The sequence below is a fragment of the Lepus europaeus genome, chromosome 1 (genome assembly GCF_033115175.1).
Source record: "Lepus europaeus isolate LE1 chromosome 1, mLepTim1.pri, whole genome shotgun sequence".
Classification (NCBI taxonomy): Eukaryota; Metazoa; Chordata; class Mammalia; order Lagomorpha; family Leporidae; genus Lepus; species Lepus europaeus.
In genome coordinates this window covers 67,736,501-67,989,972 of record NC_084827.1, presented here as the reverse complement: position 1 = coordinate 67,989,972, position 253,472 = coordinate 67,736,501, and the positions used below count along the sequence as shown (strand labels likewise).

The 253,472-nt window shown below is 41.9% G+C and overlaps 2 protein-coding genes across 4 annotated transcripts; one reads left to right on the top strand and one right to left on the bottom strand.

Moving 5' to 3' along the window:
* The first annotated feature begins 18,222 nt into the window (after positions 1-18,222).
* LOC133765683 (5-hydroxytryptamine receptor 5B) lies at positions 18,223-98,126 on the top strand. Its single transcript, XM_062199225.1, has 2 exons — positions 18,223-19,011; positions 97,800-98,126. Exons 1-2 carry the CDS (start codon positions 18,223-18,225, stop codon positions 98,124-98,126), a joined length of 1,116 nt encoding a protein of 371 aa, XP_062055209.1.
* A 9,304-nt stretch (positions 98,127-107,430) lies between these two features.
* On the bottom strand, positions 107,431-233,477 carry CCDC93 (coiled-coil domain containing 93). 3 transcript variants are annotated; one of them, XM_062185269.1, is made up of 24 exons: positions 233,286-233,477; positions 224,444-224,557; positions 222,669-222,763; positions 216,899-217,010; positions 212,548-212,646; positions 211,732-211,788; positions 181,110-181,210; positions 172,736-172,772; positions 169,392-169,484; positions 169,067-169,117; positions 168,164-168,250; positions 146,578-146,694; positions 138,656-138,718; positions 133,944-134,017; positions 132,223-132,304; positions 131,181-131,252; positions 128,311-128,364; positions 127,016-127,078; positions 124,568-124,676; positions 122,783-122,865; positions 120,977-121,014; positions 119,545-119,629; positions 111,950-112,063; positions 107,431-107,827 (listed from the first exon to the last, which is right to left on the bottom strand). In XM_062185269.1, the coding sequence occupies exons 1-24, from the start codon at positions 233,325-233,327 to the stop codon at positions 107,774-107,776; spliced, it is 1,896 nt and encodes a 631-aa protein (XP_062041253.1). In that variant the 5' UTR covers positions 233,328-233,477; the 3' UTR covers positions 107,431-107,773. The 3 variants fall into 3 exon arrangements, with proteins under 3 accessions (XP_062041253.1, XP_062041344.1, XP_062041298.1); XM_062185360.1 differs by having other exon boundaries at positions 146,578-146,691; XM_062185314.1 differs by having other exon boundaries at positions 169,067-169,114.
* Positions 233,478-253,472: the final 19,995 nt, after the last annotated feature.

Here is a 253,472-nt window from a genome sequence, read left to right as displayed (position 1 = left end):
TCAGATTTCTTGCATTGGTGGCAAAGACCCAGGTCATCACCACAGCTTTCCCAGGGTGCACATCAGCGCAAGCTGGAATGGAGTAGAGCCAGAACCAGGCACTCTGATATGGGATGGGAGGATCCCAAGCTGTGTTTTAAGACCCACTCCTCCATGAACTGTTTGAAGACCCTTCGTATGCATGGATTTCAGTTGCCTCATGTGGTTAGCTGGGACCCAGCTACCTAAGCTGTCGCTGCTGCCTCTCAGGGTCTGAAGTGGCAGGAAGCTAGAGTCAGAAGCCAGAGCCTTGACTCAAACCCACATATTCCTATGTGTGACATGGGGTGAGCATCTTAACGTTCCTTTCTTTCTTTCTTTTTTTTCCTCCTAAAGATTTATTTATTTATTTACATATTTATTTAGTTGAAAATCAGAGGTACAGGGAGAGAGATACAAAGAGGGATACCTTCCATCTGCTGGTTCACTACCCAAATGGCCACACGACTGGGGATGGGCCATACCAAAGCCAGGAGCCAGGAGCTTCATCTGGGTCTCCCAGGTGAGTATCGGGGCCCAAGGACTCGGGTCATCTTCCATTGCCTTCCTAGGTTTATTAGCATGGAGCTGGTTCAGAAGTAGAGCAGCTGGTACTCCAAATGACACTCATATGGGATGCTGGCATTGCAGGCAGTAGCTTAACCCGCTGCACCACAACACCAGCCCCACTAACCAGTAAAAGCCTACTCCTCCACAAAGGTTTTGAATACATACATACATGTATGTGGAGATACTGAAGGAAAAGTGGGAGCAAAACAAAGAAAAGGAACCTTGAAAATCTCCTCTGCTGTCTCTATAACCTTTAGAGACTAAAAGACAAATTTCAGAGTAGGAAATAAACCAGTGCACCAATCATATTTTTTAAGGTAAAAGTTAAGTTTGCCTAAAGAAAGATTATCCAGAGACCAGAAAGACTTTCAGGATGTACCAGATAAAAGGGTTGTGCCTGGGCTGTGTTGGAATCAGAAATGATAAACATAGAAATCCTGAGGAGGCAGGTTTGGTAAGGGTTCTCTTCTACTACCCTCAGGAAATAGAAATCCAGGGAAGAGGAGAGGGAGAGCTGGGAGGAGAACGACGGAGGCGGGGCAGAGATGCAAGTGAGCCGGCTGGGGCACTGGGCCACTTGAAAGCGTTATTCCCTCTTTCCCACTTCTGAAGTTCCATTAGAGCTGCCATTCAGCACACAGGGAAGGGGGACACCACCCCGCCCCCCACTAAGGTGTTTCTCCACTGCTCCAGAGCTTGAATTCATTTCAGGCCACACTGGACAGGAATGAAAGTCCAGGGCTTCCAGATATCAGAACACTTGCTCTCCCCCAGGATGTTGGGCATAATTGGAGTTTTCATCTCAGTGTGTGAAGCAGGAGAGTGAATGGGGAATTTTTGTTAGAATCTGTACATAACTCCATGCCTTTTTCAAAATATTTCATACTTTTCTCTAAAAGTGATGATTCACCAAAGCAACACACTGATACTTCTTTTTAGTTGTCTATAGGCATCCTATACATCTGCTCATGCAGGTTATCAAGCATCATCTTGATGTATTTTTCTAATCTCTACTTCCCACAGTGCTGGGGAAGCTTTGCGGTTCTTTGATCCACTTTGGTTTTTAAATGTGTTTTTTCTTTGGCTTCTCTGGAGGTACAATTTGTAGCTATTGGTGGTTCTAGGCCTGATGGCTCAGTTATAGGATCTGGGACAATATTCCCTCATTACTGTGAGCTCCACACAACTTGGAGCAGGGAGTAGGATGTAATTTAGTCTGATCAGAGAATGTGGGTGATTCTCAGAACTCATTCCAATCTTCCTTCCCAAGGGAGCAGACTTTTAGCCTACTGGATAAGATGTTAGGTAAGACACATGCATCTAATATTAGATTGCCTGGGTTCAATTTCCAGCCCCAGCTTCTGACCCCAGCTTCCTGATAATGTAGACCCTGGGAGGCACGAGCGATGCTTAAGTGTTTGGGTTCCTGCCACCCACATGAACTGCATTTCCGGCTCCTAGCTTTGACTCAACACAGCCCTGGCCACTGTGAGCATTTGGAGAGTGAACAGCAGATGGGAGCTCCCACTCTGTCTCTCTGCCTTTAAAATTAAAATTTAAAAAATATATATAATGTAGAAAAAGCCAGTTGAGACACACTCTCTTTTATACACTCCCTCTCTCTCCCTCCCTTATTCCGCTTCTATTCTTTCCAGCTCCAAACAGATGGGGATGCACAACAGGTGCAAGGATGAGCCAGAGTGAATAACCTTGAACCTCAAACCTCAGCTTAAACAAGCCAGAGCCCTTAGCCAACAGCTATTTTAGGAGGTGGAGGTTTGAACTTCACCTTTGACAGAAGGAAGTCCTTTGCCTGGGTTGTGACCTGTTTGTGTAGGGTCCTGGAAGCCACTGGCAGACTTTATTATCACCATTGATTCAGTACAGCTTTTGGTTCTTGGCCAAGAATCTTTGTTAGAGGTCTTTTCATGAGAAAGGGGCATGTTTGAGAGCTGAGGTTTGAGTGCATGGAAATTAAAGCAAAATTACCTTTGGAAAGAAAGCCAGTGGGGTGAGGGACAGGGAAGGAACCCATCTGGTAATTAAAACTCCAAGAGCTGTAGGAGGAACAGTTACTCTAAGGCACCATCCCTTCCCACATTCCTGCTAACAAATTAGCTTCTCCACCCACACAGTAGGAAAAACAAATGCCAATTATATTGCCTCTTCCAATCTCCAGCTGATCATTAACAAGAATTTGATAGTGGGCTGGAGGTAAGCCCATTGCTTTCATGAAGAAATTATTTCCACCCACTTTTATTCAAAGCAAATCCACAACTGTGAGGAGGCTGGACCAACACCCAGCCCAGATCAGTCACCTCAGAGGAAGCAAAAATCTCTGGATAGTCGAGAACCAAGAGTAGTAGCATAGGAGAGAATGTTCTGAATGATCGAATTTCAGTGAAAAACACAATTGAAGGAATATGGTTGAAGTATTTTTATAGCAGCTGACATTGAGAGCAGCAGGTGAAACAGCCATTTGCAACAGGCATCCCCATCAGGATGTAGAGTCTAGTCTTGACTGCTCTGCTTCCAATCCAGCTCCCTGAGGATACTCTTGGGAAGGCAGTAGATGATGGCCCTGATATCTGGGCACCTGCCACCCATGAGTAAGACCTAGATGGAGTTCCAGGCTTCTAGCTTCAGCCTGGCTCACCCCCAGCCATTGCAGCCATTTGGGGATTGAACCAGAAGATGGGAGATGTATTCTCATTCTCTCTCTCTCTCTCTCTCTCTCTCTCTCTCTCTTTCTCTCTCAACTCTGCCCTTCAAATAAGTAAAACAAATCTTTTAAAAAACTTAGTTTTGTAATGGGTAGCTAGGTGAGATTATAGCGTAAGTATTTTCTTGGTTGCTCCCAAGTTTGGGCAATTGTGTGTAAAGCTGTTACAAACAATTGTGTGCGGTTGTTTGTGTGATTGTAAGTTTTCTTTATTCTTCTGATGACTTTTTCAAGCTTCAGTGGAGACAAGCAGTAGGGAAAGAAGACAGGCAGCTATTTTAGGAGGTGGAGGTTTGAACTTCACCTTTGATAGCAGGCAGTCCTTTGCCTGAGCTGTCTAGCTATGCCAGGGTAAAGCAGCAATTCTTTCTGGACCAGAGAAGCTCAGGGAGAACAAGAAGAGAAACTGGCTTTTGGGCCCCAGGAAAGAACATTTCACCTTGTGGGGTGTAGCGTCCTTCTCTGCTGAACATGTTAGGGGACAAATGCCTCTAAATTTACACTATACTACCCTTAAAATGTTTTGTTTTTTTTTATTCCTTAACATATGTGTCCATGTCGATGCTTGCACAAGAATTCTTGTTCAATTTAGCCATCTCAGTAGGATCAGAATGCAGCAAGGGTGGGGGGAGCAAAGATGCAGTGAGACTTCCTCACCTCAGTCTCTTTATATAATTTCAAAGGCAGAGAGACAGAGTGGCAACTCTCACCAGCTGGTTCATGCCCCAAATGCCCACATGGCTAGAGCTGGGCTGAGACAAAACTGGAAGCTAGGAGTGCACTCTAAGTTTCCCACATGAATAGCAGGAACTTAAGTACTGGTGCTGTCACCACTGCCCCCCAGGGTCTGCATTAGCAGGAAGCCAGTCAGGAGCTGGAGATGGCTACCCTTTGCAAGATGGTGATTTGAAACAGCCATATGCAGCACCCAGTAACTTTTCTCTGTGTGATTCCTCGTAAAGTCCAGTTCTCACCTGAAAGCAAAGCCAAGGGACCATGCCTATGCTGTGGATTTCTCTCTGGCAGGCCACAAGAAGGGAAGCTAATAGGACTCAAACTTGCTGTGGTCAAGACAATTGAGAGCAGGCATCCCAGCTGGAGACATCTGAGTTACCTAGATCAGTTGTCCTCAACATCGAAGATTCTGTTCCCCCAGGAACATTTGGCCTGCCTGGAGTTATTTCTTTTTGTTAGAACTTGAGGTTTGCCACTGATACCCAGTACATAGAAGCCAAAAATGCTGCTAACTTTTCTACAGTTCACAGGACAGCCCCCCACAACAAAAACATGTGTAACCAAAAAAATCAATAGCACTCAGGTTGAAAGACCATGATGAGGCCAACATTGTGGCACAGTGGGTTAAGCCACTGCCTGGGACATCAGGATCCCATCAGTGTGCTGGTTCGAGTCCTGGATGCTTTGCTTTCTATCTAGCTCCCTGCTAGTGGACCTGGGAAGGCAGCAGCAGATGGCCCAAATACTTGGGTCCCTGCCACACATATGGGAGACCAAGAGGGAGTTCTGGGCTCCTGACTTTGGCCTCAGTTGTCGCAGCCATTTGGGAAATAACCAGTAGATTGAAGATATCTCTCTATATTTAGTTGTTCAAATGTTAATATAAGCTGAATCTCAGACATATCAATAACACTGATCTAGAAAGGAAAGGGTGACCTGGAAAAAGACAACAAGACAGAAGTTTTGAGTTTTATTTGTTTTGAGCAAAGAAAGATTTATTTAAGTCAGAAACCTCCTGCTACAGCAGCCAGGAGGGGGGGCTCCAAGAGAGGAAGTGGAGTCTTTTAAGCCCAATTTGGGAAACAATCAATCAGAAGGCTGGAATTGTAATCCTGTCTAGCCTGCTCATAATAAAACAAAAAGCCATCAGAAACAAGCATGGGATAGGTAACTTCATTCCATTGTCAAGATAAAACTAGAAACTCAGAGGGGGTGGGATTCACATTTTTGTCTTGCTAAAGGCAACTTCTGGGGAGAAGCATGCATTTTGTACACTCTTAAAGAGACTTCCCTTTTCTCATTTCAACAGGGACCTGAGCTAACTACCTGTTAGCCCATCTAACTCATCACATCCTTCCCACCCCCAGAAGAATGGACCCTAACTGCTGTCAGGGATGTGGGGCTACTTCATGCTGCTCCGGCTGCTTGAGGCCGAAAGGGGGCATTGTTAAGGGACAGAAGCAGGGATTTGTTGGAGGGTTGATCTAAAGGTTTCTGGTAGAATGCAGATTTCCTCAGGGGTGTCTTGACTAAAGCCTGGAATTTGATGACTTCTAGTTGTGTAGTCCTGAATAACACAAAGCATAAGGCAGTTATTTTCTCTCCCGATTGAGAGCCTCATCTTTTGAGAGTTCCAGGGATCCAGTTGGAAGTCTCAAGGTACAAGACACCATTTTAGAGCTTTGGATATAAAATAATTGTCAGGTTTAAGCCATTTGTTCAAAGTTAAACCTGAGTATCTTAACCAAAGCTGTGAATCAGATCTAATTAGATAAAGCTAATTCCTTTCAGATTCAAATTTTTAAAGCAATTAAACTCAATAAAAGGCAACAGAAACACTTGAAATTTACCTATGATATAGAAAACTTTGTTACTTATGTCAATTACAAAACACAGAAGAACTTTTTTTTTAAAACATTTATTTTGTTTATTTGAAAGAGTTACAGAGTAAGGGGGGGAGCAGAGAGAGAGAGGTCTTCCATCCACTGGTTCACTCCACATATGGCTGCAATAGCCGGAGCTGCGCCGATCCGAAGCCAGGAGCCAGGAGCTTCTTCCGGTCTCCCATGTGGGTGTAGGGGCCCAAGGACTTGGGCCATCTTCTACTGCTTCCCCAGGTCATAGCAGAGAGCTGGATCAGAAGAGGAGCAGCTGGGACTAGAACTGGTGCCCATATGGGATGCCGACACTTCAGGCCAGGGCTTTAACCCACTGCACCACAGCACCGGCCCCAACACAGAAGAACTTTGATTGAAAAGAATTAGCATGTGATATCAGCATATGAGCCCATCACCCAGGACAGCTGAGTACATCATGTTACAAAGAGATAGAGAATCTTTTAGAAGAGCTAACTTTAAAGATAATTTCCTTCTAATCTCATCCAGACTAATTTTACCAGCCTTCAGCTTCCACAAACATTCTGCAGCATGCTTACCCCTTCAGTACCTCTTTCGTTTTAAAAAAACAGAGTCGGCAAACTTGGCAACTCATGACGAGAGCCTAGGGTGGTTACTGGAGCCATAAACTAGAGTGTCAATTTGTTGGGTCAACAACAGGAGTCACTGTGCACTTGCTCCTCATGTGGGATCTCTGTCCTGAATGTGCTGTACATTGTGATTTAATGCTATAACTAGTACTCAAACAGTATGTTTCACTTTGTGTTTCTATGTGGGTGCAAACTGTTGAAATCTTTACTTAATATATACTAAATTGATCTGTATATAAAGAGAATTGAAAATGAATCTTGATGTGAATGGAAGGGGAAAGGGAGCGGGAGAGGGGAGGGTTGTGGGTGGGAGGGAAGTTATGGGAGGGGGAAGCCATTGTAATCCATAAGCTGTACATTGGAAATTTATATTCATTAAAGTTAAAAAAAATTTTTTTAATTATTTTATTTTATTTATTTGAAAGAGTTAGAAGCTGGCGCCACGGCTCAATAGGCTAATCCTCCGCCTTGCGGCGCCGGCACACCAGGTTCTAGTCCCGTTCGAGGCGCCGGATTCTGTCCCGGTTGCCCCTCTTCTAGGCCAGCTCTCTGCTGTGGCCAGGGAGTGCAGTGGAGGATGGCCCAAGTGCTTGGGCCCTGCACCCCATGGGAGACCAGGATAAGCACCTGGCTCCTGCCATCAGATCAGCGCGGTGCGCCGGCTGCAGCGCGCTGGCTGCAGCGGCTATTGGAGGGTGAACCAATGGCAAAGGAAGACCTTTCTCTCTGTCTCTCTCTCACTGTCCACTCTGCCTGTCCAAAAAAAAAAGAGAGAGAGAGAGAGAGAGAGAGAGAGAGAGAGAGTGCTTCCATCCACTGGTTCACTCCCCAAGTGACCACAATGACCCAAGTGAGCCAATCTGAAGCCAGGAGCTTCTTCCAGGTCTCCTACATGGGTGCAGGGGCCCAAGGACTTGGATCATTTTCTGATGCTTTTCCAGGAGAATTAGCAGGGAGCTGTATTGGAAGTGGAGAGCCAGGACTCAAGCAGGTGCCTCTTTGGGATTTTGGCACTGCAAGCTGGGACTTTAACCCACTGTGCCATAGCACAGGACCCCAGTACTTCTTTCTATCAAAAATCAGTAATCTTCCTTTGAGGTGTGGACTACATAGGAGGGACCTGATAAAGGGACCCCAAATAAGGAATGCCTGAGAGGGAAGGTGAAGGATACCAGAGAGCATGCTGGAGGACCTGTCTCTACAGGTTCAGATCACACTGGGATCTACACTTAATGTGGAATATAGATGGAAAAGCCACCTGTCTGTAAAAAGGATGCTTAACTCTGACCCAGAACTAACCAGATGTTTAAGGAAATACTGGCTAATGGGACCAGGAATCCATGTTTGTGAGAACTGAGGAGAGCATTTACAGGACAGTGACAAGCAGAGAAAGAGGTGGAGATCTTGTCAGGGTCTGGGGTAAAGAAAAGGATTCATTGGGGCATGGAGCACACAGTCCATGGCCTCACTCCAAACTGTGCCAAGTCTTACTGATAAATTGATCTCCAAGAAAAGAAGAACAAAATCCAGGGCTTTTTTCTTTTTTGTTTTTTAATTTAAGGTAAACAAATTTCATGTATTTCATATATATACAGATTTAGGAACGTAGTGATATTTTCCACCCTACCTTGCCTCCTAACATTCCTCCTCCTTCCTCTGTTATTCCCATTCTTACTTTTTACAAATATCTACTTTCAGTTTACTTTATACTCATAAAATTAACCCTACACTAAGTAGAGAGTTTAACAAATAGTAAGAAAAAGAAAAAAACACTATTCCTCAGCAGTTGAGACAAGGACTATAAACAATCATCGAATCTTAAAATGTCAATTTCACTCCCATATATTTTTTTTGGACACTCTATTAGTTACCACAGATCAAGGAAAACATATGGTATTTGTCTTTTGGGCACTGGTTTGTTTCACTAAGTATAATGATTTCTAGGTGCACCCATTTTTTTTTAAATAGGATTTCATTCCTCTTTACAACCAAATAGAATTCCATTATATATATATGTACATATATATGTATGTATGTGTACATATATATGTATGTGTATATATATACACATACAGCACAATTTCTTTATCCAGTCATCAGTTGATGGACATCTGGGTTGATTCCATATCTTAGCTATTGTGAATTGAGCTTCAATAAACATAGGGGGACAGATGACTCTCATACACTGACTTCATTTCCTTTGGGTAAATTCCCAGGAGTGGGATTGCTGGGTCATATGGTAGATCTATTTTCAGATCAGAATACAATTTTCAGCTCAACACCCTAATGAGTTGTCAGTCTGGTGTCTAGTCAAGGAGACTTTGAAAAACACCAGAGTGTGACACTGGCCTAAATTTTAAAATTACTCCAACACCTCTGCCAGTCTCACATGATGGGCCAATCCCCACAAAAGGAAACTGAGTCAGACAGGACCTACATTCCAGGAGCTGAGATGAGAAGCATAGAGTCTCAGCTCCTGGGGAATGCTCCAGCCTAGTCAGCAACCTTGACCCCCTGAGTCTTAAGACCAGCAGCCATGCTACCCTCTTTTAACTGGCTGACAGGGATCTAGTATGCTTGAGGGAGTTACTACGGAGGAGAGTGAGGCTCTCTGAAAAACAGAGGCAAGAGCAGTCCACTTGCTTACCTATTCAGCAAGGCAATCCAACACTGGCTGGAGTCAAATTTGAACTGGATCTGAGTCATGCTGGAGTTGGATCCAAGTCTTGGTGCCAAGCTGTTACAGGGAAATTGGTGACGAGGCAAGGAGACCTTGGTTCTTGTCTCACGTAGAAGAATTTCCACACAGACAATGCAGTGAGCAAAGTAAGATTTATTTAAGTCAGAAACCCCTTCCTGCAGCAACCAGGAGGGGGGCTCCAAGACAGGAAGACCCTAAGATGCAGTTTTTGAGTGTCTAGTGTGTGACAGGTTTTGTTCCAGTTCCTGGGACAATCAATAGGACAAGCTTCTTGTCTTTCATAGGATTTAGGTTCCTGCCAGAAGAGTAGAACATTATGGAGTTCAGATCATCGTTAAAATAAGAGCCACTGTGAATGAGTTTATTTCAGCCTCCCAACAACTCTGAGACACCTCCTATTATAATCTCCACCTATCTGACATTGAGGCAGATCAATAAGCAGCTTGCCCAGGGTCCCACAGATGACAGACCCAGTCTAGCTTCTCTATAGCATTTAAAGTTTTTCTTATAGTCAGACTTTAGAGTTTAACTAGCTTCATGATTTGAGGAAGGTGATTTAATTTCTCATTTTTCTTGCTATATCATGTGTAGAATGGAGGTAATAAAAGTATCTCATGGCCGGCGCCGCAGCTCACTAGGCTAATCCTCCACCTTGAGGTGCTGGCACACCGGGTTCTAGTCCCGGTCGGGGCGCCGGATTCTGTCCCGGTCACCCCTCTTCCAGGCCAGCTCTCTGCTGTGGCCAGGGAGTGCAGTGGAGGATGGCCCAGGTGCTTGGGCCCTGCACCAGCATGGGAGACAAGGAGAAGCACCTGGCTCCTGCCTTCCAATTAGCGTGGTGTGCTGGCCGCAGTGCGCCAGTCGCGGCAGCCATTGGAGGGTGAGCCAATGGCAAAGGATGACCTTTCTCTCTGTCTCTCTCTCTCACTAGCCACTCTGCCTGTCAAAAAAAAAAAAGTATCTCATGAGGTCATTGGGAAAATGAAATGTATTAATTTATACTGAGTGCTTACATCGGTATTTGACATACAGGGAAGGTAGACAGCAGGTAGAGAATGACAGAATCTTGCTTTAGACCAGTGTGCCTCAAAGCCTGGTCCCTGGGCCAGCAGTAGCAGCAGCAGCAGCAGCAGCAGCAGTTCCTGGGAATTTGAAATGTGAACTCTTGGCACCAGCCTAGGTCTAATTCTAGGCAGGGGGCTCAGCAATGTGTTCCCACAAGCTCTCCATGTGACTCCAATGTATGCCAAAATCTGAGAACCAAGAAAAACCAATCCCTCTAAGGAGCTGATGTTTGAGCCGTGATACAGGAGTTCTTGATCTTGTCCTAACATCTTCCCTGATCATAAACAATAACAACAAAAACCCTCTTGGGAATGGGCATTTGACCTGGTGGGTACGAGACCCACATCCCACATCAGAGTGCTGGGTTTGGATTCCAGCTCTGGCTCCCAGTTTCAGCTTCCTAGTAGTCCAGACCCTGGGAGACAATGGTGATGGCTCAAGTACTCATGTTTCTGCTACCCACTTGAGTTGAGTTCCAGGCTCTGGCCTCAGTCCAGCTCCAGCCATTACAGGCATATGGGAACTCTCTCCTCCTCTCTCTCTGCCTCTCCAAAAAGAAACAAACAGTGCTGTGGAGTAGCAGGTAAAGCCACCACCTGCAGTGTTGGCATTTCATATGGGCACTGGTTCGAGTGCAGGCTGCTCCACTTCCAATCTAATTCTCTGTTATGGCCTGGTAAAGCACTAGAAGACGACCCAACTCTTTGGGCCCCTGCACCCACGTGGGAGACCTAGAAGAAGCTCCTAGCTTCTGGCTTCAGATCAGTGCAGCTCCGGCCATTGTGGCCATCTGGTGAGTGAACCAGGGGATGGAAGACCTCTCTCTCTCTACCCTCTCCTTCTCTCTTTGTGTAACTCTTACTTTCAAGTAAATAAATCAATCTAAAAAAAAAAACAACCCACCTCTTTATATTTCCTCTCTTCTCTTTTGTTGTTTCCTTTATCTGTCTTTATGCTCAACAGATCCCTCCTGCCCACCTCTGTGAGCAGGGGTTGTCTTTCATATCCTTGAACCCCTTCATCTGTTCTCCATCTTCAGTGAACTGGTTCTTGGTTCTTTTCACATCATCCTTCCCTCCTTCTCTCCCTCTCTCCCTCATTCATTTATTCAGCATTCATTCATTCATGTTTACTGAGCATATACCAGGCCCTGGGTGGATGGCCTCATCAGATCCCCAGGGAGCCTGCCCTCTAGTGGAGAGGCAGAAACACATCGAAATCCCAGCCCTGGCTTCAGGGACCAGAGCAGCTTAAGGAGGTGGGGCAGATGTGGGCCTCAGGACCAGTGTTAATAGAGGAGGCAACGTTCAGCCTGAGACTTGATGGACAAATGGGAAAAGAACCTGATAAAATGATACTAAAGCCACATGGAAGAACACAAAAGAAAGAATAGGAAATTATGAAGGCTTTTTAATAACATCACAAAGATAACCATGGGAGATACATACAAGTTTCAGAGAGAAACAAAAGGACCAGACAATTTATGTTGTCTTTAAAATAAAAAATTGGCAAGCCATAGAGAATGGATTACTGTCTAGTCAAGGTTGAGTACTTCCTGGTCATTCTCTGCTGGCATTTTTGTTCTGTTTTGTTCATCTTTTACCTCCAAGGCTTTGCTCACCCCTCACTCTCTTCCTTCTCTCTCTCTACTTATTGATGAAAATCTTTCCCATGTTTAAGTTCCAGCTCAAAAGCTGCCTCCCTCGAGAAGGAAGATTTCTCTCCCTTAGAAAGGTCAACAACCCTTGTTGGTACTCCCAGTTAGCTGCCAGGACAGTGCACTGCATCGTGGTTGTTAGAGACCCACGTGTGTACTGTGGTAGACGAGTGATCCTCCAGGATCAGGACAGCAGTCTACCCATCTGTGTAACACCACTGGTCTTGCACCCAGGAACCAGGGTGAAGCTGCAATGGGCAAGATTACACACAGCACATGGGTGAGAAGACTGGCCACCATCACCTATGACATGCCACAGTGACTCTGGGGGAACCTAAGAGTTACATATTAAATCCATTCATAAACTTAGGGAAACAGGAGACAGAAAAACAATTTATGATCACTGAGTAAATTTAGGACATTTATGGAGGCCAAATCAATGTGCTCTATTATATAAAAGAAACTTAACAAAATATAACAGAAAAAATGAAAAAAGAGTAACAGAAAAATTATATAATAAACTGATGAAAATATGCCCTCTAGATACATTATAGTTGATAAATACCCACAAAGTCAGTATGCAGATTCCTTAAAAAGCAGATGAAAAGCATCTACAAAAGGATATATAGGTAAATGTAATTAATCATGTGAGGAAAGTGCAGCCTTTGTAGCCACTGAAGAAATGCAAATTAAAATGCATCATTAAATACCAGTTAAACACTTTTTGTAATGCTAAAAAAAATTGATTTGGGCAAGGCTGTCAATCTCTCATTTTTCCAAAGCCAGTGCTAGGAGAACTGTGAAACCATTAAATCTCTCTAAGGCACAATTTGGAAATATGTAAAAAGAACAGTCATATTGTTCCCATGTTTTAACTTGGCTATGAAATTTAAGAGAAAACATATCAAAGGAATAATCACAAGAGGGAAAAAACTTGGACTAACTGTAATTTGAAAAATCAATAAACTGAGCATTTGCCAAGCCCTGTGCAGGCTCTGAAACGCCACCCTACATGCAAGCTACCCTGCTACTGATTCATAGATACTTGTGCTAGACATAAAACTCCTGGATCAGAGACTAAGAATTTTATTACACTGGGCCAAAGCTGTAGCCAGAGCTTCATGTTTATTAGTGCTGGTTCCCCATATTTCCTAAGTCCCACAGGGGTCACAGAAAGCACTCATGCTGGGCATCTGCACAGGCAGTAGGCTCTGATACAGGAGGGAGACACTAAACTTGAGATTCACCACTTTGATAGTAAGTGGAAGCAACCTTGCCCTTTTCCCATCCTTTAAGGTTGCTTGCTACAAGCACAATTCTGAGAAATGGCCTGGGTAACGAGCAGTCTGGGCTTTGCATTCTTGGCACACCCAAGAGAAGGTGCAAGGGATGCTCAGTGCTTGGAGATTACCTCTTCCAACAATGTTTCCTTCTTCCCTCAACAAACCCATACAAATTTATCAGGTGACGCACTATGTGCCTGGCACAGAACTGAATACCGCAGTGGCCAAATTCCTTGCCCAAGAAGAGCTTACATTTTTGTAGGGTAGGCAGATCATGTAAAGGGAATAAAAGAAGCAATATGATGTTATTTCTGCAAAGTGCTGTGAAAGGAAAAAAGAGTAGTGGGATAGAATCCTTTGGATAGAGTGATTGATCCTAGATCCTATGTTCACAGAAGGCCTACCTGGGGTGGTGACAACAGAGCAGAGACCTGAAGGAAGCCAGCAAGTGAGCCACACCTGTCTGAGGGAAGAGCATCCTAAGCAAAGGGAACAGCAGCACACTCAACAGTCCTGAGAAAAGAAGGTGCACGTCAAGTTCCAGGCACCAGGCAGCCTGTGGGGCTGGAGGGCAGCCAGCCAGGATAAGTGGACAGAGATGAGATTGAAGACTATCAAGATTTGTTTCATTCATTTATTTTCTTTTTTAAAAAGATTTATTTATTTATTTGAAAGACAGAGTTACACAGAGAGAGAAGGAGAGGCAGAAAGAGAGAGGTATTCCATCCATTGGTTCACTCCCGAACTGGCTGCAATGGCTGGAGCTGTGCAGATCCGAAGCCAGGAGCTTCTTCTGGGTCTCTATGTGAGTGCAGGGACCCAAGAACTTGGGCCATCTTGTACTGCTTTCCCAGGCCATAGTAGTGAGCTGGATCAGAAGTGGAGCAGCCAGGACTCAAACCAGTGCCCATATGGGATGCTGGCACTGCAGGTGGCAGATTTACCCAGGCTTTACCTGCTATGCCACAATGCTGGCCTCTCATTCATTTATTTTCACTTTTTTTTATTTGAAAAGTCGGTGGGAGAGGGAGGGGGGAAAAGAGAGATCTTTCACCCACTGGTTCACATCCCAAATGCCTGCAACAGCCAGACCTGGGCCCACTCTAAGTCAGGAGATTGGAACTCAATCCAGGTCTTCCACAAGGCTGGCAGAAACACAAGTACTTGAACCATCACCTGCGGCTTCCAATGCACGTTAGCAGGATGCTGGATCTGAAGCAGAGGAGTCAGGATTCTAACCAAGCACTCTGACATTGGATGCAGGCAACCCAAGCAGTGACTTAAAGCACTGTTTCAAACACCTGACTCATGCTATCTCTTCTTAGAGGACACTAACCCTATGGCTCAGGGCCCCATCTGGATGGAGCTTACCTAATCTTAGTATCTCTTTAGTAGGGAGCCGGATCAGAAGTAGAGCACCCAAGACTTGAACCAGTGCCCATATGGGATGCCAGCACTGCAGGTGCCGGCCCCCTTACCACCTCTTTGTAAGATCCAATCTCTGAATGCAGTTATGTTGGAGATTGACACTTCACCTTTTGAATTTTGGAGATGATAGCATTCAGTCCACAGCAGCAGGTTGACAATTTCCTTCCATTTCCTCATTTGCAGATGGGGAAGATACCTTTAAAGTTGGTAAGATCAACTGAACCAAGTAATTTTATTGTTATATTTGAGAGATTAAAACTGCAAAAATAAGTTCCATGTCAAAAATCAGAAGAGAACTGGATCTAAGGCTTATACTCAAAGTTAATAAGAGCAGAACAATCAGTCTTATGACAAGTAGAATTATCCCCTTTTTTGAAATGAAGAAACTGAGGTTTAAACTTAGAAGCCTAAGTTGCTCAAAGTCTCCCAACTGATAAATGGAACAATATAGAAAGTGTGATGATGATGAGAATATATAGTAAGAAAAAAGTGTGCAAAATAAAAAGTTGATTTTAGACATGAAAATATATTAGGAGAGGAACAGACAGAAAATAAAATGTGTCATATATCTAACTGGTGTAATATGAATATTTTTACATTTTTTATATTCTTTGTTCCAGGCCAGCACTGTGGTCTAGTGGGTTAAGTCTCTGCCTGTGGCACTAGCATCCCATATGGATGCTCTACTTCTGATATAGCTCCTTGCTAATGTGCCTGGGAAAGCGACAGAAGATGGCTCAAGTTCTGGGGCTCCTGTACCCACGTGGGAGAACCGGAAGAAGCTTCTGGCTCCTACCTTTGGATCTGCTCAGCTCCAGCCATTGTGACCATTTGGAGAATGAACCAGAGGATGGAATCGCTTTGTCTCTTTCTCTCTCTGCCTCTTCCTCTCAAATAATCTTTTTTAAAAAATCTCCTTTGCTCTTGTTTAAGTTTTTGTTTAATAAAATGGAGAGAATGCTATTATGAAAATATTTCACAGACTAATCTCCATTTTCCTGAAGCATTCACATTAGGTTAATTTTCTTAAAATCTTCTAAAATCCAGCTTTCTCTGTGATCAAAACTAAACCCCAACTCCTTGGGCATTTATACCCTGTATGTTCATCTTCTGTGGCTTTTGACTCCAGCCATCACACTCCAGCCAGACCGGTCTACCTTAAGGTCCAACCATTTATTCATCTTGTCCAAAATCTCAGTTCCATCCTTACACGTCATTAAAACAGCAACAGCATCCTCCTCCACGAGATCTTCCCTGACCATGCTGTATGGCATTACTGTCAACCACTTAGTCTGTAACTATGTGTTGTTACCATGACACCTTTGCACAATTTTCTTTATGGACCCTTACATGATAGAGAACAGGACCAGCCTACATGTGAGCAGATGAGAAAGGGAAGGTAAAAGAAAATGGGGTTTCTGGGAGTGGCCCTTGGAGAGGACAAGATAACCCTGGTGCCCAGGGAGGGACTGCTCCAAGAGTGAGGGAACAGAACCCCTCCATGCTGCAGCCCCAGTGGCCTTTCCAGAAAGAGTTCAATCTCTGAGCTGCCTCTCAAGGCCCAGTGCCGACTAGGCTCGGCTGAGCTCCCTGCATAGCCTGCGCAGTTCTCAGAGTGTTAGTAGCAAGCCCATTATGCTGCCACAACAATAGAAGGGTAGGCTGCAGCTCCATCTATTTCTGTTCTAGCCTCAGGAATGAAAGAAGTGCAGCATTATATTGATTTAATTATGGTTGAAGTACTTATTTTTGTTTTGAAGCCTGAGTGGGGCTGGCATTTAACATTACAGCCTGGCTTGAGCCCTGGCCCCTCCACTTCTGATGCAGCTTCCTGCTAATGTGCACCACGGGAGGCAGTAGATGATGGCTCAAGTACATGGGTCTGTATTTCCCATAAAGGAGACCTATATTGAGTTCCAGTCTCCTGGCTTTGGCCTGGCCCAGCCCTGATTGTTGCACACACTTATAGAATGAACCAGCAGAGGAAAGATCTCTGCTTCACCTTTCAAGTAAAATGAAGAAATAAATTTTTTTAAAAAGTGCTGTGCAGGCACTGTGGCTTAACAGGCTAATCCTCTGCCTTGCAGCGCCGGCACACCGGGTTCTAGTCCTGGTTGGGGTGCCGGGTTCTATCCCGGTTGCCCCTCTTCCAGGCCAGCTCTCTGCTATGGCCCGGGAAGGCAGTGGAGGATGGCCCAAGTCCTTGGGCCCTGCACCCGCATGGGAGACCAGGAGAAGCACCTGGCTCCTGGCTTCGCATCAGCGCGATGCACCGGCCGCAGCGGCCATTGGAGGGTGAACCAACGGCAAAAAGGAAGACCTTTCTCTCTGTCTCTCTCTCTCACTGTTCACTCTGCCTGTCAAAAAAAAAAAGTGCTGAGACTCTAGCATCTCATACGGAGTGCCTGGGTTTGGTTCCAATCATCTGCATCTGGTTGCAGCTTCCTGCTAATGCAGACCCTGGGAGGCAGCAGGTGACGACTCAAGCAGTTGGGTCCATGCTACCCACCTAGGACACCTGGATTGAATTACCGGCTCTGAGGTTCAGCCTGGCTTCAGCTGACCTTTGCAGGCATTTAGGGCCGTGAACTAGCTCATGAGGACTCTATATACCCTCCTCCCACCACTTCTCAAATCGATTAAAAAAAAAATCACGAGACCGCAGTGGGGTTTGGGCTGGAGCCTTAACTGAATGTCACCTTTCTAATCGTTTTCTACCTTGGCTCAAGAATAAATGACCCCGATTCAATCTCGATATGAAGAATCGTTAAGGTAGGTGGGGAGGGTGGGTGTGACGGGGCAGATCCAAGCCTGCGCGGAGGTTAGAGAGGTCCCTCTTCCAGGGCGGCTAAGCTGTTCAGAAGCCGCGTTCACCCGCATGCAGGCAGGCAGCGAAGTTCGCCCGGCACCACCGAGCCCTGGCGGGGCAGGAGCGTTGCGAAGGCGACGCAGTACGGGGCCGGCGTTACGAGCTTTTTATCTCACAGACCCCAGTACCCGCTGCCCCGCTTTCAACAACACCATCAAGAGGCAGGAAAAGCGAAACCCCTCTGGTCCGTGATGGAACCCTGCGTTTGCCAAGGTCGCGCCGAGCCACCAGGCTGAGGGATTCCGACGCAGCTGTAGATCTTCCCACCAGACTACCCGCAGCTGGGGTGCTGTCGGCTGGGCAGAGGCTGGGAGACCGGCGCGGACCACGTTGCAGGTCCGCTCCCTATTGGTGGCTTCTCCAAACGGCCCCCGCCCACCTCGGCGCACTCCAGGTGCGGCTCGGCGCCCGCAGCCGCCGCGATGGGGGCGGGGGCAACCCTCGGAGCCCGCCCCTGCGCGCAGAAGCTCGCTGGCTCGCAGCCCTCGGACCGCGTGGTGCCCGCGGAGCAGATCGGAGGAGTCCCAGAAAAGCTCCCAGCAAAAGTGCCAAAGAGGGGCTGCGGCTCGAAGAAAGCGCCAGGGTAAGACCGGCTGGACTCCCTCCCCGGACACGCAGCTCTCCCACTTGCCTGGTCTACACCGAGCTCCAGGACTGCGCTGGCGTCCTCGGCCCCCATCCCACGCGCCATGGAAGCCGCTAACCTCTCGGCGGCCGCCCCCAGCGTGGCCCTTCCCTCGGGAGCCGGGACCTGCAGCGGTAGTCCAAGCCCGAGCGGGGTCGTCGAGTTGACCCCCGGTGGCGCCGTGCCTCCTGGCCGAGAGGCATCCCTCTCAGTCTTCACTGTCCTGGTGGTGACTCTGCTGGTGCTGCTGATCGCGGCCACTTTCCTGTGGAACCTGCTGGTGCTGGTCACCATCCTGCGTGTCCGCGCCTTCCATCGCGTGCCACACAATCTGGTGGCCTCGACGGCCGTATCGGACGCACTGGTGGCGGCGCTGGTGATGCCGCTGAGCCTGGTGAGCGAGCTGTCAGCCGGGCGACGGTGGCGGCTGGGCCGGAGTCTGTGCCACGTGTGGATCTCCTTCGACGTGCTGTGCTGCACTGCCAGCATCTGGAACGTGGCGGCCATCGCCCTGGACCGCTACTGGACCATCACGCGCCACCTGCAGTACACGCTGCGCACCCGCCGCCGCGCCTCGGCGCTCATGATCGCGCTCACCTGGGCGCTTTCGGCACTCATCGCCCTGGCGCCGCTTCTGTTTGGCTGGGGCGAGGTGTACGACGCTCAGCTCCAACGCTGCCAGGTGAGCCAAGAACTCTCTTACGCCGTCTTCTCCACTTGCGGCGCCTTCTACCTGCCGCTCGGCGTGGTGTTATTTGTCTACTGGAAGATCTACAAGGCAGCCAAGTTTCGCTTCGGACGCCGCCGCCGGCCGACGGTGCTGCCGTTGCCGACCACCAGACAGACCAGACAGGTGAGGGGCCGGCTGCAGAATGGGGATTTCGGGTACTGGGCCGCTGTGAGGAGGAAGCTTTCACACTTGGGGTTTGAGCAGAAAGGTTGAGAGCCAGCACACCTGGAATGCAAGAGGACTCTGTGTTCCTGAAGGCGCGCTCAGAGGCTCCTCATCCGCACCTGTGGTGCACCAGCGCAGGGTTCTCCACCTGCAAACCCAGTCGCTGCTGGGAAAAGTTTCACCCCCTGCGCGTTAGGGCTGGGGTCTGAGCTGACCCAGCTGGGCTATGCAGCAGGTGCAGCGGGTTTACCGGGTGGTGGTGAGGGCGCCTCTGATCAGCTGCGCTCTTTGCTTTTTTTCTTATGATTGTATCCGCGTGAGTCCTGAGCAGCTCAGTGAGACCACTGACTTTTGTGGGCTGAGCAGAAATTCCAGTGGCTCTTTGCCCCTATTTTCTGTATGCACTGGAGCCCACCACAGAGAAATTGCATTCCCTGCTACAACTGGCTGGCTCTCTGCGAAGGGGAAGTGAGGATAAATGATAACAACCCCAGGGTCACTTCCTTTCCTGTTGATTATTCCCACTCCAGCACTATCCTCTAGTCATTTTGGAGACAAAACCACAGGTTCAAATCCCAGCTGAGGACATAAGAGCAGATGCTTAATCTCTGTGAGCTCCCTTTTCTCGTCTTTGATTCCTACTTGATGGGGCTCTGGGTGAGGGCTTCGTGAGATGAATGTGAAACACCTGGCATCTAGCCTGGCATGTGGTGGGTGGCAGAACAAACCAGAGAAAGGGTGTTTCCTGGCAGTCTAGACCAGGGGAAGTTGCCACTGAAATGTACTGAGAAACAGCATTTGACAGACTGTTTTGTTATTCTTGGTGAAGCTTTCTTCTCACCCCAGCAGTACAAATTTTCCCTTTTGGGAGTCTCAGGTGCTTCAAGTCAGAAGCTTCTCGTCTTAGAATTAAGAGATTTATTACCCCTTCCCAGATATAAAACATGGACCAGGAAAGGAGGGTGCATAAAGGGGGAAGAAGAGACAGGGGGCATTGCTTTGTTGCTAGTTTTAATTTTGCAAAATTATCTCAGACACCTAGGCTCCGATAAATACACGTGCTTTAAAAAATTGTCTCTTCCATTACATGGCAGTGACATTTGGTACCTAGAGTAGGAATGTCAAGACTATAATTGGAAAGTGTTGGTATGGGAGAGCTTGATTCACAATTAATGATGTTCTTTGAAAGATCCCTTGGAAATGCCTGCGGTGATTATAGCTTTTCTGATTGCCAAGATTGGACTGACTTTTATTATCTACATCAATCCTATGTGCACCCAGAGCAGTTGTAGTGAAATGGACACCAGAAAGATTTGCCGAGCCTGCTTGTAGTCTTCATTTTTGACAGAGCCCATTCAGGTAGGGAAGGTGTGACTTGACAGGAGCCTGGCCCATTTGGGGTGGCCACTGGTGAGGAGAAAGTTCTGGAAGGCAGGACAGTGCTGTGATTTATCCACTTGCTGGTGGTGGGATGCAGGACATGCCCTTCTCCACTTTGGATCTCAAGTTCTGTCTCTAATGCGGTGTTGGTCTAAATCATGTCTAAGAGCCTTGGATCGCAGAATGTTGAGACTGCAGCTGGGGAATTTGTTTCACAGCATCCTCCTGCTTTGGCCTTTGCAAACCCTCAAAACCTGACTGCTATTCCTGGCAAGCCCGCTGGCCACAGCACACCAAATTTAAAATCATGGGCTACTTTCCTCCCACCTGCTTTTTGTCAGTGCTCCAGGGGACACAAGATGGGATGAATTTAGGTCCTGCAAAGTGTGCTGCTTTCCATGGGAGATGAGCATCTTTCCAAAGCCAGAGGGCTGCTCTTGGCAAGGCAGCATACAGCCATCTTTTTCAGATTTCTGTCAAGGTCCTGACGCTAAAATATGTCCTAAAAGGGGCTTGCAATAACTCTTGGACAGTGATTAGTCCTTTTGAAACTAGAGAAGGAAAAATAATGCTTAATAAATTGTCTTCTGCCTATCCCCTCCCCCATTCTCGATGGTTTTCACTCATCTATTGAATCCTCATTATCCAGAAAAGTTGGCATTTATAGTCTCTATTAGGATAAACAAAGGGATGCTACAGCAATGTACAGCCACAAACCAATAAAAGTGTTTCTCTCAAGTTCAGTGTGGGTCTGGAATCCCCCCTGGATAGCTCCCCTCCAAGGCAATAACTCATAGATTGAGGCTGCTTGTTGTCTTTTGACTATGCCATCTTGAACATGTGGCTTAAAGAGTTGCAATGGGAACACAAGACATGTGAGGAGATAAACTAGCTTTTAGCAGTCTTACCCTGATGGGGCATATGCCATTCTTCTCATAGTCCATTTGTCAGCTGTTGGCTGGGGACTGGAGGGGCCCAGGTGACTACCTGATGAGCACGTTCTTTGCCATGCAGTCCTCATATTACAGATGAGAAAACCAAGGCACCATAAAGTTAGTTCATCCACAAACCACACTCACTGGGTGGAGCAGCTGAAATTTATCCTGGATCTAAAGTTACTGGTTTTTTCATTACTTGTCATTACTCCAAACTACCTTCAAGAATCCGATTTTAGGGCTGTCCTGCTCACAAGTGTCTCACCTACAGAAGAATGATGTGTTCAGATCCCAGTCAAAGTGGGTTCAAAGGATCCTAATCTCAAAGTCTTCACATGTGGTATAGTGGGTAAGCCTCCACCTGTGACGCTGGATATCAGTGTTGTTTTGAGTCCCAGCTGTTCTGCTTCCAATCCAGCTCCATGCTAATATGCTTGGGAAGGCAGTGGAAGATGGCCCAAGTTCTTTAGTCCCTGCCACCCATGTGGGAGAGCAGGATGGAGTTCTTGGCTCCTGGCTGTTGCAGCAGTTTGGGGAGTAAACCATGGAAGCAAGATCACTCTGTCTCTACTCTGTCACTCTGCCTTTGAAATAAAATGAGCCCTCCTTTCCAGGAGATCTAAACACAGTTGAACACAAAGGCACTGCTAGCTTCTTCACCAGACAAGTTAATCCAATCATATATACTCATATATCAAGACACTGAATACCACATACACAGTGTAATGTGCTTCCCACACCCAAGCTACCCCATGGGCTATGATTATTTCCTACTGCTCTGTACACCTTACTAGTTAGCAAAGGAGAAAGCAGAATCAGTAGAGATTATTTACTTGCCTTTTAAAATACACCACCAATTCCCACCCCCTTCTCATTGCTTGTTTGATTTCTGTGTACAATTGATTCCGTCAGGCACAGTAGGCGTACTACATAGAGCCATGATTCTTCTAGAGGCTGATGGAAATGTTTCAATTTGTTAAAATTACAGCAAAATTAATAGAACAAATTTAACCTTGATTATGTTAGCTTTTATATTAATATAACTTTATCTTCTAAAGATTTATTTTAGGGGCCGATGCTGTGCCATAGTGATGCCAGCATCCCATATGGGTGGCAGTTCTAGTCCCAGCTGCTCCACTTCTGATCTAACTCTCTGCTATATCCTGGGAAAGCAGTAGAGGATGGCCCAAGTTCTTGGGTCCCTGTACCCTCATGGGAGACCTGGAAGAAATCTTGGCTTTGGATTTGTGCAGCTCTTACCATTGCAGCCATCTGGGGAGTGAACCAGTGGATGGAAGAGTCACCCTCTCCCCTTATTCCCCTCTCCCCTTTTCCCCCTCTCCCCCACCTGTCTGTAATTCCACCTTTCAAACAGATATATAAATCTTATTTTATCTATTTGAAAGAGATCCAGAAAGAGAGGGAAAGACACAGAGAAAGAGGTCTTCCATCCACTGGTTCACTCCCCAAATGACTGCAACGGCCAGGCCAAAGCCAGAAGCTTCTTCCAGGTCTCCCACCTGGGGCCAGGTGCCCAAGCATTGGGGCTGTCCTCTGCTGCTTTTCCAAGAATATTAGCAGGGAGCTGGATTAGAAGTGGAGCAGCTGGGACATGAACCGCTAGGCTATGTGGGATGCCAGCCTCGTAGGCAGTGGCTTTACCTGCTATTCCACAATGCCCACTCCCTAATTTTAAATATTTTTAATGGAGAAAGGGGGCCCATGAAATTGAGGATGTAGGCTTAGTTGATACTCTTGGCTTATTTACTCATTCAATAACTGGGTCCTTGGAGGTAGTGAGCATAGCAGTTAAGAGCATGAGATCTGGAAATAAGGAGACTTGAGTCTTAATTTTTTTGTCATTTACAAGCACTTTAATCAAAGGCCTTTATTTAAGCCTGCATTTTTCTGTATGCAAAATGGAAATATTGCCATCTGTCACATACTGTTCTCGTGAAAAGTAAATGAGGCAATAGGGTGCTTGAAGTACTGAAAATAATAAACTGTAAATGATAGCTGCTATATTATTTTGATTTATTTTCTGTTCTTCTTATAAATTATAAATAAGAAAATTGTTTTATTCCTCTCATTGCTCTTATTTGCCATCATAGGTGAATTGGTTATGTAGTGTTTGTGTAACAAATTACTCCAAAGTTTTGTGGCTTAAAGCAGCAAAAATTTATCAACTCACAGATTGTGTATCACACATTGGTAACAGGCTAACTGCATAGATTGGGCTTCAGGTCTCCAGTGGTATAGTCAAGATGTTGGGTGGGACTGCAGGTATTCAAAGGCTTGCCTGGGGCTGAGGAACCTGCTTCCAAGATGGCTCACTGGAGCCATGCAGTTAGCTATTGCAGGAGACCTCAGATCTATGCTGTAAGAATATTTCATGGCAAAAGGCATCATGGAGGGAGCATGTGGGGGAAGAATGGTCACATCACAAGACAAGAAGCCAGAGTGGTTCAAGGAAGGGCGGGCTCTTTTATAACAGCCGCCTCTGGAGAACTAATTGGGGTCCCTTGGGAACTAATCAAACCCTTCTTGGGCATGTCTCCAATGACTTAACAACCTCCCACTAAGGGTGTCCCTCCATCTCTCAATATCACAACACCAAGGACCAAGCTTACAACACATGAACCTCTGTGGCAAAGCACATCCAAACCATGGTAGATACAATTTGATGTTTTGATATATAGACAAGAGGGCTTCAAAAAGTTCATGTTAAAATAGTTACAAGTTTACGCAAGGGCTGGCATTGTGGTGTAAATAGGTTAAGCCTTCACCTGCAGTGGAAGCATCCCATATGGGCACTGGTTTGAGTCCTGGCTGTTGTACTTCTGATCCAGCTCCCTGCTGATGTGCCTGGGAAAGCAATGGAAGGTGGCTCATGTGCTTGGGCCCCTACACACATGTAGGAGACCCAGAGGAAACCCTTGGCTTTGGGTAAGCCAGCAACAGCTTGTTGTGGCAATTTGGAGTGTGAACCAGCAGGTGGAAGACCTCTCTCTATCTGTAATTCTGCCTATCAAATAAATAAATCTTTAATTGTGCAAATTTATTTTTGAAACCCTCTCATTGTGTGTATACTTTGTGGAATGGTTTTTATCAGACTTGCTAACATAGCCATCATTTTATAATTATCTTTTTTATAGTGAGAACATTTAAAATCTATCTGTTCAGCAATTAAAAAATACACGACATTGTGACTGTGGTCCCCTTGATGTGTAGCAGGTCTTTAGAAGTTATTTCTGCTGTCTAGCTGGAATTTTGCCCCCTGTGATCAACCCCTCCATATCAGCAACCTCTAGTAATCACCATTCTACTCCTTACTTCAAAAACTTTAACTTCTTAAAATTCCACATATGAGATCACACTGTATTTGTCTTTCTATGCCTGGCTTATATGACTTAACATGATGTCTTCCAGGTTCATTCATGTTGTTACAAATGACAGGATTTCTTACATACGGAAATCTACCAACAGATGCTGGCGAGGATGTGGGGAAAAAGGCACAGTAACCCACTATTGGTGGGAATGCAAACTGGTAAAGCCACTGTGGAAGTCAGTTTGGAAATTTCTCAGAAACCTGAATATAACCCTACAACATGACCCAGCCATCCCACTCCTTGGAATTTGCCAAAGGAAATTAAACTGGAAAATAAAAGAGTTGTCTGCACCTCAATGTTTATTGCAGCTCAGTTCACAATAGCTAAGACATGGAATCAACCTAAATGCCCATCAACAGTAGACTGAATAAAGAAATTATGGGATATGTTGTTGATTTCTGTATCTAAGTTATTCTAACTGGGGTAAAGTGAAACCTCATTATGGTTTTGATTTGCATTTCCCTGATTGCTAGTGATTGTGAACATTTTTTCATGTGTCTGGCCATTTGGATTTCCTCTTTTTAAAAATGTCTACTGCGGTCCCTGGCCCATTTCTTAAGTGGGTTGTTTGTTTAGATGTTGTGGAGTTTCTTGATCTCTTTCTAGATTCTGGTTATTAATCCTTTATCAGTTTCATAATTTGCAAATCTTTTCTTCCATTCTGTCAGTTTCCTCTTCACTTTCCTGACTGTTCTGTGCAGAAGCTTCTCAATTTGATGTAATCCCAATTGTTAATTCTGGCTTTGCTGCCAGCGCCTCGGGGTCTTTTCCAAGAAGTCCTTGCTTGTGCCTATTATCTTTCAGGGTTTCTCCAATGTTCTCTAATAATTTGATGGTGTCAGGTCATGGATTTAGATCTATGTTGAGTGTATTTTTGTGTAAGGTGTAAGGTAAGGGTCTTGCTTCATGTTTCTGCATGTGGAAATCCAGTTTTCCCAGCACCATGTGTTGAATAGACTGTCCTTACTCCAGGAATTGGTTTTAGATCCTTGATCAAATATAAGTTGGCTATAGATGTTTGGATTGATTTCTGGTGTTTCTATTCTATTCCATTGGTCTATCTGTTTCTGTACTAGTACCATGCTGTTTTGATAACAACTGCCCTGTAGTAAGTCTTGAAATCTGGTATTGTGGGCCGGCGCCGTGGCTTAACAGGCTAATCCTCAGCCTTGCGGCGCTGGCACACCAGGTTCTAGTCCCGGTTGGGGCGCTGGATTCTATCCTGGTTGCCCCTCTTCCAGGCCAGCTCTCTGCTATGGCCCGGGAAGGCAGTGGAGGATGGCCCAAGTCCTTGGGCCCTGCACCCGCATGGGAGACCAGGAAAAAGCACCTGGCTCCTGGCTTCGGATCAGCGAGATGTGCCGGCCGCAGCGGCCATTGGAGGGTGAACCAACGGCAAAAAGGAAGACCTTTCTCTCTGTCTCTCTCTCTCACTATCCACTCTGCCTGTAAAAAAAAAAAAAAAATCTGGTATTGTGATGCCTCTAGCTTTGTTTTTGTTGTACAAGATTACTTTAGCTATTCGAGGTCTCCTGTGTCTCCATATGAATTTCAGCATCATTTTTTTCAGTTCTGAGAAGAATGTCTTTGGTATTTTGCTTGGTATTGCACTGAATCTATAAATTGCTTTTGGGAGAATGGACATTTTGATTTTGCTTCTTCCAATCCATGAACATGGAAGATTTTTCCATTTTTTTTTAGGTATCCTCTTCTATTTCTTTAAGATTTTGTAATTCTATGGCAGATGTCCTAAACAACACTCTGGCCTCAGAATCAGCCCTTAAGGCATTCGGATCTGGCTGAAGAGCCCATGAGAGTATTGTAGGCATGGAAAGCCAAGATACCATGGAGAAGAAAAAAAAGACCTCAATGAAAGATCTCTGTGAGTGAGATCCCAGTGGAAAGAATGGGGCCATCAAAGAAGGAGGTACCCTCCTCTGAAGGGAGGAGAGAAATTCCACTTTGACTATGATCCTATCGGAATAAGATCAAAGTCAGCGAAATCTAAAGGCTTCCATAGCCCTGGCAACTCATGACTAGAGCCTAGGGAGATTACTGATGCCATGAACAGGAGTGTCAAATTGTTAAGTCAGCAACAGGAGTCACTGTGTACTTACATCCCATGTGGGAACTGTCCTTAATGTGTTGTCTAATGTGCAGTGATGCTATAACTAGTACTGAAACTTTATTTTACACTTTGTGTTTCTGTGTGGGTACAAACTGATGAAATCTTTACTAATTATATACTGAATCAATCTCCTGTATATAAAGATAATTGGAAATAAAAAAAAAACCTGGTGTTAAATTGGAAATGGCATAGAAAATCAATTAATTTTTTAAAAAAATATTATGTAGCATCTCTGTCTTTAATGTGCTGTACACTGTTATTTAATGCTATAACTAGTACTCCAGTATTTTTTTCACTTGGTGTTGCTATATGGGGGCAAACTGTTGAAACCTTTCCTAATATATACTAAACTGATCTTCTGTATATAAAGAGAATTGAAAATGAATCTTGATGTGAATGGAAGGGGAGAGGGAGCGGGAAAGGGGAGAGTTGCGGGTGGGAGGGAAGTTATGGGAGGAGGGAAGCCATTGTAACCCATAAGCTGTACTTTGGAAATTTATATTCATTAAATAAAAGTTTAATAAATGAAAAAAAAACTAAAACAAAAAAAATTAAAAAATTTTTTGTAATTCTCATCGTAGAGATCTTTGACATCCTTGGTTAAGTTTATTCCAAGGTATTTGATTGTTTTTGTGGCTATTGTGAATGGGATTGATCATAGCAGTTCTTTCTCAGCTGTGGCATTGCCTGTGTATACAAAGGCTGTTGATTTTTGTGCATTGATTTTATATCCTGCTACTTTGCCAAACTCTTCTATGAGTTCCAATGGTCTCTTAGTAGAATTCTGTGGATCCCCTAAATAAAGAATCATATCATCTGCAAAGAGGGATAGTTTGAGTTCTTCCTTCCCAATTTGTATCCCTTTAATTTCTTTTTCTTGCATAATGGCTCTGGCTAAAACTTCCAGAACTGTATTGAATAGCAGTGGTGAGAGAGGGCATTCCTGTCTGGTACCAGATCTCAGTAGAGATGCTTCCAGTCCTTCCCCATTCAATAGGATGCTGCCCATGGGTTTTTCATAAATTGCCTTGACTGTGTTGAGGAATGTTCCTTCTATACCCAGTTTACTAAGAGTTTTCATCATGAAAGGGTGTTGTATTTTATTAAATGCTTTCTCTGCATCTATTGAGAGAATCATATGGTTTTTCTTCTGCAGTCTGTTAATGTGGTAAATCACATTGATTGATTTGCGAATGTTGAACCATCCCTGCATACCAGGGATAAATCCCACTTGGTCTGGGTGGATGATCTTTCTGATGTGTTGTTGCATTCTATTGGCCAGAATTTTATTGAATTTTTGCATCTATGTTCATCAGGGAAATTGGTCTGTAATTCTTTCTCTGCTACATCTTTTTCAGGTTTAGCAAATAAGGTCATGCTGGCCTCATAGAAAGAATTTGGGAGGACTTCCTCTCTTGCAATTGTTCTGAATAGTTTGAGAAGAATTGGAGTTAGTTCTTTTTTAAATGTCTGGTAGAATTCAGCAGTGAATCCATCTGGTCTTGGGCTTTTCTTTTTTGGGAGGCCTTTATTACTGATTCAATTTCTGACTCGGTTATGGGTCTGTTTAGATTTTCTATGTCTTCGTGGTTCAATTTAGGTAGGTTATATGTGTTCAGGAATCTATCCATTTCTAATAGATTTCCCAATTTGCTGGCATACAGCTCTTTGTAGCAATTTAGAATGACTTATTTCTGTGGCATCTGTTTTTACATTCCCTTTTTCATCTTTTTTTTGATTTGGGTCTTTTCTTTTTTTGTTCAGTTGGGCCAGTGGTATGTCAATTTTGTTTATTTTTTCAAAAAACCAGCTCTTCATTTGGCGGATTTTTTGTGATTTTTTTCTTTCTTTTTTTTTTTTTTTTTTTTTAGATTAGGTACATAGGTCTTTATTCCCTATAAAAGGACTTTGTAAGCTGGCATCTCAGGTGGGATAGGGTCCACAAAGTCAGCAGGGGCCTAAACTCCTTCCACTTTATCGCTCCACAATTTCTTTTTTTTTTTTAAACTTTTATTTAATGAATATAAATTTCCAAAGTATAGCTTATGGGTTACAATGGCTTCCCCCCTCCCATAGCTTCCCTCCCGCCCGCAACCCTCCCCTTTCCCGCTCCCTTTCCCCTTCCATTCATGTAAAGATTCATTTTCAATTCTCTTTGTATACAGAAGATCAGTTTAGTATATATTAGGTAAAGATTTCAACATTTTGCCCATATAGCAACATCAAGTGAAAAAACTACTATTGGATTACTAATTATAGCATTAAATAGCAATGTACAGCACATTAAAGACAGAGATCCTACATAATTTTTTTTTCAAATTAATTAATTTTCTATGATTTCTTCTCTAATTTTACTAATTCCCACTAGCTTTCGGTTTGGTTTTCTGTAGTTTTTCTATTTCCTTACAATTCGTTGATCACTCACTTATTTGATGCCTTTCCAATTTCTTGATGTAGGCACCTATTGCTATAAACTTTCCTCTTAACACAGCTTTTGCTGTATCCCATAAGTTTGATATGTTGTGTTGTTATCATTTGCTTCCAGAAAGTTTTTGATTTCTCTTTTGATTTCTTCTATGACCCACTGTTCATTCAGGAGCATGTTGTTCAGTCTCCAAGTGTTTGCGTATGCTCTAGGGATTCCTGAGTTGCTAGTTTCCAGCTTCTTTCCATTGTGGTCTGAGAAGATTCATGGTATTATTCCAATTCTTTTGAATTTGCTGAGACTTGCTTTATAGCCTAGTATGTGGTCAACCCTAAAGAAAGTTCCATGCATTGCTGAGAAGAATGTGTATTCTGCAACTGTATGATGAAAAGTTCTGTAGGTTTCTATTAGGTCCATTTGGTCTATTGACAGGCAGAGTTAGACAGAGAGAAAGGTCTTCCTTCCATTGGTTCACCCCCCACCCCAAATGGCCACTAAGGCTGGTGCGCTGCACCGATCTGAAGTCAGGAGCCAGGCACTTCTTCCTGGTCTCCCAAGCAGGTGCAGGGCCCAAGCACTTGCCATCCTCCACTGCACTCCCAGGCCACAGCAGAGAGCTGGACTAGAAGAGGAGCAACCAGACAGAATCTGGCACCCCAACCGGGACTAGAACCTGGTGTGCCAGTGCCACAGGTGGAGGATTAGCCAAGTGAGCTGCGGCACTGGCCACTCTGTCTTCTAAGTCTGATATTCTCTCTTCTGCCTCACTGATTCTGTTTTTAAGACTCTCAACTGCATTTTTTATTTGTTCTAATGAATTATTCATTTCATTTTTATTTCTCTTCAATATCTCAATTTCATGTTCTATTGAATTCTTCATTTCATTTTGATTCCTCCTTAAGATTTCAATTTCATGAGAGATTCTTTTTTCTTTTACTTTTTTTAAACTTTTATTTAATGCATATAAATTTCCAAAGTACAGCTTATGGATTACAATGGCTTCCCCCCCCCATAACTTCCCTCCCACCCACAACCCTCCCCTTTCCCACTCCCTCTCCCCTTCCATTCACATCAAGATTCATTTTCAATTATCTTTATATACAGAAGATCAGTTTAGTATTTATTAAGTAGAGATTTCAACAGTTTGCACCCACATAGAAACACAAAGTGAAAAATACAGTTTGAGTACTAGTTATAGCATTAAATCACAATGTAAAGCACATTAAGGACAGAGATCCCACATGAGGAGTAAGTGCACAGTGACTCCTGTTGTTGACTTAACAAATTGACACTCTTGTTTATGGCATCAGTAATCACCCGAGGCTCTTGTCATGAGTTGCCAAGGCTATGGAAGCCTTTTGAGTTCATGGACTCTGATCATATTTAGACAAAGTCATAGTCAAAGTGGAAGTTCTCTCTTCCCTTCAGAGAAAGGTACCTCCTTCTGATGACTTGTTCTTTCCACTGGGATCTCACTCGCGAAGATCTTTCATTTAGGTCATTTTTTTTTTTTTTTGCCAGAGTGTCTTGGCTTTCCATGCCTGAAATAGATTTTCTTTCATGTCCTGCACTGATTTCAGTAGTTCGTGCATTTTCTTTTGATTACTTCTCTGTAATCTTAACAGTTTTTTGAGTTCCATTTCTTGCATTTCTTCTCATTGTTTTCATATTCTTGTATTGAATGTTGTGTTCTTTTGTGAGTGTCATGTTGTCTTCCTTATTGTTTCTTTGGATTGTTGCGTTTGTTCAGCATTTGTGGAGAAACTTTTTGATTTTTTTTTTTTCCCCACTGTGGTAGCTTTTATCATCGTACTATGACTCTGGATAAGTGGACTGATTTCAGTGAATCTCTAGAGGCTTGTAGTGGGTGTGGCCAGAGAGCTCTCTTCAGTTCTCTAGTGTTAAGGGTATGCCTATGGTGACACACCCAGGTTTGGCATGGTAAATCTTCTCTTTTTTTAATCCAAAGGGAAATAATTCTGCTCATCGGAGTTCTTTTCCTCAGTGGAGACCAGTACCTGAGCACTAGCCCCTGTGGGTGTAATATTTGTCTGCTCTGTCCCGAGAACCACACAAAGGATCTGTGCAGTCCTCAGTGTAAGTTCGCATTCCCTGAAATGTCTCTCACCAAGTAACCAGGACTGCTGGAGCTTGTGGCGTCTCCTACTGAGACTACTCAAAGTCTCAGCCACACCGTGCGTTCTCCCACACACCCTCAGTTCTTTTTTTCTTTTTTCACAGTCTTGGTTCAGAAGCTTCACACATTCACAAGCTCCTAGCCCCCTGTTAGTTCTCCCACTGGAGTCAGGATTCTCTACTTGGCTGATTGTAGGGTGCAGACACGAGCTGGTGCAGCTGTTACACATGTCCAAAATGGCGCCTGCTCTATCAGCCTCTAAGGTGATCAGATAGAGAGATACGTGTCCGTACTGTCTTTTTCTCTTCTCCAGTTAGGCTGGTGCATTTTCCCCCACGGGGCTTCAAGCCTTGTTCCCTCTAGACTCTTCCTGCTGCTTTTTTCCCAGTGTCTCGGGCTGCTGCAGTCTTGTCTCACCTCACTTTCCAGTGCTGGTGCATAGGCTCTTGGCTATTTGAGTCCAGAGCCTTAGGCACCCATGCCCTCCATGTAGGTCCACCATGTCCTCTAATTTTGGAAGAATTTCCTCTGCTGTTTTTTCCCTAACTTCCCTGAGACTACACAATCTCCACTTTTTTTTTTTTTTTACTATTTTCTCCTGGACTAGGTCAGTAAACTCCCCCCCTATTCCACCATCTTGGAACTGCCCGTGTACCTTTATTTTTGTTTTATTTATTTATTTTCTAACTTTAATCATTTCATTTCTACTGCTAATGTTGAGTTTGGTTTACTGTTGCTTTTTCAGGTTATTGATACATTGATTGCTCATTTATTTGGTGCCTTTACAATTTCTTGATGTAGGCACCAATTGCTGTAATCTTTCCTCTTAACACTGTGTTTGCTATATCCTATAAGTTTTTGACATTTTTTATTGTCATATCATCTGTTTCTGAATTATTTTGATTTATCTTTTGATTTCTTCTATGACCCACTTTACAATCAGGAGTATTTGGTTCAGTCTCCATGTGTTTGCATATGTTCTAAAGATTCTATAGTTGTTGATTTCCAGCTTCATTCCATTGTGTTCAGAGAAGATGCATGATATGATTTTGTTTTTTTTGAATTTTATGGGACTTGCTTTATGGACTAGCATGTGGACAACCCTAGAGAAATTTCCATACACTGGTGAGAGGAATGTCTATTCTGCAATTGTAGGATGAAAAGCTCTGGGGATAACTGTTAAGTCCTTTTGGTCTATAGAGTTTATTAACTGTTGTTACCTTGCTGATTTTCTATCTGGTTGATCAGTCCTTTGCTGAAAGTGGAGTAGTGAAGTCCCCCATGACTATTGTATTTGATTCTATGTCTCCCTTTAGATCCCTTAACATTTTTTTAATTTAATTTAAAGATTTATTTATTTGAAAGAGTTACACAGAGAGGAGAGGCAGAGAGAGAGAGGTCTTCCATCCGCTGGTTCACCCCCCAGATGGCCACAATGGCTGGAGCTGCACCAATCCGAAGCAAGAAGTCAGGAGCTTCTTCTGGTTCTCCCATGTGGGTGCTGGGGCCCAACAACTTGGGCCATCTTCTACTGCTTTCCCAGGCCATAGCAGAGAGATGGATTGGAAGTGGAGCAGCTGGAACTTGAACTGGCACCCATATGGATGCCGGCGCTTCAGGCCAGTGTGTTAACCCGCTGTGCCACAGCGCCGACCCCTTAATATTTCTTTTAAGTTATTACAGTCACATCTTCCTCTTGAATTTGTCCTTTAATCATTCCATAATGCCCTTCTTTGTCTCATTTAACAGTTTTTGTGTTAAAGTCTATTTTTTTCTGATATTAGGATGGCTACATCAGCTCTTTTTTCATTTCTGTGGCATGGAATATCTTTTACCATCCTTTCAATTTCGGTCTGTGTGTATCTTTATTTGTGAGATATGTTTCTTATAGGCAGAAAATAGATTTTTTTTTCCATTCAGCCAATCTGTATCTGTTAACTGGAGAGTTGAGGCCATTTACCTTCAAGGTGACTATTGATAAGTTGTGGCTTAGCCCTGCCATTTTCCCATAAATATTCCTATTTTTATTTTGGATTTCCTTTGTTCTCTGAGATTTTCTGCCTTTGCCTTCTTTCATAGTGATGATCATGTTCTGTATTTCTGTGTTTAGAATATCCTTAACCATCTTTTCTAAGGCTGGACAAAATCTTACATTTTCTGTTTGTAATGGAGAATCATTATTTCACCTTACTTCATAAATGAGAACTCTGCAGGGTACAGTATTCTGGGTTGACAAACATGTCATGTACAGATTTCTTTTGTTCATGAATTTGCTTCTGATTACTTCTAAGTAATCTTATGCTCAATTTTTTGCATTCTGTTTCTAGCATTTCTTTAATCTTTTCATTTTCACATTCTAGTATTGAAGTATTGTGTTCATTTGGGGGCATCATGTTGTCTTCCTTACTCTTGTTTCTTGAATTGCTGCATGTATTTTTAGGGTTTTTTTTTTTTTTGAGATACTAGTTGGTTTTTATTTTCCCTATGGTAGCTTTTTTCTTTGGACAATGCCCTCTGATTTTTGTGGTCTTTCCTCTGCCACAATCTCCCTAACTTTGCCCTGAGAGTGTACTCTCCACATGTTTTTTTTTTTTTTTTCTCAAGATTTATCTATTTACTTGAAAGAGTTACAGAGAAAGGTAGAGACAGAGATCATCCAATTGCTGGTTCACTCCCCGAAATGGCTGCAATGGCTGGAGCTAAGCTGATCTGAAGTCAGGAGCCAGGAGCTTCCTCAGGGTCTCCCACGTGGGCCCAGGGGTCCAAAGACTTGGGCCATCTTCCATTGCTTTCCCAGGCCATAGCAGAGAGCTGGATTGGAAGTGGAGAAACCAGGACATGAACCGGCAGCCATATGGGATGCCAGCACTGCAGGCAGTGGCTTTATCTGCTATGCCACAGCGCCGGCCCCTCAGTTGTGATTTATGTTACGGTAGTATATAAGAACTTAGAAAAATCATACTGTTTAACTGTATTTTGTTACACTGAAGGGAAAAGTATATTTTCTTCATGTCTAGCAGTGCTCTGCATTGATTTTTCACAGGAAAATTTCCTGATGTTATTTGCTGGGTTTCTTTTGCGCAAGAGAAGCAGCTGCGAAAATTTCCTGCTCTAGGTTGTCAGACGAGCTAGACTTGTGTGTTTGGGTGCTGTTTTTGTTAGTTTTCTCTTCACAATGCCTTCAAAAAATGATACAGATCTTAGTTATCTCAATAAACTGGGCAGAGAGAATGAGAGCCCTGGGTTCCAAGTCCTAACCTGGACATTCCAATCATAATCCAGATTACTTCAGCTGTTCTTGGGAAGCTGTCAGTGTTCTCCATGCTTGCAAAGAACTTGCAGGTTTTGAACAACCACTGGCATTGTAGGGGCTTGATATCAGCCTTGTAAGGAATCTCTACATGCTGGAGGTCTGGTGTTGGGAGATCACCATGCCAGCTGGTAGGCTCCACAATTGATTAGAGCCATCTTCCTTCTTCATGATTTCTTTTCAATTTCTTCTTATTAAGCCAGTTATCTGACAGAATTGCATGATTATGAACATTCGTAGGTTCTATAGAATATGGAGTGTTTTTAAATTTTATTTGTTTTTTTTAAAAGACTTATTTATTTGAAAGTCAGAATTAGAGATGAGACGCAGAGAGAGTCTTCCATCCGATGGTTCACTACTCAATTGGCCGCAGCTGCACTGATCCAGAGCCAGGAGCTTCCTACAAGTCTCCCATGTGGGTGCAGGGGCCCCAGGACTTGGGCCAATTTCTTCTGCTATCCCACACCATAGCAGAGAGCTGGATTTGAAGAGGAGCAGCGGGACTAGAACCAGCACCCATATGGGATGCTGGCACTTCAGGCCAGGGCATTAATCCACTGCGCCATAACACCAGCCCTTTAATTTTATTTTTAGAGGACAGAAGAGTTGGAGACCATGAAGCTGTGATTTATACAGGTCCTACTCTGTAACACTGTCTCACTATAATACCCACAGTATTACAATATGGTTAATGGTTAATATTTTTCCTAGAGAGGTAGAAATTGATGCTGAGCCCCTCACCCCATTATCTTTGATGTTTACTTTGTCAAGTACCAATGTCTATTCCTTCGCTTGCAGTTCTTCTGTAAAGATCAAATTATTAATTCGGGGAGTGACACAGGTTAAGAAACCCTGAATCTTTTTTTATTTTTTTTAACAGGCAGAGTTAGAGAGAGACAGAGGAAGTCTTCCTTCCGTTGTTTCACCCCTCAAATGGCCACTATGGCCGGCGTGCTGTGCCAATCCAAAGCCAGGAGCCAGGTGCTTCCTCTCCCATGTGGGTGCAGGGCCCAAGCACTTGGGCCATCCTCCACTGCGTTCCCGGGCCACAGCAGAGAGCTGGACTGGATAAGGAGCAACTGGGACAGAATCCAGCGCCCCGACCAAGACTAGAACCCGGGGTGCTGGCGCCGCAGGCATAGGATTAGCCAAGTGAACCATGGCGCTGGCCCTAGAAACCCTGAATCTTAAACACTCAGATTGCCCCTTATCTAACATATGAATGCTGGCCCCTATTCAGTGAGCTGTGAAGGAACTCATGCAGTGATGGAAGAAAGTAATAGTCTGCACTTAGACACAAAGACTGCATCACATCCTTGCCATTCTAAAGGAAGCATACTGGCCCCTATCTGGAAGCAATCAAAAGAAACCCATGTGCACAGTGGACCAACCAGAGGCCCACATGAGCTGATCATGCACTTCTCACTGCTCATCTCCAACCTTGAATTACAAGACTCACTGCATCTAATATCTTGGAAGTCTGGGAATTTAGCATTAGCTGCTCTATGCTTTGCATAAATATATTAATTTTTTCCACCACCCCAGTATCAGTGATGGGCTTGCTGCACGTCAGGTAAGCAGACCCAGTTTTGGGTTCTGTAGCAACTCCACTCAGTTTGGCAGTGTTCAGCAACAAAATGGGAACTCATACTGGAATAGCAGTTAATCCCTAATTTGCTTTGAAATTTGGTTTTGTCATTCCCCCCATTTTTTTGTCGTATAAATGAATATGATAATGCATAGATCTGTTAGTGGAGATGGCTGGAAGAGAAGTTCTTGTTCCCACAGACTTTTAAACATGAAACAGTAGTGATATGCAAGGTAGCAAGCTTTAATGGGGTAGGGCTTCTGTCAAAATGGATGGGCACCTCTCTAGACAGATATGAGAGAATGCCCAATTACTCAGTCAGGGATAAGCAAGGTAACAAAGTTTAATTGAGCGAATACTTCTGACATGACAGGAAGGCATCTCAACAAAACTGAGTGTAGTTTGCATTTGGGATGTGGTTTATAAGGATTTGGTGTCTAGGTCGTCTTGTCATTTCTACTTCCTTCCTACCCCAACTCTCTCCACCTGGACAAAAGGTTTGCTAGCTGTGAAACAGGTGAGATTCTCCCCAAGATTTTTATTTTTTTAAAAGATTATTTATTTTGAAAGGTGGAGTTACAGATAGGCAGAGACAGAGAGAGAGAACCTTCCATCCTCTGGTTCACTCCCCAAATAGCTGCAATGGCCAGAGCTATGCTGATCTGAAGCCAGGAACTTCTTTGGGGTCTCACGCAGGTGCAGGGGCCCAAAGACTTGGACCACCTTCTATTACTTTCTCAGGCCATAGCAGAGAGCTGGATCAGAAGTGGAGCAGCTGGGTCTAGAACTTGTGCCCATATGGCACTTGCAGGTGGCGGCTTTACCTGCTATGCCAAAGTGCTGGCCACCAAGATTTTTATTACCCAGTGTTATCAGACTGGGCAGAGAGGATTCTCCTGGTGGTGCTTTCCTTGAAGGAAATGCTGGGACCACCTATAAAGTTATCGGAGTATGGATAGGCCTTTTTAATGTAAAATACTGGGCTGCTTCCAATGCATGCTTCATTTCTTTTTACAGGTGTTTTGTTTTCCTTAGGCCCCTTTAACACAGATAGGATAATTTCTCTCTGCCTGCCTAACAATTCCATGTAGCCAAGAACTAGGCAAGGGTCTAGGTCGATATATAGAAAGGGCCTGAGACTTTATACTGTTTGCAACCTAACAAGGCACCCTGCCACAGTTTTCTTGATGTTGGCAGAAGACCCAAGACTCTTGGATTGGAGTCCAAGGATGTTATTACAGAGTCAGCTTCATATTTGCATCAGTTCCCCTTTCCCTTGGTTTCCTTTCCCCCAGTAGGTGTAGTATGGAATGATTGATGGATTGGCATCACAGCAAAGAAACCTCAAGATTAAAGAGTAATGGAGTTGACATTGTGGCACAGCAAGTTATGTTGCTTTGTACAATTAAAGCATCCCATGTGGATGTCAGTTTGAGTCTGATGCCCCACTTCCAATCAAGCTCCCTGGTCATTAGGGGAGTGAACCAGTCAATGAAAGATATTCTCTCTCTCCTCTTCCTCCCTCTCCACATCCCTCTCTCCCCCTCCCTCCATTCCCACTCTCACTTCCACTGCCTACCCTCTCTCCTTCCCTCCCTCCCTATCCTTTCGTCTTTGTCTCTGCTTTTCAAATAAAAATGAATCTTTTAAAGAGAAAGCAGAAAATAAACCAAACTCATTTTTAAAATAAAGAATGCAAATTTTTTCTAATGTTATACAGTAAATAAAACAGACCTCTAGACTTATTTTGCTGTTTTATTACATGTTACATATTATGAAAGAAACCTGCATCTTGTACATTGGGGTGAAAGCAAAGGGGTTCTCTTTTGCACTGGGAGACACTGTCTCTATCATCCCAGGCTATACAAGCATCCTTGTAAAGCTAATTTAGAACAAAGGCTGTCATTATCAGCAAAATGTGCTGGAATATAAGAATAATCTCCAAACATTTGTTTATCCAGCAAATATTTGTATACCATATATTACATTAGGTGCTAAGGATTCTTCAGTGGATAGGACACTTAAGGTCCTTGTCTTCCTAGAGTGTTGGTAATTACAAGATTCTATTTTTAAAATTTTTTTGACAGGAAACCTTTTAGTTAATGAGTATAAATTTCATAAATAAACTTTAAGAATATAGTGATTCTTCCCAGAATACTTGCTCTCCCACGTGCCCTCCCACCCCACCTCCTCCTCCTCCCTCTACAATTCCTAGTCCTATTCTCCATTAAGATTCATTTTGAATTAACAGAGACCAACTCTATACTAAGTAAGGATTTCGACAATTTGCATGTATACACACACAGAGAGAACAAGTTTTAAAGTTATTTCTCATAATACTACTCATTGAGGATAGAAGTCCTGCATGGGAAGTAAGTGCACAGTTATTCTTGTTAATTTAACAATTAACACTCTTATGTATGACCTCAGAATCGCCTGAGGCTCAACATAAACTGCCAAGGCTATGGAAGTCTTTTGAATCCACAATTGCTGTCAGTATATAGAAAAGGCCATAAGAAAAGTGGAAGTTCTCTTCTCCCTTCAGAGAAAAGTACATCCTTCTTTGATGGCCACTACTATCCACTATGATCTCTCTCATAGAGATCCTTAATGTAGGACAACTTTTTTTGCCACAGTGACTTGACTTTTAATACTTAAAAGCTCTCATGGGCTCTTCAGCCAGACCAGAATGCCATAAGGGCTGATTCTGAGATCAGAGTGCTATTTTAAGTGATTGTCATTCTATGAGTCTGCTGTGTGGACTGCTTCCCATGTTGGAACATTTGCTCCTTTTTCAATCTATTATTATTATCAGACGTTTGATATTATTTATATGATCCCTTTAACACTTAATCCTATCCATGTGATCACTTTAACAATATGGTCACATAATACTATTTTTAATTAATTTATTTATTTTCTTTTTTTTAACTTTTATTTAATGAATATAAATTTCCAGTGTATGGCTCATGGATTACAATGGCTTCCCTCTCCCACAACTTCCCTCCCACCAGCAACCTTCCCCTCTCCCGATCCCTCTCCCCTTCCATTCACATCAAGATTCATTTTCAATTCTATTTATATACAGAAGATCAATTTAGTATAAATACTTCAACAGTTTGCACCCACATAGAAACACAAAGTGAAACATACTGTTTGAGTACTAGTTATAGTATTAAATCAAAATGTACAGCACATTAAGGACAGAGATCCCACATGAGGAGCAAGTGCACAGTGGCTCCTATTGTTGACACAACAAATTGACACTCTAGTTTATGGCGCCAAAAACCACCCTAGGCTCTCGTCATGAGTTGCCAAGGCTATGGAAGCCTTCCAAGTTTGCCGACTCTGATCATATTTAGACAAGGTTATAAAAGACAGGGTGAGGATAGTAACCAATGTTCCTAAGAGTGGCCTTTACCAGGTTTGAACTATTATACAGCATTAAGTGGGGAAGAGGACCATCAGTACACACAGGTTGGGAGTAGAGCCATTGGTGGTAGAGTAGAGGTTATGATTACAAAGGAATGAGGCCCAAGTACGCTAGACAGGGTCTAGAACAAAGGACAGAGTCATTATTAGAGGAGCTAAGAAAGGTGCTGTCTAAGCTACAATTAAGTTTTCTGATTGAGAGGCAAATAGAACCTGACAGAAGGGGCTTGATAATAATCTGGTGGGCTTTAGGCCTTATAAGTTAAGAGGCCCAGACCTATCCATCTCCTCACATGGGGTACATCCTAAGGGAGGTGTGAACCTCCAAGGGGAAGGCACTCTGTTGACTTTCATTACTTGGCTGTCCTGGGAGGAGAGCTGGCCAGGTAAAGGCAGGTGGCATCTCTAACAAGAAATTTACAGTTCTGCCTGCAATGTTGCTGACCCTACTTGGCCATCCCCTCAGCTGCAGTGGTCACTATGGAAGTTGGGCTGAGTGAAGGGCTTTTCAGCTTAGAGCCAATAAGATCTGTGGCTCTGACCTGGGCATCCTTCGACTCCAGGGCAGGTCCATTTCCAGTGATCCAACTCTTGGCAGAGCTGCCAGGGCTCTTCACAAGCTGACTTCTGCTGAAGCCCAGGCTTACCACATTGAAAGCCACTGCAGTGGACTGGCCTGTTGGGTCTCCTTGAGGGCAGATCACTGTACAGATCAGCCATTAATAGGCCTGCCACCCATTGCTTCTGATGCCTAGCTTTCTTTTCCTCCTGGTTTGTGTTAAAGCAGACCAGAGGATGCAAGTTAAGGGAGTGCCTGTGTCCCATCTCTAATCTTCGATGGCCTGAACTACAAGTCTATAGTCACAGGCATGTTCTGTAGTAGTTTTTCTAAGGTAGACAATGCCCATGAGGAAAATTATATTCTCACTTTAAAACTTTCTTTCCCTTTGGTCTGAAAGGGAGGTTTTTTCTACTTACTGTATACTTCGCTGATGGCGAAGTGAATCTAGCTGTGAGATTATTATTTACGTTCTTATTTTGGCTATGCTATTATAGAAAAATGTTAGCCATCTCTTTTATAAGGTCTAAAGATTAAATTGTGTGTCCTACAGTTTCCTTCATAATAGAATTAGTTTCCTACCTTGAAGAGAATAGAGAAATGAAAGAACAAGTTGGGCTTAGAATAGAGAAATGAGGGAGCAAGTCCTAGATCACTTGCTGACAATAGCAATATTACATGAATACTTAGCAAACCGTTTCAACCATTAGATAACAACTTAAGAAAACATTTACCATAAGGTCCAATGCCTTCTATAAATTTTAAGAATCATGTATTTGAAAACACCTCTTAAATATCTAACATGGTGTAGTTTGTTTAGCCAGTAAACTTAAGCACAACCATCTAAAATGTTTTTAGTTTCTTTCTACCAACAAGTTTAAAACATATGATACACAGATTCAGGTCACACACTGGAAATTTTAGAGTCCAGATTGTTTGAAACTTTGATTTTTTTTGAATGCCTGTCAAGAATGCCAAGAAGGCTCAAAATCCAAAATATCTGGTTGAAATAAGATTCCTTAATATCATGACATAACATAGACCAAATTTGATCATTGTTACAAGGTGATTCTTCAAATCTTTGAAAATAAGCACATATTTAAGTAACCCATAGCTCTTAATAAAAATTCAGCTGTTTTTGAACAATTAGAATTTAACAGACATCAAGAGAACATAATAGATTACTTTAACACATTGCTCTAACAGAGCATCAGAGTTTAATTCTATGTCAAAGAGAAATTGAGCTTCCTGTGATCTTTTGCTGTGAGGTTTCCTTCCTTTACCTTCTTTCATATTGGTTATCATGTTTCTGTGTTTTTGTGTGTAACACATCTTTAAGCATCTTTTGCAGGGCAGGATGAGTGGCAACAAATTCTTTCAGTTTCTGTTTGCTATGAAAAGTCTTAATTTCACCTTCATTCACAAATGAGAGCTTTGCAGGATATAATATTCTGGGCTGGCAGTTTTTCTCTCTTAGTACCTGGGCTATGTCTCGCCATTCCCTTCTAGCTTGTAGGGTTTCTGATGAGAAGTCTGCTGTGAGTCTAATTGGAGATCCTCCAAGAGTAATCTGACGTTTCTCTCTTGCACATTTTAGGATCTTTTCTTTATGTTTCACTGTGGTGAGTTTGATTACAGTGTGTCGTGGTGAGGATCTCTTTTGGTCATGTTTATTAGGGGTTCTATAAGCTTCCTGTACTAAGATGCCTCTGTCCTTCTCCAAACCTGGGAAATTTTCTGCTAGTATCTCACTGAAAATGCCTTCTAATCCTTTTTCCCTCTCCATGCCTTCAGGAACTCCTAGAACCCGAATGTTGGGGTTTTTAATAGTATCCTGTAGATTCCCGACAATATTTTTTAGATTTCTAATTTCTTCTTCTTTTCTTTGGTTTGCCTGTTTCCTTTCCTGTTCTCTGTCTTCTAAGCCCAATATTCTCTCTTCTGCTTTGCCCATTCTGTTTTTAAGGCTCTCTAATGTGTTTGTCATTTGATCTATTGAATTCTTCATTTCATTATGATTTCTGGTCACTACCACGGTTTCTTGTTCTACTAGTTGTTTCATTTCATTTTGATTCCTCCTTAATATTTCATTTTCATGACAGAGATTTTCTATCTTGTCCATTAAGGATTTCTGTAGTTCAAGAATTTGTTTTTGAGAACTTCTTAATGTTCTTATCAATTTTTTGAGATCTGCTTCTTGCATTTCTTCTATCTCATCATCTTCATAATCTTGAATTGGGGTGTCTTTTTCATTTGGGGGCATCATAGTGTCTTCCTTGTTCTTGTTACCTCGGTTTTTGCGTTTGTTGTTTGGCATGTTGGAGATATTTGGTTTCTTCACTGGGGTGTTTTTTCTTGTTACACTATGGCTCTATATTATGTGGACTGTCTGCTTTCAGTGGAGCCTTATTGGCTTGAGATGAGTGTGGCCTGAGAGCTCTGTTTGGTTCCTCAGGGTTGAGGGTGTGTCAAAGATGACACTCCCAGGTTAGGCGTGGTAAATCTTTTTTTTTTTTTTTTTGATTCAAAAGGGAAGTAATTCCGCACAGCTGAACGTAATTGGAGGTAGTTAGCAGGCGAATGATATACCCACAGGAGCCAGAGATCGGAAGCTCTTTCCCAAGGACCACACAGGGAATCTCTGCTGCCCTCAGTGTGGGCTCCAATTCTCCTGCAGTCTCCCACTGGGTTGCCAAGTTAGATGCTAATCTCCTGTTATTTCACCCCTCCCCCCAGAGTCAGGTTTTTCTGCTAGGCTCAGGGCCAGTGCGGACCTGAGGTCGCCCTGCTTATGACATATGTCCAAAATGGCGCCTGCTCTGTCTTGCTCGCCTTTGAGAGGTGAGCGGAGAGAGAGAAACTCGTGTCCGTATTGGTCACTTGTTTTTTTCATTTTTCCTCTCTCTCTTCTAGTTAGCCTGGTGAACTTTTCCCCACGGAGTTTCAAGCCTCGTTCCCTCTAGTCTCCTCTTTCCGCTTGCCCACTGGTGTCTCGGGCTATGGAGGTTCAGCTCACCTCGCGTTCCAGCGCTGGTGCGTTGATTCTGCCGCTGGTGTCCCGAACTTGGGCTCCCACGCTCTCCACGCAGGTCCACTGTGAATCACTAGTTCCGGAAGAGTTTCCTCTGCTGTTTCTTCCCCTACTCTTCCTTGACCCTGCAGTATCTCCACTTTTACTAACATCTGTCTTGCCAAACTCTCAATGTGCTCCCTTCCTATTCCGCCATCTTGCCACTCCCTAATTAATTTATTTTTTTGACAGGCAGAGTGGACAGAGAGACAGAGAGAAAGGTCTTCCTTTTTGCCATTGGTTCACCCTCCAGTGGCCGCTCTGGCGGTGTGCTGCGGCTTGCACACTGCACCGATCTGAAGCCAGGAGCCAGGTGCCTCTCCTGGTCTCCCATGCGGGACTTGGGCCATCCTCCACTGCCCTCCAGGGCCACAGCAGAGAGCTGGACTGGAAGAGGAGCAACTGGGACAGAATCCGGTGCCCCACCCAGGACTAGAACCTGGGGTGCCAGCACACAGGTGGAGGATTAGCCTAGTGAGCCGCAGTGCCGGCCAGACATTAACACTTAAGATTGCAATTTTACCACCCAGCAAGGAATTTGGGGTCCCGTGGCAAGTTTCTAAACTGTACCCTTAGAAGCAAGTCCATAGGAATGTATGCAGAACAATACAGCTTTACAGTTAATCTTCCTCCTCCCTCTTATTCCCATTCTTATTTTTTACTGAGATTTATTTTCAATTGACTTCATACACATATGATTAACTCCATGTTAATAGCTCAACAAATAGTATGAAGAAGAGAGAAAATTGTTGGCTGGCGTCATGGCTCAACAGGCTAATCCTCTGCCTAGTGGTGCCGGCACACCGGGTTCTAGTCCCTGTCGGGGCACCGGATTCTTCCCGGTTGCCCCTCTTCCAGGCCAGCTCTCTGCTGTGGCCCAGGAGTGCAGTGGAGGATGACCCAAGTGCTTGGGCCCTGCACCCCATGGGAGACCAGGAGAAGCACCTGGCTCCTGCCTTCCGATCAGTGCAGTGCGCCGGCTGGGGCGGCCATTGGAGGGTGAACCAATGGCAAAAAGGAAGACCTTTCTCTCTGTCTCTCTCTCACTGTCCACTCTGCCTGTCAAAAAAAAAATGATAGAAAATTGTTGCAGTGAAGACAAGGACTGTTCAAGTCATTGCTTCTCAAAGTGTCAATTTCATATCTACAGATTTTCTTTTAGGTGCTCTATTCTCACAGATCAGGGATAACATATGGTATTTGTCCCTTTGGGACTGGTTATTTCACTAAGCATGATGTTTTCCAGATTCATTCATTTTGTTGCAAATGATCAGATTTCACTTTTTACTACTGTGTAGTATTCCATAGAATACATATCCCATAATTTCTTTAACCAGTCTTTGGTTAATGGGAATTTAGGTTGATTCCGTGTCTTAGCTATTGCAAATTGAGCTGCAATAAACATGGGGGTGCATATAACTCTTTTATTTATTAATTTCATTTCTCTTGGGTAAATTCCCAGGATTGAGATGGCTGGGTTATATGGTAGGGTTATATTCAGATTTCTGAGGTATTTCCATAGTGTCTTCCATAGCGGCTGTACCAATTTACGTTCCCACCAACAGTGGATTAAGGTACCTTTCCCCTTACATCCTCACCAATATTTGTTGTTGATTTCTGTGTGAAAGCCATTCTAACAAGAGTGAGGTGCAACCTCATTGTGGTTTTGATTTGCATTTCCCTGAAGGCTAGTGATCCTGAACATTTTTTTCACATGTCTGTTGGCCATTTGGATTTCTGCTTTTACAAAATATCTTGTTAAGTGCTTTTCCTGTTTCTTATCTGGGTTGTTTGTTCTTGAGTTTTGTGATCTATTTATATATTCTAGTTATTAACCCTTTATCAGTGTCATAGTTTAAAAATAATTTCTTACCATTATGTTGGTTGCCTCTTTCCTGAGTGTTTATTTTGCAGTATAGAAGCTCCTCAATTTGATGTAATCCCATTTGTGATTTTGGTTTTGATTGCCTGTGCCACTGGGATCCTTTCCAAAAACTCTTTGCCTATGCCAATATCTTGCAGCGTTCCCCCAATGTTCTCTAATAATTTGTTGGTATCAGGTCATAGATTTAGGTCTTTAATCCATTTTGAATGGATTTTTGTGTAAGGTGTAAGGTAGGGATCCTGCTTTTTACACTTTGCATGTGAAGATCCAGTTTTCCGCACACCATTTGTTGGAAAGACTCTCCTTGCTCCAGGGATTGGTTTTAGCTCCTTGATAAAATGTAAGTTGGTTTTAGATGCTTAGGTTGATTTCTGGCATTTATATTCTGTTTCATTTGTCTATCCATCTGTTTTTGTACCACTACCAGGCTGTTTTGAGTATGACTGCCTTGTAGTATGTTTTGAAATCCAGTATCGTGATGCCTTCGGGTTTGTTTTTGTGGTACAAGATTGCTTTAGCTATTTGAGGTCTCCTGTGCCTCCATATGAATTTCAGTATCATTTTTTCTATATCTGAGAAGAATTGATATTTTGGGATTCCACTGAACCTGTAAATTGCTTTTGGAAGAATGGGCACTTTGATGATACTGATTCTTCCAATCCATGAACCTGGAAGAATTTTCCATTTTTTATATCTTCTATTTCTTTCTTTAATGTTCTGTAATTCTCATCATAGAGATTTGAAATCCTTGGTTAAATTTATTCCAAGTTGTATTTTTTTTGGTAGCTATTGTAAATGGTACTGATCTTACAATTTCTTTCTCAGCTATGGAATTGTTTGTGTATACAAAGGTTGTTGATTTTTGTGCAGTTATTTTATATCCTGTTACTTTGCCAAAGTCTTTTTTGGGTTCCAATAGTCTCTTGGTGGAGTCTTTTGGATTCCCTATATATAGAATCATGTCATCTCCAAAAAGGAATAGGTTGACTGCCTCTTTCCCAATTTGTATCCCTTTGATTTCTTTTAGCCAGAACCATTAGGCAAGAAAAACCTTCAGGACTGTATTGAACATCATTTGTGAAAGTGCAAATCCTTGTCTGGTTCAGGATCTCAGTGGGAATGCTTTCAGCTTTTCCCCATTCAATATGATGCTGGCCATGGGTTTGTCATAAATTGCCTTGATTGTGTTGAGGAATTTTCCTTCTATACTCCATTTGCTTAGAGTTGCTTAAAGTCTATTTTGTCTAATATTAGGATGGCTACACCACCTCCTTTTTGGTTTCTTTTGGCATAGATATCTTTTTTTCATCCTTTCACTTTCAGTTTGCATGTATTTTATTGATGAGATTTGTTTTTTGTAGGCAGCAAATAGATGAGTTTTGTTTTTTAATCCATTCAGCCAGTCTGTGGTTTTTAACTGGAGAGTTAAGACCATTTACGTTCAATGTGACTATTGATAAAGATCGAGTTTTCTCTGCCATTTTTCCATAAATATTCCTATTTTACTTTGGATTTCCTTTGTACTTTTACTGGGAGATTTCATTCTCGTACCTTCTTTCATAGTGATGACCATATTTCTGTGTTTCTCTCTGCAGCACATCCTTAAGCATGTTCTGCAGGGCTGGACAGGTAGTGACAAATTTTTTCAATTTCTGTTTGTCAAGGAAAGTCTTTATTTCTTTTTTTTTAAATGTGAGCTTTGCAGTATTATGGGTTGAAAGTTTATCTTGCCATTCTCTCCTAGCTTGTAGGGTTTCTGATGAGAAATCTGCTGTGAGTCTAATTGGAAATCCTCTGAAAGTAATTTGGCATTTCTCTCATGCACATTTTATAATCTTTGTTTTACTCTGGAGAGTTTTATTACAATGTGTTATGAAGATCTTTTCTGGTCATGCCTATTAGGAGTTCTATGCACTTCTTGCACTTGGATTTCTCTTTCTCCAAATTAGGGAAATTTTGTTGTTATTTCACTAAAAAGGCCTATTATTTCTCTTTCCACACCTTTGGGAACTCCTAGAACCCATATATTGGGTCATTTGATATTGTCCTTTGGATTACCAACATTGTTTTTTAGTTTCCTAATTTCTTCTTGTGTTTGGTCTGACTGTATAATTTCCTGTGCTTTGTCTTCTGAGTCAGATATTCTTTCTCTGCTGGGGTGCTGAGCTGTGCATGTCCATGCCCTCCACATAGGTCCATTGTGTCCCTACAATTTGTGAAGAGTTTCCTCTGCTGTTTTCTCTAACTCTTCCCTGAGAATGCACTCTTTCCACTTCTTAAAAACTATCTTCTAGACTAGAGAAGCAAGCTCCCTCCCTACTCTGCCATCTTAATCCCCTCATTCCTCATTACAATATTCTGAATGCCAACTCTGACTGCACGCTCTGATATCAGAATATTTCTAGGAATAGTAGGACTGAACATTTAAAATTGGGCTTTGATAGGAAATTCCAGTACAGAATAGGCGATCAATGCATTTCCGAATATTCACTGTCTAGCAGATTTCATCCTTAACTAATTTTGGATAAAAAGGTCAAGCATCTATGGAGATATTTAGTTAGACTCATCTTTGAAGTCATGTCTCAGCACAGCAGAGAGAAAACCTCCTGGACTACATCCAGAGAAAGTGGGCAGGTACTTTGGTTCTGCTTTTTCCTGTGTGTGTGTGATCTTGGCCATGGCACTGTATCTCACCAGACTCCATATTCAAAACACCTTTCCTTAGAATCTGGAAGTTCTGTGATTGTTCAAGAGATTGTGTGCATTCAGCATGCCATACTCTTGTCTTCCAGATTAGCAAATTCCAAACCAGGGACAGAGCCTCTCAAGCTCAAGTGGTTCCTCAGACAGGTATACAGAAGTCAAAGGCAGAGAAACTGAGGAAAGAGAAGACAACAGAAGAAAAGAGAATACTCAGGAATGACCCCACAGCTGGTTGCTAGAGCAAAAATTGCCTGTTAAGACAGATAATGTCCATTCTGAAAGTACTCCATGAATAAATATGATTGCTAAAAGAGGTTCTGGGAATGGGCATTTGGCCTAGAGGCTAACATGCCAGTTAAGTTTCCCATATCCCACACTGTATACCTGTGTTTGATACCTGGCTCTGGCTCCTAACTCATTTAGCAACAGTGCAGACTCTGGGAGGCAACAGTGATGGCTCAAGTTGGGTTCTTACCATCCATATGGGAGACCTGGGTTGAGTTCTGGGTTTCTAGTACAGATGTTGAAGGCATTCAAGGGAGCTGTTTCTCTCTGTCTTCCTTTATGCCTTTCAAATAAATAAATAAATAAAAATGGTAAAGCCCCAGAGGTTCTGTAGGAGCCTATTCAGAACAGTCACAGTTACTTTAAAAATGCAGAATAATATTTGAGGCTTAAAATTGTGGACTCTGGTTCAAATTATACAAGTTTCACATCCAGCTCCAATAATAAGCATCTATGCCACTTGAGACAAGAGTATTTACATCTTGGTGTTTTTTTTTCAACTGTGAAATAATAATAAAATATCTCAAGGGTTTAGCAAGTGGGCGAATTAACGCCATCAATCAGAAGTGTTTAGCACAGTGTGTATTACAGCTCCTTGGGAGTTGTGCTGTTTCATGTTGTCTTTTGGTTTCCTAGTAGATACTGCATTTGGACTGAAAAAATCAATCCTAGACCAGGATTATCCATAGATGACTCGTTTTGTTTGATACTATTCCTGGGAAAGTTGCCTTCCAGGATCACTCTGTACAGGTTGTACAATACTCAAGCTGAAAAGTTGTGAGCGGGGGACTTATAGCAAACATCAGTGGTGCTAGGGTAGCCTCTGCTCAATGCTTCAGTGGGGGAGACAAGTGTGTTCCTAAGTGAAACTTTAAAAGAATTTGACAGTCTTATGTTTCAGTACATGTATATGTTTATCATCATATCAAGGTACTTGGCTTACATGTCACCTCATACCTTTAATTTTGTGGGCTGAAAACTTTCAAATCCTCTCTCCTAGCTGTTTTCAAATATTAAATACAATATTGTTAACCATAGTCACCCTAGTGGCAATAGAACTCTATATTGTATTCCTACGTTCTAATTGTTGAACCTGTTTAATCAGTAGACTTCTCTTTTCTGTCTCTCTACTTTTTGAATTGAATCTTCCCCCATCCATTTTTTAAAATATTTATTTGCAAGGCAGAGTTACGGAGAGAGGGAGATACAGATCTCTTCCATGTGCCAGTTCACTCCCCAAATGGCTGATACAACCAGGGTAGGCTAAGTGGAAGCCAGGAGCTTCATATGGGTATCCTGCATGGGTGGCAGGGGCCCAAGCACTTGGGCCATTCTCCTCGCCTTTCTCAGGTGCATTATCTTGGAGCTGGATCAGAAGTGGAGCAGCTGGGACCTGAATTGGCTCCCATATGAGATGCCAGTATCACAGGCAGTGACTCAACACTCCCTGCCACAACACCTGGACCCACCTTCATCCATTCCTTTACTTCAATGGATTAACAAGTTTGGAATTTGCATTATATATTGGAGGAACGCCAGTGTTTAGGGGTCCTTTACGTCAGCAGAAAAATGGCTGGAGAAGTGTTCATTAATGAGGTTAGCAGGAGGGAAAGGGTGCGGAAAATTCAACACTTAATTCTCTCGCTGACAGTATTTTGCCCTCTCCATAATAGATTGCTAAATAGTCATGAAGAAATTTCAGGATATGTTGTATTACTCTGACATTTTTTGTTGTGAAATGGGTAATTTTCTCTCCTAAAAAGAAAAGGTAACCTGCACTTCCCACTACCTGCAGACTGAGAAACCTTGGAGTGGTCCTTTCTTCCTTCCTTCCTCCCTCCCTCCCTCCCTCTCTTTTTCTTTCTCTCTTTTTCTTTTTTTCTTTCTCTCTTTTTTATTTTCTATTTCTTTTTCTTTTTTCTTCCTCTCTTTTTAGAAACCTTTTATTTAATGAGTATAAATTTCATGAGTAACATCTTTAGGAATACAGTGATTCTACCCACCATACCCGCCCTCCAACCCTCACTCTTTACCCCTACTCTCTCCCCAACTTCCTCTTTCCTATTTCCAGTCCCATTCTCCATTAAGATTCATTTTTAATTAACTTTATACACAGGAGACCAACTCTATACTTAGTAAAGATTTCAACTATTTGCACGCATGCACACACAAACACATACACACTAAATATAAAAACTGAGATGGTATTTTTTACCACTCAGCTTAATGGAATTTGGGGTCCCATGGGAAGTTTATAAACTGTTCATTTAGAAGTAGGTTTGCGCCGGCGCCACTGCTCAATAGGCTAATCCTCCACCTTTCGGCGCCAGCACACTGGGTTCTAGTCCCAGTCAGAGCGCCGGATTCTGTCCCGATTGCTCCTCTTCCAGGCCAGCTCTCTGCTGTGGCCCGGGAGTGCAGTGGAGGATGGCCCAAGTGCTTGGGCCCTGCACCCCATGGGAGACCAGGATAAGTACCTGGCTCCTGGCTTTGTATCAGCACGGTGCACCAGCCGCAGTGCGCTGGCCGCGGCGGCCATTGGAGGGTGAACCAACGGCAAAAAGGAAGACCTTTCTCTCTGTCTCTCTCACTGTCCACTCTACCTGTCAAAAAATAAATAAAATAAAATAAGTAGGTCTGTATGCATGTATGCAGAACTGTAGAGCTTTACACTTAAAACTTCCTCCTCCCTCTCTTATTCCCACTTTTACTTTTTCCTGAGATCTATTTTTCTATTGACTTTATACATACATGATTAATTCTATGTTAGGTAAAGAGCTGAACCAATGGTATTCAGAAAGAAAAATAAATAAAATAGAACTGTTCAACAGTCAAAAGGGCCATTAAGGTCATTGCTTTTCAAAGTGTTCCTAGTGTCAGGTTCATTTTTTCAGGTTTCCTTTTAGGTGCTCTGTTCTCAGTGATCAGTGAGAACATATGGTATTTATCCCCTGGAGACTGGCTTATTTCACTAAGTATGATTTTTTTCTAGAATCATCCATTTTGTTGCAAATGACCATATTGCATATTTTATAGTGTGTAGTATTCCACAGAGTACATTTCTCATAATTTATTTATCCAAGCTTCATTCAATGGGCATTTAGGTTGACTCCATGTTTTAGATATTGTGAGTTGAGCTTCATTAAACATGGAGGTGCAAATGTTGAACCATCTCTGCATACCAGGGTTAAATCTCACTTGGTCTCAGTGGATAATCTTTCTGATGTGTTGGATTCTATTGGCCAGAATTTTGTTGGATTTTTGCATCTATGTTAATCAGGGAAATTTGTCTGTAGTTCTTTCTTTGCTGCATCTTTTCCATGTTTAGGAATTAAGGTGATGATGGCTTCATAGAAAGAATTGGGAGGATTCCATCTCTTGGAATTGTTTTCAATAACTTACGAAGTGGAGTTAGTTTTTCTTTAAATTTCTGGGAGAATTCAGTGGTGAAGCCATCTGGTCCTGGGCCTATTTTGTTGGGAGGGCCTTTGTTACTGATTCGATTTCTGTCTTTGTTAAGGGTCTGTTTTCTATGTCTTCATGGCTCAATTTAGGTAAGTTGTATGTGTCCAGCAATCTATCCATTTCTTCTAGGATTCCTAGTTTGTTGGAATACGGCTCTCAGTAGTAATTTCTGATGATTCTTTTATTTTTGTGGTGTCTGTTGTTATATTTCCTTTTTCATCTCTAATTTTAGCGATGTGGGTCTTATTTTTTGGCTTAGTTGGGGTAATTGTCAATTTTGTTTATTTTTCAAAAAAACAGCTCTTTGTTTTGCTGATTTTTTTCTATTTGTTTCAATTTTGTTGATTCTTCTCTAATTATTTCTTTTCTACTGGTTTTGGTTTATTCTTCTATACCTTTGAGGTGCATAGATAGCTCATTTATTTGATGCCTTTCCAATTTCTTGATGTAGGCACCAATTGCTATAAACTTCCCTCTTAACACTGCTTTTGCTGTATCCCATAAGTTTTGATAGGTTGTATTGTTAACTTCATTTGTTTCCAGAAAGTTTTTGATCTCTTTTGATTTCTTCTATGACCCACTGTTCATTCAGGAGCATTCTGTTCAGTCTCCATGTGTTTGTCTATGTTCTTAAGATTCATGAGTTGCTGATTTCCAGTTTCATTGCATTGTGATCTGTGAAGATCATTGTATGATTTCTATTTTTTTGAATTTGTTGAGACTTGCTTTATGGCCTAGCCTGTGTTCTATCCTAGAAAAAGTTCCATGCACTGGGGAGAAAAATGTGTATTCCATGGTTGTTGGATAAGAAGGTTCTGTAGATATTTGCTAGGATTATTTAGCCTATAGTGCCGATTAACTCTGTAGATTCCTTGTTGATTTTCTGTCTGGTTGATCTGTCTAATGATGGTACTGGGGTATTGAAGTCTCCCATTACTATTTTATTTGAATCTATCTCTCCCTTTAAATCCATTAACATATCTCTTAAATAGCCAGGTGCCCTGTAATTAGGTGCATATTCATTTATAATAGTCAAATCTTCCTGTTGAATTGATCCTTTAATTATTATACAGTGCCCTTCTTTGTCTTTGTCTTTTTTTTTTTTTTTGACAGGCAGAGTGGACAGTGAGAGAGAGAGACAGAGAGAAAGGTCTTCCTTTTGCTGTTGGTTCAGCACCGCGCTGATCTGAAGGCAGGAGCCAGGTGCTTCTCCTGGTCTCCCATGGGGAGCACTCGGGCCATCCTCCACTGCATTCCCTGGCCACAGCAGAGAGCTGGCCTGGAAGAGGGGCAACCGGGACAGAATCCGGCGCCCCGACCGGGACTAGAACCTGGTGAGCCGGTGCCGCTAGGCGGAGGATTAGCCTGTTGAGGCACGGCGCCAGCCCCTTCTTTGTCTTTTTAATAGTTTTTATGTTAAAATCTATTTTTCCTGATATTAGGATGGCTATACCAGCTCTTTTTGGTTTCCATTGGCATGGGTTATCTTTTCCATCCTTCACTTTCAGTTTGCATGCATCTTTGTTGGTAAGATGTGTTTCTTGTAGGCAGCAGATAGATGGGTTTTCTTTTTTAATCTATTCATCCAGTCTGTGTCTTTTATCTGGAGATTTTAGAACATTTATATTTATGGTGACTTTTTTTTATAGTTTTACTTATTTACTTGAAAGTAGAGTTACACAGAGAGAAAGGCAGAGAGAGAGAGGTCTTCCATTCACTGTTTTAATCCCCAGTTGGCTGCAACGACTGTAGCTGTGCCAATCCAAAGCCAGGAGCTGGGATCTTCCTCTGGGTCTCCCACGTGGGTGTAGAGGCCCAAGGACTTGGGCCATCTTCTACTGCTTTCCCAGGCCATCGCAGAGAACTGGATCAGAAGTGGAGCAGCTGGGACTTGAACTGGCATCCATGTGGGATGTCAGCACTGCAGGCAGTGGCTTTACCTACTATGTCACAGCACTGGCCCAAGGGTGACTATTTTTAAGTACCAAATTTGCCCTGCCATGTTTTGGTGGATAGTCATAATTTTGCTTTTTGTGTTTCCTTTGTGACTTTTGGGGTAATTTTCTTCATTCATCTTCTTTCAAAGTGATGCTCCTATTTATGTGTTTCTGCGTGTAGCGCATCCTTGTGCATCTTTTGTAGGACTGGGCAAGTAGTTATGAATTCTTTCAGTTTCTATTTGTTGTGAAAGATCTTTACTTCTCTTTAATTCATCAATGAGAGCTTTGTAGGTTACAGCTCTGGGTTGACAGTTTTTTTTTTTTCTCTTAAGACTTGTAATATATCTCACCATTCTCTCCTTGCCTGTAGGGTTTCTGATAAGAAATTTGGAGTGAGTCTAATTGCATTTCTCCTGAATGTGGTTTGTCATTTCTCTCGTGCACATTGTAAGATCTTCTCTTTGGGCCGGCGCAGCTGCTCAATAGGCTAATCCTCCACCTGTGGCACCAGCACACCGGGTTCTAGTCCCAGTCGGGGTGCCGGATTCTGTCCCGGTTGCCCCTCTTCCAGGCCAGCTCTCTGCTGTGGCCAGGGTGTGCAGTGGAGGATGGCCCAGGTGCTTGGGCCCTGCACCCCATGAGAGACCAGGATAAGTACCTGGCTCCTGCCTTCGGATCAGCGCGGTGCGCCAGCTGTGGCGGCCATTGGAGGGTGGACCAACGGCAGAAGGAAGACCTTTCTCTCTGTCTCTGTCTCTCACTGTCCACTCCGCCTGTCAAAAAAAAAAATCTTCTCTTTATGTCTCATTGTGGAGAGTTTTACCACAATGTGTTCTGGTGAAGATCTTTTATGGTCATGTCTATTTGAAGTTCTATGTACCTCCTGTACTTGGATGTCTCTTTCTTCAGTTTGGGGAAATTTTCTGTTATTTCATTAAGAAGTCCTTCTAATGTTTTCTCTCTTTCCATGCCTTCCGCAACTCCTAGGATCCATATGTTGGGTCGCTTGATAATATCTCGTCAATCTCCAACCGTGTTTTTAAGTTTCCTGATTTCTTCTTTTTTATGGTCTGACTGTAACTTTTCCAGAAATTTGTGTTGTAGTTCTGACATCCTTTTTCTGTCTGACTTGCTCTGCTTAAGGCTTTCCACTGCATTTTTTTATTTGGTCTATTGAATTCTTGATTTCTAGTATTTCATTCTGACTTCCCTTTAATATCTCAATTTCTTGGGAGCACATTTCATTTAGATTGTGAGTTTGCTTCTGATTTCTTCTAAGTAAACTAATGATTAATTTTCTGAATTCTGTTTCTGGCACATCCTCAATCTCTTCATCTCCACCTTCTATTGAAGAGTTGAATGTCCTTTTGGGGGGCTCAAAGTGTCTTCCTTATTCTTGTTTTGAGTTTTTGCTTTGTTTTTTGGTGTGTGTGTGTGTGTGTGTGTATAAATTTGCCTGGAGAACTTCTCTTGTGAGATTTCTCTATTATGACATGCTGTGCTTGTAGAGTGCCATCTACTGGAACCCTGCTCATTTGTCAATTGTGGTGAGGGTGTTTATGAGCTTTGGTGTACTTAGCCCCGCCTACTCAGATCCAGCTTGCTTCTGAATGATTGATGGAATGAGCTCAAATTTCCTTTTTCCACAACTTGTGTGGTGGAGAAGAAATTCCTCTGAGATGTTGTGGACCTCTCTCCTGGGTGGGGGTTGTGGTGGGGTGGTTGCCACAGTTGATGGGTGTGTGCTTGGGAGGTCAAGGCCTGTGTTCAAGAAAATAAACATTCAAGATGGCTTCTCAGCCAGCTGCAGGTCCTGATGGGGAGCGGGGAAGGGAAGTGGGCCGGGGAGTGCATGACATTTCTGTTTGCTTTTCTGTACTTCTCTTTTTTTCCCTGCATGGATCTTCAAAAGCAGTTCACCTATTTCCCCCTCCTGCTGCTACTTGCAGGTCTGTGGACCCCCAATTCCCTGTCTAACCTGGTCCACTGGGGGCTGGCACCGCACCACCCCAAGAATCCATGCCTCTTGCATCCCCTCTGTTTCTCCTCCTTATTTACACTTTTAGCATAGACTTGCCCAGTCTGTATTGGCCTCCTGGGTTTCCTGTCATTGCTAAGCCACCATCTTGGGGACCCTCAGAATGGCTCATTAATGAGGGGTTTCTGTCTGGTAGGTCAGTTCTCAGCTGTCATTCTCAGAGGTGCGAGACACTGTATGTTCTGCTGAAATTACTTGCCTTACTGTCTCTCCAACAAATAAGCTAGTTTTTTGTCTTGCTCTTCACTAACTAGTTCAAATACAATATGTAATGTTTAAAAATTTTATAGGTACCTTATTAAAATGATTTAACCTTCTAAAATATCATTAGTGGATAAAATATTAACAAAAAGACACTAAGAGTATTTTAATTAGAATAGCTATGTGATTCATAATGATCCACTAATATTTCTTTTAAATAGCTAGGTGCCCTGTGATCAGATGCATATACATTTATAATAGTTGTATCTTCCTGTTGAATTGATCCCTTAATCATTACATAGTGTCCTTCTTTTTCTCTTTTAACAGTTTTTGTGTTAAAGTCTGTTTTGTCTGATATTAGGATGGCTACACCAGCTCTTTTTTGGTTTCTGTTAGCATGGAATTATTTTCCCATCCTTTTACTTTCAGTCTGCATGCATCTTTGTTGGTGAGATAGTTTCTTGTAGGCAGAAAATAGGTGGATTTTGTTTTCTAATCCATTTAGCCAATCTGTGTCTTTTAACTGGAGAATTGGGGCCATTTACATTCAAGGTGACTATTGATAAGTAACAACTTTGCCCTGCCATTTTCCATATATATTCATATTTTTTACTTTTGATTTCCTTTGTACTTTTACTGGAAGATTTTCTTTTATCTTCTTTCATAGTGATGACCCTGTCTCTGTTTCTATGTGTAGCACATCTTTTCAGATCTTTTGCAGGGCTGGATGTGTGGTGACAAATTATTACAATTTCTATTTGTTATGGAAGATCTTTATTTCACCTTCATTAGTAAATGAGAGCTTTGCAGAATATGGTATTCTGGGTTGACAGTTTCTTTCTCATAGGACTTGTACTATATATTGCCATTCTTTTCTAGCCTGTAGGGTTTCTGATGAGAAATCCACTGTGAGTCTAATTGGAGATCCTCTGAAAGTAATCTGGTGTTTCTTTTGTGCACATTTTAGAATATTTGTTTTTTTGTGGTAAGTTTGAATACAATGTGTCGTGGTGAATATCTTTTCTGATCATGTCTATTAGGAGTTTTATGTGCTTCCTTTACTTGGGCATCTCTTTCTTTCTCCAAATTAGGGAAGTTTTCTGTTATTATCTCACTCAAAAGGCCTTCTAATCCTTTTTCTCTTTCCAAACCTTAAGAAACTCCTAGAAGAAGTATGCTGGGTCATTTGATAGTATGCTGTAGATTCCCAAAAGTGCTTTTTAGTTTTCTGATTTCTTCTTATTTTTTGTCTATCTGTAGAATTTCCTGCAAGTTGTCTTCTAAGTCTAATATTCTTTCTTCTGCTTTACTGATTCTATTGTTAAGGCTTTCACAACATTTTTAATTTTTTTCTATTGAATTCTTCATTCTGGGATTTCACTTTGCTTTCTAAGATCTCAATTTTGTGGGAGAAATTCTTTTATGTATATATGGATTTCATTAGTTTATATCATTTTGTGTTCCTTATTTCTTAAATTGCTATATTCAGCATTTGTGGAGACACTCTTTGGTGTTTTTTTTTTTCTGTCATGATTCTTAACTTTGAAATTGACAGACGAATATCTGCATTTATTGACTTGTCAGATATCACTGTTAAAGGCTGGAAAAGCAGAAATTATTTAAATGACTTCTGGATCAAAATGGATCTGTGTCTTTTTCACATCTCCTAAGTCACCTCTTTGTGCTTCTCTTCCTCTTGCAGGTCACCAATGGGATTTTTGGCATTCACTTCACTCTTGTTCCCCATTTCTGTTTTTCACATCTCAGCAGCCATGGCATTCTCCTCTTAATCAGAGGCTGAAGTTTTGCTAAAAAAGGCTGCAAATGTGAGGAACTCCAGTGCTTAGGAGGTGCTTTTGGTCAGCAGAAAATGCCTGGAATAGTGCCCATTAATGAGCTTAGCAAGAAGAAAAATCTGGGGGAAAAATTAACACTTAATTCCTCTTATGCTGACAATATTTTTCTTCTCCACAATTGACTACTAAATAGTCTGTAGAGATTTCAGGATACCATGTTTTATCATTCAGACTTTTTACTGTGGAATGGGTAATTTTCTGTCCTAAAAAGAAAAGATAACCTGCACTTCCCACTGCCTGCGGAGTGAGAAACCTTGGAGTGGCTCATTAACAAGGGATTTCTGTCTAGTAGGTCAGTTCTCAGCTGTCAATTTCGGGGGTAGGAGATGCTGTATGTTCTACTGCAGGAATTAATTGCCTTTCACTCTCACTTTCCAATAGGTAGACAGGGAGGATGCTGGGTATAAAATGGCAGAGGAAAGGACTCTTGTTTTCCCGTCTCCATGATCTGTTTATTGACTGATTTAAGCAATTTTCCAAGAAAACAGACCTAGGAGGTAGTTAGTAGAGGAAGCAGAAGACTCAGAATTTTAAGGGAGTGCTGAATGAAGAGTCCAGAGATTGCATGAATCAGATCACCCGAAAACTGGCACTCACTCAGCTTTGGCTGGCCTGATCCAGATAAGAGAAGCAAGGGAATGTTTCATGAACAAGGTCAAGCGCCCTATATTCCTGTGGTTTTCCTGAAAGCTGCTTCTGGTTGTGTCTTCTAGAGGAGATAGACAAGGCTGTTGCCTGGGAGTCTTTTGCATTTGTGTGCTCAGTGGCATCTGTGGCCATGTCTGACAGCATTATGAGAAAGAAGAGACGCAGATGCAGACCACTGTGTTAAGAGATGAGACACTAATTAAGCAGATGTTTCCTGGGTACCCACAAGGCAACCAGTATTGTTGTCAGGTGGTTGGTGCCAGAAGATACATTCATTGCCTTTCTTCAGCTTGGCTTGTGGGGAGCCAGACATCACACACATAATTGCAGAAATCAATGCACAAAAGAAAACATGGGGCCACACCAGGGAGCTGTGATTGAGTTTAGAGGATCTGGGCGGACCACTCTGACAGGGTTGGTGAAATTAGCTGAGACTCAAGAAGTAAACAGGAGTTAACCAAAGAATGGGAATAAGAGGTATGGAGAGTGTGCTGAGGGCTCCTAAACACTATCACAGAATATTTACAGTTTATTTACCTTTTCTGCTGCTAGGTGATGCAGAATGATCACCAAATTTCAACTGAATACATTACCCACAGCAATTGCATGAATTCTTGCAATATTAGTGCTTACAAATGGTCTCTGCAGCTGTAAACATTATGAGGAGTGTGATTAGGTTCCCTTTATTTGTGGACCTATTCCTATTGCCAAGCCCATTGCATATGTAAGACATGGGAAATGCATGTGTCAGGGATTGTGCTAGATACTGAACATGCAATCTCCGTGACCAAGGTGAGGGAGGCAGGAAATGTCATCATTCAGCATCATAGCTGGAGAATCAGATTTGGAGAAGCAGAGGAGCTTGCTCTGTGGGGCTTGTACTTAAGCCTTGATCTGACACCAGGCTCCTGCTCTTATTAAATTCAACATTTGAGGACCATTATCCTCTCTCCCTGAAGAATCACAAGACCTTATTTTGACATAGTTTCTTTTTTAAAAAAAGATTTTATTTATTTACTTGAGAGGTAGAGTTAGAGACAGAAGGAGGGAAAGATGGAGAGAAAGGTCTTCCATCCAATCTTTCCCTTCCCAAATAGCCACAATGGCCAGAGCTGAGCCAATCTGAAGCCAGGATTCAAGAGCTTCTTTCAGGCATCCCATGAAGCTGCAGCATCCCAAGCACTTGGGCCAGGCCATAGCAGAGAGCTGGATTCAAAGAGGAACAGCGGGGACTAGAACTGGTACCCATATGGGATCCCAGTACTGCAGGCAGCAACTTAGTCCACCATGCCACAGTACCTGCCCCATTGAATTATAGTCTCTGGAACTTTTCATCTAATAATTTTTTGTAGATTATGGTATAAATTCTTAAATGAAACTGGAAGAAAGCTGTTGAGCAGTACTGGAGTGGCCTCATGTTATTTTAATACATTATATTTATTTAAATGAACAAACTTTATTTTTGAGTCTTAGATTCACAAAATTGAGTGGGAAGTACAGACATTTGCCACATTCACTCCTTGCCTTTACAAATGTATAGCCTCCACATCACAATAACACGTTGGTTACAATTGTTGATCCTACATTGACGATGATTATCAGTTTATCCTAGTTTACATTAGGGCTCACACTGTGTGTTGTACATTCTGTGGCTTTTGATAAATGTATAATGACATGTATCTAAATTTGTAGTATCACAACAATAGTTATTCTCTAAAAATCCCTTATGCTCTGTCAGCATAAGCTCTGGTAATCAATGATCATTGTTACTAACTATCTTGAGTTTTACCTTTTCATATTGATGGAATGCCACATTGTTAAGTTTATACAGTATGTAATATTTTCAGATTGTCGTCTTTTCACTTAGCAATATAAATTTGTTTCCTCCACATATTTTCTTTTTTTTTTAATTACAAGTTTCATATATTTCATATATACAGATTTAGGAACATAGTGGGACTTCCCCTCCCTTCCACTCAATTCCAACCCAACCTGCCCCCACTCAGATTCCCATTCTTAATTTTTACAATGACCTATCACCAGTATAACTAGTTATCATATAGTTAACCCTACTCTAAGTAAAGGAGTTCAGCAAATAGTATGAAGAGACAGAAAACAAAGCTACACATTAAGTCTTCAATGGAAGAGATAAGGGCTATAAACAGTCATCTATTCTTTTTTTTTCATTTATTAAACTTTTATTTAATGAATATAAATTTCCAAAGTACAGCTTATGGGTTACAATGGCTTCCCCCCTCCCATAACTTCCCTCCCACTCGCAACCCTCCCCTTTCCCGCTCCCTCTCCCCTTCCAATCACATAAAGATTCATTTTCAATTCTCTTTATATACAGATCAGTTTAGTATATATTAGGTAAAGATTTCAACAGTTTGCCCCCATATAGCAACACCAAGTGAAAAAAAATACTGTTGGAGTACTAGTTATAGCATTAAATAACAGTGTACAGCACATTAAAGACAGAGATCCTACATAATATTTTTTTCAAATTAATTAATTTTCTATGCCATTTCCAATTTAACACCAGGTGTTTTTTTTTCATTTCCAATTATCTTTATATACAGAAGATCGATTCAGTATATAATTAGTAAAGATCTCATCAGTTTGTACCCACGCAGAAACACAAAGTGTAAAAATACTGTTTCAGTACTAGTTACAGCATCACTGCCATTAGACAACACATTAAGGACAGATCCCACATGGGATGTAAGTACACAGTGACTCCTGTTGCTGACTTAACAATTTGACACTCCTGTTCATGGCGTCAGTAATCTCCCTAGGCTCTAGTCATGAGTTGCCAGGGCTATGGAAGCCTTTAGAGTTCGCTGACAGTCATCTATTCTTAAAATGTCTATTTTGCTCCAATACATTACATTTCTGGTAGTCTATTAGTTGCATCAGATCAAGGAAAGCATATGATATTTGTCTTTTTTAGATTGGTTTATTTCACTAAGTATAACGGTTTCCAGTTCCATCTTGTTACAAAAGACTGAATTTTTTTACAGCTGAATAGTACTCTATTGTGTATATATACCATAATTTCTTTATCCAGTCAATAGTTGATGGACATCTGGTTTGATTCCATATCTTGGCTATTGTGAATTTTGTGCAGTGAACTTGGAGTACAGAAAATTCTTTTTTTTTTTTTTTTGACAGGTAGAGTGGATAGTGAGAGAGAGAGACAGAAAGGTCTTCCTTTTTGCCGTTGGTTCACCCTCCAATGGCCGCTGTGGCTGGTGCACTGTGGCCGGCGCTTCATGCTGATCCGAAGCCAGGAGCCAGGTGCTTCTTCTGGTCTCCCATGTGGGTGCAGGGCCCAAGGACTTGGGCCATCCTCCACTGCCTTCCCAGGCCATAGCAGAGAGCTGGCCTGGAAGAGGGGCAACTGGGATAGAATCCGGCGCCCCAACTGGGACTAGAACCCGGTGTGCCGGCGCCGCAAGGCAGAGGATTAGCCTATTAAGCCACAGCGCCGGCCAGAAAATTCTTTCATATACTGATTTCTTTTGGTTTGGGTCACTTCTCAGAGTGGGATGGCTGGATCCTATGGTAGGACTATATTCAGGTTTCTGAGGTATCTCCATACTGTCTTCTATAGTGATTGCACCAAGTCTGTATTCCCACCAGCAGTGGATCAGGGTACCTTTTTCCCCACATCCTCACCAGCATTTGTGGTTTGTTGATTTTTGTATGCGAGCCATTCTAACTGGAGTGAAGTAAAACATTGTGGTTTTGATTTGCATTTCCCTGATGGCTAGTCATCCTGAGCATTTTCTCAAATGTCTGTTGGCCATTTTAGTTTCCTCTCTTAAAAAATGTTTGAGACTTTAGTCCATTTCTTTCTTTTTTTTTTTTTTTTTTTTTTTTTTTTTTTTTTTTGACAGAGTGGATAGTGAGAGAGAGACAGAGAGAAAGGTCTTCCTTTTTGCCGTTGGTTCACGCTCCAATGGCCGCTGCAGCCGGTGCATCTCGCTGATCCGAAGCCAGGAGCCAGGTGCTTCTCCTGGTCTCCCATGCGGGTGCAGGGCCCAAGGACTTGGGCCATCCTCCACTGCCTTCCCGGGCCATAGCAGAGAGCTGGCCTGGAAGAGGGGCAACTGGGATAGAATCCGGCGCCCCAACTGGGACTAGAACCCGGTGTGCCGGCGCCGCAAGCCAGAGGATTAGCCTGTTAAGCCACGGCGCCGGCCGACTTTAGTCCATTTCTTAACTGGGTTGTTTTGTTGTGGAATATCTTGATCTTTATACATTATGGTTATTAATCCTTTGTCAGTTGTATAGTTTGCAAATAATTTCTCACATTCTATTAGTTGTCTCCACTTTTCAAATTGTTTGTTTTGCAGTACAGAAGCTTCTCAATTTGATGTAATCCCATTTGTCAATTTGGCTTTTATTGCCTGTGCCTCAAGGGTCTTTTCCAAGAACTCTTTGCCTATACCAATGTCTTTCAGGTTTTCCCCAATGTTCTCTAATAACTCGATGGTGCCGGGTCATAGATTTAGGTCTTTAATCCAGTTTGAGTGGATTTTTGTGTAAGGTATAGGGTGAGGATCTTGCTTCACACTTCTGCATGTGGAGATCCAGTTTTTCCAGCACCATTTGTGGAAGAGACTGTCCCTGCTCCCTGGAATAACTTTAGCTACTTTATCAAAGATAAGTTGGCTGTAGGTGCATGGATTGATTTCTGGAGTTGACATTCTGGTCCATTGGTCTCTAGGTCTGTTTTTGTGTCAGTACCAGGCTGTTTCAATTATCACTGTTCTGTAGTATTTCTTGAAATCAGCTATTATGATGCCTTCTGCTTTGTTTTTGTTGTTTAAGATCACTTTAGCTATTCAGGATCTGTTGTGTTTCCATATGAAATTCAGCATGATTTTCTCTAGATCAGCAAAGAATGTCATTGGTATTTTGATTGGTATTGCATTGAATCTGTAAATTACCTTTGGTAGTATGGACATTTTGATGATGTTGATCTTTCAACCCATGAACATGGAAGGTTTTTCCATTTCTTGTCTTCTATTTCTTAAGTATTTTTTAATTTTCATCATAGAGATCTTTGACATCTCTGGTTAAATTTATTCCAAAGTATTTGGTTCTTTTAGGGGCATCGTGAATGGTACTGATCTTAAAAGTTCTTTCTCAGCTGAAACATCATGCATACAGAGGCTATTGACTTCAGTGTTGATTTTACATCCTGCCGCTTTACCAAATTCCTTTATGAGTTCCAATAGTCTCTCAGTGGAGTCTTTTGGATCCCTTATATATAGAATCATATCATCTGCCAATAAGGATAGTTTGACCTCCTCTTTTTTAATTTGTACCCATTTATTTCTTTTTCTTGCCTAATGGTTCTAGCTAAAATTTCCAGGACTGCATTAAATAGCAGTGGTGGGAGTGGGCATCCTTGTCTGTTTCCAGATCTTAGGGAGAATACTGCCAGCTTTTCTCCCATTCCAAAAAATGCTTACTGTAGGTTTATCATAAAAGTACATCCTTCTGTGATGGCCCCTTCTTTCCACTGGGGTATCATAGAGATCCTTTTTGTCAGATATTTTTTGCCACAAAGTCTTGGCTTTCCGTACCTGAAATGCTCTCACAGGCCTTTTAGCCAGACCAGGAAGCCTTAAGGGTTGATTCTAAGGTCAGATATTTGCTATTTAAAGCAAATATCATTCTGGGAGTCTGCTATGTGGAATGCTTCCCATATTGGACATTCTCTCCTTTTTAATTCTATTATTGCCAGGCACTTGAGGTTATTTATCTATCTTTTATGCTTAAGCCTATCTATATGTTGACTTTAACACTTAATATGATCACTTTAACAATTAAAGTGGAATTTTTACCACCAATTTTAATGGGATTAGAATCCCATGACAAGTTTTTAAACTGTACTCTTAGAAGTAAGTCCATAGGACTGTATGCAGAACTATAAAGCTTTACAGTTATAAACTACCTCCTCCCTCTCTTTTTCCTTCTCTTATTTTTTACTGGGATCTATTTTCAGTTGACTTTATATACATATGATTAACTATATTATGTAAAGAGTTCAACATTTAGTGTGAAGAAAAGAAAAAAAACAGAAAACAAAGAAAAAAAAGGAAATAAAAATAAAATAAAAAAGTGTCCCTACTTTAAGAAACTCTTCTATGAGTTCCAATAGCCTCTTGGCGGAGTCTTTTGGATCCCCTGTGTGTAGAATCATGCCATCTGCAAATAGGGATATTTTGACTTCCTCCTTCTCAATTTGTATCCCTTTGATTTCTTTTTCTTGCCTAATGGCTCTAGCTGAAACTTCCAAGAGTGTATTGAATAGCAATGGTGAGAGTGGGCATCTCTAACTGATACTAGATCTCAGTGGAAATGCTTCCAACTTTACCCATTCAATATGATGCTGGTCGTGAGTTTCTCATAAATTGCCTTGATTGTGTTGAGGAATGTTCCTTCTATACCCAATTTGCTTAGAGTTTTCATCATGAAAGGGTGTTGTATTTTATGCTTTCTCTGCATCTGCTGAGATAATCATATGGTTTTTGTCCTTCAGTTTGTTAATGTGGTGTAGCATATTGATTTGCGAACGCTGAACTATCTGTGCATACCAGGGATAAATCCCTCTAGGTCTGCATGGTTGATCATTCTGATGTGTTGCTCAATTCCATTGGATAGAATTTCGTTTAAGATTTTTGTGTCCATATTCATCAGGAAAATTGGTCTGTAATTCTTTTTCTCTGTTGCATCTTTTTCAGGATGAGGAAATAAAATGATGCTGGCTTCATAGAAAGAAATTGGGAGGATTCCCTCTTTTTCAGTTGTTTTGAATAACTTGAGAAGAACTGGAGTTAGTTCTTTAGATGCCTGGTAGAATTCAGTAATGAAGCCATACAGTTCTGGGCTTTTATTTATTGGGAGGGTCTTAATTACTATTTAATTTCCATCTTGGTTATTCATCTGTTTTTTTTCTGGTTTTTTTTTTTTTCTGTATCTTCCTGGCTCAATTTAGGTAGGTTGTATGTGTCCAGGAATCTATCCATTTGCTCTAGATTTTTGAGTTTGTTGGCATACTGTTTTTTGTAGTAATTTCTGATAATTCTTTTTATTTCTGTGGTGTCTGTTGTTACATTTCCTTTTTCATCTCTAACTTTATTGATTTGGGTCTTTCCTTTTTTTGATAAGTTGGGGTAATTGTGTGTCAATTTTGTTTATTTTTTCAAAAAAACAGCTCTTCATTTTGCTGATCTTTTGTAATTTGTTTTTGATTCAATTCTGTTGATTTCTTTAATTTTAATTATTTCTCTTCTAGTTTTGGGTCTCGTTTGCTGCAGTTTTTCTAGATCCTTGAGATGCATTGATAGCTCATTTATTTGGTGTTTTTGAACTTTCTTTTTGTAGACAACTATTGCTATAAACTTTCCTCTCAGCACTGCTTTCTGCTGTATGCTATAAGTCTTGATATGTTGTGTTGTCATCTTCATTTGTTTCCATTTTATTTCTCTTTTGATTTTTTATGACTCACTGTTCATTCAGAAGCATGTTGTTCAGTTTCCATGTGTTTGTATATGTTCTAGAGATTCCTAAGTTGCTGATTTCCAGCTTCATTCCATCTGAGAATGGAAAATGCATGTTATGTATTTGATTCATTTTAATTTGCTGAGACTTGCTTTTATATCCTTGTATGTCGTCAATCCCAGAGAATGTTCTATGCACTGCTGAAAAGAATGTATATTCTTTAATTGTAGGGTGAAAAGTTCTGTAGATATCTCTTGGGTCAATTTTTTTTTTTGCTTTTTTAAAACTTTTATTTAGTAAATATAAATTTCCAAAGTACAGCTTATGGATTATAATGGTTCCCCCCCCCCCATAACTTCCCTCCCACCCGCAACCCTCCCATCTCCCGCTCCCTCTCCCATTCCATTCACATCAAGATTCATTTTCAATTATCTTTATATATAGAAGATCAATTTAGTATATATTAAGTAAAGACTTCAATGGTTTGCACCCACACAGAACATGAAATGTAAAATACTGTTTCAGTACTAGTTATAGCATTAATTCACATTGAACAACACATTAAGGACAGAGATCTTACATGAGGAGTAAGTGCACAGTGACTCCTGTTGTTGACTTAACAAATTTTTTTTTAACTTTTATTTAATGAATATAAATTTCCAAAGTATAGCTTATGGGTTACAATGGCTTCCCCCCTCCCACAACCTCCCTCCCGCCCGCAACCCTCCCCTTTCCCGCTCCCTCTCCCCCTCCATTCATGTAAAGATTCATTTTCAATTCTCTTTGTATACAGAAGATCAGTTTAGTATATATTAGGTAAAGATTTCAACATTTTGCCCATATAGCAACATAAAGTGAAAAAACTACCATTGGATTACTAATTATAGCATTAAATAGCAATGTACAGCACATTAAAGACAGAGATCCTACATAATTTTTTTTCAAATTAATTAATTTTCTATGCCATTTCCATTTTAACACCAGGTTGTTTTTTTTTTTTTTTCATTTCCAATTCTCTTTATATACAGAAGATCAATTCAGTATATAATTAGTAAAGACCTCATCAGTTTGTGCCCACACAGAAACGCAAAGTATAAAAATACTGTTTCAGTACTAGTTATAGCATCACTTCACTTTAGACGACACATTAGGGACAGATCCCACCTGGGGTGTAAGTACACAGTGACTCCTGTTGCTGATTTAACAATTTGACACTCCTGTTCATGGCGTCAGTAATCTCCCTAGGCTCTAGTCTTGAGTTGCCAGGGCTATGGAAGCCTTTAGAGTTCGCCGACTTTGATCTTATTCCGATAGGGTCATAGTCAAAGTGGAAGTTCTCTCCTCCCTTCGGAGAAGGGTAGCTCCTTCTTTGATGGCCCCGTTCTTTCCACTGGGATCTCACTCACAGAGATCATTCATTTAGGTCTTTTTTTTTTTTTCCATGATATCTTGGCTTTCCATGCCTGCTATACTCTCATGGGCTCTTCAGCCAGATCCGAATGCCTTGAGGGCTGATTCTGAGGCCAGAGTGTTGTTTAGGACATCTGCCATCCTATGAGTCTGCTGTGTATCCCACTTCCCATGTTGGATCTTTCTCTCCCTTTTTGATTCTATCAGTTAGTATTAGCAGATACTTGTCTTGTTTGTGTGATCTCTTTGACTCTTAGACCTATCAGAGCTATCAATTGTGAGCTGAAATTGATCACTTGGACTAGTGCGATGGCATTGGTACATGCCACCTTGATGGGATTGTGTTGGAATCCCCTGGCACATTTCTAACTCCACCATTTGGGGCAAGTCCGATTGAGCATGTTCCAAATTGTTCATCTCCTCCCTCTCTTTTTCCACTCTTAGATTTAACAGAGATCACTTTTCAGTTAAAATTTAAACACCTAAGAATAATTGTGTGTTAATTACTGAGTTCAACCAATAGTACTAGAACAACAACAACAAATACTAAAAAGGATAAAGTAATACATTGTACATCTAAAGTCAGGACAGGAGCTGATCAGTTCATTGTTGCTTATAGTGTCCATTTCACTTAACAGGTTTCCCCTTTGGCACTCAGTTGTCACCTATCAGGGAAAACAAATGATATTTTTCTCTTTGGGACTGGCTTAATTCACTCAGCATGATGTTTTCCAGATTGCTCCATCTTGTTGCAAATGACTGGGTTTCGTTGTTTCTTACTGCTGTATAGTATTCTATGGAGTACATGTCCCATAATTTCTTTATCCAGTCTACTGTTGATGGGCATTTGGGTTGGTTCCAGGTCTTAGCTATTGTGAATTGAGCTGCAATAAACATTAATGTGCAGATGGCTTTTTTATTTGCCAAATTAATTTCCTTTGGGTAAATTCCAAGGAGTGGGATGGCTGGGTTGTATGGTAGGGTTATGTTCAGGTTTCTGAGGAATCTCCAGACAGACTTCCATAGTGGCTTAACCAGTTTGCATTCCCACCAACAGTGGGTTAGTGTCCCTTTTTCCCCACATCCTCTCCAGCATCTGTTGTTGGTAGATTTCTGAATGTGAGCCATTCTCACCGGGGTGAGATGGAACCTCATTGTGGTTTTGATTTGCATTTCTCTGATTGCTAGTGATCTTGAACATTTTTTCATGTGTCTGTTGGCCATTTGGATTTCCTCTTTCGAAAAATGTCTATTGAGGTCCTTGGCCCATCTCTTGAGTGGGTTGTTTGTTTTGTTGTTGTGGGTTTTCTTGATTTCTTTGTAGATTCTGGTTATCAATCCTTTATCTGTAGTATAGTTTGCGAATATTTTTTCCCATTCTGTTGGTTGCCTCTTCACTTTCCTGACTGTTTCTTTTGGAGTACAGAATCTTCTCAATTTGATGCAATCCCAAATGTTAATTTTGGTTTTGACTGCCTGTGCTGTTGGAGTATTTTCCAGGAAGTCTTTGCCTGTGCCTATATCTTGCAGGGTTTCTCCAATGCTCTCTAATAATTGGATGGTTTCGGGTCGTAGATTTAAGTCTTTAATCCAAGTTGAGTGAATTTTTGTGTAAGGTGATAGGTATGGGTCTTGCTTCAAGCTTCTGCACGTGGAAATCCAATTTTCCCAGCACCATTTATTGAATAGACTGTCTTTATTCCAGGGATTAGATTTGGATCTTTGGTCAAATATAAGTTGGCTGTAGATGTTTGGATTGATTTCTGGTGTTTCTATTCTGTTCCATTGGTCTATCCATCTGTTTCTGTACCAGTACCATGCTGTTTTGATAACAACTGCCCTGTAGTATGTCCTAAAATCAGGTATTGTGATTCCTCCGGCTTTGTTTTTGTTGTACAGGATTGCTTTGGCTATTCGAGGTCTTCTGTGTCTCCATATGAATTTCAGCATCATTTTTTCAAGATCTGAGAAGAAGGTCTTGGGGATCTTGATGGGTATTGCATTGAATGTATAAATTGCTTTTGGGAGAATAGACATTTTGATGATATTGATTCTTCCAATCCATGAGCATGGAAGCTTTCTCCATTTTTTGGTATCCTCTTCTATTTCTTTCTGTAAGGTTTTGTAGTTTTCATCGTAGAGATCTTTAACGTCTTTGGTTAAGTTTATTCCAAGGTATTTGATTGTTTTTGTAGCTATTGTGAATGGGATTGATTTTAGAAGTTCTTCCTCAGCTGTGGCATTGCCTGTGTATACAAAGGCTGTTGATTTTTGTGCATTGATTTTATATCCTGCTACTTTGCCAAACTCTTCGATGAGTTCCAGCAGTCTCTTAGTAGAGTTCTTTGGGTCCCCTAAATAAAGAATCATATCATCTGCAAAGAGGGATAGTTTGAGTTCGTCCTTCCCGATTTGTATCCCTTTAATTTCTTTTTCTTGCCTAATAGCTCTGGCCAAAACTTCCAGAACTATATCGAATAGCAGTGGTGAGAGAGGGCATCCCTGTCTGGTACCAGATTTCAGTGGAAATGCTTCTCTTGGGTCAATTTGTCATTTAACTTGTTTCCTTGCAGATTTTCTGTCTGATCTGTCTATTGCTGATAGTGGAGTATTGAATTCCCCTGTTACTACTGTATTGGAGTCTAAGTTTCCCTTTAAATCCCTTAACATTTCTTTTAAATAGCCAGATGCACTGTAATTAGGTGCATATACATTTATAATAGTTACATCATCCTGTTGAATTGACCACTTAATTTTTACATAGTGTCCTTCTTTGACTCTTAACAGTTTTGTGTTAAAGTCTATTTTGCTGACTAGGATGGCTACACCATCTCCTTTTTGGTTTCTGTTAGTAAAGAATATCTTTTTCCTTCCTTTCACTTTCAGTCTGTGTGCATCTTTGTTGGTGAGATGTGTTTCTTGTAGGCAGCAAATAGATTTTTTTTTCCATTCAGCCAGTCTGTATCTGTTAACTGGAGAGTTGGTGTCATTTACATTCAAAGTGACTATTGGTATGTATTGACTTTGCCCTGCCATTTTTCCAAATTCATTCCTATTTTTTTATTTCTATTTCCTTTGAACTTTTACTTCCTTTACCTTCTTTCATAGCGATGATCCTCTTTCTGTGTTTCTGTGTGCAACACATCCTTCAGTGACTTTGGAGGGCTGGACAGGTGGTGACAAATTCTTTCAATTTCTGTTTATTATGGAAAGTCTTTGTTTCACCTTCATTCATTTTTTTAAAGATTGGTTTATTTGAAAGAGTTCTGCAGTTACGCAGAGGAGAGGTGGGGGGAGGGTCTTCCATCCGGTGGTTCACTCCCCAATTGGCCACAATGGCTGGAGCTGCGCCGATCCTGAGCCAAGAGCCAGGAGATTCTTCCGGGTCTCCCACGTGGGTGCCTGGGCCCAAGGACTTGGGCCATCCTCTATTGTTGTCCCAGGCCATAGCAGAGAGCTGGATGGGAAGTGCAGCAGCCGGGTCTTGAACCATGCCTTCAAGAACTCCTAGAACCTGTATTTTGAGTCTTTTTATAGTATCCTATAGATTCCAAACAATGTTTTTTAGTTTTCTAATTTCTTCTTCTTGACTTTGGTTTGACTATAATTTTCTCTGCTTTGTCTTCTAAGTCCAATAATCTTTATTCTGCTTCACTGATTCTGTTGTTAAGACTCTGCACTACATTTTTTATTGAATTCTTCATATCCTTTTATTTTCTCTTTAAGATCTCAATTTCATGGGAGATATTTTCTTTCATGTCCTGTATGGATTTCAGTAGTTTGTGCATTTGCTTCTATGTAATCTTGTGATTAGTTTTTTGAATCCCATTTCTTTCATTTCTTCCATCTTATCTTCACAATCTAGATTTGAAATTTGTGTTCTTTTGGGGGCATGATGTTGTCTTCATTATTCTTGTTTCTTGAATTGGTACGTTTGTATTTCAGCATTTGTGGAGATACTTATTGTTTTCTTTTTTTTGTTGTTGTTGTTGTGGTGGCTTTTACCTTTGTTCTGTGGATATTTAGATAAGCAGAATGTCTTCTTTCAGTGAATATCTAGAGGCTTGTAATAGGCGTGGCCAGGCAGCTCTATTCAGTTCTCCAGGGTTAAGGGCATGCCTGAGGTGACACACCCAGATTTGGTGTGGTAAATATTCTCTTTTTTTAATCAGAAGGGAAATTTATTCTGCTCAGCTGAGCTGCTCTCCTCAAATGAGACCAGTGCCTGAGCACTAGCCCCACTGGGTATAATATGCATCCACTGTGTCCCAAGGACCACATAAAGTATCTGTGCAGTATTCAGTGTACGTTCAGATTCCCAAGCATTGTCTCACCAGGTAAGCAGGAAGCCCTGACTGAAGTTTCCCACTGTGACTGCCCAAAATCCCAGCCACACTGTTAGTGCTCCCACTCACCCTCAGTTTTTTTCACAGTACCGGTACAGTACCTCACATAGTCACAAGCTCCTAGCCCCTTGTTAGGTCTGCCCACCAGAGTTGGGCATCTCCATTCAGCTGGGCATGGACACAAGCTGGCACAGCTGTTATGTATGTCCAAAATGACACCCACTCTATAGGCTTGTGACACAATGCTGTTGTAAAGTGATCAGGGAGATAGAAACATGTTCCTCCTCCTTTTCTTTAGTTTGGCAGGTACACCATCCCCCATTGGACTCCAAGCCGGGTTCCCTCTAGGCTCTTCCTGCAGCTTTATCACCAGTGGCTTGGTCTGCTATGGTCTGTTCTCACCTCACTTTCCAATGCTTGTGCATAGGCTCTCAGCTGCTGTAGTCCCAAGTTGTGGACACCCGTGCCCTCCATGTAGGTCCACCATGTCCCTCTAATTTCGGTAGAGTTTCCTCTGCCATTTTTTTTTGTCATAAAGCTTCCATGAGACTACACTCTCTCACTTTTTTAAAAGTATCTTCTTCTAGAACCAGAGCAGTAGATTCCCTCCCTACTCCACTATCTTGGAACCCTCCTAAACTCTGAGTAATTTTTAATTTTAATGAATTCAAGTCTATCAACTCTTTCTTAAATGAATTATGCCTTTGGTGTTGCATCTAATGTCATCCTCAAATCCCAGACCATCTAGATTTTTTCCTTTATTATCTTCTAGGCGTTTTATAATCTTGTGTTTCACAGCTTGATTTGTTTTCAATTTTAGTGAAGGGTGCAGTATCTAGCTCTATTTATTTTAGATGTCTTCTTCCAGTATCATTTGTGGAAAAGACTGTCCTTTATCCATTTTATTTCTTTTGCTACTTTGTCAATGAACAGTTCATTATATTTATGTTGGTCTATTTCTGTGGTCTCTATTCTGTTCCATTGTTCTGCTGTATTCACTCATTTGTTCACCAATATCACTCTGTTGATTATTATAGTTTTATTGCATATCTTAAGGTTGGGTAATGTCCTCCAATGTTGTTCACTATTATGTTGGCTATTCTAAGTTTTCACTTTTCCATATAAATTGATATTCACAAAGCAACATCCTGGGATTTTGGTAAAGATTGCATTGAGTCTATATATCATCAATCTGAACAGAACTGACATTTTGAAAATTGTTCCTATCCATGAACACAGAATGTCTACTTATTTATTTCCTTGAAGTTTTTCATTACAGTCTTACAGTTTTCTTCATAAAAATCTTATATCTTATTGTATTTATACCTAAGTATTCAGATATAATGTAATGAGTGATTTTTAATTTCAAATTTGAGGTGTTCATTGTTGGTATATATAAATACAATCGTCTGTAGTAGCCTTATATGCTGCAATTCAGTTCTAAGAGTTTGTTATTGAATCTTTCAGGTTTTCTAAATATGTGATCATATCATCTATTAACAAAAATGGTTATATTATTACCTTTTCTTATGAATTACTTAGAATCCTGTGTAGAATGTTGAAAAGCAGTGGTGAATCAGGCCATCTTTGTATTATTCTGTTCCCAATGGTAAAGGTTCAAATTTGTAATCATTAAATATGAAGCTACCTTGTAGGTTTCTTGTTGACACTTTTTATCAAGTTGAAGAAGTTCCCCTGTGTTCCCAGTTTACTGAAAGAAGTTTTTCATTTTTTTAAACTTTTATTTAATGAATGCATTTTTACATAGATAAAACTTTAGGAATATAGTGGTTCTTTCCCCTATACCCCACATCCAACTCCCATCCCTCCTCCCTCTCCCTCTCCCTCTCCCATTGCCTCCTTCACTATGGTTCATTTTTAGTATGACTTTATATACAGAGGACCAACTCCATGCTAATTATAGACTTCAACAATTTGTACCCATGCACATACACAACATATAGAGTACAGTTTGGGGAAAAAATTTGCAGTTGATTCTCATATTACAATTCATTAGGGACAGAGGTCCTACATGGGAAGCAAGTGCACAGTGACTACTGTTGTTCCTTTAACAATTAATACTCTTTTTTTATGATGTCAGTGATCATCTGAAGCTTTTGCAAGAAGCTTTTCTTGAATGATGTTTTATTTTGTCAATCACTTTATGTTATTAATATGATTTTTCTTGATTAGTTTATTTGGGTGGCTTACAATGTATAATCAACCTTGCATACATGGATAAATCCCACTGGGTTGTCATATATAATTTTTTATATTGTTGCATTAAGTTTACTATTGAGAGTTTTTTGCTTTATCCTCATAAGAGATATTTGCAGTTTCTGATAATATCTTTGGCTTTGATATCAGGGTAATGCTGATCTCACATAATATAGTAGGAAGTATTCCCTCCGCTTCTACCTTCTGAAAGAGGCTGTAGATAATTGAGATAATTTCTTCTTGATATGTTTGGTAGAACTAGCCTGGGCCTGATCTTTCTGTTTTGGAAAGTTATTATTTGAATTCTTTAATAGATATAGCTGTATTCAGATTATTTCTTCCCATGTGAATTTTGGCAGCTTGTATCTTTCAAGGGATTGGCCCATTTCATCTAGGTTAACAAATTTGTGGGAAGAACTTCAATAAGATTGTGTTTATATCCTTTTAATGTCCAAAGGATCTGTGCTGATACTCCATGTTTAATCACTGCTATTAGGAATCTGTGTCCTCTTTTTTCTACGTTATCCTGGCTAGAAGCTTATTATCTCTTTTCAGAGAATCAGCTTTTTTTCTGTTGGTTTCCTTTTTCAGTCACTGATTTATGTTCTAATTTTTATAATTTTCTGAATTTCTAAATTTAGGAATTATAATTTTCTAAATTTCTAAATTTTATAATTTGAGTTTAATTTATATCCATTTTATTTTCCTAAAGTAGAATTAATTATTTTATATATTTTTTGTTTTCTAATATTGGCATTAAGTGCTATAAATTTCTAAACACCACTTTTATGGAATCACACAAATTCTAATGTTTTGATTTCATTTTCATTTAGTTCAAAATATTTTAAACTTTTTTTAAAAGATTTTTTGACTTGTGTTACTTAGAAGTGTTTGGCAGAAATTTCAAGCTACCTTTCTTTTGAGTTCTAGTTTAATACCATTGCTGCTGGAAATCAGATTATATGATTTCTCATGTTTAAATTTGTATTTTTACATTTAAATGTTAATATAAAATTGTTTTAAAATGTTTAGAGATGAAATAGCTAGCATGATTTGATCATTATATACATAAAGTGGATTATCTCACCATACCCAATATTTTGTATAACTAAAACAATAATAAAGGTGTCTTATGGCCCACATGGTCCATGGGAACTTGAAAAGAATGTGTAATTTGCTTTTGTGGGAAGCAGTAGTTCATAGATGTCAATTATATCAACTTGATTGATGGTTCTATTGAGTTCAACTCTATCCTCACTGATTTCTGCCTGCTGGATCTGTCCATTTCTGATGAATATCAAAGTCTTAACTATAATGGATCAACTTATTTCTCACTACAGCTCTATCAGTTTTTGACTCATATTTTGATGCTCTATTGTCAATCACATATACATTAAGGATTGTTGTGTTTTCTTAAATTGACCCATTTATTCAATGTCTTTCATTATCTAATAGCTTTCCTTGCTTTGAAGTCTGTATTTCTGAAATTAATATAGCTGCTCCCATTTTTTATTAATGTTAGTCTGGTATATTAACTTTCATCCCTTGATTTTAATCCATATATGTCTTTGTATTTGAAGTGGTTTTCTTGTAAATAACACCTTGGTCTTGTTTTTGGTCCACTCTGATAACTCCTTTTAATCAGTGCACTGAGATCGTTGACATTCAGTGTGATTACTTAAATAACTGGATTAACATCTACCATATTTACTATTTTCTGTTTATTGTCATTTTCATTACCTTACACTTTTTCTGATATATTTTTTTTAATTTTTGACAGGCAGAGTGGACAGTGAGAGAGAGAGAGAGACAGAGAGAAAGGTCTTCCTTTGCCGTTGGTTCACCCTCCAATGGCCGCCGCGGTAGCGCGCTGCGGCCGGCGCACCGCGCTGTTCCGATGGCAGGAGCCAGGTGCTTCTCCTGGTCTCCCATGGGGTGCAGAGCCCAAACACTTGGGCCATCCTCCACTGCACTCCCTGGCCACAGCAGAGAGCTGGCCTGGAAGAGGGGCAACCGGGACAGGATCGGTGCCCCGACCGGGACTAGAACCCGGTGTGCCGGCGCCGCAAGGCGGAGGATTAGCCTGTTGAGCCACGGCGCCGGCCTGTTTTTTCTGATATTTTTATATGATTAGATTTTCTGTTTCCTTAGTCTGCCAGATATACTTCCTTAATTAAAATAATATTTATGGGGTGGCAGAGAGAAGGAGAAAGAGGGAAGGAGGTGGGGAGAATATGAATGAGAATGAGTTCCCATTCACTCCCCAAAAGGCTACAACATGTGGAAAGCTGAAATTGGAAGCTGAGCACTAAATCTATGCTTCCCACATGGGTGACGATTTTCCAGCTACTTGAGGAATCATGCTGCCTCCCAGTACCTGTATTAGTAGGAAGCTGGAATCAGGAGTTGGAACCAAGGATTGAACCCTGGTACTGCAAGACAGGATGCAGGTATCCTAGTTTGCTTAACTGCTAGGCCAAATATCTGCTTCTATAAACTTTTCTAATGCTTGCTTTTTTAAAAAAAGATTTATTTTATTTGAATGGCAGAGTTACAAGGTGGGAGAGAGAAAGGTCTTCCATCTGCTGGTTCACCTCCCAAATGAGTGCAACAGCCAGAACTGTAATGATCTGAAGCCAGGAGCCTAGAGCTTTTTCCAGGTCTCGTCATTTGTTGAAGAGACTGTCCTTGTTCCAGGTATTGATTTTAGCTCTTTTATCAAAGAACAGTTGGTTGTAGATGCATGGATTTATTTCTGGTGTTTCTATTATGTTCCATTGGTCTATCCATCTGCTTTTGTACCAGTACCAGACTGTTTTGATTATAAATGTCCTGTAGTATGTATTGAAATCTGGCATTGTGATGTCTCCAGTTTTTTGTTGTACAAGATTGCTTTAGCTATGTGATTTCTCCTGTTCTTCCATATGAACTTCAGCATCATTTTTTCCACATCTTAGAAGAATGTCTTTGGTATTTTGATTGGTATAACATTGAATCTGTAAATTGTTTTTGATACTATGGACATTTTGGTGATAGTGATTGTTCCAATCTATGAGCATGGAAGATATTCTCACTTTTTTGTGTGTCTTTTATTTTTTTTCTTTAGTGTTTTATAGTTCTTGTCATAGAGCTCTTTGATATAAGTTAAATTTTACATTATTTTTTGGGTAGCTATTGTGAATGGGACTGATCTTAAAAGTTCTTTCTCAGCCTTGGCATTGTCTGTGTATACAAAGGCTATTAATTTTTGTGCATTGGTTTTATAACCTGCCACTTTACCAAACTATTCTATGAGTTCCATTAGTCTCTTAGTGGATTCCTTTGGATCCCTTATATGTAAATTGCTTTTTGAAGGATGGACATTTTGATGATATTGATTCATCCAATCCATGAACATGAAAGATTTTTCCAATTTTTGTATCTTCTATTTCTTTAATGTTGTATGTGCCCAGAAATCTATCCATTTCTTCTAGGTTTCCCAGATTGCTGGCATACAGCTCTTTATAGTGATTTCTGATGATTCTTTTTATTTCTGTGGTGTCTGTTGTTTCATTTCTTTTTCATCTCTAATTTTATTTGGGTCTTCTTTATCTTTTTTCTTTCTTTCTTTCTTTTTTTTTTTAAGTTGGGCCAATGGTGTGTGTGTTATCTTTTTTTTCAAAAAACCAACTCTGTTTTGCTGATCATTTGTATTTTTTGGACTCGATTTTGTTGATTTCTTCCCTAATTTTAATTATTTCTATTCTTGTGCTAATTTTGGATTTTGTTTGCTGTTTTTTCTAGATCCCTGAGATTCATTGTAAGCTCATTTATTTGGTACCCTTCCAATGTCTTGATGTAGGTATCAATTGCTATGAACATTCCTCAACACTGATTATGCTGTATCTCATTTTATTTTTTAAAGATTTATTTATTTGAAAGTCAGAGTTACACAGAGAAGGAGAGGCAGAGACAGAGAGGTCTTCCATTTGCTGGCTCACTCCCTAATTGGCCACAACAGCTGGAGCTGTGCTGAACTGAAGCCAGGAGCTTCTTTCAGGTCTCCCACATGGTGCAAGGGCCCAAGGACTTGGGCCATCTTCTCCTGCTTTCCCAGGTCATAGCAGAGTGGATTGGAAGTGGAATTGCCGGGACTCGAATCAGCACCCATGTGGGTTGCTGGCACTGCAGGCAGTGGCTTTACCTGCTATGCCACAGCACCAGCCCTCCCATAAGTTTTGATATATTATTTTGTCATCTTCATTTGTTTCCAGAATTTTTTTCTTCCGTGACCATTGTTTATTCAGGAGCATGTTGTTCAGTCTCCATGTGTTTGCATATGCTGTAGATATTCCCGAGTTGCTGATTTCCAGTCTCTTTCCATTGTGGTCCAAGAAGATTCATAGTATGATTTCATTTTTTTTTAATTTGCTGAAACTTGCTTTATGGGCTAGTATGTGGACAATCCTAGAGAAAGTTCCATGTACTTCTGAGAAGAATGTGTATTTTTTTATCTAATTAATGCATTTTTACATAGATACAACTTTAGGAATCGGTGGTTCTTTCCCCCAGGCTCCCACCCTGCTACCATCCCACCTCCCATTCCCTCTCCCGTCTCCTTCATTATGGATCATTTTTAGTATGACTTTATATATAAAGGACCAACTATGCCAATCATAGATTTCAACAATTTGCCCCCACGCCCACACACAACATAGAGTACAGTTTGGGGAGAGAATTTGCAGTTGATTCTCATATTACAATTCAATAGGGGCAGAGGTCCTACCTGGGGAGCAAGTGCACACTGACTACTGTTGTTCATTTAACAACAATTAACACTCTTTTTTTTTTTATGATGTCAATGATCATCCAAGGCTCTTATCATGGGATGCCAGGGCTATGGAGGCCTTTTGTGACCATAGACTCTGTCAGTGTTTGGACACAGCCATAAGCAAAGAGGATGTTCTCCTCTCCCTTCAGAGAAAAGTGTCTCCTCCTTTGATGACCCTTCCTTTCCTCTGAGCTCTCAAAGAGATCCTCCATGTAGGATTTTTTTTCCACAGAGTCTTGTCTTTCCATGCCTGAGATGCTCTTCCAGGCCTTTCAGCTCAACCAGGAAGCCTCATGGGTTGATTCTGAGGTCAGAGTGTTATTTACTGTGAAAGTCATTCTAGGAGTCTGCTGTGTGGACTGCTTCCATGTTGGTCCTTCCTTCCCTTTTTAATTCTATTTTTACCGGGTACTTGATGCTATTTATGTTGACCCTTTTAAACATAGATCTATTGCCTTTAACATTTAGTATGATCATTGTAACAGTGAACATGGTGTTTATATCACCGATTCCTAAGGGTTTAGAGCCCCATGATTAGTTCTTAGGCTTACATTGAGAGGTAAGTCTATATGCCTGTATGCTGAACTATACTGTTCTACAATTTTAGACTACCTCCTCCATCTCTTATTCCCTCCCTTGTTTTTAACTGGGATCTTTTTCCAGTTGCTTTAAAATACATATAATTAATTCTGTGTTACATAGAGAATTCAGAAAATAGTGTGAAGTAGAGAGATGAGATAGAGAAAACAGAGGAAAAAAACAACCAACAAAACAAAAAGGACAGACACAGTAGAAAGTAACAATGGTTAACTGTCTCTTGTCAATCAGGTCAAGAATTCTTGAGGACATTAGTTCTAAAAGTGACTTTCACTTCTATAGCTTTCATTTTAGCTGCGCTATTAATTCTCCCACATCAGGGAGAACATATGGTGTTTGTCTCTTTGGGACTGGGTTATTTCACTGAGTATGAGGTTTTCCAGCTTGCTCCATTTTGTTGCAAAGGACCAGATTTCATCCTTTTTTACTGCTGTGTAGTATTCCATGGTGTACATATCCCACAGTTTCTTTAGTCTTCGGTTGATGTACATTTAGGTTGCTTCCATGTCTTAGCTATTGTGAATTGAGCTATGATAAACATGGAGTTGCAGATAGTTTTGTTTACTGATTTTATTCCCCTTGGGTAAATTCCCAGTAGTGAAATGGCTGGGTCATATGGTAGGTCTACATTCGGGTTTTTAGGGTATCTCCATACTGTCTTCCACAGTGGCTTTACCAGTTAACATCCCCGCCAACAGTGAGTTAGGGTGCTCTTTTCCCCCACATCCTCTCCAGCATTTGTTTGTTGATTTCTGTAGGAGGGCCACTCTAACTGGGATGAGGTGAAACCTCATTGCGTTTTTGATTTGCATTTCCCTGATGGCTAGAGATCTTCAGTGTTTTTTCATGTGTCTGTTTGCCATTTGGATTTCCTCTTTCAAAAAATGTCTGTTAAGGTCCTTGGCCCATCTTTTTATTGGGTTATTTGTTTTGTTGCTGTGGAGTTTCTTGATCATTTTATAGATTCTGGTTGTTAATCCTTTATCAATTCTGTAGTTTGCAAATAATTTCTCCCATTCTGTCAGTTGGATCTTCACTTTTCTGTTTCTTTTGCTGTAAAGAAACTTCTCAATTTGAGGTAATCCCAATTGTTCATTTTGGCTTTGACTACCTGTGCCTCTGGGGTCTTTTCCAGGAATTCTTTGCCTGTTCCAATGTCTTGAAGGGTTTCCCCTATGCTCTCAATTAATTTGATGGTGTTATGGTATAGATTTAGAACTTTAATACATGTTGAGTGGATTTTTGTATATGGTGTAAGATGGGGTCTTGTTTCATGCTTTGAAATGTGGACATCCAGTTTTCCCAGCACCATTTGTTGAAGAGGCTGTCCCTGTTCCAGGGGTTGGTTTTAGCTCCTTTATTGAATATGAGTTGGGTATAGATGTTTGGATTGATTTCTGGTGTTTCTATTCTGTTCCATTGGTCTATCCATCTGTTTCTGTACCAGTACCAGGTTGTTTTGATTATAACTGCCATGTAGTATTTCTTGAAGTCTGGAATTGTGATGCCTCAAGCTTTTTTATTGTATAGGATTGTTTTAGCTATTCATGTTCTCCTGTTCCTCCATATGAATTTCAGCATCATTTTTTCTAGGTCTGTGAATAATGTCTTTGGTATTTCGATTGGTTTGGCGTTGAACCTGTAAATTGCTTTCGGAAGAATGGACATTTTGATGATATTCTTCCAATCCATGAACATAGCAGATTTTTCCATTTTATGTGTCTTCTATTTCTTTAACATTTTGTAATTTTCTTCATAGAGATCTTTGAAACCCTTGGTTAAGTTTATTCCAAGGTACTTGATTGTTTTTGTGGCTATGGTGAATGGAATTGATCTTAGAAGTTTTTTCTCGGCCATGGCATTGTCTGTGTATACAAAGGCTATTGATTTCTGTGCATTGACATTGTATCCTGCTACCTTACCAAACTCTTCTGAGTTCCAATAGTTTCTTAGAAGAATATTTTGGATCCCCTATATATAGAATTACGTTATCTGCAAATAGGGATAGTTTGGCTTCCTCCTTTCCCATTTGTATCCCTTTAATTTCTTTTTCTTGCCTAATGGCTCTGGCTAAAAACTTCTAGAAATATATTTAATAGCAATGGTGAGAGTGGGCATCCCTGTCTGGTGCCAATTTTCAATGGAAATGCCTCCAGCTTTTCCCCATTAAATATAATGCTGGCCATAGGTTTGTCATAAATTGCCTTAATTGTGTTGAGGATTATTCCTTCTAAACCCAATCTGCTTGGAATTTTTATTGCAAGGGTGGTGTATTTTGTCCAATGCTTTCTCTGCATCTATTGAGATGATCATATGATTTTTGTTCCTCAATTTGTTAATGTGATGTGTCACATTGATTTTTCAAACATTGAACTATCCCTGTATACCAGGGATAAATCCCACTTGGTCCAGGTGAATGATCTTATGTGTAGTTGGATTCGGTTGGCCAGGATTTCGTTGAGTATTTTTGCATCTATGTTCATCAGGGAGATAGGTCTCTAGTTTTCTTTCTCTGTCTTTTTCTGGTTTAGGAATTAAGGAGATATTGGCTTCATAGAAAGAATTGGGAGGATTCCCTCCCTTTCAATTGTTTTTGAATAATTTGAGAACTGGGATTAGTTGTTCTTTAAATGTCTGGTAGAATTTTTTTTTAACTTTTATTTAATGAATATAAATTTCCAGTATACAGCTTATGGATTACAATGGCTTCCCCTTCCCATAATTTCCCTCCCACCCGCAACCCTCCCCTCTCCCGCTCCTTCTCCCTTTCCATTCACATCAAGATTCATTTTCAATTCTCTTTATATACAGAAGATCAATTTAGTATAAAGATTGCAACAGTTTGCACCCACATAGAAACACAAAGTGAAACATACTGTTTGAGTACTAGTTATAGCATTAAATCAAAATGTACAGTACATTAAGGACCGAGATCCCACATCAGGAGCAAGCGCACAGTGGCTCCTGTTGTTGACCCAACAAATTGACACTCTAGTTTATGGCGCCAGTAACCACCCTAGGCTCTTGTCATGAGTTGCCAAGGCTATGGAAGCCTTCCAAGTTCCCCGACTCTGATCATATTTAGACAAGGTCATAAAAGACAGGTTGGGGATAGTAACCAATGATCCTAAGAGTGGCCTTAACCAGGTCTGAACAATTATACAGCATTAAGTGGGGAAGAGGACCATCAGTACACACAGGTTGGGAGTAGAGCCATTGGTGGTAGAGTAGAGGTTATGATTACAAAGGAATGAGGCCCAAGTGGACTAGACAGGGTCTAGAACAAAGGACAGAGTCATTATTAGAGGAGCTAAGAAAGGTGCTGTCTAAGCTACAAGTAATTTTTCTGATTGAGAGGCAAATAGAACCTGATAGAAGGGGCTTGATAATAATCTGTTGGGCTTTAGACCTTGTAAGTTAAGAGGCCCAGACCTATCTATCTCTTCACATGGGGTATATCCTAAGGGAGGTGTGAACCTCCTAGGGGAAGGCACTCTGTTGACTTTCATTACTTGGCTGGCCTGGGAGGAGAGCTGGCCAGGTAAAGGCAGGGGGCATCTCTAACAAGAAATTTACAGTTCTGCCTGCAATGTTGCTGACCCTACTTGACCATACCCTCAACTGCAGTGGTCACTTTGGAAGTTGGGCTGAGTGAAGGGCTTTTCAGCTTGGAGCCAATAAGATCTGTGGCTCTGACCTGGGCATCCTTCGATTCCAGGGCAGGTCCATTTCCAGTGATCCAACTCTTAGCAGAGCTGCCAGGGCTCTTCACAAGCTGACTTCTGCTGAAGCCCAGGCTTACCACATTGAAAGCCACTGCAGTGGACTGGCCTGTTGGGTCTCCTTGAGGGCAGATCACTGTACAGATCAGCCATTAATAGGCCTGCCACCCATTGCTTCTGATGCTGAGCTTTCTTTTCCTCCTGGTTTGTGTTAAAGCAGACCAGAGGATGCAAGTCAAGGGAGTGCCCGTGTCCCATCTCTAATCTTTGGTGGCCTGAACTACAAGTCTATAGTCACAGGCATGTTCTGTAGTAGTTTTTCTAAGGTAGACAATGCCCATGAGGAAAATTATATTCTCACTTTAAAACTTTCTTTCCCTTTGGTCTGAAAGGGAGGTTTTTTTTTTTTTTTTTTACTTACTGTATACTTCGCTGATGGCGATGTGAATCTAGCTATGAGATTATTAGTTCTTATTTTGGCTATGCTATTACAGAAAAATGTTAGCCATCTCTTATAAGGTCTAAAGATTAAATTGTGCATCCTACAGATTCCTTCATAATAGAATTAGTTCCCTACCTTGAAGAGAATAGAGAAGTGAAAGAACAAGTTGGGCTTAGAATAGAGAAGTGAGGGAGCAAGTCCTAGATCACTTGCTGACAATAGCAATATTACATGAATACTTAGCAAACCGTTTCAACCCTTAGATAAGAACTTAATAAAACATTTACCGGAAGGTCCAATGCCTTCTATAAATTTTAAGAATCATGTATTTGAAAACACGTCTTAAATATCTAACATGGTGTAGATTGTTTAACCAGTAAACTTAAGCACAACCATATAAAATGTTTTTAGTTTCTTTCTACCAACAAGTTTAAAACATATGATACACAGATTCAGGTCATACAAATTAAAATGTATCTTTGATTGATTTTAGCAGCTTAAATTTATGGACAATCTTATCTAAAAGCCATTTAAAATAAAACTCTTAATAAAATTTCCCCATGTGGACATACAATATGTACACACATATAACATAGCATAATAGACCAATATCAAAATCCAAAATATCTGGTTGAAATAAGATTCCTTAAAATCATGACATAACATAGACCAAATCTGATCATTGTTACAAGGTGATTATTCAAGTCTTTGAAAATAAGCACATAGTTAAATAACCCATAGCTCTTCATCTCCTCCCTCTCTTTTTCCACTCTTAGATTTAACAGGGATCACTTTTCAGTTAAAATTTAAACACCTAAGAATAATTGTGTGTTAATTACTGAGTTCAACCAATAGTACTAGAACCACAACAACAACAACAAATACTAAAAAGGATAAAGTATTACATTGTACATCCAGAGTCAGGACAGGAGCTGATCAGGTCATTGTTGCTTATAGTGTCCATTTCACTTAACAGGTTTCCCCTTTGGCACTCAGTTGTCACCGATCAGGGAAAACAAATGATATTTTTCTCTTTGGGACTGGCTTAATTCACTCAGCATGATGTTTTCCAGATTGCTCCATCTTGTTGCAAATGACTGGGTTTCGTTGTTTCTTACTGCTGTATAGTATTCTATGGAGTACATGTCCCATAATTTCTTTATCCAGTCTACTGTTGATGGGCATTTGGGTTGGTTCCAGGTCTTAGCTATTGTGAATTGAGCTGCAATAAACATTAATGTGCAGATGGCTTTTTTATTTGCCAAATTAATTTCCTTTGGGTAAATTCCAAGGAGTGGGATGGCTGGGTTGTATGGTAGGGTTATGTTCAGGTTTCTGAGGAATCTCCAGGCAGACTTCCATAGTGGCTTAACCAGTTTGCATTCCCACCAACAGTGGATTAGTGTCCCTTTTTCCCCACATCCTCTCCAGCATCTGTTGTTGGTAGATTTCTGAATGTGAGCCATTCTCACCGGGGTGAGATGGAACCTCATTGTGGTTTTGATTTGCATTTCTCTGATTGCTAGTGATCTTGAACATTTTTTCATGTGTCTGTTGGCCATTTGGATTTCCTCTTTAGAAAAATGTCTATTGAGGTGCTTGGCCCATCTCTTAAGTGGGTTGTTTGTTTTGTTGTTGTGGATTTTCTTGATTTCTTTGTGGATTCTGGTTATCAATCCTTTATATTTGGTCTGAAAGGGAGGTTTTTTCTACTTACTGTATACTTCGCTGATGGCGAAGTGAATCTAGCTATGAGATTATTATTTGAGTTCTTATTTTGGCTATGCTATTGCAGAAAAATGTTAGCCATCTCTTTTATAAGGTCTAAAGATTAAATTGTGTGTCCTACAGTTTCCTTCATAATAGAATTAGTTTCCTACCTTGAAGAGAATAGAGAAATGAAAGAAGAAGTTGGGCTTAGAATAGAGAAATGAGGGAGCAAGTCCTAGATCGCTTGCTGACAATAGCAATATTACATGAATACTTAGCAAACCGTTTCAACCATTAGATAACAACTTAAGAAAACATTTACCATAAGGTCCAATGCCTTCTATAAATTTTAAAAATCATGTATTTGAAAACACGTCTTAAATATCTAACATGGTGTAGTTTGTTTAACCAGTAAACTTAAGCACAACCATATAAAATGTTTTTAGTTTCTTTCTACCAACAAGTTTAAAACATATGATACACAGATTCAGGTCACACAAATTAAAATGTATCTTTGATTGATTTTAGCAGCTTAAATTTATGGACAATCTTATCTATAAGCCATTTAAAATAAAACTCTTAATAAAATTTCCTATGTGGACATACAATATGTACACACATATAACATAGCATAATAGACCAATATAGCAATTTTAATAATAGCTTTTAAAATCTTTAACTCTTTTTGTAGATTGCCAATTGATTTGAATTGCTTTTTGTTTTTAGATTACTTTAACACATTGCTTTAACAGAGCATCAGAGTTTAATTCTATGTCAAAGAGAAATTGAGCTTCCTGTGATCTTTTGCTGTGAGGTTTCCTTCCTTTACCTTCTTTCATATTGGTGATCATGTTTCTGTGTTTCTGTGTGTAACACATCTTTAAGCATCTTTTGCAGGGCAGGATAAGTGGCAACAAATTCTTTCAGTTTCTGTTTGCTATGAAAAGTCTTAATTTCACCTTCATTCACAAATGAGAGCTTTGCAGGATATAATATTCTGGGCTGGCAGTTTTTCTCTCTTAGTACCTGGGCTATATCTCGCCATTCCGTTCTAGCTTGTAGGGTTTCTGATGAGAAGTCTGCTGTGAGTCTAATTGGAGATCCTCTGAGAGTAATCTGACGTTTCTCTCTTGCACATTTTAGGATCTTTTCTTTATGTTTCACTGTGGTGAGTTTGATTACAATGTGTCGTGGTGAGGATCTCTTTTGGTCATGTTTATTAGGGGTTCTATAAGCTTCCTGTACTAAGATGCCTCTGTCCTTCTCCAAACCTGGGAAATTTTCTGCTAGTATCTCACTGAAAATGCCTTCTAATCCTTTCTCCCTCTCCATGCCTTCAGGAACTCCTAGAACCCAAAAATTAGGTTTTTTAATAGTATCCTGTAGATTCCCGACAATATTTTTTAGATTCCTAATTTCTTCTTCTTTTCTTTGGTTTGCCTGTTTCCTTTCCTGTTCTTTGTCTTCTAAGTCTGATATTCTCTCTTCTGCTTTGCCCATTCTGTTTTTAAGGCTCTCTAATGTGTTTGTCATTTGATCTATTGAGTTCTTCATTTCATTGTGGTTTTTTGTCACTATCACAGTTTCATGTTCTACTAGTTGTTTCATTTCATTTTGATTCCTCCTTAATATTTCATTTTCACGAGAGAGATTTTCTATCTTGTCCATTAAAGATTTCTGTAGTTCAAGAATTTGTTTTTGAGAACTTCTTAATGTTCTTATCAATTTTTTGAGATCTGCTTCTTGCATTTCTTTGATCTCATCATCTTCATAATCTTGAATTGGGGTGTCTTTTTCATTTGGGGGCGTCATAGTGTCTTCCTTGTTCTTGTTACCTCGGTTTTTGCGTTTGTTGTATGGCATGTTGGAGATACTTGGTTTCTTCACTGTGGTGTTTTTTCTTGTTATGCTATGGCTCTATATTAAGTGGACTGTCTGCTTTCGGTGGAGCCTTAGAGGCTTGAGATAAGTGTGGACTGAGAGCTGTGTTTGGTTCCTCAGGGTTGAGGGTGTGTCAAAGATGACACTCCCAGGTTAGGTGTGGTAAATCTCTCTCTCTTTTTTTGATTCAAAAGGGAAGTAATTCCGCACACTGAATGTAATTGGAGGTAGTTAGCAGGCAAATGATATACCCACAGGAGCCAGAGATCGGAAGCTCTTTCCCAAGGACCACACAGGGAATCTCTGCTGCCCTCGGTGTGGGCTCCAATTCTCCTGCAGTCTCCCACTGGGTTGCCAAGTTAGATGCTAATCTCCTGTTATTTCACCCCTCCCCCCAGAGTCAGGTTTTTCTGCTAGGCTCAGGGCCGGTGCAGACCTGAGGTCGCCCTGCTTATGACGTATGTCCAAAATGGCGCCTGCTCTTTGTCTTGCTCGCCTTGGAGGGGTGAGTGGAGGGAGAGAAACTTGTGTCTGTATCGGTCACTTTTTTTCTTTTTTTTTCCTCTCTCTCTCTCTTCTAGTTAGCCTGGTGAATTTTTCCCCACGGAGTTTCAAGCCTCGTTCCCTCTAGTCTCCTCTTTCTGCTTGCCTGCTGGTGTCTCGGGCTATTGAGGTTCGGCTCACCTCGCGTTCCAGCGCTGGTGCGTTGAGTGTGCCGCTGGTGTCCCGAACTTGGGCTCCCACGCTCTCCACGCAGGTCCACTGTGAATCACTAGTTCCGGAAGAGTTTCTGCTGCTGTTTCTTCCCCTACTCTTCCTTGACCCTGCAGTATCTCCACTTTTATTAACCTGTGTGTCTTGCTGAACTATCAATGTGCTCCCTTCCTATTCCGCCATCTTGCCGCTCCTCCTGTATCCCTTTAATTTCTTTTTCTTGCATAATGGCTCTGGCTAAAACTTCCAGAACTATATTGAATAGCAGTGGTGAGTGTGGGCATCCTGTCTGGTACCAGATCTCAGTGGAAATGCTTCCAACTTTTCTCCATTCAATAGGATGTCATAAATTTTTTTAAAATCGGTATCTTGCATTTCTTCCATCTCATCATCTTCATAATCTTGGCTTGGGGTGTCTTGTTCATTTGGGGGTGTCATAATGTCTTCCTTGTTCTTGTTTCCTCAGTCTCTGCATTTGTTGCTTGGCATTGTGGAGATATTCTTAGGATTGTTCTTCCGTTGCTGTGGTGTTTTTTTTTTCTTGTTATACTATGACTGTATTAAGTGGACTGTCTGCTTTTGATGGAGCCTTAGAGGCTTGAGATGGGTGTGGCCTGAGACCTCTGTTTGGTTCCTCAGTGTTGAGGGTGTGTCAAAGGTGACACTCCCAGGTTAGGTGTGGTAAATCTCTCTCTCTCTCTCTTTTTTTTTTTTTTTTGATTCAAAAGGGAAGTAATTCCACACAGCTGAACAGAATTGGAGGTAATTAGCAGGTGAATGATACACCCACAGGAGCCAGAGATCAGAAGCTCTTTCCCAAGGACCACACAGGGAATCTGTGCTGCCCTCAGTGTGGGCTCAAATTCTCCTGCAGTCTCCCACTGGGTTGCCAAGGTTACCGAATTGTAGCATTCTCTGGAGAGTACTCACGTGAATTCCGTGCGTTCTCTCACCCACTGTCTCTTTTTTTTCACAGTCTCAGTTCATTAGCACCACACATTCATTAGGTTCTAATCTCCTGTTATTCACCCCCCCCCCAGAGTCAGGTTTTTCTGCTTGGCTGAAGCAGGGTGCAGCCCTGAGGTCGCCCCGCTTATGGCATATGTCCAAAATGGTGCATGTCCAAAATGGCACCTGCTGTTTGTCTTGCTTGCCTTTGAGAGGTGAGCAGAGAGAGAGAAACTTGTGTTTGTACTGGTCACTTTTTTACTTTTTTTTCTTTTTCTCCTCTCTCTCCTAGTTAGCCTGGTGAACTTTTCCCCACGGGGTTTCAAGCCTCATTCCCTCTAGTCTCCTCTTTCCACTTTCTCGCCAGTGTCTTGGGCTGTTCAGGTTCAGCTCACCTTGTGTTCCAACACTTGGTGCATTGATTCTGCCACTGGTGTCCTGAGCTGTGGGCTCCACGCCCTCCACGCAGGTCCACTGTGAATCACTAGTTCCGGAAGAGTTTCCTCTGCTGTTTCTTCCCCTACTCTTCCTTTAACCTGCAGTATTTCCACTTTTATTAAACTGTCTTTTCCCGGACTATCAGTGTGCTCCCTTCCTATTCCGCCATCTTGCCAGAAATTTCTATACTAAATTTCTGTAGATTAGTGGAATGCCTGCTTTCAGTGAGTATCTAGAGGTTTGTAGTAGGTGTGTCCAGGGAGCTCTGTTCCGTTCTCCAGGGTGAAGGATGTGTCTAAGGTGATACATACAGGTTTAGCATGGTAAATCTCCTTTTTGTTTTTGTCAGAGGGGAGGTTTATTCTACTTAGCTGAGCTTCTTTCCTCAAAAGAGACAAGTGCCTGAGCACTAGCCCCAGAAGGTATAATATTCATCCACTCTGCCACAAGGACCACATAGAGGATCTGTGCAGTTCTCAGTATTAGCTCATATCCCCCAGCAATGTCCCTCACCTGGTAACCATGGAGCCCTGAGCATGTGGAGTCTCCCACAGTGACTGCCCAAAGTCCTAGCCACACCATGCGCCCTCCCACAGAGCCTCAGTTTTTCACAGTTCTGGCACACAATCCTCCCACAGTCATGAGCACCCAGCCCTATGTTAGTTCTCCCCACCAGAGTCAGGAGTCTCTTCTCAGCTAGTTTCTGGGCACAGATAGGAGCTGTTGCAGCTGTTATATGTGTCCAAAATGATGCCTGCACTATCAGCTTGTTACAGTATGGCACTATAGGGTGATTGGGGAGAGAGAAATGTGGCCCTCCTTTTTACTTCTCCTCTAGTTTGGCAGGTACACTATCCCCCACGGGGCCCCAGTCCAGGTTCCCTCTAGACTCTTCCTGAAGCTTTATTGCCAGTGGCTTGGGCTGCTTTAGTCCAACTTTACCTCACTCACAATGCTGATGTGGAAGCTCTCAGCCACTGGGGTCCTGAGTTGTGGTTGTACACAGCTTCTTCGTAAATCCACAGGGTCCCTCTAATTTATGTGGAGTTTCCTCTGCCGTTTTCTCCCTAACTCTTCCCTGAGACTACACTCTCTCTGCTTTTTTTTTTAGACTATCTGTGCCTAGACTAGAGCAGTAAGCTCTCTCCATACTCTGCCAATTTGGAAAAAAAAGGCAACATTTCTTTTAAATAGCCAGGCATTCTGGCATTGGGTGCATGTACATGTACTATTGTCACATCTTCCTGATGAACTGATCAGTTAATCATACATATTACCCTTCTTTGTCTATTTTAACAGTTTTTGTGTCAGTCTATTTTTGTTTGAATTATATTGGCTACATTTGCCCATTTCTGCTTTCTGTTCATATAGAATAATTTTTCCCATCCTTTCACTTTCAATATGTGTACCTTTGTGTGTGAGGTTGTTTCCTGTAGGCAGCAAATAGATAATCTTGTTTTTTAATCCATTCAGCCAGCCTGTATCTTTTAGCTGGAGAATTAGGCCATTTACATTAGAGGTTATTATTGATAAGTAATGATGTGGTCCTGAAAGTATTCCATAAATATTTCTCTTGTTTTCTATGCTTTTCCTTTATATTTTCACTAATAGATTTTCTACCTTTGCATTCTTTCATAATGATGACTTTCTGTGTTTCTATGTATAGAGCATCGTTAGGTATCATTTGTAAGGCTAGACAAATGGTGATTAATTCTTTCAATTTTTTTTTGTTTGTTTTGGAAGGTCTTCATTTCATCTTATTTTATAAATGAGAGCTTTGCAGGGAACAGTAGTCTGGGTGGGCAGATTTTTTTTAAGACTTGGACAATGTCTATCTCTCTTAGCCTGTGGGATTCCTGATGTGAAATCAGCAGTTAGTCTATTTGGTGATCCTCTGAAGGTAATCTGGAAAGTCTCTCATGTACATTTTAGAAGATTTTCTTTATATTTTACTGTTTAAAGTTTGACTATAATGTATCATGTTGAAGATACTTTCTGATCATGTCTATTAGGAGTTCTGTATGTTTCCTTTACTTGGATGTTCCTATCTTTCTCCAGTTATGGAAGGTTTCTACAACTATTTCACTGAATAGGTCTTCTAATCCATTCTCTTTCGCACACCTTCAGGAACTCCTAACACACATATGTTTTGTCATTTGATACTATTCCATAAATCTCTTACACTATTTTCAGTTTTTCTAATTTCTTCCTACTTATCCTCTTCATTGTTCCTTCCTTCTCTTCTTCCTCCTCCTTTTTTCTCTTTTCCTCCTCCCCCTCCCTTTCTTCCTTGCTCTCTTCTCCTTTGCCTTCTGACTTAGATATTTCTGAGGATTTGCTTTTTTACTTATTTATTTGAGAGATAGTTATGTACAGTGAGAGGGAGAGACAGAAAGAAAGGTCTTCTGTCCATTGGTTCACTTCCCAAATGGCTACAATGGCCGAAGCTGCACTGATCCGAAGCCAGGAGCCAGGTGCTTCTTCTCAGTCTCTCATATGGGTGCAGGGGCCCAAGATCTTGGGTCATCTTGTACTGTTTTCCCAGGCCATAGTAGAGAGCTGGATTGGAAGTGGAGTAGCTGGGATGCGAACTGGCGCCCATATGAGATGCCAATGCTTCAGGCCAGGGCGTTAACCCACTATGCCACAGTGCTGGCCCATATTTGCTTATTTATTTATTTAGGTTGGTTGGGCCAATGGTGTATCAAGTTTTTTTTTTTTTTTCAGAAAATAAGCTCTTTGTTTCACTGATCATTTGTAATTTTTTTTTCAATTTTGATCTAGAGATTCTTGAGTTGTTGGTTTCTAGCTTCATTCTATTGTGGTCAGAGAAGATACACTGTATGATTTTGATTTTTTGAATTTGCTAAGACATGCTTTACAGCCTAGCATATGGTATATCCTGGAACGTTCCATACACTGATGAAAAGAATGTATATTCTGCAATGTCAGATGAAAAAGTTCTGTAGACATAAGTTAGTTTCATTTGGTCCTCGTGTTGATTAGCTCTGTTATTTTTTGTTGATTTTCTGTCTAGTTTATTTGTGCACTGATAAGAGTGAGGGGTTAAAGTCCTCTATTATTACATTTATTCTTTGTCTCCTTTTAGATCCATTAATATTTCTCTTTAAAAAGTCAGGCACCCTAGAATTGGGTATATATACATTTATTATAATGACATCTTCCTCTTGGATTGATCTCTTAATCATTACATAGTGCCCTTCTTTGTCTCTTTTAAAAGTTTTTTGTTTAAAGCCTATTTTGCCTGATATTAGGATATCTACACCTGCTCATTTATGCTTTGTTAGCATGGAATATCTTTTTCCATTCTTTCACTTTCAGTCTATGTGTTTCTTTGTTAGTGAGGTGTGTTTCTCACAGGCAATAAATAGATGGATCTTGTTTTTTAGTCCATTTGGCCAGAGTGTACCTTTAACCCGGAGAGTTGAGGCCATGTTATTCAAAGTGGCTATTGATAAGTAAGGACTTGGCCTTGCCATTTTTTTCCTTTTCCTTTTTTTTTTTTTTTTTAAGATTGACTTATCTGAAAGTCAGAGTTACACAGAGAGAGGGGGAGAGAAAGAAGTCTTCCATCCACTGGTTCAATCCCCAATTGCCTGCAACAGCTAGAACTATGCCAATCCAAAGCCAGGAGCTAGGAGCTTCTTCTAGGTTTCCCATGGGGGTTCAGGGGCCCAAGAACTTGGGCCATCTTCCACTACTTTCCCAGGCCATAGCAGAGAGCTGGATCAGAAGTGGAGCAGCCGGGACTCGAACCACTGCCCATATGGGATGTTGGCCCTGCAGGCAGCAGCTTTACCCACTATGTGACAGAGCCAGCCCCACCATTTTTCCTTAATATTCCTGTTGTTTACTTTGGATTTTCTTTGTACTTTTTCTGGAAGATTTCTTGCCTTTACATTATTTCATAATGGTGACTATCTGTGCTTCTGTGTGTAGCACATTGTTAAGCATGTTTTGTAAGGCTGGATGAGTGATGACAAATTCTTTGAATTTCTGTTTGTTACGGAAGGTCTTCATTTCATTCATAAATGATAGCTTTGCAAGTTAGGGTATTCTTGCTTGACAGCTTTTTTTCTCTTAAAACTTGGACTATGTTTCGTTATTCTGTCCTAGCCTGTAGTGTTTCTGAGAAGTCAGCTGAGAGTCTAATTGAAGATCCTCTAAAAGTAATCTGGTATTTCTTTTGTGTGCATTTTAGAATCTTTGTTTTGCTGTGGAAAGTCTGACTATAGTGTATCAGGATGAAGGTCTTTTTCTGGCCATGTCTATTAGGAGTTCTATTTGTTTCCCTTACTTGGATGTTGCTTTCTCCAAATTGGGGAGGTTTTCTGTAATTATTTCACTGAATAGACCTTGTAATCCATTCTCTTTCTAAACCTTCAGAAACTCCTAAGACCCATACTTTGGATTGTTTGTTAGTAACTCAAAAAATGTCCAATACTGGTTTAATTTTTCTAATTTCTTCTTTTGTGTGTGTGTGGTCTGATGAAAAATTTCTATAGATTTGTCTTCTAGCTCAGATATTCTTCTGCCTCACCAAGTATGTTGTTAAGGCTTTCTACCACATTTTTTATTTGATCTTTTGAATTCTTCATTTCTAATACTTCATTTGGATTTCTCTTTAAAATCTCAATTTCATGGGAAATATTTTCATGTCATGTATGAATTTCTTTAATTTGTGGATTTTGTTCTGTTTGCTTCTGAGAAATCCTATGATTAATCTTTTGGACTCTGTTTCAGGCATTTCATCAATCTCTTCATCTTCACATTATAATATTTAAGTGAAGTGTTGTGTTCATTTGAGGGGATCGTGTTGTCTTCCTTAATCCACTTTCTTAGTGGCATGTCTACTCTTTCAGTGAATACCCAGAGATGTGTGTTGGGTGTGTCCTGGGGTGTCTGGTCAGTGATCCTGGGTGGAGTGAGTGTCCAGGCTGACACCCAAGTTGAGTGGTAGATCTTCTCTTATTATCAAAAGGCGGGTAGGGTCATCTCTGTTGCAATGACACCCTCACCTCCTCCCTTCCAAGGTGCTCAATGCTCAGGTGTTAGCCCTCAGTGGGTGTAACACTGATCCATGCTTCCACATGAAATGCACAAAGGATCTGTTCAGTCCTCTGTGTGAGCACAGATCCCGCTGCAGTGACCCACCCCAGGCAATCAGGGAGGCTCTGAGTGTGAGGAGCTGTACACAGTGATTTCCCAGAGTTCTAGCTACACCCTGCTCCCTCTCATGCAGTCACAGAATTCCAATATTCTCAATACTCAAGGTTCCCACAGTCAATGGGGTATAGAGGATCCACTCTGCTTTGCTATCCCATCCCATACACAAAGAGGCTGAGATGTTCCCAGAGCCAGCTGCCTGTGTATGCTCCACCTAGGTGATTTGAGCCCCAGAGCCTTTGTTATGTGAGAGGCTAGGGGAATCTCACGATCATATATGGGTGCCCAACCCCCTGGAAATCCTTCCAGGCAGACTCAAAGTCAGTGGGGAGCATGAATTTTTCCCTCTGGTAAAACCCCTGGATCAACTGTGTGCATAGTACCTGCCAGCTGCAGCCCTACTCATTTCAGTCATGCTGGACATGTATAAGAATCATTCCAGCTGGTACTAAATGGCTCCTTTTCCCTGCCCATTTCTGGGTTCATGCACCTGAGCTGCTGTGGTTGCCTCTGCTGACAAGATGGTGACTGTCTCCACAAGTTGCTGAGTACACTCAAAAGACCTACAGAAGATGCTATGTACTTACATCCAAAATGGTGCCTGCTGTCTCTCAGCTGGCTGCCAGGTGCCATTGTGGGGATGGGATGGAGAGAAAGAGATGTGCCTCTATTTTCTCCGGTTGAGTGGGCATTCTGTTCTCGGGACTCTGAGCCTGGACTCAAAGACACCATAGTCTGTTAGGCTCTCCTCCTGGTTGTATCACCATTGGCATGAGCTGCTGCAGGCTGATCTCACCTTGCTCTCATCAAAGCTGGCACTTTCTCTGGCTCAGGGCTGCTGGGGTTGTATGTTGTGTCCACGCTCATTATTGTGTATGTACATAGCCACAGCATCTCTCCTCCTTTCACAGAACCTCTACTGAAGTTTTTCCTCCAGCTTAATTTTTTTTCTACGATTTTTACCTAGCCTAAAGCAGACTGCCCTGTCACTATTCCACCATCTTGGAATACCCTGTAGAATTTCCACTGCATACTCCCTCCAACTGTCTCCTGGGAATGCAGTCCTTCCACTTTTCTTCTGTTATTTTCCTGTGGTCAAAATCAGCATGTCTTTTCCCTACTCGGCCATCTTGGCTGTCCAAGGTATAACTTTTTGTTCGTTTTCAGCTTTTGTTGTGCTTGGTGTTCTTTGAGTTACTGGCTCTGTGGCTTGGTATCTGACATTAATTGGGAGAAGATCTCAGCAATTATGGTTTCAAGTATTGCTTCTGGGTTTTTTTTTCCCTTCTGGGATTCTCATTACATGTAGATATAAATATTGTATTTTTTTTAACCCCAGTCTTTTTTTCTCTACTTTTTAGTTTTATAGGTTTCTATTGTTGTATCTTCTGGCTCACAGATTCTTTCCTCAACTCTGTTCAGTCTGTTAGTGAACCCATCAAAGTGGTTTTGATTCCTAGCTTTTTTTTTTGGTTCTTAGAATATCCATTTCTATGTTAGTCTTAACTGTTTTACATGTTGTCTGCTTTTTCTACTAATGCCCTTAGCATATTTTTTAAATATTTATTTATTTTATTTGAAAGCCAGAGTGAAAGAGTGAGACAGAAGAGAGGAGTCCAAATGGCCACAACAGTTAGAGCTCAGCCAATCAGAAGCCAGTAGCCAGGAGCTTCCTCTTGGTCTCCTACATGAGTGCAGGGGCCCAAGCACTTGGGCCATCCTCTGCTGCTTTCCCAGGTGCATGATCAAGGAGCTGAATCAGAAGTGGAACATCCAGGACTCGAATCGGTGCCCATATGGAATGATGGCTTTGCAGGCACCAGATTTACCTGCTATGCCACAGCAGCCCTAGCCCTTAGTATAATAATTAGTTTTTAAAAATTCCTAATCTGGGGTCTATGCTGTGACATAGAGAATAAGCGGCCACAGCATCCCATATAGGTGCTAGTTTGTATCCTAGTTGCTCCTCTTCTGATCCAGGCTCTGATTATGGCCTGGGAAAGCAGTGCAAGATGGCCCAAGTCCGTGGGCCCCTGTACCCATGTGGGAGACCCAGAGGAGGCTTCTGGCTTTGGACTGGCCCAGCTCCGTCCATTGCAGCCATCTGGGGAGTGAACTAGCAGATAGACAACCTCTCACTTTGTCTATAATTCTGCCTCAAATAAATAAAATCTTTAAAAATTCCCAATCCAATATTTCCAACATTATGGTCATGTATGACTCTTGCTCTAAAGCTTGTGTAGTCTCTTTAAACTGTGATTTTGCTTTTAGTGTGCCTTGCCATTTTTTTTACTTAAAGATGAACATGAGGTACTGGGTAACAGGAACTGTGATAAAAAATATGTAGTAGTTTAGGTGTGGAGGAAAAGTATTCTATAGTCCTAGGATTAGGTGTTAGTCTCTTATGGTCCTTTAATCCTGGGCTGTGAACTTCAATGCTTCTCAGTCCCATGGTCCTTTCACTAGGAAAGCTAGAGTAATGGATTGGGTATGTCCCTTCTCCTGGGTACAACAGCTTCTGATAAACCATAGCATGTTAGACTCTGGTAAATTAACTTCTCACGAAGTCTTGTTAAAAAGAATAAAATGTGATGTATTTCAAAGTGGATCCTCCTCAGCTTCTCTCTTTATGCACTGTGCCACAAGGTTGTTTCTCTGCTGTGTTCACTCTGAGGAGCTGGTAGGGCTCCTGGAGGTAATGAAACACACAAAGGTGTGTACCCTCACAACTGTAGTTTGAACATTATTTGGCTCCTGAACTCATGCATATTAGCTTAAATTCCAAGGTCATAAGCTAATGGTACTAAGGTCGAAACCTAATGCAATTATGAGGCCTGGGAGTTGAGCCTTGTGGGAAGTCCTTTAGGTCATTGGCAGTGTGCCTCTCAGAAGATAGCTCTCATGAGCTTGGTCATAAAAGCCTGATTTGGGTCCAGCCATTTTCTCTGCATCCTATATGTGCTCTGCCAGGTGCCAGATCAATGGGGTTGCTTGATCCTGGACCTGAACTGCCAAAACTGTGATCCAAATAAACATTTTCTCTTTATAAAATTAGTTGGCTAAAATGTTTCATTGCAGTAATGAAAAACTGACACACTCACAATTAACCACCACAGTGACTGGGTGGTCCTGGAGTTTAATCCTTACTGGTCCACACTGAGCCTCCAACAATTTGTCAAATACAATTTCAGTGTTCTTACCCCAGCACTGGTTTCTACTTGTGGGTTTTTGCTCCAGTATGCTGTGATTCCCTGTATTCATATATTTTCTCCCTTTTTTTTTTTTTTTTTTTTGAGCAGCATTTAGCCCTGTGAGCTCACTTCTTTGAGAGAGATAAAAGGAAATGTTGATTTTTCAGCTTGTTTAGCCTTTTCCCTATTGTCTATTTTTAAATTCCATTCTTGTTGTCATTGTTCCAAGGTGAAGGAGGCACCTCAGGAGGCTGAGATGGTGTTTACAGCGCGTTGCCGCCCAACCGTGGCCTTTCAGGCGAGTGGAGACTCGTGGCAGGAGCAGAAGGAGAAGCGAGCAGCCATGATGGTGGGGATTCTGATTGGTGTGTTTGTGCTGTGCTGGATCCCCTTCTTCTTGGCAGAGCTCATCAGTCCCCTCTGTGCCTGCAGCCTGCCTCCCATCTGGAAAAGCATATTTCTGTGGCTTGGCTACTCCAATTCTTTCTTCAACCCCCTGATTTACACGGCTTTTAACAAGAACTACAATGATGCCTTCAGGAGCTTCTTTACCAAGCAGAAGTAAACACAAGGGTTGGAGAGACAAGGGTACAGTTAGGAAGAGGGAGGGAACTTGTTTCTCTTCTTCACTAGTCATCAGGACCTTCCCTCCGTTGCTATTAATGGTGTCTTGAGAATCATGCCATTGGACTGGGACTCTAGAAGCAGCAGTGTCAGAGGCTCTCAAGGACAGCACATGTGTGGGTAGCTTGTAAATACGTCTTCTTCCCATATTCATGTGGACACTTCTAATTGCTCATGGCACAGGAACTGTGCCTTGGACTCCTTTTCAAGTCAGTAGGTCAGCTAATAGGTTAGAATTGACACAAAAGTCAAAGTTGATTTGCCTTTCCTTTGTCTACCATGATGTTCAGAGTAGGCCTTTCAGAACAGGGTCCCAGTGGTCTGTTTGGTGACCCATTCAAGAAACTGTCTCCTCTGTGAAAGAGCCTTCCCCCATCCTTTATTCACCCAACTCAGCTTTTCTTCCCCAGCCACTTCTGTCTTCCCAACAAGGCAGTGTGTCCTAATTAGTGAGAAGAAGAGGATTACCTGAAGATTTTTTTTTTAATTCAGTGTAACCCATACCCGTTGAATCATTCTAAGAAGTGGTTTGGTAATTCCATATTATAATATCTAGGTGATTTGTCAGTGAGAGATAACTACTGAATGCTTGTATTTCTCCTTAGGACAATTACACTGCCATTCCTGGAGGAGGAGACTGAGGCAGCAGACCTCTCCAGAGCTTTCCAGGTGATTGCAATGTGTGGCCAGGGCACCCCCAACAGGGTCTTTTCTCTACTTTCTTACCACAAGGAATAAGTAGGTGTTAAGAAATTTTCCAAATTACTTCTCCATACTGACTTGTATGTTTAATAAAAATACTTTTGAGGCATTCATGTCTAGGCTCAGAATCATTCTTGTTTATGGTGCTCACACATATATGTATGACACTGAGATGGGGAAGATGATGCCTGTTGTAGGACTCCGAACTACCAACAATCCCACCCCACCCCACCAAATTGCTACAGTGATTCTTGGTCTTCCAAAAATATAAAATGAGGCCTAGGTATATACAAATCCAGAACATGGACTAGAAGAAATTATAGTAAATCACTTTGGCTATAGTCTACCTGATTTTAGAGCTAACTTCCCATTGATTAGACTTTTTAATTCACACAAAAGGGTCCATCCACTCCACTGTTGGTGCAACAGAGTACCTGTGCTTTTGGGATTATCCAAAAGCATAAGTCCACAGTGCTTTAACAAAACTTTTGAGACCAGTTGGGTTTCAGAATCCAGAATTTGTTTTTGATTTTAGAAAGACAGTATGATGTGTGTTCTATAAATTATGTATTAACAACCTGGTTAGGTCTTTGGCAGCAGCCTGTAATGAATGAACACCTGCAGTAGAATGTACCAATATTTACCCTGGGAAAAAGACTAAAAGTAGCTTCATATCACTCACAGTCATTTGGATCAAATCCATTTTGTTGTCAAATGAGTTACAACCAGTGTGTGTTTCCTGAATGTTTTTTGTATTTTTACAGTTGTGGGTAAGGGATTGAGGGATCAGTATGACCTCCAACAACCCACAGTCCCCATGTTGATAGATTCCAGCCCTGTTAAGAAGAGGGGTTCTGAAGAGAGTCTGTGAAGAATATGCAGTCCAACCTTTCCTTTGTTGCTAGAGTTTGGGACATCATGCTGTTATTGGTATGGTCCACTGGACAGTTTTCTTTCTTGGGGTTGTGTTTTTTAGAATTTTGCTTTTTTCATTGAAAGTACTACAATAAACCAACTTAGGAAACCTATCAACGTATTTCACATGCTAATGAAGTCATTTCATTATACTCTGTGAAGGCATGTTTTCTTATGATCCTGAGGATTTAATTGACTATTTTCATTTTGATTAAAAAGAATAAAAACCCCATTTTTGGCTTCACATTGGAATCTATGTAGGACCTGGTAATCTCCTTTATTTGGTATAGTGTTTCCAGCTAGCCAGTAGTTCTCATTTCTACTTGGGTTTTCCCTATTCTAGTGTTTTCTGTTCTATTTCTATTTCATTACCTCATTCTGCTTATGTCCTGCAAGCTACCTCAAATCCTCTGTAAACTACGGTAAGGAAGAGAGTACTAAGTAGATGATTGAAAATCTGGAAAAACTGGAGCAGATGGTATGTAGTTATGAATGAAATGATGTTCCCAGTCGTTCATCATCGTTGTCTACAAAAGGACTACAGCTCCAGTGTGGGTCTATTGGGAGTTTCCCCTTCTTGGCTGCATAATAATAGGTTGTGTTGATAATTCTTTATGAAATAAAGATAATTCTTTATGATAATCTTTTATGAAACTCACATTTATGAATAAATTTTGAGTCCTATTTATTTATTAAAGATTTATTTATTTGAGAGGCAGAGATAGAGAGAGAGAGACACAGAGAGGTCCTCCATCTACTGGTTCATTTCCCAAAGGGCCACAATGGCTGGAGCTAGGCCAATCTGAAGCCAGGAGCCAGGATGGCCCAAGAACCTGGGCCATCTTCCATTGCTTTCCCAGGCACATTAGTAGAGAATGGAGTATCTAGGACTTGAACCAGCACTCATATGGGATGCTGGTGCTGCAGGCAGAGGCTTAACTTACTATGCCACAGTAAGTTAGTAGTCTTGGCTCCCCAAGACTACTATTCAGTGAGCAACCACCCATCATTAGCAGCTGTTGTCCAAGGTTTTACATACAAATGCTCAATCTGTAGCTACCTTACAAGGTAGGTATTGTCTTCATTTTTTTTTTTTTAAGATTTATTTATTTGAAAGTCAGTTACACAGAGAGAGAAGGTGAGGCAGAGAGAGATCTTCCATGCACTGGTTCACTGCCCAATTGGCTGCAATGGCCGGAGCTGTGCTGATCTGAAGCCAGGAGCCAGAAGCTTCTTCCGGATTTCCTACATGGGTGCAGGGGCCCAAGTACTTGCGCCATCTTCTACTGCTTTCCTAGGCCATAGCAGAGAGCTGGATTGGAAGTAAAGCAGCTGGGACTTGAACTGGTGTCCATATGGGATGCCAGCCATGCAGGTGGCGGCTTTATCTGCTATGCCACAGAGCTGGCTCCCATTTTACTTTCTTCTAAAGAGGTTAAGTAGTTCACCCGTGGTCACACAGTGAATTTATAGCAGAACAGTTACTTGGACTCAAGTCTGCCTATATTCAAACTTGGAAAAAGAGGATAGAGCCCAACAATTCTGGCTAGACTCCATGTTTCAACTTTGGTTTGCATTCTACAGCATTAAGACCTATATGTATCTTTGCAGATGCACTGATGTAGTGGATCCTCTTGCATTATTCTGGCTGGATTCTAGGAGGAAAGCTGGGAAGAGTCCAGGTATGACTGTATGGACATCTATGGAATTCTGTGGTCTATTTATTTTTGTAATTGGATACTTTTGTCATTGTGTTTATTTGGCCTGGGCTTTGAGTTAATGTGGTATCAGTATGGAAGCGCCCCAGGCAACGAAATCACTTAAGAGTCCTCTTGAAGCTAATTTTGTGGCAACTTGTGTTGGACTTTCCAAACCTGAACCTTTCCTTTAGTTAGTAAGTCCTTCCCAGAGCTCTCACTATCATTATGAGATGCTGAGTTTCTAAAACAAATCTGTTAATGATTTGACTTTATGCAAGAAAGCACTGAGATTCCTTTTAGTTCACAGAGTAAGAAGTAAAAGTTGGGGCTAGCATTGTGGTGTAGCAGGTAAAGCTGCCTCCTTAAATGCTGGCATCCTATATGCACACCGCTTCAAGTCCTGGCTGCCCCACTTTCAATACAGCTCCCTGCTAATGTCCTGGAAAAAGCAGTGGGGGGATGACCCAACTACTTGAGCCCCTTCTACCCACTTGGGAGATCAGGAAGGAGCTCCTGGCTTTGGGCTGGCCCAGTCCTGGCCATTGAGGCCATCTGGGAATTGAACCAGTGGATGGAAGGTCTCTGTCTCTCTCTCTCTCTCTTTCAAATAAGTAAGTTAAAGGAAGTAAAAGTTTTGACAAAAATATTTCATTGAAAATTAATATTCCAGGAACACCATTGGTAAGTGTAGTATCTGTGTTCTGCCTCAGATTCTTTCACCTACAACAAACGACTAAGATGGAATTGAGAGGTCATAAAGATTCCTTTGACCTCTAACTGAATTTATTTATTAAGGTGTCACAAAAGGGTCTTTGTATCAAAATCCAATTCCACAAAGTTCAGGCCCTTAGGATGGAGATGGCTAAACTAATAGTTTCATTTTATAAGTCTTGCCATGTATAATTACCTTTCTCCCCTTTATTTGTTAAATATTTTATTTATTTTAAATGCCGAGATACAGAGAGAAATAGGGTGGGGAGAGACAGGTTTCACCTGCTGGTTTGCTCTCCAAATGGCCACAGTGGCCGGGGCTGGGCCAAGCTTCAATCAGGAGCCTGGACACCATCTGGGTCTCCCATATGGGTGACAGGGGCCCAAGTATTTGGGGTATCTTCCATTGCTTTCTTAAACACATTAGCTGGAGCTGGATCGGAAGTGGAGCAGCCATGACTCAAATTAGTGTCGACATGGGATGCTGGTATTGTCGGAAACGGCTTAATGTGCCATAATGCCAGCCCCATCTCTTCCCTTTAACATGGACTCTGGGTTTGCTCAGGAATGTCTGAAGGCAATTTTGATTCTTATCATGACTCCTGTCCTCTGTGAGCATCTTTCCCATATGTGAGTACCATCCCCAGAAGCTTGTTCTGGCTCTTCACCTGGTACTTCTACATGAATGCTGGGTGGTATACAGAGATTTCTTTTAAACTCCAGGTTAGAACCTATCATAAAATCAATTTGATGATCGTCTTAGTCAGCCTCCTCATTCTTATTTATTTTTTATTTATTTATTTAGACAGGCAGAGTTAGTGAGAGAGACAAAGGTCTTCCTTCCGTTGGTTCACCCCCCAAATAGCCGCTATGGCCAGTGCTGCGCCGATCCAAAGCCAGGAGCCAGGTGCTTCTTCCTGGTCTCCCATGTGGGTGCAGGGTCCCAAGCACTTGGGCCATCCTCCACTGCCCTCCCGGGCCACAGCAGAGAGCTGGACTGGAACAGGAGCAACTGGGACTAGAAACGGCGCCCATTTGGGATGCTGGCACCGCAGGCAGAGGACTAACCAAGTGAGCCACGGCGCTGGCCCCTATTTATTTATTTATATTTATTTATTTTAGCCTCATTCTTAACCCTATGCAACTACTATAAATTCCCCAAGGTATATAGCAACAATCCATTATTTCTTGCTCATATGCCAATGAGGTGGCTAGGATTTCACTGATCTAGGCTGACTCCCACAGGCTTGGCTTCAAGATGCAGGTGAGGTCTGGGATGTCTCCATGTGTCCCTCATCTGTTCTTTGGGTCGGCAGGGTATGTTCTTAAATAGGTAGGCCCAACCACACAAATAGTTTCAAACTCACGCCAACCCATAGGCCAAGCAAAAGCCCACAGTCAATGGGTGGGAAATTACATTCACCAGGCACAACAAACTTGTTTGCTCTGAGGAATGGCAAATGAAAATCACTAATTCAGTGCTTAGCATTTTAAGAAAGAAGAGGGTGTGAGGGGGGTGATTATTAGTGTGGTATTGACAGGGCAGGCCCTGTAAAAACTTGTTATATTTCCATCAAGATTATTACAGTAGTCCCAACCAGGTTCCCTGCCTTGCCTCCTTGCAGTCTGTCAGCACAGCAGTGTCTCTACTGGAATCAAGTTGAATCATTTCATTTTTCTTCTCAAAACCCTCCAATGGCTTCCTACACTGCCTCCTGGATGTTCCTGAAACTCATTTGCTGGGTATGCCCTTGCCTTGGGGCCTTTATCCTGTTTTCTTTCTGCCTAGAATTTCCCTCATGCAGGTATCTATTTGATTCTCTTCCTCACCAGTGAGGCCTTCTCACTATGAAACTGCAGCTACCACCAGCACCAAACTACAAACACCTGAAACTTCTTCCTTGCCTTAATAAGTATGTTGAAGCACTGTACAATTTACATATTTATCTTGCTTGCTTTGTTCACTGCTGTATTCTCAGGGTCTGACACATGCTAGAAACTCATTATTTGTGTTTAAATGCAAACAGGGATCCATTTTTCTCATGGAGTAAGAATATGTAGGCAAGTGATCCCCAAGGTTGGCTCCGAAGTGCTTTGTGCCCTTCAGAGAACCAGGCTCTTTCCATCTTTACACTGCTAAGCTCAATGTGTCAGGATCTGTCTTCTCATGGTCTCAAGATGGCTGAAATTGTTCAATCTTGTCCTTCCTTGACAACTTGTCAAACAGGGCATAGCCATTTCATGGCACCTTCTCTTATTCCTAACAGCCAACTAGGCTCACAGAGTGGAACCAGAATCAGCTCCTTAGTGCTTCATCTGCCCAAAGCTGTCCCACCAGAAGACAGCTCCTTTCACACTGGCCCACTGTCTCCCAGGCCCAAGAAAAGGACAGCTTAACTGCTTTTGACTCGAGGGTTTTATCTTTATCTTCCCTAAGAAAGTTTACTTACTGAACCAAAATCTTCTTCCATTTTTTTTTTTAAGAAAAATGAATCAGATTAAAATTTAAAAACTATTTATTTTTTTGAATAGATAATACATGTACATGGTACAAAATTCAGAAGGTACAAAAGGTATACAGTGAAAAATCATTCCCACCCCTCTCCCAGGGGCAACCAAGGCTGCTGTGTATCCTCCCAGAGATGTTTGAGGCATATGTAAGCAGATGTGTTAGACATACAGATGTGTATGTGTGTATATGTACATACATGTATACACACACATCTACAAACACAGTTCATTTCATTGCAAACACTAGTGCTGCAAGCCTCTTCCCCACTCCCCAACTTAACCGTGCATCTTAGAGATCATTCCATGGATGGCTATACATGTACAGCACAGTCCTGTTCTTTTAAATTTCTGAAAAATATTCCATTGTGTGGAATGGCCATAACTGATTTAACCACTGCACTATATTGGTGTTAGTTTCCAACTTTTTGCTACTTCAAACAAGGCTTCAATAAAAATCGTACATAGGAAAAAATGCTTACATACAGCATTGCTGCTTTAAGAGGTCTGTGATTTGTACTTTTGATAGGGTCCAGCTGCCCTGCGTGCAGGCTGTGCAGTTCGTACTTCTGCCAACACTATGTCTGCATGCTGCTTCCCACAGCCTCGGGGCATCCTCTCACTTCTGGAGTGTAGGAGGCAGCGCCATCTCTACCAGTCATGTTACTGTTACATTCATGACACATTTTGGGCCAAAACATATTCATGATCTTGTCTCTGACATTCATGTGCTCCCTTTCTCTTTTTCTCCTGACATGGAAAAAAAAAATCTCTAAAAGGAAGTCCTTTGAAAGGTTTGAAACCTCTGACACTTTTTCTCATGCTAACCTTTCAGATTAGAGAATAAAAAATTCTGAGAGATCCTCCGAAGCTGCTGAAAAGAACTGTCTACCCGTTCTCAAACTAAGCATAAATTATAGGAAAGGTTAAATGGAAATTTTGCTAAGATAGGGTTGAGAAGTGGCAATTCGGAGAAGCCCTTTGAACCACCCAGAATTTTGGTTGTCCCCCTGGAGACAGGTGCTGAGGACACTGCTAAGACTGAAAAGGCTCCTGCTGTTGTTGCCCTTACATTCCAGAGGGAGGGCAGCAGCAGCCCTCGCAAAGGACTGAGATTCAGAAAGCAACATGGGCCATCGAGACAGACAGCAGGGCAAGGGCTGGAGGCTGACGCTAACAGTGGTTGCATGTGTGTTAGGTTCAGGGAAAGCCACTCCCAAGATGGAAGGGACAACGCTCTAGGCAGAAGGAATACCAGGGCAATGGCCAGGAGGACTGTTGGTGTTGCGAGGCTCGGGAATTGACATAAAGCTGATAAAGAGAACCAAAGTATTTGCTGTACTGCAAATGTTGTAGATCAGGCACTAAATCCCCCCTAGTGTGTTCCTACATACAATGTTTGTCCTCAGAAGAGGGGAGGCTGTTAGAACATTACTCTTTTTGTCCCATTTTCAGCCTATCACCATGTGCTGCATGACTTCTCAAAAGGACCACGAAAGGGCACAGAGGATTCTGAAGATGTATCCAACAAGGTAGTTCCCAGCTACAGGGACAGGATGCAGCACCCATCCCACTGAGCTTCTCACTGTATTGTTCTATGCACAGAGAGCACTCTTTCAGACCCTGCTGCTCTGCCCAGCACGTCGGGCTGTCCTTGTAGGCCTGGCACAGAAGCGAGTGGTGGGTGTTAACCTAGTGCGGGAGTTTTAGAAAGTTCGTACACATTAGTCCTACTTAATCACATATATGAGGGAAACAAAAGTGAGCACAATGTGTCTCTGACTGTGCAGCATGCCACCTGCCTGACACACTGAAGCTTTTGTATCTGATGGTCCAAACCTACTGACTGTTATGCAGGACACAGCACAAACCTTGTGCCAGCATTCATTGAGTATGACTGACTTTCCAGACTCCTGAGGGCCAGGAGAGGAGGAGTTCCATGTTTGCTTCAGACTCATTTCTAGGGGATAGTCAACCTCTCACCTGTCCTCTGAGGCCTCCTGCAGAGACTGGTTCATCTCCCAACAAGTGTGCCTGAACTGTCATATATATACTCTCGAGTTTAACCACAGTACATCTTTAGATAAAACAGCCTTCCTGCCTGTTCATTTTCCAATCTCCTTCAGATCTTTCCCAAATGTTACCTCCTCCATGAAGTCTTCCTGTATCTTCTACAAACCCCACAGCTCTCTTTCCTGAAGCTCCATATACCTGTTCATTTTCTTTCACTGGCCACCCTTACTGCAGTGAAGAGTGCATGTCTCCCTCTCACTGTGACCAGTTCTGCAGCAAGGGTGTACATTCAATGAGGGAGATGCAAAAGCCCATCCATGTGTTGACTGATTCAATGACTACCAGGGCATGGGAAGTTACAGTTTTCATTGAAGCATTCTCAATACAAGGCCCAGTTTCAATTTTTCTGGTGAAATCAACTTGTGTAGTGTATAAATATTAAACCAAAGCTTTCATGCTAGTCACCTGGATGGCACCTTCAGGAGTCAGGAACAAAAGGCACCATGGGCAGGTGGAGGCTCCCAGTGATGGGCACTCACATGGGCTGATCATTTGGCAAACAATCTTCTATTTACTGGAAAAACAAAAACTCAAGTTCTGGGTTCAACTGAGCTACATCTACTCCCTGGCTACATGAAGGATGTCCGAAGGAAAAGGACTGTGTCTCACACTTCTCTGGGTCTCTCTCAGTGGCTGTTCAGTTAATAGAATTCTTCTTTATTCAAAGAGTCCATACATATACAGGTACCTTCATTAAGTGTAATGTTACTGGAGAACAAAAGTTGAATCAATACAGAGAATAAGTACTGCTCACATTTCTTCGCAGGATGAAATTCAAGGTGGTTATCCAAGCCATACAGTGTAAGCACTGTTTGATTTCATCAAACAACTGACCAAATGGGAGCAAATAGAGGAAAAAAACATCCAGGGATTGAAATCGTTACACCTGCATCTCTCTGCTGTTGCATTCAGAACCATGAAGTTGTTGTTGGCATTTGGCATTAAAGAAAAAATTCGATGACATGACAGCTGGAAATGTTCAGGAGGTCTTGGCTTTCACCTTGGACAGCAACACCTCATTCTTTCGGCCCTCCTAGAGGGGAAGCAGAAAGAGTAGAGAGAAGGGGGAATTACATAAGAACCTACTTGAGCCATAGTCTCATCACCCTACCCCAAGGCCTCAGGGAAACACATTCTCATCAACAAATGCCATCTCCTAGCATAGTGCCACTAGCAACGGCAAACTTCCTGCTGACCTATTGACCTTCAATACCCCAACAACAACCATAATACTGCTGCTTCTGGGCTGTCAGACTTAGACCAGGATGAGAAAATCAGTCCTTGTCATTCCTACAGACTCCCTGAAGTTTCCAAAGTCTTCTAGAGGACAGATGCACAGAGCAAACACTCATCTGCCAGTGCAAGCCTAGTGCAGTGACAGGGCGGGAGGGGCTGGGAGACATGAATAAAAAAGGAGTGAGAAAAGGTAGACCTAGTTTACACAGCAGGCAGAACATGTGAAGAAGTTCTAACAAGAGAGAAGGCTGAATATTCTTAGTTTTAAGAAGCAAAGTAAAAAAAAAAAAAGGATGAGATAGTCATTGAGATGCTCCCTATCTCCTTAAAAATGGAATCTAGGAAGGTTCTCATTAAGGGCGATCACTGGCCCCCGGAATACAGCATTCCAGGCACAAGTCACCCTTCCTTTCTGTGGACAGCTTCAAAAGCTGCTCACTGTACACCTTCCTGTCTTCTCATTCCCATGGGCTTTGACAGCACACGACACTTGTCTGCTTGCAAAATCCCAACAAATCCCTCCATCCCGTTCCCTGAGCTGAGTCACAGAGCACAGGATGGGCAGCGTCAGGACTCTGGTGGCCATGCCTTCCTAGAGACCTATTCATTGTGAGATTAAAATTTCCTTTCACCCTTGAGCCTTCTGCATCCAAAACCTCCCAAGTCAATTTTTCCACCTGCCTGGGCTGGGCTATGGCATTCCCAGCTCTCAGGGGCCTGCTGCCTGCTCGTTTTGGCAGTGTTGTGGTGGCAGGACGCAATGGCCTTGGCTAATTTACTAGGACGAGTGTTGTTCACCTATAGGCTTCAGTACTATCTTGCACTTGGAGAGCTGGGGAAGAGCTAGGCTACTAGGCTGGGGTAAGGACAGGTTCTTTCAGATGTGAGATGTGAGGTGCTCTGACACTTTTGAGCATATTTCTGTAGAGGGGAAGGCAGTCACGTTTTTTTCTGGGCACAGAAAGAGAAGGTGAAGTTGCGTTACATTTGCTTTATTGAAAAATTTAAAGTTTTCTTTTAAAATAAAGTTTTAAGATTTACTTGGTATTTTTAAGATTACCACAGTAAAAATGCGAAAAACATTTCAATTGTCACCTTACCTCTCACCTTTTAAAGGAGGCAAAAATAGCTCAGAAGCATCAAAACATTCCTGCAGTGCAGTGCCCCCATAGTGGGTAACTGGATACCACAGCACACAGGAATGATGTTTGAATGTTTCAGCACAGAAATCCCTGTCACCTGGCATGTGTGAGCACTGATTACATTTCATGCAATCTTCCTGAAACCTTTTGGGAACCTACAGGATAGCATTGTCTGTCTCTTCAAAGTAAATTCAAGTAGGGCCTTTTAGGTATGTTTTTCTAGAAGAAAAGGAAAAATGTCTCATCGTCTCTGCTCCTCCTGCTTTGGACTATATCCAGTCTACTACATGCCTGATACAGTACTTAGAGCAAGCTGTTCACTCAAGTTTACATATGCAAAGCCAGCTTCACAAAAATGAAGGGCTTGCATTCAGCAGTGCGAGGCTAGAATTTAAGTCATTTTTTTTTTTTTTTTGAGCTTGTGAGAAACTGTGGTTTAGAGACAGTTAGGGTAGTACTGTTATTAAGGTGACTGCACAGGAAGAATTGTAAGCCAATGGGATTTTACAGAAAACCCAATTGCACTAAGCAAAAAAGCTCTGACAGCAAGAGGCTGGAGTCTGAGGATAAGGGCACAGCTGGGTACTTAAATGATGCTTGTGAAGCCATCATTAGCATTCAATTAATGTGGGGTAGACCAAACCCGATAAAAGCAACTGCTAAGGAGCAAAAAGGCCACGTTCTGGACAATAATGTTGTGCTTTGCATGATGATTTCAGCACAAGTATGGAGGCAATTTAAGTGGGGAGGAGACAGGTAGGGAAGGCAAACAGGATTCTGGGAGAACACTCCACCTTTCTTCTACCATAAATGATGTCTTACCTGGAACTGCAATATGTAAAACAGACGAAAGTTACTCTGGCTGGTGGTATGGGATAGATTGGGGAGTGGTAGGCAAACTACCGTGGCCATCCCCTCAACCCGTAAAAGAAGCTGGAGCTTGTGGGAAAAAGGTTTAAGATTCTGTGTGTGTATTTACTTAAAGACTACCACCACTGTTAGAAAGGCCATTTTAACACAAGAAGAAATGCTATTTTTGAAAAATAATATATTTGAATGAAATACTTAAGATATGATTAACCCCTTTTCCTAACCTTGCTTTACTAAAGAGAACTTGGGCACAAGCAAGTATCTGGTCTAGTAGCATGGTCTCTCAACATGAGGACATGAGATTAACTGTGCTAGCAGAAAGCAGGACAGAGGAAGCGTGACACTGACTACATGGGAAGGAACTGTTTCCTCCAGGGGTCCTCCTGAGCACTCGGCCTTGAGTGCCTGCAGCACAGGAAGTTTTGCCACTTCACTTTTATTTGCTTTGATTTTGACTGCTTAGACTTTCTCTCCTCAACTTAATCGGTTTGTTTCCTTATTGTCAAAAGGTCAGTCATGGAAAGTCCAAGCAGCATTTGAAAAGTTGATTCTTCTCCTTGGGGACTGCTCTCTTTGTTATTTAGATTCAAGGGGATAAAGAGCCGAGGACGGGAGCAGTGGGATCTTTTTGTTGCCTGCTCACTCACTTGCTGGCTCTTCTGAAACTTCAGTGACAATCACAAAAGGGTTTCCAGACAGAGCACCTCCCTCGCCCCCTCCCAGGGCTGCAGCCTCAATGCCTTCAACTGTGAGCCTCCATGACTAAATCCTGCTCACCCCATGGACAACTTCCCTGACCACACCATCTAAACATGTTCCATCACACAGAAAAGTTTAAAATCGCCATTTCTTATTTTTCATGACTTGTTCACTGAGGTTTATTTCTCAGCTTATTGTGTGCCTCCTCCCACCACAGTGCAAGCTCCTTGAAGAGAAGGGCCAGGTCTGTCTTACAACCTGGTGCCCAGGGCACAGGAGCAGCTGGTAGAACATTTTGTAAGGATGAAGGATTCGGGGATGTGCCTCCCAAAAACTAAATCACAAGGCGGAGAAGCAGAGGAGAAGGGAAAAGAGGGAATGAAGAAAAGCCTAAAAATAACAATTACTGGCATAGAAGGACTAAATTTTCTATTCTGTAAAACAAATACCTGAAAACCATCACATTTAACTCCTCTGAATGTTAAGTAGTTTCTAAATCAATGAAAACCACATGAACTTAGATTAAGATGGGGAAAGAATTTATAAAGCCAGGGACAAAATAAAATAATCTTTTCTGGAAAATCTCTTCAGAAAAGGGCAGATACTAACCCAGCCCAAATCCAGAGAACATAAACAGGGACAAAACATTTAGTGGAGTGCTGGATTTTAGCAGGTGCCAGACACGGTGCTAAATGGATGATTTCTCTCATCTGACTCAAAAGAAGCCATCAATAGAAAAATCTAAGACGTGGAGGGTTTAAGGGACTCTATGAAGTACACAACTGCCAAGTGGTAAAGTTAGGATTTAAAGCCAAGCCTGCAACACAATCCAAAGTTCTCTGTTTCCACCAGTTTTACAAGGTCCCTCCTCATCCTAAGACTAACAGAAGGAAGATTCTATACCTGAATTTGTAACAAGTGCTGTTTCCAGGTGGCTCTTCATATGGATTAATGGAACTACTTTGAGGGTTTAATGTGCTTACTACTATTAGGAAAACGAACACAAAGCTGTGACATAGAATACTGAACCACAGCATCATGATAGGCTATGGAACAAGGCAATCTTCACCCACCTGGATACCATACTAACAACCTGGAATTTCCCGTCACAGACCAGAGGGAAAAATAAAATTACCCATATTTTAAAGGCTCATTTTGGGATGCATCTGCCTTTAGCCTTAAGATGCTCTGACCAAACTTCCTCTTACCTCTTTAAACTCTTTCACAGTCTTAAAGTAAAGCCTCTGTTTTTCTAACAGTTCTAAGTACTGGTCGTTCAACTGGTCTCTTCGCATTTTGTTTTCTTGCTTCTTCTTTTCCATCTGTTGAAAAATTTTGGGAAATGGTGATGAAAAAGCATGTTCTGACCAAGGGCTGCTAGCAATATTCTACAGATAACATTACTAAAATTTTCATGGATTCCTTTCAGTATTTTCCTTCTATACAAAATTTAAAAATTAAACTCATTTGAGAGGCAGAGAGAAATGACAGAGAAATACACACACATACATACAGGGTGGTGGGCTCCCTAAATATGTACAATGGCTAGGGCAGGGATGGAACTGGGTACTCAACCCAGGTCTCCTTTATGGGAGGAAATAACTCAATTAGCTGAGCCAATACCTCCTCCTCCCCAGTGTCTGCATTGGTTAGAAGGTACAACCAGGAGCTGGAGTTGGGAATTGAAACTACAGACTTTGATGTGAGATATGGTGTCTTAACTGCTAGGTTAAATATCTACTCCCTATACGGTTTTGGCGACTGGTTCATTTATTTGCATATTACATGGAGGGTCTATAATTTATTCAGCAATTCTATCACTGGGCATAAACAGGTTCCATTTTCTTTGTCACTACAGTTTTACAATAAACAGGATGGTGAATCTCAGCTGAGGTTATTCTGAGAAAACATGTGACATCTAGAAAGTTCCATCACAGCTGTGAAGACAAGGTGCTACTGCTATCACGGGGGATAGGGCTAAGCATCCTACAATGCACACACAGGATGGTCACCACAAAATAACTATCTGGTTCAGAATGTTAACTTTGTTGAGGTTAAGAAACCTTGATTTAAATAACTGATCATACAGCAGGATTGTGTTGTGTATTCTCTTTTCACTTCTTGAAAGTATTTGTTATGAAATTTTTTGAGGTATAAGAATGACTTATTTTTATGCAGATTTATTTCCTAACTAAACTGATTTGGGTAATTATGAATAAGAAAAATGATGAATTAGTAGACTCTTACTGAAAAGAAAGTTTCTAATTACCCATATGATCTGGTCTTTCTTTGATATAATAGTGCGCTTATCTGAGTTTTACTACTATTGTAATTTGCATTGTAGACCTAAATAATGATGAATGCGCACTCTGGCTCTTTTTTCCCCAAAAAAACCCTTTTATTTAAGGAATACAAACTTCATACATTTCATAATTACATCTTTAGAAACATGGTGATTCTTCCCACTATACCTGCCCTCCTACCTACTCTCCACCCCTCTTCCTCCTCTCACCTATTCCCATTCTTTTACTAAGATCTATTTTCAATTAATTTTATACACATATGATTAACTCTGTTGAGTAAAGAATTCAACAAATAGTATAGAAAAAAGAAAAACTTTTCCTCAACAGTTGAGATGATGGCTATTCAAGGTAATTGCTTCTCAAAGTGTCACTTTATAGATTGCCTTTTAGGTACTTTATTAGTTATCACTGTCTTCAGTTGATAGGCATTTGGGTTAATTCCATAATTGTTAATTGAGCTGCAATAAACACAGAGATACAGATAACTCTTTCATATGCTGATTTCACTTCCCTTGGGTAAACTCCCAGCAGTGGGTTGGCAGGGTGATATAGTATGTCTATATTCAGATTTCTGAGGTATCTTCATACTGTCATCCACAGCGGTTGTTACAAGTTTACATTCCAACCAACAATAGATTAGGGTATCTTTTTCTCCACATCATTGTCAGCATTTATTGTTTATTGATTTCTGAATGAAAGCAATTATAACAGGTGAGCGAAACTTCAGTGTGGTTTTGATTTGCATTTTTCTAATGGCTAATGATCCTAAGAATTTTTTCATCTGTCGGCCATTTGGACTTCCTCTTAAACAGGCATTTTTCAAGTCTTTTGCCCATTTCTTAACTGGGTTGTTTGTTTTGTTGTTGAGTTTCTTGATCTCTTTTATCAGTTGCAAGTTTGCAAATAATTTTTCCCATTCTGTCAGTTGCCTCTTCACTTAGCTGAGTGTTTCTTTTGTAGTACAGATGCTTCATAATTTGATGTAATTCCATTTATCAATTTTGGCTTTGACTGCATGAGCCTCTGGGGTCTTTTCCAAGAATTCTTTGCTCATGCCAATGTCTTGCTGGGCTTTCCCAATGTTCTCCAATAATTTGACGGTATTGGGTCATAGATTTAGGCCTTTAATCCACTTTGAGTGGATTTTTGTTTAAGATAAGGGTCTTGCTTCATACTTCTATATGTGGAGATCCAGTTTTCCCAGCACCACTGGTTGAAGAGACTTTCCTTGCTACAGTGGTTGACTTTAGCACCTTTGACAAAGACAAGTTGGTTGTAGATACTTGGATTCATTTCTGGAATTTCTATTCTGTTCTATTGGTCTATACATCTGTTTTTGTACCAGTACCAGGTTATTTTAATTATAACTGACCCATGTTATGTCTTGAAATCTAGTATTGTGATGCCTCCACCTTTGTTTTTGTTGTATAAGATTGCTTTAGCTATTCAGGGTCTCCTGTGTTTCGATATGAATTTCAGCATCATTTTTTTTCTATGTCTGAGAAGAATATCCTTGGTATTTTCGTTAGTATCGCATTCATCTATAAAGTGCTTTCAGCAGTATGGATGTTTGATAATATGATTGTTTGAATACATGGACATGGAATATTTTCCCTTTTTTTGTATCTTTTTCTATTTAATGTTTGCTAACTCTCATCATAGAGATCTTTGACATCCTTTGTTAAATTTATTCCAAGGTATTTGATATTTTTTTTTTTTTGGTAGCTATTGTGAATGGGATTTACCTTAGAAGTTCTTTCTTAGCCATGGCATTGTCTGTGTATATTGCTGTTGGTTTTTGTGTGTTGATTTTATATCCTGCCACTTTACCATACTCTTCTATTAGGGCCAATAGTTTCTTAGTGGAGTCTTGTGGATCTGTTATATAAAGAATCATGTCATTTGTAAATAGGGATAGTTTGACTTCCTCCTTCCCAATTTGTATTTCTTTATTTATTTATTTGTTTTCCTAATGCTCTGGCTAAAACTTCCAGTACTATATTGAATAGCAATGGAGAGAATGGGCATCCCTGTCTCGTACCAGATCTCAGTGGGAATGCTTCCAACTTTTCTCCATTCAATAGGATGCTCATGCACATTTTAGAATCTTTTCTTTGTTTTACTTGGAGAGTTTGACTACAATGTGTTGCGGTGAAGATCTTTACTGGTCACGTCTATTAGGAGTTCTAAGGGCTTCCTGTACTTTGACATCCCTTTCTTTGTCCAAATTAGTGAAGTTTTAATTATTTCACTAAAAAGGCTTTCTAATCCATTTTCTCTTTCCATGCATTCAGGAACTCCTAAGATAGTATCCCATAGATCTCCAATACTGTTTTTTTAGTTTTCTTTTTTTATCTGACTAAAATTTCTAGCAATTAGTCTTCTAACTTGGATATTCTTTCTCTGCCTCACTGAGTTTTTCTTAAGACTTTCCACTGCAGTTTTTATTTGTTCTATTGAATTCTTCATTTCCAAGATATTATTTTCATAGGAGTAATTTTCTTTCATGTCATGTATGGATTTTTAAAAATTTGTTTCTAAGTAATCCTATGATCAATTTCTTGAATTCCATTTCTGGCATTTCTTAAAAGTCTCTTCATCTTCACATTCAGTATTCAAGTGTTGTATTATTTTAGGGGCATCATGTTGTCTTCCTTTTTTCTTTTGTTTATTATTCAGCATTTATGAAGATACTTGTTGGTTTCTTTATTTTTGCCCTATCTTTGGATTAGCTTCTGTGGCTTAGTGGAGTGGCTGCCTTTTCATTGAATACTCAGAGGCATGTGGTGGGTATGGCCAGGGAACTCTGTTCACTGCTCCAGGTTAAAGGGAGTGTCCAAGGTGACATCTAGGTTTGGTGTGGTACATTTCCTGTTTTGTTTTATCAGCAAGGAGGTTTGTTCTGTTCTGTTGGTGTAGTCTCACACTCACTTCCCCTACTCAAAGGAGACTAGTGCCTGGGCAGTAGCTCCAGCATGTACAATATTCATCTGCACTACCACAAGAACCATACAAAGGATCTGTGCAGTTCTCAATGTAAGTATGGATCGCAGCAATAACCCTCACCAGGGAAATCAGGGAGCCCCAAACACATAGGGCAGCCCACAGTGACTGCTTAACGACCCAGGCATACCCTAAGCCCTCACCACAGTGTTGCACAGTCACGAGTTATCTCAGCCAGACTTGGGCATCTCAGCTCAGCTGGTTGCTGGATGCACAGACAGGTGCTGTTGCAGCTGTTACGTATGTCCAAAATGGAACCTGCCCTCTCTCTGCTTGTTACAGGAGATCAGTGCTGGGCAGCTGGGGAGAAACATGCCCCCTTTGTTTCCACCTCTAGTTTGGCACTGTTCCCCACAGGGCTCCAAGCTGGACTCTTGCCAGGCTTTTTCCGCAGCTTTATCGCCAGTGGCTTGTGGTGCTCCAGACTGGTCTCACCTCACTCTGCAGAGCTGATGCTGCGGTTCCTGGCTGCTGGGGTCCTGAGTTGTGTGCATCCACATCCTCCACATATGTACACGGTGTCCCTCTAATTTGTGTGGAGTTTTCTCTGCTGTTTTCTCCCTAACTCTTCCCTGAGACTGCACTCTCCACTTTTTTAAAACTATCTTCCCCTAGACTAGAGCAGTAAGCTCCTTCCCTGTTCCAACATCTTGGATTTCTTTATGGACTTTCTACAATTATTTTAAAACTATACAATATCACTTATTACTTACTCATCTTTCTATTGGTAGACAATTTAGGGTGCTTCCAGTTTTATGAGCTCATAAATAGAGGCTAGACTTTGCTATAAAGAGATTTTATTAAGGTACCTAAAAGCTGCTTCATTCAATAGATACTAGGTGAATACCTAATGAGTACTCAAATGTGGTAGGGAAATCAGGCAAAGTCCTGGCTCTGAGTGTGCATTCTACAGAGACTGCCCCTAAACAAGCTCCCCAAGAAACAGATACAACACTAACATTCCCACTGATCAGTGCTTTGAAAAAGTGAAACAAGATTAAGTGATTGAGAGGACTGCATAGCCTCTTCAGAATAAAGGTCAAGGAGGGTTCCCTGAGGAGGTGACACCTGAGCAGAGCTACCAGAGGTATGCAAGATAAATCTATAGCACAGGCCAATCAGGAAGTGAGGACAAGAAAGAGTTACAGTACAAACCCAGTGCTAGTTGACTGACACCTTGAGTGATGCTTTGTGCTGGCTTCACAAAAGTCTGAACATGAATTTCCAGTCACACTTGGAGGGGATTTTAAATTTAGTAAGTTACAGATGAACTGGCTGCACTTTATTATCTGCACACCATGGACCTTTGTGTACCTTGTAGGTGAAATGTAAGCTGGAATCCCCAAGTCTTACCCTGCTGCTCTTCAGGGGAAGGCCCATTGTGCATGGGGGTTTATTTGCCTAGTTCAATCCTGACCTTGTATTATTTCTGAGTCCCTAGGCTGTGCCTCCTCTTTCCACAGTCTGCACACAGACTGTGCTGGGTCATGAGTGTGGTTAACTTGCCTGTACCTAGGTCTTCCACAAGTGAGTATCCCCTCTGAGAATAGGAGGGCACTGGCCCATGTCCCAGAGTGCTGAGTTGGCAGTCAGTCCTGCCTGCTGTAGTTAGAACCCCTGATGCTGCCTGTCTGGATCTAGCACCAACCCACCACAACTCCCACTGCTTCTCCTCTTCAGGTCCCACTTCCCAAAGCCACCACTTTTTCTGCTGTGCTACGTAGTACCTCACAGCTAGGGCCCTCCCCCCCTCTTACCACAGCAGGCAACTCTATCATGGGCCATGACTGATTATGTCCTAGTGATGAGACAATGGGTTGCAATTTAATTATGGATTTATCCAGGTCTCACCATGGGAGGTAGAGTGGTGATCTAGAAATGGTATGAGCTTGAGTTCTAATCCTTGCTCTGCCATCACTGCAGATCATGGACAGGTTACTCAAGGTTGTTGAACAATAGGGCCCTTGGCTGTATAAAAGGGATTGCATCACCTATATCCTAGGTTTCAACCTGAGGAATATGTGATGTTAAACATTTAAGTGGAAGAAGTGTCATTTGGCTTACATGAGCTCCTCAGTAACAACTTTCTTATTCACGTTCAACATCCTAAATAAATGAAGCAGTGGCACCCACTCTCACAAGCCAGAGCTTACTCTCAGGTCTGTTTCACTTTCACTCCCTTCCTGCTCCTCCTTATCACCGCTTCACACACTGGGACAATAATTACTGAAAGCTTTTGCCAAGCACTCACAGAATTTCAGAGGCCTTAGCTCCTCTGAGTAAGGTCACAGTGTCTGCCAATATGTGACTCACAGTTTACTCATATACCTACATGAGACATAAACACATATCCTACCACCGTGCCCAATGCTATTCTGTTCCGTGACATTCTGAATCTGCTATGAGAGCAGGAAACGAATTCCATTCAGAGTGCCAATTAACCCTATCTGGAGTCTTCTTTGAGAACCGCTGAGAGTCCACTGAATAAATTCACTCATTCAACAAATAGTTACTGAGTGTGCATCGTGGGTCAGGTGTTACGGTAACCAGTGGGGCAATCCCGAGAAAGCCTGCACTGCCGTGAGTCCCATGGGCAGAAGGAAACAGCAGCAGCTTCCTTCCCCTGCTAGCACTGCAGTCCTGACAGCATGAAGTCTGGGACAGGCTGGAAAGAACAAAGGAGTTAGGTCCATTTCTTCTGTTAGGAATGGAGCTTCTGGAAAACAGGAAAAGGAAGCCAAAGGGGAAAACTTCCCAACAATTCCTATAGTTCTGTTCTGCAAGAACAACTCCCCGAGGAGGAGCACTGGTAGGGAAACACTGCCTCCACACCAAGACCTGAGCTGTTCAGCCACAGTCTCTCTCTGACATCATAAAGGGACTCCATCTGTTCTCTCCTGCATTAGGTGAGTGAACATGCAGTTAAGTGTTGGCTTATATTTGTTCTCATTTTTGAGGCTGAAAAGTCTGAGAAATCACTTGTCACTAGTGATACTTGTAAATATTTTTGAACCTCTAACATCATTCCATGGAACTCAATGGAGAGACTGCTATTTTTCTATAGGGGAGAGAATGTGAAGTGTCTTTACCCATAGTTCATCCTGTGAGATGAGGTTATGGGTAGCTTGAAGGTTGGTTTTTTATCATGGGACCTGTAAGCAATTCATCCTTTCCTGTGTTTATATTCTGGCCTCAGGCACAGGAATACTTGGTTCTGAAAACTACAATACTCTCAAGACCCTAAGGGGATGACCCTCTCCTGGCAGAATGTCTGGAGTCAAGGTAATACTGGGCAAGGGAGGTGCCCTCTGGGCAGAGGCAGTTCCTTCATCTGTAAAATGGGGGTAGCAGCACTCAAGAGGCCCTCTACAAGGATTAGCACAGTGCTTGGCCTCTCAACTACTGATGCAGGGTACGCTCCCACAATTACAGGAAGACACCTTCCCCATTTCCACCAGAAAAGCCCATGCCACACCACAGAAGAGAAGCCATCTGACCTTCATTCTGCTTTGCTTAATTCCTTCTACAATCTGTTCCATTTGACGTAAAAACTGGTCCCGGGCAGCAGGTGAGGCCATGGCTCTGAAAGAAAAATCAGCAGAGGTACAACCAGCACACCCACTCTGAGGAAGGGGGAGATAACAAGGAGGTGACTTTGTACCCAGATTATGCTCAAGAAGCAAATGGACCTCTGCAAGGCCCAGGGTCTCATGTGGCCCTGGAGGATCCCAGACAACTCCCATGGAAGACATCAAATTAGCCTCATAATCTCCCTGCAATTTTCTTGACTAATGTGTATTTCCTTAAAGTAATATAAAGTGACTAAAAGTAACAAAAACATTAATTACTTTGAATTACAATGTGTATTAAGAAATGGATTCAACTTGGTTTTTAAGAATCTACAAGACAGGGAGATGCTGCTCAATATGTCTAGACATACTCTGATATTTCCTGCAATGTCCTCACAGTCCTCTCCTCCATCCCTATGGGGCAGAGGGTACCAGGAGGACCAGATAAGACTCATACACAAGCGCTGGAACCTCTCCCAAGGGAACGGCTGATAGCATAGATCCTCACTGAAATGCTCCAACTATGGGATCTCTCATCATTTTTAGAAATGTCACAAAGCTGTAAGTCAATTGAATCTGAATCTTAACAGGGAGCTGTGGTTCCTCCCCATCCCTGGCTTGTATTACAAAAGCAGCTTAAAGGAAGACCTTTCTCTCTCTCTCTCTCTCTGTCCACTCTGCCTGTCAAAAAAAAAAAAAAAAAAAAATCTAGAGTCTGTAATTAAGATCTCAGTCTTCCTGTCTAGCACAGATCCCTAATGAACCCTGGCAGGTAGTAGAGGATACATGAAGTCTGCCACGGAGGGAATGAGCCTTGATGGTGAGGGGTCACTGGGCTGGTATGTCTGGGTAGAGGTGCGTCTTGCCATCCAATATTTGGGAAAAAAAATTCCTATCTGAACAAGGTAGTTTAGAAGATGCACATTAAAAATCTGCCATAAGATTTTTTTTAAAAACTTTAAATTTTAGATAATGATCTACATAATCTTTTAAAGCATATCTACATACTTAAAGCTAACCAGTATTACTATGACTTTACTGAGAAAAAAATATATAAAGAGATTACAATAGGTAGGCATGGCTGAATAATTTGAAAGTTAACTTTTTTCCTAAGCTCTGTCCTGGTGTTTTTATACCAAAAATTCACTGTGATAATCTATTTTTGCAGGAACTCAGGAAACAGTGCAAACCAAGACCCATGTCCACTGAACAGAAAAAGTGAAACAGCAAGCATCAACACCCAGCCATTAGTCTTGCATGCACCTTTCTCAACAGTGCTGTGGATGTAAGAGGTGGGCTGAACATGAAGTGCAGGGCGACAGGGTATTTACAGGATGCAGGTCAGATAGATAGTACTTACTGTGAGAAGTTCTCGTGAATTGAGTTTAGCAGGCTAATCTGGGGAAGGGGAAAAAACATGAAAACTGTAAGGAAAAGGCTGAAAGATACCACACTGCCCCAAGTACTAAAAGCTGGCCTGGTCCCTGGACACTGCTTCTGAAAGAACACATACCTTGCTCATGGAAGTTAGGGTAACAGATGAAAAAACGCAAAGAGTAACAGAACCCACTGCTCAGAGAATCATCCTCCTACGGCATGTTACCCCAGGAACATGTAGGAAGAGGGCACTCAGAGGGGCCGCAGTCTGAGAAGATGCTATGCTAACTCAGGGCTATGAGGAAGCTGCCCCTGCATCACCTTTCTATCTTGCTTCAGGACCATCAGCTCAGGGGAAGTCAGAGTGGGAGTGAGACTGCAGTGCTCATGCTACTCCTTTCCCATGCAGCCAGCTCTGGGTGGCTCTGACAGTCTCCCAGGATATGCATCACTCAAGGCCCCATTACCATGGAAACTGCCTTAGACCCACAGCAGGACACACTATCTGTCCAAACAAGGCAGTCCTGCAAAGGGCTCTGAGTGACAGTCTAGAAACCTGAGTCTTCTTTCTGGCTGTGAACTAGTCGTTCAACCTGGGGTTCAGCACTAAGCAATTATCATGTCTGCAGCATGGAAATGACATTTTAGTCATTCACACTTCAAAGCTGGACTTTAAAGCTAAAATGTCACAAGCATGAATCATTAGGAATATATAATTTATTCAAATGTGAAGTTGTAATTGTGCTACCATGACTTGGAATTAAAAAGCCCAGTCTTCCCTCAACCTACTCTAATCAGTATTGAGGAAGGAAAGCCAATGGGTTCAAGGCTATCTGAGAAGAGACTGGTCCATTTCCAAGCCAGGGCTGGCAAGTCTTCCCCTTGTCAGGTAGGGGGGCCTCAAGGCTAGCGTGTGGGGCAGAACTATCCCAGGTATGATGCAAACCCCAGCAAATGCAGTTGTCTGGTCAACCATTTATCAAGTTCCTGTTATGTGCTTAAGTCCCTGGATACCCAGGAACACAAAACTCAATCCTTCCTCTAGGAGTACAGAGATTTTTCTGGTTTAATAGAAGCAGCAATAGAAGTTTTGATTTGGGTTCAGGTAGATGATACATCTGTACCGTTCTCACTAAAGTGGTAACTAGTGCAGGCCACAGGTGATGAGAAAATGAAAAATTCTGTCAACCTCAGGTGAGGGAATAAGTAGAACGCCTACATATTGCAAATCCCCCATGTGCGAGGAACTCTACATTTTCTCATTCTGTCTTCATGATCAACATGATCAGGTATCCCTACTTTGCAGGTGACGAAAATGAAGCAAACTAAATCCCAAACCTGTTGGCTCCAAAACCTGAGCTCTTTCTCCTTCACTGCACACTGTGCCCTGTATCATGAATGAGCGGTTCCAGTACCCATATTGTCTTTTTCACCCCATCCTGAATTTAATAATCCTTTCATTTCATGTCTATGTCTGCCATTGACAATTAAATTGTTATTTTCTCCATGTAAACACCACCATTTCCCTTCCTTTAAACCCCAGCTCCCACTGTTTCTTTTTATCACGGCATTTTTCTCAGGGTACAAATGTGAGTTTACTCCAGAGAGCAAGTGCTCCAAGGCATCTTGTGCTGTCTGACTTTGTATCCTAGCACCTGGCATACAATAAAAAGCATGCTTTCCATTTAAGCCAAAGGCATCCATCGCAGACATTAAGTATCTGAGCTTCCTGGAGTCGGTGCACTGCTAACTGCTCATTTGATTAAGTTACTTTCTTATATGTTCTTACCTCTTTTTCCAAATAAACCTTTTTGTCATCAAGGGTATTATATAAAGTGAAGAACTGCTTGGTTTCTTTGTGCACTGCTGAAACTGTAAATGCAAAGAAATAAGCACATGGATAAGAGGAGGTAACAAAGGACCTAGGCCCCCTTCCCCCTGGGGCATACTGCTCCCTTGCTGTGGAAGCCCCACAGTGCACAGTCATTTGGGATGCTTCTGAATGTCTCAGGACCAATTAAAAGAGCATGTCTGTAGTTGGGACCCAGGTGATGACAATGTGTGGTCAAAGTTGAATATCACCATCATAAAGGAATCAGTCACCTGTTCCTGTCTGGCTTGAGAAATGGGTGAGGATTGCAGATATTTGATAACAGTAAGTTGATGTATGCATTTTGGTGAGACTGTTCAAAGTGTCTGGTGTAAAACCCAAACGACTTCAGCATGTGGGAAATTCTTCCTGTGAAATATATTGATGCAAGATACTATTATTGCTAAAAGCTTTTGAGCAGGCAGGAGTAGAAAATTAAAGGGAAAGATTTAGCTTAAGGCAGAAACTACTTTTGGCTGAAAACTGTCTCTGCTGAGACTTGCGGTCACCTGAGTCCAACACGAGGACTGACTGAAAGGTTAGTGAGGCAGGACATGAGAAGAGGAGGACCTGGACTCCTCACTAAATGAGGCACAGTGGTGAGCCTAAACCAGGAAAGATGCCTGAGAGGCCAAGGCCTCAAGGTCACAACCGAGGAGGATGCTGATGCACCAAAGAAGTGGACCACTGAGTGATGGGAGGAGGGAAGCTGGAAGAAGAAATGGCCCTGCCAGTCCCCTAAACTCTGTACAATTGTGATTCCGAAGATTCCTAACAAGAAGCTATTGAATTAAAGCTTTTAGAGCAAAGATGTAAAATGATCAAACTTATGTTTGAGAAAGATCTCTCAGGAAAGAGTGAAGAGAAGGCAAAGGCAGTGATGAGAGGAGGCTACAACAGCAATACAGAGAAATGGACCTGCAAGTTACCAAGAGGATTGGTGAACAGCATGGCTCAGGATTCACTACAGGAAACAAGATGAACATAGTTTTGGATCTGTTGAATTTGAAGAATTATGGGAAAACACGAGAGGGAGTCTTGAGGATTAGTTCCTGCCTAGGGTAGGGGCCCAGTGTGGGTTTACAGAATCTAAGTTGGGCCTTAAGATTAAAGGATTTTGCCTAACAAGAGAGAAGGGGATCCAGGCACATGTAACAGGAGTCAAGGCTAAGATGCCAAAGCTCATGGTAGGTGCAGGTTGAACAAGGGCTCCCAGGCAGGCCACTCAGTTGGGGAGGGTCTTAGGCATAGTAAGGAGGATGAGGCTTTATTCAGTAGACCTGAAGAGTTATTCATCTGATTATATCACTTGTCTCTCAGCTTATAAGTGAGGGACTTGACCACAGCAGACCTGCAGCACTGCTCCCATTTGGTGGAACTATGATGCAGTAATGGCCTCAATTTAGGCTTGGGAAACTTCCTGGGCCCTGGATTACTGGGTGAATATGATATAGTAGGGACCAGAGTTTGTAGAAAAGATGAATTCATGATGATCCACATAAGAAGCAGAGAAGGAACTCAGGGGGAAGGCTGCTTCAAGGCACTACTCTTAATAAGAGCACCACAGTGGTGCAGGCAGAACTGCTGGGAGTGGCATTTATGAAACATGCTCTGGTGCAAGCTCTACCATGCTGAAGTGGGACAGAACCCCTCGCCCCCCTGCCCCTCCCCAGCCTCGAGAGCTTGTGTTGGTGATGCACCTACTCTGGCGGTAGAGTTCAATAAATCTCTTCTGATACTGTATTAGCTCAGCTCGGCTGGGCACTTCATCAATCTTCCGATGCAATATTGCTATTTCTCGATTTCTTCGAGCCTAAATGCAAAAGGACAACACTATTTGGTAAAAGGCCTTATGTATCTCTGAAGAGCCCCCACGCCCAACCACATATCCTGGAATGCAGGCAGAGAATTCTGTCATTGGCTTGAGGTCCTCATCTCAGTTTCTGATTGACTTTCACAGTTTCCAATAAATAGGAAGAGGTGTGGCTGTGAACTGAACCACAGAAGGCATCAGGTGAATGGATCAGGACAGAAAATTCTGGATGGGGAGGGCTTCTATGGTTAAGGCCAGAGCTAGGCCACTATGCCCCAAAGAACTCTAGAGTAGCCAGCTTCCCCACTGCCAGGTAGGGACTGCCAATAAGTGGAATGCTTCTTAGATGACAAGAACTTAGGCCTTTCTGCTGGCTTCACACAGTAATTTCATAGTCATTTTCTCCATGGGCTGGAGAAACTGCGTGGGTGGCAGCGTGATATGCTGTGGCACAGGGGCAGCCAACACAGAAGCGAGCAGCTCAGCTCTCATACTGTTCCCACCACACCGTCATGGTCTCAGGGCTGAGGGCCTCTCTGCTGCCTTTCCTGTGTGCCCTCGAGCTCTCCCAGCTGCTTAATCCACAGCAACAGATGTGGATGCCTACCTCACCGGGGAAATACAAGCTTCCCAAGCCCAAAATAGGGCCTCTCCAACTCTGGTTAGAGGAAAGGATGTATTTCTACTTTAAGTCAAGACTATGTCCCCACAGGTACACTTTAATTCCTTTTCTTTCCAGGAATCTTAAGATATACTCATTCACTGTATTTTTAACCTTCCATATCTACTGGCTCCTCCTTATCAGCAACCTCTCTAGTCTGAGAGTCAGACTCGACAGCCAATCACTCATTGGACAGTTCTGCTTGGCTGAGTACTCCAAGTTTTAAAAGCTCCAAAATACTGCAGCTGGCACTGTGGCGTAGCAGGTAAGGCTGCCGCTTGCAGTGCTGGCATCCCATGTGGGTGCCGATTCGAGTCATTGCCTGCTCCACTTCTAATCCAGCTCTCTGCAATGGCTGGGGAAAGCAGTGGAAGATGGTCCAAGTTCTTGGGCCCCTGCACCCATGTGGGAAACTGAAGGAGGCTCCTGGCTTTGGATTGGCTCAGCTCCAGCCATTGCAGCCAAGTGGGAAGTGAACCAGTGGGTGGAAGACCTCTCTTTCTCTCTCTGCCCCCCCCCCCGCCCCCATTTAACTCTTTCAAATAACTTAATAGATCTTTTAAAAAAAATATCAATACTCCTACTCATACTTCCGTTTTTGCCTTTAACCTTGTCTCTTCTTTCTTAATAAAAACCACAAATACTCACCTTTGTGTCAAATTTGACCATTATCTGTGATTCTTTTTCCACATACCTGACACTAAATATCATTTGGTACAGCCAATTCATTTCTTTCCGTGTCTGCCCTGTCAGGCAGTACCTAAAGCAAACCCTCAGCAAGCTACTGGTTTTACTACAGACTTCCCCTATCAAGTCTGAAGCTGCCTGTATTAGGTGATTTGTATATGCCTTCTGAGTAGTTTGACATATATGTACATATCCTGGTTCTCAAATAGCCAGCCAACTCCCAGGGTTTGGGTTCTCCCATTACTATTTCTAGCACCTAATGCTAGCTGAACAGTCAAAACATTAGCAAATATACAGCTGACTGTCCTAATTTGTCTCGTATTTCCGTGCCTCCTTAAAAATCAGTAGTGTCCTTGTATCAAGGATAAGCATGACTCATTATGAATTTAACCACATATTTCATCAAAGTAAGTAAGAGCCGCAAAGAGGATAACAGGTTTTCACGGGCCCCTGCAGCCCTGGTCTTCCCTTCTCCAGGAACACAGAGGGCTAAGCCAGGGTGCAGTACACAGTAACTCTTGGCTTTTGCACTTCCACAAGCCAGATCCTTGCAATTCAAGAGATTTCAAAATCTGATTTTGACTCTACATGAATTTAGTTTTAGAGCTGACTTTAAAGCCTATCTCCCCCATTTTTGATGCTGTTCTCACTCTGGTTACCAAATGAAAGAGCTATATACATGGACAGTTGATTTCAGAGGTCAAATACTAAACAAGAACACTAGACCTTGAATTCTAGCATTTACCATATGCTTGACATTAAGCAATTTGTGCCAATTTCCCCTTATAGAAAATGTAGCCAATAATGCATACTCTCCACCTTGGGTGAGGATCAACTTACATGGGTGATGGGGGTTGAATGTGGCCCATTATTACTAACATCTTAAATCACTGAGTTATAGCCAGGGAGAAGACTAGCAAATAGTAGGTTTGCCTAGTCTTTAGTTCTTATACACTGAGATGTTCTGGTTCCGTTGCAGGATATTGCTCACCTGTAGTAATCGGATCTTGTACAGCTTCTCTTTCTCCATGTTGTACCGTCTGTCTAGGTCCTCCTAAAAATAGGAAAAGGCCACAATTATCTAGGAATAGTAAGCTTTCCTCCTTTGATGCAGTCTTTGGAAGTTGAATGTATTTTTATCATAACTCCCCAAGTCTGAGCACTCAAATTTCTTTTTCCAAAATTCAGGGTCTGGGTCCTATTTCACATGAAACCCTTGACACCCATTCACATCATTCAACAACTCTCCATTCTTCTGTATCCACATGCCCAGATCTATGTGCCATTCGCCACTTACACACACACACACACACACACACACACACACCACCACCACCACCACCAATGACAAAAACAGATGTTCTCAGCCTATCTGGAGAGGATGTTGTTCTTTTCAATGGTCCTATTTAAAGCTAAACCATCCAGTCTAACAGACACTAGCCACATGTGCCTACTTAAATTTTCTTTAAAATCCAAACAAAACTCAATTTCTCAGTTGCAATAGCCAAATTTCAAATACTTGGTAGCAGCTAGTGGCTATCATGAAGTAACAGACATGACAAGAGGCCAGAGGTACACACGTGTATACACACACTTTCTCTATTTCTCTCTTCCCCTCCCTAGAGCTAAGCTTTAGGCAAACTCCAATGGATTCCACTGGAGCAGTCTCAGAGCTCATTTTCATAGGTTATAGGGAAGCAGAACTCTTAAAGAAGGCAATGTACAAAGTTTCCTTGCCCTTCTTCTCTATATCCTCTTCCTTTCCTACTTCTCCTAGAGGTTTGCTGGAGTGCCAGGAACACTGATTTAACTCAGAGCAGTGGCCAGTGAACGGAACACAGCAAGCCCCAGTCATTTCCAAACTGACTATGGTGACAGCTGCAGAGTTGGAGCACAAAGCTGAACATATTTGCTGCCTGGCCGCTTTACTGAAATAGCTTGCTGACCCTACTGTACAGCAGACACCACCTAACCCCTCAGAGCCTATGGGTCATGAGCAGCATGCACTGCCAACACAGGCCCATCCCCTTCCTCCCCTTCTCACCTGAGATTCTGCCGAGAAGACAAAATACCTACTAGGATGGTGATCTTCAGGGATCTACTTGGAGAGACTCTGCCTCCATCTGAGGGGCTGAGTAAAGAGGGACAGTGGCCCTGAGCCCAGCAGATGTAGAGGTAGTCACCTAGAACCTTAACGCAGGCACAAGAGACCACTACATAGGAGAGTGCAAAGCTTGCTGCCACACACTCAGAAGATGCCAGACCTGGGAATGGGCAGGTACTTACATTGTGAGTCATCACGTGGGTCAAGGCACCAGGTGGCTCTCCACTGGAGAGGGTCTGAAACGATGGAGAAAGAATAAACTTTTTTCCTGGCTTAGGGGCATGCAACAAAGCTGAGAGTCTATGTGTAAGAAGTGGGCAAGGACAGGCTTAGCAGTGGAGCTAAGATATGCCTCGATGCTCACGCATGTCTAAAGAGAGGATAGAAAGGAAATGACCATTATATGACCACCAGATTACATTTATTTTTAAATTATGTATTTTCCTTTATTTGAAAGAATAAAGAGACTGACACAGATACAGCTCTTCGACATACTGATTCACTTCTCAAACGCTTGTAACAACTGGGCAGAGGCTAGGCCAAAGCCAAGACCCAAAAACTCCATCTGGGTCTCCCAAACGGTTGGCAGGGACTCAAGTACTTGAACAATCACCTTCGGCCTCCCAGAGTGCACAGCCGCTGGATGGCAAGCAGAGGCAGGACTCAAACCTCAGTTCTCAAACATGGGATACAGGTATCCAAAGCGGAAGCTTTAACTGTTGTGCCATAACACCCATTCCTGAGCCCTAGGTTTTAATATGTTCTTAAACATCTGTCAGTTGCACACTAACAAAACTGTAACTCATTTTGATAGTAAGACTCCCTCTAAAATATGTGCTGAGAAATGTGATCAAGAAAGTCTGACATAGCCGGCACCGCGGCTCACTAGGCTAATCCTCCGCCTTGGCGGCGCCGGCACAACAGGTTCTAGTCCCGGTCGGGGAACCGATCCTGTCCCAGTTGCCCCTCTTCCAGGCCAGCTCTCTGCTGTGGCCAGGGAGTGCAGTGGAGGATGGCCCAAGTCCTTGGGCCCTGCACCCCATGGGAGACCAGGAGAAGCACCTGGCTCCTGCCATCGGATCAGCGCGGTGCGCCAGCCGCAGCGTCCCTACCGCGGCGGCCATTGGAGGGTGAACCAACGGCAAAAGGAAGACCTTTCTCTCTGTCTCTCTCTCACTGTCCACTCTGCCTGTCAAAAAATTAAAAAAAAAAAAAAAAGTTCACAGAAAAACAAAACAAAAAACAAAAAAACAAAAAACAAAAAAGTCTGAGATTTACGTAAACTAAGGTTGCCGGAGCTGAGGATTTGAGCCTTAAAGTTGTAGAAACAAATGAAAAGGCAGGCGTGTGCCGATGATCCAAGACAATGCTGCATTCCTGGACTCTGCAGTTTACCCACGCCAGGCCCCTCATGCATGTGGAGCTGTGTGACCTGGCTCAAATGACATCACCAGTTGTGAGCGTGAGGAGGACCCTCAAGGTCTGTATCTTCCTGCTGGCAGCCAAGAGCACAGTCCAGTGAAGAGTGCGGGGCACACAGCCTCTGGTGCTGGCTAGCTGTGCACAAGTCTCTTCCCCTCCCTGAACCTTACGTCCCCATTTTCACAAGAGAGAGGACACAATCGACGAGCTGGCTATCAAGCCATCTGCAGCTCTCATATCTTAAGCATAGGGACTCTCAGAAAATGGATGAAGTGTGAGAAGGGAAAAACAAAGGGACGCCTACAATCTTTTTTAAGCTAGAAAAACTATTTTCCTGTGTTTTTTAAAAAACTCAAGGCTTAGTGGAAATCTGTGCTAGCTCCCTGGAAGTAAAGTCCTTTGTTGAGACAACCAGCTGGTCAGAGCCTTAAACCCAGAATGCTCCTGCAGTCCCAGAGCTCTGACTTTAAAGCCAGCACTGCTTTCCTTTTTCATGTTTGTTGCTGCCTTTTGGGAGTGGGGTATGCCCCCAAGTTGGCATGAAAGAGGCTGAAATGGGTGAACAGAAAAAAATCCAAGAATAGCTAAGTGCCGGGGTCAGTGCTGTGGTGTATCCGTTAGAGCTGCGGTGTATCCGTTAGAGCTGCTGCCTACAGTGCAGGCATCCTACATTTATTTATTTATATTTATTTTTTTTTTTTGACAGGCAGAGTGGACAGTGAGAGAGACAGAGAGAAAGGTCTTCCTTTTGCCATTGGTTCGCCCTCCAATGGCCGCCGCGGCCGGCGCACTGTGGCTGGCGCACCATGCTGATCTGAAGGCAGGAGCCAGGTGCTTATCCTGGTCTCCCATGGGGTGCAGGGCCCAAGCACTTGGGCCATCCTCCACTGCACTCCCGGGCCACAGCAGAGAGCTGGCCTGGAAGAGGGGTAACCGGGACAGAATCCAGCACCCCGACTGGGACTAGAACCCGGTGTGCTGGCGGCACAGGCGGAGGATTAGCCTATTGAGCTGCAGCGCCAGCCGCATCCTATATTTATTGATGCCAGTTCGAGTACTAGCTACTCCACTTCTGATCCAGCTTCCTACTATAGCCTGGGAAAGCGGTAGAAGATGGCCCAAGTCCTTGGGCCCCTGCACCCACGTCGGAGACCCAGAAGAAGCTCTTGGCTCCTGGCTTCAGATTGGCCAAGCGCTGGCCATTGCAACAATTTGGGGAGTGAACCAGTGGATGGAAGACCTCTCTCTCTCTCTCTGTTACTCTTTCAAATAAATAAATAAATATTCATAAAAAAAAAAAGGAAATAATTGGGAAACAGAGGTCAGGTGTCTCCTGGAAACAACTTCCTTCCCTAAAGGGAGGAAGAATAGAACAGGGTTGTATAATCTGGCAGTTCATTGTCTCAGGCTGCTCCTTACACAGCATTGCTGCCTCTTATCCCTCATAAGAACCAAAAAGACATGAGTGGAAACTAAGCAAATCACAGGAGGAAAGCAGCTGAGAGATAAATACTTGTAATTACAGGATCAGGTTTGGTAAACCAACCAATCCTTGCAGGCACCATACTGGCACCCACGTCTGGGTCATAACAGCAGTGGACAGTCTGAAGAATTAGCTCAGGGCCTTTACCTTTTCGTCGCTACCAGGTGCTCTCTCAGCTTTCAGTTTTTCAATTTCCTGCTGCAGCCGTGTCATCTCCTCCTTTAACAGCAATAGGAGCATTTACACAACTTGGACAAGCAATGTGAATGTAATTATTTAAGTACTATTTGATCCAGAAGTCTTATTTTCATATTTCATAGTTTAATGCTAGCACAAAATTCCCATTAGGAACTACTGTCCAGAACTCTGATCTTCAGCTTAGGAAAATTCTTTCCAGCAATACCCAAGCAGCTATAGCTAAATCAGAATTTGCCACTCTAAAGGGCTGGTGAACTGGACACAATCAACAGGCTAGGAAAATGAGCCAGGTGTTTAGAGCCTACTGCCAATCAGCCCTGCCTGCTGCTGCTTTTCAGTAGGCCTCAGCCTCATCTACCTGTCCACCTTACCTGTAGCCCTGCCTCACCTGGTCCTCTCTACTTGTCCTCCTGCCTCACCCTTAAGATCCAGCTTTCTGATGGCTCCTGGGTGGGTGTGGCCTTCCCTCCCCAAAGCTCACAAAGAACTCCACAGGCCTCATTTCCTGCCTCCTGTGGAGTGACACATGCCTGCATCACTACAAGCTGCCAGGTGAGCCAGGGCTTGTACACAGACATCCTAGGTTTGCAGGACAACCTTGGCTTTGTAAGATGTTACTCTTTTCATAAAGGCCACCTATCAACCAAATATGATGTATTTAAAAAAAAAACACACACTTTGTAAAATACTTTTCTGTCAAACACATTTGTAAGTTAGATAACACTGTGTATTACAGACTGTGCTCTCAATTTCAGGCTTAGGCACAGTTATTAATCTAACTCACTCTTGTATCTTTGGAGGGTGCTAAGCTAGTGTTCCGTTAACCTTACATAACCTATACACATAACCTATCAGTTGATGGATCCCTAACTTGCTTGATGAATCTGTTTTGTAAACTATTCTTGGACAGGATGCCACATGAGGACGAGAGAGGGACACTAGAAGATTTTACAAGAGTCCTGGTTGTCAGCCAACACCAAACAACACTTACTCGACAATGCGCCTTAAACTCCTGTTCCTGAATTTTCAGGTTTTCATTCATGGCCACAAGTGCTCTCAAGTTCTGCAGAATACTGAAGAGAAAAGGCCAAAAAAATGACATAGGGCAGGCCACAATGATTTTATGAATCACAGCTAAAGCCAGGTCCAAAGCTAACAAAGGACTCCCTTTTTCATTTCCTCTGTCTTCCCCAAGACAATCTAATGGGTTCTCCACAAACTGTCTCTCATTTAGCTGACATCATTATTCACTAATAAGCCCAAAATTATCAGGCTGGATCCAAACACACATATGGATTCCAGAATTAAAACACCAACAGTAGAAACAGTGAGTTCAGTGGTACTGGATGTATTTAACAATAGCAATGATTCAACTGTATGCTGCAAATATACAGTACTGACATTATTTCTTATATCCATTCTAAAAAAGAAACAAACTGCTTAAAACTATTAAAAGCACTCATCTGAAAACAAAAATGTCAAATATCCAATAGCACTTTGCTCCATGCCATGAAAAATCAGTTTCTTCTAATTATACAGGCAAGTGATCTGTGAGAACTTTTTGGCTAAGAATGCCATTAAATTAGAACTTCTCATCCTGTGACTGATACTTTTTTTTTTTTATTATTATTAAGATTTATTTACTGGAGCCGGTGCTGTGGTGCAATGGATTAATGCCCTGGCCTGCAGTGCCGGCATCCCATGTGGGCACCGGTTCTAGTCCCAGCTGCTCCTCTTCCGATCCAGCTCTCTGCTATGGCCTAGGAATGTAGTGGAAGATGGCCCAAGTTCTTGGGCCCCTGCACCCATGTTGGAGACCCAGAGGAAGCTCCTGGCTCCTGGCTTCATATCAACGCAGCTCCGGCCCTTGCAGCCATCTGGGGAGTGAACCAGCAGATGGAAGACCTCTCTCTCTGACTCCACCTCTCTCTAACTCTGCCTTTCAAATAAATAAAATAAATCATTAAAATGATTTACATATTTATTTGAACTGTAGAGTTATGAGAGGCAGAGGCAGGCAAAGAGAGAGAGAGAGAATGAATGAATATGACTCTTCATCTGCTGGTTCACTCCCCAAATGGCTGCAATGGCCAGGATTGGAACAGGCAGAAGTCAGGAGCCAGGAGCTTCTCTCAGGTCTCCCATATGGGTACATGTGCCCAAGGACTTGGGCCATCTTCCGCTGCTTTTCCAGGCTCATTAGCAGGGAGCTGGATCAAAAGTGGAGCACCTGGGACTACAACTGATGCCCATTAGGGACACCAGCACTGCAGACAGTGGTTTAACTCCCTGTGCCACAGTGCTGGCCCCATATGATACTCTTTATGATGCCATAATCGCATTCAAATGAATAAAACCTAAGAAATTCTACCACCCAAACAGTGCAGAACTAAAAAAGGCAAGCATCACGTGCTTCCTCTCCTGTAATGACAGAAAACTTTACTTGGGAAAAAAACAAACCAAACAAACTACAGCAACTATCTTGGACCAAAATAAGATCGTAAGAGGAGCTGGAAGAAAGATGGCCCACCCAGCACAGTCCAAACAGGATCCTGAGCAACAGCAGGCTTTCTGCACAGGCACCTGAATTCAGAGGACTTGCATGGTGCTGAAGAACCCATGAGTTTTGGTTGTTCAAATAAATCAGACCACTAGACCCTGACAAAATGGCTTTCTTCAAAGGGAAAATCAATGCGCACTGAAACCTCTTACCTTGGATCAGCTTTGGATTCTACCTTCTCGAGGGCTTCTTGCTCTTTGTCCAGCTTCTCACTGTGACTTTTCAGCTGCAAGAGAGAATGGAGGCATCATTGCCAAGGGCTCAGCAGTACAGAACAGGGAGCTCTTAAATTTTCCTTCCCTCAGCCTCACACCTGTACCCCTCTTATAGGTGGCCAAGCCTGTTGGATTTGGTTGTAAACTAAGAAAGAGATGGAAGTAGGAAAATGAGGTGGTAGTGGCCAGTAGCAGGGAAAGGTCAAAGCCAGATTCTGTGGACACCCTCTGCTGGCAAGGGTTTTTTAAATCACAGCAGCTACCTGGTCGGGCTGAAAGGCCTATGAGAGCATCTCAGGCAATGGAAAGCCAAGACTCTGTGACAAACAATATCCTACATGGAGGATCTCTGTGAGACCTCAGAGGAAAGAAAGGGTCATCAAAGAAGGATGCACTCTCTCTGAAAGGAGGAGAGAACATCCACTTTGCTTCTGACCATGTCCAAATACCGACAGAGTCTATGGTCACAAAAGGCTTCCATAGTCTTGGCAACTCATGGCAAAAGCCTCGGATGATGACTGATGTCATAAAAAAGTGTTAATTGTTAAAGGAACAACAGAAGTCACTGTGCACTTGCTCCTCATGTAGCACCTCTGTCCCTAATGAACTGTAATATGAAAATTGACTGCAAATTTTCTCCCAAACTGTACTCCATATGTTGTGTGTGTGCATGGATGCAAATTGTTGAAGTATATGCTTAGCATGGAGTTGGTCCTCTGTATATAAAGTCATACTAAAAATGAACCATAATGAAAAAGGAGATGGGAGAGGGAAAGGCAGGTGGGAAGGGAGCTGAGGGGTGGGGGTTAAGGGGGAAAGAACCACTATATTCCTAAAGTTGTAGCTATGAAAAAATGCATTCATTAAATTAAAAAAAAAAGAAAAAAAATTAAATACTTAAAAAAAAAATCACAGCAGCAAGTATTTGGAAACCCAAGAGTAATGCTGACAGTGAGTGCCTTTTGCTAGCAAGGCAATATAAATAGAGTTGCTATGAGATACCTATTGTGGCTATTAACAGGGACAGAGTTAAAATGCCTTAACTTCTTGAATCAACCTTGTTATGAAGCAGATAATGAGAATCTTCTTTTATAAGAAACTTCAAAGAAACACATTTTGGGGCCAGCACTGTGGCACAGCAGACTAAGTCTCTGCCTGTGGCACCAGCATCCTATATGGGTGCCAGTTCATGTCCTGGCTGCATGTCTTCTTAGCCAGCGCTCTGCTATGGCCTGGGAAAGCAGTGGAGGATGGCCCAAGTGCTTGGGCCCCTGTACCCCCATGAAAGACCTGTAAGAAACTCCTGGCTCCTGTCTTTGGATCGAGCCAGCTCCAGCTTGCTGCAGCCATTTTTGGAGTGAACCTACAGATGAAAGACTTCTCTGTCTCTCCTTCTTTTTCTCTCTCTTTAATAAATAAACAAACTCACATTTTAACATATAAAGTAGGTGAAGCTGCATAACAGAATACTAAGTTGTTGTTTTGAAAATACATGATTTGGGGCCAGCGCTGTGGCGCAGCGGGTTAACACCCTGGCCTGAAGCACCGGCATCTCATATGGGTGCCGGTTCAAGACCAGGCTGCTCCACTTCCAATCCAGCTCCCTGCTATGGCCTGGGGAAGCAGTAGAAAATGGCCCAAGTCCTTGGGCCCCTGTACCCGCATGGGAGACCCAGAAGAAGCTCCTGGCTCCTGGCTTCAGATCGGCACAGTTCCGGCTGTTGCGACCAACTGGGGAGTGAACCATCAATGGAAGACCTCTCTCTCCCTGCCTCTCCTCTGTGTAACTTGGACTTTCAAATAAATAAATAAATCTTTTTTTTAATTTTAAATACATGATGAAAGCAGCTCTTTTAATGATTTTTAATATCTACTGTTAGGTGGGGGGAGGCACAAAACCATGAGCATGGCATGCTTTCAATGTCTATATAAAGGAATGGTACATATATACACCTATGAAACAATTTATATTTACCTGCTTATATACTAATATTTCTTAAAAGATTCAAGCGGCTAGTTACACTGGTTGCCTCTGGAGAGGGTAACTGAATGGCTGGGTTACAGGGGTACATCCTTTTTTTTTTAATGATTTATTCATTTATTTGAGAGGGTTACAGAAAGAGAGGGAGTGACACAGAGAGGTCTTCCATCTGCTGGTTCACTTCCCAAAAGGCCACCAATAGCCAGAGATGGGCCGTACAAAAGCCAAGAGCTTCTTCCAAGTCTCCACACAGGTGCAGACGGCCCAAGTGCTTTCCTTGGCCATAATAGGGAGATGGATCAAAAGTGGAACAACTGAAATATGAACATAAGAATAGGAGGCTGGCACTGCAGATGGAAACATAACCTACTAAGCCACAGTGCGGGCTCATGGGTTCACCCTTTTTAGTTTTTGAATTCTGAACAATGTGAATGTGTTACCTACTTAAAAAATATAATAATAATAAAAGTAGAAGCAAAAGTTCTAAGAGTCTAGTTGTAAATGGCAAACCAACCACAAGAGGCAGCAATGGCTTCTTGCTCCAAGTCCCAAAGTAACCCAGACTGTTATTATGCTGGAACATTAGAACAGGTAACCTCAGGACACAATAAAGGCAGCCAGCAGACAGGAATGGACTGAGGAAGATCATGGGGTGGAGTTGGCAGATGCAGGAAGGATTGGTTTGCAAGGTTCAAACCACCAAGCTGGCTAAGCAATGAAGCCTGACTCCCTTTCACACAGTGACAGTGCTCTTCCATGTTCTGCTTTACTTTTCCTAAATGTATTTGAAAGACAAGTTTTCCATTTTCCAGGGTCACTAGGTTATCCTGGAAGGGCAGATTTTGCTGTAACAAGGAACCCTGGCATGAAAGGGACGTGCTCATTTTCCCAAACCCTGGTCTTGCGAAGGAGAGCCAGATCCAGAGACTCACTTATTCACAGGCCAACCAAGTGAGTTTCTCTACATGTAAGTTACACAGCACTAGGTTTTGTACAGTTTCCCATTTTCCTTGATGGGAATTGGTTTTACTGTCCTAATAGAATAATAAAAGAACAAACATGTAGTTGCTCACAGAGAGCTTTGTTGCCAGGCTGCCTGCATCTGAATCCCATTGGCTGGCCTTTCACAAGTCAATCAGCCTCCCTGCCTTGGTTTCCCCAACTGCAGAACAGGGCTGATAACAGCACATTGCTGAGGTGCTTGTGAAGATTTAATGGGCTAATACAAGTGAAGAGCCCAAAGCATATCCAGCAGAGAGAGAGAGGCTGGCTGCTGCTGTTATTTGAGGACAGGAAGACTAGATTATTGGCTTAAATCTCTGTCCACCTTTCTAGTGCATGAAAAGAACTAAAAAACAAAAAACATAAAAACCTGATTTAGTGTTTAGTACCAAAAAACCCCACTTTATTTCCACTGGAATTTATATTCTAAAGCATATAAATGTCTTAGGAAATTGACATGAAGATGTTTTTCACTTAATTTCTTCCAGATTATTATATAAAAATTGGTTGCTGGCTTGGCAAACTTCATACCAGGGGTCCTGCAGCATTAAAATCAGCAGGGATTCATCCCCAGGAACCTGTCATTTAATCCCTAAGGAATGCAGTCACAGAGCTGATCTGTGTTAAGGAAGCTGACTTGTCTAAATTCAATGCAGGTATCTTTAGAGAAAGTGAAAACAAAATTATTCTAATAGCTATTTTGATGCCTGCTCTTTTTAAACATTCTGACAATAACTGAAGAAATCAGCTCAAGTCAAAATTGAAAGGTTTTGTCAGGTTTATATCAAGGCAGTGAATAAGTGCTGTATACTGCTATAGGAACAAATTGAAAAAACGTCATGTAAAATATTAGAAAACTAGGGACTGGATTGATTTCAGAGACATCTTTGAAGATCTTGGCTTCCAAATGGTCCAGAAAGACTTCACAGTGAGGCCCTTTCAGAGTACAGCTGCAGATGAAGCAGCAAAATCCCAACACAGAGAGCTTTCCAGATCCAGATGAGGACAGCTTTCTGTGGAAACGCAAGGGACAGAACCATCCAAATGCTCCTCACGACAGAGAGGGCAGCTGTGTTCCACACCCTGTTCCCCTGGCAACAATAAGTGGGAGGCGGGCCTCCCTAGGATGCTGATGTGTTGGCACTTTTGCAACCTGTCCTGGAAACCAAACTGCATGTTCAAACATACCCTAACCCACCGCACCCTCCTATAGTCCCCTCCTTCCTCACCTCCCTCATCCTACCCAAGAGATGGCGTTCCTAAACAACAAATGAAATCACTCAGGTTCTCTTTCAAAAGAAAACATTCTTTCAAGGAATCCAGTATTTTGGAGCTGTTATAGATGGCTTTCCAGGGAGCAGGGGCTATCTGCTGTGAGTGACCTTGAGGTTCTTTCATGGGCTTGTCCAGCCCCTATCAGGCTCACCTTCCTCAGCCCATACATGCCCCTCCTCCCTCAATGGCTGATGGCTGAGAACATGGCAGAGTGGATAATCTGAGGGCGTGGGTCACACAGCACCTATGACTATCCCATGTCCTCAAAGGGACTGGAGCCTCTGAGGATTGTGTCTCCTCCACACAGCCTGATGACATGTGGCGTTCTGCTAGCAGACCTGTCAAAACCAATCCTTGTCAAAGGCCCACAAAGAAGGGCAGATCTACTCACCTCTGTTAGTGTTTTCTTCGTGTCATTGTATCTGGATTGTAGGTTGGTATGATTTTCTCGCAGCTGTAAATGAAAGATAAAGACATATGCTCTCATTTACTCCTTATAACAACAGGGATATGGATGGTAACCCCATTTCACAGATAAGAAAATGGAAGCTCACTAACATTTAAACTGAGTAAATTATGTGGGAATTTTAGAAGGGCTGCCAGCAACAGAAGAAAACAAACCTCTTTTTTTTGTTTTATACTTTTTCTTTAACTTTTATTTAGTAAATATAAATTTCCAAAGTACAGTTTATGGATTACAATGGCTTTTTCCCCCCCATAACTTCCCTCCCACCTGCAACCCTTCCAACTCCCACTCCCTCTCCCGTTCCATTCACATCAAGATTCATTTTCAATTATCTTTATATACAGAAGATCAATTTAGTATATATTAAGTAAAGATTTCAACAGTTTGAACCCACACAGAACATAAAGTGTAAAATACTGTTTGAGTACTACCCTACCATACAATCCACCCATCCCACTCCTTGGAATTTACCCAAAGGAAATTAAATTGGCTAACAAAAAAGCTGTCTGCACCTTAATGTTTATTGCAGCTCAATTCACAATAGCTAAGACCTGGAATCAACCTAAATACCCATCAACAGTAGACTGGATAAAGAAATTATGGGACATGTACTCTATAGAATACTATACAGCAAGCCGGCGCCGTGGCTTAACAGGCTAATCCTCCACCTTGCAGCGCCAGCATACCGGGTTCTAGTCCCGGTTGGGGCGCCGGATTCTGTCCTGGTTGCCCCTCTTCCAGGCCAGCTCTCTGCTATGGCCCGGGAAGGCAGTGGAGGATGGCCCAAGTCCTTGGGTCCTGCACCCGCATGGGAGACCAGGAGAAGTGCCTGGCTCCTGGCTTCGGATCAGCGAGATGCGCCGGCCGCAGTGGCCATTGGAGGGTGAACCAACGGCAAAAAGGAAGACCTTTCTCTCTGTCTCTCTCTCTCACTATCCACTCTGCCTGTCAAAAAAAAAAAAAAAAAAAGAATACTATACAGCAGTCAAAAACAATGAAATCTGGTCATTTGCAACAAAATGGAGGAATCTGGAACACATCATGCTGAGTGAAATAAGCCAGTCCCAGAGGGACAAATATCATATGTTCTCCCTGATCGGTGACAACTAACCAAGCACCAAAAAGGAAACCTGTTGAAGTGAAATGGACACTATGAGAAACAGTGACTTGATCGGCCCTTGTCCTGACTGTTGATGTACAACTTAATACTTTATCCCTTTTAGTAGTTTTGTTCTACTTAATACTATTGATTGAACTAGAAAAAACCTCTTGTATTTGATTAGCACTAAGTACATTTCAGACCATGTACTAGGTAATCTGCATTGAACCTATCACTGAATCCTACATTCAGTGGAGAGGATGCTATTCTTATTCTACAGATGAGGAAATAAAGCCAGAAAGAGGTAAAGATACTGACAATCGATGAAGCCAGGATTCACACTCAGGTCTACCTGACTTTTTTGAACGGTTACAGGTAACCAGCTTGCCTTTGCGTGCACAGAATATAAACTGCATTTCAGTACTCAGGATGGTAGCATGGTGTATGACTAGTTGGCAAATAATACCAGAGAGAAGAAAGGACTGAAGACTTCAACACTAAGATAAAGAGCATGAATTACTTTTACTCTAAACTCACATCTTGAAAATGTCAATTCTCTTTTCCTCACTAAAAATGCATATCCTTGTATTGTCTATGAACTTCTAGAAATCTGAAAACATTCTGCTAAATGCTCAAAGCACTTATGCATTTCTAATAATGGAAAGGAGAAATGGCAGAAAGCCACTATTAGATTCTTCAATTTTCACCTGGGTCCACATTAGCAGTGTGAAATTTTAACCTCCCTTTCAAGACTATTTCAAAATGACTTGTGTCATCCTTGAGCCTGTAGGTAACCTATTAAGAGTTGTGTCCATTGGAGGGTGAACCAACGGCAAAGGAAGACCTTTCTCTCTGTCTCTCTCACTGTCCACTCTGCCTGTCAAAAAATAAAATAAATAAAAAAAGAGTTGTGTCACTTTCAGAAATTGTTCTTAAATTGTGCTTCCAGTCACAAGTATTCACTAGTGAAGGCCTATCAAGCAGCCAACTCAAATGGAAGTGATAAGGGAGGGGAAGCAGGTGGGCTCTGGCATGTCTCTCTTCAATGGAGCCATCTATGCAATGAGATGTTTTATTAACTGGTTTGAGTAACTGTGGATGAGGGTACTTCTGCAGGAAGGCTGTTTTTCTCTTGAATCCTAATCACTGAACCCTTGAAGTTTTCTAAGGTGTACTGTTAGTGTCTCTCCAACATTCCTAAGTTGGAACCTGTGAATTGCCGAAAAAGCCCAACATGACAACAGTCCTTGCCCTCAAGGAGCTGGACCAGGAAATGGGGGTAAACATGGGTTAATGCATGAAAAGAGCTACCTAGAGGCAAGCCCAGGGGAGGCCCAAGGAATCAACCAGCTTATCTGGGAACTCAGGAAGACTTCACCAAGTTGGATCTGGCAGGGTAGTAGGAGCTTGCTAAGAGAGTAAGGTTCATCTCTCTATTCTCTTTAATTAATTCAACTAAAAAGAGCTCTCTTCATCTCCTCGTGTGATCACCTTTTCTTAAATGTGGAGTGTCTCAGTAGCTTAGCTTAATTCTTCTTCATCATTAGCCTCTAGAGTTTTTCTAAAAATTCAGTCACTGGTTAACACCTTCTTTCTGGATTTCACTTTCTTGCCTCAATCTCAGGGTTCTTCTCAGCCATCTCCTAGCTGCACTCTAATTCTCCTCCTTTGAAGCACATTCCCCTATTGTACTGTGCAATGGTCATGCTTCTTCTCTTACTGACCACCCTACCTTCTCTTTCTCTGCTGGCCCAAGACCCACTGCATAGTTCTTGTCACCAACATCACGGGTACATCTGTCATGTTCTGCTTGAATGACCTTGAAGGAGAGGTTCCAGAATTTAAACAGTTTCAATTCTCTCATTTACTACTTATGGAAGTGTAAACTAGTTAAATTATTGGTGACAACTTGATAGTTTTTAGTAAAATTGAAAATGGTTATATTTAGATTTGGCAATTCTTGAAGTCTAACAGAAATACATTTGTACAAAGATGTTTGCACTAAGTATTCATACTAGCATAAATTTGCAACTGGAAAAAAGTCTCTAGAAGAAACCTACATAGCCATGTATAGAGAAGTTAAAAAAAAATTACAGTAGATATAACACATCGCATGATCCAGCTATTGAAAAGAATGAGACAGATTTATATGCTTAAATGTTGGCTCTATCACTAACAAGCTTGGTAATTACAGGCAAACTACTTACCTTCTCTTAGTTTCCATATTTGTACAATGAGGATAATAACAGCACCTCTTTCAAAAGGATGTTACAAAAACTGAGTTATTTTTGAAAAGCACTTAGTAATTACTCAATGGCATTATTATTTCTAATAGATCTCTATGACAAAATAAGCGAAAAACAGACTCAACATTGTAACCTGACTCCTTACTCTCCACAAGTGAAAGGACACACGTTTGCCAAAGCCTAGGAAAGAGTAACCAGGAAATAAAGCAGTAACACAGAGTGGCTTGCTTTATTCATTTTTATCCTCATATAGTTCCATAAACTATTTGTTTTACTAATATTGAGTTTGTATTATCCCTATAATGTAAAAAACCTATTTAAAGAATTTGAAAACTGATAAAGAAAAAAAATATTCTTAGCACATCCATGTCTACATACACTCAGAGTATAAACTCACTCATTAGAACCCCTTCTTGAGTGAGTTCACTTGATAATGAGGGTGAACACAGGGCTGGGATGCTATGGCCAGAAAGGCAGTCTAGCAGTCAGAGAGCTGGGACTTGGGTTTCAGAGACCCGGATTCTCACACAAAGGTTTGCTATTGACCACCCCTGTGTCTTCTGACAGACAGAAGCAAAGGTAAAGAAGAAAGAATTTTGGAGACTAGCTAGCCTAAAAAAGGTGAGCAATAGAAGGGCAAATTAAGAAATAGTTACAAAGTTTAGTGGCTATATTTTTGATAGGATATGCTAAATTGAAATTGGCTGAGTAAATTAGGAAGTAGGGGGAACACACATTTTTATAGCTCAAGTCATTTTTAAGATTTATGTATTTATTTGCAAGGCAGAGTTAGAAGTGGGGGGGGGGGGAGGAAGAGGGAGGGAGGATCTTCCATCCAATAGTTCACTCCTCAAACGTGTACAATGGCCACAGTTGAGTCAATGTGAAGCCAGAGGCCAGGAATTTCTTCTGGATCTCCCATGTGGGTGCAGGGGCCTGCTTTCCCAGGCACATTAACAGGAAGCTGAATCAGAAGTGGAATAGCCAGGACTCGAACTGGCACCCATATGGGATGCCAGAATCACAGGCACGGCTTTTACCTTCCATGCCATAGCGGTGGTCCTAAATCATTCTTTCTTGAGAAAAAATGTTCATGAAAATGTTGATGCTGTTTTCTAACCTTCAGGAAACATTCTTATCTAGGTTGATCTGAGAAATATGCTAATCTTTTATTCCTTACACTTGCATAAAGCTTTAATCCACAGAAAATGTTTGTACTCTCTCGCCATCCTTGAAGCAGCCTCTCCAGGCACACACCCCCAACCCCTGACTCACGGAAACTGCATAGGATATTTACTGTCATTTTAAGCCACTAAAATTTAGGGTTGTTTGACAATAGACAACTAATAAAGTGGTTATTTTCTGTAGAATATAAAAGAAAGTGCTTCTTTTCATCAACTGGCTTAGTCATGGGCTTTTTTATACATTTTTTATATTCCACAGGGTCTCATACATTTTTGAATAACATAATAACTACACATATTTGTTGTGTACAGTGTGGTATTTCAAGACATTCATACAGCATGTACTGAGTCAATCACAGTGATTAGCATTTCTTTTTGTCATTTCTTTATGTCTGGAGTCTTCACACCTCTCTCTTTTAGCTCTTCATAAAATATATAATGAGTTATTGTGACACATAATCACCCACTGTACTGGAGAACACTAGAACATATTTGCAGGCACATTCTCATCTGTGTCACCTAACTCTTATGTGTTCCCAGGCAAGTATCTCCCTGCTACCTCATTTTCCTTATCCAATTGACCTAACTACATGGCCAGAGATTACTGCACATGCTCATCATCTTCAATGACATTAACCAAGGCAATAATAATTGGTGTCCTTTACTAAGAAATGCTATGTGTTATGCTGTATTCCTGAGAAAGAATAGGCTGTTGGTAAACCCAGGTTCTGAACCAATTCTAAGAGTCAGAAGGATTGTCTACTAGCTGGACGAAAACAGTGTGTGCCAGGAGCGCCATTTAGAAGAAGACTTTGCATTCTCTCTCAAGTTTGGACAGGAGGTAGAAGTAAACAGCCACTTGTGTTGAGGTCCTTGGCTCCTGCATACAGTCTGCAACAACTGCAGACAATAAAGACGTTAGGGTAAACAATTCTCTTTCTTGGTTATTGTTTATATTGATTCTGTGATAAATTCTTTCTTTAAAAAATTGTTTATTTATTTGAGATGGAGGGAGGGAGAAAAGGACTCAAACTCACCTCCATGTGCTGGTTTACTACCCAAATGCCCACAACAGCTGGGGCTGGGACAGGTTAAAGCCAGGAACTGGGAATGCAATCCTTTGTGGGTGGCAAGAACTCAACTACTGAACTACCATCTGCTGTCCCCCAGGGTGAACCTGAACAGGAAACTGGAATGGGCAGGGGAGTCAGGACTTGTACCCCAGATACTCCAATATGGGATGCAGGCATCCCAAGTATCGTCTTATTTAGGCCAAATACACTCCCCAATGAGTTCTTTTTAATCAATCACTTTCATGTGCTTATTACTGGCAAGGGTCATGAACAGAGATGGCACTGTCTAGCTGAGAACTTACTAAAATGTCTCAACAAATTTCTGGACAGAAACCAAATCATTACTCAATCTCTGCATCCCTTTTTGCTTATGACCATGGCACTTTGGTAAAACCAACCTGTTGTTGTTTGTTCAGCTGTGGTAGAACAATTCCTTACAGAATAAATTCAAAGAAATGATTGGGCAGGACATTTTCATATGTTATTATGTTTTGAATGTGAGATGTGAAAGAATGAGAAGTGCACAAGTTCAAGATGCTAATTGGCATCCATTTCTGGAAAACTTGTTCTTCAGAAAGTCATATTCATTCCATAATCTATTATGTGTATTTTTCTCATTAAAAAACTTATTGCCAATGCAAGTGAAGTATACAACAACTTTTTACTGCCTAATGACCATTCCTGAATCAAACTCCTCCTCCCACCTACATCTATCCTACAAGGCAAATATATGAAGGTGTTTCCAAAACAGTCCCATCCATCACCAATTACTACAGAATGTTATCTTCTAAAAATCCCTCAAAAATGAGCAAGTTTCTTCTATTGCCCCTGCCATCAATAGCTCATGTCAGCACTGCTGCATTGGGCTAATTCTCCCTGAACCCTTTTCTCACCTTAGTCCTACAGCAAACAGTGTACAACTTACATATCTGATCATGCCACTTAACCCCTCTGTGGGCTTCCTGGAAGGTCTTGTTTGATCAGACCCTGCCAGTCAATTGCCTCACTCAGCAGTCTTCAGTCACAAAACAGAAACTGGCTACGACTGTTCCTCTCCTTGGTCCTTGTTCATGTTGTTCACCAAGTTCCCGATCTAGTACCTCCACATTTCATGTGCATATTTCCTCCCAGCCAATGCCCACTCAAGTGTCTAGTACAGTCCTTTGTGACCCCAGGCTAGGTCAGGTCTATTAGTCACCCTCTCAGTTCCCCATGTGTCTTCTCAAGTCTTTACCACAATTATCATTAAGTGAAGTTGAGTGCAATACACTTGTTTAGTCGATGTTTTCCCACTAGACCTTAAGATCCTTGACAGCAAGGATCACAGCTTGTTCATCATTCATTCCATGGCTTACCTCAGTGCCTAGGACGCAGCTGTGCTCAGTATACAACTGCACTAATGCCACTCTTGCCCTGTGATATTCTTCTATAACAGAGGCTGAAGGACTTTTTCTGGAATGGGACACACAGTAAATCTTTGGGTTTCGTAGCTCATATGGGCTCTGCTGCAACTCACCAACTGCCATTGTTTCTTGAAAGCAGTCACAGAAAATGTTAACAAACAGGTATGCACATTTTTCGGGAAAAAAAAATAAAAAACTTTACAAAAACAGGTGGTAGTTGGTACGCTCTGAAGGCTGGCTTATGTCAGTCCCTTTTCTACAATCTCCTTTGATGAATCCACAATGGAGATCTTAATTTGGTTCCTAATTTCTCCCTTTTTTGAAAAATGGATTCAATGAAATGACTAAAGAAACAAAAACAAAAACATTTTGAATATGGCCTTGTCTAAATAAGATCAGAGTTGGTGAACTCAAGAGGCTTCCATAGCCTTGGCAGCTCATGACAAGAACCTCGGGTGATTACTGAAGTCATAAATAAGAGTGTCAATTGTTAAATCAGCAACGGGAGTCACTGTGCACCTGCTCCCCATGTAGGACCTCTGTCCTGATGTGCTGTACTATATGAAATAATGGTAAAACTACTACTCAAACAGTACTCTATACTTTGTGTGTCTGTGTGGGTGCAGTCTGTTGAAATCTTTACTTAGTATATACTAAGTTGATCCTCTGTATATAAAGATAATTGAAAATGAATCTTGATAAAGAATGGGATGGGAGAGGGAATGGGAGATGGGATGGTTGTGGGTGGGAGGGAGGTTATGGGGTGGAAAAGCCGCTATAATTCTAAAGTTGTACTTTGGAAATTTATATTTATTAAATAAAAGTTGAAAAAAAAAACAAACCTCTTCCAGGTGTTTGGTCTTCTGTAGAATCTGCTTGTTCAAGGAAATAACTTTTCGACGATGTAGCTGGGAAGTTCCTAATTTTTCAGGACTTTCTTCAGCTGATAGTTCAGACTGCTGTGGGGAAAAGGGAGGGAAAACACAGAGGATTTAATCAGTTCACCAGGATTCCTGTAATCCATCCCCACCCAGTGTGGGCAAAGCTCTACTGGGCAGCAGTCACACCATGCCAGGGTATCCACAGGGCCCTGCTCTGAAGACTGCTCCAAAGGAAACTCTGACACAGTGACCAAAATCCCCAGTGAAAGAATCTATGTTCTTGGCAGATGATCAGTGATGATGGGTTTGGAAGTCTGGTAGAGTCACCTTGGGGAAAAGAGATGGGAAAGTGAGGAGGAAGACAAATGACATGGTCATAACCAACATTTGTTTTAGTTAAGGATTTTTCTGAGTAATTCAGCAGCATTATTAATGGATGATGAGCTTTTGCTGCTTAACAACTCCAGAAATGGGAAACTGCCGGGAGGGTATGGCTGAATAAAATGTCAAGGATTATTATTTCCTAACTCGTGGGCTGTTAGGCCATAAAAGAAATAAAAAAAAAAAATTAAGCATTAGGTATCACAGCATATCTAGCTTTAAACTTGGAACTTTGAAAATGCCAACTATTGGGGCCAGCGCCGTGGCTCACTTGGTTAATCCTGCGCCTGCAGCACCGGCATCCCATATGGGTGCCGGGTTCTAGTCCCGGTTGCTCCTCTTCCAGTCCAGCTCTCTGCTGTGGCCTGGGAGGGCAGTGGAGGACAGCCCAAGTGCTTGGGCTCCTGCACCCGCATGGGAGACCAGGAGGAAGCACCTGGCTCCTGGCTTCATATCAGCACAGCACCGACTGTAGCAGCCATTTGGGGAGTGAACCAACGGAAGGAAGACCTTTCTCTCTGTCTCTCTCTCTGTCTAACTCTGTATGTCAAATAAATAAATAAAATCATAATAAAAAATAAATAAATAAATAAAAGAAAATGCCCACTACTGTACTTAGCTTGTCAGGCTTTCTGGGAATTAGAGTTAACTTTTTGAAATTAATTTAGACACATTAAGATATTAATCTGTAGTCTGTGGAAGGAGAAACTGTTTCTGAAAATTATTTCAAGAGTATTAAATGGGGAAGAGGAAAGACCATCCCTTATTTCCAAATCACTCGTCAGAAACAATTATAATTAACAAACAACATCTTCCTCCACTTTGGATCACCCTGAGCTACACTGTTGATTTGGCAACTTTCGTTTGCTATATAGTTAATAGCTTGTTTCTTAAAGTCTACTTCAGCTTTGAGTTTTAATATCCAACTTAGATTCCCTGACACTGATTTCCAAAGTGTCAACGGCATACCCTAAGATAATTTTACTTTACTAGCAGAATTATATAAGCCCTCTGTTTCATGACTTATTGACATCTGAAACTGGATTCATTTCCCATTCACTGGAACTACCCCATATAGTAGGTTTCTATGTTTGATGCTAGGATTGGTTTTTATGTTTGTTTTGTTTTGTTTTGAAGATTTATCTGAGGGGCTGGCACTGTGGCGCAGCAGGTAAAGCCACCGCCTGCAGTGCTGGCATCCCATATGGGCACAGGTTGGAGTCTCTGTTGCTCCACTTCTGATGCAGCTCTCTGCTATGGCCTGGGAAAGCAGTAGAAGATGGCCCTTATCCTTGGGTCCCTGTGTCCATGTGGGAGACCAGGAAGAAGCTCCTGGCTTTGGATCAGTGCAGCTCTGGCCATTGTGGCCATCTGGGGAGTGAACCAGCAGATGCAAGACCTCTCTCTCTCTGCCTCTCCTTCTCTCTCTGTTAACTCTTTCAAATAAATAAATAAATCTTTTTTTTAAAAAAAAGATTGATTTGAAAGGAAGAATTACAGAGTTATGAGAGGCAAGGGAAGATTGAGAGATATCTTCCACCCACTGGTTCACTCCCAAAATGGCCACAACAGCTGGGGTTGGGCCATGCTGAATCCAGGAGCCTAGAACTCCAACCAGATTTCCTACATGGGTGGCAGGGGCCCATTCACTTGGACCACCTTTGGCTGCCTTCCAAGACACATCAGCAGTGAGCTAGATTGGAAGTGGAGCAGCTGGAACTCGAACCAGCACTCACAAGCAATGCTGGCATCTTGGGAAGTAGCTTAATGTGCTACACCACAATGCCAGACCTATTTGTTTTTTAAGATTTATTTGAAAGGCAGAGTTACAGAGAGAGATACAGGGAGCAAAAGGAGGGCAGGGGAGGAAGAAAGAGGGTGGGAATGAGAGGGAGAAGGAAACTGACTGACTATTCTGAGTACCCTGAACTCTTCCAGCTGCCAATTTGGTTTCCAGACTAAGATCCACTGAAGTACGTAGGCTCAAGTGGTCCAGGTATCACCAACCCCTAGACTTCCTCTGGTCTGTGGCAACTGAGCACACAGATTCACTTCTGTTCTGAAATTCTGAGCTGAATTAGCTGATGGACTGCTCTTATCTACACAGTTCCAAGAGAACAAAAAATGAATCCCCTACCCAATTTCAAACATTTATCAGTGAATGTGGCACACATACAGCCTTATTTTAAAACCATAACCTCTAAATTTCACTTATAAGAATTCTTACTGCAGAAAAACCAATAGCTATCTTGACTCTTGGAGGGGAAATTTCCAGGCTGGTTGCCTATCTAGCTACAATTGGATTTTGAGCAACACGGTCCCTTAAGACCCCTTCACAGGCTCTATGAGGTCACACTCCTTTCATAAAACTACAATAGCATTATATGGTTTTTCTATTCTCATTCTCTCATGATATTACTGTTCTGATGTTAATATGTAATGCGTTTATTATTATTATTACTTATAAATGAATTAATATATAAGCTATTGGGTCCTTGGTAATTTTTAATAGTCCTTAACAGGCTCTGGTAACTAGAAGTATTGAAAAGTACTACTTTAATCTAAGCTGTCTGACTTGCTTGGGAATCTACTTCTTGACTAGAACTCAGGAATCTATCTACTGACTGGGCTCACCCAAAGGTCAGCCTTCTTTCATGTCATGAGAGGGGAAAGTTTTTCCTGATTCTGCTTTTTTTTACTAGACAGGTGAGAACCAAACAGAAAATGCTTGCAGTACCCAAAAATAATCTTGAAATCTCTATACAAACCTGTCATATCTGTATGACAGTACGACGGCACTTCAAACAGTTCACTAAAAAAGGAAATTAAAAGATTTCTTTTATTTGATACAAAGTTTTTGAAATCCATGGTTTTTGAAATCCATGTAGTTTTTTTCATTATACACATTTACCATGATTTGATTTTTTTTTTTTTTTGACACAGTTACAGACAGTGAGAGAGGGACAGAGGGAAAGGTCTTTGTTCTGTTGGTTCACTCCCCAAATGGCCGCTAAGGCCGGCACTGCGTTGATCTGAAGCCAAGAGCCAGGAGCTTCTCCTGGTCTCTCATGTGGGTCAGGGGCCCAAGCACTTGGGCCATCCTCCACTGCCCTCCCAGGCCACAGCAGAGAGCTGGACTGGAAGAGGAGCAAGCGGGACTAGAACCTGGCGCCCATATGGGATGCCGGCGCCACAGGTGGAGGATTAACCTAGTGAGCCACGGCGCCGGCCTACCATGATTTTTTTTTTTTTTTTTTTTTTTTTTTTACAGGCAGAGTGGATAGTGAGAGAGAGAGACAGAGAGAAAGGTCTTCCTTTTTGCTGTTGGTTCACCCTCCAATGGCCGCTGCGGCCGGCGCATCGTGCTGATGTGAAGCCAGGAGCCAGGTTCTTCTCCTGGTCTCCCATGTGGGTGCAGGGCCCAAGCACTTGGGCCATCCTCCACTGCCTTCCCGGGCCATAGCAGAGAGCTGGCCTGGAAGAGGGGCAACCGGGATAGAATCCGGTGCCCCAACCAGGACTAGAACCTGAGGTGCCGGAGCCGCAGGCGGAGGATTAGCCTAGTGAGCCGTGGCGCCGGCCAACTCTGTAGTTCATTAAAAGAATTCATTAAAATGAAGTGGATGCACACATACAAGCCCAGAGTATATATTCAATTTGTGAGTTCCTCCATTTGCCTGTGAGTCTAGAGATCATTCTGTAACAGGAGGTTAAAGCTTAAACAGGAAGTCATTTTTGGATACACAGTTTATTCCAGGGCTGAACTGAGGAGTTTTCTTAATCTAGTCAAAGAAAAGCTGACCGTTCCATTTCAAACACATTTTTTATTAAGCAATCTAAATTTTTTTTTTTCAGGTGCTCTCTTTGAAGTCAAGAGAACTAGACTGATGAAGACAGAAACAGGTCCTCAGAGCAGTAGGACTCAGTAGCCATTGGTTCACTGGGAGTTACAACTGGAAAGAAAGATGATGATGCTGAAGTTAGATTTTAAACAATGATACCAAGTTGGACAGATGAAGAAAAAGAGTACATTGCTTTATCCAAAATCCTTGACAGGAAAAATTTAATCCTGGGGCATCTTAACTGATTTCTACTTGCAAAATGCAACATCTGTCAAACAATGCCAACCATCTCAAATACTGCATTTGTGTTTACATTGGAGTGACAGCTAAAGTGTCAATATAATTTTGATCAACAATTTCAGATTAAGAATATGCTTTCAAAACTACAGTGTGGATTAAGATGACTTTTAGTGCAGATTCAGTGTTTTTCAATAACAGACATATTTACAACTCCTATTCTTAAGAGAAACATTTAAATGTCACTTGATAATATTAGTCCAGTTCAACATGGTAAAGTCTCGAGAGAAAGAAAAAATGATTGCTTTAGTTAAAACTTTATATTTTTATAATTGAAAGAGACCCAAAAGGCTATTTACATATCAACTTTCTTACTAATACATGGATCTCTCCTATACCCTCCTCTTCCCCCACCAAAATGTGGTCACTATGCTGAGCTGACAATTACAAAGAATCCCTACCTCGTGAGGGTGCCAGAGGTTCTCTACACTGAACAAACAGACTTTTCAGTTGAAAACAGCATATGGACTATGCAAAATGCTTTTTACTTTTTTAAAAAAATCCAACAGCTAGCAAGAAAATTAAGAAATTGTAGAAGACCAAAAAGTAAGTCAAAGTGGAAACAGAGGGAGGGACAATTACTCAAAGAATTTGGCTTTTGTTCCTAGGGGTATCTGCCCAAACCAGGGCATCTCAATCTTTGATGTTTAGAATTCAGGAACAAGTAAACTGTATGAACTTTGACTCAGGAGTAAGAGGAAAAACATGTGCAATGAGATTTGGTGACAACAGACTAGCCCCCGTGTAGTTCTACATCTACACTTAATCTTAGTCAAAAGGCCAAGAAGCGAGTTCTGTATCTAAATTCACACACCCAGAGGGTCCAAAACCCTGCAAGTTTTCATGTGAAATGAACCTGGGCAGATATATCTCCAGGTGCTTGGCAGAAACAAAGGCATTCTCAAAGAAGAGTTTTTTTTTTTTTTTTTTAACTTTTATTTAATGAATATAAATCTCCAAAGTATAGCTTATGGGTTACAATGGCTTCCCCCCTCCCATAACTTCCCTCCCGCCCGCAACCCTCCCCCCTCCCGCTCCCTCTCCCCTTCCACTCATGTAAAGATTCATTTTCAATTCTCTTTGTATACAGAAGATCAGCCTAGCATATACCAGGTAAAGATTTCAACATTTTGCCCATATAGCAACATCAAGTGAAAAAAACTACCATTGGATTACTAATTATAGCATTAAATAGCAATGCACAGCACATTAAAGACAGAGATCCTACATAATTTTTTTTTTCAAAATAATTAATTTTCTATGCCATTTCCATTTTAACACCAGGTTGTTTTGTTTTTTTTTTTTTTTCATTTCCAATTCTCTTTATATACAGAAGATCACTTCAGTATATAATTAGCAAAGACCTCATCAGTCAGCGCCCACACAGAAACGCAAAGTATAAAAATACTGTTTCAGTACCAGTCCTAGCATCACTTGGCTTTAGACGACACATTAGGGACAGATCCCGCATGGGGTGTAAGTACACAGTGACTCCTGTTGCTGACTTAACAATTTGACACTCCTGTTCATGGCGTCAGTAATCTCCCTGGGCTCTAGTCATGAGTTGCCAGGGCTATGGAAGCCTTTAGAGTTCGCTGACTTTGATATTGTTCCGATAGGGTCATAGTCAAAGTGGAGGTTCTCTCCTCCCTTCGGAGAAGGGTACCTCCTTCTTTGATGGCCCCGTTCTTTCCACTGGGATCTCACTCACAGAGATCATTCATTTAGGTCTTTTTTTTTTTTTTTCCATGATATCTTGGCTTTCCATGCCTGCTATACTCTCATGGGCTCTTCAGCCAGATCTGAATGCCTTGAGGGCTGATTCTGAGGCCGGAGTGCTGTCTAGGACATCTGCCATCCTATGAGTCTGCTGTGTATCCCACTTCCCATGTTGGATCTTTCTCTCCCTTTTTGATTCTATCAGTTAGTATTAGCAGATACTTGTCTTGTTTGTGTGATCTCTTTGACTCTTAGACCTATCGGAGCTATCAATTGTGAGCTGAAATTGATCACTTGGACCAGTGCGATGGCATTGGTACATGCCATCTTGATGGAATTGTGTTGGAATCCCCTGCACATTTCTGACTCCACCATTTGCGGCCAGTCCGATTGAGCATGTTCCTAATTGTTCATTTCCTCCCTCTCTTTTTCCACTCTTAGATTTAACAGGGATCACTTTTCAGTTAAAATTTAAACACCTGAGAATAATTGTGTGTTAATTACTGAGTTCAACCAATAGTACTAGAACAACAACAACAACAACAAATACTAAAAAGGATAGAGTATTACATTGTACATCTAAAGTCAGGACAGGAGCTGATCAGTTCATTGTTGCTTATAGTGTCCATTTCACTTAACAGGTTTTCTCTTTGGCGCTCAGTTGTCACCGATCAGGGAAAACAAATGATATTTCTCTCTTTGGGACTGGCTCAATTCACTCAGCATGATGTTTTCCAGATTGCTCCATCTTGTTGCAAATGACTGGGTTTCATTGTTTCTTACTGCTGTATAGTATTCTATGGAGTACATGTCCCACAATTTCTTTATCCAGTCTACTGTTGATGGGCATTTGGGTTGGTTCCAGGTCTTAGCTATTGTGAATTGAGCTGCAATAAACATTAATGTGCAGATGGCTTTTTTATTTGTCAAATTAAATTCCTTTGGGTAAATTCCAAGGAGTGGGATGGCTGGGTTGTATGGTAGGGTTATGTTCAGGTTTCTGAGGAATCTCCAGACAGACTTCCATAGTGGCTTAACCAGTTTGCATTCCCACCAACAGTGGGTTAGTGTCCCTTTTTCCCCACATCCTCTCCAGCATCTGTTGTTGGTAGATTTCTGAATGTGAGCCATTCTCACCGGGGTGAGATGGAACCTCATTGTGGTTTTGATTTGCATTTCTCTGATTGCTAGTGATCTTGAACATTTTTTCATGTGTCTGTTGGCCATTTGGATTTCCTCTTTCGAAAAATGTCTATTGAGGTCCTTGGCCCATCTCTTAAGTGGGTTGTTTGTTTTGTTGTTGTGGGTTTTCTTGATTTCTTTGTAGATTCTGGTTATCAATCCTTTATCTGTAGTATAGTTTGCGAATATTTTTTCCCATTCTGTTGGTTGCCTCTTCACTTTCCTGACTGTTTCTTTTGAAGTACAGAAACTTCTCAATTTGATGCAATCCCAAATGTTAATTTTGGTTTTGACTGCCTGTGCTGTTGGAGTATTTTCCAGGAAGTCTTTGCCTGTGCCTATATCTTGCAGGGTTTCTCCAATGCTCTCTAATAATTGGATGGTTTCGGGTCGTAGATTTAAGTCTTTAATCCATGTTGAGTGAATTTTTGTGTAAGGTGAAAGGTATGGGTCTTGCTTTAAGCTTCTGCACATGGAAATCCAATTTTCCCAGCACCATTTATTGAATAGACTGTCCTTATTCCAGGGATTAGATTTGGATCTTTGGTCAAAAATAAGTTGGCTGTAGATGTTTGGATTGATTTCTGGTGTTTCTATTCTGTTCCATTGGTCTATCCATCTGTTTCTGTACCAGTACCATGCTGTTTTGATAACAACTGCCCTATAGTATGTGCTGAAATCAGGTATTGTGATGCCTCTGGCTTTGTTTTTGTTGTACAGGATTGCTTTGGCTATTCGAGGTCTTCTGTGTCTCCATATGAATTTCAGCATCATTTGTTCTAGATCTGAGAAGAAGGTCTTCGGGATCTTGATGGGTATTGCATTGAATGTATAAATTGCTTTTGGGAGGATAGACATTTTGATGATATTGATTCTTCCAATCCATGAGCATGGAAGATTTCTCCATTTTTTGGTATCCTCTTCTATTTCTTTCTGTAAGGTTTTGTAGTTTTCATCATAGAGATCTTTAACGTCCTTGGTTAAGTTTATTCCAAGGTATTTGATTGTTTTTGTAGCTATTGTGAATGGGATTGATTTTAGAAGTTCTTCCTCAGCCGTGGCATTGCCTGTGTATACAAAGGCTGTTGATTTTTGTGCATTGATTTTATATCCTGCTACTTTGCCAAACTCTTCGATGAGTTCCAGCAGTCTCTTAGTAGAGTTCTTTGGGTCCCCTAAATAAAGAATCATATCATCTGCAAAGAGGGATAGTTTGAGTTCGTCCTTCCCGATTTGTATCCCTTTAATTTCTTTTTCTTGCCTAATAGCTCTGGCCAAAACTTCCAGAACTATATTGAATAGCAGTGGTGAGAGAGGGCATCCCTGTCTGGTACCAGATTTCAGTGGAAATGCTTCCAACTTTTCCCCATTCAATAGGATGTTGGCCGTGGGTTTTTCATATATTGCTTTGATTGTATTAAGGAATGTTCCTTCCATACCCAGTTTGCTTAGAGTTTTCATCATGAAAGGGTGTTGTATTTTATCAAATGCTTTCTCTGCGTCTATTGAGAGAATCATATGGTTTTTCTTCTGCAGTCTGTTAATGTAGTGTATTACGTTGATTGTTTTGCGAATGTTGAACCATCCCTGCATACCGGGGATGAATCCCACTTGGTCTGGGTGGATGATCTTTCTGATGTGTTGTTGCATTCTATTGGCCAGAATTTTATTGAGAATTTTTGCATCTATGTTCATCAGGGATATTGGTCTGTAATTCTCTTTCAGTGTTGCGTCTCTTTCTGGCTTAGGAATTAAGGTGATGGTGGCTTCATAGAAAGAATTTGGGAGGATTCCCTCTTTTTCGATTGCTCTGAATAGTTTGAGAAGAATTGGAGTTAGTTCTTCTCTAAATGTCTGGTAGAACTCAGCAGTGAATCCGTCTGGCCCTGGGCTTTTCTTTGTTGGGAGGGCCTTTATTACTGTTTCAATTTCTGTGTCAGTTATTGGTCTGTTTAGGTTTTCTATGTCTTCCTGGCTCAATTTAGGGAGGTTGTATGTGTCCAAGAATCTGTCCATTTCTGATAGATTTCCCTGTTTGCTGGCATACAAGTCCTTGTAGTAATTTCTGATGATTCTTTTTATTTCTGTGGCGTCTGTTGTTACGTTTCCCATTTCATCTCTGATCCTATTGATTTGGGTCTTTTCTCTTCTTTTTTTAGTTAGTTGGGCCAATGGGGTGTCAATTTTGTTTATTTTTTCAAAAAACCAGCTCCTCGTTTGGCTGATTTTTTGTAATGTTTTTTTGGATTCAATCCTGTTGATTTCTTCTCTGATTTTAATTATTTCTCTTCTCCTACTGGGTTTGGGTTTGGTTTGCTGCAGATTTTCTAGATCCTTGAGATGGCTTGAAAGCTCATCTATTTGGTGCCTTTCCAATTTCTTGATGTAGGCACCTATTGATATAAACTTTCCTCTTAACACTGCTTTTGTTGTATCCCATAGGTTTTGGTATGTTGTGCTGTTATCCTCATTTACTTCCAGAAAATTTTTGATTTCTCTTTTAATTTCTTCTATGACCCATTGTTCATTCAGGAGCATGTTGTTCAATCTCCATGTGTTTGCACGTGCTCTAGGGATTCCTGAGTTGCCAATTTCCAATTTCATTCCTTTGTGGTCTGAGAAGCTGCATGGTATGATTCTAATTCTTTTGAATTTGCTGAGACTTGCTTTATGGCCTAGTATGTGGTCAATCCTAGAGAGGGTTCCATGTACTGCTGAGAAGAATGTAAAGTCCTTAGATGTAGGATGAAATGTTCTGTAGATGTCTGTTAGATCCATTTGGGCTATAGTGTCATTTAAATCTACTGTCTCCTTGTTGATCTTCTGTCCTGTTGATCTGTCTATCTCTGAGAGTGGAGTATTGAAGTCCCCCAGTACTATTGTATTGGGGTCTAAGTCTCCCTTTAAGTCCCTTAACAAGTCTTTTAAATAAGCTGGTGCCCTGTAATTTGGTGCATATACGTTGAGAATCGTTATATCTTCCTGTTGAATGGATCCCTTAATCATTATATAGTGCCCCTCTTTGTCTCTCCTAACAGTTTTTGTGGTAAAGTTTATGTTGTCCGATATTAAGATGGCTACGCCCGCTCTCTTTTCGTTTCTGTTGGCGTGGTATATCTTTTTCCAGCCTTTCACTCTCAGCTTGTATGGATCATTGTTGGATAGATGGGTTTCTTGTAAGCAGCAAAAGGATGGGTTTTGTTCCTTAACCCAATCAGCCAATCGGTGTCTTTTGACTGGACAGTTCAAGCCATTAACATTCAATGTGACTATTGAGAAGGAGTAACTTTGCCCTGCCATTTGCCAAAGATATTTTCTAATATATGGTTTGAGATTCCTGTGATCTTTTGCTCTGAGGTTTCCTTCCTTTACCTTCTTTCATATTGGTGACCGTGTTTCTGTGTTTCTGTATGTAACACATCTTTAAGCATCGTTTGCAGGGCTGGACGAGTGGCGACAAATTCTTTCAATTTCTGTTTGCTGTGAAAGGTCTTAATTTCACCTTCATTCACAAATGAGAGCTTTGCAGGATATAATATTCTGGGCTGGCAGTTTTTCTCTCTTAGTACCTGGGCTATATCTCGCCATTCTCTCCTGGCTTGTAGGGTTTCTGATGAGAAATCAGCTGTAAGTCTAATTGGAGATCCTCTGAGAGTAATCTGGCGTTTCTCTCTTGCACATTTTAGGATCTTTTCTTTGTGTTTCACTGTGGTGAGTTTGATTACGACGTGTCGTGGTGAGGATCTCTTTTGATCATGTTTATTAGGGGTTCTCTGAGCTTCCTGTACTAGGATGTCTCTGTCCTTCTCCAAACCTGGGAAATTTTCTGCTAGTATCTCACTAAAAAGGCCTTCTAATCCTTTCTCCCTTTCCATGCCTTCAGGAACACCTAGAACCCGAATGTTGGGTTTTTTAATAGTATCCTGTAGATTCCTGACAGTATTTTTTAGATTTCTGATTTCTTCTTCTTTTCTTTGATTTGACTGTTTCCTTTCCTGTTCTCTGTCTTCTAATTCCGATATTCTCTCTTCTGCTTCATCCATTCTGTTTTTAAGGCTCTCTAATGTGTTTGCCATTTGATCTATTGAGTTCTTCATTTCATTGATGTTTTTTGCCAGTATCGCAGTTTCCTGTTCCACTAATTTTTTCATTTCATTTTGATTCATCCTTAATATTTCATTTTCACGGGAGAGATTTTCTATCTTGTCCATTAAGGATTTCTGTAGTTCAAGAATTTGTTTTTGAGAACTTCTTAATGTTCTTATGAATTTTTTAAAATCTGCTTCTTGCATTTGCTCTATCTCTTCATCTGCATAATCTTGCATTGGCGTGTCTTGATCACCTGGGGGCGTCATAGTGCTTTCGTTGTTCTTGGTACCTCCGCTTCTATGTTTCTTGCTTGGCATGTTGGAGATAATTTGTGGTGTTTTTGTTTTTGTTTTTGTTTTTTTTTTCTCTCGTTATACTATGCCTCTAAGTGAGCTGTCTGTTTAGTTGGAGCCTTAGGGGCTGTGATGGGTGTGGCCAGAGAGCTATGCTTGTTTCTTGAGGTTTAAGGCTGTGTAAAGAGCGACTCTCCCAGAATACTTGCTCCTTGCTGGGATACTCTCTCTCTCTCTTTTTTTTTTTTTTTCTTTTGACTCAGTTGGGAGTGGAGTTGAGGGTAGTTGAAATCTAGCCTCTGTGAGTATTCGTTTGATCTACCCCTGGGACCACACAAAGAGTTTATGCAGCCCTCAATGTGTTCTCCAGTTTCGCTAAAGATACTGAGTTTGGCTGAGCTTTACATATGTAAAATCGCGGTGCTCTTTGTTTTGCTTGGTGAGTGAAGGGAGAGGCCTCTGTTCCCCCTCCCCCCAATGTCTCGGACTTCTCAGGTCTTTGTCTTACCCTCCTGGGTTCCCGCGCTGGCGAGATTCTGTGGCTCTGGCTCCGCTCCCGCAGCTGCCGCTCGGCTTGTCTCGGTTGGTTTTCCACGCGGTGGGTTCCCTGTAAGTCCTCTGTGTCTCATCCACAAGATCCGGAAGCGTTTCCTCTGCAGTTTTTTTTCTTAAGTCTTTTCCTGAGGCTACAGTAGTTCCACTTTTATGAAAGTTTATTTTCCCAAAGTAAGGCACACGTCCTCACTATCCGCCATCTTGGCTCCGCCCCTCAAAGAAGAGTTTTGACTCTAAGCCTCAAAGGATTTCTACAGGTAAATTTACAAGGAACATGGTATCCAGGTATAAAGCCAGACGCACACAGAAGTCAAATTATCACGGACAAAACCCAGCAAAAGCAGCACAAGATTGGTAGACTTCTTCAGGAGAAGGGGAAAAACCAAAGATCTTATCTCTAGGCTTGCAGAGTCTCCTCAGGCAAAATCCACTGGCTGTTAGAGTATTAGTTCTACCACATTCTCTCCAATGCCTAAATTGCACCACAAAGGAAGAGTTTTGAAAGCTCTTCTCGTTCCTTCTTCACTTTCTCTCTTTCCTCCTTCCTTTAACAAATGTGTGTGAAAATCCCATTACATTAAACTCTAGGGATATACAATGATCCTGGATCTGGGGAAGGGCAACTATTCTAGATCTTGGAGTTGAGTAAAGAGACAAATAGTTAGTGCATCATTAGTGCTATGAAGGAGACTCCAAGTAGTTACCCTCCACAATGTCACAGAAGACCTTACTTTAGGTAGGGGAGTCACCCTAACTGGCTACTGAGTATGTCTCTAGAGTTTGACTTATATCTGTTAGCAACTACTGAGAATTTACTATGCATCTGGAAATAGGGATGCAGAGACTAAAGATGAAATCTTAGCACTTTGGGAGCTTAGAGTTTCAGAATATGACTTGTGTCATACCTGTGATAGTATGTGAAATGGAGCACAGAATGAAGGAGTTTAAAATCTATCCCACATCCACACCTGACCCAGTGTCAACCCAGGGTTTTCTCTCTGACCACAAGCAGAAGGTTTCCAAGAGGGCAACCCCTCTCTGTTCTTTCCCAACTCCACATGCCAATTCAGCTAACAAGTGGTAAAAGTGTTTTCTGAAGTGGAACAGGTTGATAGCATTGGAAACATTCCTATCTAAGCTCAGCAGAAGTCACATGGGTTCCAACTCGGACCAAATTCTCCAAGAAGCTCCTGGAGACTCAGCTTCCTGTGACTCTCTGACCTGGGCAAGGTCTCTGGGGTGTGGTTTTCTTCACTCAGGCCCCAGTCCTCCACTTTTCCAATCCTACCTCTACTAGGTACAATTTAAAAAGTTACACATTCTATCTAATTATTACCAGGGAAAAAAGTTCAGGATTACTTATGTTGACTACTTTTCTTTGGGCAGATAGTGACATTTCAAATGACAATACAAACCAGGTACCTACTGGCATCCACTTTAAAAGCATTCTAATTGTTATTCTGTAGCTTATGTTTACAGGTTGACTGATTCCTAGCTGGGACTTTCTTAGATAGTCTTTTTTTTCCCCTCTGTCCCCTATACCTACACTGCCTGGACACAGTATGTACTCCATAGGTCTTTGCTGGAAAATAAAATCAAACCCATCTAGGGAATCAATTCTGCAAGTTCTCTGATAGAAAGGAAACCACTCTTAAAATTTAAAATATCTCCAAAATTATTTTAAGAAATCTTTATATGATAAGTGACAAGAATGAAAGGGTTACAAAATTATAGAAGGGGTGGTAAGCATCTGGATTACTGGTTAAGACATAGATTGGAATGGCTACATCCATATTGGAGTTCCTGAGTTTGTGTTTTAAGTTCCACTCCTGATTCCAGCTTATTGCTAATGTAGATCTTTGGCGGCAACAAGTGGTGGTTATGGTTGAGATCCTGACAATCAGAGGAGAGACCTGGACTGAGTTCCCAGTTCTCAGGAATTCAGGGAATGAACCAGCAGGTGGGAGAGTTCTCTCTCTCTCTCTTACCTTTTAATAAATACTTTTTTTTAATCATAAGAGAAAAATAACAACATGATGGCAGCTACCCTAAGAGGAAAGATGCTATATATATTAACAAAATATTATTTTAGGTCAGTTCCATCCAATGTACTTCAATGAATTTCCTGAAAGCCAGAACAAAGGAGCTGCTCAGTACTGTGTGCCCAGCATCCTTATATTTAGTAACAGCAATCCCTTCCTTTGGGGGAACCACCATCTCCCTCTGTCTCTAGTTCAATGGGGCCACCAATCACAGGGCACAACTTCTGGCCGCAATTGGCCTGGGGAGGATCATGTGACCCAAGACATGCTAAAGGGAGAGAAGCACTTTGTTAGGGCTGTCTGAATGAAAAAGCCAGAAGCAGAAATGTAAGTATTTCTTAATTGTTGGACAAGCAATTTTCCAAAATCTATCAGGAAAAACAAAATTCCTTCCATAAAGAAGTTCCTCAATGATCTAAAATACATGTCACTATGGAAATAAGATGATGATGTTGACAATCTTCCAGCTAGGATGTTATAAAGACCCAGATGAGAATGTGGGTCTTCTATAACACGAAGAGTCACCCAGACACCCAGACAGAAACTTCCACAGCTCCCAGGAGTGAAGGTGTGACAGCGTGTGAGTGCTAGAACTGTACCATTTTCACTTTTACTTGTTTCTATGGTCAGTTCCCAGGACCCCTGGCCTATGCCGTCCACGTGGCCCAGGGTGGGCAGTCACATGGTGTCAGAGTCTAAAGGAAGCATGGCAAAGAAGGGTATTCCTGATTCTCCCTGAGGAAGTTCTACCTGGCCAAAGAAACGGCTTTCAAAAAAACAGTCCTGGACCTAGACCTGGAGCTTACCTGCCTCTATAGTATTGGACAAGTTATAGAACCTCTTTAACCTTTAATTTCCTGATGTGCAAAGTGGAAAAAAATACACATTTATTTATAGAGCACTGACACTGGCAGGTGCTCAGTGAAGCTCTAAAGTTACGGAGTACAGGAAAATGTGGGCCACATCCACATAAACAGAAAACTGCAAACGCACATCAGTAAGTCGATAATGACAGAGGGAAACAGAAGACCACAAGCAAGGGGGCAGCACACTGTTCTGAGAACTGAATGAGATCCTCTCCGATTCCTCAAGACAGATCTGTGCCTCCAGATCTACAAAATGTCCTAAGATCCTTTCTGAAGGAGATGTCAGCCAAGCGATGATTTAACCAACAGGCTAAGTATTAAAGTGTCCAAAATGCTCGTATACGACACTTGGGGCAGACCCTCCCTCCCCTTCTAGGGACCTTGTACCTTCCCTGGCTCAGCATCCCTCTGGCTCCTAAAGAGGCTTAGGTGACAAAAGGATGGAAGTATTTTTCATGCATTCAGGCTTTTTAGTTTTCTGCAAATCACAGTAATAGATTCTTCATCTCTATAAAAATGAAAGCAATGATGCAGTGAAATACTAGACATCAACAACAAAAAGCACACCAGTGCCTCATCTGGCACATTCTGGGAAGGGTGTTACCCTTCGGAAACAAAGGGAGATGGAGCTACTTGGCCCAGAGCCTATGGACACTCATGAATTATGCATCAGGAATCTTCTTCACATTCCTCTTCCCTGCTGCTTCACAGGAACCACATTAAATTGAGTTACATATCTCAGAGGCTTGCTTTGAGACACATGGATTATTTATCATGTTATACTGTTAGAAGGACTTATGAAATCTGCAAATGAAAGAGAAGGCTGCACATGTTTTTTAACCTCATTTTTATATCCCAAGGTCTGTTGACTTTCCAAATACTTGCACCAGGCAGGCTGTACAATTTATTCTTTGGTCACAAAATCACTTTCACACTTTATGCTACAAAAATTATCTTGTCCTTTTTCTTCAGTAAGCAGAAATGGGTCCTGATCTCAGTCTAACTTGGGCTCTTCTCTAATACCACCAACAGCTTCCCTCTGAGGCATCCCCTCAACTCCACCTAAACGTCTCAGGATTTTATTACCAACACCCTGAAGGTAGCACCATCAATTTTAGACAAATTGCCGCGCCCAGTTTTAGCCCAATCTATGACACTAACACAGAAAAAACAAAAAGAAAAATGTGGTAGACAACCCTACAACGGCACCATGATCCCTGCTTCCTGCTGTTCACATCTGCCTTGGAGAACTCCTTTCCCTAGTGTAGACAGGACCTGTGAGTTCATTCTAACCAAAAGAAAATAGCAAAAGTGATGGGATGTATGTGATTACATGTAGGTAATTATGTAAGACCAGAATGTCTGCCCTGCAAGGGACACTTTCCCTTGCTAGCTCTGATGAAATAACTGGCAATAGCAGAGAGGCCTATGTGGCAAGGAACTCAATGCAAGATCCAGCTGGTAGCCAGCAAGGACTGGTGAGTTCAGTCAATAGGTCACAAGGAATACGTTGTCAACAACCATGGAAGCCTGCAAATGGATTCTTTCCCAGTATAGCCTTAGAATGAGGTTGCAGCTATAGCCAGTATCTTTTTTTTTTTTTAAGATATTATTTAATTATTTAAGAGGTAGACTTACAGAGAGAAAGGTCTTCCACCCTCTGGTTCACTCCCCAAATGGCCACAATGACCAGAGCTGAGCCAGCCCAAAGCCAGGAGCCAGAAGCCTCCTCCAGGTCTCCCACGTGGGTGCAGGGGCTCAAACATTTGGGCCATCTTCTACTGCTTTCCCAGGCCATAGGAGAGCTTCATTGGAAGAGCAGCAGCCAGGACTAGAATCTATGCCCATGTGGGATGCTGGTGCGGCAGGCAGAAGATTAACCTACTCCATCACAGTGCTGGCCCTGTAAGTATCATTGTTCTATAAAGATTTACTTATATATCTGAAAGAGTTAGAAAAGAAAGACAGAGATCTTCCATACACTGGTTCACTCCCCAGATGGCCCCAATGGTAAGGGCTGGGCAAAGCAGAAGCCAGGAGACTGGAACTCCATTTAGGTCTCCCAGATGGGTGGTAGGGGCCCAAGCATTTGGGCCATCTTCCACTGCTTTCCCAGGCACATTAGCCGGGAGCTGGATTGGAAATGGAGCAGATGGGATTTGAACCAGAGCCCATATGAGATATTGCAGGCTACAGCTTAACCTGCTGTGTGCCACAATGCCAGCCTTTCAGCTAGTACTTGATTTCAGCCTGTGAGAGTCTGAAAAGACCCTGCCAAATTGTGCACAACTGCTTACCCAAAGAAACTATCAGTTAATAAATGGGCATCAACTGAGCCACTACATTTGCAGTAATATTGCTACAAAGCACTAGACAACCAGACAAACAAACTGAAGATGAGAAAAATAGCCCCTGTTATCTGAGAGCTCACCTGGTAGAAGGCCCTAATGAGCTGGGAGCTGGCCTGCATCCATAATTAGGCCTTGGTGTTAAGTCTAAAGAGATTTCAAAAGATATCAATGCCAGGTAAGTTTACCTGTATCTGACTGTGACCAAGCATCAAGGTAAAAATATGATCACTCTGTAATCATCTCTGAACATGGACAAAACCACATTGTCCAAGTTATAGAAAACACCAAATATTCCCTATACTCACTATTATACACACAAACTTTAGCCCTGATTCATTCCCACTGTTCCCTCCCTGCCATGTCTTATAGATAAGATTAAGGTATCCATTCACAGACGCACCCCTCCTCACACATCCAATACAGAGCAGAGCCCCACTTTCTTGAACCCTCCTCAGTGTCACCAAATCCAAATCCAAATTCTTCCTAGGAACCTTTTCCCGAGAGGGTCTGCAATTCCCCTGGCTTTGTGCTCACCCTCACCACAACCAGCAACAAAGCCAAGCTATTCAACTACCGGTGCATTCCCTAGGGTGCATAACTAGGTTTTTGGCTGGAGGGCACAGAGAAAACAGGAACAAGCAAACAAAATCAAGAAAATAATGAAAACAGCAAAATGATTTTATCATGAAAGTTTTACACAGAAATGGAAGCATAAACCAATAAACAATGAGTCCATATGCAGTTTAAATCATAAGAAAGCATCTCAAAATGAGAATAAGTTATTTGAAAAGTGGCAACAGAAATGAGAAAACTGAAAACTGATAAGACTCACACTTCAGACTGAATAAAAATGAACTCTACATAGGCTAAATAATTAAATATTAATAAAAACAGCTGAAATATAATGGACTACTTGATCAGACCCATGGAAAAACAATGAAATTCTCATATGAAAACAGTAAGAAAAAAAGATAGACCAACTTAGATACAAATCTTTTGCATGTAATGAAAAAAAAAAAAATGAACTACCCAAGAAATCCTGGCATCTCAGTGGAAAATATCTAAATACAGAATGTTGGCTTGATTTACAAGAAAAAATATCACATGTCTGAAGTATAAGAGTAAAGTCTGTAACAGAGAAATCCCAGGAGAAAATGGAGTAAACAGAAAAATGGAATTATCTTTAATCCTCTCAGTGGTCTAAAGAGGTACAGTCCAAACAGGTATAGCCACTACAGCAGTAAATTAGATAACAATCAAAGCTTGAAATTTTGGGCCATGCTAGAAGCTCCTTCACCACTAATAGCATTTTTTTTTAAAGATGCACATGTGTGAACGTGTACACATGTGTATACACACACACACGGAGACCTCCCACATGCTAGTTCACTCCCCAGAAGCCCACAACAGCAGAGCCCATAGTTGTGCCAGGGTGAAGCCAGAGCTGGGAACTCAATCCGAGTCTCCCATGTGGATGGCAGGGACCCAATTACTTGAGCCATCACCTGCTGCCTCCCAGGACATGCATTAGTAGGAAGTTGGAATCACAAGTGGGGCTCAGAAGCAAACCTAAGCACTCCAATATGGGATGCAGGCAACCCAAGTGGCACTTCAGCTACTGTGCAAATGACTACCTCACTGATAGTATTTTATATAATTATAACTTATCTGGAAAGCAACACAGAGAAGTTATAGTCCAGATATCGAACTCCTAGGAAACCTTTCACCAGAAATTATCTACTAAGATTTTATAATATTATCTATAATGGCAAATAGTTAGAAATGGCTTAAAAGTTTACTATGGAAATGTTTAATGAATCACACTGTTTAACACAAAGATATTAATATAAATACGAAAGCTTGAAATATGGAAAAAGTTTAGGATGTGATGTGACTCAAAAAAGCCAACTAAAAAATGCCAACTATCAAAATACAAATAAAGGCTAAAGAGCTATAATGTGCCAGGCACTTTTTGAGGCATTTTGGCCATATCTTAATTAGTTTTTTTAATGCCCTGCCAGTAAAGTAATATTATCCCCACTTTGTAATAAGGATACCAGAGCAAAGACAGATCAAATAATCAGCGTGATCACAGAGCTAGGGAACAAAGGAGATAGATGTAAGCTAAGAGACAACCCCAAAAGTTGTGTGTCTTAACCCTTGCACTGGCCTACTTCTTTTATGCAACTATTACGTTTGCAACTATAAATATCTGGGGATAGACTGTAAGATAATATGTGAGTATACTATAACTGTTATATAGAAATTAATTTAAAGATAGTTTAATTTTAAAAGCCACCAGCTTTAACACTACATAATTTACTCAATGAAAACAACCCAGACAATCAAGCACTGAATGATAGACCTGAAATATTCCATGAGAAGTTAAACTATACTTGTCTTTGGAAAGAGACTTGGCATTACTTCCTGTTAAAATTCTAATTTCACTCTTTTCTGGAAGAATGGAATGGAGGTGGAGACTAGTCCAGGTCAGGCTCCACACTATAGCCATCAGAATTGGGTGGAGGTCAGTATAAAGGGGTGATAGAGGGAAAGCTCGTGAGCTAAAGAGACAAAGCCACAGAAGGGGGACATGCAGAATGCAGTATCAGGACTCCCAGGCTGGATAGGGGCTGGTTTGCCCTCTTATTCAGGGTACCTCTTTGTTGAATAATCTAAGCTTCTATCTGTTTACAATGGGCAAGACTGGAAAACAAAACAAAACAAAACAAAACAAAACAAAAACACAGAGACCCTGTAAAAACGGCAGTGCATACCCAGGGTCATCTTTTTCCAAACAAGTGGATTCAGCAGCACTGTGTGGCAACATAAGGGTTGGGACAGATGCACACGCTTTGCCATTCAGGTGTGTGTGCTGTAGAGAACCAAGACTCTGTCTTCTCCAAGCAGTAAATTATTCCGTCTTCCCACAACTGCATTTTCAAGTCTTTCCAGTTTACTTGGACTTTTAGAATAACTCAATTTATTTTCTGCTCAAACCTCAAATGCTATTTTGATTAGTGTCACCATTCTCAGGTGGTAAATGGGAAGAGTGGGCCCTTTGGATTCCATGAGATGTGTGAATTTGAGAGCCCATGCTGCATGCTGAGAAGTACTTCCCGGGAAGTGGTGGTGATGGTGGGGAGATAAAGGAACCCCTAGATATGTATGAGCAGGACAGGAGACCCTGGAGTAGTGGGGGGTGGCAACCTGCTGTGTTTGCAGATCACCCCCTCCGGATTCCAGGTGACACTCTCTCCCTGACTGTGGCACTCCTGCAATCATTTCACAATACTGCACAGACGGTCAGGACAGAACTAATCCGTCGTCAAGGCTTCTGAGAACAGTAAAGCTGGAAGCTTCAACAGACATCACATTTTAAGGGAGCAGACTGAGTACAGCTGGGAAAAGAGGGATGTGAAACAATGCCCTGTAAATCTGATTTAACTGGTAGTACATCTCAGCCAGACTGGAATCTGTTATGTACAAAATGATTAATCACTGCCTCCTGGAAATATTCAAGGTCCTCTTGCCTATCTTAGGATGGACGGGGAAAAAAATCTAATGCTGAAATATGATTTTCAGACTTTTGTTCCTTCTACACTCTTTTAATAAAGTAGAATAAAAAATTCTGCGTTAGGCTTGGCTGAGTTATGGGGTTTACTGCCTAAGTGGTAAAGAACTCCATTCCTCAGTCCAATTGCTGAAGACAGCCTGAGTTATAAGCCTGAGAGAAGGAAAAATGCCTGTGCAACACCTCAGGCATCAAAGTATCAAATGTGATAACTGCTTCTGTCTCTGTGTGGTAGCCAGGGCATATGCTGTTGACGTACACGGCTGATGAATTATAAGCAGGAAGAGGGTAGGCAGTAAGAGAACAAAGCCTCGGGGCATTCCTTGAGGCACAGACTGGTGTAAGGGGGTACCTACCTTCTCCGCATACTCAGACACAATCTGCTTGATCTCGGCTGAGCAGAGGCCCACAATCTGGCCCACGGAGCTTGCGGTGAGACGGCTCTGCAGTGACATGGAAAGTACCTTCTCAAGGCCTTGTCTTTCACAGAACTAGAAAAGCTGAACACGCTGAGCTTTATCACAAAATGGACAACATTCTCAGGGAAAAACAGTATTTGGCCTCTGCCCACATTTTCACTGACAAGGGAGAAACAAGCCTTAGGACAAATGCCTTAACCTGCTCCCTTCCAAGTCACTCCCCTGACTGTGCTAGATGCTCCCAAAGCCTGCCAGTTCCTGGCAAACCATTCTTCATTGTCAGGGCCCCACTCCTGGGACTCTCTTCCTAAGGGTCATTAAGGAGAGCCCACAGAGGGATGAAAGAGCAAATGAGAAACAGTAAGGAATCTAGGAATCCCTGACATATCTCTTGATCGCCTGGGTCTTTGCTAGCTTCAAAAGGAACAATCCCTTCACCGCAGGTGGCTAAACCACTGCACAGGCCTTGAGCTGTGGAATGAGCAACCACAAACACAGTATTACACTTTCTACCTAGATGGTGTGGAAAGGAAGTAGGAGACACAGGCTCCTTTGGCATAGAGTGTAACGTGGTTCTAGAGGCAGGACTGATCCTGGTTCTTCTGCAGAAGGCCTGGAAGCCATCTCAGAAGGGAGGCCTTGCTCCTAGAAGTCCCCATGGACAGCAATATCATTTACTTTCAAAAGCTTCCTGGAGGAAGACCCTGAGGAACAGGAGCACCGAGTGCTGGGCACAGAGCAGGCTGTAGAATGTGGGCCTTCTGGTAGGAGGCTCCCTCAGAGCAGAGCCAGGTGGTGTCAAGACCCTCCCCTCCCCCTCCCCAGGGGCTGCTCTCTCACCTCTTCATTTGCCATGGCAGTCATTGTGGTCATCAGTGACTGGATACGCTGCTGAAAGAGGAATAGGGAGAGGCAGCAGTGAGCATTCTGACCACAGCACTGGTGCAGTGTGCATACAAGGACCTCAGGGGTGAAATCCAAGGGTTAATTTCCCTTGATGTTATTTTACCATAGGTTATGAAAGGAAATTGGAAGGTGTGAAAGGCCAGCTCAAAGCAGCCAGCTGTGGGAGGCGCTGGTTCTGTGGATGAGAGTCAAACCCCCCCCACTCCCACCACCAAATGACTTAAACGGAAACCTCAGATAGCCTCTATCGACCATGCACCTCTTCAGCTGCTTGAAGCTCATCCTCCTCATGGGTATCTGCTTTCTCTGTAGCTGACAGACTTGCAGGAAGTGTGGGTTTCTTGTCCTCTGCCTGGAAAGGAAGATGTGAAAACAGCTTAGCATTGAAGTCAGAGCCTCAGGACAGAAAGAACCACACACAATGAGGCACAAGTGTGAATGAAAACACACAAACACAAAGCTGGAGTTGCACCAGCCCAAAAGAGATTGGACCATTTGGAGGCCTGAGCCTCGAGCTGGTCCATCCTCCACTGGTGAATGCCTGCATCCATTTCCAAATGCTCACTGATTAAATCAACAGTATCGTTTGCCAAACTTATCCTCATGTTCTAAGAGGGCCTTTCCTCTGCTTTAACACTTTTAAGAGCAGATCACTGCTAGGGGAGTATTTCTTCAAACTGCCAGCCAAGATGCATTAGTGGGGCATAAAAGCATTTTAGCAAGTATGACTAGTGTCTATATAAATAAAAAGAACATGTCAACGTGCTCTGTAGGTAGTAAAAGCTTAGCTACTGCTTAGTGAAATCTTTGTTTTAGGGATGTATATACTGAATCATCATGGAAAACAAAATTTTTACTGCTGAGAGTGATAAGGAAAAAAGCTTGAAAACCACAGGTCTGAAGAATAAAAATGTAAACTGCTTCATCTGGTGATCAAGATGCATGCCTGGAACCAACTTCAGGTTCTAAATGTACCACACCACTCATGCAGATTAGTCTTCCTCAAACACAGGTTGAAAGTCTAGAGTTTTTAAAAATAATTTTTGTTTAACTGAAAGGCAGAGAGATAAACATGCATCTAAAGACACAACAACAGACAGACACATGCATGCAGCCATGGGGAAAAGGGAGATCAGGGAGAGATAATTCCTCATCCACTGATTCACTCCCCAAATGCCTGCAACAATCAAGACTGGATCAGACTAAAGTCAAGAACTGTGAACCCAACCTGGGTCTCTTACATAGGAGACAGGGACCCAAGTACTTGAGCCATCATCTGAGGCTTCCCAGGATATGAATTAGCAGGAAGTTGGAATCAGAAGCAGAACTGGGATTTAAATTCAGGTACTCTGATATGGGATGTGGGCATTCCAAACTCTGTCTTTACCAATGTGCCAAATGTCTGCCATGAGTTCTTGGGTTTTTTTTTTTTTTTTTTGCATTTTTTTGTCATTGTTCTTTTATGATTTATTGTTTATTTGAAAGTCAGAGTTACACAGAGAGAAGGAGAGGCAGGGGGAGAGAGAGAGGTCTTCCATCCACTGGTTCACTCTTCAACTGGCCCCAACAGCCAGAGCTGTGCCGATCCAAAACCAGGAGCCAGGAGCTTCCTCTGAGTCTCCCATGTGAGTACAGGGGCCCAAAGATGTGGGTCATCTTCTAATGCTTTTCCAGGCCATAGCAGAGAGCTGGATCAGAAGTAAAGCAGCCGGACTAGAATCGGTGCTCATATAGGATTGGCACTAAAGGCAGCGGCTTTACCCGCTATGCCACAGCACTGGCACCAAGTTCTTGGTTTTAATTTCACCTCTGCCATCCCCTAGCTGGGTGACTTCAGGCTTACCTATGATTTCTAAATAGCAGGGGCCTGCAGGACTGAAATAGGATTACTCTCAGGTGCCCTTTTTGAATCATCCCAACACTAGGATACTTTTTTATAACCAGTCTCCCATCGCCCAAGAGAACCTCCTCAGTCCTTAACTGCCTAGACATGGCTACAGGGGATAAGCCTTTCAACTCAAATGTGCCATCTGACATGAGAATGACAAGACAAACCCAACTGGAATACTAGCTCATGAACATCTCATGATTTTCCAGCCATAATCCAAATACCTTATTTCAGAATGCAGTCACATACACATTATCTTCAGACAAATTATGTATCAAATTAAATGTATATATCAAAGTCTTACTATAAACCAGATGACACGTGACATACTCAAATCTAGAAAATACCCTGCTCCAGAGGAAATGATTATGTAGTTGAATGACAATACATATCTGAAAAAAAAATGAGCAAACCAAAAAAGAAGATATCATAATCAGTGTGTGACTAATTGCCAATGAACTAGTAATAATGATAGTAACTCATATTAAATGTTTACATTGTGTTTGCTAATTCTAAATCATTTACATTTTGGTTTTCATAAAAATGCTATGAAGTAGGTACAAAGAATGCCCCTATTTAATCGATGCTATGAAGCAGAATACAACAATTAAATCAAGGAGAGGAATTAGGCTCTAAAACTAGTCAGCCCAGCGTTAGAACATGACTCTGGTCACCCTGGTTGGCCACCAAGGATGGAGAAGACAATCACCACAGGAAGCAGAGGAAGGCTGGGAAGCAGGAAAAGCAGAGGGGGGCAGAGAACAGCAGGAAGATGTCCTATTCAAGGAAATCTGGGGGTCGGGTGGGAGTGAGAGAAGCAATTATGAACAGATCTTAAGCTGCAAGACTATTTCTTAAGAGACCAATGACCACTGTAGCTGGCACTGGACTGTTTAGAATGAGGGGTTATGAGCACAGACTTTGCAGTCAGGACGAAGTGGATTCAGATTCTTATTATGACTCTTTAGGGCTATGTGACCTTAGACAAATCACTGAGACTCTTTGATCATCAGTTTTTTGACCTGAAAAGCAGGAATAAGTACACTTCACATAGAACTGTTAGGGGAATAAGTGAAAAAAATATATGTAGAACCCTTAATCAAAGGCCTGGAACACAGTAAAGGTCTGGCACTCTAAGATTTATGTGTCTACTCTACTGCCAACAATTAAGATCAACAAACACAAAAATTAACAGAACTCAAACTTCTTTGTGATGTTAGAGAACCTCATCCTGACTCACCTGGTTCTTCCACACTCAGCACACAGGCCTATAAGAAATGACTGCGTTCTATCTTGTTGCCTAGCAACCCAGGCACACACTGTCTACAGTCTCTCCCACCAGATTAGGCACACTCTGTGAGCCCTAAGAGTGGACTTAACCTTCATATTTTCTGAACTACGAGTTGGCCTCAGCAGATCCAGGTGGCATGACTTTGAGTGACCATTTACGTCTTGCCCCAAGATGAGCTGCCACTTTGGCTCCCAGTCTGCAGAGGCAGCTGGATGGAGATGCAGGGACCTGGCACGCATCCCTCTCACACAGGCTTGCCCAGCGACCAGGGCCTGGTCAGTGTCAAGCCTGACATCCCACTCCCCCTGGGCTTCCAAGGGAGTTGCTGCCCAGCTTGTCAAGGTCCAACAATGTAGGCTTGGGGAAAGTTTGTTCCCATCTTTCAATTTCAAGTATTCTCTCCCATTATCTATGCTTTTCTTACCTTCTCTGTTTTGCTTTGGCGGCTAAATCCATATCTCCTGTAGGTCACAAAAAAAGGAAAATTCAATCACCTTCAAAAACCACAATGAATTCAATCAAATGAATTTTGGTTGGATTTTTCTACAAAAGTTACCAGACAATTTAGGCTACCTGGTGATTAGAGAAAATGTTACAAGTGCCTAATCACACACATAATCCATTGTTTTTCCAACTAGATGGCTAGCCATTCCATTTGCTATATCAACCTCAGATAGTATAGAGTATTTTCCTTAAGTGTAATCATTACTTCTTTGAACCAGGAACTGTATTCTAGAGCCACAGTTTAAGTTAAGAGCCTTAAAAATACTGGCATAAACAAATGTGAAAGTGTTTGCTCAAGCAGAACATGCTCTCTAGTGGCCATTTTAATAATTTTGAGTCCAGCACAATTTTTATTCTCAAACATAACCCAAGCATGACGTCAATAATTCTGCACACTTATTTCAAGCAACCTGAACTTCACAGAAACACACAAACTCACTTAAGTTTAAATTAGTTTATTTTCTGGCTCTAATTAATTTATGCTTTAATAAAAAGTAAGTAAATACAAAAACCATTCAGCCTAAAACGAAAAGCATAATGCAATACATGCAGCTTCACCTACCTTCAAGTGGTTTGTAAGGAAATAATGTTATATGTAACCCTTTAAGAAAAACAAATGAAGGGCTTCGCTGTGCTCCAGCTCACGCAGTGCCTTACTGCGGGGCAGTGTGCTGCTTCCACGGCTCTGGGGCCTCTGGCCTCACTCCCCTCCCATTCTTCTTGTTCATTCCTTATCCAATTTCTCACTGGCCTGATCTGCATTTATCAATATAGCCTCTCCCTCCAAAGAAGGCAGGACTTCTTCCACAGCAGCTTCGTTAAGGCTTCTCTACTATGGTCTTGCTCAGCAGCTATTTAGCCTCATCTATAGCAGCTCAACTTACAGACTTACTTGATCCCCTGACTGAATAGAGCACTTTGCACACACTGAGCAGCCCGCCCCCATACCCCTTGCCTCCCAGCTCTAAAGCGGCCTCTCTGAAGCACACATGTGTGGCCCTGGTCTGTCCATCTCTTCATCTTGTTCCTCTTGTTTACCAGATGGTAATTAGGTTCAACTGTCTGGTTGTTGGTCAGTATCCTTCTCCTTGAGGGCAATAATTCTTTTAAATTTTGTATTTGCAATGTTTGTTGAGTGAATACACTACACATAAGTGAAAAATTGCAAAACTCAATGACTCAAAAGTATTGCCTGGGGGATGGTGTCGTGGCATAGCTGGTTAAGCACCGCCTACAGACTGGCATCCCATATGGGCACCAATTCGAGTCCTGGCTGCTCCACTTCTGATACAACTCCCTGCTAATGCACCTGAGAAAGCAATGGATGACTGCCCAAAGTGCTTGGGACTGTACCACCTTTTGGGAGATCCAGAAGCAGCTCTGGTCTCTTGGCTTTGACCTGGCCCAGCCCCAGCCATTGCAGACATCTGGGGAGAGAACCAGCAGATGGAAGACTTCTTCCTCTAACTCTGACTTAAAATAAAATAAAATAAAAAATAAATAAAATAAATTAAAAAAAATAAAATAAAATAAAGAAAAAGAAGAAATATTGCCTGGCTTTGTAAAAGCTTGTCATGAAACTGGAGAAACCGAGAAGTCACTGCTGGGCAGTGTGCCCATCCCTTAGGCATACATCTACTGGCCTAAAAGTGTGGCAGACTAAAAAAAAAAAAAGTGTGGCAGACTTAGTCCAAGGTTAAATTCTGGTATCCACACAAATTTTACAAAGGACCTTATGGCAGATTCTGTGTATTTATTTAATCACTATTCATCCTCCTATATTGCAGAGGGTAGAAAATTAAGACCCTATTCCTCATACTCCTTTGCACCTAGGCTCCTGAGGGCTATTTTCTACCAATCAGATACATTTGCTGGAGTTTTGAAGGTGAAACAGTTAAGGGAGGAGAGAGGGAGGACACAAAGATCCATTATGTTTGTGGGGAATCAAAGTAGGAACAGCCTGGCTCTAGGGCAACCAGCTATCACAGCGGCTTCCTGGTTTTACAGAAAGGGCTTCCTAGTTTTGGCAGAAGCAGTGTGGTTCCCTCATCAGCCGCTATAGCCATCAGCTTTCCAATTCCCTAAGCTGCTAGCTAGCTTCCTGATTGTGGCAGCAAAGCCATCATCCTTGGCCCAGTTCTAATGTAAGGTTTAGAAGCCAACTCTGTCTCAGCCCAGTTTCCATCAATCCCTGTAATCGATGCCTTCTGCTGAAACTAGTGGGAGAACACTGTGTTCTCAACCAGGGAACAATGCATGGTCTTGTCAAAGTTTCCCACTCCCAGAGCATTCCTGCTTCTGGAGTATTCTTTCCTTTTCTATGCCATTATCTGTATAGACCCTTAGCAAAAGACATACCCTTGGGCAGACTGCCCCTATCTAAGGCCCAGAGACCTTGAACAGAAAGTAAGCAACTAAATCTGAGTGAATCAATCCCAGATCCCATCTACTCCTTAAAGATACAGGCTCTATGAAGAATTTTTTTTAATTAATTTATTTATTTGAAAGAGTTATAGAGAAAGAGGCAGAGACACAGAGAGATCTTTCATCTGCCAGTTCACTCCCCAAATGGCCACAATGGCAAGGGCTAAGCCAGGCCAAAGCCAGGAGCTTCATCCTGATCTCCCACATAGGTAGCAGCATCCCAAGCACTTGGACCATCTTCTTCTGCTTTCCTAAGTGCGTTAGCAAGGAGCTGGATTGGAGGCGGAGCATCTGAGACTTAAACTGGTACCTTTACGGGATTCCAGCATCGTAGGTGGCAGCTTTACTTGCTATGCCATAATGCCAGCCCCAGGGAGACTCTGATCATGCAAAACTAAGTTAAGCCCTCCAACTCTGTGTTTCTGTGTTTATATGACCAGTGCACTCGTTGGTTGGTATACACTAATTACTTGTCATGCACAAACCTCCAAGCCCGTCTGTTGAGCTCCTGCAGGGAGGATGAACACTTTTAGTTCTAACATTTTTAAAACTGAGGTATAACATAAGTGTAAGCTTTAGTAGCTTTTAGGTATTCATTACGTGTGTCGTGTAATCATCATCAGTATCTAAATCCAAAATAGCTCCACCACCTCAAGAAAGAAATTTCAGAGCTATTAGCAGTTAGCAGTTAGTTCCAATTCCCCCCTTTCCATATCCCCTTGCTACCACTAATGTACCTTCTGGCTCTATGGGCTTGCCTATTTTGGATATTTTATGTAAGTGAAATTGTTCACTATGAAGTCTTTTGTGTCTGCTTCTTTTACTGAGCGTATTTTCCAGGTTCATCCATATTGTGACATAAATCAGGACTGCATTCCTTTTTATAGCTAAAAAATTATCCTACTGCTTGGGAAAAATCACATTTTATCAATTCATCAGTTGACTTGCGGGATCTTTCTACTTTTTGGCTATTATGCTTAATGTTGCTATGAACCTTTACGTCCAGTTTCATTCACTTCTGTATCAATACTGCTCTGACATGCAATGCCCCATGCCCTGATGTGTTCTGCTTTCCCCTTCTGTAGCCTGACTCACCAACTCTGTACTGCCAGCACCAACAGCACTCTAGCCCCCTCTTCATTCAGTTCACTTTCTCATACCCTAAGCAAGGCACTCAGTCTCTAAATCAAGAATATACATCTCCAACAAGAGGACACTCCAAAATACAATGAGAACTGCACATAAAATTTTAATTAGACGATTCACATACCCAAGTTATTCCAAACATACATACTTAAACATTTTCCAATAACTAAATCAAGTACACATTTTTAAATTTAAATTTAAAAATTAAAACTTGGTTTCAGGGTCACAGCAGCCACATTTCAATTGCTCAATAGCTACGTATACCTAGTATCTATCATACTGGAAATCACAGTTCTAGAAAACTAACCTTTAAGAATAAGTGCCCAGGAAAAATTCAGATAATTATCTAACTATGTGGAATCCAGAACAAAACAGAGGCATAAAAATTTAAATACTCTGTTCATTACACTCAAATTTACTAAATACCACCAAGAACATGTCATAGGCTTTTCATCATATGGGACACAACCAGATTGAGAAACACACAATATGTGCCTTCCAAACTACAGAACAACTTCAAGGCAACTCAAAATTAAGTCTCTATTTACTGTGGAATAGGCCAATAGCAGCGTTCTAGTGGATGTGCTCCAAAATCCCATTTGAAGTAACATACACAGCATATAAAATGCATTTACCCACAGTAGCAGTTTTATAGCATAGGTAGGTGTTAAAGTCAGCCTTTAAAAGCAGATTGGATCCAAATTAAAATAGAAATGATACAGGGTTGCAATTCTGTTTAAGTGTTAATTTAGAAAAATATATCCAAACATGTTTTTAGCAGATAGCTAGCTTTGAAGGCCTTCAGCTGTCTGGACTCAAAAATCCAGCTCTAATTAAGCAACTGAGAGTCAATAAGCTGACCTCACAGTAGAGGGCATTAACCCTGGTTAGTGATCTCTGACTTCAAAGAAACAAATTTTTTAGACTTTATTGCTCTAGAAGTCAAAATAACCACCCTCTTTCCCACCAAGAGGTGAGACGAAGTGGAAAACAGAAATGCTGACAATAGATGGGAGAATGCAGACTCCTAAAGCTGTGATGCCATGGGGGTGGGGAAGCAAAAGTCTTCCGGAGTAAATAACTACCACGATGAGGAGAGAGAGAGAGAGAGAGAACAGAGAACTAGCAGAGGGCCAGCCTTGCTGAACTCAGGAGGGAAGGAGATGGGGCGAGCCTTCTCACGCATGTGCTCCTGCATGTGTCCACAGGGACAAGGAGAACTGGAAGGGCAGGCTCAGGATGGAACCCCAATTTGAACCTAAAAGTCATATTCAAAGGCACTGGAGAGCTGAAAATTCTGCTGCTATTGCTGATGATAATGACAGCAAAGACAACCACAATAACAGCTGATAGTTAACATTTTCCAAATGCTTTCTACCTGGGACAAACTGTTCAACATTCTTTACGTATGTATCACTACATAACCCTCATTTAGTGGGAAAGACCTCCATGCAGTGGAGAACACTGAACAGAACACAAAGGAAAGAGCCAGACAGCCAGAAAGTAGGGGAAGGGCCAAAACACACACTGGTTGAGACTTTAGGTTTTACCTAATTTGCTCTGTCAGTTTTAATAACCACTGTCTTCTTATTTAATCTCATATCAAACAACAAAGACTTTTTTTCTAAAACCAAGAGCCTAAAAATCCACTCTCTCCAGAAACTCAAACAATGCAGATAGTATAATGACATGCTTCAAGAGACCTGAATTCAAGTCCCAGTTTTTTTTTAAACTTTTATTTAATGAATATAAATTTCCAAAGTACAGCTTATGGATTACAATGGCTTACCCCCCCATAACTACCCTCACACCCGTAACCCTCCCCTCTCCCGTCCCCTCTCCCCTTCCATTCACATCAAGATTCATTTTCAATTCTCTTTATATACAGAAGATCAGTTTAGTATATATTAAGTAAAGATTTCAACAGTTTGCCTCCACATAGTAACACAAAGTGAAGAATACTGTTTGAGTACTAGTTATAGCATTAAATCACAATGTACAACACATTAAGGACAGAGATCCTACATGATATTTTTTTAAAAATTGATTAAATTTCTATGCAATGTCCAATTTAAAACCAAGTGTTTTTTTTCATTTTCAATTATCTTTATATACGGAAGATCGATTCAGTATATACTAAGTAAGGATTTCATCAGTTTGCACCCACACAGAAACACAAAGTGTAAAAATACTCTTTCAGTACTAGTTATAGCACTACTTCACATTGGACAACACATTAAGGACAGATCCCACATGAGACGAAAGTACACAGTGACTCCTGTTGTTGATTTAACAATTTGACACTCTTGTTTATAGCGTCAGTAATCTCCCTAGGCTCTAGTCATGAGTTGCCAAGGCTATGGAAGCCTTTAGGGTTCGTCAACTTCGATCTTATTCCAACAGGGTCATAGTCAAAGTGGAAGTTCTCTCCTCCCTTCAGAGAAAGTTACCTCCTTCTTTGATGGCCCCGTTCTTTCCACTGGGATCTCACTCGCAGAGATCTTTCATTTAGGTCTCTTTTTTTTTTCTTTTCTTTTTCTTTTTTCTTTTCTTTTTCTTTTCTTTTTTTTTTTTTTTTTTTTTTTGACAGAGTGTCTTGGCTTTCCATGCCTAAAATACTCTCATGGGCTCTTCATCCAGATCCGAATGCCTTAAGGGCTGATTCTGAGGCCAGAGTGCTATTTAGGACATCTGCTATTCTATGGGTCTGCTGTGTCTCCCGCTTCCCATGTTGGATTGTTCTCTCCCTTTTTGATTCTATCAGTTAGTATTAGCAGACACTAGTTTTGTTTGTGTGATCCCTCTGTCAAGTCCCAGTTTGAACCTCTTATTAGTTCTATGATCTTGGGCAACTGAACGCTATTATTACTATTCTTAAAAAGGAGAATGAACTAAATAAATCAGCAGAAAACCCTAAATATTCACTGTCCCACCTCTCACAAACTCACCCTCTCCTGGTCAGAAAAGCCACAAAGAGAACAAAATCATCCTTCTCCTAAGACAAAACAAAACAAAAAGCTAAAACCGTCAGTCATATCTACTAGCATGACCCCACAAACTGGAAGAAAGACTGGTATTATGACCCTCTGCTCTCTCTCACAGGCAGAACTTGAAAACAGTTTCAAACAAAACCTGTCTTTTTATACTGTGGCCTCCAACTGCAACAGGCACACCTGAGGAGGGGCAGGTATGTTCTGAATCTGCTCAGCCTTCATGTGATGAAAGTGATGATCACTTAACAACACAACTGAAACCAAGAATGATCGAAAAAAAGTCCTGAGATACCATGAACATGATCTCAGTGAGGCTAGCAATTTACTGCATCTCTAACTCTTTTCATCTCCAGAAATATCTGATTTTCCATGAAAATGGAAAAAATGGAGGCACGAACAGTACAAACTAAAACCTGTTACATTCCCCTAAGTACTCTTTGGCTATGGGACATTTGACATTCAGAGCTGTCCAGCTTCCCCTGCCCACTTGAAGATGGGGCTTGGAAAAGACGCCACCCCCCAACACCACCACGGTACCTGAGGCTGGCTTCATGAGCATGTGACCTGTTCAGCTGCACAGGGTCCCACACTTAGTAGAGTTCTGCATTTGATTGCTGTTGATGTCTTGACATTCTTAGTAATTAACTGTCACTAATAATTCTTAAGAAGGGGCTTTGTATTTTCATTTATACTGGGCCCAGTAAATTAGGTAGCTTGTCCTGGTAGTATGTGACTCAGAGGAGATAGTCAATTCACGGCAGCAGTTGTTAAGTTGTAGTGGCAGCCATCACAAACTAGGGGCCAGAACTAATTCAATTTCCTTTGAAACAGACTAGTTTTTATTCTTAGGAAGGAAAGACTTGACCCCACTCTATCACCAAAAGAAAAATGCAATTGCCTTTCGTTTGAAAGCTACAATAATGAAAATCTAATTTCCTTCTGATTCTCCCTAGTACTGTAGACGGGGAAGACATCAGATGCTCACTCAAGAAGATGCTAACAACAGAGCAGTTAGTTCCAGCCACCAAGGGTGGGGCTGTGAGAAAGAGCAGCACACAAGAGCCTTCCCCAGCACAAAGGAAGGAAGCACAAGGGGTACTCACATGAAGGGATCAGTTACCCTAAAGTAGAGAATGCACAAAAGCCAAAGTTAATATCTGCTGTGAACTGAAACATTCCATGGAGAGAAGTACATTCTTGTGATTTTTTTAATGTAAAAGCTTGATATAAAATAAGATTTTTGGTTTTGTTTAAACTAGATATGCTTTTAAGCTAAGTATGTTTTTAAGATGTGACAAAAACCACTTCTAAATTCTTCATTTTTCTAATCAAGACTTAATGTTCACAGGAAACTAAAATTATAATTCTAACAAAGTAAAACTGTTGAAACTGATTTCATTCTTTTGTTTACCTGAAGATTTTAACTTTTGTTAGAAGGGTCATGAGAGGCAGACCGGCCCCAGCTTCTGCTAATGTCCCAACCACCCAAACAGCCCAAGGAGGACAGGGCCAGGTGCACAGCTACACATACGTTTCCAAAGAGGAACTGCAACGTCATATGACAACAGCTGATTCCACACCAGACAGGAAATCTGATGTTGGAAATTTCATGGCTGAAAACTGTAAACTCAATCAGGTAAAATCCAATCAAGTCAATCCCACAGAAGCAATTTAAATTAGCGTTTAAGTGTTTTTATAAAACAGACACCTAGTTTGGGCCCAACTTATTACCTGCCATATTCCAACAGTGTAGCATGGATTCGAGATTCCTCATCAAGCAACTCCTCTGCTCCCTGTTGGCGTTTGTATTTCCGACGGGGCTTGTAAACATCCTGAGTAAAAAAGACAACCAGGTTACTGAGTGTGAGAAGATTCTTGTCCTTAACTAGCAGCTAGATGCTGCCAGCTGGTTAGGGGGGGTGTGCCTTCTCCCCATCAACGGCCCACGTGGCCAGGACCTGCTAGAGGAGCACAGAGTGCAGCCAGGGTGGCTGCCTTCATGGACTGAAGACACAGAAGCCAATGTCTGAATGCTAAGGGTGAGAAATCATGACCTGAATCTCTGGGCTTCTGAGATGACTTTAAACCTGCACACCCACCTTTGCTGAGAAATAGAAAAAGAAAAGGTCCTGACATGGTGGGAAGGAGGGTCAGTAACAACAGGTCAGGTTCCTTTGCTTTTAATTTTTTAAGTTACAAAAATGATAGGCATTCACTGAAAAGTTCAATTAATTTGTAAACGTTCAGAGTATCCACCCTGCAAAAAGCTAGTGCTGTTAGTGTTGGCTGTGGTTCCTTCTCTGTTATTTTCACAGGTGAGAACAGCCACTGTCTTTCTGGCCAGTAAAAGTAATCAATGTCTAACAACAACTTCAGAGTAATATGGTACTCTCAGCTTCTCATTTAGCTCTGTACATATTTATTTGCTTTAAATTTTATAATTTCATAATACAAATAATACATGAAAATATTTCTATTAAAAGTTTCAAATGTTGGGACATCTGAAGATGGCGGAATAGGAAGGGAGCACATTGATATTCTTCAGCAAGACACAGGTTAATAAAAGTGGAGATACTGCAGGGTCAAGGAAGAGTAGGGGAAGAAACAGCAGCGGAAACTCTTCTGGAACTAGTGATTCACAGTGGACCTGCGTGGAGAGCGTGGGAGCCCAAGTTCGGGACACCAGCAGCAGACTCAACGCACCAGCGCTGGAACCCGAGGTGAGCCGAACCTCCATAGCCCGAGACACCAGCGGGCAAGCGGAAAGAGGAGGCTAGAGGGAACGAGGCTTGAAACTCCGTGGGGAAAAGTTCACCAGGCTAACTAGAAGAGAGAGAGGGAAAAAAAAAAAAGTGACCGAAACGGACACGAGTTTCTCTCTCTCCGCTCACCCCTCAAGGGCGAGCAAGACAAAGAGCAGGCGCCATTTTGGACATACGTCATAAGCAGGGCGACCTCAGGTCTGCACCAGCCCTGAGCCTAGCAGAAAAACCTGACTCTGGGGGGAGGGGTGAAATAACTGGAGATTAGCATCTAACATGGCAACCCAGTGGGAGACTGCAGGAGAATTGGAGCCCACACCGAGGGCAGCAGATTCCCTGTGTGGTCCTTGGGAAAGAGCTTCCAATCTCTGGCTCCTGTGGGTATATCATTTGCCTGCTAACTACCTCCAATTACATTCAGCTGTGCGGAATTACTTCCCTTTCGAATCAACAAAAGAAAGAGAGATTTACCACACCTAACCTGGGAGTGTCATCTTGACACACCCTCAACCCTGAGGAACCAAACACAGCTCTCAGTCCACACCCATCTCAAGCCTCTAAGGCTCCACCAAAAGCAGACAGTCCACTTAATCTAGAGTCATAGTATAACAAGAAAAAAAAAAAAAACAACACAGTGAAGAAACCAAATATCTCCAACATGCCATACAACAAACGCAAAAACCGAGGTAACAAGAACAAGGAAGACACTATGACGCCCCCAAATGAAAAAGACACCCCAACTCAAGATTATGAAGATGATGAGATAGAAGAAATGCAAGAAGCAGATCTCAAAAAATTGATAAGAACATTAAGAAGTTCTCAAAAACAAATTCTTGAACTACAGAAATCCTTAAAGGACAAGATAGAAAATCTCTCTCATGAAAGTGAAATATTAAGGAGGAAGCAAAATGAAATGAAACAACTAGTGGAACAAGAAATCGTGATTGTGACGAGAAATCATAATGAAATGAAGAATTCAATAGATCAAATGACAAACACATTAGAGAGCCTTAAAAACAGAATGGGCAAAGCAGAAGAGAGAATATCAGACTTAGAAGACAGAGAACAGGAAAGGAAACAGGCAAACCAAAGAAAAGAAGAAGAAATTAGAAATCTAAAAAATATTGTCGGGAATCTACAGGATACTATTAAAAAATCTAACATTCGGGTTCTAGGAGTACCTGAAGGCATGGAGAGGGAGAAAGGATTAGAAGGCATTTTCAGTGAGATACTAGCAGAAAATTTCCCAGGTTTGGAGGACAGAGGCATCTTAGTACAGGAAGCTTATAGAACCCCTAATAAACATGACCAAAAGAGATCCTCACCACGACACATTGTAATCAAACTCACCACAGTGAAACATAAAGAAAAGATCCTAAAAGGTGCAAGAGAGAATCGTCAGATTACTCTCAGAGGATCTCCAATTAGACTCACAGCAGACTTCTCATCAGAAACCCTACAAGCTAGAAGGGAATGGCGAGACATAGCCCAGGTACTAAGAGAGAAAAACTGCCAGCCCAGAATATTATATCCTGCAAAGCTCTCATTTGTGAATGAAGGTGAAATTAAGACTTTTCATAGCAAACAGAAACTGAAAGAATTTGTTGCCACTCATCCTGCCCTGCAAAAGATGCTTAAAGATGTGTTACACACAGAAACACAGAAACATGGTCACCAATATGAAAGAAGGTAAAGGAAGGAAACCTCACAGCAAAAGATCACAGGAAGCTCAATTTCTCTTTGACATAGAATTAAACTCTGATGCACTGTTAGAGCAATGTGTTAAAGTAATCTATTATGTTCTCTTGATGTCTGTTAAATTCTAATTGTTCAAAAACAGCTGAATTTTTATTAAGAGCTATGGGTTATTTTACTATGTGCTTATTTTCAAAGACTTGAATAATCACCTTGTAACAATGATCAAATTTGGTTTATGTTATGTCATGATTTTAAGGAATCTTAGTTCAACCAGATATTTTCGATTTTGATATTGGTCTATTATGCTATGTTATATGTGCGTACATATTGTATGTCCACATGGGGAAATTTTATTAAGAGTTTTATTTTAAATGGCTTTTAGATAAGATTGTCCATAAATTTAAGCTGCTAAAATCAATCAAAGATACATTTTAATTTGTGTGACCTGAATCTGTGTATCATATGTTTTAAACTTGTTGGTAGAAAGAAACTAAAAACATTTTATTTGGTTGTGCTTAAGTTTACTGGTTAAACAAACTACACCATCTTAGATATTTAAGAGGTGTTTTCAAATACATGATTCTTAAAATTTATAGAAGGCATTGGACCTTCTGGTAAATGTTTTATTAAGTTCTTATCTAAGGGTTGAAACGGTTTGCTAAGTATTCATGTAATATTGCTATTGTTAGCAAGTGATCTAGGACTTGCTCCCTCATTTCTCTATTCTAAGGCCAACTTGTTCTTTCATTTCTCTATTCTCTTCAAGGTAGGGAACTAATTCTATTATGAAGGAATCTGTAGGAAGCACAATTTAATCTTTAGACCTTATAAGAGATGGCTAACATTTTTCTGTAATAGCATAGCCAAAATAAGAGCTTAAATAATAATCTCATAGCTAGATTCACATCGCCATCAGCGAAGTATACAGTAAGTAGAAAAAAAAAACCTCCCTTTCAGACCAAAGGGAAAGAAAGTTTTAAAGTGAGAATATAATTTTCCTCATGGGCATTGTCTACCTTAGAAAAACTACTACAGAACATGCCTGTGACTATAGACTTGTAGTTCAGGCCACCGAAGATTAGAGATGGGAAACGGGCACTCCCTTGACTTGCATCCTCTGGTCTGCTTTAACACAAACCAGGAGGAAAAGAAAGCTCGGCATCAGAAGCAATGGGTGGCAGGCCTATTAATGGCTGATCTGTACGGTGATCTGCCCTCAAGGAGACCCAACAGGCCAGTCCACTGCAGTGGCTTTCAATGTGGTAAGCCTGGGCTTCAGCAGAAGTCAGCTTGTGAAGAGTCCTGGCAGCTCTGCCAGGAGTTGGGTCACTGGAAATGGACCTGCCCTGGAGTCGAAGGATGCCCAGGTCAGAGCCACAGATCTTATTGGCTCCAAGCTGAAAAGCCCTTCACTCAGCCCAACTTCCAAAGTGACCACTGCAGCTGAGGGTATGGTCAAGTAGGGTCAGCAACATTGCAGGCAGAACTGTAAATTTCTTGTTAGAGATGCCCCCTGCCTTTACCTGGCCAGCTCTCCTCCCAGGCCAGCCAAGTAATGAAAGTCAACAGAGTGCCTTCCCCTAGGAGGTTCACACCTCCCTTAGGATATACCCCATGTGAAGAGATAGATAGGTCTGGGCCTCTTAACTTACAAGGCCTAAAGCCCAACAGATTATTATCAAGCCCCTTCTGTCAGGTTCTATTTGCCTCTCAATCAGAAAACTTAATTGTAGCTTAGACAACACCTTTCTTAGCTCCTCTAATAATGACTCTGTCCTCTGTTCTAGGCCCTGTGTAGTGCACTTGGGCCTCATTCCTTTGTAATCATAACCTCTACTCTACCACCAATGGCTCTACTCCCAACCTGTGTGTACTGATGGTCCTCTTCCCCACTTAATGCTGTATAATTGTTCAGACCTGGTAAATGCCACTCTTAGGATTATTGGTTACTATCCTCTCCCTGTCTTTTATGACCTTGTCTAAATATGATCAGAGTCGGCGAACTTGGAAGGCTTCCATAGCCTTGGCAACTCATGTCGACAGCCTAGGGTGGTTACTGGCGCCATAAACTAGAGTGTCAATTTGTTGTCTCAACAACAGGAGCCACTGTGCGCCTGCTCCTGATGTGGGATCTCTGTCCTTAATGTACTGTACATTTTGATTTAATGCTATAACTAGTACTCAAACAGTATGTTTCACTTTGTGTTTCTATGTGGGTGCAAACTGTTGAAATCTTTACTTAATGTATACTAAATTGATCTTCTGCATATAAAGAGAATTGAAAATGAATCTTAATGTGAATGGAAGGGGAGAGGGAGCGGGAGAGGGGAGGGTTGCGGGTGGGAGGGAAATTATGGGAAGGGGAAGCCATTGTAATCCATAAGCTGTATACTGGAAATTTATATTCATTAAATAAAAGTTAAAAAAAAAAGTTTCAAATGTTATGAGAGAGGCAGAATTTTAAGAAGTCTGTTCTCAGCAGGCGTCGCGGCTCACTAGGCTAATCCTCCGCCTGCAGCACCAATACTCTGGGTTCTAGTCCCAGTTGGGGTGCTGTTTCTGTACCGGTTGCCCCTCTTCCAGGCCAGCTCTCTGCTATGGCCTGGGAAGGCAGTGGAGGATGGCCCAAGTGTTTGGGCCCTGTACCCGCATGGGATACCAGGAGGAAGCACCTGGCTCCTGGCATCAGATCGGCGCTGTGCGCCAGCCATGGCGGCCATTTGGGGAGTGAACCAACAGAAGGAAGACCTTTCTGTCTCTCACTGTCTAATTCTGTCAAAAAAAAAAAAAAAGTAGAAGAAGAAGAAGAAGTCTGTCCTCATCCCATCTTTCTCCAGAGGTGTCTCTGTCAGTTTGGTAAGTGTACATTCTTCCAAACCTTTGTATGGTGTATACATATGCTACAGGTATGCAATACACATAAATTTAAAAACAAATAGTGTATGGGTTTTTTATTACATGAAAGAATATATTCTAAACATTGTCTGACAGCTTTCTTTTTTCTTTAACAGTAAAGCACAGCTATTTCCATGAAATAAAGTTTCACAAAAATATATTCTCTTTAACTAAATGTAATAATCCTTAATACAAATGCTTCCTATTTTATTTAGCCTTCAACCAAGATACACATAAATTATTTCCAAGTTCTTATTATAAATAATGCATAAATGTGGATAGCATATAACTTAGAAGTGAAATCACAAGACTGAAGGGTGTTTATGATACCAACCTGAACCAAAACAAACAAAAAAACTTTGCTGATTTATGTGTCCAGCAACTTGTTATTCACTCCTCCAGCAACAGTAAATAACTAGGGGGTACTAAGATGATGGAGAAGGGAGGGAGTTTGCTGCTTCAATCTAGGGGAAGATAGTTTTAAAAAAGTGAGAAGAGCTCAGTCTCTGGGAAGAGTTAGGGAGAAAGCAGTGGAGGAAACTCTACGCAAATTGGAGGGACACGGTGGACCTACGTGGAGGGCAAGGACACACACAACTCAGGACCCCAGCAGCCAAGAGTCTCCGCATCAGCGTTGGAGACTGAGGTGAGACCAGATTGCAGCAGCTCAACCACTGGCAAAAAAGCTTCAGGAAGTGCCTAGAGGGAATCCAACTTGGAACCCTGGTGGGGGAGAGGGGGTGCACAGTGTACCTGCCAAAGTAAAGGAGAAAAAAGAAACAGGGTGGCACATTTTCTCTCTCCCTGATCACCCTAAAACAGAGTCTTACGACCAGCCAATAGAGAGCAGGCACCACTTTGGATATACTTAACAGCTATGCCAGTTCATGTCTATACCCAGCAACCAACCAATTGCAGCCTGCTGAGTCCGGTGGGGAGGACAGGAGGCTGAGTGCTCATGACTGTGGGAGGCTTGTGTGCCAGGGCTGTGAAAACACTGAGGCTGTGTGGGAGTCCCAGGGTATAGCTGGGACTTCGGGCAATAACTGTGGGAGGCTCCACATCACCAGGGCTCCCTGGTTACCTAGCAAGGGACATTGCTGGAGATTCTGAGCTTGCATTGAGGGCTGCCCAGATCCTCTGTGGGGTCCTTCTGGAGGAGCGGACGAATAGTATACCCTCTGAGGCTAGCGCCCAAGCACAGGTTTCCTTTGAGGAGAGAAGCTCAGCTGAGTCTACACCAACAGACAAGAACAAACCTCCCTACTGATTAAAAAAAAGAGAGAGAGAGAGATTTACCATGACAAACCTGTGTGTGTCACTTCAGACATCTCCTTCACCCTGGAGCACCAAACATAGCTCCTTGGCCACACCTACCATACTCCTCTAGGTATTTCCTGAAAGCAGACACTCCACTAACCCACTCAGACATAATCTAAATTGACAGAATAAAAAAGGGAGAGAACAATCCAACATGGGAAGTGGGAGACACAGCAGACTCATAGAATGGCAGATGTCCTAAACAGCACTCTGGCCTCAGAATCAGCCCTTAAGGCATTTGGATCTGGATGAAGAGCCCATGAGAGTATTTTAGGCATGGAAAGCCAAGACACTCTGGCAAAAAGAAAAAATGACCTAAATGAAAGATCTCTGCGAGTGAGATCCCAGTGGAAAGAACAGGTCATCAGAAGGAGGTACCTTTCTCTGAAGGGAGGAGAGAACTTCCACTTTGACTATGACCTTGTCTAAATATGATCAGAGTTGGTGAACTCAAAAGGCCTCCATAGACTTGGCAACTCATGATAAGAGCCTAGGGTGATTACTGACGCCATAAACAAGAGTGTCAATTTGTTAAGTCAACAACAGGAGTCACTGTGCACTTACTCCTCATGTAGGATCTCTGTCCTGAATGTGCTGTACATTGTGATTTAATGCTACAACTAGTACTCAAACAGTATTTTACACTTTGTGTTTCTGTGTGGGGGCAAACTGTTGAAATCTTTGCTTAATATATATTAAATTGATCATATATATATATATATATATATATATATATATAAAGAGAATTGGTGAAAATGAATCTTGATGTGAATGGAATGGGAGAGGGTGTGGGAGAGGGGAGGGTTGCGGGTAGGAGGGAAGTTATGGGGGGGAAAAGCCATTGTAATCCATAAGCTGTACTTTGGAAATTTATATTTATTAAATAAAAGTTTAAAAAAAAAAAACAAGTATTACCTCTTCCTCAATTCTTTTTGCTTTATGATTCTCCATCTTGCCTCTACTGTTATTTTCCTACTTTCCTGGCTATTCTTACACATTTTGTCCTTCAAATGAATTTTACTATCAGCCTTTCAAGTTCATTGTGAAATATTCTATTTGGTTTTTATTAGGATCACAACAAACTGCCAAGAGCCAAGAATTCCATCCAAGTCTCCCACATGGGTGGCAGGAACCCAAGCACTTGGGCCATCATCTGTTGCCTTCTCAGATGCAGTAGCAGGAAGCCAGATAGGGATAGAGTAGCCAGGACTTAGATCAGTACCCCAATATGTGATGCTGATATCAGAACTGGGACCTTAATCTGTTGCTGTACAATGTCAACCCCTATAATAATGTACTCCTACCTCAAGAAGCAAGGTTTGTCTATCTACTGAAGTCTTTTTTTATTCTTGAATAGATAGTAGATAGTCAGTACATAAGCAGAACTATCTAACACCCAGGGCCACAAAGGACTTCATCAATCACAGATACAAATTCATCAGAGACACATGATTTTTAAACTAAAGTGTATTGAGGTTTATCCTCAACATAATTTATAAAAACATAAAATACACTAGTACCTTGCTGGCACACCAGCTGCCTGTTTATACTCCAGAGCCCTGAACCCGTATTATAAGGTAATGTGACTTTGACTGTCAGCTTAGCCATCAAGGTCATTCATTTGGGTTAGAATCTCAAACCAGATCATCTACAGGTGGAGACCTACAGTTATTGAGCACCTGCTATACACCACGTACTTTCTTTAGGAGATAGACCTATATAAATTTGTATATATATTTATATATATAAATAATTCTGTCCTACCAGAATTCCCCACATAAAAACCTCTGCCTGGACAGCCCTGTGACAAGCATTACTATCAGGTTTCCCCAGGTAGGGGTATCCTAATTCCAATTAGAATTATTCCCTCTTGATAATTCTGATAAACTGTATTATTTCTTTACATTTTATTATGAAAAGTTTCGAATAGAAAATATTTCTTGTGTAATTTACACTACATAATTTCAACTATTTTGTGGAAAAGGGAGTGGGACAGGGTCTGAGATAATAAGTAGTTTTTACAAACTGCTGCCACAAACATTCCCTTATTTGTTGCTAGTGTTGACATGAATAGGAATCTAGTAATAAAAGAGTTACGGTGAAATGAAAAATATAATGAGTCACATGACGTCAGTTATTGCATATGATTTAATTTCCACTGAACTCTACTATTCCCGCAGCACTACACAATTGAGCTTAATTCAGTTTTCCTTAGATACTACTGAAAGAGTCAATGACTCAAGGCAAGAAATCAGATTAAAAAAAAAAAAAAAAAAAAAGGACTGACTCCAAAACAACATACCAACATACTGAAACTAACAACTTAAAAGGAACTTTCATTTTGCCAGCAATAACAACACTGACTTTTTAGCCCTAAGTACCCCAGCTTCAGTTCCAAGGCTTTTACAATACACTAACCTGTCCACCAGCCATTTCTGCTAGCCCTCTCACAAGGCTTATTATACATTCTAAAAGCTGCTATGCAGCCTGTTACAATGTTTTGCTTAAGTAATAAGGACCTAAACAGAACACTACAAAGAATGATTGCTAAGTCACCCTTTAAGGCACAGGAGTCAGGAACACTGATGTCTAGTCCTATCCTTGCCAATAAACAGCAAGGAAGTTTCCCTCCATTTCTTTATCTGTAGCATGGGGTTGGACTAACAGATCTTAAAGCATATTTAGCCTCTCATACTTTCTTTAATCCTATAAAGATACCTACTTAGTAACATAATTCTGTCAAAAATTTGAAGCTTGAGATTAATAAAAAACCCACCATACTATACTTGATTATGCTTTCAAAAAGGTATACAAAACCAACTTCTTTACCCTAATAGCAGTGACAAGGGTAATAGCTATCATTTGTTGGATGGTAGGTATGTGCCAGGCACCTGCTTATAGTGTATGGGCTGCCCACTAGACCCTCACACACCTGAGGGAAGCTATCTTTGTCCTCTGTCTACAGATGATGAGACATGGGCACAGAGATTAAATAGTTCACCCCTGGTTACCAAAGCCGTAAGTGAAACAGACAGGATGATTCCAGAACAGGGACTTGGAAGAATTGCACAAAATGTTTTATATCTCAACTCAGATCACCCTTCATTGTGAGTTCTGATATTTTGTTTTTGCAGTTATTAAAGGACACATGAGCAGAATTAAAATATTAAGGCAATCCTTGTGTAAAATTGAGAACTCTGGCATTGCTAGAGTCAGATCTCTTCTACATAGGACTGGTTACAAATCAGACTCACCTGTCAAAATGATGCCTCTGAGCCTACATTCCAAGTGCCAGGAGAGGGAAACAGGACATCACAGCCATGACAGTGTCTGCAGCAAATCCCTGACTGCTGCACTCACAATTACAGTAGACAATTTCCTTACTGAAATAACAGAGCAGGAAGTGAAGCAGCTGCTACCAATCTTGCATTTCATACTTAAAGGCTCACTAAAACCCTACTAAGGCCAGACTAAACTCAGCAGGAACTCACTGATCTTAATAGCTTATTCTCACAGTCCAAACCCAACTCTAACACACATCTTGATCTACAAGCCCATGAAAAACCTCTGCCTTCCATCAAAAGGGGCTCCACAAGTGTTTCTACCACTAAGCCCAATGTTCTGAAAAGTCCCTAGAAGAAACAGTTATTATATGAGGTATCTAAAAAGTTCATGGAAAACTGGAATTAGAAGATAAGTTTACTTTTGGTGCAAAACAATTTTGAAATTTGTGTGTAGTTTTTCATAATAAATATACATTTTCTAGGAAATGTTTTAAGACTTTTAATAACTTGGAGAAATGAGTTATTTTTTTAAAAAATGAACATTAATAAAACAAGCTAAAGAAAGTCTGAGTGAAGGAAATGATGAGAGATGATAGATGGCAATCATTTCTGTAGTTTGACTCAGATTCACCCCCAAGTCATGCTTCTTTTCTATTCTTTTGCATGAGCTCTTCCATGCAAGTGCATCTCACGCTCTCTGAGTTCCAGCACAAGTCCCACTTTCATTGTCCTTTAGTCAGTCTCAAATTGTGTGACTTGGTGGGTAAGAAGATGGTTGCTTGTCAGGGCCAGTGGCCCTGGCCCGACATGAGATGCAGCAGGCTGAGGCTGTCCCTTATCTAATCCTGTTTCCAAGACTTTTCGTCCCATATTCCTGCAGGCAGGATGTGACTTCTGATGAAGGTTTATGATGTTCTTTGCACTATCTGCAGAGCTTGTACCCTGATCATTGCTACCTTGTAAACTTGCTCTGTTCCTGTGCTATGCATGATTACACACAATGAATGTTATCTGTATGGGGCCTGGGGTATATATCCTTGTGTTTCTTGGTGCTCGCTGCTGGAGACTGAAGGGTTTCCTTAGGGAGACTGCCTCCAGTCCCTCATCGCCAGGCCCCCTACTTTGGCTTGGAACGCGATGAGGCAATAAACGTGGTGATGAATTGACTGAGTGCTGCGTGTCTCCATGTGGTTTGTCGGGTGGCCTCCGACAGCTGGTGCCGTGACTCGGATTCATCTCATCCACAGGTAAGCCTCTGTAAGAGGGAAGGCTGCGGCGGTAGCAGGCCGTAGGGATTACAAGGGAGGCACATAAGCACAAGTAGGGCGTGGCAGACTAGGGCTTGCCCGGGGAGCCTCTCCTATTGCCCATGGGGAATATACAGTCACATCTAAATGTGACAAGGATATAAAGGCCTTGTTAAAAAGCGCCGGGACGCCGGTTGCAGGAGAAAGGAGGGAGCAATTGGCACGTGTAGGACTTAAAAGACTAAAAATTTCTCAGGAGCCCCTCTAAGCCATAACTATGGAAAATGCGCATTTAAAGAAACAAAGCAAGCAGTGTCAAAGTGTCCAGACTACCCATTCTATTTTTGTATTATGTACTAACTCTACCCTTATTATTGATAGGAATGCTTGGGCAGATTATGCGTGGTTGGCTTTAAAAAAAAATGTAAATCAAAATATGCCACAAGTAGTTAAGATTGCACAAACCTACAAAAATGTAACAATTACAGATAGTAAGAGGCTACTATCATTATGGCTAAATGGTTACCCACCGTGTTCCATCCGCTGAAAAATTTGTTGTCTTATCAAAAAGAGATGTTACAAATATTTAATGAAACCCAAATCACTAATTTCAGAGTAATGCAAAATGTTAGCGCATTTGTTAATTGGACTGTGTGCACCTCAACATGTCTGTTTAACAAGTAACAATGCCTCAGATCTCCATGCCATGGGATCATCTAGTCAGTTCTCAGGCTGTCTGCAGCAGCTTGAGTTGTTGTATTGGAATGGTACTGTTTTTTATGTCCCTGACATGGGTGCCCAAGAAGCTAATTCTCCCTCAGTTATGTTTCAATTTACCCTTAAAACATATTGAGTATTATTGTGTTTGATTACTAAATGTATGCTTGTATAAAAATTTGTATTGTATTCTTATAATGTGTTAATTATGTCTACCTCTCAATGCAGCCCTAGGGCCAAATGTAAGGACAAATTTTTGAAATAAAGAGGCTTGTGTCTAGGTTCAGCTCTGGTGGACAAGTAACTTTGTTGCCAAATGACCTTCTCCTGCTGCTTGGGAGCCTGGCCAGTTCCCGGGGAGGAGGATAAAGGAATATTTCTGATAAACAGGTGGGCATGCTTCGTGTCTTGGCTCTCTGGCCAAGATCCAGGACGGGACGCACTGCTTGCCTAAAATCTTGGCAATGAGCCACCCTTGTCCTTGGAGGCTTTAAGAGGGAGCCAGAACAAGCCTCTACTGCTGCTTCATCCCAGGGGAACACACAGTCAAGCCAAATTTTAAACATGCCTGTAATGATTACTAATAATGTCTGATTCTCAGTATGGATTCTTTTCTGGTGCTTTGTAAAGATTGCCTAGTGATGCCCACAACACTATAAATTCTGCTAAACGTAAGTACAATGTAAACATGAATCAATTGGCTACTATGACTGAGGTGTTCTGTGACAGTTCCTTTGATGAGGAATTAGCAAAATAAATTCACTTAAAAACAGGACATTTAGGACCTGCCACTCTACATGGTTTGTCATTACAAAAATTATCAAGGAGGGCTATGCCCAATAAATAAGGGTGCTATAAATGTGGACAGCAGGGACATGTACAAAAATTGTCCAAAAGCCAAAAATCAAAATAAGGCTCCTCCTGGTATTTTCCCCCAGTGCTAAAGGGAAAGGCATTGGGCCAATATTGTCACTCCAAAACTGATAAAAAAAAAAAAAAGGTAATTCATTAAAAAACAGAGTTTAGAAAACTGGAAGCGGGGCCAGCCTCAGGCCCTCCCAACAGGAATCAGTGGACTGTCTTGCTATAGTATTATTAACACAATGGAGCCATGTTTATTGCAACATTCTGTTAATCTATACTCCTTTACCATCTTTCCTCTAAATAACTTTAGTGTGCACTATAAGGCTTGCAATGTATTTCTTGCAGATTAAACTAAAACTAAGTCTGTGCACAGCAGACAGCTAAAAAATAATTTGCTGTCACAAATTGGTGTAGTCGACAGGATCTACAAGTATACAAAGCAATGTCTTTCTTTAAAAGAAAAACTAAAGTTGCATGTGTAACCTGTGATGTTCCTGGCTGGAAAGACCCTCAGTTCACCTCTTTGGCAAAGAAATGGGCTCTCTACTCAGAATTGAGTAAAAATTAAAATGACAAGTTACGGAGTGCACAGCCTCCACAAGTTATTAAGGTTTTACAATCGGTAAAATAAAGGGATCCTATCACCAATCAATGAAATACACCTAATCCAGTACTGGTATGGGACATGGACTCCTAAGGGATGGGTTTTTTTACATAACAAATATGCCTTCACATCGCTAGCCTCTGATAACTTCCGCAATTGCTCCCTGGACTGTGTGGCCCCGATGCTGACATCTGTATTTACAGTGGCGGATAGAGCGCGTCGGCAACATGCTTCACTTAAAGACTGTAATGGCAACGTCATCCTAATAGGACAAAACACTGCCCTGGCCATGGCTGTACCAGTAGTAAGTGTTCCTGGACTGGCCTTTGAAAATAACCATGAACTGCAAAGGCTTACATATTCAGTGACCAAAACAATTAATCTTACTGCTACTGGACTGTCCAATATAGCCGAAACATTGGATCAAGTTCACTCAGGAGTACTTTTAAACCATACAGCTAACAATTACTTAATGTTAAAAGATCATATAAGTTGTAAATCTGTAACAAAAAAATGTTGTTTTAACATTACTAACAATGTGCCATATATAAAGTCTGTTATTAATAAACTTAAGAGTAAAATGCAAAACATGTTTATTACTAACCCCCTAACATTTGGAGGGTTTCAATGGATTCATTGGTTATTAATGTTGACTGGACCACTACTGCTTTTCCTACTTGGTATGGGATGTTTTCTGTGTGTTCTGCATTTTATGCTGACTTCACTACAGTCTGTATGAACTGACATTCATCATTATTTGTAATCACAAATAATTAATATTTAACTGTATGTTTCATCTCTCACCTAATGTTGGGCTGAAATGGTACTCAGAGACGGGTAAGACGCTCAACATCCTGTACCAACCTAAGACAGGGCTCTAGGCCAAGCTGCCAGAGTTACCAATGACGGGTAAGGACAGAGATGACTGAGGGCAACCTAACACAGAGGCCATTCTCAGTTAAATAAAAAAAGGGGGAGATGTAGGCAGCCCATAAACAAGTCATAGACAAGTCAAGGTCAGTCTTGGCTTGTGAAATTCCTAAAAGGAAAAAAGGTCACCTATTCCCATGCTCCAGAAGAATGATCAAACAAGAACGCTCCGAGTGGCAGTGGATCAGCATATCCATTCAGGAATCTTATTACTAAACCAACGGGTCGACGTTCTCCAGGAAGAACTGAATCTATGACGGGAATGTGAGGAACCCCCTGCTTGGTTCAATCTGTCGCGCTTTGCGCTACTCCGTTTACCTGGCATAACTATACTTGTCTTGCTAATTTGTCTCGCTCTTTAGGTGCCACCTTAAACCATACCTGGAATAGTAATTTCACTCATTTGCTGCGTGAACTATGGCAAGAGATTTGGGTTCTTAACTCAACACAGCTGGACACAGATATTTGGTCCCCATTAGAAGTCATCGCTGCAAAACCCCCTTCCCCTGCAATACAGCAGGTGTTGCTTGGTTTCTTAGACCAGTAGCCAGAGACCGGTAAGTGCCTTGAGGGATGGCATGCAACCTAAGACAGCGGAGGGCTGAGACTGCTCATGCAAGTCGACCCTCTGGCAAAGACGGGTAAGCTGCCACTCCGCTCAGGGGCGCCTAAGACAGGCGCTGGTCCTAAAGTAAAAAAAGGGGGAGCTGTGGGGAGCCGGCCCCCACAACCTCTGTCTTCTGCCTGCCTGTAGACTGATGTGAAGTAATACAACCAAACGTTCCCACCGTTCCAATGTGCGCAGAGAGGCTATCAAAAGGACAGTACATACCCTCTAGGACACTCTAAAACAGGGGGCTGCAGTATGTGATATGCCGTGGAAGCCTCGGTCTCTCTCTTCCTAACTGCCTCATTGACCGCTTGCTCCTACACTGTTCTTAGGGTGGACCGGTAGTCAACGACGGGTAAGCACTCGCAGGCTTCTCTAGCAACCTAAGACAGAGGGCAGGACATGCTTCCTATATCCTTGATGACGGGTAAGCAGAGTAAGCGCTGCGGGGCACCTAAGACAGGCATGAGTCCACGCCATTCAGCGTTTAACGCGAGGGACTTGTGGGGGATGGATCCTCCCCTGCAGCCCTCTGGACAGTGTAGACACCGGTTACCATAAACACCAGGCCATTCTTGTACAAACAAGAAGGGGGAGATGTCGGGGCCAGTGGCCCTGGCCCGACATGAGATGCAGCAGGCTGAGGCTGTCCCTTATCTAATCCTGTTTCCAAGACTTTTCGTCCCATATTCCTGCAGGCAGGATGTGACTTCTGATGAAGGTTTATGATGTTCTTTGCACTATCTGCAGAGCTTGTACCCTGATCATTGCTACCTTGTAAACTTGCTCTGTTCCTGTGCTATGCATGATTACACACAATGAATGTTATCTGTATGGGGCCTGGGGTATATATCCTTGTGTTTCTTGGTGCTCGCTGCTGGAGACTGAAGGGTTTCCTTAGGGAGACTGCCTCCAGTCCCTCATCGCCGGGCCCCCTACTTTGGCTTGGAACGCGATGAGGCAATAAACGTGGTGATGAATTGACTGAGTGCTGCGTGTCTCCATGTGGTTTGTCGGGTGGCCTCCGACAGTTGCTGTGTTGTACAGATGAGCTAAACATGGCCTCTGTGTCTTAGTCCCTAGGCTGTTTACTTCTCCACAGCAGGTTGAAGCTTGTTCTCTCAAAAGCTCTTTGGTTTCAAATTTAAATTTTAACACATCCAGGTTTTTTTTTTTTTTAATTTTATTTATTTATTTGAAGGGAGAGTTACAGAGAAAGAAAGAGGGAGAAAGAGAGAGAGAGAGATTGATCTTCCATTCCCTGGTTCACTACCCAAATGGCTTCAACAGCCAGGGCTGGGCCAAGCCACAGCCAGGAACATGAAACTCCACCCAGGTTTCCCACACGGATAGTTAGGGGCCAAAGCATTTGGGCCATCTTCTGCTGCCTTCCCAGGCACATTAGCAGAGAGCTCTAAAGTAAGTAGAGCAGCTGGCACTTGAATTAGCACTCCTACATGATGCTGGCATTACAGGCAGAGGTTTAACCCTCTGTGTCACAACCCTGGCCCCAACAGATCCAACTGTTTCCAACACAGCCCAAATGAGCAGATTCTTTTTGTTTTGTTTTGGTTTTTAACTATCTATAGCCTGCCTACTTTGACACCTTTGAAAGCACAGCCTTTGAAGCTATCAGTATTAGTTAACCTAAGACCCCAAACCACTGCTGCCCTTCAGAAATCCTGACCCAGAGACCCCCCCAATCCACTGAGCAAACCATGCTGTCTAGACATGGGAACCTCCTCCATGATCCTCTGGGGGAGTTCCCTTGCCTGAGGTTCCTTTGCTTAAGCCTCTCATGGTGTGAGGGAAGCCCCCACTCCACAAGCAAACCTATCAAAGTATCACCCAAACAAAGCTTGCATGTACCACAGCCACCCCCTAGGCAAGAGCGGTCTTCTCCATGAACTCCCAAATCCCTCAAGCCCCTTACAAGCTGCAATGTCACTGATCTTTTCTTAGCTCCTACAATATGATCTGGCATGGAGTCAGGCTTCAGTCAGTATCAGTGAATGAATACATGGAGTCAGACCAGGATTTCAGTACTTGCTCCACTCCTTACTACCTCTCGGATTTGGAGCAAGTTACACTAACCTCTGTGGTTTTCCATCTGTAAAACAGATTGTAATAGTTTGAATAGGATATTGTTTCCCTACTCACACAGACGTTTAAGTCCCAAAGTTATGAACTAATGATGCTAAAGGATAGAAGTGTGATCCACTGGTGGGGTCTGAAGGTGGGACCTCTGGGAGGTGACTGGATTGGATTGGGGTTGCTGGGGTGGAGCCCCTAGTTGAGTCATGAAGGCTTTATAAGGAGAAATCACACCATGAGCACGCTCCCTATCTGCTTCCTTGCTCACAGGTAATCACCTCTCCGCACACACTTCGCCATTGTCAGCCTTCACCCTCATCAGGTGCCAGACCAGTGGGGCTGCCTGATCTTAGACTGACTCTCCAACACCATGAGCTAAAATAAACCTCCTTCCCTCACAGGTAACTTGTCTTAGGCATTTCAGTTAGAGTAATAAAAAGCCAACTACTACATAGATACAAGCACAGTTGCTTTGAGATTTAATTTAATCAATATAGCTAACAGTACCAGATACACAATAAGGACTAAAATATATATGTTTATTTTAAATACACACAGAGATATGCTATTATTAGTAAGAGTTACTACATTGTTTGGCTACATCATTGAATTTTAATTTTAAATAATGGATGAAAACATCTTCCTCATATATGGAAGAATGTGTCAGAGCAGTAATTTTAAATGGTCTCTTAGATGATCCAATAATTCAACAAAACACTTCCTTTCCACTAGACTGGTAGCTCTAAGAAGTCTTTTTTCTCTTCCTTCTATTCTCCTAAACAATTTTAAACACTACCAAAAAAATGCTCATAAACAGTAAATACATCTTTTGAGGACCCTTTGTGGGCACCCTTTACTCAAGTTCAAGAGGAAGTACAAGACCTCACTACAGAGGACAGATACTCTAGGATACAGAGGGCAGATGGCTCAGAAGAGGAGACAGTAACTGTATAGCAGCACACTCGTGAGACAATGAGCTTAATTATGAAAAGGAGGCAAGAGTAGAGGTGGTAAAGGGAGGCCTGTTCTCAGGCACCAACGGTTTGTTTCTTCTGTCTTGAAAAATCCAATCTCCTTTAGGGCAGGCCTTTTACAAAGCAGTTTGCTACTCTAAAACAGAAGTAGGAAGAAATAAGAAAGTAACATATTTCAAAGAAAAAAGCAGAACTACTGGAAATAACCCCCAAGAGGAAGAAACTTACACCAAGACAAAGAGAACAGTTAAACTAATGAGCTCAGACGCTGAGGTTCACAACCACCTCCTTGCCTGGAGATCCAACAAGAGGTACTAAAAAAAAACTTTAAGTTCAACTTTGGTACAATTCTACTTCAAGTAATGTATTATAAGTAAATAATTAGAGACAAAAGAAAAAAAATAGCTATAAAGAGATGTAATATGTAATGGCCAAAGGGGAAAAAAAGACATAAGCTAAACTTATATTAGCTAGTCCTACAAAATGAATAATCTGAAAGCAAGCACTAAAAATATTTATTGGCATGGAAAGAAAACATCAATATGTTATTGAACAAACAGTAGCACAGAATATATATATGTAATATCTTTTTTGTGATTTTCTATGTTGATATTAACTCTACATTTTGTACTTGGAATATCAGTAATTACAGCTTACAGGTGCCATCAGAGGTGATTCAGTCTTCATGCAGTTTCTCCATTTCCTAATTTTTTTTTATTACTACAGCTTTAGTATACAAGAAAAAAAACTTTTTTAAAAGAAAAAATCAGGCATTAACCAACCAATCAATCACTGGATCAACAGGCAACTGGGCTATATGTCAGGGACAAATGAAAAAGATTAGAACAGTTTTCAAAGGATGGCTAAAGAAACAAAGCTAGGTATTTAATATTTAAATGTGTAGTACTTATTTTTTAAAGAGAGGTTCTATCTGAGCAAGATAAGTACAGCTTACTGGCCAATACACAATGGCATAATGCTGACAATGAAGAAAGAAAACAGGAGAGCTTCCATTGGCATCCATTTTCCCTGGACAAAGGGTCTACTGATAGGAACAGTCACAGTAAAATACCCCCATAAGAAACTCAAGAGATGGCAGGTGGAGAGTGGAGCACCCAAACACTCTGGATTCATTTCTGTGATTTGGTGAATAATATCCCAGAGTATGGAAACAAGTCAGCAAAATTCATGCTAGGAATATGTGGGAAATCAGCAGGAAAAGTGAGAAAACGTGAAAAGACCAACACCTGTTGTGTCTGATGTAAAATTAAAATGCGTAGTTAGCTCTATAGCTACACAGAGAGTTTATTAACCTTTCTGAGTTTTAACTTCCTGATTCACAAAATGGAAATGATAATAAATAACTCCCTACATGTCAATGAGGGGTAGAGGAGATAATGCTTCTAAAATGCCTAATGACAGGCCTGACACATACAAGATAATTAACACAAGGCAAGAGCTGCACATTTTATAAAAGGCTGTGTCGAGAAAGCAGGCAACTGTAGGTGTGACCTCATTTTCCAGACTCATCACAGTGGAACAGGGAAAGTCATCTGAAAGGCCTAACTAGGGAAAAGCTAGAGGGAGAGGAAACACCCTCCAGGCACGCAAAGCCAGAACATCTAGCTACCCAGAAGAGCTTTCTTTCCCTTTATTGAAGAGGCAGAGAGTGCTTCCCTGCAGAGAATTACAAGAAATAAAAAATGGCAAGTTGTTCAATTTTTAATACCAATTCACTAGAGTAAGCCAGGGATATGCACTTTAGCCCTGGAGCTGGAGTCTTGTGAGCTTCTGTGACTCATTTCAAGCTAGCGAAGGAAGCATAGGTCAAATGTTTCTAATCTGAAAATCTGAAAAGCTGGGAATTTTGGATTTTTGGATTAGGGATGTTTAAATGGTATAATCTATACAAATTCCAAAGCCCAAAAAATCTGAAGTCAAATAGCTTTGGTTCCAAGTATCTTGTATAATGGATATCCAGTTTGTACTTGCAGAAGTGGTAGGAAGGAGGCATGAAAAGTTAATGGCAATGGAGTTCAACTAAGGAGATGCAAGTCAGAAGTGTTTTCAGCTGACAAGGCTGAGAGAAAAACAAAACAAAACCCAAGGCAAAGTCTGGTCACCAATAAAAATTCTTTATCATTTCTGCTGAAAATGCATTGCCAGTCAACTAAGGATTAAGTCTATACCTAAAAAAAGGAAAGAGACTAAGCAATACAAATTATCAGCAAAGAGACAATGTTTTTCTTTTTCCTTTATTTTGCTATTATTTTCTGATCAGCTTCAAGCAGGGTTTTATCTAGAGGCTCAGAGCACAGTGATGACAGTCTAGGTTTGAGGCCTGACTCCATCTTCATCAATGTGACCCCGGGCAACTTAGGTAACATATCTGTGCTTCAGTTTCTCACTGGAAAATAAAAGAACTACTACTACTTCAAAGGGTTGCTGTGAAGCTGAGCTGAGTTACAGATGAACACTCAGAAGAGTGTTTGGGCACTACATATTATTATCTCTTTAAATTCTATGCAGTCACATTATGAAGCATAGATTTTTTTTTTTTTTTTGACAGGCAGAGTGGATAGTGAGAGAAAGAGAGAGACAGGGAGAAAGGTCTTCCTTTTTGCCGCTGGTTCACCCTCCAATGGCCGCTGCGGCCGGTGCATCACGCTGATCCGAAGCCAGGAGCCAGGTGCTTTTCCTTGTCTCCCATGCAGGTGCAGGGCCCAAGGACCTGGGCCATTCTCCACTGCCTTCCCGGGCCATAGCAGAGAGCTGGCCTGGAAGAGGGGCAACCGGGATAGAATCCGGCGCCCCAACCGGGACTAGAACCCGGTGTGCCAGCGCCGCAAGGCAGAGGATTAGCCTGTTAAGCCACAGCGCAGGACGAAGCATAGATTTTTAAAAAAATCTTCATTATAAATGAGAACATGAAATAATATATGTGTCACCAAAGGCCTGAACTATTCCATTGATACAGAGATGAGGCCACATCCAGTTTCACTGATAGGACTATCACCAGCTACGCTGGCCTTCTTTTTTTCAATCCGTGTTGCACAGCCAAAAACTTCATTTTACTTTAATCTAGGGCTCAGAGTGAGATTTACATGTGAAGCCATTCATTAAAGCATAAAAAAAAAAGTTATCTTGCACTTACTGCTTTTGAATAGATTATACACAGACTTGGAATAAAATCCAAATAGTACAATCTACAGGGAAATGAAAATTTTCCTTCCTTTCCTGTTGCAAGCCCCCAACTCCCTGCCTCCAAGGGAATGCCGTCACATGGTTTTTTATCTTTCAAGAAATGAAGTATCATTTCAAACAGGGAAAGCACAGCACATTCAACCAATTGGATACTGTCATGAGAAATGTTGTGAGGAGGAAAGAGTAACAACACACAACAGATTCTATACTTAAAAGTAAAAAATTACAAAATTACATTTAAACTGTGATTCCAATTTAGTTTAAAAATGCACATTAGTAACAGTATGTCCAACAATTAAATGTGGCTAATTCTGTGCTGTGTGGTTAAGAGTGATTTTCTTTCCCTATATCTATCAATCTTTTTAAGAAAAACTTCAAGGGGTCAGCATTGTGGCACAGAAGCATCCCATATAGACTCAAGTTCGAGTCTTGGCTGCTCCACTTCTGATCCAGCTCCCTGCTTGGAAAAAGCAGCAGATGATGGCCTAAGTGCTTGGGCCCCTGTCACCCACATGAGAAACTCAGCTGAAACTCCTGGTTCCTGGCTTCAGCCTGGCCCCTACACTGACCACCATGGCCATCTGGGGAGTGAACCAGTGGATGGAAGACTGATTCTCTCTCTCTCTCTCTCTCTGTCCCACTCTCTAACTTTGTTTCAAATAAATAAATCTTAAAACAAACAAAACTTCAAAGATGCTCTAAGCCAAACATCTATTCCATAATCAGAAAAGAAAACCACTATTATGGGAGCCAAGATGGCGGAAGAGTGAGGGCACACACAACAGTTTGGGAAAAGAAATTTAAACAAGGGTGGAGTTACTGTACCCTGAAGAAGAGTCTCAGAGGAAAAAACTGCAGAGTAAACTCTTCCAGATCTAGTGGATGCGACACGGAGGACCTACTGGGAGAGTAAGGTGGCCCACTGCCACGCCACGCCGCGCCAAGCCCTGCCGAGCTGCACGGAGCCGCGCTGAGCCGCACCTAGCAGCACCCAGCCACGCCGCGCCGCACCGACCCGACCCACCCACAGAATTTGAGCCCTGGCGCTGGAAGCAAAGGTAACCAGAGACATTGACCGCGAAGGTTAGACCGTGGTCGGAGCTCACGCGGTGGGGAGGGGGAGCTACACCAGGCTGACTGGAATTAAAAAAAAAAAAGGGGGGGGGGACTAGCTGGGACACTAGCCTCTCTCTGCACTCTCCTTACAAACCCTAGAAAGACAAAGAGCAGGGACCACTTACTTTACATAAGTAAAACAAACTCCTTAGCCTAGAAAACACTGAAGAATCAGAGCTCTTTGGCAACACCTCCAAGATACCAAACAAACGTAGAAACCAAGGCAACAAGAGCAAGGAAGACACTATAATGCCCCCAAATGAAAAAGACACCCCAATTCAAGATTATGAAGATGATGAGATAGAAGAAATGCAAGAAGTGGATCTCAAAAAATTGGTAAGATCATTAAGAAGCTCTCAAAAACAAATTCTTGAACTACAGAAATCCTTAATGGACAAGATAGAAAATCTCTCTCGTGAAAATGAAATATTAAGGAGGAATCAAAATGAAATGAAACAACTAGTAGAACATGAAACAGTGATAGTGACAAGAAACCATAATGAAATGAAGAATTCAATAGATCAAATGACAAACACATTAGAGAGCCTTAAAAACAGAATGGGCAAAGCAGAAGAGAGAATATCGGAATTAGAAGACAGAGAACAGGAAAGGAAACAGGCAAACCAAAGAAAAGAAGAAGAAATTAGAAATCTAAAAAATATTGTCGGGAATCTACAGGATACTATTAAAAAACCGAACATTCGGGTCCTAGGAGTTCCTGAAGGCATGGAGAGGGAGAAAGGATTAGAAGGCATTTTCAGTGAGATACTAGCAGAAAATTTCCCAGGTTTGGAGAAGGAAAGAGGCATCTTAGTACAGGAAGCTCATAGAACCCCTATTAAACATGTCCAAAAGAGATCCTCACCACGACACATTGTAATTAAACTCACCGCAGTGAAACATAAATAAAAGATCTTAAAATGTGCAAGAGAGAAACATCAGACCACTCTCAGAGGATCCCCAATTAGACTCACAGCTGACTTCTCATCAGAAACCTTACAAGCGAGGGAATGGCGAGATATAGCCCAGGTACTAAGAGAGAAAAACTGCCAGCCCAGAATATTATAACCTGCAAAGCTCTCATTTGTGAATGAAGGTGAAAGAAAGACCTTTCACAGTAAACAGAAATTGAAAGAATTCGTCACCACTCGTCCAGCCCTGCAAAAGATGCTTAAAGATGTGATACACGCAGAAACACAGAAACGCGGTCACCAATATGAAAGAAGGTAAAGGAAGGAAACCTCACAGCAAAAGATCACAGGAAACCCAAAAATGATAGGGCAAAGTTACTACTTATCGATAGTCACATTAAACGTTAAAGGCCTGAACAATCCAGTTAAAAGACTGGATTGGCTGATTGGGTTAAAGAACAAAACCCATCTATCTGCTGCTTACAAGAAACATATCTTTCTAACAAAGATGCATACAGACTGAAAGTGAAAGGCTGGAAAAAGATATACCATGCCAACAGAAATGAAAAAAGAGCAGGAGTAGCCATCTTAATATCAGATAACATAAATTTTACCACAAAAACTATTAGGAGAGACAAAGAGGGGCACTATATAATGATTAAGGGATCCATTCAACAGGAAGATATAACGATTATCAATGTATATGCACTTAATTACAGGGCACTGGTTTATTTAAAAGACTTGTTAAGGGACTTAAAGGGAGACTTAGACCCCAATACAATAGTACTGGGGGACTTCAATACTCCACTCTCAGAGATAGACAGATCATCAGGACAGAAGACCAACAAGGAGACAGATTTAAATGACACTATAGCTCAAATGGACCTAACAGATATCTACAGAACTTTTTATCCTACACAGAAAGACTTTACATTCTTCTCAGCATACATGGAACCTTCTCTAGGATTGACCACATGCTAGGCCATAAAGCAAGTCTCAGCAAATTCAAAAGAATTAGAATCATACCATGCAGCTTCTCAGACCATAAAGGAATGAAGTTGGAAATTAGCAACTCAGGAATCCCCAGAGCACATACAAACACATGGAGACTGAACAACATGCTCCTGAATGAACACTGGGTCATAGAATAAATCAAAAGAGAAATCAAAAACTTTCTGGAAGTAAATGAGGATAACAGCACATCATACCAAAACCTATGGGATACAGCAAAAGCAGTGTTAAGAGGAAAATTTATATCAATAGGTGCCTACATCAAGAAATTGGAAAGGCACCAAATAGATGAACTTTCAACTCATCTCAAGGATCTAGAAAATCAGCAGCAAACCAGACCCAAAGCTAGTAGGAGAAGAGAAATAATTAAAATCAGAGAAGAAATTAACAGGATTGAATCCAAAAAAAAATTACAAAAAATCAGCCAAACGAGGAGCTGGTTTTTTGAAAAAATAAACAAAATTGACACCCCATTGGCCCAACTAACTAAAAAAAGAAAAGACCCAAATCAATACAATTAGAGATGAAAAAGCAAACGTAACAACAGACACCACAGAAATAAAAAGAATCATCAGAAATTACTACAAGGACTTGTATGCCAGCAAACAGGAAAATCTATCAGAAATGGACAGATTCTTGGACACATACAACCTACCTAAATTGAACCAGGAAGACATAGAAAACCTAAACAGACCCATAACTGAGACAGAAATTGAAACAGTAATAAAGGCCCTCCCAACAAAGAAAAGCCCAGGGTCAGATGGATTCACTGCTGAATTCTACCAGACATTTAAAGAAGAATTAACCCCAATTCTCCTCAAACTATTCCGGGCAATCGAAAAAGAGGGAATCCTCCCAAACTCTTTCTATGAAGCCAGCATCACCTTAATTCCTAAGCCAGAAAAAGATGCAGCATTGAAAGAGAATTACAGACCAATATCCCTGATGAACATAGATGAAAAAATCCTCAATAAAATTCTGGCCAATAGAATGCAACATCACATTAGAAAGATCATCCACCCAGACCAAGTGGGATTTATCCCTGGTATGCAGGGATGGTTCAATGTTTGCAAAACAATCAACGTGATACACCACATTAACAGACTGCAGAAGAAAAACCATATGATTCTCTCAATAGACGCAGAGAAAGCATTTGATAAAATACAACACCCTTTCATGATGAAAACCCTAAGCAAACTGGGTATAAAAGGAACATTCCTCAATACAATCAAAGCAATTTATGAAAAACCTACGGCCAGTATCCTATTAAACGGGGAAAAGTTGGAAGCATTTCCACTGAGATCGGGTACCAGACAGGGATGCCCACTCTCACCACTGCTCTTCAATATAGTTCTGGAAGTCTTAGAGCTATTAGGCAAGAAAAAGTAATTAAAGGGATACAAATCGGGAAGGACGAACTCAAACTATCCCTCTTTGCAGATGATATGATTCTTTATTTAGGGGACCCAAAGAACTCTACTAAGAGACTATTGGAACTCATAGAAGAGTTTGGCAAAGTAGCAGGATATAAAATCAATGCACAAAAATCAACAGCCTTTGTATACACAGATAATGCCACGGCTGAGAAAGAACTTCTAAATTCAATCCATTCTCAATAGCTACAAAAACAATCAAATACCTTGGAATAAACTTAACCAAGGACATTAAAGATCTCTAGGATGAAAATTACAAAACCTTAAAGAAAGAAATAGAAGAGGATACCAAAAAATGGAAGAATCTTCCATGCTCATGGATTGGAAGAATCAACATCATCAAAATGTCCATTCTCCCAAAAGCAATTTATACATTCAATGCAATACCAATCAAAATACCAAAGACATTCTTCTCAGATCTGGAAAAAATGATGCTGCAATTCATATGGAGACACAGGAAACCTCGAATAGCTAAAGCAATCCTATACAACAAAAACTAAGCCGGAGGCATCACAATACCAGATTTCAGGACATACTACAGGGCAGTAGTTATCAAAACAGCATGGTACTGGTACAGAAACAGATGGATAGACCAATGGAACAGAATAGAAATACCAGAAAAGAACCCAAACATCTACAGCCAACTCATATTTGATCAAGGATCCAAAATCAATCCCTGGAGTAAGGACAGTCTATTCAATAAATGGTGCTGGGAAAATTGGATTTCCACGTGCAGAATCATGAAGCAAGATACCTACCTTTCACCTTACACAAAAATTCACTCAACTTGGATCAAAAACTTAAATCTATGAACAGACACCTTCAAATTATTAGAGAGCATTGGAGAAACCCTGCAAGATATAGGCACAGGCAAAGACTTCTTGAAAAATACCCCAGGAGCACAGGCAGTCAAAGCCAAAATTAACATTTGGGATTGCATCAAATTGAGAAGATTCTGTACTGCAAAAGAAACAGTCAGGAAAGTGAATAGGAAACTGACAGAATGGGAAAAAATATTTGCAAACTATGCAACAGATAAAGGGTTGATAACCAGAATCTACAAAGAAATCAAGAAACTCCACAACATCAAAACAAACAATCCATTTAAGAGATGGGCCAAAGACCTCAACAGACATTTTTCAAAAGAGGAAATCCAAATGGCCAACAGACACATGAAAAAATGTTCAGGATCACTAGCCATCAGGGAAATGCAAATCAAAACCACAATGAGGTTTCACCTCACCCCGGTTAGAATGGCCCACATTCAGAAATCAACCAACAATAGATGTTGGAGAGGATGTGGGGAAAAAGGGACACTAACCCACTGTTGGTTAAGCCACTATGGAAGTCAGTCTGGAGATTCCTCAGAAACCTGAATATAACCCTACCATTCAACCCAGCCATCCCACTCCTTGGAATTTACCCAAAAGAAATTAAATTGGCAAACAAAAAAGCCATCTGCACATTAATGTTTATTGCAGCTCAATTCACAATAGCTAAGACCTGGAACCAACCCAAATGCCCATCAACAGTAGACTGGATAAAGAAACTATGGGACATGTACTCTATGGAATACTATACAGCAGTCAAAAACAATGAAACCCAGTCATTTGCAACAAAATGGAGCAATCTGGAAAGCATCATGCTAAGTGAATTAAGCCAGTCCCAAAGAAACAAATATCATTTGTTTTCCCTGATCGGCGACAACTAAATGAGCACCAAAGGGTAACCTGTGGAAGTGTAATGGACACTATGAGAAATAGTGACTTGATCAGTTATGGTGCTGACTGTTGATGTACAATGTAACATTTTATCCATTTTAGTATTTTTTTGGTAAACTTTGTAATTAACACACAATTATTCTGAGGTGTCTAAATCTTAACTGAAAAGTGATCCCGGTTAAATATAAGAATGAGAAAAGGAGAGGGAGGAGATGTATAATAGGGGACATGCTCAATTGGATTTGACCCAAATGATGAAGTTAGAAAAGTTCCAGGGGATTCCGATACAATCCCATCAAGGTGGCATATACCAATGCCATCTCACCAGCCCAGGTGATCAATTTCAGTTCACAACTGATCACACTGATAGGCCTAAGAGTCAAAGGAATCACACAAACAACATTAATGTCTGCTAATACTAAGTGATAAAAAAAAAAAAAGGAGGAGAGAAGGATCCAACATGGGAAGCAGGATACACAGCAGACTCATAGAATGACAGATGTCCTAAATAGCACTCTGGCCTCAGAATCAGCCCTTAAGGCAATTGGATCTGGCTGAAGAGCCCATGAGAGTATTTTAGGCATGGAAAGCCAAGACACGCTGGGGGGGGGGGGGAGATGAAGAAGAAGAAGAAGACCTAAATGAAGGATCTCAGCAAGTGTGATCCCAGTGGAAAGAACGGGGCCATCAAAATAGGAGGTAACTTTCTCTGAAGGGAGGAGAGAACTTCCACTTTGACTATGGCCTTGTCGGAATAGGATCGAAGTCGGCGAACCCTAAAGGCTTCCATAGCCTCGGCAACTCATGGCTAGAGCCTAGGGAGATTACTGATGTCATAAACAAGAGTGTTAAATTGTTAAATCAACATCAGGAGTCACTGTGTACTTGCGTCCCATGTGGGATCTGTCCTTAATAGGTTGTCAAAGGTGAAGTAATGATATAGCTAGTACTGAAACAGTATTTTTACACTTTGTGGTTATGTGTGGGTGCAAACTGATGAAATCTTTACTTAGTATATACTGAAGCGATCTTCTGTATATAAAGATAATTGAAAATGAAAAAAAAAAAAAAACCTTGGTTTTAAATTGGAAATTACATAGAAAAATAACCAATCTTTTTTTAAAAAAATATCTTGCAGAATCTCGGTCATTAATGTGATGTACACTGTTATTTAATGCTATAACTAGTACTCCAACAGTATTTTTTCACTTTGTGTTGCTATGGGAGGACAAACTGTTGAAATCTATATATATACTAAACTGATTTTCTATATATAAAGAGAATTGAAAATGAATCTTGATGGGAATGGAAGGGGAGAGCGAGTGGGAGGGGGGAGGGTTACAGGTAGGGGGGAAGTTCTGGCAGGGGGAAGCCTTTGTAATCCATGAGCTGTACTTTGGAAATTTATATTCACTAAATAAAAAAAAAAAAAAAAAAGCCGGCGCCGTGGCTTAACAGGCTAATCCTCTGCCTTGCGGCGCCGGCACACGGGGTTCTAGTCCCGGTCGGGGCACCGATCCTCTCCCGGTTGCCCCTCTTCCAGGCCAGCTCTCTGCTGTGGCCAGGGAGTGCAGTGGAGGATGGCCCAAGTTCTTGGGCCCTGCACCCCATGGGAGACCAGGAGAAGCACCTGGCTCCTGCCATCGGAAAAGCGCGGTGCGCCGGCCGCAGCGCACCTACCGCGGCGGCCATTGGAGGGTGAACCAACGGCAAAAAGGAAGACCTTTCTCTCTATCTCCCTCTACTGTCCACTCTGCCTGTCAAAAATTAAAAAAAAAAAGAAAACCACTATTATGTCATATCATTTTTCTTTTATTATTTAATGCTGCCACCAAATATTAAAATAGTATTTGTCTTTGGAGTATCATCATCTTAAAAGCTTTTCCATCTCTCCCATTTCTAAGATGGAACTGAGAAAAATATCTAACAACTATAAAATAACAAGCCTTTTGTGTTCTAAATGAGCACTGTATGTCTTTCATCATCAAACAACAATTGTTCTTTTCAGAGTAATAACTTTGGACGATAACACATTTTTTTCTTAAATGAGTTTTGAATTCTTTTTCTGGAAAACCTCCATAACCACTTCACAAAGCTATACAAACCAGACACCTTCAATCTTTATCACTATAAAATGCAAACCAAGGCATCTGTATAAAAAACACCTCTGATATTTAAACTGAGTGCCATGTTAGTGGCATGTTAATAGAACTGTAAAAATCAACTAAAGCTACAAGTATAAGCTTATTTACAATTCACAAACAAGGGTGATCAAATGTTTAGTATGACATGAATCAGACCAAGTAGAAAAGAAGCAAAAGAACACTAAATATTTTCTTTAGGAGACAGAGTGTACACTTCCAGACATTGATGCTTTATTCCCATTAGCTCAGGTAGAGAGTCTGTGGAGAGCAGATGCCCCTGACAAGGTTCTACTGGCTCTGGCTCAGAGTGTTTTGAAAAGGAGCACCAAAGCTCTCTTTTGGCCCTCATGTTAGGAGTAGGCACATCTGTGTGGATTCCCAGTGATTAAGATGCTGTATACGATGACAAAGGACATATCAGTCTCCTGCACAAAGCTCAGAAGCAATTCTGCCTCTCCACAGTCACCATGAGGGAAAATCAGTAACCTCAATCTCCTCATCTCCAGTTCATCATCTGTTCTTTGTAGTTATTCAAAGTTTACAACTGTCATTGAGATAAATGAGGAAGAGCTTTGCATTTGGATATTTCACCTTTAAAACTGAACTGAGAACACAGGGCAGTGGTTGTGGCAGATTACCTGTGAGTACAGGGTTCTGACATGGCATAAGTTCCCCAGCTCACCCATCTGAGGCCTGCTCGCAGGAAATCCCAGCAGGAGGAAGCTCAGATTGCAGCATTTTTGTACTTTAAACCAAACACATGAAAGAAGGCTATGTAGTGCTTACACAGAAACACATGAACAAGGGAACTTACAGAGAGGTCAACAACTGTCTTGATGGCCTTTTCTTTTCTCTTTATGAAGTCATCATCCTGTGAAACAAAATGCAGGGATTACATAAATCCCCTGTAAAGAGTAAAACTTAGATTGTTCAGAAAAATGCCTTATAAATGGACTTTTCATTACTGCTTTGCCTGAAGAAGTCTCAATTTTCTAACAAGTAGGAATGTATTCTCCCTCTGCAGATCATTCCAGCACAGACCCTTACAGCCACTAAGAAAAAGGGGGTTTGGGGGCTCAGTGTGTAGTGGTTAAGACAAATGTTCTATTTCAAATCTTTAGGAGCTCTGAAATTTTAGTCACATAACCATTATATCTGTTTCTCCATCTGTAAAGCAGGGACCACAACATCTATCTCAGGAGACAGTCACAGGGCTTAAAGAAGAAAAGGCATGTGATAGGCTGGAACTGGCATATAGCAAGTATTTTACAGCTATTAGTTATTGGTATTGCTGTTTCAATTATTATAGACTGCTGCAACAGGAATGCACAAGACAAGTGGTTTCTCAAAAATGTTTTATACAAATATACACTCTTCCTGAGATTTAATAAAAATTCTAAATCAAGTATCAAAATTTAGAGTTTTCTACTGTGCAGCCATGTAAAGAAGAAGCTCTAACCAACCAGAAGGCCCAGTTTCAATGCTGGGGCAAGACCAAGGAGGTGCAGAGATGCCACGCAGGAGATACTGAAGTTACCCTGGTCCTTCTTGGGGAGTCTCTAAGTGTGCATTCATTCCCTCATTCAAACAAAGGAGAAAACAAACAAACAAAAAAACAGGCAACACCTACCTCAGGGAGGCTATAGGTTTTCTGAAACTGGGATATGGAGTAGGAGCGGATGTAGTCACCCATCTCTTCTTTCGTTTCTATAGCTCTCTTCACCAGCCACTGGAGAAGAAAGGGAAGGAATGTGAGTTGAAGGGATGAGATCCCACTCCAGTGAAGTCCAGTTCAGAGATGGCCCAACTCACGAACTCAAGTCAGCAAAACTGAACTGACCAGGTAATAAAAAAAAAAAAAAAAAAAAACTATCAATAAATGCTGTGCTACAAGAAAAGCAACTCTGGCTGGGCATGTGAGATAGCAGGATTCGATGGAACACAGTACTGAGTAGCAGTGCAGGAGCTCAGGCCTCAGTTTGCCTTTCTCAGTTCTTGGATTACCTTGCTATCACAGAACTACTGTGAAAGCAAATGAAATCACAGGTACTGCACTCAGTAAAGCTCAGAAGCACAGGGGCTGGTGCTGTGGCATAACAGGTTAAGCCGCCACCTGCAGTGCCTTCATCCCATGTGAGTGCCAGTTCAAGACCCAGCTGCTCCACTTCCAATTCAGCTCTCTGCTATGGCCTGGGAAACAGTGGAAGATGGCCCAAGTCCTTGGGCCCCTCCACCACATGGGAGACCCGAAAGAAGCTCCTGGCTCTTGCCTTCATATTGGCTCAGCTCCAGCCACTGCAGCCAACTTGGGAATGAACCAGCAGATGGAAGACCTCTCTCTTTCTCTCTCTCTCTGCCTCTCCTTTTTTGTGTAACTCTTTCAAGTAAATAAATAAATCTTTAAAAAAAAAAAATCTGAAGCACAAGATAAATATATCTATTCCCCCAACCACGTGGGCCCAGGGACAGATATTAACATAAATCCCTCTTTTCTGAACTTTCACCACAGATCAATGAAAGATGACAGAATCACAGAGAATACCTACTACAACCCCTTATTGGATAGATGAAGAAAGGCCCCAAATACTCAGATCTGAAAACACTATAACTGAGTACATAGCTCAGGGCATCAGGTTAATTTGCTGGAACTTCTCTCTGTTAATCCTCAGGACAACATAAGGTAGATGGTGTAGGCTGAATTTAACAGAAACTGAGGTGCAGGGAGACTACATAATTTGCCCACTGGCCTGTAGCTGACCAGCTACAACATGGGAGTCACAGCCCTGAGGCTCCTCCATTCTTCATGTTTCCCAGCTCTATTGGACTGACATCCAGAACTACCTGCTCTTTGTTTTCTCCAACTGAAAACTCCAGTGAATTCATGTACACCCAGGCTCTGGAAGATCCAAATACTGTACCCCGAGGGTAAGAGAGTAAAGTGCAAAAAGAGCACATGCTCTTCCTCCTAGCTCTTCACTCATGCCCTTTAACTGGAGATTTGAGGGGAGATGCTGCTTGTCATCTTCTTTCCAGAGAGAGAAAGCCACTACATTCCAAAAGCAAGTTTTGGATAGTGCCTGTATTTTACCAAGAGCACTGCACACTTGAACAAGGTCAGCTACACACGAAAGCTGTCAGATGATATGTAATATAGATTACAAGGTACTCCTGACATTAAGGAAAGAGAAAGGCTTCTTCCCAGAGGCAGACAGCTCAAGAAAAAGACATGCTTCAGAAGCAACTGCCTAGTACAGGGGTGGAAAGAAATAACTATGAGAAATATACCTTGTCAGTAATTTCCATTTATGTAGTAATTTATATTTTATTTCCATCACCTCCCTCCATTTCCAAACAATGATCTCAGGCACTAACCAAAATCCCAAAGCAGAGGCAGAAAATCAGAGTATTCAGAACTATTATAGCCCCTCATCTTTATTCCCACCCCAGGACTACTGCCCAGGACGTTATGGCAGCTGGCTAATAGCTCAATTCAAATTAGCATGGCAGACTCAGTTTCTGCCCTTTCATGTCTGTTGCCTTTTCCGATCTGCACCGTTAATCTGAAGTCTACTCTGAGACACTATTTGGCTGGCTCCTGGAAAGTGTGATCAGATAAGGGAAAGCCTGTTGAGTCATAAGCTTCCCTTAGACAAATGACAGCTGTTTTGGAGTTGCCAGTGAAGAGCTGAGGAAGGAACCTCTAGAACAGCCAAGTTATGCCACAGGGCCTCTGGCATTTGAGAATAATACCTCCCTTCCTGGATTCACACATTTGCCATGGGAAAAAAAAGATGCGATCTAGAATTACCAGTGGCTGGAAGTTGGATCTACTTTTTTTCTCCCTTGGCTGGCAATTTGAGTGATACTACAGCTTTACTAAATGGTGTGAACCTGAGTGGTGAGCCTCTAGAATCATACCATGTGACTAAGTCAATGGTTCCAAATGCTGCTCCATTATTTTCTTTTACTAGTTTTTTACAGGAAAAAACTACAGGCATGTGGTGAGTTTTTCATGGTACTAACTTTATTCAATTGGAAGGACTGTCCTTTTTTCTTGATTAGGAATCAAATGGCTATTCTTTCAGGAAATGACAGAGAAAGCAAGATAGCAGTCACTTTAAAAAATGTGCTTCACAGGCAAATCCTAGGAGCTAACTCTAAGTCAAGCTCCATTTTTGCCTTAAAACTTATAGATCCATGAAACTAAGAAACCTGGTATCCACAGCCTAGATTCTCTTTTCCAAACAGGAAGTCCTCCAGAATTCCACTCAAACATCAGCATTCACAGACACTCAAATGTCCAAACTGACTACAGAAGATCACCTCCCAATCTTCTTCTCGTAACAGGATTAGGTACTTTGTCCCCAAAGTTACAGTAGGGTTAGGTCAGGTCTAGTCCCTAGAGGTCCAGGCTATGGGGGGAAAGGAACAACTTAACCGTGTGATGGTGTTGGGGGTTTCAAAAATAATCATTACTGACTTCCCATTTTCACAAAAAGGATCAGGTTGTCAGCCCCTGTATCAGACAGGCAGAATGTCTAACAACATGCAAATCAAATTCTAAGTTAAACTGTTAGCCTCTAATTTACTAATCTCATGGCATTTGATTTAAAGTCAAGTGCAGGGAAGCTCCAACAAATAATAATAATAGTAACAAGAAAAACAACTATGTAACACCTATAAAGTACATAATAAAACATCTAAGTTATTCACACTATTAACTTGCTTAATTCCCACCCTATCAGGTAGGTACTATTATTATTTCTACTTAAGAGAAGTCAAGTCATCTGCCCAAAACTAATATAGCCAGCAAATGGCAGAGCAAAGATTTGAACCTGGAAGTCTTCACAGTCCCTGCTCTTAACTCCTAAGCTACATAATCTTAACCAAGTCTTTCTGGCAAAGGCTATGTAGCTTCCTGCGAGGTGGCTATGTGGATTAGTGATGTGGCAAAGGCACAAGGCTTGGAGACAGGGAGTTTAGACTGGAATCTTTGCTTTCCATTCACCAGTGCTCTGTCCATAAGCAAACTGATTACCATCTAAATCTCACTGTCCTCGAAAGTAGGACTGGAATTATAATAGACATTTCAAGGAACTATACTAGGATTGGATTCGAAGTACTGTTTACACAGCAGGCAACAAATGTCACTCCCTTTGCTCTGTCTTTTCAAGGTAGCAGACAGGAGCCCAAACAGATGCACTGTACAGAATACAGGAAGGTGTGCAGCACAAGCCACTTAATCAGTCTTGAGAATAAGCCAAGGTGGACAGAAGTCATTTAGCCAATAAATAAAGGCAGAACATCTACATCAAACATTCCTGCACGTATTAGAGACAAAACAGTGAACAAGATAGCCATTGTGCCTACCATTATGAATCTTATGATCTGATGGGAGACGGACAAATGATTACACACATTGATATATATATGGCTATAAATTGTAGGAAGGAAGAAGATTCCTGGGAAGGGTCTATGGTCTTATGTATGGATACAGAAAGGAATCTGTTCTTGATTAGGTGAACAGGGAAAGCTTTCTTCAAGAGATTTGGTGGAACTGAGATTTGAAGGATCAATGTGAATTAACAGGTAAGAAGACAGAGGAATAACATCTCTAGCCCAAGGAACCAGCATATGCAAAGTCTCGGTAACAGGAGGACTATAACAAGTATGGGGAAAAACTGAGAATCAGAAGGACTAGAACAGAAAGGACAAAGACAAGCAAGGGTCAAAATCAAGCTGAATATGTTAAAGGGACTAAAGTATACAGGGCTGTGGAACTCTAGCTTTACCAACAGGAAATGAAAAGCCACTGAGCGGAACATTCAAGATTTACAACCAGGGACATCACAAACAGGGGTATATGGAACACTGGCAGCTGTTCTGAGGAGGATGACAGCAAACACCACCACACTCTGCTGCAGTTGTTCCGATTCACACCCACTGCTCCAGGACCCAGTGCAGACGTCCCAGGCTCTCACCTGGACCACGGGAAATATGTGGATAAAATCCATCCCCTGGATCTGGTGGGGCTCCAGCTGATGAGGACACTTCATTCTTGGCAGGACTGAGACAATTTTTTCTGATAGAGCTCTGTTTGAGGAAACATAAAAAGGCAGCAAAAAGGAGAACAGGTTGAATGGTTAGATACCTCTGAAGTCTGAGAACCACCCCCAGAAAAATGTCGGGCTTCTCAAAGCCAGGCCAGTGCCAGGACATGACCACATCCTTCTGGTGAGCCACAAAATGAGAAAAATAAACACAACTTAGATGTCTGCACGTGTGCATGTAAGAACATAGAAATCCTTTATTCCTAGATGTTGCTCTTCCTACTTTTTTGATCTTAAAATATTTTTGCTTCTTTACAAAATGATGGGAATGTGAGAAGTAAGTCATTATTTTGTTAACAACCTTGTATGGTAAAATAAAGTTATCACTGCCACATGTCTTTTATATACATTACCATCCAATGTTTTCCTTAATATCATTCAGGCAGCTAATAATTATATGATCCTGTGTCAGGTGTTCAGAATATTAAGACACACACAGGGACCCATTCTCAAAAGAAACTTGGAGGGGGCTGGCATTGGGGCAGAGCAGGTTAAGTCAATGCCTGAGATGCCAGCATCACATGTGGGCACTGGTTCATGTCCCAGTTGCTCCACTTCCAATTCAGCTCCCTGCTAATGGCCTGAGAAAAGCATTGGAAGATGGTCAAAGTGCATGAGCCCCTGCCACTCATGTGGGAGACTTGGATGAAGCTCCTGGCTCCTGGATTAGCCTGGCCCAGCCCTGCCATTGTGGCCATCTGAAGAGTGAACCAGCAGATGAAAGATCATTTTCTGTCTCTCCCTCTGTGTATCTGACTTTCAAAATAAATACAAATAAAAAAAGAAGGAAACTTGGGGTTCTCTACACTGGTTTAAAACAGTTTAAAATAAAATAAAAATTTTGATACTCTAAAACCAATCACGGGGCCGGCGCCGTGGCTCACTTGGTTAATCCTCTGCCTGCAGCGCCGGTCTTATCCCTTTAGTGGGAACTAAATGACCCACAGGCAAGAGCTGAACAGCCCCCCAGGGAATGGTCCTTAGACAACACTTCGAAACAGTGTTTGGTATCTGGAAAGTAGCTTCACATGTGGGGTTAAGGGTGTGAGGCTGAGGGTGACAGTTACACCTCACTGCCAGGTTAAACATCAAGTCTAAGGCATTAAGAGAAAACAAAACACGGGCAGAGGAAGACTGACGCCTCACATTCTCAGAAGTAAAAGGCTGAGCACCTCACACTCAAGAACATATAGGACAATATCTGCCTCTCCCCTGCCTCCCCTCCTTCTCCCCAACAGAAGAGGAAGTAGGGTGCTTTATTGAAAAGGTCTGACAAGAAGGAATCATCGTGTGGCTCTCAGTCACTGCTGGCCCCTTCCTTCCGAGCAGTCTGTGTTTGGGACACACGGGTCTACTCTGCCATGAGATGTGGCCTGCCCTCGTGGGGAAGACTGGGGTTGCCCAGGTCTACCGGGGTGAGAATGGCTTAGTTAGGTAGCAAAGTTTGGCAATAGCTTTACTTTTACTTTTGTTCTCCATTGAATTCCCACGCCTTGTTTTTTATAATTTCTTTGATCCTATTATGGCAAGAGATGTCCAAACTCAGCAAATGAGGGTAAGTACCAAACCCAGGGTTTAAAAAAAATTTTTTTAATTAACTTATTTTCATTTTTACTTGGGGGAAGGAATATCTTCCATCCAGTGTTTCAATCTGTCACTCCACAAATGCTCTGACAGCTGGGTCTGGGCCAGGCCCAAGCCAGGAACCCAGAATTCCACCTGGGTCTCCCATTAAGTGGCAAGGACCCAAGAATTTGAGTCACGACATCATCAGAAGCAGAGGAGCTCAGACCTGAACCAGGCATCCTAAGCAGTGCTTCAACCATGTACCAAACATTTGCTACCCCCTCCCCACAACCTTGGTTTTGTATCTTTGCTCTGTGTAGATCTTAGCTCTGTGTAGATCTTAGCTACTTATATATTCAAGAGTATATATGTAATGAATACAATCCTTCCTTGGGCACATTTTTGGTTTGTCAGGTAGAGAGCTCCCTCTAGTGGCTAAAGATCTATTGATATTTGCATAGCATTATCAATTACCAAGAACCATTCTGCAGCCTGATAATAAGAGGCTGGGACCCCCAACACCATCCAACACAACCCCCTACCCTCAGACACAGTTCTCCCTAGCCACTCCTCTAAGCCTGCCTATCCGGCTAATTCATAAAGGCCCCTAGGGAAGGGCACTGTGGGTCATATCAGGGTTTACAACCCTCTTAAATCAGCTTCCCAGAAATTACTGCCAAGCCTCAGCAGCACACGGAAGTAGCTGAAGACATCAACACTGCCGGGAGGTGTGGACATGGGAGGAAACACAGGCAGACTGGAGGCAGGGGAAGAAAGTCAGGAAGACTTCTTACTGAAACTCACCATGTCCAGTTTGGTTTTTCCTAGAGCTCAGGGTAGATCTTGTGTCTTCCTAAAAATCAGGAAAAGTGGTAACCACCAAGGTCACCAGGCAGATGTCCTAGTCTAAGATTTTTAAATTATTTATTTATCTTTACATTTTATTTGAAAAGCAGAGAAAAAGAGACAGGGAATGCTCCTATCTGTTCACTTCCCAAATGCCAGAGCTGGTCCACATTGAAGTCAAGAGCCAGAAACTCAATCCAGGTCTCCCACATGCTTGGGGAGAATCCAAGTACTGGAGCCACCACCTACTGACCCCCAGGGTACACGTTAGTAGGAAGCTAGAATTGGGAACAGAGCCAAGACTTGGACCTAGGCACTCAGATGTGAGATATAGGTGTTCCAAGCAGGATCTTAACTGATATACCAATTGTCTATCCATTCCCCTAAGATTTTAACATGCCTCCTTGTCATTAAATTGACTCCTGTAGTTTTTAGTTTTTAGGAGTGTGTAGTGCACTATTTCTTCCTCCACTGCACTTTGAAAGAGAATGAGTCAAAACCAGTATCTAAATTCCAGCCCCACCACTCACTCTAGGACATCTGGCAAGGCATCTGGTCCCTTTGGTCTAATACTGTCAACAAAAATGAAGGGCAGTCCCTGTCCTGCCTATTCAAAGACTGTTGTGAAGGTTAAATAATAAAACATAAGTGCCAGAGCTGGAACACAGGTTCCCTTTGCCTGGAACCCTCTTCCCACAAGTCTTAGCTTCCATACCATCTTCTCAAGGAGACCTACACCGTTGTCCTACTTAAAACTATTAACTGTCTCCTACCCAAATGTCTCTCACTATACATCTCCTCAGTTTCAATATTTTCTTTAACACGTATTTTCCTTCTATGTATAATTTACTTATTTATTAAATTTTCTTTATGGTCTGTCTGCCCCCATGAGACTATTAAGCCAAATGAGGATCAGACACATTTTTATTAATGTATCCAAAGTACCCCTATTAATGTCTTAACCATAGTCCAGCTCAATAAACATTTGTTGAGTATCAGGTGTATAGAATCTTTTATCTGCCAAGCACGCTTTGCACCATTCATAATACCATTCACGGGCCATACAAAATTATCATCTCAAAAATTAGCCTGCTCTAGATTTATTGAATTTTGAGTCCCATATGTGGTTGCCTTGACAAGGGCAGATCAAATGAATTTTGTGGGCCTTAAACAGCCTGTGGTTTGGACATTTCCCTCTCCTAGAATAAATAAAAAGAATTCCCTTTGACTGTGATATTTTAAATTTTCTTCTTTAAACACATTATGGTTCTGAAGATTACATTTTCTCTGATTCCATCAACAATTCTTAGTTCTCATTGTAAATATTGTTTATAGATTTAGAATCTACCCATAGAGAAAGTGTAGACAATTTGTTATTTTACAAAAAACTTTAACTATCATGTCTTTGCCATTATAAAAGTAATGTTATGTTAGATTGAGGCTGGAGAGAGAAGGAAAAATCAGATACCCCTACAACAGGGGTAGGTATACTCAAACTTCATTGTCTTTGGAAAGTAGTCACTAGGAATTTTGATAGAGAAAAAGGATTAGAAATGCCTGAATATAAAGGACTTGACTCTAGCATACTATGTGACCTTGGCTTCTGTCAGCCCAAGTTTCACTGCTAAAACAAGGGTAATACCTGTTGTAATGAAAATTGAAATATACAGAGCATCCAGCACAGCTTCTGGCACACAGCAGATGCTCAAGCCTTAGTTCCCCCAGCTGTGCTCACTCATTTATGTATTGTCTATTGCTGCTTTCAAACAGCGGAGTTGAATAGCTGTGACACAGACAATATATACTGTCACAAAATCTAAGATATTTACAGCTAGCTCTTCACACAAAGTCTGCTGACCCTGGTCTAAAGTAAGATTAGTAAAACATGTAAAGGACTCTAAAGCATAGGCAAAGATAAACAACAGCAGGAAGAATGTGAAAGAGGAGTAAGTAGTACAGTGTAGAACACTAATATTACACTTAACATGAAGTATAGTAATAAAGACTGGCTGACAGGCCGGCGCCGTGGCTTAACAGGCTAATCCTCTGCCTTGCGGTGCCGGCACACCAGGTTCTAGTCCCAGTTGGGGCGCCGGATTCTATCCCGGTTGCCCCTCTTCCAGGCCAGCTCTCTGCTATGGCCAGGGAAGGCAGTGGAGGATGGCCCAGGTCCTTGGGCCCTGCACCCGCATGGGAGACCAGGAGAAGCACCTGGCTCCTGGCTTTCGGATCAGCACGATGCACCGGCCACAGCGGCCATTGGAGGGTGAACCAATGGCAAAAAGGAAGACCTTTCTCTCTGTCTCTCTCTCTCACTATCCGCTCTGCCTCTCAAAAAAAAAAAAAAAAAAAAAAAAAAAAGACTGGTTGACAAATTAAAAAATGTTCATTGTAAATCCTAAAGCAACAACTAAATTAAAAGAGTATAAATAATAAGCCAATAGTGAAGATAGAACAGAATCTCAGAAAAATATTAAATTCAGAAGAAAGCTGAAAAAGGAAAAAAAATAGAGAACAAAGGAAAAACAGAATATTAAACAACTAAGAAGTTAGCTTTAAACTTAGCCATATTATACATAGATTAAATGCAAACAGTTTAAAAAAATCAAGATTATCAGACTGGATTTAAAAAAGCAAGAATCCATTGATCAAAAACAGACTCTTTAAATGAAGACAAAAAGATGAAAGAACAGAAATATTATACCATCAAATGCCAATTAAAAGAAAGTTGAAGTATCTATGTTAATAAAAGACACAGTAGACCTCAGACCAAGAAACAGTACAAAAAAAAAAAATCAGTTCACTGAGAAACAGAAGAAATCATTTTATTTTAATAGCACTGTTGCAAAGATGCCATTGGCCTGACCAATTTGTATTGAAAAAATCATGTATGGCTTTGGAACACATTTAAGAATATTTTCTATGGGATATTAGGATTCAGTTATATTTCCCTTACTTTATCACATTTAGTCTGTATTAAGAAAAAAAAAATAACAAAACATACTGAGATATGCTGGAGGGGTAATAATCAATCAACTTGGGGCTAAAAATATTGGCGATAATCCTCATATAAACATTAAGAGTCTGTGTTAAGAATAAATATAAACCCCATAACACACAAAATGAAAAACAATGTGAATATAAATGCGTTATTTAAAAAAAAACTTAAAGACTGTTCTCTTCTCCCCCCTCAACAAAGGTTTTTCCACAGCAAACCCTAATAACTTACATTTTTTGACCTATTGTAGAGTTTTCTTGAAAAAGCAAATCAACATCTACATCAAAGTTGCATGTGGTAATACACCAAGTCATTCCTCCTACTACCTGAAAAACACAAAGAAAATGCTTGCTTTCTCTCTCAGGGTCAGGGAAAGGTTAAATAGAAGGAAGACAATTTGTAAGTGTTGCAAAATTTATATACCTTTATACATAAAGAGAGTGAGTCCTTACCTTTAACTCATGTAGGAAAGCACAGCTAAATAAAACTTTCTGCAGACAGAAATGTTCTGTACCTGCACTGTTTGTGCAGTTTCTAGCCACATGTGGCTACTGAGTACTAAGCGTGGCTGGTGTGACTGAGAAACTGACTTTAATTATTAAACAGACATATCACACACAGGTCTTCTTTAGCGTAAAGGGAGCAGGCATTCATTTTCTGTTCAAAGAAGTCTTAACCCAGTTCAGACAAGTGCCAGATTCCAGTGGTATCCTGTGTTTTACTCAAAGTACATATGGGCAGCAAGACTGATATTTGGGGGCTGGTATTATGGCACAGCAGGTTAAGCCACCACATGTAATGCTGGCATCATGCACCTGTTCAAGTCCCAGCTATTCTGCTTCTGATCCAACTCTTCACAAATGTGTCTGGGAAGTCAGCAGGGGATGGTCCAAGTTCTTGGGCACATTTAGGCCCCCGCCATCCATGTGGGAGACACAGATGGAGTTCCAGGCTCCTTGCTTCTACCTGGCCCAGGCCTGGTTGTTGTCTGGTTGTTGCAGCCATTTGGGGAACGAACCTCTGTCACTCTGTCTTTCAAATAAAATAAAATATTTTTTTTAAAAAAAGACATTTTGTGATCACTTTAATTTCCAAACATTTTATTTTCTCATCTATAGGACTTCTCTGCAACGCAAATGAAACTAAGGCTAAAAACCCATTTTTAAAACCAAATGTTTTTCAGACACAGCTTGGTAACAGAAAAAACATCAGTGGCTGTTATCCTTGCTGTGTGGTAAGATTCATGTGAGATGTTCAATAAAATATAGAATCCAGGGCCCCAGTACAGACCTAACTAACCACAGTTTCAATGGATGAAAAAGCCTGAACATCTATAACATAAAACCACCCAGAGTGATTCTGCGATGCACTTCCAGGAGCACTTAGCGCTGTCTTCCCAAAGCTTTCCTGACTCACCCTGTTAAACTTAGATGCTTCCCTTCTGTGCACACCACACTGCTGACTTACTACACCATGTCATTCATCTGTGCATGCTGGTTTACTTGTCCCTGTTCCCCACTCTACAGCAGTTGTGGTCTTTGAGGGCAGGGTGACTCTTTTAGATCTCTGTCCTCAAAACCTTTTATATCTTATACATAACTGTTTAAGGTCCTGCAAAATTGAAAGACTATCCCATAGTAATATCTCCCTCCTGCAAATGGAGCATTTACCATCCACATAATATCATTTGTCAGTGAGCATGCTGACTTTGGATAACTCATGATTAACTCAGATTATTTTATACAAACTTTATGATCTCCATCCAAACTCCAAATTCTTTGACAGGAGGAACTGTTTCTTTGGCTTTTTTACATTTAGTAAAACTTTGCACTGAGAAAAAGAATCTTATTATATCCACCGATACAACATCTTTGAACAGGAAATCTGAATACCTGCATAATGAATCAGAATTAGGGAGAAAGGAAAACATGAAAGAAGAACACAATCTTTCTCCTTTCTCTGCCATGGTTAAGCATGTCCTTGCAGTTAGAAAGGCGTCCTCTTACCTTGTCAAAAGGTGACAAGCCTTTAATCCTTGCCCTGAAATACCCAGCTGCAACCAAGAGTTCCAGAATTTCAGCCAATTTGACATTTTGTTCTTCATCTTCTCTTGTTTCCACCTAAAATACAAGGTACAAGTTAGTTTGACAAAAGCTATCCCGAATAAAGGAACACCAGGTATATACCGTGATGCCATAATCACATGTCCAGGGAGCAGGTGATGCTGACTGAGTCACTGCACCAGATTCTCTGAAATGCAGCAAGCAGCATTCAGAAGCACAAGAACGGTGCTACCGGAGTCACAAAGAACAGTCTCCAGCCCTCCATGAGCGAATAATCGTCATAGCAAGTGGGGAGAAAACACTTCATCATATGCAGAAGGAATCCTGGGAAAAAGAAGAGCACATTACATCTCTCTCCTCAAACACATGGTTTACTTGCCAGGATTCTCAAATAGCTAAGCTATTTACAAACAGAAACAAGGTGTTTTTCTTTTTGTTTTTTATTAACTTTACACTCATCCATGTCCTAGAAGTTATTGATAAGTGGATTAAGAACAAATGAGGGAATTCAAATCCAAGGGTACCTCAAAAGTTCTGTAGGAAATGAAATTAAAAGTTTATTTTGGTACCAAAAAAATTAAAATTTAAGCAAATGAAGGGTCTTCAAAATAATTAATGAAAAATGTGTAGCATTAAAACACTATGAATGAGAGCTGGCACTGTGGTATAGCAGGCTCCTCTTCTGACCCAACTCTCTAATGGCCTAGAAAAGCAGAAGATGGTCCAGTGCTTGGGCCCCTGCACCAATGCGGGAGACCTGGAAGAAGCTCCTGGCTTCAGATCAGCCCAGCTCCAGCCATTGCAGCCATTGCGGCCATTTTGGAAAGTGAACCAGCAGATGGAAGACTTTTCTGTCTTTCCCTCTGTCTATAATAACTTTCCCTCTCAAATAAATAAATAAAATCTAAAAAAAAAAAAAAAAAAGCATGAATTCAAATTTTCTGACTACTCCCTCACTCAACGCCTTCCTTTACCATGCATCTCATATTTATCCCCCCCTTCCTTTTATTCACACTTCATGTCATGACTATCGCAATTGCTCCCAATCTTTCTTCCCTATTCATCTCTTTTACACTCCCTCCTAAAGCTTTCATGTGATCCCTCTTTCGCACACTGCCCAGTCCTCATCATCACTGCATCACACACTATCTTTAAGATAAAATTTGTTTGAAATTCCGATCTTTGACTGACACCTATCTTTTCAGCTTCATCCTTTAATCTCCTCCAAAGCATTCCAGACATAGTTTCAACCAATCTCAACAATCAGCATTCATTCCCGTGTCTTCACTGTCCATACACTCCCTTCTTTTCTCTAACCTTCCAGAAAGCACCTTCAAATTCTAGCTCCAATTTGACGTCATCCCTTACAAATCCTGACTAAATTGGTCAATCCTCTACATCTCTTTTATTTATAGTTCATGTCATTCATATAGTTAAGCATCACCTCTTCTGAGTGACAAGTCTGTTATTATGTACCTGACGGCCTTTCCAACTGGATTATTAGCTGGTCCAAGAGCGGTGCTCTATTTATTATACATCTGTGTTTGCTCCTCTGTACCAAAACAGCATTTGGCTGTTTATTAAATATGCAATGGTACATTCAATTATTTTTTTTTTTAACTTTTATTTAATGAATATAAATTTCCAGTATACAGCTTATGGATTACAATGGCTTCCCCTTCCCATAATTTCCCTCCCACCCGCAACCCTCCCCTCTCCCGCTCCCTCTCCCCTTCCATTCACATTAAAATTAATTTTCAATTCTCTTTATATAAAGAAGATCAATTTAGTATATATTAAGTTAAGATTTCAACAGTTTGCACCACATAGAAACACAAAGTGAAACATACTGTTTGAGTACTAGTTATAGCATTAAATCAAAATGTACAGTACATTAAGGACAGAGATCCCACATCAGGAGCAAGCGCACAGTGGCTCCTGTTGTTGACCCAACAAATTGACACTCTAGTTTATGGCACCAGTAACCACCCTAGGCTGTCGTCATGAGTTGCCAAGGCTATGGAAGCCTTCCAAGTTCCCCGACTCTGATCATATTTAGACAAGGTCATAAAAGACAGGGTGAGGATAGTAACCAATGATCCTAAGAGTGGCATTTACCAGGTCTGAACAATTATACAGCATTAAGTGGGGAAGAGGACCATCAGTACACATAGGTTGGGAGTAGAGCCATTGGTGGTAGAGTAGAGGTTATGATTACAAAGGAATGAGGCCCAAGTGTACTAGACAGGGTCTAGAACAAAGGACAGAGTCATTATTAGAGGAGCTAAGAAAGGTGTTGTCTAAGCTACAATTAAGTTTTCTGATTGAGAGGCAAATAGAACCTGATAGAAGGGGCTTGATAATAATCTGGTGGGCTTTAGGCCTTGTAAGTTAAGAGGCCCAGACCTATCTATCTCTTCACATGGCGTATATCCTAAGGGAGGTGTGAACCTCCTAGGGGAAGGCACTCTGTTGACTTTCATTACTTGGCTGGCCTGGGAGGAGAGCTGGCCAGGTAAAGGCAGGGGGCATCTCTAACAAGAAATTTACAGTTCTGCCTGCAATGTTGCTGACCCTACTTGACCATCCCCTCAGCTGCAGTGGTCACTTTGGAAGTTGGGCTGAGTGAAGGGCTTTTCAGCTTGGAGCCAATAAGATCTGTGGCTCTGACCTGGGCATCCTTCGAGTCCAGGGCAGGTCCATTTCCAGTGACCCAACTCTTGGCAGAGCTGCCAGGGCTCTTCACAAGCTGACTTCTGCTGAAGCCCAGACTTACCACATTGAAAGCCACTGCAGTGGACTGGCCTGTTGGGTCTCCTTGAGGGCAGATCACCGTACAGATCAGCCATTAATAGGCCTGCCACCCATTGCTTCTGATGCCTAGCTTTCTTTTCCTCCTGGTTTGTGTTAAAGCAGACCAGAGGATGCAAGTCAAGGGAGTGCCCGTTTCCCATCTCTAATCTTCGGTGGCCTGAACTACAAGTCTATAGTCACAGGCATGTTCTGTAGTAGTTTTTCTAAGGTAGACAATGCCCATGAGGAAAATTATATTCTCACTTTAAAACTTTCTTTCCCTTTGGTCTGAAAGGGAGGGTTTTTTTTTTTCTACTTACTGTATACTTCGCTGATGGCGATGTGAATCTAGCTATGAGATTATTATTTAAGCTCTTATTTTGGCTATGCTATTACAGAAAAATATTAGCCATCTCTTATAAGGTCTAAAGATTAAATTGTGCGTCCTACAGATTCCTTCATAATAGAATTAATTCCCTACCTTGAAGAGAATAGAGAAATGAAAGAACAAGTTGGGCTTAGAATAGAGAAATGAGGGAGCAAGTCCTAGATCACTTGCTGAAAATAGCAATATTACATGAATACTTAGCAAACCGTTTCAACCCTTAGATAAGCACTTAATGAAACATTTACCAGAAGGTCCAATGCCTTCTATAAATTTTAAGAATCATGTATTTGAAAACACCTCTTAAATATCTAAGATGGTGTAGTTTGTTTAACCAGTAAATTTAAGCACAACCATTAAAATGTTTTTAGTTTCTTTCTACCAACAAGTTTAAAACATATGATACACAGATTCAGGTCACACAAATTAAAATGTATCTTTGATTGATTTTAGCAGCTTAAATTTATGGACAATCTTATCTAAAAGCCATTTAAGATAAAACTTAATAAAATTTCCCCATGTGGACATACAATATGTACGCACATATAACATAGCATAATAGACCAATATCAAAATCCAAAATATCTGGTTGAACTAAGATTCCTTAAAATCATGACATAACATAGTCCAAATTTGATCATTGTTACAAGGTGATTATTCAAGTCTTTGAAAATAAGCACATAGTTAAATAACCCATAGCTCTTAATAAAAATTCAGCTGTTTTTGAACAATTAGAATTTAACAGACATCAAGAGAACATAATAGATTACTTTAACACATTGCTCTAACAGTGCATCAGAGTTTAATTCTATGTCAAAGAGAAATTGAGCTTCCTGTGATCTTTTGCTGTGAGGTTTCCTTCCTTTACCTTCTTTCATATTGGTGACCATGTTTCTGTGTTTCTGTGTGTAACACATCTTTAAGCATCTTTTGCAGGGCAGGATGAGTGGCAACATATTCTTTCAGTTTCTGTTTGCTATGAAAAGTCTTAATTTCACCTTCATTCACAAATGAGAGCTTTGCAGGATATAATATTCTGGGCTGGCAGTTTTTCTCTCTTAGTACCTGGGCTATGTCTCGCCATTCCCTTCTAGCTTGTAGGGTTTCTGATGAGAAGTCTGCTGTGAGTCTAATTGGAGATCCTCTGAGAGTAATCTGACGTTTCTCTCTTGCACCTTTTAGGATCTTTTCTTTATGTTTCACTGTGGTGAGTTTGATTACAACATGTCGTGGTGAGGATCTCTTTGGGTCATTTTTATTAGGGGTTCTATAAGCTTCCTGTACTAAGATGCCTCTGTCCTTCTCCAAACCTGGGAAATTTTCTGCTAGTATCTCACTGAAAATGCCTTCTAATCCTTTCTCCCTCTCCATGCCTTCAGGAACTCCTAGAACCCGAATGTTAGATTTTTTAATAGTATCCTGTAGATTCCCGACAATATTTTTTAGATTTCTAATTTCTTCTTCTTTTCTTTGGTTTGCCTGTTTCCTTTCCTGTTCTCTGTCTTCTAAGTCTGATATTCTCTCTTCTGCTTCGCCCATTCTGTTTTTAAGGCTCTCTAATGTGTTTGTCATTTGATCTATTGAATTCTTCATTTCATTATGATTTCTCGTCACAATCACCATTTCTTGTTCCACTAGTTGTTTCATTTCATTTTGATTCCTCCTTAATATTTCACTTTCACGAGAGAGATTTTCTATCTTGTCCTTTAAGGATTTCTGTAGTTCAAGAATTTGTTTTTGAGAACTTCTTAATGTTCTTATCAATATTTTGAGATCCGCTTCTTGCATTTCTTCGATCACCTCATCTTCATAATCTTGAGTTGGGGTGTCTTTTTCATTTGGGGGCGTCATAGTGTCTTCCTTGTTCTTGTTACCTCGGTTTTTGCGTTTGTTGTATGGCATGTTGGAGATATTTGGTTTCTTCACTGTGGTGTTTTTTTTTTTTTCTTGTTATACTATGACTCTAGATTAAGTGGACTGTCTGCTTTTAGTGGAGCCTTAGAGTCTTGAGATGGGTGTGGACTGAGAGCTGTGTTTGGTTCCTCAGGGTTGAGGGTGTGTCAAGATGACACTCCCAGGTTAGGTGTGGTAAATGTCTCTTTCTTTTGTTGATTCAAAAGGGAAGTAATTCCACACAGCTGAATGTAATTGGAGGTAGTTAGCAGGCAAATGATATACCCACAGGAGCCAGAGATTGGAAGCTCTTTCCCAAGGACCACACAGGGAATCTCTGCTGCCCTCGGTGTGGGCTCCAATTCTGCAGTCTCCCACTGGGTTGCCAAGTTAGATGCTAATCTCCAGTTATTTCACCCCTCCCCCCAGAGTCAGGTTTTTCTGCTAGGCTCAGGGCTGGTGCAGACCTGAGGTCGCCCTGCTTATGACGTATGTCCAAAATGGCGCCTGCTCTTTGTCTTGCTCGCCCTTGAGGGGTGAGCGGAGAGAGAGAAACTCGTGTCCGTTTCGGTCACTTTTTTTTTTTCCTCTCTCTCTCTTCTAGTTAGCCTGGTGAACTTTTCCCCACGGAGTTTCAAGCCTCGTTCCCTCTAGCCTCCTCTTTCCGCTTGCCCGCTGGTGTCTCGGGCTATGGAGGTTCGGCTCACCTCGCGTTCCAGCGCTGGTGCGTTGAGTCCGCTGCTGGTGTCCCGAACTTGGGCTCCCACGCTCTCCACGCAGGTCCGCTGTGAATCACTAGTTCCGGTAGAGTTTCCTCTGTTGTTTCTTCCCCTACTCTTCCTTGACCCTGCAGTATCTCCACTTTTATTAACCTGTGTCTTGCTGAAGAATATCAATGTGCTCCCTTCCTATTCCGCCATCTTGGATTCTCCTGCTCCGGTACATTCAATTATTAAGTGAAGTGTACCACCTAACCTAGCCCATGACTTCACAAAATGTTATCATAATCATGACACTGACGATGAAAATGCAAGTTTACTTTGCACTATAAACTGCCAGGAAAGGGAGGACACATATTAACATGAATTACATTAACATAAATTAACATGAATCCAGTTGAACATGGAATCATTAAACTGATTGGGATTGACTGGGTAGGGGGCAGGCACGGCAGGTGATAGCCTTACACAACTGCTTATTTTTCTTCTCTCTCTCAAATGACCTCGGTCTAGCCTACCAAAAACTCCAAAGACTAGCATTCTCTAGTTCTTACTAGACATACAAAAATAAGGTAATAATTATTTACACCTTCTCTTCCTTCTGCAAAAGATCTGGGTTAAGAAACATCTACAAGTGAGGAGACTCAAAAAGAAGATAAAAAGCAGTTACAGTTTGTGAAGACAGAGAAGAAAAAGAAATGAGATATAACTATCTTAAACTCCTGGGATGTAAAACAGGAATGCTTTATTTATTCAATCATCATTTATCTTGAAAACACTGCCAAGAAGAGGACAATGCATCACAGTAGACCCCTCCCTGCCCTGACACCTATCTAATGAGCAGCCCCAGCCCAGCTCAGCAGATGCTTAAAGCCCATGCTTCTTTTCCACTATGACCACAATGGAGAAGTGTACTTCTGCAATACAACTTTTGAAACAACTTTTTGGCACAATACTGTGCGTAGGTATGTTTGACTGCAAATTCACTTTGCAGATCAACACTGAAAAAAAAAAATGGAAAAGCATCACTGGCTAATACACAGGGAATGGGAGAAGACACTCTCTTGAAGCCATAAAAAGCCACCAGGCTGATTAATACATTGCTGTTAAAACTAAATTTCTAATAAAGATGAATAGCTGTGAACTCTTAAACCAGGCCCAATAAATTTTCAACTGCTGTGCACTGTAGTTCATGCAAGTTGAAAGGCTAGACTAAGTCTAGCTATCTTACTGTCTTTCATACACCACAGATCTTCAAAAGTTCGTGGAAAATATGTATTATGGAAAAACACTATGCATTGATTTCAAACATTTTTGCACCAAAATAAACTTTTCACAAACTTTTTCAAGGTTCCTTCATACATACAGTAAATGGTAAAAAAAAACAAACAAACAAAAAAAAACCTGAATTAAGTTAAATGGACTAATGATGACAACTTAATTATATTAACCTTCACCTTCTCCTAATTGCCAGGAGCTGTGTGTCTTAGACTTTTAGAAAACAAATCAGACCCAGCCTCCTGGCAGTCAGTGAAGGGTTAAACAAGGGTACACAGGAGCAGACTGCTTTTTATTTTATGAACTCTCCTACTGGTATTCTTGTGAAACATTGAGTTGGAAGATTTAGCTAGGACCTAGGAGACCAGAAAGGAGACTACAGCAAAAGGCCAGATGAAAATCTGATGAAGAACTTAGAATAAAGTAGCAGCAAAACAAAACAAAACAAAACAAAAAAAACCTGCAAATATTCCGGATATTCCAGTACGGATTCTATGCTTCACGACTCAGGAGTCCCATCAACAACGTGCAATGGAAGGTTTTCTAAGACAATCACAAAACGGACTTGCATTCTGGCAACACACACCGCTGGATCTATCCTTCCATGCTTCTAGGCATAGAACAGAGACTCCTCAATTAATGGGTCCCCTTTTCCTCGTGGGATGACAGATCTTAGATGTGGGAGGGACGCAGAGAAAAGAGTGAAGGGACCACTCAGCGCGTCAAGCCATCAGTCACCCTGCCAAATGCCTGCTTCAGAACCTTAGGGAGGGGACAGACGTGCAGCGTGGATTCCGATACTCCCCAGAATCTAAGTAACCGAGACAAAGCTTTTGAGTAAATCAACCAGAAGAGAAGGCAGATGCAACCCCCCCCCCCGCCCCCAGCTGAGTGATATTTGCAGTCCAAGGAAAATAAGTGCACTTTTCGAAACCTTTATCTCCAGCCACAGTGGAAATCCGGAAACCACCGAGATCCCGTTCCTAGGACCAAGCGAGCACTTAAGAACACACACACCTCTGGAAAGGCGCCCGCTATCTTCTGGAGAGGCAGCAGCGTTTCCGCCCGGGGCGCCGTCCCCACCCCACACACCGCAGCGCGCTGACCCAGCTGGACACAGCCGCTGTGCGCGCACGGCCCCAAAACTTGGTCCCGCCACCGCGGTCGGAGTCAATTCAGGGAGCACCGCGTCACCCGCTCCCCCACACCGCCACAGACAGGCACAGCAGGGCGGCGGGCGCTGGCGCCGGGACCCCAGAGGCGGCAGCAGGAGCCCCCAAGGTCACCGCCCTCTGCCCAACCCTACCCAGGACGGTCCCGGCGCGCGCGTCTCGTGACTCCGGCGCGCAGCAGCCTCGGCCCTCGGGACTCGACCCGCGGCGCCGAGGGCCGGGGACGACAGCCGGGGACAGAGGGAGGGGTGCGGACCCGGCGCCCCGCGGAGTGCGGGGCCGTGTCAGGGCAGGTGTCGGGCTGGGAAGGCCACCTCCGCCCCTCACGAGACCCCGCGGCGCCTGAAGTTTGCCCCCACCCACCCGCACGGGGCCGAGCTCACCCCGCTCGGCGGACCGGGCCGGCGCTGCCCCGCGGTGGACACACCAGAGGAGGGGGGCGGGGCGCCCCGAACGCTACCCTGGTCCTTGCGTGTCCGCAGCCCCGCGGGCTCCCCCGTTAACCTCAGAAACCCCGACATGTCAAGGAGCCGGGGGGTCCTTACCTCCGGAAGACCTTGGCCCTCTGGCCCCTTGGGCAGCCCCATGATCCGGCCAGGCTGTCGTGTGGCGGCAGCGTGGCCCACAGGGAGTCCGAAGGAAGCTGTCTCTGCCGCGAAGCTGCTACCGGGGTGGAGTGCAAAGCGGAAACTTCCTCTGTCGCCGCTGCCGCCGCCACGGCCGGCCGGGAGCGCCGCGGCCCGGCGGCGCATGCGCGCTGGGGAGGGAGCGCGGCGCCACTGCGCCTGCGCGAGGGCCGCCGGGGGCGAAGCTGGGCCGGGCGGGGACTGTGAATACCTGTCCAGCCAGGCCGCGGGCCGGCGTCCTGCCAGGGTATCGCGCCAAGGCTCTGAGGAGTTCTCCCAGGCGCTTCACAAAAGCGGCTATTTCTGCATCCTGGGGACATTTTGCATTCCAGGTCCAGGCTTCTTCGCAAGCCACACAGAAGTGCCCCTTGCTCCCGGGTCAGAGTCCGATCCCCCGAGTAGCTCTGGGGATTTGGGATGCAGGCCTGCCTGCAGCCCAGACTCACAGGCACTCCTCGCTGTGCGGACTGGAGAATTCTGAAGGGATTCTCCAGGACTGCTCTCCTCCCCAGCGTGATCCTGTTCCCGGGGAACCTGGCTTGGAAAAATGCCGCGCACCCCGCTGCGTGCCGGGCTTCTGAGTGTCTCCCTGGGGAAGGACATCTCCAAGAACACAAACTCCGGTGTTCGCAGGATTTCAGCGGCCTCATCACTTACATGATGTACCCCTAGCCTGTCCCAACAGTGAGTGAAAGCTGTATCAAAAGATTCTCTTTGGCCACATGACCCCCTACACCTGCCGCCTAATGGCTTCCACCTTTTTTGTCTTAAAGGGATAAAGACAGGTGATTGACATGAAAACTCTTGCGGAGGAAGAGCTGCTTTCCTCTGTGTGAGCTCCTTGGGCTCAAAGAAGTTTTGTGTTTTGAGTTTCCTCCCTTTTGAAAGCTGACTCTCTTAACATCTTAAAAAGGAGGTGTTGGGTAAATTTTTGTCCTTCAAGAAATTCCTCACAATTTTTGTACTCCTTCTGGAGTTTATCTTGCTAAGTAGGTAGGAGGACCCAAAGAATGCCATTTCATTCTTACATGTAGCTACTAAGTATTACACAAAGCTGTGTGCCACTCCACCTCCCACCCCAGGCCTCAGTAATTTGAGAAATTATTATACAACTTAAGGTGTTGAGATAGGTAACCTCCTCCCCCTATTGCTTGACATCTTGCTCTCAAGCATTGTAAATCCAATAACACTCAATTTGTAAGGCACTTATTCTCATACTTCCCACATGTGTTATTTTTGTAGTTGTAAGCCTTCCCTGGAATGGTGTAGGTTGAGAAGGCATAGAGGCTGATAATCGTTTGTGGCCTCTGTTTGCTGGCTGATGTCTAGCAAAATCAAAAAACAAGTCTAAATTGCTATAAAGCAGCCAGAGATTAGGACCTGGAGTGTCGGAGGCCACCCGACAAACCACATGGAAACACGCAGCACTCAGTCAATTCATCACCACGTTTATTGCCTCATCGCGTTCCAAGCCAAAGTAGGGGGCCCGGCGATGAGGGACTGGAGGCAGTCTCCCTAAGGAAACCCTTCAGTCTCCAGCCCCGAGCACACAGAAAGACAAGGATATATACCCCAGACCCCATACAGATAACATTCATTGTGTGCAATCATGCATAGCACAGGAATAGAGCAAGTTTACAAAGTAGCAATGGTCAGGGTACAAGCTCTGCAGATAGAGCAAAGAACATCATAGACCTTCATCAGAAGTCACATCCTGCCTGCAGGAATGTGGGATGAAAAATCTTGTGCCTTCGGCCATCAGGACAATAAGCGCAGGAAACAGGATTAGATAAGGGACAGCCTCAGCCTGCTGCATCTCATGTCGGGCCAGGGCCACTGGCCCCGACACTGGAGAAGTAGGATTTCTCAGTAGGTTACACCCTACAGGTCCCCTGTTGTAAATAAACAGAAGCAGGCAACTTTCCTAGTAAGAAGCTGTCCTATTTTATGTCTGGGTAGAGTGACAATATCATTGGGTTGACAGCATTTTTTGTTGTTGTTGTTTGTTACTTATTCTTTTTTTAAGATTTATTTATTCATCTGCAAGTCAGAGTTACACAGAGAGAGGAGAGGCAGAGAGAGAGAGAGAGAGAGAGATCTTCCATCTGCTGGCTCACTCCCCAGTTGTCCACAACAGCCGGAGCTGCGCCAGGAGCCTCTTCTGGGTCTCCCACGTGGGTGCAGGGGCCCAAGGACTTGGTCCATCTTCTACTGCTTTTCCAGGCCATAGCAGAAAACTGGATCAGAAGTGGAGCAACAGGGTCTCGAACCAGTGCCCATATGGGATGCCGGCGCTTCAGGCCAGGGCGTTAACTCGCTGCACCGCAGCGCTGGCTGTTATTTATTTATTAAATATTTATTTTATTTATTTGAAAGGCAGAGTTATAGAGAGAGGAGGAGAGAGATCTTCTATCTGTTGGTTCACCCCCAATGGGCACCATGGCCAAAGCTGGACCAGGCTGAAGCCAGGAGCCTGGGGCTTCTTCTGGGTCTTCCACATGAGTGTAGGGTCCCAAGGACTTGGGCCATCCTCTGCTGCTTTTCTAGGAACATTAACAGGGAGCTAGGTTAGCAGTGAAGCAGCCAGGATACAAACGGGTGCCCACATGGGAGGCTGGCATTGCAAGTGGCAGCTTAACCTGTTACACCACAATGCTGGCCCCAATTTATTTATTTATTTATTTTGTTGTTGTTGTTGTTGTTAAAGGATTTCAGTAAATAACCATGAGAGCAGTCAAGAAAGCTTGAGCAGCACATATTGGAGAGGGGAATTGCCTATCCAGCCTTGTTCAAGGCAGACCTTGAATAGTGACAGTGAAAAAGATTTGTGCACACTCTTTCAGATACATGCATCCTTGTCTCCGTAGTGGGATATTTGAGGATCAGGAATAGGTGGTTGTGTCCCTGCTATGCACATCCTCTGTAGAGCTGCATGATCTTGTTCTAGTTACAAAATTCTTCATCTCTCACTCTGGTGCCCTTTGAGAAGGGACTAAATCCCCAGGAGGCTCCCTGGGAAGACTCAGGGGAAAGCATGCCCAATAGAAGGCATATCGGAGGTGTTCCAGATGGCTCTGCTTTGCCCTCCAGACCTGCTGTCAGCCTGTTCTCCTTGGTTGCTACTGTGCAAAGCTGACCAATTAGGGCTTCATCTGCAGAGCCTAAAGTGTGATAGGGGTTTGGGTCCTGGGATTTGAAGGTCTTAGTGGAGGGGTCTAGGGAGTGAAATTTCAGTCAAAATTCAGAAAAATAGAAGCTGACTTTAAAATGTTCAGGGAAAATGGAATTAAAAGAGAATTTTATTTCAGTACAAAAAAATTTAGAAGTCCATGCCCAAGAGGAGCTTGTAAAAAAGTTCAAGAAAAATGTGTGTTATGAAAAAAACTACACACGAATTTCAAAATCTTTCGTACTGAAAGAAACTTCTTTTTTAATTCCATTTTTTATGAACTTTTTTAAGTACTCTGATACATCAAGAGCTTCAAAAATATCTTTGGTCATGATACTTCCATTTTTAGGGTTTATGTTCAAAGAACTTCCTCACAATTTTATGAGAGAAAAACTGGAAACCCATGTAAGTAGCCCATAAGAAGGAAGTGGTATAATACATTAGAGTAAGTTTCATTTGGTGCAACACTGTGCCATCAGTAAAAATGTGTGCTACAGCAGGCCATGAAAGAAAAGGGTGAAAGATGAGGCCATATAAACAAGGAATCATTAAAACATTTAAGAGGAAAACTGCAAACAATGTTCATTTTGTGACAAGATTTCTTACAACTGGGGAAAGAATGTTTAATAGAAAAATAAGCATAAAATTTGAGTAGAGAATTCTTAAAAGAAATTGCCACTAAACATACAAAAAAAATTGCTAAGCCTTACTTTAAAAAATGAAAATGAGGTACCTTTTGATGGAAGAAATAATTACTGTTCTAAGAATATTAGTGCCAATAACACTCCTTAGTCATGAGTAAGTTCTTTTTTTAATAAATATTTTCTTTTTTAAAAAAGATTTATTTATTTATTTGAAAGTTGGAGCTAGAGAGAGAAGGAGGCCGGCGCCATGGCTCACTTGGCTAATCCTCCACCTGCGGCACTGGCACCCCAGGTTCTAATCCCGGTTGAGGCGCCAGATTCTGTCGCGGTTGCTCCTCTTCTAGTCCAGCTCTCTGCTGTGGCCCAGGAAGGCAGTGGAGGGTGGCCCAGGTCTTTGTGCCCTGCACCCGCATGGGAGACCAGGAGGAGGTGCCTGGCTCCTGGCTTTGGATCAGCGCAGCGCACCAGCCGTGGCAGCCACTTGGGGGGTGAACCAGCGGAAAAAGGAAGATCTTTCTCTCTCTCTCTCTAACTCTGCCTGTCAAAAAATAAATAAATAAAGAAGAGATAGAAGGAGAGGCAGAGAGATAGAAAGAGGCCTTCCAACCACTGGTTCATTCCCCAGTTTGCCACAATGGTCGGAGGTGCGCTAATCTGAAGCCAGGAACCGAGAGCTTCTTCTGGGTCTCCCACATGAGTGCAGGGGCCCAAGGACTTGGGCCATCTTCCACTGCTCTCCCAGCAGTGATCTTCTCATCCAGCAGAGAGCTGAATCAGAAGTGGAGCAGCCAGTTCACGAACCGGCGCCTATGTGGGATGCTGGCACTGCAGGCGCAGTTTTACCTGCTACGCCACAGCGCTGGCCCCATGAATATGTTCTTAACAACTGTTCTGATGGGCAATTTAGCAAAATTAATTGTTCACCAAATATCCCTTCAGTTCCCACTGTATGCATAGAAAAGTGTTCTCGATAGGGGTGAGGAAATGATTCAACATCCAAAGAGCATTTGGAATTTTCTTAGTCTGTTCTGGCTGCTGTAACAAAATCCCAAATAGTGGGAGGTTTATAAACTACAGACTACTTTTTTCTCTCTCCATTCTGGAGACTGAGAAATCCAAGGTCAAGGTACCAGCAGACTCAATGTTTGATGAGGACCCACTTCTGTAGGAATTGTGGATTTTCTATGACCTCACGTGATGGAGTGGTGGGGGCCTCTTTAACAAGGGCACTATTCCATTCGCAAGTTCACAATCATAATCAACTCCCAGAGGACTCACGACCTAATACCATCCCCGTGGGGTTAGGATTTCAATATCTGGATTTGGAGATGGAGAGCTCAACATTTAGAACATAATAGAGGTATTACTACACTAAACAGCTGTTGTAGGTGTCAAACTTCCTTCATTGACTTTGGGTCATAAAAATTTCTTTGACTAGAAATCTGTGTGCATCTATATGAAATTGTATCAGCTCTAGGTGAGGTGATAAGACCCATTCTGGGGCCGGCGCCGTGGCGCAGTGGGTTAACGCCTTGACCTGAAGCACCGGCATCCCATATGGGCACGGGTTCTGGTCCTGGCTGCTCCTCTTCCAATCCAGCTCTCTGCGATGGCCTGGGAAAGCAGTAGAAGATGGCCCAAGTCCTTGGGCCCTTGTACCCGTGTGGGAGACCCAGAGGAAGCTCCTGGCTCCTGGCTTTGGATCGGCGCAGCTCCAGCCATTGCAGCCATCTAGGGAGTGAACCATCAGATGGAAGACCTCTCTCTCTCTCTGCCTCTCCTCTCTCTGTGTAACTCTGACTTTCAAATAAATAAATAAATAAATAAATCTTAAAAAAAAAAAAGACCCATTCTGTTTACTCTTTTATGTTCGCACAGCCCAGCAAGAGAAAATACCCCAGCAGTCACTGCTTACCTGGGTCCTTGAATGAGAAACAGGTGGGAGGGAAGGGAGCTGACAGGAGACCCAAGCTGTGTGATTGGGAGACTCAAGACCTGTGATTGGGAGATCAGTGTTGTGAGCACTGAGATTTGGAGGTTGTTTGTTAAACATCGTTATTATGGCTTCCCAATACAGCAAAGAACTGCTCCCTCAGCCAGCGCCGTGGCTCTTAGCTAATCCTCCACCTGCAGTGCCGGCACCCCGGGTTCTAGTCCCAGTTGGGGCGCCGGATTCTGTCCTGGTTGCTCCTCTTTCAGTCCAGCTCTCTGTTGTGGCCCAGGAGTGCAGTGGAGGATGGCCAGGTCCTTGGGCCCTGCACCCGCATGGGAGACCAGGAGGAGGTGCCTGGCTCCTGGCTCCTGGCTTCAGATTGGCGCAGCACACTGGCCGTAGTGGCCATTTGCGGGGTGAACCAGCGGAAAAGGAAGACCTTTCTCTCTGTCTCTCTCTCACTGTCTAACTCTGCCTGTCAAAAAAAAAAAAAAAAAAAAAAAGAACTGCCCCCTTCGTGCCATAATCGCCATAATCACCCCCCAATCATCCGCTGAAAAACATGGGACATAGATGAGGAGCAAACTGGACGTGTGGGACAAACATGTGCACTCAACAAATAATCACATGAATAAGTGCCATTAATGACAAGTTGAAAGGTGGGATAAAAAACAAATGGGAGGAATGATTTGGGGAAGTCAGTGCAAGTTTCTCCTGGGACAGAATATTTAGGACCTAAGGATGAGTGAGACTTAGAGTGAGGGAAGCACTTCCGGTGGGGATATGTACATGAATAAAGCAAGGATCAGGGCATAGGCACAAGGCCTCCATGTTGAGGTCTGCCCTTGCAGGACCTTGAGGGCAACCAGAGGGGTTTTGCTTTTTTACCTAAACACAATGAGACTCATCAGACATCTTTGGTTGGTTGTTTAAACAAAAATTTATTTAGTAAAAATGTTAGTCTTATCATTAGTGTAATTCAACTTCTGGTCTATAGAAATGGAATTTAAGTTCTAAATGTCTCTGGTGGCAAGATTACTCATATAAAATTCCTACTACTGTTCATGTTATGGGTACTGAGTTAACAGCAAAAACTGAAGTACAGAGGCACTTCAAAAAGTTTATGGAAAATGAAAATAGAAAATAAGGTTATTTTGGTGCAAAAATACTTAAAATGCATCCATACTCATACTTGACTCAGGAAATTCACTTCTAAACAGACAACATTTACACATAATGGTATCCCTGTAACTACAATTCTATCAATATGAAACTAAATGAGAGGAAATTCAAAATTACTATAAAAGAGAAGCTAAAAACTCTTGTTTTCTTTATTAATGTGATGACCTTCTTAAATAGCAATAATACCCATATCCTTTCGCTATCACAAAATCAACTAAGATAGAAAAAATTTATATATTTGTGTGATATATAAAGGGAAAAATATCAATGCATGTTTTTCCACTCAGACACTCAACACTTTTGACACCAGATTATTTGGGGCCGTTTCCCCCATACTGACCAGGCGATTCTGCAGTAAATACCAGCTGAATGTACTCTTGTTCATCTCTGACACTCTCTACCTAGGGATAACCAGACCCCACAGATTGAGGACTCAGTCCCACAAGAACACCCCTACCTGAAGGGCCAATAAAAAGCCCAAGTTGTGAGCTGTACTTCTGACTGACTAGTGATAAACTGAGACTCCTAAGAGTTGCTACAGCAACTCATAGAATTCAGGGAAACACTTGCATTTGCCAAATTATTATAAAAGATATTTAAAAGGATACAGATGAACAGCTACATGGAACTGAGGCACAGGGCAAGACATGTGGGGAGGGGCTCAGAGCTCCCATGCCCTCTGATGGATGCACCACTCTCCAGGAACCTCCATGTGTTCAGCTCTCTGGAAACTTCTGGAACTCTGTTCTCCCAGTCACTAGTCATCTCAGTAGCACAAAAACACTCATCACGCCAGTCAAGGAATTTAAGTGAAGTATGTCAGTCAAGTATATATTTCACAGTGTTACAGCATTATATTTATGCAGTATCATCCTAAGAATTTTCACATTTCTAGGCAATGACAAAAAATTCAGCAGTGTTTCTGGATTACTTTCTTGTATTTATTAACAACAAAAGTTAATTATCTACAAATAAAACATCATGGATGTCATTAGTTATAACACTGACAGATAATCTGAAATTGTAAAACATCATCCTAAAAATTATAATTAACAAACTTCTAGTTGAACTATCATGGATTCCAGAACCACAGCAAGACAACATTTTTTTCTCTCTACCAAAGTCATTCTTATTGCTTTTACTTACTCTGAGTTTTATTCCTATTAAGCCATGATACAATGACTGAAATAGAAGCTTGTTTGATTACGATTTTTAGGATGATGTTTCATAGTTTTAAGTTATTTGTCAATGTCATGGTTTTGTCCAAGGAAAGAGACAGAGAAGGAACAGGAAGGGAACAGGAAAAGGGAACAGAGAATGTCTTTATCTGTGACATTTTATTTCTTTTTAAATATTTTTTTAAAATTTATTTTATTTGAAAGGCAGAGTTACAGAGAGAGAAGGGGACGAGAGAGAGAGAGAGAGAGAGAGAAAGAGAGAGAGAGAGAATTTTCCATCCGTTGGTTCAATCCACAAATGACTACACAGCCAGGGCTGGGCCAGGCTGAAGCCAGGAGCCAGGAGCTTCATTTGGGTCTCCCACATAGGTGCAGGGGCCCAGGGACTTGGGCCACCTTCAGCTGCTTTCCCAGACAAAATTAGAAGGGAGCTGGATTGGAAGTGGAACAGCCAGGACTTGAACTGGTCCCATATGTGATGCCAGCATTACAAGGCAGAGGGTTAACCAGCTAAAAAGCAATGCTGGCCCCAGATGTTTTATTTCTTAGATAATGAGGAACCAAGGAAAATTCGACATAATATCAATATTTGATAAAAATGTGGGGGTGATGAATTACATAAGTAATTAATTGTATGAAGTATCTCAAAAATTTGTGGAGAGGGACTGGCATATGATATAGCAGGTGAAACTGCCTGCCTTACCAACATCCCATACTGTAGTGTCAGTTCAAGTTCTAGCTGCTCTGCTTCCAATCCAGCTCCCTGCTAATGGGCCTGGGAAAGCAGCAGAATATGGCCCAAGTACTTGGGTTCCTGCCACCCACATGGGAGACCCAGATGGAATTCTGGACTCCTGGCTTCAGCCTGGCCCAGCCTAAGCCATTGTGGCTATTCACGGAGTGAACCAGCAGGTGGAAAATCTCTTTCTCGCTCTGTCTCTCCCTCCCTCTCTCTCTGTTACTGCCTTTCAAATAAATAAATAAAACTTTCAAAAAATTAGTAGAGAAATGGAACTTAAGTTTATTTTGGTGGAAAAAAAATTGAAATCCATGCTTAGTTTCCATAAACTTTTTGAAGACCTTCCATATTGTACTTGGCTTTTGCACATTTTAATTATTTTATAATAAAATATACTAACAATGAAATAAAGAAAAAGACCACAAAAATGAATTAGAGGCAAGATGGAACAGAGGGTATATAGATTCCTCTTTGGAAAACTTGGTAACAAACAGAAAGGAGTTAGTATGGTTAGAGATAGCATGATTGATGAAGAGTTTACTTGTTTGGCTTTTGTTTTTTCCTTTAAGAAGGCAAAGATTTAACGGCCTCTTATTAAGTTGCAAGAAGAAGCCAAGTGAGATTTTGAAACACAAATTTTGACCTTAGATCATTAGCATTTACAAATCTACCTTAAAACAAACACAATGTAATTTTTTCTCATTAGACTGTCAGCTCCTTAAAGGAAGATAAGGGCTTTGGGTGTTCTGTTTATCTGCTTGCGTAGGCCTTCCCTGAGCAAGTGACCACCGAGGGGAGGGTGGGTGGATGGATGGCTAGATGATGGAGGGGAGAACACATGGAGAAGACGTAGCCTAAGTACTACTAGCATAATGTATGCATCAGAGTGGCCACCAGGTGGCAGATGTGACAGTCAGTGACTATCCTGTCAGAGAAAGGAGTTATGGCAGCTACAAAATAAGGGCCACAGTTATAACTTCCTCTTAAGTGAGGTCATGTAAGTAGGATACACCCAAAACCTAAGTGGAAATTTGTGACTATTCTATTCTCTAGTGATTTCCCATTCATACATGTAGGTCAATTTAGACTTTCCAGGAGGAGCTAATGGCCAATAAAAAGGGAGAAAAAGGAGCTGCACTGACTTGTGGTTTAAACAGGGGACTGAATACAGGTGTCCATTTTTTCTTCCTTCTAAAATTCCTCTGAAATGTTGACACAAAAGTAGGATTCCACAAAGACACAGAGAATTGAAGAGAAAACATGAATGCTATTATAAGCAATTTCTGAAACAGGTTATACTTGACAAAGCACAAGCTGGAGATAACCTGGTTTTCCTCCCATCCATCTTTAAAGTTGCTCTGTCAAATTTTCTTTCCCCCACACCTGGCTGATATGTTGTGCAGATTCTAAGGCTCTTTTGGGCACTTCTGCAGATTAGAATGACCTCATCTTCAGCTATTGAAAAGTCCAGTTTCATCTAATCTTCAATCCTCATCAATCTGCACTTTCTTCTCCTTCCTGGCTTGCATCTGACCCTGAATTCTGACTAATGGAAGTGGAGCTGCATGGCCTGCTCTGTTTCCTCTCCATCACCCCCTTTCTTCCTGTCGTGGCCACCTGATGCTTGCACACTGGCCCCAGTGTCCTGCCTGAGGGGTGCAGAAATTAGAAGAGGAAAATCACATTTGATTGGGCTGTGGTGCCCGGCCTTTCTGTCTGTGTGGCAGCTTCCCCACAGCTAACCCCCTCTGATGGCAGTTCTTTTGCAGGGTTTTTTTTGCCTACTCTCTCGTGGAACCTTTGATGATTGCTATTCTCCCCTACACTTCACTGCGTGGAACCCCTTGCAATTGTTGTCTCATGATGTTCTCCTAATTCTTCACTCTGTTGAGCCAGAACTCCTGAGTGGGATCTTTTCAGGCTCACTCATACTTAATTGGTTTCTCACTTAGTTTTTGGGAAAACTCACAAACCTCTGTTCAATTCAATGGTGGAAGTTTAGACTACTCCTGCTGCAGGCTTTTTGTTGTTTTTTTAAATCATATATTTATTTCATTTATTTGAAAGCAGAGTTACAGAGATATAGAGGGAGAGAGAGAAGTCTTCCATCCACTGGTTCACTCCCCAAATGGTCCCAACAGCTGGAGCTAGGCCTATCTGATGCCAGGAACCAGGAGCTTCCTCCAGATCTTCCACATAGGTGCAGGGGCCCAAGCACTTGGGCCATCCTCTGCTGCCTTCCCAGAACATCAGCAGAGAGCAGGATAGGAAATAGAATAGGTGGGACTCAAACCCACATCCATACAGGATGTCAGCATCGCAGGCAGAAGCTCAACCTACTGTGCCACAGCACCGGCCCTTTTTTCCTTTTTTCTTTTTCTTTTTTTCTACTTGTTTTTTAAAGTTTACCACAAAGCACCATGCTCTGTTATAACAGCAAGCAGCTTTCTACATCTCAAGTTGACGGACTCTCTTCCTTGCACCATTTTCTGTTGATTTTATCTTGTGTGCTCGTCATCATATCCCCCTTGGTGCACTCTATGATGTTCAAACAACAATGAGGAAGTTGCATAATGATGCATTTCATAGAGTGTGTCCCCTTCATTAAGCAACACATGACTGCATTTATTTTTGTGTCTTCATATGTATGGGCTAGGGTTGGAAGATGGGCTAAGGGCACAGGGCTTGTTTTTTTCACCTGGTGACAAGTCTATATGAGTCTCCAGCACCTTCCTGTGGAACATGAGGGTACTTTCTACTCTAGGCTCTGAGCCTCAGCCCAAACTCCAAAATTATTTGTAAAAACTTTACTTTTTACAAACTAATTATAGAGTTATAGATTATTACTAATTATAACAATTTAAAAGGAGCCTTTTGAGATTTTTAAAAAAGATAGCTGAAATTTAAAAATTCAATATTAGAGTTGGAAGCTAAAGCCAATGAAATGTTCAGAAGGTCAGACATCTAATAGAAGATATTACGGGAGGGGATTCTCAAAGAACCACTAAAGCAGTATCAGGATTAGAAAGATCCTCCAATTATCATGGCTAAGGGATGGAAACGTGATCCATACAAAGTCACAATTATGATGACATTTCTGAACACTGAAGATGAAGGGAAGTACTCAGATTTTCCAGAGAGAAAGACTGGGTCCGCTAACAGAAGTGAGAATCAGAATGGCATGATTTCTCAAGAGATGGATGCTGGAACATATGGGGAAACGTGTTCAAAAGTCTAAAGAAAAACCACTTTTAACCTAGAATCCTACATTCCGGTAACCTTTGAATCAGCCAAGAAGATAGAATGAAAAATGAATTTAAATATGCAGAATGGAGCTACCAGTTGTCTATGTGATGTCCATTTTTCCTTGCCTCCTTTCCAGCAAAACTGGCTGAGGGGAGCCCATTGTGGTGGTGTAGCAGGTAAAAGCTGTAGCCTGAGACGCCGGCATCCTATATGGACACCGGTTTGAGTCCCGGCTGCTCCACTTCCAATCCAGCCCCCTGCTAATGTGCCTGGGAAAGCAGCAGAAGATGGCCCAAGTGCTTAGGCCTCTGCCCCTACATAGGATACCTGAAAGAAGCTCTGAACTCCTGGCTTTGGCCTGGCCCAGCCCTGGCCATTGTGACCATTTGGGGAGTGAACCAGTGGTTGAAAGATCTCTTTTTCTCTGCTCCCCCCCCCCCCCCGGTAACTCTGCCTTTCAAGTAAACAAAACAAATCTTTAAAAGAAAAACTGGTTGAGTGTGAAATGTGCTCAAGTTCTACATTTCCCATATCCCATGCTTTCATTGAGATTAGGAGCAGATATGTGTACCAGGGGATTCCAATTCAATCCCATCAAGGTTGCACGTACCAATGCCATCTCACTAGTCCAAGTGATCAATTTCTGTTCACAATTGATCATAATGATAGGACTAAGAATCAAAGGGATCACATCAATAAGACTAGTGTCTGAAAATAATAACTGATAGAATCAAAAAGGGAGAGAACTATCCAACATGGGAAGTGGGATACACAGCAGACTCATAGAATGGCAGATGTCCTAAACAGCACTTTGGCCTCAGAATCAGCCCTTAAGGCATTCAGATCCGGCTGAAAAGCCCATGAGAGTATTTTAGGCATGGAAAGCCAAGACACTCTGGCAAAAAAAAACAATGACCTAAATGAAAGATCTCCGTGGGTGAGATCCCAATGGAAAGAACATGTCATCAAAGAAGGAGGTACCTTTCTCTGAAGGGAGGAGAGAACTTCCACTTTGACTATGACCTTGTCTAAATATGATAAGAGTCAGTGGCCTCAAAAGGCTTCCATAGCTATGGCAACTCATGACAAGAGCCTAGGGTGATTACTGACGCCATAAACAAGAGTGTCAATTTGTTAAGTCAACAACAGGAGTCACTGTGCACTTACTCCTCATGTAGGATCTCTGTCCTTAATGTGCTGTACATTGTGATTTAATGCTATAACTAGTACTCAAACAGTATTTTTCACTTGTGTTGCTATGTGGAGGCAAACTGTTGAAATCTTTACTTAATATATACTAAACTGATCTTCTGTATATAAAGAGAATTGAAAATGAATCTTGATGTGAATGGAAGAGGAGAGGGTGTGGGAGAGGGGAGGGTTGTGGGTGGGAGGGAAGTTATGGGGGGGGGAGAAGCCATTGTAATCCATAAGCTGTACTTTGGAAATTTATATTCATTAAATAAAAGTTAAAAAAAAGGAGCAGATATGTGACCCATTTCTTTCTTTTTTTCCCCCAAGATTTATTTATTTACTTGAAAGTCAGAGTTACAGAGAGAGAGGGAGAGACACGGAGAGAGAGAGAGATCTTCCATCCACTGGTTCACTCCCCAAATGGTTGTAACAGCCAAAGTTGGGCCCATCCAAAGCCAGGAGCCAGGAACTTCTTCTGGGTCTCACATGGGTGTAAGGGCCCAAGTACTTGGGCCATCTTCTACTGCTTTCCCAGGCACATTAGCAGAGGGTTGGATCAGAAGTGGAGCAGCCAGGACATGAAGTGGCACCCATATGGGTTGCCTGTACTGCATGCTGTGGAATTATCCACTATGCCACAGTCCCATCCCCATGACCCACTTCTAAGCAATACAGTTAAGTGGATGATTTATAGGAAAAGTCCTTCAAGGTGGGTGGGTAAGATTCAGCACACAAGTTGTTTGTTCTTTCCTAGTCCTCTCTTGCCTGGCAAGTGATAGGAAGCACAAGCTAGAACGGCATCATTTTTTCCATTTCATTACAAGTTTTTGATGACCTGGAAACCTTATCTCAAATTCCATGACTTTCTACTTTTTAGTTCTAACCTTGAAACTTTTCCCTACCAAAGAAAATAAATTCCTGCTTTGATCAAAGCTGCTCATGTAATGTGCCTTATTGGTGTCCACAGTGCCCTGGAGTAGGTTCCCAATGACAGGTTCTTGAATGAATACATGAGCCAAGAGTGAACAAGCACCATGCTCATCTATCACATTCCAGGACAGCCCACCTTCTAGCTAGGCTTCTGCCCTTGATTCATAATGTGTTTTCCTCACCATCCATTGCTCACAGCCTCCAAGCTTCAACAGCCACAAAATTCTTCTAACTCCTTGATCTCAATGTCCCTTTACTTCTCTAGGGATGAACTAAATGGTTGCCAGTTATGCTCATTATTGCATCACTGTTTTCCTCTTCCACAATTTTTTGTTGCCTCTTGCTGGGACTATGACAATACTCTCCAGTTATCTCTTCCTTCCCCCGATGATACTCCCACCAGATTTGTCATCTGTACAACACTGATCTTTGGCTTAAAATTGCACGTATTAAACATTGTTAATGGACTTTAAGTCTCCCCTTCACAATCTGGTCCAGTGTACCTTCCTTTGCTAACCTCTCACAGCCACTCTAGTCTTTTCACGTTTTCTCAAACCTACTTGGATTTTTTTCTAGTTCTTTGCAATTATTGATATTATTTTCTCTGCCTAGAATTGCACTTCTATTCCTTCTAACCCACCACCTCTAATGTCAGGCAATTGAAATTGTACCCATTGTCTTAGGACAAATTCTGATGCTACTTTCTTCCATGAAGCATTCCCTGGAGCTTCTATAATTGCAAACATACTTTGTGACTATGTATATAGCAGCATTAAAAGCAGTTAACATATGGCTCCCTGTGCAGGTGCATTCATTGAAGTTACTCCATTTCAGTACCCTCACAGACCTAGCCACAGTGCCTGACACATAGTACATGCTCAAAAACTGTTCAAAGAACTCATTTGAGATTCAAGGGACTATCCCTGACTATGGGTTAAGCCCAATGTTTTGTGGAAATAGGAAAGTCAATGCAGTGCATACCTATTCCCTTAGGAATGCTGCTTCATAATTATTTTAAAAGTTTTCTATTTTATCAAGGAGCCTTAGAAATGGCTCCTTTTCAAAGCTCTACCAAAGTATTATTTTCCTAATTAATTATGGTAGAGGGCTAACTATTGCATAAATCAATTCCCAACTTGGTTTGATCGTGATCACTAATGAAATAGATTGGAGAACCGGAGCCCAAAGAGAATGTTTTCAGATGAATAATATATTTTATTTGTCAGCAGTCCTCAGGCTCAATTTATGGTGAAATTAACTGAAAGTGGATTGCAAATAATTGTCAGCTCATTGTCAGTCTGCATTTCCAAGGCCCTGAATAGATAGAATGACGAAAGGTAATTTCGTTTTTCTTCGTAATTGCTTCTGGATGATACCAGAGCCTTTGAAAGAGAGTGTGAGGCTGTGCATTTTGAAATTGCAAAGAAAATGCACAGCTTGAATTGAATACCTAAAGTTCTCCATGTGTCAGATGTAACACAATTAACATTTCTAGGGCTCTTTGCAGTCTGTTCCACTAAAATTGTCTACAAGAGATAACATGATTTTGGACTTAAGATATGAAAAACACTATTTTATGTGCCAATGGTGATGGTTAGGATGGAGACCTGAGTCCAATTAGCTTTATTATAATTTCTGAAAGAGGTTAAAAAATGTAAAATTTCTTTCACATGATATGAGAAATCAGAGAAGATTTTTAGCTACTTAAAATTACCAGAAAAGAGATTAATCTGTACACAATAGAGATGAATGAACTTCCAAAGAACAAATGGAGAAAGTGAGAAGACAGTGGTAAAAGAGAAAATAAAACTTCATGAGACACAAAAATAAAATAACCACTGCACTGTCAGTTATTTATATTTAGTCTTGAAAATGAATCCAAATAAAGCAGACTACCGCCCACTGTAATATCACAGATCACTCACTACTAGGAAGTACTATGGAAGTACTATATACTAGGAAGTACATGGGTACTAGGAAGTACCCATGAGCAGTGCTGTCATACTTCAGATCAACATTTCCCAAAGCATGTTTTGTTGAATAATACCTTGACTTGCTAATGATGTTCACCCTAGAAAAAACTACCTGGTTCAAATAAATTGGGGAATGTTGTATGTGGTTTCCCCCTCCTAAACGATCATAAACTCCGTAACAAATCCTACAACATAAAAACTGGAACTTTGGCCAGATATAGATACCAGTTGATGCTGCAGGGAGCACTGAGCAGTGGTGCTCTAGATGAACATGCTGACTGGTTGTGCAAAAAAAGGATCTTGTTTTTGTACAATCAGGGTATAGTCCATCCTCAGAGTTACATCTCAGGACAGTACACCTGCACAGATCTGTGTGCATGTCAGACATTGGCTCAGTGGTACTTTTGTCTCACGCCCAAGAGGCTGACAAAATGAGGTCTATATTACATGAGCAGACCCCCAAATACAAATTGGGAAATAACGTATAGCCAAGAGAGATGCTCTGTCACTAACTCAACAGTAGGAAAAGTAACTGGACTGAACATCTACTCTTTGCAAAGTAATTGATGATGTGCTACCTGCTTGAAAGCCCTGCCATAGGTCCCAGAGATGAGCACAATGCCCTTATCAGGGGTAAGAGTGGCTGCCTGCTGTGGTCCAAGCTCACCTCCTCATGCTGGTCTTTCTTATCCCACTGCCTCTGGCTGCACCCTCTCTGGAGTTCTTTCAGATACTCTCATCTCAGACAATGTCCTCTTCTGGAACACATAATTTTTCTTGGTAATACTTACTGCAAATGATGAATTATCTGGGAATATTTGTTAAGATTGCATTCAGGTTTAATCTACACCCAGTAAAGTGCCTAATCTTGAAGGATTTTTATAAATAAATCTGAGGAGCCCCACCCTAGTCAAACTATAGCACCTTTCCAACACCCTTGAAGATGGTCTACTTCTTCTCCCCATTAAGTGATTCTCTTCTCTAACTTTTATCACCACAGGCTAATTTTCCAATTCTTGAACTTCTTATAGGTATTTGCCCTTGTGGCTGTGAGAGGCATCCAGATGGTGTGTGTATCAGAATTTATTTTTTTACTGCTGTAGTGTTCCACTGTATGAATATACTATAATTTATTTGTTCTGAATATGTGTGACTCATTCCTTCTAGACTGCAAACTTCATGAAGCTGCAGAAAATGGTGCCTGTCTTGTAGACTAGAATTTCTGTGGGGCCATGTACAGTGCCAGGCGTGGAGAAGGAACCAGACTTTTTATTGAAAAATGGAGTGGTTTTTTTCTATTGTTGTCAGCATAAACCCATTGAATAAGCTAACACAATCCTCACATGTTATAGATAAAAAAATCAAGACTAGAAACACAAAGAAATGAGACTAATGTTAAAGTCAATCCTCAAATCCAACCATGTTGTATGGTTAAGTAGCTGCATGCCAGGAAATGCCACAGATTGCTAGCCAACTATGGGAAATTAGAAAGATGCGTGGAAGAGTTCCTCTATAGATTCCAGAGGTGTGTGGCCTTGTTGATACCTTGATTTTAGACTTCTCACCTCCATACTTGTGAGACAACAAATTCATATTGTTTTCAGCCACCTAGTTTGTGATACTCAGACACTCAGTTCAAGGTACTGTTGCCACTCAAGCTCATTGATTGCAGGTGACCTGCCAAAGAATCAGGGGCCTTTCCAGCAGAGCTGCACACAAGCCTGGCCCAGAATGTGGGAGGTCAATGGGACCTGTGGGCCTGGCAGATTGCCCTACACCCTTAGGGTGACCCAGACAACAGTGACAGTGCTTGGGGGCTCCAGTGGGCCAAGAGCTTTATGTTGCTGTTCAGAGAACAGTGGAAGCTGTTTCTCTTTTCAGCTTTCTAAGCTTCACCCAGATTCCTCTCCTCACCCTAACCCAGAATCACACAGTGAAGGGACTATGCTAAATGTAATTTCTGTTTTTCCAAACTGTCATTTTACAAACCACCCCAGGGAACTCTTTCTGTGGCTTTCGTAGAGGACATATGTCTGACTCCTGGTTCCCTGGTCTTTGGTATGTGGCCCTTCATTAATTCTTCAGGTTTAGACAGAGAACTTCATCCTTGATGCTGACTCTGCAGGTATCCCAGGGTCAGAACTCTGATCCTTTCATGGTCTCCAGAGAATAATTCTCTGGTTTCTAGAATAATTCTCTGGATCTTCTTGTGAAGATCAGGGGGTTGGTGATCGAACTGGAAAGGGTTGGGAATATCAGGGAAGGATCTGATTGCTCTAACAGAGGCTTGCAAACAGCCTCCCTGTTTCCCACCTTGAGTCTTGCTCTCCAAGCTACCTGTGCCTCAGCTCTGGGGTTGCCAGGGTTTCCCCACCAGCACCACACGTTGACTCCCAGGTGTCTCTGCTTCCTCCGCTTTGCAAAGCCAACAGTTTTCCTGAACATTTTTTTTTGGCATTTTTAATTTGCTATTGCCAATTTTTATCCACTAAGCTCTTGTCTCTCATTCTCAACATCCTTGTAGATCAAAACTTTTTAAAAATCATTTTCTTCTTACTCCACTTGTGTCTCAGGAGGAAGTAGCAGTCACCATGACCAGTACATGTACTCCACACACCATTTTTTTTTTCATTTTATTTGAGAGATGAGGCGGGGAGTGGGGGAAGAGAGAAAGAGATCTTCCATACATCATATCACTCTGCAAATGCCTGTAACAGCCAGGGCTGGGTCAGGCTGAAGTCAGGAGCCTGGAACTCAAGTTGGCTCTCCCAAATAGGGGCAGGAACCCTAGTACTTGAACTATCATCTGCTGCACCCCAGGGTGTTCCTTAGCAGGAAGCTGGAGGCAGGATTTGAATCTAGGCACTCTGGTGTGGGATGCAGGCATCCCAAGCAGGGTCTCAACTATTGCACCAAATGCTTGCCCCCACCTGCCATTTTCAGCACAGATTATTTTTTTCATTCATTCTTTAACCCCCAGTCCCCTAGCTTGGTTTCCTGTAGTAAACAAGCCCCTGGTGCAAGTCTCCACTGACCTCCTGATTTCTGGGTCAGAAGACTCATTTCAGGACTCATCTTGCTAAGACTTTCTGTATTACCTGGTCAACAACCTGTTTCCTCCTCTGGCCTGGTAGACACTACACTGGGCTGGATCTCCTGCAGACTCCATCACTGCTCCCTCAGTCTGCCCTGACTTCTCTTCCTTTGTTCTCTCCTCAAATGAAGTCCCCTTGAGCTTTATCTTTAGACCTCTGTTTATAGGATGATTCTAAAAATCTGCATCTCCACTTATGTTAACCAAAACCCTCTGTGGCAAATAACAAATGGTATTCAAATTGGCTAAAGGAACACAGGGGAGCTTATTGATACTCACTGATGTTCCCGAAGACAGGATGGAGATGTTCAGAAGTTGAACTCACAGACAGGGATTCTACTGTGCATCTCTCAGCTCTGCTTTCCTCCGTGTAGACATTGTTCTCAGGCAGTCCTTCTCTGCCCTGTGACAAGTTGGATGCTCCATGGTTTCACAGTCCTCAGGTCTCAGCATCCCAGAGAAAGAGGGTATCTCTTACCCCACAGCTGTAGGGAGATTCTTGTGGAAGATATGGCTTTCCCAGGCTTGTCCGTGGGCTCTTCTCTGGGTGATGGTGGAGGTGATGGGGGTTGATATCACTTCACACACAGAAACTGAACAGGATTGCTTTGAGTGGCAAATGACAAGGGGCTCAAGAAAGGAAGAATGGGTGCAAGAGGGTGTAGTGAGGGCAAGAAGATGCAGCATTCACTTTGATGCATTCAATTTGATTGAGGAGACCTGGAATCAGTATATCAAGGTTTTGTATCCTGGCTCTTTGGGCCTCTTGGTAAAATGAGAAGGTTGGACATCTAAGGCCTTCCATCCACCCTAGATGTGTACAG

Coding starts and splice junctions, on each gene's coding strand:
- CCDC93 (XM_062185269.1), bottom strand. CDS start 233,327: ATGGGGCTGCCCAAGGGGCCAGAGGGCCAAGGTCTTCCGGAG. Junction 181,211..211,731: donor AGACAGTTGTTGACCTCTCT/GTAAGTTCCCTT, acceptor TTTTTTACTCAG/GATGTTTACAAGCCCCGTCG. Junction 128,365..131,180: donor CACCTGGTAGCGACGAAAAG/GTAAAGGCCCTG, acceptor CCATCGTTTCAG/ACCCTCTCCAGTGGAGAGCC.
- LOC133765683 (XM_062199225.1), top strand. CDS start 18,223: ATGGAAGCCGCTAACCTCTCGGCGGCCGCCCCCAGCGTGGCCCTTCCC. Junction 19,012..97,799: donor CCACCAGACAGACCAGACAG/GTGAGGGGCCGG, acceptor AAGGTGAAGGAG/GCACCTCAGGAGGCTGAGAT.